General features: G+C 48.7%; 3 protein-coding genes and 1 pseudogene across 7 annotated transcripts; 2 read left to right on the forward strand and 2 right to left on the reverse strand.

Moving 5' to 3' along the window:
- The first annotated feature begins 7498 nt into the window (after window positions 1-7498).
- Window positions 7499-66976, forward strand: TSPAN14 (tetraspanin 14). Of its 3 annotated transcripts, none has more exons than XM_051833052.2 (9): window positions 7499-7647; window positions 37526-37623; window positions 54164-54214; window positions 56049-56195; window positions 57546-57716; window positions 59468-59593; window positions 60636-60680; window positions 62489-62608; window positions 64105-66976. In XM_051833052.2, exons 2-9 carry the CDS (start codon window positions 37543-37545, stop codon window positions 64174-64176), a joined length of 813 nt encoding a protein of 270 aa, XP_051689012.1. In that variant the 5' UTR covers window positions 7499-7647; window positions 37526-37542; the 3' UTR covers window positions 64177-66976. The 3 variants fall into 3 exon arrangements, with proteins under 3 accessions (XP_051689012.1, XP_069914052.1, XP_069914051.1); XM_070057951.1 differs by having other exon boundaries at window positions 7542-7647; window positions 37467-37623; XM_070057950.1 differs by lacking the exon at window positions 7499-7647 and adding an exon at window positions 21291-21458.
- A 5150-nt stretch (window positions 66977-72126) lies between these two features.
- On the forward strand, window positions 72127-186208 carry SH2D4B (SH2 domain containing 4B). Of its 3 annotated transcripts, XM_070057949.1 has the most exons (9): window positions 72127-82128; window positions 82278-83816; window positions 112011-112170; window positions 113800-113947; window positions 135919-136066; window positions 147320-147536; window positions 156775-156899; window positions 178495-178715; window positions 183811-186208. In XM_070057949.1, exons 2-9 carry the CDS (start codon window positions 83633-83635, stop codon window positions 183901-183903), a joined length of 1296 nt encoding a protein of 431 aa, XP_069914050.1. In that variant the 5' UTR covers window positions 72127-82128; window positions 82278-83632; the 3' UTR covers window positions 183904-186208. The 3 variants fall into 3 exon arrangements, with proteins under 3 accessions (XP_069914050.1, XP_051689011.1, XP_069914049.1); XM_051833051.2 differs by having other exon boundaries at window positions 72127-83816; XM_070057948.1 differs by lacking the exons at window positions 72127-82128; window positions 82278-83816 and having other exon boundaries at window positions 111080-112170.
- A 24129-nt stretch (window positions 186209-210337) lies between these two features.
- Window positions 210338-230857, reverse strand: LOC138845288 (putative elongation factor 1-alpha-like 3; annotated as a pseudogene).
- Window positions 230858-243525: 12668 nt separating this feature from the next.
- LOC100358821 (serine/threonine-protein kinase MARK2-like) lies at window positions 243526-245890 on the reverse strand. The gene is made up of 4 exons (XM_070058254.1): window positions 244360-245890; window positions 244209-244271; window positions 244045-244107; window positions 243526-243943 (listed from the first exon to the last, which is right to left on the reverse strand). Exons 1-4 carry the CDS (start codon window positions 245420-245422, stop codon window positions 243588-243590), a joined length of 1545 nt encoding a protein of 514 aa, XP_069914355.1. The 5' UTR covers window positions 245423-245890; the 3' UTR covers window positions 243526-243587.
- Window positions 245891-284228: the final 38338 nt, after the last annotated feature.

A 284228-nucleotide genomic window follows, 5' to 3' on the forward strand; every position in this document is an offset into this window, starting at 1 on the left:
GGCTTCAGATTGGCCCAGCTCCAGCTGTTGTGGCCATTTTGGGAGTGAACCTGTGGATGGAAGACCTCTCTCTCTCTCTCTCTTTCTATCTCTGTAACTCTGCCTCTAAATAAATAAATATATTTTTAAAAAATTCTTCTGTTACAAAAGTCTCATGATCTTACTGTGCTGTTATCAGTCATGATCGTTATCTTAATGAAAAAGGCCTAGAGGCCTAAAAGGATAAATGTTCTGGAAATACTACAAGTGCTTTCTTAAGTACTGTGTGAAGTAAGCAAGTGCCTCTTCCTGTTGGTTAACGAGTTTCATAATTTTAATCATGGCTATTTAAAGTCTTTTGTCATCCACAGTTTTGTATTCTCCTCTAAAAACACACTCAGATTTATAAAAAAGACTAACAAATATTCTTAAATGTAGGTTTTCTGACAACTTTGAAGCCAACGGACTAGATATGAGGTTTCAAAACTCTGAGACAGAAAAATGCAAAAACAAACTGCTCATGGAAATTAAAACATTGTTGGTTTCTGTGTTTAAATGTTTCCTCTTCTAGGTTCCAAAGAACTTTTTTCCTGACTTCTATTGTATTCAATTCTTTGGGACAGCTCTGTAAACAGATAAAGCTAAAGTTTAACAATGGACTTTAGTTTCCAACTGAGAAAAGTATGATTAATTCAGGTTACTAAGAGCAAGAAGTATTTCTTTTCTTTATTGAGATTTATTTGGGGCTGGTGCTGTGGCTAAGTAGATAAAGCTGCTGCCTGCAGTGCTGGCGTCCAATACAGGCACCAGTTCAAGTCCCGGCTGCTCCACTTCCAATCCAGCTCTCTGCCATGGCCTGGGAAAGCAGTGGAAGATGGCCCAAGTCCTTGGGACCCTGTACCCACGTGGGAGACCTGGAAGAACCTCCTGGCTCCTGGCTTCAGATCGGTGCAGCTCCGGCCATTGTGGTCAATTGGGGAGTGAACCAGCGGATGGAAGACTTCTCTCTCTCTCTGCCTCTCCTCTCTCTGTGTAACTCTGACTTTCAAATAAATAAATAAATAAGTCTTTTAAAAAACAATTTAAAAAGATTTATTCATTTATTTTAAGGGCAGAGTTACAGAGAGGCAGAGAGAGCAAGAGCGAGAGCGAGAGAGAGAGAGAGAGAGGTCTTCCATATGCTGGTTCACTCCCCATGGCCACAATGGCCAGAGCTGTGCAATCTGAAACCAGGATCCAGGAGCTTCTTCACATATGTGAAGTAAGCAAGTGCCACTTCCTGTTGGTTAACGAGTTTCATAATTTTAATCATGGCTATTTAAAGTCTTTTGTCATCCACAGTTTTGTATTCTCCTCTAAAAACACACTCAGATTTATAAAAAAAGACTAACAAATATTCTTAAATGTAGGTTTTCTGACAACTTTGAAGCCAACGGACTAGATATGAGGTTTCAAAACTCTGAGATAGAAAAATGCAAAAACAAACCGCACAATATGTGCACACATATAACACATAATATACATTACAGTATGAACAACAGATCAATATTGGGAACAGCTTCTTAAAATCTTTAACTGCTAGCTGGCGCCGCGGCTCACTAGGCTAATCCTCCGCCTTGTGGCGCTGGCACACCGGGTTCTAGTCCCGGTCGGGGCACCGGATTCTGTCCCGGTTGCCCCTCTTCCAGGCCAGCTCTCTGCTGTGGCCAGGGAGTGCAGTGGAGGATGGTCCAAGTCCTTGGGCCCTGCACCCCGTGGGAGACCAGGAGAAGTACCTGGCTCCTGCCATTGGATCAGCGCGGTGCACCGGCCACGGCGGCCATTGGAGGGTGAACCAACGGCAAAGGAAGACCTTTCTCTCTGTCTCTCTCTCCTGTCCACTCTGCCTGTCAAAAAAAAATCTTTAACTGCTTTTTAAAAATTACTATCAATTGATTAAAATTATTTCTTGGGGCCGGCGCTGTGATATAGCAGGTAAAGCCGGCAGTGCCGGCATCCCATATAGGCGCTGGTTTGAGTTTTGGCTGCTCCACTTCCAATTCAGCTCTCTACTATGGCCTGGGAAAGCCGTGGAAGATGGCCCAAGTTCTTGGGCCCCTGCACCCGTGTGGGAGACCCAGAAGAAGCTCCTGGCTCCTGGCTTCAGATTGGCTCAGCTCTGGCTGTTGCAGCCACCTGAGGAGTGAACCAGCAGATGGATGACCTCTCTCTGTCTCTACTTCTATCTGTAGCTCTGCCTTTCAAATAAATAAAATAAATAAATCTTTTAAAAAATTAAAAAAAAAAACAAAAGAAACAATATAGGTAAAGGTATGATGTACTGCTCATTGCTTTCTATAAAGTCCAGTTTAGTTTCTAGAGTTGTTCTTTGATAAGATCATGACTTAAGATAATAACCATACTTATCTAATATTTTAGTTTCTTAGGTAATTTAAGCATAACTGTCAAAAAAAAAAAAAAAGTTGGTGGAGCCAGTGCTGTGGCATAGCAGGTAAAGCCGCCGCCTGTAGTGCCAGCATCCCATATGGGTGCCAGTTTGAGTCCCGGCTGCTCCACTTCCAATCCAGCTCTCTACTATGGTGGCAGTAGAAGATGGCCCAATGGTTTGGGCCCTGCACCCTCATGGGAGACCTGGAAGAAGCTCCTGGTTCCTAGCTTCAGATCGGCTCAGCTCTGGCCATTGTGGTCGGGGAGTGAACTGTTGGATGGAAGACCTCTCTCTCTGCCTTTCTGTAACTCTGCCTTTCAAATAAATAAATAAATCTTTAAAAAAAAGTTGGTAAATGTAAAAGATCAATATTTCTAACTACACGTACTCTTTTTTTTATTTGCTTTCCTTTTTTTTTTTTTTTAAAGATTTATTTATTTATTTGAAAGAGTTACAGAGAGGCAGAGAGAGAGAGAGAGAGAAAGAGTTCTTCCGTCCGCTGGTTCACCCCCCAGATGGCTGTAACTGCCAGGGTTGGGCGAGGCAAAAGCCAGAAGCCAGGAGCTTCATCTGCGTCTCCCACATGGCTGCAGGGGCCCAAGCACTTGGACCATCTTCCGTTATTCTCCCAGGCCATTAGCAGGGAGCTGGATCAGATGTGGAGCAGCTGGGACACGAACTGGCACCCATATGGGATGCTGGCCTCCCAGGCAGCAGCTTTATTCACCTTACCACCAGGCTGGCCCCAGCTCCATTGCTGTGAAATCAGATTCACTCTAAAACCCACGCTTGTATTTTTCCAAAACATACAAAAAATATAACCCATGCTTGTATTTTTCCAAAACACCAATTGTAAATATATTTGTCATATTGCACATAGCTACATGTACTCTTGTCTTAAAATTTACAGAAGGCATTGGGCCTTTTGGTAAATGTTTTTTATAAGTTGTTGTTATTTGACAGTTAAAATTGCTTATTAAGTTTTCACTTGATATTAAATTACTTAGAGTAAGCAATCTGGGAGGCCTGACTTGTTGCCTCATTTCTCCTATATTCTCTTTTAGATGAAAAGCTGACTATTCTGAAGGGCTCCCCATCAGGATGTACAGTTTGAATCCCCAGACCTTGTAAAATGATGACTGATCTTTTTCTGTAATAATGCTTGGCCCCAAATAGAAGACCAAATCATATAGCCAAAAAAATGAGAGCTTACATTATGATATGATATTACAGCCAGATTTATTTTGCCATGGGCACAGTAAACAGGCACAATCTCCCTTTTCAAACCAAACTAAGGGAGAGATAAAACATTTTACTAATGACTTCAAAATTTATAGACAGGTTAGGTAAGGTGATCATTATGTTTGATCTTTTGATCTTAGAAGGACATAGCTTTCCTCATAGGCACTGTCATCTCACAAAAAAAAAAGGGGGCGGGGCCCCCGGTGCTGTAGCATACTACATAAAGCTACTACCTGAAATGCCGGCATCCCATAGGGGTACCAGTTCGAGTTCCGGCTGTTCCACATGGCTCTCTGCTGTGGCCTGGGAAAGCAGTGGAAGATGGCCCAAGTCCTTGGGCCCCTGCACCCACCTGGGAGACCCAGAAAAAGCTTCTGTCTTCAGATTAGTGCAGCTCTGGCCGTTGTGGCCATCTGGGGAGTGAACCAGTGGAATGAAGACCTCTATCTCTCTCTCTTCACCTCTGCCTCTCTGTAACTCTGCCTTTCAAATAAATAAATAAATCTTTGAAAACAACAAAAACACTATCAGAACATGCCTGTGACTATAGATTTCTAGCTCAGGCCATGTCCACCATCAAGGAGACCCAACAACACCACCCACTCCCAAATGGCACTGGTTTTCCATGTGCAAGGCCAAGGCTTTGGGGAAACAACTGTCATGACAGCTTCCAAAAAGCCTTGTCACTCTGCCAGCCAAGAGCTGGGTCACTGGACACGGAACCACCCTGGAGTCCATGGACTCCTAGGTCAGGGCTACAGACCCTGTTGGCTCTAAGCTGAAAAAGCCCTTCACTCAACCCTGCTTCCTTAGTAAACACTGCTATTGAGGGGATGGCCCAGGGTCAGTAACATTGCAGGCAGGACATTTCCTTTTGGAGGTAACTCCCTATTCTATACTAACCTTTTCAGGCCAACTCTCTTCTCGGGCCAGTCAGGTAATGGGAGCCAATGGGGTGTCTTCCCTCAGGAGGTTCATACCTCCACTATGATGTCTCTTCTAGCACCTCATGTGAAGAGATAGATAGGTCTGGGCCTCTTATATACCTGGCTAGGCCTTGACACCCAATGATTATTGTCAAGTCCCTCCTGTCAGTTTCTATTTGCCTCTCAATGGGAAAACTTCCTCCTGCTTTGGATAATAGCTTTCCTAGGTCCCCTCACAATGCCTCTGTCCTTCATTTTAGACCCTGCATATTTAACCTGCTTGTTAGATTCCAGGAGCTTTTTCTGGGTCTCCCATGTGAGTGCAGGGACCCAAGCACTTAGGCCATCTTCCTCTGCTTTCCCAGGCCATAAGCAGAAAGCTGGAGTAGAAGAGGAGGAGCCAGGACAGCAACCAGCGCCCTGGGTTGCCAGCACCGCAGGCAGAGGCTTAGCCTACTAAGCCACCACACAGGCCCCAACAACAAACACTCTTCAACGATAACAAGATCTGGGTTTCAAGGACAAGATCTAGGTCTGGATAAAACAAGCCAGAAAGGGCTCCATTCAGACTGCCCCCGGCCTTCACAGTAACTAATGCATAAACACTACCTTTGTTCCTAGGAGATAACGTGCAAAGGACACACAAATACCCACAGACGAGACCTCAGCAGCTTGGTCTCTTTCCCTACCAGCCCCTGCGATGGTACTGTTCAGAGCTTCTTGTTTTCTTTCCTTTTTTTTTGACAGGCAGAGTTAGTGAGAGAGAGACAGAGAGAAAGGTCTTCCTTTTTCCGTTGGTTCACCCCCCAAGTGGCTGCTATGGCCGGCGCGCTGTGCCGATCCAAAGCCAGAAGCCAGGTGCTACCTCCTGGTCTCCCAGGCGGGTGCAGGGCCCAAGCACTTGGGCCATCCTCCACTGCACTCCCTGGCCACAGCAGAGAGCTGGACTGGAAGAGGAGCAACCGGGAGAGAATCCGGCACCCAAACCGGGACTAGAACCCGGTGTGCCGGCGCCACAGGCGGAGGATTAGCCTAGTGAGCCATGGCGCTGGCCATCTTCTTGTTTTCTTAAAGTTCTACTCTCACCATGTGTCCGGTCTTCTAAATCGTCATCGACACCCAGGCAAGAGCTCGGATTCATCTCACCAGTTTTCCTGTCACGTTAACACAGGCAGAGCTCACTCTTTCTGGGGCTTTGGTACCTACTGCTCTCAAGGTGGGATGTGCCAACTTTTCTAAGGCAAACTCATCATTCCTTTGCCTTAAATGTCAACATCACCTCCTGAATGCCCTCCTCGATGCGTGCGCCATCTGAAGTAGCTGTTGTTCTACAGCCCCGCCCCTTGTTTTTGTCCCATCATTTTTGTCAACTTGCAACTACTTGTCTTCTCCACTACAAACAAGCAGGATGGAGCAAAAGGCTTCAGCTGTTTGTTTCCCGCAAGCATGGAAACTGGGCTCTAACAGCAGATGTTCAGTCAAGCACTTGGAGTCTACTGAAGAGTGGACAGGTTCCTTGGGAGGTCTCTGAGCTGCCCGGGAGTCACAGAGACAGGCTGCATCCCTCTTCGAAAAGCAGGCAAAAACTGGGAAATGGCCTGCGCAGTCTCCATTTCAATACTTCCTCCTTACATTGGACTTAAACCTGTTTGTTGCTTGCAATAGAAATTGGTGCAGTCTCAGCCCATTTTTATCTTATTTTTAAAAGATTTATTTATTTGAAAGTCAGTTACAGAGAAGGAGAGACACAGAGAGACATCTTCCATCTGCTGGTTCACTCCCCAGATGGCCTCCAAGGCCAGGGCACACGCTGATCATAATAGATGCCTGGGGGCTGGCGCTGTGGCACATTGCGTAAAGCCGCCACCTGTAGTGCCAGCATCGCAAGAGGATACTGGTTTGAGTCCAGGCTCCTCCACTTCTGATCCAGCTCTCTGCTATGGCCTGGGAAAGCAGTAGAAGATGGCTCAAGTCCTTGGGCCCCTGCACCCACATGGGAGACCCAGAAGAAGCTCCTGGCTCCAGGCTTCGGATCGGCCCAGCTCCAGCCGGTGTAGCCATTTGGAGAGTGAACCAGTGGATGGAAGACTTCTCTCTCTGCCTTCTCTTCTCTCTGTGTAACTGCCTTTCAAATAAATAAATCTTTAAAAAAAAATAGATGCCTGTTTCATGTTGCCCAGCAGATCAGATCACCTGGCCCCCTGCCAGCCCCCAACCCGGTGAGCTCAGAAACAGCAGAATGCCTGTGCTTCGCGGTACAGAGAGGCAGGCTGAGACTAGCTGGGGCCCGTGCGAGCCGCACAGGCACTCCCCACCGAGGCCTGTCCCTTCCCCACCAGCCTCCAAGAAACCGCCCAGACATCTCCTCAGCATAAAGATGAGGAACAAATCTCAGCAGGCGATCCAAAGAAAGCCTGGTATTTTTAGTACCAAGGCTAGAAAGCGCCAGCCCTTCAACTGCTCGGTTTAGCAAAGGAACGAAAATCTTCATGTACCACCCCTTCTCCCAGGGCTGGCAGGAATGTCTCCTGCCTGCCGCACGGCCATTTTCCTAAACCTTCTCCCAACCCGACCCGGTCCCTCTGCGTGGCCCGCCACACGTGGCCTCCCCGCAGTCGGTGCGTCTCCCAGGCTCGGCCGGGTCAGGGGCGAGCCCAGGCAGCGGCCCCGCGAGCTCGCCGAGGCCACCGGGGCACGCCCGAGCCCGGGCTCCGCCGCGCCGCGGACCCACCGAGGGTAGGCTCGGGGCCTGGGGCGCCCACAGCCCGGCCAAGGGACCCGCGGGCGACCGAACCTCACCTCAGGGGGTGACGTGCGGGCTGGAGGGCGGGGCCGGGGCCGGAGAGGGGGCGGGGCCAGCCACGCGGGGGCGTGCCCGGGGGCGGGCCCGCACCGGGCGGCGCAGGGAAGCGGCGCCCCTCCCTCGGCCGCCGCCAGCCGCGCGCCCCCGGCCCCGCCCCTCCCCCCGCCCCGCCGCTCGGCCGGCCCGAGTCGCGCCCTCCCGCCTGCGCTGCCGAACTTGCTCTAACTTCCTCGGCCGAGCCGGGCCGCGCCGTGCAGCCGCCGCGCCGGGTGAGTAGAGCGCGGGGGTCCCCGCGGGAGCCGCGGGGCCTGCCCCCCATTGTTTGAGGCCGCCCCTCGAGCGTCCCCTGGGCACGAGGATTCTGCCCGGGCGCCCGTTCCCGTCCCTCAGCCTCCCTCCCTTGCCCGCCCAGGGGGGCGGCCTGAGGGCGTCGCGGCTTTGTCTGCTTCGATCGCTCGCGCCGAGCGGGAGGCCGCGGCCCGGACCCCGTGGAGCCGAACTCGGGCGCCGGGCGGGGCGGGAGCGCCCGGGAGGGCGGGAGGGGCTGGGCCGCCGCCGCTCCGGGCTGTGCCCCCTGGTCCCCAGCGGCGAGTCCGGGGCCGGCGCTCCTTCCGGCTCGGTCACGAGCCCTTGGCCCCGCGGAGCCCGGTCAGGGGCGGCGGCGAGCACGAGCCAGGGAGCAACCCCGGCCGCGAGTGCGCTCCGAGCCGCAGAGCGCCGCCTCGCCCCGCGCGGGCTTGGGTGCGTGGTGAGCCGCCGTCCGGGCGCGGGTGGTGGAGCTTGTGCCTGGCGGCAAAGCCGGACCCCGGACCTGGCCGGAGCTTCGGTCAAGTTGGGCTGGTGTGTCTGGAGGTGGCTTGTCCGGTGCCGGCGCTGCGCCCCGATCCCAGGTCCCGGAGGAGTGAGTGAGTGAGTGTTGTGTTTGCGTGTGTATTAGGCGTGGGACTTCGACCCAGGGACGGTCGGGACACGTGTTTCCAGGGCTTGAAGTTGGCCTCCCGCAAAAAAGTGGTCCGCGCTTCGGGAGAAGGGGAAGCCGTCAGCCCCGGGGCTGGGCAGGTGCTGACCGTTTAGCGTGGCTGAGTCAAGTCCTGGGCGGTGAGTCCCCGGCCTTGAACTGGGGCTCTACAGGTGCGCGCTCCCTGATGTTCTGTTCTCTAGGGAGGGGTCGTCCTCCCTTCTGGGGTGCAGGTTGCCCTGGGCTAGTAGGAGTAGGTCAGCTCCCCGCCAGTCCTCAAACGTAGCTTTTCCCCTTCCCCCTTGCAGAAGTTGGTGCCTGCTCCTGCACGGGCTGAAGGGAAACCTGGGGCGGAGGCCCTCGGGGGCACCCCTGCACATTCAGCCAGCCCAGTGGTAGGTGGAAGCACTCTTCCTTCTAGGGTTTCTTCTGGTCCAGGCTCCCTCAAAATGAAGCCCAGAGTCTGCCATCGTGGCCAGCATATGCCCTGTAGTCCCTGGCTCAGCTGTCCCCGGGATTTCTGATGTCTCGAGTGACAGGCTGGGGGATGGGTTTTCTCCTCCCCTCCCACTGTGTCATCCCTTGTTGCACACCACTTCTGCGGAAGCTTTCTTCATAGGTCTGTCCCTCAGCCCAGAACACCCGCGCTTGCTTCCCAGGGGCGCAGTTCCTCTAACAAAACAAAGCATGATTGAGAGTCTGTGGGGTGCCAGGCACTCTAGCAAGCACTGTTTGGGGCTCAGCGTTGCCTGCCTGGCTGTAAACTTTGCAGTAGGTGCTCAGAAGTGCTTATTGATCTGGGCTTGCTGTAGCAGCACCACTCGCTCACGCAGGAACCCCAGCCCTCTGGGGCTTCTGTGACTGCCTCCAAGAAGAAAGGGCGGGGGGGCTACAGAAGGCTTGGCTTCCCCACTGAAGGCCCTTTTACAAGCAGCCCTCTGTCCTAGTCTCTTAGGACAGATGAGGGCTCCTTCCTCGCAGTGTTTGGGAGTGGGAGGGAGAAGCTCTTCCCTTGTATGGGAGGGGCGAGTCCTGCCCTGCAGGTTGTGGTGGTTGAAGTGATGTTCCAAGCAGGCCAGGGAGCAGGAGAGCCCTGGGTTCTGGAACCATTCCCTGAGGCCTCACTTTGTTCTCCCAAGGGATTTGATCTTGTTTTGGTAGTGCCTACACAGTGCCATTGTGCCAGTGCTGGGAAAGCTTTATGGGATTAGAACGTAAAGGGTTGCCATTGTGGTGCAGTAGGTGTAGTTGCTGCTTGTGATGCCTGGTGTCCCGTATCAGAGTGCCAGTTTATGTCCTGGCTCCTAACTTCCCATCTAGCTTCCTGCTAATGTGCCTGGGAAGGCAGCGGATGATGGCCCAGATAGCTTGGCCCCTCCCAGCCATGTGGGAGAGGAGGATGGAGTTCCTGGCTCCTGGCTTAAGCCTGGCCCAGCCTTGTCTGTTACGGCCGTGAACCACAAATGGAACTTGTTTCTCTGTCTTTCCTTGTCAGTTGCTTGCCTTTCAAATAAACAAATCATCAAAAAAATGTAGTAAATGTTATGGACAAGTTTATGGCAGTTATGTGGAAGGTTTAATAGTGATGGTAATAGTGAATTTATTGAAACTTAATACTTATCTACTGAGATGTAACACCAAGCACTGTGCTAGAAGCTTTACTTGTATTAATTGGTTTGCCTACCCCATTTTCCAGGTAAAGACACTTTGGCCCAGAGAGGTTGCAGACTAACTTGCATGAGGTCTCAGAAGCCAGGTTTTCTCATTTCTAATTTAGACAGTGCTTTCCTTCCAGAGGTAATTAAAAAAAAAAAAAAAAGACTTAGTGTTTGAAAGGAGGAGCAACAGAGAGGGAGGAAGAGAGAGGAGAGAAAGATCCTCGTTTTCCTGATTCACCTTCCGAATGCTTGCTACAGACAGGGCAGGCACAGGAGTCCAGAACTCCCTCTGGGTTACCACTTGGGTGGCAGGGGCCCTGCACCTGAGCCATCTTCTGCTTTCCCAAGATCAGAAGCGTAGTAGGCGGCACTGAAACTGGCAATATGGGATGCCAGTGTCACAAGTGATAGCTTAACCCACTGTGTCACAAGCTAGCCCCAGCATCTCATTTATTCTAGCACAGTCTGGATGTGTAGCAGATGTCTCCAAACCCCTGCTGATTAACTGACTGGAAATGGAGCTTCTGTTTCCCTGAGGCCAGGGAAGGGAAAGGCCAGCCCTGCTGAGCATGGGAGATGGGGGAGTCACTCCTGCTATCTGGATAAATCAGGGTTTGCTGTGGTAACAACAATCCCAAGTCCTAGTAAAATGTTCATGGTTACACCAGATAACTGTTGCACCTCCGCTTTGTGCTGTCCTCACTGTGAACCCGTACTAATTGGTTAGAAATCCCTGGCCACTTGGACAGAGGGACAAGACAGCGTGATGAGTTGACCCCAGCTCTTAAAACTTCTACCTGGCTAAAGCAAGTCACATAGTCACCCTTACCTACAAAGCGGGAGGGCTGGAGGCTCGGAGACTTTGGTCTACTACCTGCCTACATTCATGCGTTTTTCTGTGACCTCTTCCCAAGTTCTAGCATCTTTGTCCTGGTCCTCTGACCCTGGGCAATACTTGAGTTCCTTGTGTTTATGGTCATTCATTCATTCACAGGCCTGAGGACTAGTGTTGAGTTCTGGGTCAGAGATGTTCAGGTCTTAGACCAGTGCTAGGGGCTGTGAACAGAATGATGATCCTTGTCTTCTTGCCACTGAGTGCCGGTAGCCCTTTAAAACGGGATGGCTGTGCCCACAGGAAGGAAACAGGCCGTGCCTCCGTCTCTCTTCCTGCGTGCTGGCCTTGGACACCTACGTGGGTGTAGGTAGGTGGTGGGGGCAGCCACTTTCCTAGAAGCAGGAGCTGTGCCGAGTAGCCCTAGCAGGCTGTGTTCTCACTCTGCCGTTTGTAGGACTCTAGGACTGACCTTATAGGTCTCAGGTGTGGAAAGGAGGGGTAATGAGAAGAAAAGAGGCAGGGTATATATGTGGGGCTGGGAGTTGAAGCCTCCTGTTAATTGCATTTCTCCTCTCAAACCTCTGTGGCAGGGTGTTAGAGAGGCAGCTATGCTGTGGGTCTTTTTCTTTTCTTTTCTTTTTTTTTTTTTTTGACAGGCAGAGTGGACAGTGAGAGAGAGAGAGAGACAGAGAGAAAGGTCTTCCTTTTCCATTGGTTCACCCCCCAATGGCCGCTGTGGCTGGTGCACCATGCTGATCTGAAGCCAGGAGCCAGGTGCCTCTCCTGGTCTCCCATGCGGGTGCAGGGCCCAAGCACTTGGGCCATCCTCCACTGCACTCCCTGGCCACAGCAGAGAGCTGGACTGGAAGAGGAGCAACCGGGATAGAATCTGGTGCCCTGACTGGGACTAGAACCCGGTGTGCCGGTGCTGCAGGCAGAGGATTAGCCTATTGAGCCACAGCGCCGGCCTTCTTTTTTTTTTTTTTTTTTTTTAATATTTATTTATTTGAAAGAGTTACATAGAGAGAGGAGAGGAAAGAGAGAGAGAGAGAGAGAGAGAGTGAGTCAGTCTTCCATCTGCTGGTTCACTCTCCAATTGGCCACAATGGCTGAAGCTGCGCTATTCTGAAGCCAGGAGCTTCCTCTGGGTCTTCCCATGCAGGTGCAGGGGCCTAAGGACTTGGGCCATTTTCTACTGCTTTCCCAGGCCATAGCAGAGAACTGGATCGGAAGTGGAGCAGCCTATTCTCCATCCGACACCCATATGGCATGCCGGCACTGCAGGTGGCGGCTTTACCTGCTACGCCACAGCACTGGCACTCCACCGTGGATCTTGTTTCAGATGTCTGCTCTTGGTCTCTGGCAACTACCAGCAAGGCCAGTGGGGCGGAGTAGGCGGCGAGACTGCAGGGTCTTCTGCATCATGGCTAACTGTCCTTAGCATATTTCCTGCTTTGTCAGGAGCTGTGTTTTCTGAAGTGTGAAATGGAGGAGAGGTGATGGTGGGCCCACCCTGGCTGGTCATTAGAGTCCCTAGGGAGACTGGTGTTTCCAGAGTCTTTGGCCTAGGTGAGTGCCAGCCATTTGGTCTTGCATCACAGTGGACGGTGACTGTGTGTGTATTTTTGGTCCAGAGACATCAAGTGTCTGCGTTGGTCCAGCCCGGGACCCGGCCAGCGGGCAGTGTTCAGCGCCTCAGCTGATTTAACACGCAGGTGATTGACACTGTCCAGCTCGCAGAGCCGGGCAGCAGGAGGCCAGCTTTTGGATTGTGTCTACTTCCTGGCTGAATGGCCTAGACAAGTCTTTGATTTTTTTTTTTTTATCTTTCTGAAAAAAAGTTTCCTCATTTTCTCATCTATAATCTCATCTGTAAAGTGAGAAGAATCAAGTCGGCCCTTCTTGTCTCATGGGGTTTCTGTGAAGCCTGAGTACACACTTCACGGTTGAGAGGCAGGATCTGGAGCCTCTGAATTAGGCTTGGTGCTCTGGTGTGGGACAGCTGCCATCTCCCTTGCTGCTCTCAGCAAAGTGCTCCCCAGCAGCTGATTCTGGGAACCCCACTTCCTCCAGGCAGGCGGGGTGGAGCTGGGGTGGGGCTGGGTGGGCTGGGCGGGGCTGAGGTTTTCTCTTGGGAGGCAGCAGCCTGGTAATCAGCCTCAGTGGGGCTGTGCAGCTGGGGTTGAGACTTTTTTTTCTTTTTTTTTTTTTTTTTTTTTTTTTTGTGGTCTGTTCTGCCACCCTTCTGAGCAGCCAGGGGGAAAGCTCAGAGCCCTATCTGCCGGTTAGATGGCTGGAGGGACTGGCTCCCTCGGGCTCTGCTGGCCTGCCCTGGTGGTTGAGAACCATGGTAGTTGATGGTAAAGTGGCTTCTGTGAGCTGGTGCTGCTTAGACTCTGTGTCCCCTGGTAGGTGGCAGAGCTGAGGTCAGGCCTCCTGCGTGGGTAAGGTTGGGGAGGGCCTACGACAAGAGGCTGATGAACCTCCTCTTTGGGTTTTCCCTGGATCTGTGTGCCAGCTCATGGATATTGTAGGGCCCAGAGAGCATTTGAAAATATACCGAGGCTTTGAGGAGTCCATAGCTGTAACTCCCAGGAGGCCCCCGGCAGCTGGAAGGGAATGGGAGTCTGAAGCATCTCATCTACACCATGAGGTCTGAGTAGAGATCCTGGGAGGCGGAGCGCAGCAGGATAGCCAAGGACACAGCCTGGGATGGGGTCTTGTGCCGAAAGCCTCAGCAGCCTGCTGGGGCACCTTAGGAAGCCTTAGCATACTGGAAAGTGGCAGGTAGAGACCGGGAAAACAGCCTCCCCGGCTGATGATGTGGGCCTGCTGTGAGGGGTGATGGGCCTCAGAAAGCCACCACGGGGGCTCAGGCCACGGTGGGGCTCTAAAGGGTGTTGTCTCCAATCTGGGGTGACACTCCGCTGTGTCCAGGGCCCTGCTCCTCCCATGCCTCCTAGCTGCTGTCACCAGCTGCTTCACAGAGAGGCAATAGCTGCCCACTGAGTGACCATTGCCACAGAGAGACCTGCCTCTTCTCCAGATGTCAGCCTGGGGAATTAGCTGCCTTACTCCAGCCTTCACCTCTGGGCCAGGCGGTCAGGATCTCTTCCTGGGGCTTGGTGGGGGCCTAGCCCCAGACCAACTGGTTGCACTGGGTGAGATGTGGGCGTGATGAGTCCAGGAGGACTTGCGGAGCTCTATGTATGTAAGGAAAAAATTATCCTGGGATATTTGTTAACAAAGTAAGGTAGACTTTGTTAAGAACTATTGCATTGTTTTTAGGTTTATTTATTTGAAAGTCAGAGTTACAGAGAGAGGGAGAAACAGAGCGAGCCATTTTTCATCCTCTGGTTCATTGTCCAGATGGCCACAATGGTCAGCACTGGGCCAGATTGAAGCCAGGAGCCCAGAGTTTCATCTGGGTCTCCCACATGGGTGGCAGGGGCCCAAACACTTGGGCCATCCTCTGCTGCTTTTCCCAGGTCATTAGCAGGGAGCTGGATTGGAAGTGGAGCAGCCAGGACACGAACCAGCACCCACATGGGATGCCATCGTTGCAGCTGGAGGCTTTACCTGCCATGCCGCATCAGCTCCTGCAATGGGCTATCGAGGTAGGGTGTAGAGAGATTGTGCTCAATTCCAGATCTAGCAAAGGGACTGGGAACTTACAGGCAAGTTGCAGAGTGTAGTGCTCCTGGAACACTTCCAGGAGTATAGGGAGCTTTTTCCTGGACTGACTTAATAAGACCTTTCCTGGGAGATGCTGGAGGACAAGGAATGTGGTTAGATATTCAGGTAGGGGACTCTGGCTTCAACTGGATGCTCCAAGGGTAGAGACAGAAGCCCAAGTTTAGGCCTAGTTGAGCAGAGGGTTCAGAGGACTTGAGTAATTTGGTCAAGGGCAGAATCATTGGCATACGCATGACAGACAGTGTCCCCTGTTCCGTCATGCCTGTGGTTCTTGCACTGACTTACACTCATGACCATTCACACGTGGCCCTCATGAGCAGGATCTCTTGTGGGTGTCCCTCCTAACGTCACCCTCAAGTTTCCAGAAACCTTGGGTGTTTTCTTTTTGCCCGTCCTGGCTCCTTTCCCTTGGCTGCCCCCGTCAGCCTGCTGGACTTGCCCTCTGCACCCAGGACAGAGCCCACCAGCCCTGCGCCTTACATAGAGCTTTCCTGCCCACCTCCCATCGCCAGGCCTGCTGGCTGCTGGACCATGGCCACTTCCCTCTGGGCACCTGACCCTCTCCTTCTTCAGTCTCCGAAACCTTGTACCTTGTGTTTCCAGCTCTCTCCTTCCTGGCCAAACCAGTCTAACAACTTTGTGGTTCTCCCTGAGCCCCCCTTTTCTTTCTCCCTTCCCCCACCACCTTAAGACTGTCTCATTTGTCTGAGATGGGCCCAGGCAGGTGCGGTGGGCGCTCTCCCCCTGCTGCGATGGCACGCGCTAGGGCCTTCACGCGAGAGCTTCTGGCCCCACCAGCCTCCTTCCCCTCTCAGGCCTCAGATGCCAGCACCCAGCCAGCCTGTTCCTCCTCTTCCCTGAGCGAGGCTCCTCCTTGTTTTCCACTCCTTGCTCGGAGCCTGCCCCTTTTGCAGGCGCGCTCCCACCAGCCTCCCTGCGCGCGTGACCCCGTTTGGTCTGTGTCCCCCTGGGGCTGCTCTTGTTTCTAAACAGCCAGCTTTTCAGGAACCAGGTCACCTGCCCATGTGTGGAAAACCTGGTGGCTGCGGGGTGGGTGGGAGCTTTCTCCACTTCTCAAAGGTTCCATGCCCTACTTCCACCCGTGCAGGGGGAGAGCTAGTGGTGAGAGAAATCCTGCCTGCCGCATCCTCGCATCCTCGCATCCTCGCATCCTCGCATCCTCGCATCCTCGCACCCTCGCATCCTCGCATCCTCGCACCCTCGTTGTCTCTTTATCTGCTTCCAGTGAGATACAAGTCACGGTGTCAACATGGATAAGTTCTGAGGGGCGTGCCAGAAAAAGAGCTGGAGGTGGCAGTAGGGTTCCCCGAGGGCCCTGGGCTGCTGAGGAAAGCAGGCTAAGTGAGGAGCTTGGAGTGGCATGTGCCCAAGTAGAGGTGTGGGGGGAGACTGGCGACCCGGGGGGGAGCAGAGGCCAAGCTGGGGTGTCACAGGGTCTGCTCTTACTCCTGATCCTGGGGTGGGGTGGGGGCGGAGCAGCCCTGGCAAGGGGCTGGTCTGGGTCTCATGGAGGGTTGTGGGGCTCCAGGTACCACCTGCTGAGCCCACTGACAGCAGGAGCTTGTCTGAGGGCTCCCAGTCCTGGTGCAGTCCTCCTTGTGATCTCCTTTGTACCTCGTCATCTTGGAGCTACCTATTGAACAATGCAGCAGTCCCCAGAAAGTGTTTGGTGGTGTAGGGGAGTCAAGGCATACCCCTGGCCTTCTTTCAGATTTTGAGAAATTTGGTTGAAACACAGAGTAACAGAAAGAGGAAGGGAGGGAAAGAGGAAGAGTGTGTGAGATCTTTCATCCCCTGGTTCACTCCCCAAATGGCTAAAATGGCTAGGGCCAGGCCAAGCCAGGAGCCCAGAACTCCATCCAGGTCTCCCACGTGGGTGGCAGTGGCCCAAACACTTGGGCTTTCCCAGGCACATTATCAGGAAGCTGGATTAGAAAGTGAGCAGCCAGGACTTAAAACTGGTGGCTTAACCTGCTGCTTCATAACAGTAGTGGCTCTGGCCTTCTTTGTGGCCTGGGTGCCTTTGAGCTTGAGCCTGCTAGGTCTTTGTACCTGCTGTGGTGGTCCTGGGATGAGGTGGTGGTGGGGTGGGGTAGCTCTGCTACCCAGAGAGTTCTGTCCATGAGCCACTCCCTGCTGGCCAGTTCTCAGGCCCTGCCTGGCCCTAATGGGCGTGTGTCCTATTCCTTAGCAGCAGGAGACACTCTGGATGGTTTTGTATTATTCCTTTGGGGCTGTATGACGTGGAGGAAATACATCAGCGCTTTCCGAGTGCAGAATATTTATTGACACACCAGTAAAAGGAGGCTTTTAAACAACATATATGTATCCCTTTAGCAAGGAATAAATATCCATCCAAATGCACCTCACAACTCCATTTTGCAGCTCTCATTTCCTGAAAGGTATATGGAGTTGAGTGGATAAAGGGTTGGAGTTTTGAGCTGGGGTTTTGGAGAAACTGTTTTTAGCCTGTTCTTGGAGTTGGGCCAGGCCTAGAAATCTGTTGAAATGGCTTTCTTTAGAGGCTAAGATTGGGATGAGCTCACAATAGGGGGACCTTGAGCCTGGTGATGACTGGGGAAGGCTCTGAGAAGCCTCCCAGATATGCACATGGCCTGGACCTTGGGGTCTTCCGCATAGGCAGGCCGGCCTTGGTGTGGAGTAACTTGAGGTTTCCTTTTGCCTGTATCAGAATCTGCTGTTGTTCTTCTGAGGAGAACGTTCTATTTTGGGACTGGGGAGGTGCTGTAAGCAGGGAGCTCCCTGAGTTGGTCTGCCTGGGTTCCCAAAGCTGGTACTGCCTGCTGCCTGCCCCCTGCCTGTGCTCCCCCACAACTTCCCACTGCTCCTCCTTCAGAGGGAGTATCTAGCCGCCTGCCCTCAATTTTTTGTGCCTCCTGCCATAACCGCCAGCCAAGCATTTTAAATATTGATTTGGGTTTAACCTTTTCATTTTAATAAAATATGTGCATGATGAAAAACACAAAACAAAGAAACAGGGAACATGCGCGCTTCTGCCCTCACCCCGGCAGCTCTGCTCCCCTGAGGCCTCCGTCACCAGATGGTCGGTGCCTAGTCAAGCGAGGCTGCCCTCCTCACTTGCCATTTCCCACGGCGCCTGCCAGCCATGCTCTCCTGCACTTCCTGAGCTCCCCGCCCCAGAGCCTGTCCCAGGTTTGTTCTGTCTCAGCACACACTGTTTGGTCCGTTCTTTTGAACAGCAGCGTGACATTTGCTCTACGGGGAACCGCGTCTCACTTCGCCAGCCCGGGGCTGATGGACATGAAGGTTGCTTCAGGATTTTTTCTTTGAGCCAGGTTGCAGGAGTACCTTGTACATGTTCCCAGGCATGAGGTGGCTGGACATGGAGTTGAGGTCTTGGGTGCTTTGCCGGGAAGGGAACACACTGTTTTGGTTCCCAGAAGCAGGATGGAAGTTTCTGAGGTTTTCTTTTGGAGGGATTTTGTCTTTCTATAATCAGCCAGGACAGAGTTGGGAGGCCTGGTGCAGGTTCAGCTCAGGCCCTCCCGTCTTCATGAGCACCACGAGGCCTGTGTACTCTAAAGAGTGATGTAGCAGTGTGATGAGGTGGCCAGAGTGGGGCCTGTGAGAGTGGGTTTGTGAGGGGTGCATAGGGGAGCAGTGGGCGAAAGACACGCTGGAGCTGGCCATCCGCTTTTGTGAGAACAGATTTCTCTCCCAGTTGCTGGGACTGGTGTGAGTACCAGGCCCCTGGCCTCACTGGACCCTGTGCTGCTCGGGGGTCCCCTGCCCTCCCTGCTCTGCAGCCCACCTTTCAGGTGCTGTGGACCTGCCTGCCACCCTGTGATGGTAAAAGCCTGTGGAGAAGGCATCTGATGTAAAGAATGGGTGGGTCTTCTGTTTTGAGCTCTTCACGAGCAGGAGCAGTGGGTAAGGATGGGCGAATTTTTTCTCCCTGGCACCAGGGAGGGAGGGAGGGAGGATTTTGAGAGAGCGTGGGTTGGAGCCGCCGCCTCTGTCCTCTGAGCTCTCTGGCTGTGTCCCTGGGATGACTACAGCCTTCTGCAGGCCTCTGGGCAGGAAGCAGGGAGAGTTGAGCGCTCCCTGGCAGAGGCCCACTAGGTAGGCCCTGGCCTGCTGGGCTGGGCTTGTGTCCTGTGCCCTGCCCTAGCCCCTCCCTCCCCCCCCACCTTTGCAGACAGAACTTCTCTGCATTGCCGTTACATGTAGCTCCCGGGGAGAAGTCCACAGCTTCCCATGCCCACAGCTCTGTTGTCTGGGGCCTGGGCCCCTGTTAGCACAGAGGTTTCTATTGTGGCCGGGTGGCAGCGAGGGCTGACCTGTGGGGCTTAGGAGGCGGGGCATGGGGCCACACAGTGGAGCTATTCAAGGGCTCTGTGCTGGTTTCCTGCTGCCTCCCATTGTGGATTTGAGGGGGTGGGGGGAGAGGAGGCAGAGAGGGAGTGGCCGGGCTGCTATTGTTGCTGGCAGCAGGAGCCCATTATGCCTGATTGAGGCCCGTTTGCACACAACCCTGCACTACTCCAAGGCTACTCCTGAGTTCTCGGATTCTGGGCCCTGCCCCATCCCTGTGCCTGCCACCCCACAGCCCAGGTCCGGAGGTGCCTAGCCCTTCCTGTGTACCTCTGTCAAACTCCCCCTCGAGTCCACATACTGTGACTGGAACCACCTGGGTTAGAGCTCGGAGCAGCTGGGAAGGCGCCTGAGAGCCCAGGCCTGGCTCATCGGCCACCTGCCTGCCGCCTTGGGGAGTGTGTTCTGTCTGAGCCCGCCTCCCCCCACCCCCAGCCCTGCCGTCCAGCTGCGCCCTTTGGGTGGGGGCCAGGCGCGTGCCTCATTTGCAGTCGGCCCCCCACTTTCCTTTGTGCCTCGGTGCGCAGCCCAGTGTGCCCGTTCCTCACTTGAGTGCTCATCTGCAGAAAAGCCTGCTTGCTGGCAGCCCGGCCTGCAACCACCCCCGCTGCCCGAGCCACAGCCATTTTCTTTTGTTCTGCCATCTCCAGGCTCTTGAATTACAGGCAGGCAGCGGGAGCGAGGCAGTGTTAGAATCCCTTGTGTCACGGATGCAGTCTCTCCGTACCCCCAGTTCTTCTGGTCGGATGCCCCTCTCTCTTCCAGGCTGAGATACTCCCCTTTGGGTAGATCAGAATGGTAGTGGCTCCTGCAGTGGGGACAGGGAGAGGGCTCGTTGAGGGTATGTGTGTGTGTAAGAGACAGCTAGGCTGGTCCTTAGCAGAAAAAGCCACTCTCAGGCACCCAGTGTGATCAGCCTTTACCTCCTGGGCCCCTTAATCCGTGCAGGAAGTGCCTTTAGCCATCAGCGGCAGGCTTGGGTGCGCACACAGTTTCTTTTTATTTTGGTCTTTATGGTTGGAAGGATTTCTCTCCACCTGAGGGAGCCGTCTCCTGTCCCTTCACATCTGAATGTCTCTGGGGTTGATTTCAGCTGTGTGTGGGGTGGCAGGCGGGGCACGGTCTGATAGCTCTTCCTGGAAGTGTGGCCGCCCCAGCCCATGCATTCTCCTTCTTTCTAACCGCAGCCAGAATCTGTAGCAGTCACCTGCCTTTGACATACAGAGTTGTCGCAGATAAAACATTTTCTTTTACCCTTTCAAAACCCGGCTTTTTTAGATCAGTCTGGCTGTCTCATCTGCCTCTCTTATCAGCCAAGCTGCACAAATTAGGAAGCGAGTCTCAGCCCCAGATAGGGTTGCACCTTGAGGTGGCCTCATTTCAGCAAATGCTGCATCATCTGCAAGACCCAAAGCAACAAGCGCTGGAGTTCACTCTAAAATGCATGGAGACAGCAGCTGCTGCTTTTGGGGTGATTGAACCCAAAAACAAGATCGGGAGAGGTCATGCTGGAGGCACAGGGTGGCGGAGGGTGGGGTTTGAATCCCAGCTGTGCTGCCAGCTCACTGGGTGACCTTGGCACGTCATTTCCTTGGGCGGAGGTCTGGGACTGGAAAATGGAAGGGCAGGCTGAGCAGATGAACTACGGAAATGCTTTAGCTGTAAGCCTGGCCGTTCTGAGGATTCAACTCCAGAACAGGCTGTTGCTACCTGGAGCCTTGCTTGCTTGTTCGGACCTTTTGGGAAGAAAGTGTCAGCAGCTGACACTGACAAGTGCCCTCTGTTCCAGGATGTTGCTTCCTCCGCCTCTTGGGGGTGGTGATGATCCCACACACACACACACACACACACACACACACACGCTTCCAGCTCCCAGGTTCAGGTGCACGCCAGGAGCTCACTGATACGTGTCTGCCCTCAGACCTAGACTTGACTCTTCACTTGGAAATGCCATCAATGTTAGCTTTGTTAGCGAAGCCTGGGTCTTGTGAATTTGGAGCCTGGGGAAAGGGAAGCAAAGCTTTCAATTTTACCTCCTGCCAAAGTAAAGTTGGGCTGTTCAAGGTAAAAACAAAAACTAGGAGATAATACTCTTTGTACCTAAATATCCCATTTCCTTGTTGGGGGTGGGTGGGTTCGGGTTTTGTCCCTGTTCAAGGTCAGCTTCTGGTCGCTTATCTGCCTCCCTCCCCTGGGCCCCCCCCAGTGTGACCCAGTGCTGCCCCTGTGGCTTTCCGTCCATTGTCCTCCAGCCTGTGTCACTGCCTGGGGGGTGGGGGGTAGAGGGGTGGGGAGTCACAGGCGACCTTCACTCTTGGATAAAGTCCAAGGGCCGGGGAGGCAGACCGCGCTCATAAAATAACCTGTAAATATCCAGTAAGATGCACTCAAATACCAAACAAGCTCCAGAATCAAAGTGCTCCTTCTGAAAGGCTGAGTGCGTGCCTGTGCGTAAGGAAGCACCTTCCTGAATGGTGGTTTTCCTCGTGTGCTCCGGAGTCGTGGCTTGTCCTTCCACGCGTCTTCTGTCCTCGCCGTTGGGAGCGCCACCCACAGGTGTGTCGGTGGGCAGCATCAGCACGGCCCGGGAGCTTGTGGAGGTGCAGAATGGTGTCTGGGTGGGGGGCGGTGCTGAATCACAGTGTGCAGCTTAGCAAGATTCCCCAGTGATTCACACGCAGCTCAGACGCCTGCCCTGTCATTCTCTCACCTTCGGTCTGTTTTGTGGTTTTGTAGACTTATCCTTTTGTCTTCCTTAAAGTCGTGAACTTGCAATGGGTCTGGCAGCTCTGGTTTCTTCCACAGCCCCTTCCCTCTCAGCAGGTATCCCTTGGAGGTGGGGCCCTGCTGAGAAAGTTCCATTTGGCCTGGAGCCTAACTGGGGAGGGCGAGGGTGAGGTCGTCTGCCGGGCACGGGAGCCCAGAAGGTAATTGGAGCCTCCCTCCACCATCTGGTGCCACTGGCCCCACCCCCTCCATTCCAGCTGGAGGACAGGATCAGAATCTGGTTGTAAGTGTTTGATTTTTGTAGAAGCTGAATGAATTCCGTAGGAAGATATTTTGGCATATGTTGAAGTCCAAATAAGTAGTCCAGAAGAGGAGGGACTATAAGCTTATACTTTGTAGTAGTTCTTCAGTGGGAAAAGGTTGAGTTGGCTTTCCAGATTTGGTCAGTGTGCCCCCGCTACCCCAGCTCCCTTGCCCTCCTGGGCTGGCTCTGTGGTAGGGGCTGATCTGCTAACTTGCTCCTGTCTCGAGTTCCAGATTCCTCAGCCTTCTCCAGCAGTTTCCAACGATTGATTGGCAATTTTTTTTTTTATTTTTTTAAAATTTTTTTGACAGGCAGAGTGGACAGTGAGAGAGACAAAGGTCTTCCTTTGCCGTTGGTTCACCCTCCAATTGCCGCCGCGGCTGGCACGCTGCGGCCGGCGCACCACGCTGATCCGATGGCAGGAGCCAGGTACTTCTCCTGGTCTCCCATGGGGTGCAGGGCCCAAGCACTTGGGCCATCCTCCACTGCACTCCCTGGCCACAGCAGAGAGCTGGCCTGGAAGAGGGGCAACTGGGACAGAATCTGGCGCCCCGACCAGGACTAGAACCTGGTGTGCCGGCGCCGCAAGGCGGAGGATTAGCCTAGTGAGCCGCTGCGCCGGCTTGATTGGCAAATTTTTTTTAAGATTTATTTATTTGAAAGTCAGAATTACACAGTGAGAGAAGGAGAGGCAGAGAGAGAGAGGTCTTCCATCCGCTGGTTCATTTCCCCAATTTGCTGCAATGGCTGGAGCTACCCTTATCCGAAGCCAGGAGCTTCTTCTGGGTCTCTCACGTGGGTACAGGGCCCAAGGACTTGGGCCATCTTCTGTTGTTTCCCAGGCCATAGCAGAGAGCTGGATCGGAAGTGGAGCAGCCGGGACTTGAATTGGTGCCTGCATGGGATGTCTGTAGGCGGCAACTCTACCCGCTGTGCCACAGCACCAGCCCCTGATTTGCAGTTTTAAAAATCTGTCTCCCTTATTCCTTTTCTTTGTTGACATTCTCAGTGTGCACTTAGATTTATTTATTTCTCCCTAGTAAGCCTCACTCTCGCAACTTCTTTGGGAAGGTTTTTTTGTTATTTGTTTTGTTTTAGCTCTCAATCCTTTTTCTCCAGGCTGTTTGCGTTGCTTGGGGAGGCTTGGAGCCTCACTCTGCCCTGGGCTGGAAAGTGTCCCACCCTATGGGGGGAAGGCTTTGGGAATTCTCTAGAATGCCATCCTCAGAGTGATTGGGTTATTTGTCTAAAACACGGTATATGAGAGCAGACGCTGCACTTTTGGATACAGAGATTTTTAAACACCCAAGAGCCATAATCTTTGAGTCTTTCAGGCATGGAAAAATGGAGGGAAGGAGTAGATCTGTATAATTCTGTAGTCTCCTATGTAGTTTGTGGGAAGGAGGAGGGGGTTGAACAACAACAAAGAGAGCATTTCAGACTTGCCTGCGGCATGTAAGTCAAGTCCTTGCAGCCTGCCTGGCACTCCCACGGCAGCTAGCAGAGGCCCAGTTACTGGAGCAAAGTTTATTTCTCCTCAAGATCTGGTCTGTGCATCTCTGAGAGTACTCGTAATGGTCAGGGTGGTTCCCACTCGGAGCTGGAGTTACCTGCCCAGCCTTCTTCAGGGTGCCCTGCGTGTGTAGAAACAAGCCCTGAGGTGTTTGTCTCCCACGGCAAAAGCCTCTTCACCCCAGGGGACTTGCCGGGCCAGCCTGTGTATGGCTGGCTTCCTGGCCAGGTTGTCTGCAGCCTTGCTAGCCTGGGGAGCCCTTGGCTTTGAGGTTCTCACTTGAGACTTTTCGAGTGGACACAGTCCTGTCCTCCTGAACTCTGGCAGCACAGCACGTTGGCCTCGTGTTGCTGTCCATGTTGGAGATGCCACAGAACCGGGCTCAGATCCTGCCCATTTGTGTGCAGCCGGCTGAGGCGGCTCTGTTGTGCTTTTACAGCGAGGGCATGCATGTATGGACATTTCTCCTTGGCCTAGGTTTTAAGAAGCAAGCCACTAGGATTGTCTGGGTATGTGGCAGTCTGACAGGGTTGGCTTTGCCTTCCGCCGTGGGAATGGGCAGCTTTTCCTCAGCCAGGCCCCCTTGGCTCAGCCATTTGAAAAGCAGCTGGTGGGGGTGCCGCAGCTGCGGTGACCGGGTGGTGTCTCACATGGGCAGCCAGGTGTTGTTCCATGTCCTGCCTGATGACTCATCCTGAAAATCTCTGCTGGGTCTGCCCCAGGTATGTTTGTCACCCAAATGTTTTGTTTGCTTATTATTAGTATTAGTATTTTAGATTTGTTTATATACTTGAAAGGCAGAGTTACAGAGAGATCTTCTATCCACTGGTTCATTCCCAGGTGGCCTCAACAGCTGCGGATGGGCCAGGCCAAAGGCAGGAGCTTCATTCAGGTCTCGCACATGGTGCAGGAGCCCAAATATTTGGACCATCCTCCACAGCTCTCCCAGGCACACGAGCAGGGAGCAGGGTGCTGGTGTTGGAGACAGTGGCTTAACCTGCTACATCACACTGCCAACCCCTCTTGTTGTTTTTAAAGGACAAGTGTGACAAACTGTGTTTTGATGAGGCCACTTATTCTGTAGACTCTCCCCTGCGTTGAGTGTGTTTGTTGCTTCCCCGCGGTAGATTCAGGTTATGCCGCAGAGGTGCTGTTTGCTGTCCGTGTGACTCATCGCTGTTCATATCAGCAGTGATCACTTGTGTAAGGTGTACCTGGTGGCGTTCTCACTGCTGAGCTAATACATTGTTTCCCATCAGACTTCTTATCAGCTAGTTTCAGGATCCAGCAAGGAAGCAGTTTCTGACATGATTCCTGAGTGGTGGTGATTTAATTTCTTAAGTCCTACCTTTATTATCTAGCATACTGCCCTAAAGAACTAGCCTTGTCTCCCATTTGTTTTTATTTATCTGTGCATGTGCGTGTGTGCATGCGTGTATGTGTGTGTATCAGAGAGAGAATGGACTTGCAGATTCTTACTGTTTCAGTGACTTAAGATCATTACTGTTACTGTTTGTTTGGGTACACAGGCTGTTCCAGCTTGACCCTTTCAGATGGGCTTCCATGAAGGGCTCCTGCTGACCCTTGTCCTTCCGGGGCTTTCATTGTCCTACTGCACTAGTCCAAGGGAAGTTCCCATGGAGTGTGGGTCAGGGAACGGTGTATCGATTTCCAGGTGTGCACTCTGGAGCCTCTCGGAGAGAGAAGTAGCCTGCTCTGTCCACCTCCATGCAAAGTTTCTGGAGCAGGGTGATTGGAACAAAAGCTCCTGTGGCATAAAAAGTAATCAAACTAGTAAGTGTGGAAATGAGTGTATCAGATGCGCTCCTTTCCAGGCTGTGTGTGTGCCCTGCTTATCTCCCCAGCTGCCTCCCTCCTCTGACCCACATCCATGCTCTCTGCTTCCTTCCTGATGACAGCACTGAGGCTAGACAAAAGTCTCCTTGCACGTGTTAGCAAGGCGGCCCCTCTGCGCTGCTGAAACTCAGCAGGTTTTGGACTGGGTTTTTGGCAGTGGAAATTGGCTTGCCAGGTTCAGTGTGTTTTCAGGAAGCTGTGCTCTGAGAACCCCAGGATTGTTGGAGAACGTGATAGAGCTCGGAGCTAGGGTTTGTCGTCCCCTGAACCTCCATGTGGAGGCCATCCCACGGCTGATGCCTTGGCACCCTGTGTTAAGGAGTTGCCCACCTCCCCGCCTGTGCAGCCTTGTCCTTCTGTGGTAAAGGCTGGCTGTTGCCTCCGTGTCCGCTGGACCCCTGGTATGGGGTTCTGAATAACTGGGGAACGGTAGGGAAGGAGTCAGACACATTTCTGACCCTGAGGGGTAAGCAAGAGAGAGTCGAGCTCCTTCTGCTCTCAGGGTGGTGATGTCTTGGGGTGGGGTACAGCATTGTCCCTCTGAGATTCCTGTGGGCAGGGAGGCAGCCTGCCTAGCAAGCCTTCTTTCCTACTGGAGCCCACTCCCCTACTGTAGTCACTTCCCCCCACCAAGGCTCCTCCCCTTGGGTCACCTGTTGTTTTGCTCTGCAAATGTTCCACAGCACCCAAGGGGTTCTGAGGACCCCCTTTGGGACAGTAGGACTGACCAGGGCCTTAGACCTGTTACTTGGAGGTACAGCAGGGGCTGTAGCTCCCTGGAGAATGTGGCTGCCCTTTCCTGTGATGGGCAGTTCTGGGTGCCCTCAAATCCGGACCAGGTGAACAAGGGTGGGAAGGATAATGGGGGGCGTTGTAGCTCAGAATATGGGCACATGGTATTGTCAGTGGGGTCAGTTGGATCTTCCAGAAGAAGGGGCAAGAAGAGGGCAGAATTGGAGGTGAGGAGCCAGGTAAGAGACCTTCTACCAAGCTAGCTAATGAAGGGCTAACCCTTGGTCCTTAGGAGGGAGAGGTGGGGAGGTCAGCCATAGCTCCTCAGTGGATGGCTTAGCTGCTCAAGGGGTTGAGGGTTCCCTGGGGAGCCCCGTTGGCAGCCTCACTGTGGTTGAGGGACCTGGGGATTCCAGGCAGGCTGTGTGGTCTGCAGCCTGGTATTAATGCCTGGTGTTTGGGGGAGATACAGATCTGGAAGCACCAGCAGTGCATCTGTGAAGGGGCGGTGTGTTCCAGAGGCCAGCAAGATCAGGCAGCCCAGTCTGGGCCTGGACCTCCCACTACTCATTCCCCTTTTCCCACCATCCTGGCTTCCTTTTCCTTTGGTCCTCCATGCCTGCCCCTCCTCCCCGCTGACTTCCTCCCTCATTTGTATGTCTGTATCAGAAATGAGTATGTTATCTCAGAGCTGCTCAAATTTTAATCTTACTTTAGAATTTTTTTAAAAAGGCCTATTTTATTTATTTGAAAGGCACAGTTACAGAGGGAGGGAGAGGCAGAGATCTTCTAGCTATCTGCTGGTTCACTCCCCAATTGGCCTCAGTGGCCAGAGCTAGGCTGATCTGAAGCCAGGATTCAGGAGCTTCTTCCAGGTCTCCCATGTCTTTCCCTGATTAGCAGAGAGCTGGGGAGCAGCCTGGACTTTACCAGCACCCATATGGGATGTGGGTGCTACAGGCGTTGGCGCCGGCTCCTTACTTTAGGATTAAAATGCTGATTGGGGCCAGTGCTGTGGCATAGTGGGTAAAGCCGCCACTGCAGTGCCGTCATCCCATATAGGCACCAGTTCTAGTCCCGGCTGTTCCACTTCCAATCCAGCTCTCTGCTATGGCCTGGGAAAGCAGTAGAAGATGGCCCAAGTCCTTAGGCCCCTGCACCCATGTGGGAGACCTAGAAGAAGCTCCTGGCTCCTGGCTTCGGATTGGCTCAGCTCCAGCAGTTGTGGCCATTTAGGGAGTGAACCTGCGGATGGAAAATCTGTTTCTCTCTCTGCATCTGACTCTCTGTGACTCTGCCTTTCAAATCAATCAATCAATCAATCTTTAAAAAAATGCAGGTTGAGGGGAACTGACATTCTGTTCTCTGAGCAAGCTCAGTTACTAGTCCTTGTGCCATTCTCTGAAAAGCCAGGTATTATCTGACCCAGGGAGTCAGTGCCCCATTTTAAAATAGACATTGTCCAAAGAAGGCAAGTCAGAATGGGAGACCAGGCAGGAGAGTGTGCAGGTGGCTGTCCCCCAGCCTCTGAAGGTTCCTGCTAAGGAGCAGGGCCCCACTCCCTTGAGTGTGAACCGCCAAACACTGACCATAGATTAATAATGGTTCAGAGGCTCACGGGCAGTTGCTTCTTAAGGGAGTGCCAGTTGGTGGCCGTGATGTTCTGACACAGCTTATCTGGAAATGGGGGAGGTAATGGGCTTTCTGTAAACCTGCACGTTTTAATTTTTAGGCCTAGTCTCTATTCTGAGTTCACATCCTTTAAACTTTCTTGCCTTTTGCCCTTCTCTCCCTTTTAAACCACTGTGTGTTTATTATCACAGTTTCTTCAGGTCAGAAGTCCAAGTATAGCACAGCTCAACTGAATCTGCTGCTTCTGATCTCTCAAGGCTCAAATCAAGGTGTTTGGCAGGCTGTGCCCCTTTCTGGAGGCTCTGGGGAAAGGCCATTTCCAAGTTCAGCTGGTAGCAGTTCCTTGTTGCTGGAGGACCCAGGTCCCTGTTTCCTTGCTGACTTGTGTCACCAGGGCAGCCTCGCTGTGGTCCTTACAGGTGGCCCCTTTATCTCAGACCAGCAGTGGAGCGTCAAATCCTTCTGCTTAGAATCTCTGATCGCCTCTTGTGCCCTCAGCTGCAAGCAGGCTCAGCTGTCAGAGGCGCATGCAATGGCAGGCAGCCCGTGGATCGTGAGTTCTGCATCTGTGCATTCAACTAGCCTCAGATCCAGAATCTTTGGGGACAAAATTGTGTCTGCACTGAACATGTCCAGATTTTTATTCTTGTAATTATTCCCCAAATAATACACCGTAACAACTGTTTACATAGCATTAGGTTTGTAAGTAATCTAGAGATGGTTTGAAATATACTGGAGGGTGTGCATAGGTTACATATGAATGTTGTGCCATTTTATAGGAGTTTGAACATAGGACTTGAACATCTTCAGGGTGTGGTGTCCTTGGGATACTGAGCGATGACTGCCCATTGGACCCACTCAGATAAATAATTTCCCTGTATTAAGAACAGTTGGTTAGTAACCTTAATTTCTCCTGTAAAGTCTCTTCTGTCTTTTTCTGTGATGAGAAATACTTCCTTTTACTTTACTGCAAAACAAGTTGGCAATAAACTTTGTAGAAAAACTGGTAGATTAAGCAGTTTTCCTTATTCCTAAAACCTCACATAGGTTGAGAGAAACTTAAGAAGAAATGAATCAGTCCGCAAGGATGGAGATGGGTGAGTGAGTGGGGCTGAGGAGAAGTGGACATCACAGGTGGCTGAGTACAGGAATAGTTAGAAAGCAGTTGATGGGGTTGTATTTCCATTCTCCTTTCCTTCTCCCACGGGGTCGGGTGACCGCCTGTCCCACTTTAGCTGGACACTGCAGATATATTCTGCAGAAGGAAAAACCGGGGGCTTGGGAGACTTGGTTAGGAGTTAATAGCGAGACCACCCCCATTCCCTAGTCTTCCGATCCCATTGGGCATCCAGAATACTGACAAGCAGGTCCCTCCTGGGAGGAACCTAACCAGTGCAAGAGGAAGCGAACACACGATGCCGACAGCAGGGGTTTCCCAGCACATGGCCCAGACAGCACCTTAGGCAGAGACTCACCTGCCCGAGGCCTCGAGCTCCCAGTACCTTAGTCATTCACTCTAAATCATGGGGATTACTAATGCATCCTGGGAAGAAATTACCTAATGTGAAATAAAGCAAAACACATTTTGAAAAGTACTTGAAAGAAACAGTCTATTTGGAGAAGAGGATGTTTTGAAAAACTTAGGTTTCCTCAGAGAGATGAGAGAGATATTGTGTCTATGAAGTAAGAACAGGCTACTATTAAAAAAGAAGCAGTAGAGGCTGGTGTTGTGGCATAGTGGATAAAGCTGGCATCCCACGTGGACACTGTTCATGTCCCAGCTAATGGCCTGGGGAAAGAAGCCAAAGATGGTTCACGTGTTTGGGCCCCTGTCCCCGACATGGGAGACCCAGATGAAGCTCATAACTCCTGACTTCTGCCTGGCCCAGTGTTGGCCGTTGCAGCCATCTGGGGAGTGAACCAGCGAATGGAAGATCGAGCTCGCTCATGTATACGTGCTCTCTCTCTCTCTGTCCCTCTCTCTCTGTAACTCCTTCAAAATAAATAAATAAACCTTAAAAACACTTCGAAACATTTTGTTTTGAAGACATACTCATTTGAAAGGCAGAGAAAGAGGGAGAGAGATTGATTCTGCTGATTGATTCACCAAATTCCTGCAACAGTCAGACCTTGGTCAGGCAAGGAGGAGCCTGGACCTCCATCCAGGTCTCCCATGTGGATGGCAGGGACCCATATCCTTGGGCCATCATTGCTGCCTTCCCAGTTACATTAGCAGGAAGCTGGATTGCAAGCAGAGGAGCTGGGACTTGAACAAACACTTCAATATAGCACGCAGGTGTCCCAAGCAGCTCCTTAACCTGCTGTGCCACAATGCCTGCCCCAGAATGAAATATTTAGAGAAGAAAAAGTTACTTAACAGGTAAGGACAGAGCAAAAGTATAAGTTGAATTATTGGAAGATAAAATTGAGAGGAAGACTTCAGAAATAGAGCAAAAAGGTGAAGAGATGATGATAGAACAGAAGAGGTAAGGATATTAAAGAACCAGCTTGGGTTCTCATGTTGGTTAAAAGGAGCTGCAGAAAGGAAGAACAAAACAAGGCAAGTGGCCGGCGCCGCAGCTCACTAGGCTAATCCTCCGCCTGCGGCACCGGCACTCCGGGTTCTAGTCCCAGTTGGGGCGCCAGATTCTGTCCCGGTTGCTCCTCTTCCACTCCAGCTCTCTGCTGTGGCCCAGGAAGGCAGAGGAGGATGGCCCAAGTGCTTGGGCCCTGCACCCGCATGGGAGACCAGGAGGAAGCCCCTGGCTTCTGGCTTTGGATCGGCGCAGCGTGCTGGCCGTAGTGCCATTTGGGGGGTGAACCAATGGAGGGAAGACCTTTCTGTCTCTCTCTCTCTCTCTCTCTCTCTCTCACTGTCTAACTCTGCTTGTCAAACACACACACACACACAAACACAAAACAAGGCAAGTGGCAACATTATTACGGAGGAAAAATGTTCCCAGAATAGGTTGTTAACTTCTGTACTGGAAGGAGGTACTGAATGTTGAGCCAAGGGGATGGAGATCGACCCAGACCAGCACCCTGAAATCAGTGTGCTGGAGAGAGCAGTGGTCCTGCATGTTTATGGAGAGAGTCAACGGGTCCAATATAAAGATCAGAACTTGGACTGATATGGGGCTTCTCAGTGAACCAGAGTTTAGGGGGTGGTCAGGTGATGCCTTCCTCATTCTCAGTGAAACTGATTCCTGTCTTAGAACTCCACACAAAGCCGAACTCAACTTATGCAAGTGAAGGCAGGGATGGGTGTTGGGCATGGTGCCTAGGAGGCTGTCTGGGATGCCCACATCCCACATCAGAGTGCCACCTCTGTGCCAGCCCCAGTTTTCTGCTAATGCACACCCTGGGAGGTAGCACATGATGGTTCAAGAACTTGAGTCCCTGCCACCCATGCCGAGAGACCTGGATTGAGTTCCTGGCTCCTGGCTTCGGACTGAACCAGCTGCCTTTGCATTAAATAAAATAAATGAAAATTCATTTTTAAAAAAGGTGAAGGCAGAGTAAAAATGTTTTCAGTCATGGTAGACCTGGAAAACTTGCCTTTTTCGTGGAAGGAGTTCTCCACGAAGAAAAGTGAAAGTGTGGCCCTCCTGGAGGCTGTCTTCCCGGAGAGGTAAAGGGAGGTCTGTGCACCAGGCCAGGTGAAAGTGGCCCAGAAGGCTCCAGGGGAGTTTTCTTTCGGAAGAGGAAACAGAAATAAAACATCTGATGTTACAACATTTACCAAGAGAGGATTTAGACAACCATATTGAATGTGGGGTTGAATATTGTCAAATTCATAGAAATGAGTCAAGTGGAAAAATAAAAATGATTATTTGAAAGAATTATTTATTTGAAAGAGAGAGGGGGAAGAGAAAAATCTTCCCTGTGCTGGTTTGGTCCCCAAATGCCCACAGCAGCTGGGGTGGGTCCAGGCCTAAATTTGGAGCCTGAAACTCAATCCATGTCTCCTCCATGGGTGGTGGGGACCCAAGTGCTCCAGCCATCACCTGCAGCCTCCCAGGTGTGCATTAGCAAGAAGCTGGAAGTGGAGTGGAGCTGAGACTCAAGTGCACACTCTCCAGAAAGGGAGGTAGGCATCCTAAGTGGTGTTTTAACTGCTGCACCAAACACTTGACCCTGAAAAACACAAACATTCTTTAAAAGTTTTATGTAATTCTCTAAATTTGTAAATTCATTTTCTTTTCTTTTTCTTTTTTTAATTATTTGAATGTTAGCTTCTGGTGGTTTATTCCCCAGATGCCTGTATCAGCCAGGGCTGAGCTGGACCAGACCAAAAATAGGAACCCAGAGCTCAATTCAGGTCTTCTACTGGGGGGCAGGGACCCAAGTACTTGAGCCATCATCTGCTACCTCTTAGGGTACCCATTAGCAGGACCCTAGATCCGAAGCAGAGTTATTGCATATAGCATGCCTGTGTCCCAAGCAGGCCACCATGCCAAACACCCACCCCAAAATCCTAATTACTAACTCCAAAGAAAATAAAAAGTTGCGCTGAGAAGCCATGATTCACTTGGCTCAGTCTGATGGCTCACGTGGTCATGATAATGTCAACTTTGAGAATTACTCTAGCTAACACTACAATTAGCTATGGAGAGTGAAGGATGGGAAAGGACTTGTGTGAGGACGTGGTTTGAAGGGAGAGATGAGATGGCGTGTGGAAAGTAAAGAGTTTAACCCTTGTCTTTCAGGATAGGAAGTGGATAGATAATTCCTACAACTGAAAAACCTGGGACTAGTAACAAATGCATACAGAAATTTCTGCGATAGTTGAGTGTGAACATCCAAAAAACCAGCTAGAGGGATGAGCACAGTGGGTTGTCTCCCCTTGGGCTGCCTGCACCCCATATCAGAGTGCTGACCTGAGTCCTGGCTACTTGGATTCTGATTCAGCTTCCTCCTGCTAATTCTTCCTGGGAAGCAGCGGATGATGGTGTAAATTCTTGGGCACCAGCCGCCCATGTGGGAGACACAGAGGGAATTCCAGGCTCCTGACTTCAGCCTGGCCCTGCCCTGGTTGTTGCGGGGATTTGGGGAGTGAACGAGTGGGTGGAAAGTCTCTGTTGCTCTGCTTTTCAAGTAAGATGGAAAAAAAAATGTAAAAGCCAGCTAGATGGTCAGCGCCGTGGCTCACTAGGCTAATCCTCCGCCTTGCGGCGCCGGCACACCGGGTTCTAGTCCTGGTCAGGGTATCGGGTTCTGTCCCGGTTGCCCCTCTTCCAGGCCAGCTCTCTGCTGTGGCCCGGGAGTGCAGTGGAGGATGGCCTAAGTGCTTGGGCCCTGCACCCCATGGGAGACCAGGAGAAGCACCTGGCTCCTGGCTTCGGATCAGCGCGGTGGCCATTGGAGGGTGAACCAACGGCAATGGAAGACCTTTCTCACTCTCCACTCTGCCTGCCAAAAAAAAAAAAAAAAAATTAAAGCCAGCTAGATGTCAGAAAGAATTCTCTGGAAGGGGACAGTGAAGGCCTGGCTGGCGTCTGCTGGTTTTCTCAACACAGTTTTTACAATATTTGGTTCTTAGGTTATGTGCAAGAGTAACTTTTTTTTTTTTTTGGAAAAAGGAAATCTAGAAGGCATAGCAGTCGATAGGTGGAAGTATCATTTCACGAAACTCAGTTGTGCATGCTAATATATGTACTGGGTTGGTTTTTTTGTTAAGTGTGTTTTTTACTGTGGGCCTTGGTCAAACAACTGGAAAGCCATTGGTTAGAGGTTTCTCATTATCATTCTCTTTTCACATTTCTGAGTCATTTCAAATATTTTATACTTGAGTGCATGCTTCCTTTTTTTTTTTTTTTTTAATTAAAAAGGGCTGAAGGGACAGGAATGTTACAGGTTAATATAATATTGAAGCAGAGGAGCCTGTTCACCGTGACTACAGAGCTCATCACACAGCTGCAACCCACAGAGGCCCTAATTTGCATCTAGAACCAGAAGTGGTGATGGTTAAGTATGTCAGTGGAAACCTTTCTGGAAATTGAGTTCTAAGTCCACCACCCTATGCAGCCATTTCTATGCTCTTACTTTCCACGTTGTACTTTAACCACATACTTACAAATTGTTCCGTAACTGCAAATCGTGATGCTCAGTGCTTCTTCTTCTTCTGTTGGTTTATTTTCTTGGGGCAAATTTAGTCATCAGTTTATTGGATTATGAATATGACGCCTTTTTTTTTCTTTGACAGTGAATTTCTGTAACTATTGCTTTCCCAAGGGTGGTAGCCGGTATCTCGCCAGCGAGGTAGGAGAAATGTGCTTGCCAGCAAGTGGTGGTTATTCTGGTAAATTGAAAAGTGTAGTAGCTCGGAATTGTCTTGTGAGTGCCATTCCCAGTGGCATTGAATGTTTTTCCATCTGTTAATTATGTTATCCTTCTATTTCTGAATCACAACCGTATCCTCTGTTTGCCTAAAACAGGAGTCTTCTGTTGTATTAAGTTTGAGCCATTATGTGTTGTGAATATTTATTCTTTACAATGGCTGCAGGTGCCAGTAACTTACCGTTTGTGTTTCCTTTGCCATTTTAAAGTAACTTTTCATCATATAGGGATTTTTAGACTTTTTATCTGTAGTGTGTTGGTAATCGTGTGCTTTGGAATTGTTTTTTCCTCTTGCTTCAAAGTGAAGGGAATGAACTTGGGGGTCTGTTCTGTAGAAGTATGTGTGTGTGCTCTTTAAATATCTAGACTGAGATTTTTACAACGATTTATTTGTTTATTTGAAAGGCAGAATGTCAGAGAGAAAGACAGAGAGAGAGATATTTTCCATGGTTCATTCCCCAAATGCCAACAACAGCTGGTCTGGGCAAGGCTGAAGCTAGGAGCTTTTTTCTGGTCTCCCACATGGGTAGCAGGGGCCCAAGTACTTGGGCCATCTTCTGCTGCTTTCTCAGGCAAATTAACTGGAAGCTGGATTGGAAGTATGGAGTAGCTGGAACTCCAGCTGTGACAGGCTAGATGGGATGTGGGCTCCCAAGCGAGAGTTTAACCTGCAGGGCCACAACACCCGCTCCTTCGTTGATTTTTGCTTGTTATTTAATTCTTAGATTGCCAGCCAGCTCTCTCATCACTAAGTAATTCTACCTTTACCCTCTATTGAGAAGTTTATATTTCAAAAAACGTATATGTCTTGTTTGCCATGTAAATACCTTATTTTGTATTAATAAGTTCTTGGAATTCAGACAATATGAATGAGGTCTTAGCATTAAGTTTCTCTGATAATTATTTCTTGTGGACACAGGCAGTTCCTGGAGATTCTCTGCTGGAGTGGTAATTAGTATTTATAAAATGCTCACTCATCTGCTTTTATTTTTTAAAGTTTGCATTATATTTTATTTTAAAAGAGTAAACACAGTGAATTTAAAAAAAAAAAAACACTTATTTTTATTTGAAAGAGAGGACATAGACAGACAGAGATCTTCTACTTGCTGGTTCATTTTCCAAATGCCTGCGACAGCTGGGACTAGGCCAGGCCAAAGCCAGGAGCTGGGAATTCAGTCCACATCCCCCACATGGTTGGCAGGGACCCTAGCACTTGAAGCACCATTCACTGTCTCTTAGGGTTCACATTAGCAGGAGACTGGATTGAAGCCGAGAAGCTGGCAGTAGAACCAGGCATTACTTTAATGGGGCACAGGGCCACCCCAAGCGTGGGCTTAAGCTGCTGTGCTTAATACCCTCCCCTAAACTTACCTTTTAATTCCAGTTCCCCCCAAGTTCTTAGAGTGCCCTCATAGGTGAGAGGCCAAGGACACAATCAGGGTCACTTTGGAATCCTTTGGGGTCAGATCTGAGTTCTGGTTTCAGCACTGCTACTTTGGCCGGCCTCTTGGATTCTCTTGTAACTGTGAGTCCCGATTCCATCAGTGGCTTAGGAGGCTTGAGTCCTTCCTCCCTTGAGGTGTGAAGCTGCAGAGCCACACTTCCGAGATTCCTTCACAGCACTTGAGTTTTAGGCGACGTTTCTTCCCCTCACATTCGTGAATCCAGCCATCAGTAGCCTGATCTCTTCCCCCTTCCAATAAAATCCCCAAACCAGGGCTTTGGGGCCCTGTAGGCCATGAAGCACAAGCAACGGATGCTAGTTTGGTTAGTTGCTTACCAGGAGTCCTGTGTGCCCCAGCCTGTCTGTGCCGCACCGCAGCCAATGTGGCCCACTGACCTTCGCAGGGTCCCCAAGGTGACCGCAGTGCTCACTGCTCAGGAGATACCTGGTGCACCTGGGAACTTCTCAAAAGTGCAGATTTGGAGCCTCAATCCAGACCTGTTAATCAGAACTTTGGCACTGAGTGGTGGGGGTGTCTACCTAGAAAATGATTCTTAGGCAGCCAACTGGGCCCCTCAGGCCAGTGACATCAGGGACTGGTCCCTGAGAGCTCTGTTTTCATTGAGGGTGCCGAGGCCCTGAGAGGGCAGGGGCTTGGGCAAGGTCAGGCCGTGCTACTGAAGGGCGGCACCTGTGTCTGTGCGCTCCTGTGTTGTGTGTCCAGGCCTCACAGGTGTATGTTGTGAGGGGTCTGGCACCTGGGCTGGTTGTACTTACCTTCATTCTTGTGCAAATGCTGCTGTGATGGCGGTGTGGAGGGGGCTGCTGGGTACCCTCCTCATTCACAGTGGGTTTTCGAGGTTGGAAGGCCAGGCTCTTCCAATAGGATGCTGACCACTCTCCCATAAGGTGAGAGGGCAAGTGAAGGTCCAGTGTCCAGGCTGTGCCTGTCAATTGCACACCTTAGGAGGGATGGCCGGGCAGTCACAGGAACGCGGCTCTTGTGTTCCTTCTTGGCACCACTTTCTCAGAACATGCAAACAGCGGCAGAAGCTGGGTCTTGGCTGGTGGTGGCCAGGTAGGCCTTGTTCTTGCCCTGGGCCCTTTCACTCTAGGAAGTGAGAGGTGAGCAGGGGCAGTGGCCAGGGTAGGGGGTGGTGTTAGGGTTCTACCTGGATTGCCACTGAGGTTCAAAAAGGAAAGTAGCTCTCAAGCTGGGCCAAGCACTCAAGATCTCCCTTTGAAGCACCTTCCTTTTTTGTAGGAGTCTCCCAGGGCTCTTGGGGATGGGCAGGTCTCAGGGTACTTGCATAGGTAGAGGTTGTGTGGTTTAGGCATCGTCATAGCTCCAGGTGGCCAGAGCTGTGGTTGTGGTGGGAGGAAGAGAAGAGGGGAGGCTACCCGGGATGGGGGGAGATGAAGGCTGGCCTCTGTAGGCTCACAGGATCCCTCTGCCCAGGCTGGGACCCCCCTGCCCCTCTGAGGGGCTGAGCTAGGGAGGTGGTGTCAGAAGTCTGTGTTGGGTGGATGGATGTGGAGTCACACTGTGCTGGCACAGTGGATCATGTCCAGGCCTCTTCCCAGATGCTGCTTTCTGGGATCAAACCCCTGTTTCTTGGGGTGGGTGGGAAGGCTGTGGATGGGGGGCTCACTCTCCTGGGCTTAGCCATTGCTGCTATCCTTGGGCAAGTTGCAGGACCTTTCTGAACCCCTGATTCTTCAGCCATGAAGTGGAAAAACCAGTGCCCGACCTAGAGGTGATGAGATGAGTGTCTGGAAGGTTCCAAGCAGATTCCTGGGACTTAGAAGTCACTTGAAAATCATCATTCTCCTTTCTTTTGAAAATCCCCCTTATCCTTTTGCTGCTTTTGGAAAGCTGACATAACCTAATTTCTGCCTAATATATCGCTGGCCTTGGTACTAGGCCTGTGTTTGCACTCGCAAAGGACGTGAGGAATGGATTTGGAGACTTCAGGATCTGTGTCTGAGCCCCACCTTTGCTCTTTTCTTGAGAAGCAGGTGCTGGGGAGATGTTTTCAAACTGAGCTTGACGTCTCGTCTGTTCCTGTCTGCAGATCCTGCCTCTCGGAAGATGCACTATTATCGATACTCTAATGCCGAGGTCAGCTGCTGGTACAAGTACCTCCTTTTCAGCTACAACATCGTCTTCTGGGTGAGTGCCTACAGTCCTTCAGTCTGTAGATCACAACGGTTCACATCCCTGTGCTTTTGCCAGGCCCCACGAGGCTCTGCGATAAGGTGCTGGACAGGGTGGATGAGTCTTTCCCTTACAGAACAAGCAATGGAGAGTGGGAGGTGACTGAACACTGGATTAAGGGTGCCAGACGCAGCACTAGGAGCTCAAGAAGGCTTGAGGCTTCAGCCCAGATAGCTGTCTCCCCAGCCTGCCCCAGGAACGCCCCACTGGAGCTGTCTGCAATAAGGCACTTTGTGTGAGCGCCACTGTGGGCCAGCCAGGCCTGTTGTGGTTTCTAGGAGGTAACAGGGATAAGGGCAGTTGTCCTAATGTTCCATCAAAAGTGTTGTGAGCCTACCGAGCTGCAAGAGCAAGGCAGGAGAAGCCCCTGGCTGAGACTGGTCAGGGAGAGCATTCACAGGAGGGGATCTGCGTCCTAGTGAAGAGGCAGCTAAGTAGGGGTCTGGGGAAGAAAGCTCCAGGCAGAAAGAAGAGCAGTTGCAAAGGCCCTGAGCAAGAATGAACTTGGTCTGTGCAGAGGACAAAAGGAAGAGCACGTGACTAGAGCTAGTGAATACAGGGGAGAAGGGGCCCGGGGTAGAGGTTCAGGAGCCAGGTTGTCCAGGGCCGTGAGGTCTCAGTAAGTGGTTGGAACTCAGTTGGATGGTTTGGTCTCACTGGGGGCTGACTGCAGAGTCGGGGCCGGGATGGGAATCAGGGACACAAGGGCAAGTTTGAGTCGTTGTTTAGCCAGCCTCATGGACCTGATGGTTTCTTTTGTCCAACCATCTGAAGATGGACATCTTGGTCACACTCAGGGGAAGGGGTGGATCAGTTGAGAGCATTAGGGCAAGCCTGTTGACCATGGAGAGAAGACAAGTGTAGGCGTCCAGAGGCTGTAGAGTGAGTAGCCTGACATCAGAGGAAGGCCAGGAGGTTTTGTGATGTAAAAGCCTTTCACATGGACAGGAGCAGTCAGCTGTGCCACTGTGAGGGGATGTAGGATGAGGACGGAAAACTGAGAATGGTTGGGATGAGGTGGAGGTTGCTGGTACACCTGGCCGGAGGGCCAGAGTCGCCCTGTGCTTGGGCGGTGGTGAAGATGGAATGCAGCTGGGGTTGGTCAGGGAGCCGTCCCTAGACTGGTGTATGCTGGAGGCTGCCTGAGACATAGAGTCTTGTTCTTCCAGCTGCCCCACTCTGCCTGTGTCTCCACCTCTGAGGTTCATGCTGATTTTTGCAGTAGAGCAAAACTCCTACTGCGGCTGTGCCTGATGGCCGTGGTGACCTCCATGTCTTCCGAGGCTTTTCAGAACAGATTTTCTCCTGTTGGGGGCTCAGTTCACCTCTGCAATACCACATTTGCAGTACCAAATTGAATTGTGGATTTTTAAAAAAGTATTCAGTTATGTATTTATTTGAAAGCCAGAGTTAGAGAGAGGTTTTCCATCTGCTGGTTCACTCCCCAAATAGCTGCAACATCCAGGGCTCAGCCAGGCTGAAGCCAGGAGCCAAGAACTTCACCCAGGTCTCTCACATGGGTGGCGGGGGCCTAAGCACTTGAGCTATCCTTTTCTGCTTTTTCCCAGGTCATTAGCAGGAGCTGGATCGTAAGTGGAGCAGCCAGAACTCGAACTGACACTCAAGTGGGATGTTGGGATTGCAGGCAGCAGCTTTATCCTCCACCTTGCGGTGCCGGCACACCGGGTTCTAGTCCCGGTCGGGGCGCCGGATTCTCTCCCGGTTGCCCCTCTTCCAGGCCAGCTCTCTGCTATGGCCCGGGAGTGCAGTGGAGGATGGCCCAAGTGCTTGGGCCCTGCACCCCATGGGAGACCAGGAGAAGCACCTGGCTCCTGCCATCGGATCAGCGCGGTGCGCCGGCTGTGGCGACCATTAGAGGGTGAACCAGCGGCAAAAGGAAGACCTTTCTCTGTCTCTCTCTCTCTCACTGTCCACCCTGCCTGTCAAAAATTAAAAAAGAAAAAAAAAAAGAAAATGATGCATGAGAGAGATTGATTAGAAATGCAGATAGGAAGCCAGGCACCTTGCTGAGGGAAAGGCTGCCTGCATCCCCCTGCTGGGTGCCTGTGGGAGATTTGTTGTCTTTGTCTACACAGGCATCAGCAGTGTGGGGGAGGCCTGAAAGTTGGGGTGCATGGCCAGGCTGCTAGGCTGCTGCTTTAGACTCACCTGAATTGAGTGGCTGGATAAGCCCCGGTGTTTTCCATGTGAAATAGTTGATCTCAGCTACCTGCTGTCTTCTGCTCAGAGAAGTTTTTGTTTTTAAATGGAGCTAATACAAAAAATATAGAAATAGAATAACATAATAAACACCCATATTCCTGCCATTTAACTTCAAAAATGATCCACTCATAGCCTGATCTTATTTCATTAGTATCACCCCGCCCTTTGGATTATTTTGAAGCAAAACCTAGATAGGTGACTTCACACAAAGAATGTTTTGTTTCGATGAATTAGTGGTGAGCAGTGGATTAGGATGTTGCGAGTGTTGATGGTGGACATGGCTTAGCAGGTGAGTTTGAATGTGCAGAAGGCAACCTGTCATTTCTGTGAGCATTTAGGTGCTGAGACAAACTTAAGGTTTTATTTAGCAGTTTGCTCCCAATTAGAATTGTTTTCACTGTGCATTCTTTATGAATAAATACCTGTAGTGCTCTCACTGCTTTTTAAAAGCTGTGTTCCTTTTCACTTCAGGACTGAGATTTCCCAGGGCTGGTTAACACCTGCTTGGGGTAGAATCTGGTTTACAGATTAAGCATGGACCTGGACTTCATGGGATTCTTATCACAGGAATGTCAACAGAAGACAGTGCTTCCTACCAATAGCATTTGAGAGCACTATTGATTTTTACTTTCTTTAAATCATTTTTGGTGGTACCCCACCTGTTTCTAGCAAAACCTCACTTTGACTTAGGAAATGCAAATCAAAACCACAGTGAGATACCACTTCACACCCATTAGGATAGCAATTGTTAGATAAACCAGAAAACAAATATTGACAAGGATATAGAGACATTGGAAACCTGTGTAATGTTGCCAAGAATGTTAAAATGGCATAATGCTGGCATCTCATATGAGCGCCAATTCGAGTGCGGACTCCACTTCTAATTCAGCTCCCTGCTGATGCACCTGGGAAAGCAGTGGAGATAGTTTGAATGTTGTGGCCCCTGCTGCCCATGGGGGAGACCTGATAGAGTTCCTGGCTCCTGGGTTTAGTCTGGCCCAGCCTCAGCTATTGTAGCCATTTGGTGAGTGAACCAGCAGATAGATCTCTCTCTGCCTTTCAAATAAATAAGTAAATATTTAAAAAAATGGTACAACTGCTACAGAAAACAGGATGTTGCGACTGGCATTGTGGTGCAATAGGTTAAGCCACTTTTTGGTATGCTGACATCCCATTTTGGAGTTCTGGTTCAAGTCATAGCTGCTTTACTTCAATCCAACCTCCTGCTAATGTGCTTGGGAAAGCAACAGATGATGGCTCAAGTATTTGGCCCATGCAACCCACGTAGGAGAACGGGATGGGGTTCCTGGCCCCTGGCTTTGGCTTGGCCCAGATCTGGCTTATTGGGACCATCTGGGGAGTGAACCAGTAGATGGAAGATCTCTTTCTTGCTCTATCTCTCTGCCTTTCAAATAAATAAATGAATCTTTAAAAAAAAAAGATGGTTCCTCAAAAAGTTAAAAATAGAATTGTTGTATAATCCAGTAATTCCACTTTTGAATATCCACCCCCAGAGAACTAAAAGCAGGATACATGTACACCCATGTTCACAGCAACATTATTCTCAAGATTCAAAAGGTAGAAACAGCCCAAGTGCCCACTGACAGTGGAATGGATGAACAATGTGGTGTATACATGCAATAGAGTATCCTTCAGGTTTAGGAAGAAAGGGAATTCTAGCACAGGTTACAGCATGGCTGAACCTTGAGGACAATATGCTGAGTGAGATAAGCTAGATGGGAAAAAACAAATACTGTGTTTCCATATCAAAAGGCAGAGAGTAGCCGGTGGTTGCAAAGGGCCAGGGCTGGGGAAATTGTGTGTGTATGTGGGTACTTTTTAATGGGTACAGAAAGTTTCAGTTTTACGAGCTGAAAACAGTTCTGGAGATAGATGGTGGCAGTGCTGATGGTTGTGCAACACAAAGTGCTTAGTACCTCTGTACTGCACAGTGAAAATGGTTAAAGTAAGTTTTAAATTGTTTGTAGATTATATTTTGCCACAGTTAAAATCTCAGTGCAGGCATTGTGGTGCAGCAGTTGAGACTGCTTGGGACCCCCCACATCCCATGTCAGAGTGCCTGGGCTCAAGTTCCTGTTGTGCTTCCAATCCAGCTTCCTGCTGGTGCACACCCTGGGTGGCAGCAGGTGATGGCTTAAGCACTTGGATCCCTGCTACCCATGTGGGAAACCCAGATTGAGTTCCAGGTTCCTGGCTTTGGTCTGGCCCAGTCCCTGTCTGTTGCAGGCATCTGGGAGTGAATTAGCAGATGGAAGAGCTCTCTGTCTCTCAAATAAATAAGACTGCTTTAAAAATAAAAATCTCACTTTGACTTGAGAGGCAGGAAGGCTGGGAGAGGCATCCGCTGGAGGAGCGGTGTGCAGCCCTGTGTCTTTGTTCATTCACGCCCCACCTGGTTCCACAAAGACTGAGTTTTGCTGAGTGAATTCTTCGAGGGTTGTTTCAGATGAGGGCTGCAGCTCCTGGACTGCTTTCTATCACAGGCCTTGACTTCAGGATGCGAAGGCTCTGATAAGGCCCTCGCCTGGGTCTGTGTCAGAGATGGAGTAAAAGTGAAAAACTGAGCTTCACTGAAGTCCAGATAATAAACCTGTCTTACCGGAAGGGAGGGGCCCCTGCTTGTCTTTATTTGAAAGCTGCGTTCTGCCAGTGGCTTTCTCAGTGACTTGGACAGGCTCGAGCGGCCCCCTGGGCTCATTTCTGAGTGAGAGGAGAGCTGTGGCACTTGTGCCCTCTGTCACCAGCATGGCTTGTGGTCTCTTCCTTCAAAGTAGCAGATGCCTCCTGTGGTGAACAGATAGCAGTGCACGTGAGGGAGAGATGATTGAGAATTACGCCAGACCAACAGTTTTATCTCTGGGCTGTTCTAGGTGGACCTGGCGTGTGCACACCCTACCCACAAAAGGGTAGGCGAGGCCAGGCGGAAGCATCCGCTCCCTTCCTGCATTTGGCAGGCATCTTTGTGGGTAGCATCGTCTTGTCTTCGGCCTTTTTTCTGTAAAGGATTCTCCACCTCCCAGCTTGGGCTGTTGTACCTGGACTTGATCTGACTGGCAGAGAATTGGCTTTGTTTAGCTGAAACTCTGGCCCTGTGACACCAGATCCCATGGCCTCATCCCTGGTCTGAATGCAAATGGTTTCTCTGCTTTCATCTTGTAATAATTAATGCATTCGAAAGGGAAAAGTCTAATGTTTTAATAATGTTAAGGTGTACAGTGTATTTTTGTGTTGTACTGCCAAGAAGATGTACCATTTCTCTCCAAGTAATATTTAACGAACTATTACAATTGCTTGGAAATTCTAGAAGCCTAAACAAGGCCTTGCAGGCTTGCTGCACTCCCCAGCCTGGGGGCTACAGCCACGCAGTCTGGAGGTCCATCTTCCTTCAACAGTGTCTCCTCCTGTGGGACATTTCGGGTTGCTACATGCTGTCTGATTACATGTTTTAGAAACTCCCATACTGGACATTTAGGTTGTTTCTTTTTTTTACCATCCTAGATATGGATGTAGTAATTGGTTTTGTATAGTAAAATTCTTCCCTTTGGGAAGGGAGGGAAATTATTTGTTGGGATAGATTCCCAGGAGTGAGATTAAATGGGTTAGAAGGTATGTAGATTGTTTTGACCTGCCTGACATAGTTGCATAGTCAAAATTACTTCTCCAGAAGGGCTGCCCCAGTTCGTAGAAAACAGAGTGCCTTAACTTGTGTGTGTGTGTATGTTATCACATTTATGCTTGCCAAGGCAGAGAGCAAGGACTACTTAATCAGACACTTCACTAGAATTTAAGGCATGAGGTGTGGTCATGGCTGGGACCACCAGCTGGGGTTCTTGTGATTTATAAATACTTGTAAGGTAGTTTCGAGTCCAAGTAGCCTGGTGTGAGCGTGTAACTGCATCCTTTGCTGGTTAAGTAGCATGGATTAGTCTACTGCAGGGTTTTGTCTGCTCTCTGGGAGTGTGGTGTGTTGGTCCCATCCTGTTGTTCTCTTTTTTATTTTCTTTCAGAAATTCTTTTTGAGACATCACCTCTACTGAGGTATAATTTAAATAGAACAACATTTTCCCATTTTAAGTGTACTGTCTGACAGCAGTGTAGGCACACAGCCGCCATCAGCATCTTGTATGGAGCAGTGTCAACTGATGAAGACGTCCGACATTCCCAGCGCTCCAGAAGCTTTCCCTGCTCCCTCCCCGCCCCTTCCTGTCTGCCTCCTGCTGCTATAAAGTAGATTCAGCCCTCATGTCTGATTTCTTTTGATTAGGTGAAGTTTTTCTGTTTTTAATTTCATTGATTTTTCTTTTTTATGTTTGTTTATATAGATTGTAAAATATATATAAGAAAAAAGTATGCTGCAGTTCATTGGTATTCTGTTCACATTGTAGTATAACTAACTGTCACTATTTCCTGTCTCCAGTCTATTTCATTGATTGTTGCCCTTATTTTTATCATTTCTTTATTTCTACTCTTTAAAAAAATTTGAGAGGCAGAGTGACAGAAGAGAGAAGGAGAGACAGAGAACACTGGTTCACTCTCCAGATGCCTACAACAGCTGGGGCTGGGCCAGGAGCCAGAAACTCCATCTGTGTCTCCCACGTGGTTGCCTGGGACCCACGTACTTGAGCCATCTACCTGCTGCTTCCCAGAGTGTGCATTAGTGGCCAGCTGGCTCAGAAGAGGAGGCCAGACTCAATCCCAGGCACTCTGATATGGGATGAAGGCAGCTTGAACTGCAGCTTAACCTACTGTGCCATAACACGCACTCCTTTTAATAGCTTTTTTTTTTTTTTTTTTTTTTTTTTTTTTTTTTTTTTAGATTTTGTTTGTTTATTTGAAAGGTAGAATTACAGACATTGAGAGGGAGAGACAGGGAAAAAGGTCTTCCATATGCTGGTTCACACCCCAGATGGTCGAAACGGCCGGGGCTCAACCAGTCCAAAGCCTAGAGCCAGGAGCTTCTTCCAGGTCTCTTGTGTGGGTGCAGGGGCCCGAGGGCTTGGGCCATCTTCTACTGCTTTCCCAGGCCATAGCAGAGAGCTAGATCGGAAGAGGAGCAGCCAGGACTAGAACCGGCATCCTTATGGGATGCTGGTGCCGCAGGTGGAGGATTAACTTACTATGCCACAGTGCTGGGCCCAATAGCATCTTATAGTGGAAGATTATATTACTGATTTTTAGATCTTTCTTCTGTTTCAGACATATTTTGATGCTTCCACTTTATTTGGTTAAAATATTTTATATATGCATATATACACAAAGTCCTGTCTCTCCCCACCCCCATCTTCCAGTTGACTTCAAGATTTCTGGTGTTTTTTTTTTATTTATTTCAACAATTTTATTATGTGCAACTGTGGTTTTCTTTGTGTTTTCACGTAGGAAAAAGCATATTGTGGTTCATTGTGCCTTTGGGATTGTGGATTTATACTTTTCATCAAGTTTGGGAATATTTGGCCCATCTTTTTTTTTTTTTTTTTTTTTTTTTTTTAAAGATTTATTTATTTATTGGAAAGGCAGAGTTACAGAGAGGCAGAGGCAGAGAGAGAGTCTTCTATCCGCTGGTTCACTCCCCAGATGGCTGCAACAACTGGACGTAGGCCATTTGGAACCCAGGAGCCATGAGCTTCTCCTGGGTCTCCCATGTGGGTGCAGGGGCCCAAGGACTTGGGCCATCTACTGCTTTCCCAGACCACGGCAGAGATCTGAATCGGAAGTGGAGCAACTGGGACATGAACTGGTGCCCATATGGGATGCCGGCACGGCAGGCGGCGACTTTACCCTCTAGGACACAGCACAGCCCCTGGACCATCATTTTTTCCAATATTTACCTCCTCCTTTTTTTCTGAGACTTGATTCCCTGCAGGTCACTGAGGCTGTGTTCCGTTTTGTTGTTCCCTCTTCTGTCCTGTATTTGGGATAGTGTCTGTTGCTTTGTTTTCAAGTTGATCTTTTCTTTTATAGTATCTGATTGGTTCTTCAGTGAATTCTTCATTTCTGACATTAAATTTTCTATTTCTAGTAGTTCTATTTGGGTGTTTTCTGACTCTTCTGTTTCTCCTGTCATCATGTTCTGTTTCCCTTTAAATCCTGAGCATGCTTCCACAGTCTTTCTCTATTATTCAATTTATGTTTATTATTTTTCTTCCTTTATTATAGGTCACTTTTTTCCCTTCTTGCCTATCTTGTGACTTTAAAGTTCTAAAAAAGATTCATTTGAAAGAAAGACGTACACACAAACACACACACGCACACACACAGGTTATCTTCTGTCTACTGGCAGACTCCCCAGCTGGGCCAGGGCTGACAGGTTGAAGCCAGGAGCCTGGCACTCTAACCCACTCTGATATGGGATGCCAGCATCCCAAGCCACATCTTAACTGCTGTGCCAAATGCCCTTCCTCATCTAGTTACTTTTGATTGAATGCAAGATACAGTTTTCTTTCTTGTTTATTTTTTTAGCATTTACTTATTTATTTGAAAGGCAGGCTTGAGAGAGAGTCAGAGAGACAGAGAGAGAGATATCTTCCATCTGCTGTTTCATTCCCCGGATGGCTGCAATGGCTGAATCTGGGCAGATCTGAAGCTAGGAGCTGGAGTCTCCCACATGGTCCAGGTCTCCCACGTGGATGGCAGGGGTTCAAGCACTTGGGCCATCTTCTACTGCTTTCCCAGCTACATTAGCAGGGAGATGGATCAAAGGTGGAACAGCAGAGTCTTGTACCAGTACCCATATGGGATGCTGGAGTCACAGGTGGGAGCTTCATCTGCTGCACCACGATGCCAACCCCAATATACAGTTTTTCACTAAATATTCTTTCCTAACAGTATGAAGTGTTTTTTGGTTTGATGTCATGTGTGAGATCATTTTTGCTGTTGTATATAGTTGTAGATCATTCTGTTGTTGTGTGATATACTGCTGTAGGGATGTATTATTTGGGTGACCTACAGGTTTCAGCTGGTAAGGCCTGTTAAAGTAATGTAAAAACATACCAGTGTTGGTGACCCAAGCATAGGGATATCCCAGGGTCCGTGTGGCTGAGCCAAATGCAGGAAATCCTGTCTTTCCTGTCTAGGTCCAGATGGTCTTAGTGTGATAGTTTAGAGCAGGGCTTGGCAGACTGTGGTCTGCTCCCAAAGCTGGCCTCCCGCCTGGATGCATGTACAATTGTGTTGGAACACAGCCACACCCATTCATTTACTCCTCGGCTGCTTTCCCGCTGTAGCAGGAGAGTTAAGTAGTTGCAACTGAGATCATCCAGCACAAGAAGCGGAAAACATTTACTATCTGGCCGTTTGCAGAAATGCCCATGGCTGCTTTGGATGTCCACCCTTGCGGTGCCAGTGAGGGCAGAAATGAGGTGGGGTGAGGCTGGGTGTCCACTGGTGCTGCCTGTCGCCTCCCTGGGCTGGCTCCGCCCCCTCTGTCTTCCTTCTTTGACACAATTTCCCCGGGTGGGGCTGGCCTGCGCTTGGTTCTCTGTTATCAGGGGCCACACAGGCAGCTGTGGAAGCTGCCCCTGGGATCCTCACCCCACCCCTCTGGTCCCCTCCTCTTCCGGGTGTGCTGCTGTACTGGGAAGGGCCTGTGTGCTTCTTTTTCTTAGTATACGCTTCCAGCAGGATGAATAGCTGGTGTGTGATAGCCGTGTGACCTCATGCGAGGCACCCCCTGCCCCTGGCCCTGTTTCCTCCTGTGATGAGGAACCTGACTCCAGCATCCCTTCTGGCTCCCAGGACTGCCTCAGTTCAAGATTTTTAGTGTGGGGCTCTTTGAAAGGGGTGCCGCCTGCTTCATTTAGGACTCAGTGGTCCCAGTCTTGAGGGGCAAGGCCTCTTAACTCAGGGGTATCTTTCAACCCTTAGCTCACTAGCACCTCAGGGCCTGCTTGTGTCTAGGGTCTGTGTCATCTGGCTTCTGTGTCCTCAAGTTCAGTTGAGTGGTTGGCGTTTCAGGTGGCCACGAGTCTGGTGTTCTCTGGTCTCAGCGGGCCTAGACTCAGGACTTCGTGGTCTGGAGAGAGCTGGGCTGTGGTTTCTACCTGTGAGCCTGCTGCTGGTGGACTTGCAGAGGCTCTGGGAGGCCACCGGTCTCCAACTGCTCGTTTTGCAGATGGGCAGACTGACCCGCGAGAGAGATGGCTTGCTCAGGGCCGTGGGGGCAGTCAGCAGAGCTGACCTGATTCTAGCTTCCTCTGCTCTCTGCTCTTTTCTTCCTGTCGTCCTTTCCTGCCTCCCTGGAGAAGCCTGCAGGAGGCCCCACTTCTCTACGTCCTGTGTCACTGCTGCCTCCAGAAACCCAGGGAAACAGGAGAAAGCCCTTACCATGGGACACACTGGGGGCAGGGTGCAGAGCACAGGGCCAGGAGGAGAGGACACAGCCGCGTTCAGTACAGCAGAGCCTCGCAGGAGCCTCGCGGTGTCACCTCGAAGGCCCCTCCGAGCCTCTTCTGCACCACGCACAGGAGGGCAGGCCATCTTGGGATAGCGCTATGCCTGGGAGTAAGTGTTTCACGGAGGAGTCTACAGCATTCCTGTAACCAAGGAAGAGTTGCTGCTGTTTTATAGAGGAGACCACAGGCCCCGAGAAGGGCCCGGACTTGCGCTTGGTCCATTGCTAGGAAGCTGCTGAAAAGAGACTGGGCACAGAGCTGGCTGATCCGTGCCCTGTGCTCTGGCTGCCTCATCTGACAGGGACTTGCTCTTAGCTTTCCTTCTGGTCGTCTCCAAGGCTTCCAGGGGAGGTCCGGGGGAGCGGGCTCTGAATGTGAGCCTGAGTCAGCAAGGGGCTTGTGCAGGAGCGGGAGGCCCGCAGTGCGCCTTGCTGCTTGCTGGTGGGTCACTTTGAACTTGCTGAGGAAAGGCCGGTGGGGTCTGCAGCAGCTGCCTCGGAGCGTTCACACGTGCATAAAGGAAGTCTTGCAAGCGTTGAAGAGATTAAATCCTGGTGAAAGCTGCTTCTGAGCTGCTTGGGGTTGAAGCTCTTCATCAGCCGCTGACTCGATCCTGCCTGGGTACAGTGTCACAGGCTTACTCACATGGTGACTCAGTTCCTTGTGGCTTCCAGGACAGGACAGGGCTGAGGGTTGCATGAGCTCCAACTGCCCCAGGAGGACCCCTTGCCTTCCGTTATAGAGGCCTTTGCCTAAGGTAGAACGAGCATGTGACCCCCAGAGAGGCCCTGCTCCCCAACCTAGCCAGCTTGGCATAGATGCCCAGGGAACTACTCCTTCTCTGAGACTCCAACCCCACAGGTGCCTGCGTGGAGGGCTCAGGCTGCTGCTGGGTCTTCCTGGCCGACCAGGGGGCTGTCTCATGGGTAGGTGGGGTAATGTGTTAGGAGGGTCAGAGACACAGGTTTAGTTCTCAAGTCTGCCAGCAGCTGGCTGGGTGAATGGGGGTGAGTGACCAAGCTTTCCCATCTGAAAACTCAGGACCAGTTTGGAAGGATCTCTTGTGGTGTAGGAAACATTAATGCAGCATGCGACACCAGGAAAAGATGGGGCTGCTTGCCCAGAAGACAACAGCAGTACCTGTGCCTGATAGCTCCAGGGAATGGAAGCCTGGCCTCTCTTTGGCCTTGGCTAGAGGGGACTCCCTCCCTTGTGAAATTTATTTATTTATTTGAATGAGAGAGAGAGAGAGAGGAAATGAATGAACGAACAAACACTGCCATCCTCTAGTTGGCTCCCCAAATGCTTGCAGTGGCCAGGGAGCCAGTAAGTCAGCTCAGCTCTCCCATGTGGGAGGCAGGAACCCAGCTACTTGGCCATCACCTGCTGCCTCCCAGGTGCTACAGTAGCAGGAACCTGCAGCCAGAGCGGGGTATCGAACCCAGGCACATCGATATGGGGCATGGGCATCCTAACCGGCGTCTTAACCACTAGGGCAAATAGAAGAGAAAGGTCAGTGTGAGGCAAGAGGCCACCTTCCTCTCAGTTGGCAGTCAGGGAGAATGGTGTGGCTCAGCCCCAAAGACCAGCTACTCTGGAGCTTCGAGGCTGGAGGGTGCCCTTGCTAGTTCCTGTGTGTGCTTCATAAACACCAGACAGGTTGCTTTCCCTGCCTGGTTCCTCCCTCAAGTCTCTTGGTCTCTAAAACTGCCATTGGTCCCCCAAGTTCCTGCTGTGGGCCATTGTTCATTGAACCCATGATCTGACATGTGACCCCAAGTTCCTGTCTTTCTGGTGCAAGTTAACTTTAGTTCTTCCTTTCAGACAGAACAGAAAAGAAGGCAAGCCTTTGTTCTTGCCTGCCCTGCCCCTGCACCGTGCCCTGCTCCCGAGGCAGGCAAATGCTGCTGCTGTTGGGCTGAGCCGAGGGTCCTTCCTGGGAACTTGCGCTCTGAATCCTTTAGGAGAGCAAACCTCTTTTATGAAACTGGTCGCCTCTTCCCGATGTGTCCGTGTTGTGACCTAGGGGAAAGTTAAAGCAGCACCTCGGTGCAGATTCACAGAAACAAACATACAGGTGGGGCTGGGGCTGGTTTTAGTGTGGGTGAGAGGGCCTGAGCTGCGAGGTGCAGTGGGGAGGAGGCGAGCCCTCCAGGCCATGGTTGGTTGCGGGAGGTGAGTGGGGTCTGGAATGTCTGTTGGGAACAGGATGGGGTTGGTGATGCCTGTGTAGGGCTTGACCTTGGTCCTAAGCCAGCCGGACTTCTTCATGGCCTACATTTGCCTTGAACGCCTTTGGAGTGAGTTGGACTAAGAAGTGTGCCTGCAATGGTCGGAGCTGATCTGATCTAAAGTCAAGAACCAGGAGCTTCTTCCCGGTCTCCCATGTGGGTTCTGGGGCCCAAGCACTTGGGCCATCTTCCACAGAGAGGAGAGGCAGAGGCAGAGAGAGAGAGAGAGAGAGAGAGAGAGGTCTTCCATCTGCTGGTTCACTCCCCAATTGGCTGCAATAGCTGGAGCTGCGCTGATCCGAAGCCAGGAACCAGGAGCTTCCTCTGGGTCTCCCATGTGGTGTAGGGGCCTGAGGAGTTGGGCCATCTTGTACTACTTTCCCAGGCCATAGTAGAGAGCTGGATCGGAAGTGGAGCAGCCGGGTCTCGAACTGGTGCCCATAAGGAATGCCGGCACTGCAGGCGGCAGCCCTACCTGCCACACCACAGTGCTGGCCCCACCACAGCATGTTATCTTAAAAGTAGAACCAACTTAGGAGCCTGGTGGGTTTGAATGTGAGCTAAGGAGGAAAGAGAGACTCGAGGTCTAGATTTTTCATAAGCAAATGAGTGGACAGAGGGTGATGCCAATCCAGGAGAAGGGGAAAGGGTCGGGAGACCAAGACTCCATCTAGGGGTATTTAAAAAAATTATTTATTATTTAAAAAATTATTTATTTTACTTAAGAGGCAGAGAGAGTGAGAGACTTCCTATCTATCAGTTCACTCCCCAAGCACTAAGAAGCAGGGATCTTAAGCCAGATCTCACGCATGAGAGGCGGGAACCCAGTTGTGTGGGCCATCACCTGCTGCTTCCCAGGGTGTGCGTTGTTAGCCGGGAGTTGGACTCAGATGCAGAGCTGGGGTTTCAACCCAGGGACTCAGATACGGATGCAGATGCCCCAAGTAGCATGTTAACTGCTGCACCAGACTGGGGGTGTGTTAGATTGAAATATCTTAGCTGTCTCCAGTGGACCAGTCAAGTCGACAGTGCAGTATTTGTATGCTGAAGACCTGGGTTTGCAAGTGGGCCGTGTAGAGGTGTAGTTAAAGCCAGGTGGGTCATGAGATCACCTGCAGGGCTCACAGGCGGGGCACAGGCCTGGAACTGGGCTTGTCAGGTCCGACGGAGAAGTGGCAGAGAGGGAGGAAGGCAGTCGTGAATGTGCGTGCAGTGTTCCTGGAGCTGGGTGTGTCGGTGAAGAGGTTGTAGGAGGGTGGAATGACCAACTGTGACCTATCCTCAGATGAGCTCATGTATGGTGAACAAAAAACTTGAACTCCAGCTTTGGCGATAGGAAGTGAATCACTGGGGACTTTGAGTGGTAGGGAGGGCACCCACAGCCTGCAGGGGCTGTAACCAGTCATCTGCATGCGTGCTCACCTGTACCAGACATCTGGGGAGTGAGAGGACCTGGCCCTGACCCCATCAGGGAGAACAGAGACCTTAGCAACTCGTTGATTCAGTGGGAGGAAGGGCGGCAGGTCTGTGTGGTGTGGCGGAAAGCCCAGGGAACTCTGCCTGCCTGGCTCAGCGCCGCGTGCAGTGCTCGGCACAGGCCTCACAGTCAGAGTGCACTCAGTGTTGCGGAGCCTCCTTCCCACGGCCTGGCATTTTGGTCTAGGCCCTTGCTGGGCCCCACTGTTCTTTGTGAAATAGAGCGGTTGGGTCCAGACAGTGCGTCCTTACTAGGGGTTCATAGACCACCGTGGGGCCCACCAGTGGGAGTCTGTGGGCCCCCGAAGTTCTATGCAAACCATGAGGCACTGCACGTTTTCTGAATCTGCAGCCTAAAGAGATCGCGACTCCCTAGCGTTTTCTCTAAGGGGCCTTTCCTTCCCACTCGAGCCACCTGGGGCTGGTATTGAATAAACAGACCGCGTAAAGCATGAGAATGCGCTGTGGAAGGCTGAGCGTCATGGAGAAACGTAGCCCTGCTATTAATGCTGAGACGCTGATGAATGGCAGCGAGGTGCCAACCTGGCATGAAGTAGTAAACAGGAAAGTGGGTGGCAGTTCTGTTACAGACCATGTGTATTTCATTTTTAAAGATTTATTTATTGGGCCGATGCTGTGCTGTTGCAGGTAAAGTAGCCGCCTGCATTGCCGGCATCCCATATGGGTGCTGGTTTCAGTCCCGGCTGCTCCACTTCCGATCTAGCTCCCTGCTATGGCCTGGGAAACCAATGGAAGATGGCCCAAGTGCTTGGGCTCCTGCACACCTGCATGGAAGACCCAGAAGAAGCTCCTGGCTTCAGATTGGTGCAGCTCTGGCCATTGCAGCCATTTTGGGAGTGAACCAGCAGATGAAGACCTCCCTCCCTCCACCTCTCTGTAACTCTGCTTTTCAAATAAATAAATAAAGAGATCTTTTTTTTTTTAAGATTTATTTATTTATTTGAAAAGCAGAGTTACAGAGAAGCAGAGGCAGAAAGAGAGGGAGAGAGAGAAAGGTCTTCCATCTTCTGGCTCACTCCCCAAATGGCTGCAATGGCTGGAGCAGGGCTGATCTGAAACTTGGAGCCAGGAGCCTCTTCAGGTCTCCCACATGGGTGCAGAGGCCCAAGCACTTGGGCCATCTTGTGCTGCCTTCCCAGGCCAGAGCAGAGAGCTGGATAGGAAGTTGAGCAGCTGGGACACAAACTGGTGCCCATATGGGATGCTGGCACTGCAGGTGGCGGCTTTACTCGCTGTGCCACAGTGCTGGCCCGGAGAGAGGGATCTGTTCAATTGCTGATTCATTCCCCAATGCCTGCAACAGCCAGGGCTGGGCCAAGCCAAAGACAGGAGCTCAGAACTCCATCCAGGTCTCTTACATGGGTGGCAAGAACTCAAGTACTTGGGCTGTCATCTTCTGCCTTCCCAGGCACGTTAGCAGGCAGCTGGATTGGAAGTGGGAGAACCGGGACTCCAGGTACTGTGATATGCGATGCAGGTGACCCAGGCAGAGCTTAGTCTGTGACCTGCTGCAGTCACAATGCCTGTCCCACCCTTTGTTTTATATGGATTCTCCCCCGCCTTCGCCTCTGGTTAGGAAGCTGTGTGATAGATTGGGATGACCCCTTTCACCTAGCCCCAGTGGGTTCCTGCAGGTAGGTGGTCCGGGCATGGGCCCCATCTCTTGAGTGAGCACATTGCTAGCGCAGGCCTATTTTAATTGGATAGCCAATGATGACCCAGCATTTCCTGAGCACACCTGTGTCCTATGTTGAACCCAGATGCCACTGGGGGGAGGAGTGTCGTATGCACTGGACAGAGCACTGTGGTGAGCTGGGGGCTGCAGAAACAGGCGTGGCCGGGTGGCTGTGACCTGGTCATCCCTGCCGGACAGGGTCGGCTCTGACATCTTCACCTTTGCTCCCCGGGACGTGGGCCTCTGTTGAATGGGTTCAAGTGGGCATTTGGGGAAGGTGAGTACAGGTCACCTGCAGAGCTCCGTGTCCCTTTTTGGGGTAGAGCCTCTGTGGTCTGCAGGGGTCGAGTAGCCGCCTGGGGCAGGAGCCAAGCACATCTCTGACCAGCAGTACGGACTCGACTGTAGGAGGCGCTGGTGTGGTGCCCGGTTCTGACTACCCCTTTTCTCTCCCTGCTTAGTTGGCCGGAGTTGTCTTCCTTGGAGTCGGGCTGTGGGCATGGAGCGAAAAGGTAGGTGTGTCCCCATGGCTGTTTGTGGCAGGCAGCCTGCCCCAGGAGCACTCACCAGCATTGTCCCCCTCCAGGGGGCACATTCCTTATGCCTTGTGCCGTGTAAGGCTGGGTAGCCATTAATCGCCACAGAACCAGCGCTGAGGCCGGCTCTGCTCTCTGGTGGCAGGGCCGGCTGCTGGTACCCAAGACTGGACCTGCTGGGGTCGGGGACTTTTAGGCTCCCCTAGTGTGGAGAGCCGTCGCTCTGTCCTGGCGGCCCCATGTCACCATGTGTCACCCCAGGGCTTGTCTGCAGTGATGCTAGGCAGGCCTGGGGCTGACTTCCTACCCTGCTCTGGCAGTGGAGTGAGCGAGCGGGCCCCTGGACACAGGCACACATGTGCATTTGTGAAGTGCGTGTGTGGGCCCAGAAGGAGCCCCTGTGTGGGGCATGTCTTTTTTTTTTTTTTGGCAGGCAGAGTGGACAGTAAGAGAGAGACAGAGAGAAAGGTCTTCCTTTGCCGTTGGTTCACCCTCCAGTGGCCGCCGTGGCCGGCGTGCTGCGGCTGGCGCACCGCGCTGATCCGAAGGCAGGAGCCAGGTGCTTTTCCTGGTCTCCCATGGGGTGCAGGGCACAAACACTTGGGCCATCCTCCACTGCACTCCCTGGCCACAGCAGAGAGCTGGCCTGGAAGAGGGGCAACCGGGACAGAATCCGGCGCCCTGACCGGGACTAGAACCTGGTGTGCTGGCGCCGCTAGGCGGAGGATTAGCCTAGTGAGCCTCGGCACCAGCTGTGGGGCATGTCTTTACACAACCGTAGAGGGGGCGAGGAGGGAGACCAGGCCCTCACTGTCCCCAGTATGGGGCTGTTGGCACTGCAGGGAGGGGACTAGTCTGGCTGGAAAGGGCCCTCCCTGACTGTGGGCGGGAACCAGGGATGTAGGAGGAAGAGTGGGACAGTGGCAGCTGCAGAAAGAGCCAGGAAGAGCAGGTCGGGGGAACCGCAGTGGGAAGGGAAGTTTCCTCAGGAGCTCAGGCCCAGGGCCAACTGTCTGCCTTTGCTTCAGGAGCACTTAGGTCTGCAGGCTTTGGGAGGTGGGTAAGGCCACCTTCCTGTTTGTGCACCTTCAGTGGCCTGTAAACCCCTAAATGTCCCTTTGCCCCAGCAAAGGGGTGCAATCCATAACCCGCAACGCCACCGTGTGGCCGCCTGCAGGACTGCAGCAGCCTGATAGGCAAAGCCGGGATCTTGGCTACCCTGCTGCCCAGCCTGAGGCTGAGCTGGGCTGGGCACCTGGTCCAGCTGCACTTTTGTCCTTCCTCCTGTGACTCCTGCCACTAGTCACATGTGACTGTTTGTTTACATCTAAATTAGAGAAAAGGAAACGGGTTGAAATTCAGTTTAGGATCCCTAGCCATGTTCCAGATATCTGACAGCACACAGGGTCAGCGGCTGTCATCTGGGCTGGTGCAGCCCAGGACACCTCCCTCATGACAGAGTTCCAGGGGCAGGCGCGTCTCTACCCTCGGTGCCTTTTCCACAGGAACAGTCAGATTGAGGCTTTTTCATCACAGCAGTGTGAGGTGCGCAGCTGGGGGCTAACCTGCTCAGCCACCCAGGAGGCCAGCTTGGTCCGGGGTGCCCTGTGGCCCCGGGCCTGGCTCAGGCACTCTGCAGGCCTCAGAAGAAACCTGGGGGCTGCTGGGCAGAGGGACCTCCGGGCCGGGCAGGGCCTGGCTTGTAAGTTGAGAGGACTGAGCCGTGGAAGATAGGGCCCTGTCCTCTGCTGGGGTCACAGCCCAGGCCGCAGGGCCACCCTGACTGCTCTGCCTTCTCTGCCTCTCTCAGGGTGTGCTGTCCGACCTCACCAAGGTGACCCGGCTGCATGGAATCGACCCGGTGGTGCTGGTCCTGATGGTGGGCGTGGTGATGTTCACGCTGGGGTTCGCCGGCTGCGTGGGGGCCCTGCGGGAGAACATCTGCCTGCTCAAGTTTGTGAGTGCCTGGGGGGTGGGCCCGGGCACGGGTAGGCTCCCAGGTTATCTGCTAGCCACTCCTGCCCTCTCTGTTGTCCTGTAGAAGAGTGAGGCTCTAGGAAAAAAACCGCCTCAGGAGGAGCGGCCCCTCTGGGTTTCTGCCCGAATTGGGAGGAGCTGGCGATGGGCAGGCCAGCTCCACTGCTCTCCTTGGCCTTTTATCTTCACTCAGAAGTTCTACAGGAATTGTTTGTTTGCTCCTTACCTTTGCCCTTCCTGGCTGAGATCAAAGGATGGTGCCGGTAACATTAAGAAATCATTTCCCTCCTCCAGGGAGTGCGAATCTGTTGGGTGTGCAACACAGAATCCTTAATTTGCTGGCACAACTGTGAGGTTGCTAAGAGTTTGGCCGTATATTTAGATACAAATTCATTTTTAAATTCATCCAGTTAAAAATTTAAATAGTACCCGATGGAGAAAAGATATTCTCACTTTTTGCGACATATTATTTGTTGAATTTGTTAAATCAGGCTTTTTTTTCCCCTAGACTTAATTTAAAAATCAAAGCACATGGGTTTTTTTTTTTTCTTTTTTTTTTCTTCAAATATGTTTGGCTTCTTGCTTCTGTGTGCACAGAGATTGCATTCTGGAGGGTTTTGTGTGTGTGTGTATATGTAGTTCCCCTCTGTCTTTGAAGGGTTGTCTCCAAGCTGGTCTTATATGGACAGTGATAAGGACTGTGAGGCCTGAGCCAGCCGCGGTGGGAGGGGGCTGTGGACCCTTGCAGAATGCTGCTGCTGTTTGTGGCCAGGGCAGCCGTGCTTCGGCAGAGGTCCTTGTGCGGCTGGCTGTCCTATACTCAACACGCAGAGAGGGTGTTGACTGGTCACAGTGACAGCTCCTGGATTGCAGGGAGCATGCGTAGCTTGACCTTAGGCAAACCCTGTGGTGGAGTGAGGGCCTTGTGTGTGTGGGGAGCGGCCAGTTGGTACCTGGGGCCCTGGCTCTGTTTGAAAGGAGCTGACAGCCTCCAAGAGTAGAGCTTACTCTCACCATAAGATCTACTTCCTGTCGGGGAACAAGGGCAGCTGTGGAGAAATGATTGGCACATTGGCTTGGGCCCTTCTTGTGCCTTTTCACGCATTTAACCATTACCAAAGTGGTGGAGTGAGTACCAAGGGGAGGGATGTACAGCCCCACTGTGCAGTCAGTGTGAGGTTGTCTCGGCTCAGGCCGTGGGGCTCCCAGGGCCTGTCCCTGGGGTGCAGAGTCCCTGTCCTTTGCAGCAGGCAGTGGTTCCAGGTCAGATGGGGATGCGGGTGGCCAGGTGGTCCGTGGTGACTCTGCCCCCATCTGCATCCCCATGCAGTTCTGCGGTGCCATCGTGCTCATCTTCTTCCTGGAGCTGGCCGTGGCTGTGCTGGCCTTCCTGTTCCAGGACTGGGTGAGAGACCGCTTCCGGGAATTCTTTGAGAGCAACATCAGGTCCTACCGGGACGACATAGACCTGCAGAACCTCATCGACTCCCTCCAGAAAGCAGTAAGCGCCGCTGTGGGGGGGCGCCCTGGTAGAGCCGCCACTCTCCTGCCTTCGTTCTATCTATCCCTGCTGCTCCCATGCCAAGGCTGGCGGCTAGCGACCTCGCCGCCTCCACCTCTGCTCGGTCAGCCTTGCTCGCCAGCTTGTGGTTGGTTACCTGGTGGTCCAGTTGCACCCGTGGCCACCATCCCTGGGGGCTCAGCCTCCTGCCCCTGCTGGGGCCCAGATCTCCAGTCCTGCCCTTTAGCCACAACAGCAGCCACAGACCTCCCTGAGACCTCGGGCGCTTGCTGCGAGGCTCGTGACTCACTGTCTGAGGCTATTCCTGTCTTCTTCCTCCCCAGAACCTTTTCCTCTTCCTGTTTGAGAAGGGCAGAGCTGCCTGGAGGAGGCATCCTGGGGTGGAGGGCCACGTCAGCTCCCTGGAATCAGTCCCTGGGGGCTTGTCCTAGCAGTCCCAGGCTGTGGCCTTTACTGTGTCTGGCCCCTAGCTGCCTTGTGTGCTGCCGCGCCTCGGGGCTTAGAACGTAGCCCCTGGGAGGAGCCCCCTCCCTGGCCAGCTTGGCCTGGGCAAGGCCCCTGTTTGATCTGTGCTCAGCCAGAGTGCCCAGCTTCCTCAAGGGGTTTTATATGGAACGCTTGGGTTAGAAGAAGAAAATAAATTAGAAACACTCTAAATAACGCTTACTGTTACAATAATATTGCTTACTGTTATTTCCAACACCCACCCATGTGACTAAAGGTCTTACCATACTGACCTCTGCTAGTATGTGAAGGCCACCAAATCCCAGGCTTTTTTTTTTTTTTTTTTTTTTTTTAAGATAGATTTATTTAGTTGAAAGGCAGAGTTGCTGAAAGAGAGAGAGAGAGATCTTCCATTCACTGATTCACTCCCAAAGTGGCCACAACAGCCCCTGCTGTGCCAGACCAAAGCCAGGAGCCTGGAACTCTATCCATGTCTTCCAAATGGGTGGCAGGGACCCAAGCACTTGGGCCAACCTCCTCTGCTTTTCCAAACACATTAGGAGGGAGCGGGGTTGGAAGTGGAGCAATCGGGACTTGAACTGGCACCCATATGGGATGCCAACATCACAGACAGCGGTGGCTTAACCCACCATGCCACAACGCTGGCCTCAGCAGCCTCTTCTGCTGCCCCTCTGTGTGCCTTTCCTGTCCAGTGCCTCAGCTTTCTCCTTGTCTCATAGTCTCGGGCTTGCCTGTGTCCGTGAGGGCGCGTCCTCCCTGAATTGCCTTAAAGATGCTGTCATTTTTTTCTTCATTGCCTTCATTTCCTTTTCAAAATAAAAATGTGCACAGAGGTTCAGTTCACTGTGGGTCTTCCTTGGGGTGAAACGTTAAGTCGGCATTGCAGCAACTGGAGCAGTTTAGGGATGAAGGTGGGGTTTACCCTAATGTGAAAAGGAAAGAGAAAAACGGGCCGAAGCCCCTAGCAGGCTGAGAGGGACCAGAACCTAGCATGCTGTGCCCTGGGTGAGCCAGGGCACTGTGAGTCGGCTTGTGTGCAGCATGGAGGAGCCGCCCTGGGCTGCCATTGCCTTCTTAAAGGGCCATCTGGGTGGCCTTGCACAGAGCTTCTGGCTGTATGGGAAGTGAGGTAGCTGGAGGGCTTCGATTTCTCTGTGTGTTAGAAGCAGGTACTCTTACCTCTGGATCACCAGGCCTGAGACTCAGGGCTGGGTGTCCTAGCCTGGCTTGGAGTCCCTGACAGTTCCCCACTTTTGTGACCGTAGAACCAGTGCTGCGGGGCATACGGCCCTGAAGACTGGGACCTCAACGTCTACTTCAACTGCAGCGGCGCCAGCTATAGCCGGGAGAAGTGCGGGGTGCCCTTCTCTTGCTGCGTGCCGGACCCAGCGGTGAGTCACCTATGCCACATGCAGCGAGCACTGTCCCTCCTGCCCACAGCCCTGGGCTGCAGGGCTGCCTCCCTCCTCTGTGTAGACTCTCTCCACGCCCTGTCCCTGGGATTGTGAGCTCCAGGACAGGTCCTACTTGACCCACGTGTGCCCTAATGTTCTGGGCAAGGCAGGGAAGACTGTATTGTCCCTCCCTTGGGGGCTGTCACTAGGGCCGCTGCACAAGATGTGGTGAATGTAGTGAGCCCCGCCGTGCCCTCTCCACACCCTTACTCTGGAGGAAGTACCCTCTGCTCAGCGGCCCCTGGGGCTGTGGGAGTGCACCTCGCTCTCCGGGGGACACAGCCTCAGCAGTGGGGAGTTACTGTCTGTTCTTCACCTGCTTTCATTCCCAGTTCAAGCCCCGGTTCCTGGGTTCCAGAAATTGTGAAGGGGCCCTGAGTTCTGCCTGAGCAGCTCTCGGTGCAGTTATGCATGTGTTATGTCCTGCGACTGGGCAGGCCGGGAGCGGGCAGGGCCGCGAGCGGGCAGGGCCGCCACCCCCTAGCGGCTAGCCTTGCTCACATGGCGCAGCTGGTGACTGGGACACACACTGGCTCAGTCCACACTGCTTTCGGCAAGCGTAGCTGTCACCTCCCAGCGCTGGGGCTGGTGGACCATGCGTGGCCTGGGGGGCAAACGTGGTTTGCTGTGTCTGTGTGACCCATGAGCCATGAATGCCTTCAGCTATTTGGAAGAGATTGAGAACAGATCAAAACAAGTATTATATTTTGTGAAAGTGAAAGTTAAGTGACATTCAAATTTCCACGACTACTAAGTTTTGCAATTCAGCCCTGCTCATTTGTTTACGCGTTGTCCAGTTTGCTCTAGAGGTTGCCCTTGAGACCGCTTGTGAGATATTTCCCATCTAGCTCTTCCTGTCCTAGCCTGGGAGGTCGGCTGGCAGTGTGGCTGAGGGACGAGAGCTGGTGTAGATTGTGACATTCCTAGAGCTGCCTACTGAGGGGACCAAGGTGACTCATGTTTTATGCTTTCCTTACAGCAAAAAGTTGTGAACACGCAGTGTGGATATGATGTCAGGATTCAGGTAAGAGCCCCAATACCTACAACTTGAAGGATTCACAAGGTTAACAGTCCTTTGAGTTCCATTCCCTATGGTCTAACTTTCAGGTTTAGGGCAAGTTCTAACTGGGCTGGTGGGCTAGCGGGGAGATGTAGCCCCAAGGCGTAGTCTGAGCTGGGGGCGAGCTGGGCAGGGCCAGGGCGCCAGGCACACCTGCTTCCTGAGCTGGCTGCAAGGCCCCCAGGACCAGTGTGGGGTGGGGGGTTTCAAGCCCTGTGAGCTGCAGTCACTGTGTGAAGCATCTGGGGTGGACGTTTTAGAGAATAAAGACTGCGTTTTTAAGTCTCCCTCAGCGTCAGAAGGTGGTCTGTGAGCTATAAGGGGGCTTAGGGTGAAGCTGCAGGGGTGTGTGGCCTGCTCCAGCCTTCACATGGAGGTGGTGTAACTGGAGAGAGATGGGCCTGGGGTGGGCCTCAGTGCGGGGGACGCGTGCTCGGACGTGAAGACAGGCAGGACACAGCCTCCTTCGCATCCACTCCAGGGCTGGCTCTGTTGACCTTTGGGGATATGGTGACTTCCATTCTGAAAGGGAGGGATTTCGGGACTCCATGTTAGCCACGGACACTGGGGCTGTTTACCTACTGGGTCCCCTCCAAGTTCGTGTCTAAGCCTGAGAGGGGAGCAGGTTGTGAGTACAGCACCCTCTTGTGGGGGACTGGGGAGCTGCTTGGCCCCTTCCCCTGTGTGAGGGCCCGGATGGAAGGAAGATGCCAGCTGTGAGCAGGGACGCAGGTCAGCAGCAGGCACCAAATCTGCCAGCACTTTGATCCCCGACCCCCTGGCCTCCAGAACTGTGAGAGAAACTAAGCCCCCAGACTTGGGCAAGGATCTGTGCCAACGTCAGCTCCCCTGTTTTCTCGTGGCTCTGGAGGCTACAAGTCAGATTAAGGCGTGGGCAGGGCTGGCTGCTTCTGAGAGCTGGGAGGGAGGCTCTGTTCCGGGCCTCTCTCCTTGGCCTGCAGACAGCGTCTTCCCCCGTTCTGACACGTACCTGTGTACGTGTGTGTGTCCTCATCGTCTGCTCAGAGAAGAGTGCTAGTCTTGTTGGCTTAGGGCCTGTCCTAGCAACCTCATTTTGGTTTAGTCAGGTCTCTAAAGACCGTCTCCAGACACAGTCCCGTTTTGAGGCATTGGGGATCAGGAGTCCAGCACATGAACCTGTAGGAGACACAGTCCAGTTTCTGACACCACTAAAACGAGTTAATGTTCCATCAGCGTTGCCCTGGAGGAGGCCGATAGCTGAGGGGGCCGGGCTGGCTGCGGTACGTGGGTGGCTGAGGGTGCTGGGGGGTGGGGGCTGGTGGAATGAGATCCCCGGCCTTGCAGCTGCCTGGCTGATGACCGTGCCCGCTGGCCGTGTCTCCTGGAGCCAGGCTTCCCTGAGAGGCCGCACCCCCTCCTTTCTCCTGCTGGCTGTGACTCAGAAGACTCCGAGCCCTCTCCCGTCTGCTCCTTTAAAGGCACATCCTTCTCCTGCAAGCTCTCCAGTCCCTCCTGCTCCCCAGTGTAGACTGGGGCTGTACCGAGCGAGCTGACCTCTGACTCTATGGAGGCCTGAACAGAAAGGGGTTCCAGGTCCAAGCAGGGAGCCTCTGCTGTCAGGTGACCAGAGAGATGTGCATTCCTGGACAGCTGTCTGCCCGCCCCACCCCCGCACCTGCGCAGGCCCCTCCATCCTCTGCACTGTGCTGCCCCTGCTGGAGCTCTCCAGGGGACCAGGGTGGGGGCGCGGCGTGTGCCGCAGCACAGGCCACTCTGCTGTCTCCCTGCAGCTGAAGAGCAAGTGGGACGAGTCTATCTTCACGAAAGGCTGCATCCAGGCGCTGGAGGGCTGGCTCCCACGGAATATTTACATCGTGGCCGGCGTATTCATCGCCATCTCCCTGTTACAGGTGCGTTCCGGGAACGTGGAGGGCGGGCGGGTGACCTTGCTTCATTTGAGGGAGTTGGGCCTTTGACATAGAATGCTTGACTGGCTTGGGCATAATACTAGGGAACTGGCCTGAGAAGGGCAGCCGGTTGGATGTCATTGGTGAGAATATGTGTGCTGGGAAAAGAGTGTGTTGGGCCTGGGCCCGGATAGGCCATGATTCCTATCTCCCCATGATCTGTCACCTGGAAAGGCCCCCTGTGCGGGGTGGCGGGGGGAGGCCGAGCCTGTGTAGGTCCCGTCGGCAGCCCGCTGGCAGGCTGCAGAGGGCTGCGGTTCCTGTCTGCAGGTGAGGGCTGTGGTGTACTCTGTCTGGGCCGTCACCTGCCATGGCGTCCTCCTTGCCAGGGGCGGCAGTGGTGGGGTCTCAGGAGGCCCTGAGATCAGGAGTGGGAGGTAGACTGGATGAAGGCCTGGGCTCAGTGTGTGGGGTCGCCTGGCACTCTTCGCCCGTCCCTCGCCTGTCCCATGTGCTTGTCTTTCCATCCACATGGCCCTCTGCCCTGTGTGGCCTCCTTTTCCCAAAGATGCCGTCTGCGTTTGAGCTGGGCGACACCCATGGGAGAAAGTCACGGCTGAGCAGGGTGGCTGGGCTGGCGCGCGTCTGCCGGGAGAACTGGTGGACGAAGTGAAGAACTCGTGATGTCACGAGCCGGGAGTTTTCCCAAAACTGCCTGAGGCCTGTGGGGAGAGGTTGGCGGCCGCTGAGCATCTGTTCTTCTGTGGAAAGCACCCTGTTCTGGAAGCGTATGGCTCTGACCTGGCCTTAGGGAGGGTGACTCAGGTGGGCCCAGGGCCGCAGCCACCAGCCCACACCTTCCTCCTCACGGAGCAGACGCTTGTGGAGTGGTGGCAGAGGAAGACTGAGGGCTGGAAGCCTGTGAGGGAGAAAAGAAGCGAGGGTGCGGGAAGCAGGCTGGGAGAGGCTGGCTCGTCAGCAACACCACGAGAACCGACAGGGAAAAAGCACATTTCCAAAGGTCACCAAGTTCACGTCCACCCAAGCCAGAAAAGCACCAGTGTCCTGCATGATTCCCCTGTTGGCCACGTGCAGCGTGTAGCTTCCGACGTCAGGACGGCCAGCATCCGGGCCAGCATTAGTCCATTGTGGAATCCGGGTTCACGGAAAGCATTCAAGATGTATTGTTTTGGGAACCAGCGGGGTGACCGGGTTACATTTGGTTTAACCTGGGGTCAGAGCATGTCCCAGCCTGTGGTAGAGGCAGGGCAGGGTGTCTGTTTTGCCGCAACGAGTCTCTAAGGATACAGGGAACCATACCCTAGACTCAGTTTACATCTGTGGCCTCCCGTGCCCTGCCTTGGCCCTAGCATCACTGTGTCTGCCTCTTCAGCCTCAGTAGGGCAGCGAGGGGCACAGTGCAGTGGAGGGGGGGTCCCGCTGCCCTTGCCCTTGACCCTGATGCTGGTGGCCACTGACCCTGTTGGCTTTGCTTTCAGATATTCGGCATCTTCCTGGCAAGGACCCTGATCTCAGACATCGAGGCGGTGAAGGCGGGCCATCACTTCTGAGGAGCGGAGGCGACGAGCAGAGCTGAGCCATGTGATGGAGGCCAGAGCCTGTCCCTGGCGGCCCCCTGTGGTCCGGGGGGAGAAGCCAACACCCAGCCCTGTCTTCTGCATCAGTGCCACATGACCTCCCCGTTTCTGCTCCCTGGTGCTGAAGACCAGTGACCCTTTTCACCTGCCGGGACCTGTGACTGCGTCCCCTCCTGGGTCTACCCAGGGACAGAGACTGTGTCTTTACGTGGGAGTGGTGACTCTGAGGGGCAGGCGGGACCCTCCTGGCTGTGAAGGAACCAAGCCCATCTGCACTACCCCCTGCCACCTCACCACAGGCTTTGGGTCACTGGCACTGGCCAGGAGGGACGTGGGGTGGGCACCAGCAGGTTGAGGCCAAGGCTTCTCTCCCCAGCAGGTCGAGGAGCATAGGGGCCTGCCCGTAACTGGGGAGGGGGAGATCCGAGTGTGCACATGTCGGGGGTTGTTTGCAGAATTCTCAACCATGTCCACGAGCAGTGAGCCTGAGCCCATGCAGGCCCTGAGGCCCTGGGAGTGCCTCGTTGGCTGCCCCTCCAGGCCTTGCAGCTGCTCTCCCAGGGCCGGGACCTGCCTCTGGCCTCAACTGCATTAAGCCCTAGTGGCGCTGGGTTCGGGGCAGCGGGCCTAGCCTCTGCAGAGAGCCGGCTCTCCTTTTCTTAAGATGTGTAAATAGGTTATTTATAGGGGTAAGGATGTTTTCACACCGTTTCTTCATTTCTTCTCCCTTTTCTCCGGTCTTCTCCTCTCAGCAGCCTTACACGGTGTCCCAGACATAAGCTGTCCCTTTTGGTTCCCTTGAGTGTGTCAAGAGCTGAGGCAGCCTCCCCGCCCCCATCCCTCGTGCCCACACACACGTCCCCATCTTCTGTGCACCACATAGTGCACTGCCACTCCCCGGCTGGGCCTCACTCTCTTCTGGTCTTGGTGCTACTGAAACTGTCACCCAGAACTTGAAACCTGACCCTCTCCCTGCCACTGACAGGCCAGGGAGCCCAGGCCCGAGAGGGAGCCAGCCTGAGACTTTTTGACCCGGGCTCCTAAATGGCCACGCACCCGTCAAAGGCCAGCCGGCCGGCCTGCCGTTCCCCTTGTCCCGGAGGGAGATGGGCTGTCCCATGGCCGGTCCCAGGCTGAGCCCCGGCCCCCAGGCTGCGGCTGCTGGGGAGCTCTGGGCGTTTTGTTTCTCCTTTGGGTGGTGACTCTGCACGCTGGTGTATTGGTGGTCACTGTGTCTGCCGCCCTGTCAGGGCTCTTCTGGGGCTTGCTCTTAGAATGAAGTTTGTCTTACACAGCAAATAACACCCCACCCCCCACCCCGGGGTGGGGTAGCCCGGGGCACGTGTGCACCTGTTGGCTACTTGCTGCCGCTTCTCTGTAGCTTGTGCCAGTTCTGTCCTCCTTGTTCAGGGATCGTGTGCTACCTTCAGTCCTTGCCGAAGCGAATGTTCTGTGCGGTGTACGCTGGGGTGTCTGCAGAGGATGCTGGTGGTATAATTCTATTTTTTTTTTTTTTTTTTTTTTTTACAATTCTCTGTAGACTAGGGGCAGAAGAATGCTTGTGTTTTTAGGAAGCGTGATGCTTCTCTTTGACTGCCAAACTCTTTTATGGAATATATCTTTGTATTAAGGCTGCTGTTGGGTCGTTTTTTTTTTTTTTTCTTTTTTGTCTGGGGTCACTCACAAAATGGCGTTGAGCATCTCAGTGGTGAATTCCGCCGCCAGGGGAACCAGAGGATCGGGCATGACCACACCTTACGGGAGGTTAGGTGGGGAAGGGGTAGGGCGGCCGCCGCCGGCACAATCAGATATAAATTTCATCCTGTGATTTTTCTTTTTTTTCTTTCTAAGAGTCTGTGTGGCACCACATTGGATTGTCCTGCCTGTGCAGGCTGCCAACTAGAACAGGTTGGCTATGACTTCGCTCCCCCTAGCTGTCCTCGCTGTTGGCAGCGCTTTGATTCCACAGGCCTGGTGTCAACATCATGTTAGATTATCTCCATCGGGCCCTGGGCAATCCTGTTGGTACAATCAAAACAGCAAGGGGATGAAGTGTTGGTGTCTGGGCACTGTGGCTATGCAAGCAGCGTCCTGGACTTGCCAGCCTGGCTACTAGGGGTATAGTGGCAGTGCCTGCCTCACCTGTGCCTCTGACCCAACCTGCCCTGGAGCAGGAGGTGGTGGCTGTGCACTGGTCCCAGGAGCTTCCGGGCGGTCCCTGCTGCCCAAGCTATTCCCGTGAACCGGCAGCTGGACCTTGAGCCTCTGCCGGGTCACACCGCCCAGCCCAGCCCAAAAGCTGCCCACGATGGTTTCAGGGTTGGGTTTGTTCTTCAGTGAGTTCACAAAGCTTTATGGCCTTTTTTTGGCCATGTCATCTGACTCTGAGTTGTTGAACGAGAGAAGAAACCAAGGATGAGAACCGAGGATGAGAGCGGCACTTGTGGGAGTCCCTAGCAGACCTGAGCGCCCCCCTGCTCAGAAGCGCAGATGCCCAGTGCTGGCCTGCCTGCGTCCCCACTGCCCCTGTCCTGTGGGAATCGGGACCGAGGCCAGCAGGCGGCCTCTGCTTATCCTCCCTTAGAGCCCTGTCCATGCCCACTCTCAGGTCACAGGATCTCTCCTGTCCTCTGTCCTTCCTGTCCCCTCCTCGGGACTTCCCTGTGTTGCTCTCCCCATTGCCTCTTCCTTTCTCTTCCTGAAAAACTGCTGTGGCCCCATTGCCTGCCTCCTGTTCTGTCCACCACTCACCTCCCAGCTCTCAGACCCACAGCCTCTCTCGGGCCCGGTAGTGCCTGTCACTCTGGGTCACCCCATCCTTAAAACACTCTGCTTCTGGGGCCCACACTCAGCCCGTCTCAGACTCGGACCCTCTCCCGCGTGTCCTCCTTAGGCCCAGCCGCGAGTGTGACGGGCGGGGCTATGGTCTGGGCAGGAAACCTGTGTGCTCTTCTTGAGAAGCCTGGCCCACGTCACCCCACGTGAACTGTACAGCTTCGCGGATGCGGCACTTTCCGGGAGCACAGGAAGTGCTCAGAGCAAAGAGCTAATAAAGTCTTTCAGTCGCCAGCCATTCCCATACCCCAAAACCTGAGGCTGTGAGGACGGTAAGTTGCTGTCTGGGATTTGGAAGGTCTGGGTCCACACACTGGAAGCTTTGCCCCGTGGAAGCCTGGGTGCGGGCTCCCCCGCCCCCCAGCATTCTGAATCTAAATGGACTCTAAATGTCAGCTGCTAGCAAAACCAGCCCAGAAGGCGCGCCTGAGCATAGCCATTTCCTGAAGGACATGCTGTCTCACTGGGCTCAGTGGCCACCAACAGGCATTTTGAGAAAATGGGAGGGCGCTGGTGACCCCTGCCCCTGCCTCTGTTCTGCATCTGGATTTGGGTGCCCAGTCTGGTTTTAGGGACCTGTGAGGAAGCTTGCTGTTGCCTGCAAGGAGCAGAGGCCATGGTCTGGGGCAGCGGGCTTGCCTAACTGCTGGGCCAGAGCTGCCAGCAGCAGACTGGTCCTGGCTTTGTCTCCTATGACGAGGTTGCTGGGGAGGGCCAGAGCTGCAGAGCTTGCTGCTAGGCAGTGGGATTGGACACAGCCTTCCCTCAAGGCGAAACGTAGCACAGGCCACTGGGACGGACGGTGACACTGGACGGCTTCCCTGCAGAGGAGGGAGGGCCTCCAAGGCTTTTGTTGTTAGGATCTATGATGTGAAAGATTGACAGAAATCTTCCACCTGCTGGTTCACCCCTCAAATGCCAGTAATAGCAAGGTCTGGGCCAGGCTGAAGCCAGGAACCAGGAACTGCAGGAACTGCATCTGGGTCTCCCTCATGGGTAGCAGGGGCCCAAGCACTTGGGCCGCTCTCCGCTGCCTTCCCTGGCATATTAGCAGGGAGCTAGGTCAGAAGTGGAGCAGCTGGGATTCGAACTGGCTGTCAGAAGCTGGTGTTCCACGTGGCAGCTTAACCCGCTACTCCACAATGCTGCCCCCCCCCCCCATGCTGATGGCTTCTAGACCAGCAGCCTCAGAGGCTCATGGGTTACAGAGGTGCAAGAAAGGGGGAGGGACAGAGCACTGAGGTCTCTACCTGAAGGCATCCTGCTGTCAGGGGAGGGACCCCCCCCAGGTGCCTGGTGTGTCATCCCTGTCCCCTGTTGGTGGGGAGCCTTTACCTGTACTAGGGGAGGGGGCTGCTGTATGACTTCATGGGTCTAGGGTCACTCATAAGATGGGATTTGTTACCCAGGTCCTCGATTTTCAGATGGTCTGCCCCTGGGACTGTGGGAATCCACCCTCCATGGGTACTGGGTCATGGTGCTCGCTGTGCTGCATCTGCTGCCATGCCCGGCAGGCCCAGGACAGCCTGGGCTTCTGCAGTATGGTTCCTGTCCCTGTCCCCGTCCCCGTCCCCCTGCCTTGCTCTCTCCAAAGACCCAGACAACCGCTCCCCTTGAGGGCCTTTTGAGCGCTTTGTAAAGAGCAAGACCTGGCCTCCATCCTCACTGGCTGCATCGAAGGTGTGTTCCTTCTCTGCATGCTTTTGGGGTCTGCAGGGTGCTCAGGAAAATGTCTAGAACTGGGGCTGCCATGCAACTTGGGGAGGAAGAAACAGAGTGAAGGGTACCCTGGGGGTGGGCCTGTTCTACCTGCAGCAGGGACCCCAGCTTGGAGAAGCAGGAGGAGAGTGTTCTTACAGAGGTTCAAGATAACTATTTCTTCCTTTTTCTCTTTTTGATTTACTTTACTTGAAAGAGTTACAGAGAGAGAGAATGAGAGAGTTTTTCCATCTACTGGCTCACTCCCCAGATGACCACTCTACTGCCTGGGTTGGGCCGTGCCAAAGCTGGGAGTTTCATCTGGTCTCTCATGTACGTGGGTCATCTTCCGTTGCTTTCCCAGGAAGCTGGATAAGAAGTGGAGCATCTGGGTCTTGAACCAGTTCCCATGTGGGATGCCTGCCCATGTTGCAGGTGGCGGTTTAACTCACCTGGCCATAGCACCAGCCCCCCAAGATAACTGCTTCCCTGCTTCCCTGTAGCAGCTTTCTTCCTGTGTTCTGCATCTTGTATTCCAGCAGGGGCTTCAAAAGCATGGTGTCATGACAAACAAGAAATACGTGATCATCTTAGACTTTATTTTTATCATCTCAACTTTGAGCTAAAATTTTATATATATATATATATAAATATATAAATTAAAACAATCTAAACATAGCACAGTGGGAAGTACCCTTCCAGGGAAGGCCTCTGCACACAAAGAGGGATCGGTTTACATGGGGTTCTGTGCATGGCCATGGTAGGACCTTGCTGTTATAGCAGGGGGCGTGGTTTACCACCACAGAAAACCCAGTCAAACTGGCCTCAACAATGAGGGGAGGGCCTTGGCTCCTGAAACTGGAAAGTCCAGAGGCGGGTGAGTTTCAGGGTTGGTTTGGTCCAAGTAAGTGGCTCAATGACTTCAGCTGGATCTGGTTTCCTTTTGTCTCTGCGCTGGCGTCCACTGTGTCGCATCTGAGGCCACGGGAGGGACGACACTGCCACAGTGGGGCCTCACGGTGGCCATTGTGTGGGGGGGTGTGCTCCAGGATGTATTGCTCACTGCATGTAAGTCGCATGCTATAGGTTGGAGGGTGAGCACATATCTGTAGGTGGAAGTGTGGTTGTGGGCAGCGTTCTGCTCTTACAGGGGCTTTTATTTAAATCCACAGTGTCTCCTCCTTATTTAGAATTACTAATGCTGAGGGTTTATAAGAAGGGAGCTCACAGGCTGGCACTGTGGTGAGATGGGTTAGGCTGTCGTCTGCAGTGCCAGCATCACATATGAACACTGGTTTGAGACCTGGCTGCTCTACTTCCAATCCAGTTCCCTGCTAATGCACCTGCGAAAGCAGCAGAAGATAGGCCAAGTGCTTGGGCCCTTAAACCCACGTGGGAAACCAAGAAGAAGCTCTAGGCTCTCTTGGCTTCTGTGGCGGTTTGGGTGAGTGAACCAGCTGATGAAGGACCTCTCTCCCCTCTCCTCTAGCTCTGCCTTTCAAATAAATAAATCTTTAAGAAAAATGAGAGGTGTTCACTTTTTAATGCATGGGCCATGGAGCTAGGTGTGCTCATTGCTGATGTGGGTAAGAATATCCTGAGCCCCTCGCTTTGTCAAATGGGGGAAGGGGTAACAGTCTGGGTGTTTTGAGGATTAAATGAGATAAAGTGGGCAAAGTATTAACATAAGTTTATATTACTTAGTGTATTACTCCACCCCCCCATTCTTGCTAATATAATTTTAATGGTTGAGGAGATTTTTATCTGTAGCTGTCCATTCCCCACGGGCTGAGCCGCTAGGTTATGTGTAGGCTCGTTTTGAACCATGCTGGCGTGTCCCTTTAGAAACAAGCTTTGAGTTGTGGGCAGGAGCCTCAGCTGGCATTTGGAGTTCAAGGTCTGTTTGCTCTAGGCCAACAGAAGAGGGCAGGTGAGAAGAGGGGTTGTTTCGTGCCTGAGTGTGGACCTGGAGACGTTGCCTAGTTTGTCCAGAAGCAGCAGAGTGGCCTCCCATCTGCCGAGGGAGTCGGGGGCTCAGGGCCCAGGAGGAAGGGGGTTAGAAGAGCTTGGAGGGGGGAAAAGGGCAGGGCCTGGAAGCTGGGCTAGCAGGGCCTTATGTGAGCTTAAACTCCGGAGCTCAGCTGATGTTCTCTGAACACTACCAGACATCATGTTTGGACACTTGATGGACTCCTGTCTGACCCCACTCCTGGTAGCCACAAGCAGACTGCCCAAACTACACACATAGACACACATCCTGGTCACCCTCCTTGTCCAGCCACTCTGTCCTCTTGCAAAAGACGGAGGGTTGGAGGCTATGTAGATGATCTTGGGGACCCATGCTGTCACTCAGCTATGAGCAGGAGGAAACCATGTTTTTTTTTTTTGTTTTTTTTTTTTTTTTTTTTAAGTGTTTTTGTTTTTGTGCAGCACAGATGTGTCCCAGCATGTAAAAAAAGGAAAATTGGAATGTCCTCTAGCAGGGACAAGCCCTGGCTGGACCCCTCCCGTTTAGGATGGTAGGGGTGGGTCTAGGGGTAGGTTTGGGGTTGTGTAGACTTGACTAAGTTTTTCCATCTTTGAGGAGTAGAACTTCCCATGCTTTCTGTTACAGATAATTTTTTAAAGAACAGGCATGATGCATATAAATATTACCTGGTTACATGTCAGAGATCTTATTTAACTCATTGAGAGGGTTGGTAAGATTAGTAGCCAGGAGAAGTCACAAGGTGCCATGAATCTGCATGGAATAAAGGATTGTTGCATCCAAGTTTTTCCCCACCAGGAGTTGAGGGGTCAGTTGCACCTCCCTTGGGTATGTTATATGCACATCTACGGACAGGAATTATTTTGCACTCATCCCACAGCTTAGCTGTAAAATAACTCCAAAGTAACAGAAGCCTAGAATCAGATGCAGATAACTGGAAGGGCAGGCAATGTTTTCCACTTGTGACATCCAGAATCTTTTCTGCTTGTGCCAAATTTCCTTCCACTTCTTGTTCACCTGGCAGAGATCTTTAAAAATACAACCCAGGGCCGGCGCCGCGGCTCACTAGGCTAATCCTCCGCCTAGCGGCGCCGGCACACCGGGTTCTAGTCCCGGTCGGGGCGCCGGATTCTGTCCCGGTTGCCCCTCTTCCAGGCCAGCCCTCTGCTGTGGCCCGGGAGTGCAGTGGAGGATGGCCCAGGTGCTTGGGCCCTGCACCCCATGGGAGACTAGGAAAAGCACCTGGCTCCTGGCTCCTGCCATCGGATCAGCGCGGTGCGCCGGCCGCAGCGCGCCGGCCGCGGCGGCCATTGGAGGGTGAACCAACGGCAAAGGAAGACCTTTCTCTCTGTCTCTCTCTCTCACTGTCCACTCTGCCTGTCAAAAAAAAAAAATAAATAAATAAAAATAAAAATACAACCCAGCCAGGGAATCCAAAGGAGCCAATGTCTGGGTGAAAGTGACACCTGGCCAGGTAAGGGCTAGCGGCTGCCAGAAAAATGCTGGTGGCACAGGCTTCCATCTCAGTGAATGGATGGCTCGGGCCATGCCTGCCACCCGAGTGGCCACAAACCTGCTTGACACCTGTCTCCATCCGTCTTGCCAACACCTCAGTTGCCACATCCTAAACGACTGGACTTGTCACCACTTCCCCCAATCCCAGGCACATCTCAACCTGCTGCTCCTCTTTCCCATCTTAGCAGAGGGCTCCACCATCCACCCGGTGGCTAAGTCCAGAAATGCAGGCATCACTGGCTCTGGGTCTCACCTAACCAGGAAGAGATCTTTAACAGCTTACTCCCTGGAGCAACCATCGAAGCCGAGTTCACAATCATTGTTTTTTTCTTCTGAGTGGTTTTGGGACTCTATTTATGGGCATGAAAATTTCTTTCCAGGGATGACTGCATTTGAGGTCTATTGACTTCCTTTACCTGTGGATCCTGGTGATTCCTCGAAGCTGCAGGAGTAGGACTTAGCATAAAAGAGAACCTGTAAAGGTGTTGTAAGAAACTAGGGCATGGGCTCCCAGCCCCCGGCTCGTGAACGCCTCCCCTCCTTGCTACACTGCTTACAGCTGGCAAGAGTGTGCATTTAGATTTTGCATCTGTGGTCCTTTTCCCCCCTTACAATCTTCCCTTCTACTCCAAGGCTGTACCAGGATCCACATCAGCCCCAGGCCCACAGACACAGGCGGGTGTTCTGTGCATTGTCCTTCCTTCCCTTCTGGAGAACACTGGGCTGATGAGGGGCGAGGGAGAGAACTCACCCTATTTTCTCCCTTTTATGTGAAAGGAAACAGACTTGGTCTAAGGAACTCGCCTGGTGCCACACAGCTGGGAAGAGGCAGAGCAGGTTATAGCCCAGGATTTCCACTCCAAGGACCATTCGCCCTCTGATGACACTGCGGCCATCCTCTAGTGTCCACAGGGGTTGATTCCATGATAGCCCGCAGATGCTCAAGGTTCATATAGAGTGGCATGGCATTTGCAACTGATGTAGCATGTTGTCCCATATACTTAAATCATGGCCAGATGATTTAGAATACCTAATACAACGTAAGTGCTATGTATATAGCTGCTAAACTGTACTGTTTAGGGAATGATGACAAGAAACAAAGTCCTGACATGTTCAGTCCACATGCATCCCCCCTCCGCCCCCAGTATTTTCAATCCTTGCTTGAATCCGCAGGCACAGAAGTCACAGGTACAGATGGTTGACTGTAATGTGTAGAACAGAGCCAGAAGGCAAAGACACAGGCTGCAACGTGGCACAGCGTGAAGGCAGCCCAGGGTACATAAGGGAGTTAGGGACTGGGTTGTATTTTCCCCAGTGTGGTCGCAACACTGGTTCTGGAAATATAGCCCCAGACCTGTTAAAGACGCAGAATCTACCCATGTCTTCTTCCCCATCTGACTGGCTGAGGAATCCAAGATGCCGGGGGCGAGGGGGGTGAGCAGCAAGCTGTTTGACCAGCCCTTGGGGGACTTTTATGCATGCCCAAGTTGGAGAGCTGGCCTTGGGAGGGTAGAGGCAAAACCACTACCACAACAGACAGCCCCTTGACTTTGAAAAACGTGTGTTTATCCTGCTGGATGCTGGGGCTGGGGTAGGGAATGCTCTGCTCCACACTCTTTCAGGGACCCTAGCTGCTAGATAGAGCAAGTACCTTGGAGCCATGCACAGTCAGTTGGTGGTTGGGAAGAGGATGAGGACCAGAGAGGAAGATCCTAGTGGTGAGGCCTGGCCAGAACTCAGAAGCCTATGTTTAATTTCACGAGGCTGACGAGAGTCTGGTTGTGTGGTCAGGAGGTGAGATATTAGAGGCCACTGGTGCTCTGGGCTCCAAGTCCCATGGTTAGGGAAGTGAAGAGTGGAACTGGGATTCCCTGACTTCCTAAGTCTCTCTTTGCAGGCAACTTAGGGCCCAGACTGTGATGGGATGGTTTGTCTCACAACCTCTGCTCAGGGGGTTTCCGGCTCCGCAGAGCAGCCTGCAGGTGGTGGGCTCTTCCTTATGCAGGGCGGGCACGGACTGCACAGGGTCAGAGATGGGCATGATCTGCGTGCTCCACGTTGCGCTTGGCTATGGGCTTGGCTGTAGCAGCAAGACCTGGATTCCAGTGAGTCCTCATCCACCATTAGAAGCGGCCTGACCTTCAGCTTTGGGATAATAGAATTGCCTCCTTCATAATTTTGTTCTGAGGATTCAATGAGATATAAAGAGAAAGCCCCTGGCCTAGTGCCTGCTGTTTTACTGTGGCCATGTAAAAAAGCTGTTCTTCCCTGGCTGCTCCGCCACCCAGGGGTCATGCGGATGGCGGCTGCTGGGCTCCCCTGGTGCCTGGGAACCTGGCTTGGGGGCAGTGGGGTTCACTTGAGATCCCAGGCCCTTGTGGGACAGGGGTATAACTTCACACTGTTCATCAGGATGATCCTGGGGCTTGGTGCAGGGGGCCTGTGGATTGAATGTGACTGCTCTGTAGTTGAGAGAGATGGCAGACTGCACAGTATTTAGCAGGGACCAGGGGAGCCAGGAGGGCTTTGTGGGAGGCCATCCACAGCCTCAGCTTGTGTCCTGCGGGGTCTCACAGAGCTTGCCTGCCTTTCGAATTAATAAGCTTCAGTCCCTGGCTGAGCTTTGGTCAGTCTGCTATGCTTGGGCTGAGTGGGCTTGTTCCAGGGGTGAGCAGATGGAGTAGAGTGGTGTGTAATTAGCAGGGCTGGGGTGCAGGCAAGTGCTGGCCACCCGTCTGTGCCCCACAGCCGTCCTGAGGACCCAGAGCTTCCTGCTGCACTGGCTGGGGGCAGGCACAAAGCACTCAGCGTTTCCCTTAGAAACTGCCCGGTCCCTCTCTGTGTCACTGCCTTCCCTGAGCGGGGCATAGGAGGGAGAGCTGGGACCCCGCGTATCTAACGGAACCTGCATCCGACTAGGAAGTGGGTGACTGGGCTCGGAGGCCCGGGAGGACTTCCTGTTCAGGACAGGCCATCAGAAAGGGCCCTTTGTGGCTGCTGGTCTGGGCTCCTCCCCTTCTAAGTCTCTTGTCCCATCCATCTCTGCATGTTCTTGGCAAGATGATAGGAGAGAGGGCAAGACACAGCGTGGTCAGGAGGCACTGGTGTCAAGCGTCCAAAGCCTTAAACAAGGTTAAGCAGCAGGGGGCTGCCAGGCTCTTACAGCAGAGGATAGGGGCACGTCCCTAGGCTGAGAGATGGGTCCAGGCTCCGGGGGCCGGGAGGGACCCTGCAGCACACCCATCGGTATCTCTGCAGATTGCCCCGCCCTCCCCAACTGCATGCAGACCCTTCCCCTGCAGGTAGCAAACGGGGCAGCAACCCCCTCAGCCACGGTCACAGAAACTGCCCCTTCCCCTGGTGTTTGTGAATCAGAGCCAGCCCCGAGTCACAGGCCTGACCTGCAAGCGAGGCGGGGACGCTTGCTCGGCAGGCAGAAGTAGCTCCTCACTGTACTCTGCCACCTCGGGTTATTTTGATTTTCCAAGTTAGCAAGGAATCAGGCCCCAGACTGAGAAAAAGGGAAATAGTGTGTGCTTGGCTGACTCATAAATTCCTTATACAGTTAATGCAGACTAAAGCCCTGTGGAGCACTCTGAAATTTTTTTTTTTTTGTAAGATTTATTTATTTATTTGAAAGAGTCACAGGGAGAGACAGAGAGCTTCCATCTGCTGGTTGACTCCCCAGGTGGCCGCAACGGCCTGGGCTGGGCCAGGCCAAAGCCAGGAGCCGGGAGTTTCTTCCAGGTCTCCCACTTGGGTGCAGGGGCCCAGGCACTTGAACCATCCTCCACTGCTTTCCCAGGCCATCAGCAGGGAGCTGGATCAGCAGTGGAGCAGCTGGAACTTGAACCAGCGCCCATATGGGATGCCGGCATTGCAAGCGGCAGCTTGACCCACTATAGCACAGCGCTGGCTCCAAGCGCCCTGATTCTTACCCAAGACAGACTCACGAAAAACAGAACTGACTGGGAGATCTTGGGCTGCTGGGTTGGCCACAGCCCTGGGCTCTGCTACTGGAATCAGAAATGCATGTGTGTGTGTGTGTATGTGTGTGTGTGTATAGTGGTTTGTTTACAAATGTCAGCCTGGGTGGTCTTGCCTTTTACACACACTTAGATGCCACCGGTTCTGTGGCGAAGAAGGCGCAAGCCCTCCTCGTGAGTTCTACGTAGTGCCAGGGACTCACGCTCCTGGCAGCCCGTGTGCTCCTGACTCCTGTCTCCTTCGGGGATCTCTGTTTAGCCCCACTTCTACCCTGGCAGAATTTGATAAAAATCCACATTTTAAAAATAATAAATCTCACTGTGCGGGTTTTGTGCTTTAAATCAGTTTGATGAAGGTGAGGTGGTCCTCAGCCCTGTGTCGCCTGGCTGCTTCCTTTCTGCTACTGTCTCTGTAGCTCAGGAACCCTAATTTCCAGCCCCTGGGTTGTGTGGGGCAACTTGGCTCCTCCTCTAGCATTGCCTCCTCACCTAACAAGGTATCCAGCTCAGGGGATTCTTCATTTTAGTGTGACTTGGGAGGGTGCAGTGAATTCAACCATTGCTTGGGACTCCTGTGTTCCATATTGGATTGTCTTGGTGAGTCTGTATCTGATTCAGCTCCCCGCTAATGTGCCTGGGAAATCAGCAGATGATAGTCCAAGTACCTGAGCCCCTGCCATGCATTTAGGAGACCTGGGTGGAAATCCTGGCTCTTGGCTTTGATTTGGCCCAGCCCCAGCTGCTGTGACCATCTGGAGCATAAAACAATAGATGCAAAATTTCTGTCTCTCTGTCACTCTGCCTTTTGAATAAATAATTAAATCTTTAAAAATGAGATTTATTTACTCTCCTTAGAAAACAGTGGGGGCTAAACATAAAACTGGGGCCATATTATACAGAGTATGATAGTATTTTACAACCTGAGCATCCCAGGCCAATATTCTTCTCACTATCAATTCTTTTTTTAAAAGATTTATCTACTTAAAAGGGATAGTTAGAGATGAGGGAGAGACACAGAGAGAGACCTTCCATCCTCTGATTCACTTTCCAAATGTCTACAATGCAATGGCTGGGGCTGAGACAGGCCAAATCCAGGAGCCAGGAGTTTCATCTGGGTCTCCTACGTGGGTGCAGGAGCCCTAGCCCAAGCCATCCTCCACTGCTTTCCCAGGCCATAGGCAGAATGGCTCAGAACAGGAGCAGCTGGGACTCAAACCAGTGTCCATATGGGATGCTGGTGCCACAGGCAGAGGCTTTACCTTCTATGCCACAGCGCCGGCCCCACCAGCAATTCTAATATCTGTATTGCACTTTATCCTGTAGTTGTGCATGACTGATTAATCCAAATCCCCTTTATTGAACACATCAGTTACTCTGAAAGACTTTACTGTTATGACTCATGCTGCAGTAATAATTCTTATGTATGTCTCCAGAGAAGATAACCGCTGAGGGATGCCCTGGCAGGATCATGAGTAACAGGTGAGGGTGGAGCACATAACCCCTGCTTCTCTTCCTGGGCATGCCTTCTCTTTGCACTATTTTGGACTGCCATAAACTAATGAAACGGCAGAGCCCTTTCTAGGTTCCGCGTACCGGCTCTTGTCTCAGGACAGATATGTCTAAGTTTAGAAGTCTGAATACCAGCAGGATTCTTAATATTTTTGAGGCTGTTCTCATCTGTTCATACTTTTGGCTAACTTGGGAATTAGTTTATCAGGCCTCTCCCCCACACCCCAATTTCCTTTCAGATTTGTCTTGGATGATATTAAATGTATAAACTGATTCGATACTGTATTAGGCACTGCTGCATGACAGGGCCCCTCCAAGTGTAGTTTATATAAATAAGTAACACATAGGCAGGTGCATCTCATACCCTTCCTGAGGTTAGGAATCCAGGAGCAGCTTAGCCACGTGGTTCCGGCCCCAGGCTGTCTCACTTGACCAGAGCTGGGGGTCCTCTTCCAGCCTCACAACATGAGTGTTGGCAGGAGGCTCCAGTTTTTCTGCATGTGGGTTTCACATCACGGTTTCCCGAGGGAGAGAGGCGAGAGCGAGCCTGAGATAGAAGCCGAATGTCTGTCATGACATACCACCACTTGCAGCACATTCAGCTGACCCTAGAGACCAGCCTGGTATGTGTGAGGTGATCGTGCAAGGGTGTGAGTTCCAGAAACTGGAGATTCCTGGCACCCATTCAGGAGACTGGCCAAGCCAGACGTGAATAGGATAGCTTATAATACTGGGTCTTTCTGATTGTGAATGTGCTGTGTTCCTAGACCAACTTAAATCCTAGATATGCTCTCAGCAATGATGGTAACTTTTCTTCATTACTGGTCCTCACATTGTGAAATTCTTCTCTAGGATCTTTTATTTGCATTGCATTTTCTAGTCTGGTGTTGTACTCCCATGGGGACACTCCTGGTTTTTATGCCTGTGCGTTTCCAGTGGTGACATAGCAGAAACTACTGTAGATTCTGGGTTGCAAAACTGAGGCTAGGAGAGTTGCTGGATGCTTCTGGGTGCAGCTTCCCTACGTAAGCCGGGGTAGGGTCCTGTCATGACCATCAAGCCACCTGCTGCCCCACAGATACAGCGCATCTGCCCATCATTCCCAGGTCCCTCTCCAGCAGCCTGTCTGCACTGGCCTAGGCTCTAGTCTGTTCCCTTTTGAAAGCTTCATTCTATTTGAAGAGACACTTACCCAGCACCACTGTGCACCAGGCAGTGTTCCAGGTCAGCGAACCTGCCAGAGAAAGACAAATACATGATAACCAAATAAATAATTGAAGTGGTATTTTACAAAGTAAGTGCTAAGGGAGAAAACAGAGCAGGAAGGCAAGGGTCAGGAGTCCAGAGTGGGTGAAAAGTCTGAGGCAAGAGTTGAAGGAGGGGATTGAGCCAAATGGGTTCTATGCAGCATTGGCTCCAGGCCCTGAGCAGGGTGCCTGGTGTGTCTGGCAAGCAACAGGGAGGCCCAGCGTGAGGCCAGCAGCCTGGAGCTGGAAAGACAGGGGAGGAGACTGGGGGCTGGCGGTGGCATCTAAGGGGGTAAGGGGTGGGACAGATCATAGAGGGAATTGTGGGCCCCTGCAGGGATTTGTCCTTTTTTATTTTTTTAATTTATTTTATTTTTATTTTTGACAGGCAGAGTGGACAGTGAGAAAGAGAGAGACAGAGAGAAAGGTCTTCCTTTACCGTTGGTTCACCCTCCAATGGCTGCCACGGCTGGCGCGCTGTGGCCGGCACACTGCGCTGATCAGATGGCAGGAGCCAGGTACCCATCCTGGTCTCCCATGGGGTGCAGGGCCCAAGCACTTGGGCCATCCTCCACTGCCTTCCCGGGCCACAGCAGAGAGCTGGCCTGGAAGAGGGGCAACCGGGACTAGAACCCGGCGCCGCTAGGTGGAAGATTAGCCTAGTGAGCCGCAGCGCCAGCCCTTTTTTTATTTTTAATTGATGTTCCCATTTCACCCACATTCATTTAATTTGCTTACAAGTCAGAGAGACAAGGAGATCTTGCATCTGCTGGTTCATTGCCCAAATGCCTGCAGCAACCAGGGAATGGGCCAGGCTGAGTCAGGAAACAAGAACTCAATCCAGGTCTCCCTTGTTGAGGGAAGGACCTCCCAGGATGCACATTAGCAAGAAGCTGTTTGGGAAGCAGAGCTGGGACTCAAACCCAAGCACTCCCGATAAGGATGTGGCATCTGAACTGCTGTGTGACTTTGGCTCTGACTCTGAGTAAGGTGGGCTTTCAGTTGTAAAAGAATCTCAGATGAGGGTCCGGAGCTGTGGCGTAGTAGGTAGGCTAAACCTCCACGGGTGGCACTGAATTCCCATACGGGAGCTGGTTCATGCCCTGGCTGCTCCACTTCTAATCCAGCTCTCTGCTGTGGCCTGGGAAAGTAGTGGAAGATGGCCCAAGTTGGCCCAAGTCCTTGGTCCTCTGCACCCATGTGGGAGACCTGGAAGAGGATCCTGGATCGTGGCTTCGGATGGATCCACCTCCGGCTATTGCGGCCATTTGGTGGGTGAATCAGCAGATGGAAGATCTCTCTCTCTCTCTCTCCCTCCCTCCCTCTCCCCCTTTCTCTGTAACTCTACCTCTAAAATAAATCTTTTTTAAAAAAGAATTTCAGGTGGAATCAGAGGTATGGGCACCTGCCGTTCTACCCTCTTGTCCCCACTGGCAGCGCACACAGTCCTTGTGCCTTGTGTCCTGGGATCCAGCCGGAGCCTGAAATTTGTCTTTTGTGCCTCCTGCCTCCTCCTCTCCCCACCACACCAGTGCCAGAGCCATCTCCCAGGCCTCAGAAAAGAGCAGGCATTGTGATGCAGCAGATTAAGCTGTGGCTGGATATGCCACATCCCATATCAAGTGCTTCAACCCTCACAGCTCCTCTTCTGATCCAGCTTCCTCCTAATGTGCCTGGGAAGACAGCAGCTGAAGACTCCCCTGCTTGGGTCCCTATCATTCATGTGGGAGACCCAGATGGAGTTCCTGGCTCCTGGCTTCAGCCCAGCTCAGCTCTGGCTCCTGTGGTCATGTGGGGAGTGAACCTGCAGATGGAAGATCTCTTCCTCTCTCTGTTTCTTCCTATCATTCTGCCTTTCAAATACATTATAAATAAATAAAAATCTTTTTTTAAAAAGAAGTGCCTCAAGCAAACAAAGTCTTTCAGTTTAAGTGCTCCAAGTGGAGTGATTGGTTTATCCATCCCCACTTCCAGACTTCCTGGCATGGGAAAGCCCAGCTCCGGCTGCAGGTTTGGGTCCCTCCCTATGCCAGTGGCCGACTTCCAGAGGCTGGGATTTTGGATCACATTGTGGGATTTGTGAGATGCATTTCATTTCAGTCATCTGAATTATAATTACACATATATAATTATATACACTCTATATCTTACTCATTGTATAAAACAGCAAAGAATTGTCTGAAGTGGTCTACTTTGCTCTTCAAAGGGGGGGGGTACCTAAGAAACCATGCTGAAGAATTGGGTGTGTAATTTCCATATTTTTCCTTTGTCTATACAAAAAGGAAAGAGCCATCTGGACTGTTTATAATATGTATTACTCTGTGTGCGACGCTGGGCATGGTGTCTTCTCATTTTATCTGCGTGGACATTTTCCTTCCGCAAAACAGCGGACCCCATTCTCTCTGACAGGCACAGAGGGCATTCAGGTGCTTTCCAATTCCTTGCACAACAGGCCTGCGTCAAAAGGAATTGCGTTAGCGTGCAAAATCAAACACGCCACAGCGGCCAAACTGGAGACGAAACGAAACCAGCCGAAAGGCCACCAGAACCCTTATCCCGCGGCCCTGCGTCCAGGCCATTAACGCCCATGGCCAGGGCATCCTCCCGCACCCAGTCCCGCCCCCTCCAGCCCCGGGCTCCCCACGTAGCAAGAGCGGGGCCCAGGCTGGACGCCAGGGGGCGTCGCGGGCTGTGCCGGGCCGGCCGTGGCTCCGCCCGCGTGTTTTCGGAAACCGATTCGGGCTCGCGCAGGCCGCGACCCGCGGCGGGGCAGGCCCCCGGGGCTCCGCGTCTCCCGGCCTCCTGCGGCACTTGGCCTGGGCTCGCCGTGCAACTGCCCTCCCTCAGGGAGCTCGCCCGCCCCGCCCAGAAGGGGGCGCTCGCCGTGCCTGCCAGCGTCGCTGCCCAGCTCTGCCGGAGGACGTCCACCTCGGCGACTCACCTGGCTGCCCCGACACTGCTCCTCCCGCCCTGCGCGCGCCCGCCCGCTTTTGTCGTGGGTCGTCTGGGGGGGGGGGGGCTCCAAGTTGGCCAGCAAGAGGCCGGCTCCCCGGCGGCTGTCCTCCTCCTGTGTCTTGTCAGGCGTGGGCGCCACCCAGCCACAGGTAGCGCCAGAGGCAGGAGTGAAAGACGGACCTGAGAGCGGAAGGTGGGAGTCCCAGCCCACAGCTCTGGCGGTGGCAGAAGCATCTGCGTGGGGGCGGCAGAGGGTCCCGGGCACCCTGTCAGCGCGCCTCTTTTTGATGCGGTGGACTGAGCCCCTCAGAGCCACTGAGCCACGCCCCTTCCTTCCCACAGCTCTTGGGTGCCTGACCTGTCTCCCGCCCTGTCCCCCCCTGGGGACCTAAGTGGACGCAAAGGTCGCCAAGCCCACCAGGCCGTCTCGCTGGAATCCTGCGTGCCTCTCTCTGGTCAGATGACACTTTGAAACCCTCAACAGATTCAGAGTGGCCAGTGGGCGTCAGATTTGATGACTGGGTCCCGATGCAGCCACTTGTCGATGGGGACAGCCAGAGGCGAGTCACTCAGCCTTCTCCCAACCCAGCTTCCTTGTCCGGGTAAAACGAGGAGCTCTGGGCCCGTGTTTATTCAAGGTCTGTCTTTGTGTTTCAGCAACAGCATCCCTCCTGCCTGTCACAGGCCAAAGTGGGGGGGGGGCGCTTCTAGTCCAAGCAGGAGGTGTGACCCCACCCTGGCCGGGGTGCATCTGATCAAGATGGACAGGAGCCGGTTTCCTCTTCTTGTTGGTGAGCTCCAGAGGCCTGCCACAAGCAATGAGATCGATAGCCACCACCTAAATGGGCACTATCTGAGGGACTAAGCTATAGCTGGCCTAGGCGAAGGGAAAGGCCTGTGCATTTCCACCCTCCCCTTGCATTCCACCGGGAGCCCCGCTTCAGCTGCTCTGTGTTGATTCCACTTCATTTTCTCCCTTGGCTATGATACAGACAGGAGGAAAAGTCTTTTCTCCCCTAGCACAGAGTTTTCGAAGCATTACCTTGCTATGCCCGGTGTCCTGGAAAAGCCAGCTGACAATGATGACGCAAGTAGAGTGAAGGCCCGAGGAGCTCAGTAGCTCCTGCTGGCTCCTCTGGCTTCTGAAATTGGCTCCCAGGACATGGAATGAGCGTGCACACAGCCGTCTCCTCCTCCTCTTATCTGTGCAACAGAGATCGGTTCTCAACTGGCCGGGGGCAATGTCATTGATACAGCTGGTGTCATTGTTACCTTCCACGAACAGATCACTCGACACCTACCGGCCCAGGCAGAGCTGGACCTGGGCATTGCCCAGCTGAGCTGCAGGCCTGGGCCCTCCCCATTGTCCCAGAACCCCAAGTGAGGCCTCGATGCAGGTGTTGCTGGGATGCGGTGCTTGGTGACCCAACAGAAGGACTGAATTTCGACTGGCGGCTGCTTTTCCCTGGAGGATCTTGGCTGTCTCTTTGGTGCCTGCTGCCTGGTGTCTTTTGCTGTTCTGGGGCAGAGGAGATGAATTTATCCCCGGCTGGCTGCTGAGGCAGAGTGATGATGGGGCCCAGATCAGGGGCACTGGGAGCGCCCCTGGTGTGAGGAGGCAGGGCGAGGAGCGGCATCCGGCCTGGTGCAGCCTCCGGGGCTGGTGGCCGCCTGCGCGGTGCCTCGCAGGTGGCATCATGCTGCAGCAGATCCTGCACGACTTGTACATCGACCCTGAGCTGCTGGCCGAGCTCAGTGACGTGCAGAAGCACATCCTCTTCTACAAGATGCGAGAGGAGCAGCTGAGACGCTGGAGGGAGCGAGAGGCCGCGGAGGCCCTGGCCCAGGCCGAGGGCCTCAGGCCCCCTCAGGGCAAGCGAGGTATGTGGTGAGAGGGGGCTGCTCACCAGCGCTCCAGGAGGTGGAGGTGCTGGGCTCTTCAGGAGAGGCGCTGGTGTGATGAGGGCTGTGGGCCCAAGACCTTTGTCCTATCAGCCTGGGCTTTAATCTTTTGGCCGGGATGCCAGGGCTTTGGGGTGGCATCCGGGTGTATCCCAGGACTTGCTGTATTACATGTGGAAGGTCTCAGTTCTGGGACGACACCCTCGTGGGGCCCCCAGATTGCACTGACGTGGTTGGTATTTCCATGGTGGGTGAGGGGGCATATTCTTGAACCTTACCACTGGTTCTTGGCTAGGGTGCATTGCACACTCAGTTCCTGTCTTCCTTGTGAGGCTCAGTGGTTCCCAGCTGGGGCCGGCACCGTGACCTGCGCCTTCCTCTCGCAGGTTGTGTTATACCTGGAGCACCGCTGGGCCTCTGGAATGAGGGAGTCAGGGGGGCTTTATACCTTTCAGGTGGTTTGCATGCAAAGTCCTGTGCAGTCAAGCCTGTGGACTGGTTCACCTGGGAATGAGGGAGATGCTTCAGGATTCCCCCCGGGGTGGAAGCAGGAAGGCTCCTGAGACTTGTACAGGCCTCAAGAATCTGCTGGGATAGGACTCATGTGGCTGCTACATAATTGAAGTGCAGCTTTGATTTTTTTTCTAAGATTTATTTATTTATTTGAAAGGCAGAGTTACAGAGAGGCAGAGAGAGAGAGAGAGAGAGAATCTTCCAGTGTCTAGTTCACTCCCCAAATGGATGCAACAGCTGGGGCTGGGCCAGGCTGAAGCCAGGATCCATCTGGATTGGTAGTACTTGGGCCGTCATCTGCTGCAGGGAGTGGGATCAGAAGTGGAGCAGCCGGGACTCGAACTGATGCCCATAGGGAATGCTAGCATTGCAGGTGGTGACTTAACTTGCTCTGCCACAATGCTGGCCCCCAGAGTTTGTTTTTTTTTTTTAAGATTCTATTAATTTGAGAGGTAGAGTTACAGACAGTGAGAGGGAGAGACAGAGAGAAAGGTCTTCCTTCCTTTGGTTCACTCCCCAAATGGCCACAACAGCCGGATCTGTGCTGATTCAAAGCCAGGAGCCACTTGCTTCTTCCTGGTCTCCCATATGAGTGCAGAGCCATCTTCTACTGCTTTCCCAGGCCACAACACAGAGGTGGATTGGAAGAGGAGCAGCCGGGACTAGAACTGGTGCCCATATGGAATGCTGGCACTTCAGGCCAGGGCTTGAACCCACTGCAGCACAGCGCCGCCGCCCCCCCCCCCCCCACCTTGAAGTTTTAATCTGGGATGAAATGCTTTGCTGGGGCTCGGTGATGTGGCTCTTGCCTTTCACTCCAGGCTCCCTGCTGGCCTGTCCCCACTGTGTGCCATGGTGGACTTGCTTGCTGTTGCCTCTGGTTTTGGCGTGTGCAGTTCTTCCTATGGGGAAAGCCCGGCTGCCTTTGTTTCGCCTGGTCTGCTCCGTCAGGACGAGCCCCGCCTGTAGAGTCTTTGGGGACGCTCCTGGCACAGGAAGTGCTTGTTCCTCTGCAGCCGCTAGTGCTAGCACACACCCCTGTCGCTGTCATTCATCGTCTGTTTGCCTGGCTCTCCCAGGGGACTCTGTGCCTCTGGAGCACGGGACTAAGCTGTATTCTGTCGTCCTCCTTGGGTCTCGCACAGAGCGGGCACACAGTGATAAATCCCTGTTTTGAACAAGACATGGGAGGACTCCAAGGTGGGAGGTTGTGGCAGAGTGGCAACTTGGCTGCAGGTGGGTGTCAAGTGTCAAGGCCGGGGCCTTCTGGGCTGGGCCGTGTGGCAACTGCGTCACTGGCTGTGAAAGCACCAAGTCCCCCTTCCAGCCTCACCTGGTCTGAACTCTGAGGCCTCGTGTCATCTGTCTGGGGGAAGACAGATGCCTCTGAATTTACTGCAAAAATATTTATATGGGGATTTGTTACACATTGACATCTGCATTTTCATGCATACATTAGTAATTAATTTATAAAGGATGGAAACGAGGGGTAATATGCTGTGTGTATCCAGGTCAGGATCCTGTTGAGATCCCAGCTCTTTGCTTCAGTTCTGCCTGTGGAAGCGTCTGGACAACACCTGGGGGTGGCTCTTGGCTCTGTCCTAGGAGGCCGAAGAGCCCTTTGCCTGTGGGTCCAGGATACACAGTGGTGCTTCCTGTCCTGAGATCATGAGGACCACTTGCAACTAAAAAAACCCGCCAGCTTGTCTGTAAGCTTTCTTTTTGCCGGGCGCCTGCCCTGCACTTAATCTCTCTTGTGTCTGTGCAGTGTTCCCCACTGCACGTGAGGAAGTGAGGCCCACAAAGGTGACTGAGCACACCCAGGTCACCCAGCTGCTGAGAAATGGAGTCAGGATGCACATCCTGTGATGTTGACCTGGGATCTGGTGATGGATGTTTCCTCTGCTTCTGGACTTGGGACTGCAGCGAAAAGATCGACCTATGCACACATTTTAAAGATATTTATTTATTTATTGGATAGGCAGAGCCATAGAGAGGGAGGGAGAGACAGAGAGAGATATCTTTCATCTGCTGGTTCATTCCCCAAATGGCTTCAACAGCCAGGGCTGGGCCAGGCTGAAGCCAGGAGCCTAGAACTCCATCCAGGTCTCCCATATGGGTGGTGGAGGCCCAAGCACTTGGGCCATCTTCCTGTGCTTTCCCAGACACAGTAGCAGGGAGCTGAATAGGAAGTGGAGCAGCGGGGACTCGAACTGGTGCTCATATGGGATGCTTGCTTTGCAGGTGGTGGCTTAACCCAGTGTGCCACGATGCTGACTCCTATGCACTCATCTGTTTGTTCATCTGTTTGCACATTGGTTTTCTTATCCGACATGACTAAGTGCTAACTTTGGTGAGCTGGGTGGAGCTTGGCCTTTGAGACTGTGGGTGGACAGATCACAGGGAACACAGCCAGAGGTGCTGGGAGCAAGGCTTGGTGCAAAGTGGCCGTGTGGTGGTTCAGGGCAGGAGCCTGTGGACAGGGACAGGCTCCCTCAACTGAGTGTTTTCTCTTCCTTCATAGACATGCTTTTCCCTGTGTTCTTTCCCACGATTTGTCCAAGAAGAAGCATTAACTGTGCTCCTGTTGAGCTGTGTGCCGGCCTCTCGGGATCTGTGAGCCTGACTTTGCTCAGTCCTGGTCAGTCTGGTATAACATTGTGCCTCCCCTGCTGTCGTTCCCCGGTCCTGCTTGTCATCTGAGCCCTGCTCTTTCACCTTCTATTCTGGGAACCTGTCACAACTCCTAGCAGGCCTGACCCCACTGTACCTGTAGCACTCCCGTGACACTGTTGGACAAGGTGTGCCCTGGCTCTGAGAGCCTGCAGGCCCTCGCATTGTCTCTGGAGAGGGTGGAGTCAACCCTGGTGCCATGGCTAGTTTGCAGAACCCCAGGGTTCTGCCGATCATGGGACATGCGTTTGGGAGCCTCCAAAATAAACTGGGGTGGAAGCTTTAGAGGTACAAAAGGAGAGGAGTCAGGTTCTGGGGTCGCGCACACTGCTGCCCTGACCAGGGGACATTGCTGTCTTGTTTTCACTTTATACCTTGAGGAGACTCTTCTGATATTCTGCACTTTTGTGGAAAATACAGACCCTTAGTAGTTTGCTCATGCACCATCACACTGACTGTTTGGATCACATTCTGACAAGTGTTTTGCGCAGTAAGTGTTTTGTGTTGAGCTTCTGGAAGATTTAGGCCAAGCTCCTCCGATGTTGGCATGACCTGCGCAAATTCTTCCGCCTTGGTCCCCCTCAGCTACCACGTAACGCGCACCGTATGTTGGGAAACTAGAAACTTTGCAACCTTCTGGGCCCCTTCTGTGCTTGTTCAGTCATCCCAGGGCTCTTGGAGCTGGAGCAGGGTGTGGCCTGTGGACAGAGACTTGGGACATCATGGGGGTTGCATTGCGGTACGGCAGGTTGAGCTGCTGCTGGTGACAGTGGCATCTGTATCACACTGCCAGATTGAGTCTCAGCTGCTTCACTTCCAATCTAGCTCCCTGCTAAGGTGCCTGGGAGTACCTGGCTCAAGTACTTGGGTCCCTACCACCCATGTCAGAGACCCAGATGGAGTTCTAGGTTTCTGGCTTCAGCCTAGCACAGCCCTGGCTATTCCAGCCATTTGGGGACTAAACCAGAGGATGGAAGACATCTCTTTCTCTCTGTCTCCCACTCTCTCTATGACCCTGCCTTTCAAATAGATAAGTAAGTAAGTAAGTAAATAAATAAATCTCTCTGTCTCTCCCCCTCTCTCTGTTATTCTGCCTTTCAAATGAACAAATACATCATAAAAAATTTTTTAAAAAAGATTAGGGACATGGGCTTACAGTGTTGTCATGACCCAGGAAGCTCTCCTGCCTGGGCCTGTTGGTTCTGTCCTCACTGACACTTTCTGTGAATGTTGATTTTGCTCCTCTGTGACCACTTCCTCTTCTCTTTGGGAGCCAGATGGCCTTTGGCCTCCTTCCTGCTTTGGTTCTCTGTGGAGAGCCGGCCTGCAGCCTCAAGCAGCTGGCATGTTCTCCTCTGTTGTTCTTACCAGGCAGCCTGCCTATGTTGGCATCTCCCCTCTCTCCTGTGCCGGCCCACTGCCCGTCCTTATTCCAGCCTAGGATGCACTGTAAGTCCAGTGGGGCTCCAGCTGGGCTCAAGATAGTGCTCCCACCTTGTAGGCCCGCCAGGGGCCTGAGGGCATCACCCTCCTGAGCACCCCATCTACGTTAAATCACACCCACTGTCCTGACAGAAGGTGTGTGATGAAGTCCATGTCACTGGGCGCCAGCCAGTAATCAAGGCAACCTTGCCTGCTGGGCCTGCGCCCTCCTCTCCTCAGCGTGTTCCCTTTCCAGGCATGGAATTGCCAATCTTGAACGCCTCAGGAGCCCCGAGCTTGCCTGCAGACATTCTTAGTGTGGTTCTGTTCTCAGGGGTCTCCCTGCCTCACACAACCCCTTCTGTACACAGTGGCCAGAGATCTTAGACCCACTGATGAGCTGGTGCACACAAATCCGTTCATGCATCCCCTTGCCACGGTGGCCAGCTTTGGACTCATAGTCGGCGCTTTTCACTAGCATCTGCCCATCTCTCCGACCAGGTCTTCTCCCACTTGTGTCCGCCCACTGCTTGAGAAGCTCCTTCCCCCAAACCCTCTCGGGCTGCTCTCTTCTCTAGTTAAATACTGAGTGTGCCTCTGGCCACCCATTCTCGATGAGCCCCACCCTGCCTTGCTCTTACAACACCTGGCTCCCCACGCTCCCTGTATCCGGAAGTACTTCTTTGTTTTATCGTGGTAAAGCACACAGAACATACAATTTTCCACTTCAACCATTTTGAAGGGTATAATTCAGCTCAGTGACATTTAGTACATTCAAAATGTTATCATCAGTCACCACTCTACTCCCTGAATGTTTCCTTACCTTAAGGGGAAACCTCACATCTATGAAGCATTGCCCCATCCCTTTCTCCCATCAGGTCCTGGCAGCCAGTGACCCCCTCCCCTCCCCTCCCCTCCCCTCCCCTCCCCTCCCCTCCCCTCCCCTCCCCTCCCCTCCCCTCCCCTCCCCTCCCCTCCCCTCCCCTTCCCTTCCCTTCCCTTCCCTTCCCTTCCCTTCCCTTCCCTTCCCTTCCCTTCCCTTCCCTTCCCTTCCCTTCCCTTCCCTTCCCTTTTTTCTTTATTTTTTTCTCTTCTCCTTTTTTTCTTCTTTCTTTCTTTCTTTCTTTCTTTCTTTCTTTCTTTCTTTCTTTCTTTCTTTCTTTCTTTCTTTCTTTCTTAAAAGGCCTGTTTATTTATTTGAAAGGCAGAATGACAGAGAGGGAGACACACACACATACACACAGATATCTTCCATCCACTGTCACTTCCCCAGATGGCTGCAATGACTGGGACTGAACCATGCCAAAACCAAGACCCTGGAACTCCATCTGGGTCTCCTATGTGGGTGGCAGGGTTGCAAGTGCTTGGGCCACCTTCTGCTGCTTTCTCAGGCACATCGGTAGGGAACTGGATTGTAAATGGAACAGCCAGGACTTGATAGAGGATGCTGGCTATGCCACAACACTGACCCTCACTGATTTCTGTTCTGTCTCCATGGTTTTGATATCTCTTCCTTCTTCTTCTCTCCCTCCCCTTCCCATCAATAAATCCATTGTTTGCTTATGATTTGTCTTCTCCAACAGTCCAAAAGTGCCATGAGACCATGGATGTTGCTTGCATTGTTCAATTCTGTCCCATAAAGGAAGGCCTGGGGGGAGGATGGGGTGTGTAGGGGTGAGTCGTGGCTAAGACCCTTGCGTGTGTGGTGTGCCTGATGGAAGACTGATGGGAAAGGACTTCTTTTTTTTGAGTGCAAGTCTGTGTGCTACACAATGTGACCCCTCCCCTAGACCGTGAAGGTCTCTGGCAAAATCCTAAGAAAAGTCACAATATACTTGTGCTTTAGGGTTAGTTATGGAAGCTGATGCACACTACCATAACATATGAGTAATAACAATGCTTTCACCTTTCCACTGGTGCTCGTAACTCATTTCATTTTCATTTCCTGTTTTTGAATTTTGACTTGAATGTGAGCTTGATCACTACTGCTTTTTTCCTTTGTGTTAACTGACTGGGTACCTGCTGGCAACTTTCTTTCCCGTCTTTTGATGACATTTTGTTTTAGGAGACTCTATTGGAAAATGCTAATAACACATGCTGTTTTAAAACTTATTTTCGTAAATGTTCTCAAACCCACAGTCTATCTTTATCAGGAATGACGCATACTGAAGGTGAGAAACATATGCCTATTTTTATATTCTCCATGATTTTGTTGGTATAATCAAGGATGTTAGATCATACTTTAATTAATTTTGTTTACATGATTATTTCCTCTTTCAAGATTTATTTTTTGTGCCTACAATAAGGCTTTCATAATCCAATAATAGCAGACACTATTTGGATATGCACTTCACTTTGTACTGGTTTCATGGCACCTCATATTTTTTCCTCTCTGAAGGGAAAGTGATAAATGTTTTCTTTCCCCTTTGCCCTTTGGCCAATCAAGCAGTGCCTCCTCCCTGTTAGGATTCCCAGTATGCCCCACTGAAGTCACGAAGCATTATGGGAGATCTACATTTGATGCTGTCTTCTGCCCCATCTCCGTTCTTGCTGCCCTAATGTGTCAGAGCACCACTGGTCCCTCAAATCCCTTCTTGATTTCTCTAGTTCCCACGGTTGCTGAGTTGCTTCACTTGGTACTTGGGAGCAGTCGTGCATAAGGACGCGGGGGGACCTGGGGTGTGGGTGCTCCCAGTGTTTGGACTGTAGCTTGTTGCTGCTGTTTCTCATGGCTTCTTTTCCAGGCACTGAGGACATTGCTTCTAGGAAGGCACCATGGGGTTAGGAGTTATGGAGAGGATACAAGCTCCACACTTTTAGTTAACCTGCAACTTTTCAAGGAACAGTTCTCCAGGAGAACTGTTTGACCTCTCTCAGAGAATGTGTGTGATGAGGAGCAGTTGGGGGCTGGGGGTGGGGTAGGGTATCCAGAAGGAGAAAGCCACAGTGTTGGGGCAAGTGGGAAGCTATTGAGTGTCTGAGTGTGGTTCTGAGTGCCCAGTGGAGGCAGAGAAGAGCAAGCTGCTGCTACTGCTGCTTTAAAAAAGTGAGAAAGGAAGAGAGAGAGAGAGAGAGAGAGAGAGAGAGAGATCTTCCACCTGCTGGTTCACTCCTCAAATGGTTGTAATGGCCAGGGCTGGGCCAGGCCAAAGCAGAGAGCCAGGAACTTCACTTGGGTCTCCCATATGGGTACAGGGGCCCAAGCACCTGGACCATCCTCCACTGCCTTTCCAAGCCATCAGCAGGGAGCTGGATTGGAAGTGGAGCAGCTGGGACTCAAACCAGTGCCCATAGAGATGCTGGCACTGCAGGCAGAGGCTTAACCTACTGTGTGACAGCGTTGACCCCTGGAATAACAACTCTTAGTCACCAAGTTTTTTCAACAAGTGGGAAAGCTTCCACTACCAGGCAGAATCCTAAGAGCCAAGTCATGCTCATCTCCTTCCTTTCCTGGTTCTGGTGGAAGGTCCCCTTGGACTTGGCTCAGGCCTCTTCCTGGGTGCTCTGTCCCTAGCCCTCACCCCTTGTCAGATCTGCAAATTTACTTTTATACTTGAGGATAAATTGGAAGAAGTTCAGTTGTTCCAAAAAAAGTTCACTCTTGGTCCTTGGGATGCTGACAAACCTTCCTGTGGATAAAGTGAAGATGTGGCTTTACAGTGAGTATGAGAAATAGTCCACAGAAAAGTGCTGTGAACTGCTGACAGCTGGATGTATGATCTGTGGCCTGTGGCTGTGTTGCTGGTTGTGGCACTCCTCCTGGGCAAGGCAGTGGGGCTAAGACTGGGAGCCATGGTGGGCTGTGGGATGCATATGTGTGCGATTGGTCTGTGTTCTGCTGAGAGTTTCGTGACATGAAATGCGCAGCTGAGGGCCAGACGTTTGTTCCCTGGGACTGTGAGACGCAGTATAGGCCTACAATGCAGCAGGTGTTCCACTTAGGTTTATGGCCTTGAAATTGGTGGGGCCTCACTTTCTGGTGTTCCCCGATGGTGCTGGCTCAGCCTCACTGGACTGGTCACTCTACCCTGCAACTCAGTCCTTCATCTGAACCCCCTCCCTCCGTGGGAGGGATTGAACAGGTGCTGGGAGCCCACGCTGCACGCAGAGCACTGGCTGCCTTGCTCCTGTTTCCTTCCTGCCTTCCCTAAGCCCAGTGGTGTGGTTTTCCTTCTTATCCTGCTTCTCCTTTTCTTCCTTGGGTTAATAAAGAGACTTTAATAAAAGGGACCCTGCTGTGGGTGTTGTGGCACAGCTGGTTGAGCCACAGCTTGGGATACCTGCATGTTTCATGGTAGTGCCTGGGATCAAGATCTACCTCTAGTTCTAATCCAGTTCCTGCTGATGCACACCATGGAGAGCATGGTTCAGCTAGTTGGGTTCCTGACACACATTTGTGGACCTGAATAGGGTTCTTGGCTCTTGGCTTCTGCCTGGCGTTTGGGGAGTGAAACAATAGGTAGAAGATCTATTTTTCTGTTTCTATCTTTCTCTGTCACTTTTCCTTTCAAATAATTTTAAAACAAAGAGATATTTACAGATTTGTAGGCAGTATCTATGGAACAAACAAGGGTTGGGGCTCAGACACCCACAGAACAGCAATAGCAGGAAGTGGTCACTCCCTTACCCAGGGGAGGGGGGATAATAGTCAGCTTTTCTGTACTTTCATAAACTTCCTGAAGGAGCTACTTAGAAGAAAACCAAGATTTATTTCAGCTTACAGTTTCCGAGGTTCACAGTGTAAGACCAGGCAGCCACACTGGCTTAAGCATGTGGCAAGACTAGAGGATGGCAGAGGGAGGATCACATAGCAGACCAGGAAGCAGAGAGAGGCAGGATGCACCCTCAGCTTATAGAACCAAACCCTTCCAAGAGCAAGCTCCCAGGGACTTAAAAGATCTCCCTCCAGGTCCACCTCGCAGATGCCGTCATTAGATCAAGTCTCTGCCCTTCATCCATCAACCATTAGCATTAATTCATAGTCTGGGGCCCGGCGCCTTGGCTCACTTGGTTAATCCTCCGCCTCCAGTGCTGGCATCCCATATGGGTGCCGGTTCTAGTCCCGGCTGTTCCTCTTCCAGTCCAGCTCTCTGCTGTGGCCCGGGGAAGGCAGTGGAGGATGGCCCAAGTGCTTGGGCCCTGCACCCGCATGGGAGACCAGGAGGAAGCACCTGGCTCCTGGCTTCGGATCAGCGCAGCGCCGGTTGTAGCGGCCATTTTGGGGGGTGAACCAATGGAAGGAAGACCTTTCTCTCTGTCTCTCTCTATCTGTAACTCTACCTGTCGAATAAGTAAATAAAAAATCTGTAAAAAAAATTCACAGTCTGTTAACACAGGACTTTTGGGTTTAAACTTCTGCATGTGTTTGGGGAGCCAAATAATATTCAAACCACAGGAAGGAATGAATAGAACTATTTAAAAAGTTTATTTATTTATGTTTTAGATTTATTTAATTTACTTGAAAGGCAAAGTTACAGAGAAAGGGACACACACACACATACACATACACACAGAGAAAGAGAGAGGAATGGAGCTATTGGAGTCTAGTGGCAGCTGGAGCTCTAGATGGGAGGCTGCCCACAACTGCTGGCAGAGATAATAGCCAGCAGATAATGACCAGTGTATTTCATTAGCAATGTGGTCCTCAGTGAGACAGCTGTACCTGCCAAGGGTGTCAGGGTCCACTGCTCCCTACCTCCAGTGCCAGCCCTTTCAGAAGCTGCATAGTCCTTGACTTACCAGGTGGGCAGCAAGCAATGTCAGGACACAGACTACTAGGAGAGGGCACAGGGTCACCCATAGTGATAGCTGTTGGTGCCTGGCAGGTGATGATAGCTCTTGTTGCCTGGCAGGTGAAGGTATTCCCAGGGGTGAGGGTGCAGGTTTCAAGGCTGTAGAGGCTAGGTTACCTTATGTGGAGCCCTTGTCAGCTCAGAGCATTCTGTTCCTACTGGAAAGAACTAGAGGCCTCTGTCAGCTGGGGGCTTTTGGAAGTAGAAGCCCAAAGGGGTCCCTAGAGATGGGTTCAGATTCCAGAAGCTAAGGAGGTAGGGCCTTCGAGCAGCTACAGTCTTTGGAATGAAGGAGAATTCACCCAGGGGAGCACCCATTTGGCTGTGCTAGGCCCTCAGCTTGTCTCGCCCCCTCTGTGACCTAGAGTATGCACCCTCATGGAGTTCATAAAAACTGAGAGTGAATGATTGAAAAGATGAACTATTATTTTGGTGCTATTAAGAAAGATGTTAATTAAACCATGATCTACTATGTTGGTTGTGTCCCAGCTGCTTCACTTCTAATCCATCTCCATGATAATGGCCTGGAAAAAGCAGCAGAAGATAGTCCGAGTGTTCGGTCCAAGTCCTTGGGCCCCTGCACCCACGTGGGAGACCCAGAAGAAGTTCCTGGCTCCTAGTTTCAGCCCTGCCCAACCCTGGCCATTGTGGCCATTTGGGGAGTGAACCAATGGGTGGAAGACCTCTCTCTCTGTCTTTCCTTCTGTAACTCTGGCTCTCAAATAAAGAAATCTTTTAAAAAAAGAAAAGAAAAAGAAATGGAAGATCTCTCTCCCTTTTTCTCTGTGACTCTGACTTTCAAATAAATAAATACTTTTTTTATTTTAAAGAAGTATTCCGATTTCAGAAGTTTTAAAATGTCTGTCTTTGAATCAATGAAATGAGGTATTATCTGCACGTTAGCTGAGCAAATGAAACCCCCGCAAGCTTTAGCAATCTGCTATGTGGGAGATAGAGTTAGACCCTGAACCTGGGCCTGCTGAGATTTAAGTTTCTTCCTCTTTTTACTACAACACACAACGGTTTCCTCCTGACAGCTTCTCTCGTAATGAAAAAGATCTATTGCAGGCGATTAAAGACCAACACAAAAAGGCAAAAGCAAAATAAAATTATAAAAGGAAATATGAGAGACTATTGGGCATAATGAAGGCTTTCTTATAGCACAAGGAAAATAAAAATAAACGTGACTAAATTTTAAAATCTTCATAGTAAAATATGCTGAACTAAGTTAAAAAAAGAACAGAACACGAGATAAATGGGAAGAAAATATTAGCAATGTATTTAGCAGACAAAAGATTAGCCTCCATAAAATACAAAGAAGTTCTCTAGATAAGTTAGCAAAAGATATGCAGCTAGGGGCCGATGTGGTGCACTGTGTTAAGTCACCACCTGTGACACCAGCATCCCATATGGGCACTGGTTTTAGTCCTGGCTGCTCCACTTCCAATCCAGTTTCCTGCTAACATGCCTGGGAAAGCAGTGAGCCCCTGTACCACGTGGGAGACCCAGATGAAGCTTCTGGCTCTTGGCTTCAGCCTGGCTCAGTCCCAGCCATTGTGGCCATTTAGGGAATAAACCAGTAGATGGAAGATCTGTATCTCTGTAACTCTGACTTTCAAATAAATAAATAAATAAATCTTTTTTTTCTTAAAAAAAAAAAAAAAACAGATGTGCAACTAATAGAAACATGGAGAAAAAATAGGAAGGAAATTTCAAATAACAAGTAAATCACACAATGGAAATTAAAACATAAGATTAGCAAGAGCTAAAAAAAGCTTGATAGGTGTAACGTTAGTGAAAATCCAGCTACTCTTTCCCGCACACTGTTGAGGGAGGAGATTTAGGAAAGGATGGAGAAGGGCAGGCGTTTGGCTTAGAGGTGAGGACACCACTTGGGTCGCCTGCATCCCACACCAGAGTGCCTGAGTTTGAGTCCTGGCTCCACTCTCAGTTCTGGCTTCCTTCTCAGGTGATGGCTCCTCTAGTTGGGTCCCAACCCCTCCTGTGGGAGACTCAGATTAAGTTCCTAGTTCCCAGCTTCAGCCTGGCCCAGCTGTCTATCTACCTCTTGCAGGCATTTAGGAAGTGAACGAATGAATGGAAGCTCCCTCTCTTTAATCAATTAAATAATAAATTAATTTAGAAAATAAAAAGGGATGGAAGCCTTGTCCCTTCCCAGTGTTTCTGAGAGTTCTTGAAGCATTGGGCACACGTGAATGGGGTTGGAAGTATCTTGGTTGGCTCAGGCTGCTGTGACGTTATCAGACTGGATAGTTTGAGTAACAAACATTGGCTTCCTTTTTAAAAAGATTATTTATTTCAATGGCAGAGTGAGAGAGTGGAGGGAGAGACAGAGAAAGATCTTCCATCCACTGGTTCATTTCCCAGATGGCTGTAACAGCTGGGGTTGGGGCAGGCCAAAGCCAGGAGCCAGGAACTCCAACCAGGTCTCCCACAGGGGTGGCAGGGACTTAATACTTGATCCATATCTGCTGCTTCCCAGGTGCATCAGCAGGGAAGTAGTTTGGAAGCAGGATAGCTGGGTCTTAAACCAAGCACTCTGTTATGGGATGGGGCAGCATAACCAAGCAGTGGCTAAATCTGCTGCACCACAATGCCCACCTCCACACATTTGTTTCTCATAGTTTAGAGGCTGGAATTTAGAGCTCTGCCAATACGGTTGGATCCTGGTGAGGACCCTCTTCTATGTCGCAGACATTAACTTCTCCTTGTAACTGCCTGGCTAGTTTGCTGGGGAAGGCCAGCTGGCTCTCTCTCTGGCCTCTTCTTTTAGGGCGCTAATTCCATTCATGAAGACTCCACCCTCCCAAGGGCTACTCCTCCTAATACCCTCACCTTGGGTTAGGACTTCAGCACATGAGATTTGGGTGACACAACATTCAGTGCATTGCAGGGTGATTTTAGAGAACAGAGGCCTGTGCTTGGGGTCACACTAGCTTGGGGGCAGTGATCCACTGACCAGCAGGAGACTTGAGTTTCACACAGTCATTTCCTCCTTTTTCTGCCCCAACTGCTGCCAAAGCCCAAGGACTGTTTGAGGACTGAGTTTCAGTCAAGTCTGCAGAGAGGGCGGCTCCTCTCCAGCCTTGTTTGAAAGCCCCAGCTGGGAAACGCTGCATAGAGCTGCCCAGGCTTTATTTCTCTCCCGTTGTCTCAGGGATGCTCATGCCTGCAGCCCTCGTACTTCTCCTTCCAGCCTCGCAGCCAGTGAAAGCAGTTCCTGAGAAAGGCTGGTTGTCTCCTAACCCCCAGTAACCTATCACAGGTTAGGTTATCACAGAGTAGCTGGGCTAAATTAACAACTTTCAGACACAACTCCCTGTCCCTCTGCTGTCTTTCAGAGTGGCTAGCATTACTGCTTTCCAGGTTTTTCTCACTTAGGAATTAGCAAAGCTTTTAATGGTTTTCCTAATTTGGAAATGAATTTTGCATTAGACTTTGAGGTCTAATATTTTTGGGTTCATTTTCGCACCTATTTCCCCTGCGTCCTTCCAAAATGACATAACTTAGGCCTCAGGAACCATTTGTTTCTTTTTTCTTTTTTAAAGATTAACTTATTTATTTGAGAGGTAGAGTTACAGACAGAGAGAGGGAGAGACAGGGGAGGGATTGAGGGAAGGAGAGAGAGAGAGAAAAAGAGAGAGAGATCCCCCATTTGCTGGTTCACTTCCCAAATGACTGCAATGGCTGCAGCTGGGCCGATCCAAAGCCAAGAGCCAGGAGCTTCTTCTGGGTCTTCCACATGGGTGCAGGGGCCCAAGGACTTGGGCCATCTTCCATTGCTTTCCCAGGCTATTAACAGTGAGCTGGATTAGAAGAGGAGCAGCAGGAACTCAAACCGGCACCCATATAGGATACCAGCACCACAAGCAGAGGCTTAACCTACTACACCACAGCACTGGCCCCAGGAATCATCTGTTTCTATCCTATCATTTCACATATGTGCTTATTTTCTGGCCATTCTGGTTGGGTTCTCATACTTAGACCCCATGAGATGCTAGCAATTTGTGTTGTCTAGTTCCTGCTTCCAGAATGTGCACAACCTTCTTGCTATGGTTTGGATGTGGATTGTCTCTCAAGAGTTCAGGTGTTGAGCTGGCACTGTGGCATAGCAGGTAAAGCCACCACCTGCAGTACCAGCATCTCATATGGGTGCCGGTTCAATTCCTGGCTGCTCCACTTCCGATCCAGCTCTCTGCTATGGCCTGGGAAAGCAGTGGAAGATGACCCAAGTCCTTGGGCCCCTGTATTCACATGGGAGACCCAGAAGAAGCCCCTGGTTCCTGGCTTCAGATTGGCCCAACTCCAGCTGTTGCAGCCATTTGGGGGAATGAACCAGCAGATGGAAGATCTTTCTCTCTGTCTCTGTCTCTGTCTCTCTCTGTCTGTAAGTCTACCTCTCAAATAAATAAATCTTAAAAAAAAAAGAATTCAGGTATTGGACACTTGGTCCCCAGGATGGCAGTGTTGGCAAATGGTGTGTAACCTTTAAGAAGTGGGGCCTGTTGGGAGCACCTTAGGTCACTGGGGGAGCTGCTCTCAGAAAGGATCCCTTAAGGTCTCACAAAAGCAAGTTGTTACAAGAGCAAATCCCACCTCCAGGTCACCCTCTGACTTCCTGTTTGGCAATGTGACATCTCTCTCTTGCATATGCTCCTACCATGAGTTCCTCACCAGAGCCCAGAAGATGCTGGCGCATGCCCTTAAAGCTCCAGAACTGCAACTTCAATAGGCCTCTTTTCTTTATAATGTAGCCTGCTGCAGATGTTTCATTACAGTCATGAAAAATGGATTAAAGCACTCCTCACCTTACAGATTATGTTGGAACATGGTGAGGGTCCTGAGCTCCTCATTGGCACGTTGGATCTGCCACAACTCAGGATGGAAGGAATTTCTGACAGTCACACAAAGAGTAGCACATGTGGAGTAGCACGGCCCTGGGGAGGATCTTAGGTCTGTTCCTTGTTCTTCTCACAAGAAAGGGTCAAGCTTTAGCATGAGACTTGACCTTGATTGGGTGTGTAGGGGGGAGGTCACTTCTCAGTCACAAAGTTGGAGGGAGTGATAGGGTTTAGAGTGCCCCAGCACTATGTCTGTGTTGCTGATACTTGGTAAGACCAGCACTGTTATAGCATGGAATTCACTCGCCTACATGGAGTAATTGCCTACTGTGTGCAGTGTGCATCTACTGTGAAAGATGCTCAGGGTCTGCTTAGCAGTCTCCTGCAGCTGGACTGAGTATGGAAGTATTTGTTGATGCAATCTCTGAGTACCAACAGCCAGAAAGAAGTGGGAGGAGAGGAGAGTAGGTATTCGCCTTAGTATGTATTACACTTGTTTTCCCTATAGGGTTGTTTGTTGTTTCCTATTCATTTACAGGAATTCTTTGAATGTTTTTAGGTATACTTTTAAAAATTAGGATTCTGTATGAAACGTAAGCTCTGATGTCCTGACAGAGATTCTCAAAATGTGGTTCCTGGATTCTTGAGGGTCTGTGGGCCTTTACTGGAGGGTCTACAAGGTCAAAACCATTTTCACAATAACACTAAGGTGTTATTCACTTTTTTATTTATTTATTTTTATTTTTTATTTATTTTTGACAGGCAGAGTAGACAGTGAGAGAGAGAGAGAGAGACAGAGGGAAAGGTCTTCCTTTTGCCGTTGGTTCACCCTCCAATGGCCGCTGCGGCCAGTGCGCTGCGGCTGGCGCATCGCGCTGATCCGAAGGCAGGAGCCAGGTGCTCTAAATATATATATATATATATTTAGACTTGAGTATAAGAAAAGGAATTAAATAAATATGCCACTTCAATGGAAGTAACTGATAGAATTTATGCCAGTGATAAAATTCCAGGTTTCGGCCGGCGCCGCGGCTCACTAGGCTAATCCTCCGCCTAGCGGCGCCGGCACACCGGGTTCTAGTCCCGGTCGGGGCGCCGGATTCTTTGCCGGTTGCCCCTCTTCCAAGCCAGCCCTCTGCTGTGGCCAGGGAGTGCAGTGGAGGATGGCCCAGGTGCTTGGGCCCTGCACCCCATGGGAGACCAGGAAAAGCACCTGGCTCCTGGCTCCTGCCATCGGATCAGCGCGGTGCGCCGGCCGCAGCGCGCCTCCGCGGCGGCCATTGGAGGGTGAACCAAGGGCAAAGGAAGACCTTTCTCTCTGTCTCTCTCTCACTGTCCACTCTGCCTGTCAAAAATAAAATAAAAAAAAAATTCCAGGTTTCAAGCAAAAATTAAAATTTTTGGAAAACTTGTATCTACCACAATAACTTATTAACTGCCAAATATATAATGACTTTTCTCATAAGATTAATGGTGACATTTAGAAATGTGACTTTACTGATATTGTAAAATAAAAAGGAGTCCACATTTGGAAGACCAGCTTGACTCAATAAACTATTATTTTCTTATGTTTATTTTTATTATTTATTTGAGAGCAGAGAGAGAGAGAGAGATAGAGAGAGAGAGAGAGAGAGAAAGAAAGAGAGAGGGAGAGAAACAGACAAGAGTGAGAGTGAGCCACTATATGCTGGTTCATTCCCCAAATGTCAGTCTGCCTGGCCGGGCCCAAAGCAGAGGGCTAGAAACTCAATTCAGGGCTTCCATGTGGCACACTATTACTTGAGCCATCATTGCTGCCTCTCCTGGTCTGCATTAGCACCAAGCTGCAGTCAGGAGCCAGAGCTGGGGACTGAACCCAGGCATTCCAATATGGGGTGAGGTGGGGTGGGATTCTTAACTGCCAGGCCAAATGCCTACCTGCAAATCAGTATTTTCTGAAGAAATAGTGAGTAATGTTCTAAAATCATTCATGAATAGAAGATCGATACAAAGTGAAACATAAACCAAAGGATTTTTTAAAAAATATTTTATTTATTTATTTGAGAGGTAGAGTTACAGACAGAGGAAGGGAGAGACAGAGAGAAAGGTCTTTCACTCTCTGGTTCACTCCCCAAATGGTTGCAACAGCCAGAGCTGGGCTGATTCGAAGCCAGGAGCCAGAAGCTTCTTCTGGATCTCCCACGCAGCACTTGGGCCATCCTCTACTGCTTTCCTAGGCTATCAGCAGAGAGCTGGAACAGAAGAGAAGCAGCAGGGACACCAGTCAGCACCTGTTTGGGATGCCAGTGCTGCAGCCAGAGGCTTAGCCTACCATGCCATAGTGCTGGCCCCCAAAGTATTTTTATTTTGCTTTGTAAATGCTTAAGCATTTAATTTTGAGATAGCTTTAGATTTACAGAAGTTACAAAGTTCAGAGAATCTCCATATACTTCTCACCCAGCTCCTCATAATAGTAACATCTCATGTCACCATGGCACACTGATGAAAACTAAGAAGCTAACATGACCAATGGATTTCATTATAGCAAAGTACAATCAGTTCATTGATATGATCTCAGATTCCACAGCACAACTTGTTTGAAACCACAGCTTGTTTGAATTTTGGTACAGTGTCAAAGAATATCTGAAAAAGCTATCAATTCTTCTTTTTTTTCCAGCCACATATCTAAGTGAAGTCAATTTTTTTAAATATAGTTCAACCAAAATTGCATATTGTAATGGAGTGAATGCAGGAGCAGATATGAGTGATCTGTCTATTTTCTATTAGGTCAGACATTGAATAGTTTGCCAAAATATAAAATAAGGACAGTCTTCTAACTATATATATATATGGAAATTATATATGATATATCTAACTACACACATATGGAAATTATATAGTATATTATACATAAATAAGATATACAATATATGATGTTATCTATTATAATATTCTGTATAATTTTCATATATATAGAATTCCATCATCTCCCCCTGCTCTCATGTCCCTAGACCCTGGTAACTTCCTTTTTTCTATCTTTTTTTTTTTTTTTTTTTTTGACAGGCAGAGTGGACAGTGAGAGAGAGAGACAGAGAGAAAGGTCTTCCTTTGCCCTTGGTTCACCCTCCAATGGCCGCCGCGGCCGCTGTGCTGCGGCCGGCGCACCGCACTGATCCGATGGCAGGAGCCAGGTGCTTCTCTTGGTCTCCCATGGGGTGCAGGGCCCAAGTACTTGGGCCATCCTCCACTGCACTTCCTGGCCACAGCAGAGAGCTGGCCTGGAAGAGGGGCAACCGGGACAGAATCTGGCACCCCGACTGGGACTAGAACCCGGTGTGCCGGTGCCGCAAGGCGGAGGATTAGCCTAGTGAGCCGTGGCGCCGGCCAGGTAACTTCCTTTTTGTGTTCCCCATCTAAGTGAGACTGTGTATGGCATTTGTCTTTCTGTGTCCTCCAAGTTCATCCATATTCTAAATGACGGGACTCCCTTCTCTGTAAAAGCTGCATGGAATTCCATGTCACACTTTCCTTATCCATTTGTCTGTGGATGGGTAGGAGGTTGATTCCCTATCTTGGCTGTTATTATAATGCTGCAATTAACATGGGCGTACAGACATCTCTTCAACATACTGGTGTCATTTCCTTTGTATATGTACCCAGTAGTGAGATTGCTGGATTGGAGGATACTTCTATTTTCAATTTCAGAAGAAACTCCCATACTGTTTTACACAATGGCTGTACTAATTTACATTCTCACCAACAATGTGCCGGGGCTCCCTTTCCTCCATGTCCTGGCCAGCACTGGTTGTCTTTTGTCTTTAATAATTGCTTTCATACCAGGTGTGAAGTGAACCCTCATTGTGGTTTTGATTTGCATTTTTCTGATATTAGTGACATTGAGTTTTTTTTTTTTATATATACCTGTTTGTCACTTGTAGAGTTTAAGATTTTTTTTTTTATTTGAAAGGCAGAGTTACACAGAGAGAGAGAGAGAGATTTTCCGTCTACTAGTTCACTCCCTAAAAGGCCACAATGGCCAGGGCTGTGACAGGTCGAAGCCAGGAGCTTGTTCCAGGTCCCTTATGTGAATGCAGGGGCCCAGGCACTGGGCCATCTTCTGCTGCTTTCCCAGGTACATTTGCAGGGACTTGGATTGGAAGTAGAGCAGCTGGGACTTGAACCAGCTGGAATGCCGGCGTCACAGCTGGCGGCTTTACCTGCTATGCCATATGCTGGCCCTCACTTGTAGAGAAATGTCTGTTTATAGCCTTCACCCATTTTTAAACTGTTCCCCCCACCCTGCCCTGCCTTTGAGTTGTTTCACTGAGTTCCTCACTCAAGCTGCATATTAACCCCTTATTAGATGCACAATTTACAAATATTTTCTCCCATTTCATAGGTTGGCTCCTTTTTTTTTTTTTTTTTAATTTGACAGAGATAGAGAGAGGTCTTCCATCTACTGGTTCACTCCCCAAATGGCCACAATGGCTGGAGCAGAGCCGATCCGAAGCCAGGAGCCAGGAGCGTCTTCCAGGTCTCCTACGTGGGTGCAGGGCCCCAAGGACTTGGGCCATCTTCCACTGCTTTCCCAGGCACATTAGCAGAGAGCTGGATCAGAAGTGGAGCATCCGGGACTCAAACTGGCGCCCACATGGGATGCCAACACTGCAGGCCGGGGCTGTAACCAGCTGTGCCCCAGCACCAGCCCCTAGGTTGGCTCTTCACTGTGATGGTTGTTGCCTTGATGATGAAGAAGCTTTTAGTTTGGTTTGATGTAACCCCACATGTCTGGTTTTGTTTGGTTGCTTGTGCTTTCGGGTTTATATAAAAAAAATCATTTCTCTGACTAATGTCTTGGAGTTTTCCCCCTATGGTTCCCAACTACAAATCTTTTGTTTTAGAGTATATTGTTATTTTTCATAGGAATGTTATATATGTTAAAACATAGTGAGCTTACCATTATTTGGAATAAATAACTAAGAATGTATCAACTTGGGGCAGGCATTTGTCTTAGCAGTTAAAGTGTGGTTATGATGCCTGCATCTCACATGGAGATATTCCAGTTGGATTCCTAGCCCTGGTTCCTAATTCCAGACCCGTGCTAATGAAGACCCTAATGAAGGCGATGCCTCAAGTAATTGGGTTCCTGCCACCTACATGAGTGATCTGGATTGAATTCCTGGCTCCTGGCTTTGGCCCTCCAGCTATTGTAAGCATTTGGGGATTAGAGCAGCAAATGAGAGCTCTCTGTCTATCCTTTTGTATCTCAAAGAAAATAAAAAAAGAAAATTTTTATCAACTTTAACTTCAAAAATGATAAATATTGATAGCCAGAACCCACATAAACGAAGGCTCTTTGAGAAACTCAGTATTTGAGGGTGTATATAAGGATCTTGAAAGCAAATTGTTGATCACTGCTGACCTCAGGAGTGCATTGTATGGAATGAGTCATCTGGGCCCAGTCTGGTACTGTTTATGCATCACCCTTGGGAGAGTTGAGAAGAATTGTCATTCAGATGATTTTTTCAGGGCTTGTTTCTGTTTCAGAACTGCGGTTGAAAAAAATTGTTCTAGATCTTAAAATATTAATAAATATAAAATGTGTTTTGCTTCAACTAGTAGTAAGCCCCCTGGAGAGGTTTGCTGTTACTATTGCTTTTATTCATGGTTGCAATTGTGGGGTAATTACGTGTGGTCAAATGTCTTCTGTCAATCAATTGATTTTTAATTGTCTTTATGGTGTTTTGGTGTAGAAATCTCAAACTTTAATCTGTATTCACATTTATCAACATTGTTTCTAACAGGTATTCTTTTTATGTCTTTTAAAAAAAGGTTTATGTATTATGTGAAAGGCAAAGTGACAAGAGAAAGAGGGAGAGGCGGAGAGAGGGGGGAGAGAGAGAGAGAGAGAGAAAGAGAGAAAGAGAGAAATCTTCCATCTGCTGGTTCACTCCCTAAATGACTGTGATGCCAAGCCAGGAGCCAGGAACTCTATCCGGATCTTCCCTGTGGGCTGTCAGGGGACCAGGCACTTGGGCTATCCTCCAGTGCTTTCCCAGGCACATAAGCAGGGAGCTGGATAGGAAGCGGAGCTGCTGGGACTGGAACTGGCACTCTGATACGGGATGTGGCATCATAAGCAGCCAGCTCTGTGTTTTGTCTCGTAAAAGAAATTCTTTTTCCCCAGTCATAAGGGTAGAGCAGTGAGAATTTTTATGACTATTTTTTCTCCATTGACTTCTGTTTTATTTTATTTTTTTAATTTGTTATGTGAAAGTCAGAGTTACAGAGAGAACAGAAGAGACAGAGAGAGAAGGAGAGAGAGAGACAGAGAGCATAGAAAGGAGACAGATCTTTTATCTGCTGGTTCACACCCCTGGCTGGTCACGATGGCCAGGGCTGGGCCAGGCTGAAGCCAGGAGCCACGAGCTGCTTCCGGGTCTCCCATGTGGGTTCAGGGGTCCAAGCATGTGGACCATCTTCCACTGTTTTTTTTCAGGCATGTTATCAGGGAGCTGGATCAGAGTTGGAGCAGCCGGGACTTAAACCAGTGTCCATATGGGATGCTGGTGTTACAGGTGGCAGGCCCTGGGTTCTGCTTCTGATTCCAGCCTCTGGTAGTTCAGACCCTGGGAGGCAGCAGATGATGGCTCAAGTACCTGCATTCCTGCTACTGTGATGTGAGACCCAGGTGAAGTTCCGGTCTCCTGGCCTCTGTCCAGCTCAGCCCCATATGTTGCAGGTGTTTGGGGAGTGATCCAGCCAATAGAAGAACTCTGTGTGTCTGTCTGTCTGTCTCTCTCTGTTTTTCAAATAAAATGAAAATAAATTAATAAAATTTTTTTGAAATTTTTGGGGTTATTTAGTTTTTCTCAGAGTTGCAAGATCTAAAGAACAGCACATGCTCAATGTTTAAGGAATAAAGATATGTAATTATTAAATAAAATTTGTTGACTGTATTTTCAATTTTTCTACCTTAAAAAATCTATTTGAATCACTCCTGAAATAGATATAGTAAACCACCCCCCGCTCCATGAGTATAGACTCGTATACATTTTCAGATTCTCCTTGTGTTGTTAAGAGTTTTTGTTTTATGCAGTTGGCTGTTATGTTTGTTGTATAAAGTTTATGGTGTTTTATCTTCTTTGTGGGTTGCATCTTTTATTATCCGTGGTACTCTTTAATGCCTTTGTCCTTGAGTTCTGCTTTGTCTGACATTGCCATTTCTGCTTCCCTTTTACTTGCCTTTGCATGGTCTATGGCTTAGCTCTTTGTTTTTACTCCCTCTCCCCCCCGTTTTTTCCCTTTAATGCATGTTTTCTTTTTCATCTCTTTTTTTTTAAATTTGATTTATTTGAAAGACAGAGTTACGGAGAGAGGCAAAGACAAAAAGAGGTCCTCCATCCGCTGGTTCACTCCCCAGATGGCCGCAACAGCCAGAGCTGAGCAGATCCAAAGCCAGGAGCCAGGAGCTTCTTCTGGGTCTCCCATGTGGGTGCAGGGGCCCAAGGACTTGGGCCATCTTCTACTGCTTTCCCAGGCCACAGCAGAGAGCTGGATTGGAAGAGGAGCAGCCAGGACTAAGACCCGTGCCCATATGGGATGCCGGTGCTCCAGGCCGGGACTCTAACCTGCTGCACCACAGAGCTGGCCCCTTTCATTTCTTTATTTTAAAGATTTATTTATTTATTTGAAAGGCAGAGTTATAGAGACAGAGAGAGAGAGGGAGAGATCTTCCATCTATCTACTGGTTCATTGTCCAAATAGCCACAATGGCTGGTGCTGGACCAGGGCTGGGCTGGGCTGAAGCCAGGAGCCTGGAACTCCATCTAGGTCCCCCGTGTGTATGGTAGGGGCCCAAGCACCTGGGCCATGTTCCACTGCTTTCCCAAGCACATGAGCAGGAAGCTGGAATGGAAGCAAAGATGGTGTTGGTGGCTTAACCTGCTGTACCGCAACGTGGGCCTCCAAAATACATGTTTTCTTTGGATAACACATAGCTTTCTCTTGCCTTTTTTTTTTTTTAAATCACATACGACCATCTCAGATTTTTAATAGGAGAACTGATGCTATTCCTGTTTCTTGTTTTAATGATGCACTTCAGGCTTAGAGCTTCTCTGTTTTTGTGTGCCTATTGTCCGTATCAGGTGGGGATGTGCTTGAGCAGAACACAACTAATAGTTGCTCAGTTGAATAACTCTTTTGTAGTTATAGTGACATATTTAACTTAAATCATAGATCTTTATTTTGTTAAGTTCCCGATTTTTCTCAAAGGATAAGAAATCTGGAGGTGTCTACAGTGGGTGGTGTTTTAAAAAATTAATCAATTAATTATTTGTGTGAAAGAAAGGGAGAGAGTAGGTGTTCCCATTGTCTGGCTCATCCCTCAAATGCTCACAATGTTTGGGGTTGGGCCAGGGCCTCCGAAGCTGGGATCTGGGGACTCAATCCAGGTCTCCCATGTGTGTGGCAGGAACCCAATTGCTTGAGCCATCACCACTGCCTTCCAAGTTCTGCATTAGCAGGAAGCTGGAGTCAGGGACCAGAGCCTGGAGTCCAACCCAGGTCCCTTGATGTGGTAAGTGGATGTCTTAACTACTAGGATAAATGCCTGCCTAGTGGATGGTATTAATAAGGTTGCTCAACAAAATTATCAGGGACCCATCTCTTCTTTCTGCTACCCTATTCTTAGCTGTAAAAATCTTCTGGGAACTCAAGGCATTGCCTCCTCTTTCCAGCATGAAGAAGGAGGTGGGTGAAAGAGCCAAGCGTGAGGAGGTTCTCTGATGAAGTCTTTACCTCTGGAGAAGAGAGTCCTTCACTAGGGCTTCTGCCTGCATCTGCGTTGTCAGGATTAGGGACATCTGGTCACTCCTAGATTGGTCACTTGCCAGTGAGAATAGTATTACATGACTGATTTAGATAAGTTGCTATTTTTCCTATGAGGCTGGGGTAGAAACTCACCTTTCTTGCACGTGAAGGACCTCTGCTACTCCATGAACAATCTGAGAGTCCTCTGGTGAGGGAGAAAGGTGGGCTGTGTTGGATAGTGGGTAGGGTACAGACAGTGTCTGCTGATGTAGTTACACTTTTTTTTGTGTTCTCTTTCCTTTCACTTATTTTTGAGGATTGGTAAATCTCTTATAATTTACTTTTTTCTACTATTAATTTGAGTTTTGTAAATCTAGTGGTGATTGCTGTCCTGTTTCTAGAAGTCATAATTAATCTCGTTTCTCTATTATTACATTGCTTTTGAACATCCTAAGAAATAGTGTATACACACACACACACACACACAAACACATGGGAATTAATGCTTCCTTGTACAATAGGTTAATCCTGATATTTCAGGAGATTACTATGATGGAGTTTCGTTTCTTGACTGCTTCACACTTTGGTGTGTGTTGAGCTGCTTTTCTGTGTGGCTTGGTTTGAAGCGAAGGCTGGTGGATCTGGCTACTTTTTTTTTTTTTCTTGAAATTCCAGCTTTGAGTCATTTGTTTTGAGCTTCCTGTACCAGAGAGAGCGAGTGCAAAAGGCATACCTACTGCTGTAACCTCAGTGTGAAAGTGGCACAAATCACATCACTTTCCCTGACATTTCAAAGACAAGAATGCCGTTCATACGGTCCCATGGAACTGAAGGGAAGCTGAGGATTGTAGACATCTGTGGGCCGGGGAAGAGGAAATGGGTGGTGGACTTAGCATTGTCACTGTCACCGCACATTTTATTCTCTGTATAAAATACACTTTCAGCCTCCGTAGTGGGAGTGCCTTCAGGCCCCGTCCAGGCACTGCATTCAGCTCACTCACAGTCTCCCAAGCTCTGCATTGGTCTGAATGTGCGGAAGCCGTATCATCCCAAGCCTGTCACCTCTAAGACACTCTCCTTAGATCAGTGTCTTTAAATATGCCTCCTGCTCATCAGAGTTGGGTGCCCAAGGGTTTTTTATGTCTTGAATAATCAAAGGCTTTTTAGGCCAACTCGGAAACTTAGGAGGCTTCTGATCTGCTGGCTTCCAGTTCCCGGTAGCATCATCTAAAATTCTCCTCTGGATAACATTTCTCAAATGGACTTCTTTGCCTCTCAACCCTCATGTCTCTCCCTTTCATCCAAGGGCCATGTGCCTTGAGGCTGTGAGAGGTGGCAGTCTCTTTTAAAATCTCTTTTTAACAGATCCATCAAAATTGTGCGTATTTGGGGGTTAGACGTTGCACTCTTAATGTGCTTGTGTTTTTCTGTTTCCTCTGAGAGGCAGAGGTTGGGATGGGGTTTATCAGATGCATTAGTCAAGTTTTCATTACTACAGTGAAATAGTAGAGGCAACTACCTTTATAAAGAGAGAAGGTTGGCCGGCGCCGTGGCTCAATAGGCTAATCCTCCGCCTTGCGGCGCCGGCACACCAGGTTCTAGTCCCGATCCGGGCGCCAGATTCTGTCCTGGTTGCCCCTCTTCCAGGCCAGCTCTCTGCTATGGCCCGGGAGTGCAGTGGAGGATGGCCCAGGTCCTTGGGCCCTGCACCCCATGGGAGACCAGGAGAAGCACCTGGCTCCTGCCTTCGGATCAGTGCAATGCGCAGGCCGCGGTGGCCATTGGAGGGTGAACCAACGGCAAAAAGGAAGACCTTTCTCCCTGTCTCTCTCTCTCAATGTCCACTCTGCCTGTAAAAAAAAAAAAAAAAAAAAAAAAAGAGAGAGAGAGAGAGAGAAGGTTTATTTAGCTCAATTTTGGAGGTTTAAGTCCAAGACTGGGTGGCCCTATAGGTTTGGTGTCTGGTGATGGTGTTCTTGCTGACAGAGTCCCAGGGTGGCACAGATCATCATATAGCAAGAGCCAGGGAGCCCATGTCTATCTCTCTGTCCTTATTAAAGTTAGCAGGGCTCAGTCTTGGGGGTTCCACCCTTTGATCTAGTCCAATCCAGTCACTCCTTTCAAAGGCCCGGACACTAAGCATCATAATTGGACTGAGTTTCCACCTCTTCAGAATCATTTAACATAAGACTTTGGGGACCAGAACCTGAGTTCTGGAGGGGGGCACAATATTGAAACTGGAGCACCACACAAGGGTGTCATTAAGGGAAATGCTCATGAGGAGAGGAGTGGAGCAGGGAGCTGGAGGCGGCTGGAGAGCCATCATGTCGCGATGCAGGCTGACCCTGTGTGAAGGGGAAAGGGAAGGCAGCAGGATGGAGGTGTCCTAGGCAGCGAGGCCATGCAAGGGATGCAGTCCTGTAGCAAGGAGTCAGTGTCTCCCAGGAATGAGCCTGCCACGCGCAGCCAAAGGCTGGGACAGCCCCTGGGAAGCATGGCCTTGGGCACACAGATCCCAGGGGCCGGAGTGCTCAGTCCGTTTTTCTTTCTGTGGTTGGAGGTCCATGGGGCACTCCCTCATGACCATCACTGCTATTCTGTTTAGAAGTTTTACTGGAGGGTTGGGGAGGGGCGGCATTGTGGCCCAGTGGGTTAAGCCTCTGCTTGTAACGCTGGCATCCCATGTAAGAGCTCTGGTTTTGAGTCCTGGTTGCTCTGCTTCCAATCCGGCTCCCTGATAATGTGCTTGGGAAAGCAGCAGATAATGGCCCAAGTGCTTGGGCCCCTGTCACCCACATGGGACACCTGGGTGGAGTTCCAGGCTCCTGACTTTGGCTTGGACCAGCCCTGACCGTCGTGAACCTGGAGAATGAAACATGGATGGAGGATCTCTGTCTGTCTGTCTGTCTCTCTCTCTGTTATTCTGCGTTTTAAATAAATAAATATATATTTAAAGTTTTATTTGGCTCATTCATGTAAAACCTTTAAAAATCCCATCTCTTGCAATTTGGGCCCTAGAAGAAGCAGAAAAGATTTTTCCAAACTCTCTAAACTCCAAATTTCTGTATTCTCTCAGTTCTCTTCACTCTACTCGCCAAGAGTTCAATTCTTTACATTCTTTACTTGAAAAAAATTTTGTTTTGTTTATTTATTTGGAAGGCACAGAAATGGACAGACAGACACACACACACATACACACACACTGCCATCTGCTGTTTCACTCCCCAAATGCCAGCCATGGAGGAGACAAAGCCAGGAGCCAGGAACTCAATCCACCTCACCTGAGCCATCACTTGCTGCCTGCCAGGGTCCACACTGGCAGGAAGCTGGAGTCAGGAGCCCAGGCACTCCTCCATGGGATGTAGGCATCTTAACCAGTGTTTTAACTGCGAGGCCAAAGGCCTGCCACAAATTCTTTCTTGAATTCATTTCTTTTGAAACACAGCCACTAGCAACCAACATACACTCCTAACACTTTATTTCCAACCGGTTTCCTTAGGATGCTAAGTTCAGAGGCAGGGGTCTGCCTTGTAAAGCCATAGAGTCTGACAGTTTTGCCCAGTGTTTTGCTGCCGTGTGACTCGGACCTCCTGCTGTTTAGCCTCCTAAACATCACTCGCTCAGATGCTAAGGTGAGCACATGTAGTTCATGTTTCTGCTTTAGCAGCGCCTCATTCGCAGACAGATCTCCACTTCCATCACTGTCATCAGTGCAATCTGTGGCCACAGGCAAACTGAGGAATCTCAGCGGCTGCGTGTGACACAGGTTTATTCCTTGCTCATGTTTCAGGCTAATGTAGGTCACGGGGCCTCAGGGCCTCAGACTTCCTTCAGAGAGCACTGCCTGTTGCTGTCTCTACTGGGAATCTCAGGGGAGCTGGGCCTCAGCCCGCTGAGGAGCCTGGCTTGGCTCTCGTGTTGCTCCTTAGAGGGAGGGGAAGGGCGAGGGGGTCACGGTCCTGGTCTGTGCCAGTGTCCCTCTGGAGTCCTTTTGATGGACGGCTGGCACTGTGTAAGGGGTGTGATGGTGTGTGCCATCAGCCAGCGTAGGTCATTCCTAGCAAAGGGAAATCAAACCTGCTGCTCCTTCCTTCTTTGTTCCTCCTCCTGTCGCGAGGCAGCCAGCGGCAAGCACATCCAGTGGCTCCTGGGCGCTGATGGCGAGGTCTGGGTCTGGATCATGGGAGAAGGCCCCGGCGACAAGCCCTATGAAGACATCTCTGAGGAGCTGATTGCCGAGAGGGCGAGGCTGCAGGCCCAGAGGGAGGCTGAGGAGCTCTGGTGAGGGTGCTCAGGACTGCGGGCCGGCTCCCCAGCGAGGACGTTCGGTCATGGGTGGGAGGGAGGTGGCACCAGTCAGCTGGCTGTTTGAGCTCCGCTGACATCAGCTGATCAAAGCATTAGAGTCTTGAGGCAGATAAACTGTGTGTGTTCAAATCCTGGCTCCAACAGTTAGTAGTTAACTGACCTGTGGCCTCCGTATTCACATCTGTGGAGTGGGCATAACCCTTTCCGTAAGAATGCAGGTTGGAGACAATATGCATGACATGCTTTTGCTTTTGTTCTCACTAGCAGAGAGTAACAGTTAAGAGTCCCTCTGGTCATCAGCTTTTCTTCTTTGTGTTACCTACATTTTTCATGCAAAGTGGACAGTTGAGTCCTTGGTGACATTTGGAGTCAGACTTCTTTCATAAGAACTTAAGAAATTTTTGTCCAAATTTGGAAGTCTATGTGAGGTTGACTTGAATATCACCTACCAATTTGTGATGACAGTGCTTTATTTGTAAAATTGTAAAAATAAACAGTCCTGAAAGCCACAAGACAGCCTGCACCTACCTCCTGAGCCAGCCATGGTGAGCATTTAGGTGATACGTGCTCCACTTACCACTTGACATATTGATTAAAATAGACTCACATAATAGTGCCATTTAAGAGAACGATATAGCATTCTATTGCATGAGGAGCCCAATTTGCTGATCCTGTTGATGGACATTTGAGTTGTTTACCAGCTCTGTGTTATAAAAATCCTCAGATGAATATCTTTTACACACAAGAAGTTTTTGAAGAGTTCTAGGAACTATGAGTGATTTCCATTTTTTGCATCAAAACTTATTTTTTATTCCATTTCTCCTCAAATTTGTTAAAAATATTTTATTTAGGGACTGGTGTTGTGGCATAGCAGGTAAGGCTGCCACCTGCATCCCATATGGGCTCCAGTTCGAGACTCGGCTTCTCCACTTCTGCTCCAGCTTCCTACTGGTTGCCTGGGAAGGCAGTGGAGGACAGCTTAAGTGCTTAGGAGCAGGCTCCAGGCTCCTGGCTTTTTTAAAAAAATGGTTTATTTATTTATTAGAAAGTCAGAGTTAGATAGAAAAAGAGGGAGAAGTAGGGAGAGAGAGATATTCCATCCACTGGCCCACTTCCCAGGTGGCTTCAATAGCCAGGATTGGGCCAGGCCTAGGTCAGGAGCCAGGATCTTCATCTGGGTCTCCCACATGGGTGGCAGAGGCCCAGACATTTGGGCCATCTTGCGCTGCTTTTCCCAGGCTATTAGCAGGGAGCAGCCAGAACACACACTGGTATCCAGGTGGGATGCTGGCGTGGCTGGTGGCGACTTCACCCACTATGCCACAGTGCTGGCCCTCCACACACTTTTTGAAGTATCATCATAGTCCTTTGTACACTTGTGTGAAAAATGGGTTTTCGGAGTCTTTTCCTGGCTTCTGGAATGGCTCTGTGGATTTATACTCTTGCACGTGACAGCGCCTGTCTTTCCATACCTGTACTACTACTGAGTTTTGCTGAGCTTAGATATTTGCCATTCTGATAGACCCAGGAGAGATTCTCAATGTCGCTAGCAGAACTCTCATTGTTGTGTGGTCCTCATCCTTACTGGTGCTTTCCTGGAAGGAGACGGAAGGAGGCAGAGATCACCAAGAAGTTCCGGGATGCTCTGGCCAATGAGAAAGCCCGGATCCTGGCGGAGAAGTGGAAAGTGGAGATGGAAGACCGCAAGGCTGCCAAAGTCCTGGAGGAGCGCATCCACGAGGAGTTCAAGGTGGGCCAGGGGGACACGGCCGTGGGAGGCACCGGGGCTGCTCCCTGATTTGGCCCTGTCCCTGGCCATTACACGGCACTGGGCGTTTTATGAGAATGGAAATCTGGCCTGTCTGAGCAGAAGGGAGCTTAACACACCATGTGGGCCAGTCCACCTCTGTACTGATGAGGAAGATTTGCCAGGGCCACACATACCCATGGCCGGGGACAGCGTCAGGGTGAGAATTCATGCCTTCTGTACCCCACACTAAGGGTCCTGAGATGAAGCCTGGGAAGAGCTGCTCAGACCAGCCCGTGACCCAGTTCCAGCTCTGCTGCTTGCTGCTGTGTGACCTTGGGGAATTTCTGAGCTTTTCTGAGCCTCTGCTTTCTTGTTTATAATAATACTTTGCTCGAGGTGTTTTTTTTTTTTTTTATGAGAATTCCAAGATTATGTGTAGACATTTGCTGGCTTAGGATAGGGAGTCGGTGTGTCTGCATATCCATACTGGGAAAGTTGGGAATTGGAAAGGGAGCTTTCTTGTCTGTTGGTAGGAAGCTTAGGTTGCCTGAGAAAACTTTTTTTTTCCTTGGTCTTCCATGTTGAGTTTTTTTTTTTTTCCTATAACAGTAATTAATTTTGGGGGGAGGGGACGAGAAACAAAGAAAATACAGATAATCAGAAAGAAAAAAATAATAACAATGCTGAACCTCAACAGTGTATTGTTTGTGAACAAAAGACAAACACAGCTGGACAATAAAGTGGTGAGAACAGATGTTGTTGAGTAACTGCTGACCTTAGGGGAATGAGTGGAATTCCATTCGGATCTGTGCAGCGGTGAGGTAGGAGGAGAGCAGGATCTCAGCAGAGCTGGGAAATGAAAAGTCACCGAGGGTGGCTCAGCGTCAGTGTGAGTGGGCAGCGTGGAAGTTCAGATTGTCCCCCCCACAGCGGAGACAGAGGCCCTGTTTCAGGTCACTGGGAAAGACACCCCTGGGCTGTGAGGGACACGTTCACGATTGTAAATTCTGTCCAGTGACTGCTCCACCCAGGGCAGTTGGGGGCCTATCCACAGGTGCTGGTGAGAACCCAACAGTGAGTTTTCCTGGCAGCACGGAACTTCTCAGGCAGGCATTTTAATTGGAGCCTTGGTCATCCTAGGCACGTGACTTAACACTGCTGGAAGCTGGGAGACAGTTTGGTCAAGTCTCTTAGCACAGGCGTTTGTCTTTGCTGGGAGTTCTGCGGTTGTCAGTATATTTATAGCGTTTGCCCACTTTTAAATTTTAAAGAACTTTTGGTGCTGGCGCTGTGGTGTAGCCGGTAAAGCTGCCTTCTGCAGTGCCGGCATCCCATAGGGGCGCCCGTTTAAGTCCTGGCTGCTCCTCTTCCGATCCAGCACTCTGCTACGGCCTGAGAAAGCACTGGAAGACAGCTCAAGTACTTGGGCCCCTGCACCTGTGTGGGAGACCTGGAAGAAGCTCCTGATTCCTGGCTTCAGATTGGCACAGCTCTGGACGATGCGGCCAATTGGGAAGTGAACCAGCGGATGGAAGACTTCTCTCTCTTTCTCTCTCTCTCTTTGACTCTCCTTTTCTCTATATATAACTCTTTCAAATAAATAAATAAATCTTAAAAAAAAGAGAACTTTTCCACTAAGATGATTAGATTGTGAAGACATTGGCCTTTTAAAGTTACCTATGTTGGAAATATTTTCTCAGTGTTTTGACTTTGTTAATGGTATTTTCAAATAAATAAAAAATTTAGTGTTCAAATCTATTGATCCTTTTCTTTATTACTAGCTCCTTTTTTTAAAAAAATATTTATTTATTTGAAAGGTAGAGTTACAGAGGGTCAGAGGCAGAGAGAGAGAGAGAGAGAGAGAGAGAAAGGTCTACCATCCACTGGTTCACTCCCATGTGGCCGGTATGGCCGGAATTGTGTCAATTTGAAGCCAGGAGCCAGGAGCTTCTTCTGGATCTCTCATGTGGGTGCAGGGGCCCAAGGACTTGGGCCACCTTCTACTGCACTCCCAGGCTATATCAGGGAGCTAGATTGGAAGTGGAGCAGCCAGGTCTGGAACAGGCGCCACATGGGATGCCAGCACTGCAGGTGGTGACTTTACTCGCTATGCCACAGCACCGGCCACTATTACTTGTTTCACACTTAGAAAGCTCTGTGCATGAAATGGAAGAGAGAGGCTGGTAGACTCCAAACATAAAGAATTACATTTACAGAAATGTAAATGCTGACTGCCCGATTTGGTCAGTTATACAAGTGTTGAAAAATCACATAATATATTGTAAAAATGTGCAAGTATTGCAGGTTTATCAAAAATTTTGAAAAAAGGGGTGAGCATTTTGGTTAAAATGCCTGTGTCTCACAACAGAATACATGGTTTTAGTCCTAACTTCAACTCCTGACTCCAGCTTCTTGCTAATGCAAATCTAGGGAGGCGGTGGTGATGGCTCAAGTAATTGGGTTCCAGCCACCCACGTGGGAGACCTGGATTGCATTCCTGCATCCTGGCTTTGGTCTGGATGTTGCAGGCATTTAGAGGGGAGCTCTCTGTGTCTCTCTGCACCTCCAAAAAGTTATGAAATATCCTTGTCACCACAAACTTATAAAAATATGAATCTACATTGTTTTATATATCTTTCATGATTTTATTTCTTTTTTTCCCAAATATTTTATTTATTTATTTGAGAGGTAGAGTTACAGACAGTGAGAGGGAGAGACAAAGAGAGAGAGAGGTATCCCATCCACTGGTTCATGCCCCAAATGGCCACAACGGCCAGAGCTGGGCTGATCTGAAGCCAGGATCTAGGAGCTTCTTCCAGGTCTCCCATGCAGGTGCAGGGGCCCAAGTACTTGAGCTGTCTTCCAGTGCTTTCCCAGGCCATAGCAGAGTGCTGGATCAGAAGAGGAGCAGCCAGGACTCAAACCGGTGCCCATATGGGATGCCGGCACTGCAGGCAGAGGATTAACCTGTGCCACAGCGCCGGCCCCAGTGATTTTATTTCTTTTTATTTTTTTTATTTTTTGACAGGCAGAGTGGACAGTGAGAAAGAGAGACAGAGAGAAAGGTCTTCCTTTGCCGTTGGTTCACCCTCCAATGGCCGCCGTGGCCGGCGCACTGTGCTGATCCAAAGGCATGAGCCAGGCACTTCTCCTGGTCTCCCATGGGGTGCAGGGCCCAAGGACTTGGGCCATCCTCCACTGTACTCCCTGGCCACAGCAGAGAGCTGGCCTGGAAGAGGGGCAACCGGGACAGAATCCAGCGCCCCGAGTGGGACTAGAACCCAGTGTGCCGGCGCCGCAGGCAGAGGATTAGCCTAATGAGCTGTGGAGCCGGCTGAATTTTATTTCTTACATTTAATTTTCCTTCACCTTGGAGAGTGGCGTGTTGTAACACTCTAGCTTTCTTTTTCCCAGTTGCATCTAATACCCAATATCATTTATTATGTTATTTCACCTCTCCCTTCTCAATGCCTTGACTGAAGGCTTACTTTTTATTTACTTCTGAATCTCTTTGTAGATTTTTCTTCTCAGACTTATTATTCCTGAGCCAGACTTAATTGTTTAATTATTATAGCTTTAAAATAAATTTTAACATCTATTAAGAACATTATCATTACTCTTCATTTCCAAAAATATTTTCGGCTGATCTCACTCATTGTTTTCCATCATGGAAATTTTTGAATTATTTCGGTGCTGTCCTTCTACTCATCTCCACCAGCCACCCCCAACAACAGCAAAAACCACAGTGATTTTCATTGGACTTGCATCAGCATTGTCGCTGTGTTGGTGGAAAATGGATATTTTTACAAGACTGAATCATTGAATCATTTTGTTTAGGAATGTGGTGTTTTTCCTGTTTTTCTAAGCTTCCTCTTGTATTTGTTAAATTTTTAAAACACATGTAAATATACTGACCACCCTGTCCCGAACATTCTTAATAACTTACCTAATACCTATGTGCTTCTATTTTTCAGTCCTTGGTAAAATTTATTATTTTTATGTGTTCTGCGTTTCTTTTTTCAGTTAAACCTTAGGTTTAATATTTTTGTTATTGTTGTGAATGAGATTGTTCCCATTTTAAAATATAATGCAATTCCTAGTTGTATATTTACATTGCTATTGGTCTCTTCATTTAAGTTTCCCTTGATTTGGAATTTACTTTGGAGAGTCTCTTTTCAAATGAATGAAAATTTACTCCCAGAGCATTGTATTAAAAAAGTTTCAAGCCTGCAGAGAGTTGAAAGAAGAGAATGAACACTGATATATTCTCTACCTGAATTATTAATATTTTGCCATATTTGCATTCCTGTTTCTGATTCTCTCTTTTGGTCTTAGTTGGACAGATTTGGTCCTTGTGGTTTCGCTAAACAATTTGCAAGGCAGTTGCAGGTATCAGGGCACTTTAACTCTGGGATTAGCAAACCACCTCCAGGGAAGGGCCAGATAGTTTATATCCCAGCCTTTAAAAAGTTTATGGCTTTGCAGCCATACTGTCTCTGTAGCAGCAACTCAACTCTGCCAAGGGGGCACAATGACAGCTAGAGACGTGTGACTACAGATGGGCGTGGCTGTGTTCCAATAGGACTTTGTTTTTTTTTTTTTTTAACTTTTTTTTTTTTTTTTGACAGGCAGAGTGGACAGTGAGAGAGAGAGAGACAGAGAGAAAGGTCTTCCTTTGCCGTTGGTTCACCCTCTAATGGCCGCCGCGGTCGGCGCACTGCGCTGATCCGATGGCAGGAGCCAGGAGCCAGGTGCTTCTCCTGGCCTCCCATGGGGAGGGCCCAAGCACCTGGGCCATCCTCCACTGCACTCCCTGGCCACAGCAGAGAGCTGGCCTGGAAGAGGGGCAACCGGGACAGAATCCGGCGCCCCGACCGGGACTAGAACCCAGTGTGCCGGCGCCGCTAGGCGGAGGATTAGCCTAGTGAGCCGCGGCGCCGGCAATAGGACTTTGTTTTTAAAAACAGATGGAGGCCAGGTTTGACTCGAGAGCATGCATCACCTATGAAAAAGGACCTTTCCCTGCAGAGCCACGGTGATCTTCGTCAAATCCACCATAAGGAACAATAATCCCATGGAAGTATTTCAAATCCAGTCCATAGTAGAGAGGTATTTAGTTTACACCGTTGGGTTTTTGTGTATGACTTTTTAAAGTCCCCTGGGGAAGAAAAGCAATTCTTGTTACATATCCCTAACCCCAGACTCACCTTTCCTGGTTCTGGCCTCTCTCTTCCCCCGGGGGAGCTGGGTTCTGGGGCTCAGTTCTCAAGGAGCTCGCGAAGGGATTAAGTTACTGGCAGAGGTTTCCTGGCTGACGGTCTCCTTGAGAGTCTGTGGCAAGGAGGGAGATAAGTGAGAGAGGCTCTGGGCAGGGACTCGTGGGGACACAGCAAGGACGGGGGGCAGGCCCTCAGGCTTCATAAGGAACGCAAAGGCAGGCTGATGGTGTCATTTCCAAGGAAGTTTGTTATTCCGTTGTGTTTTTGTTTTATAAATTAGTTTGCCAAATGTGAATGTTTAAACTTGAATGGATCGCCGGCGCCGCGGCTCACTAGGCTAATCCTCCGCCTAGCGGCGCCGGCACACCGGGTTCTAGCACCAGTCGGGGCGCCGGATTCTGTCCCGGTTGCCCTTCTTCCAGGCCAGCTCTCTGCTGTGGCCAGGGAGTGCAGTGGAGGATGGCCCAAGTGCTTGGGCCCTGCACCCCATGGGAGACCAGGATAAGTACCTGGCTCCTGCCTTTGGATCAGCGCGGTGCGGCGGCCGTGGCGGCCATTGGAGGGTGAACCAACGGCAAAGGAAGAGCTTTCTCTCTGTCTCTCTCTCTCACTGTCCACTCTGCCTGTCAAAAAAACAAAAAACAAAAAACAAAACAAAAAAAAACACAAAAAACAAAAAAACAAACTTGAGTGGAAGTAGCCGTCTTCATTCTGAGGAGCCTCGGTCTCCACTGAGAGGCCCTGGAGGGGCTGCTGAGGGCAGTGTCTGAGCGGGACATCTGGTCACGGAGCTGGACAGTCCAGGTTTATGAGCTGGGGTGTTTTTGTTAGATCTGTTGTTGTGTGAGCTCTGCATCCCAGGAAATTAACATGCGCATCATCTCAAAATGTTCTTGTGGTGGGTTACATACAGCCGGTGGCAAATTCTGTGTGGCTCCTCCTTAGAGAGGTGAGGTCTGTTGCCCCCACCATGAGCTGGCACTGATGCGTAGAACGCAGTAGAAATGACTCTGTCTGGGGAGGCCATTTAGACCAGTGGTTAAGACATCGTGTTCCGTGTCAGAGCTCCTGAGGTCTATTCCCAGCTCCAGCTCCTGACTCCAGCTTCCTGCTATTGCAGACTCTGGGAGGCAGCTCAAGTGATGGGTTCCAGCCACCCATGCAGGAAACTTGGGTTGCATTTCCCAGGTCTTGCTGAGTCCTGGCTATGTGGGCATTTGAGGAGTGGATATCAGATGAGAACTTTTCTCTGTCTCTCCAAAAAGTAAATTAAAATATTTTAAAAAGAAATAAAAAATTACAAATAGTGTTTTATTCTTAAAAATGTTTAACTTTACAAAAAATGTAGAAACTAACATAAAAGTATTTAGACATCCAACCCACAAATTCAGCAAACATTAAAATTTCCCATGTTACTTAACATTCAGAAGAAATTAACAGTATCACCAAAACTTGAAAAATCACTCATTCCCATTTTATTAGTCTCCCTTTCTTGCAAATTGATATACTTTCTTTCTTTTTTAGACTTATTTATTTATTTATTTGAAAGGCAGAGTAACAGAGAGAGAGGAAGAAGCAGAGAGAGAGAGAGAGAGAGAGAGAGAGAGAGAGAATCTTTCATCTGCTTGTTCACTCTCCAAATGGCTGCAGTAACCAGAACTGGGCCGATCTGAAGCCAGGAGCCAGGAGGTTCTTCTGGGTCTCCCACGTGGGTGCATGATCCCAAGCACTTGGGCCATCTTCCACTACTTTCCCAGGCCATAGCAGAGAGCTGGATTGGAAGTGGAGCAGCCAGGACTTGGACCTGTGCCCATATGGGAAGCTGGCACTGCAGGCTTAAGCCGCTGTGCTGTAGCAAAGGCCTCAATTTGGTGTTTGTACTTTATAAAATATATGAAGCCATAGAAACATGTAGTCTATATATTTCTGAGAGATTATTTTTACAAATTGTAATTATCTGTATAAATTATCCAACCTAAAACTCAATTGTTTTCAAAATCTGTTCTTATTAGTACACACATTCATTTAACAGCTACATACAATAAGTCTGAGTGAATATACCATGTTTATGGTGTTTTAGTTCTTTCCTAATGCATTTACCTTGCTTTTAGACTTGGTTAGGGTAAAATGCAATGTAACGATATGAACATCCTTGGACAAGCTTTTTTGCAGGAGGCTACTTCAAGAAGGGGGTAGGCATTTGGCCTAGTGGTTAAGATACTGGTTAGGGCGCCTGTGTTCTATATCGGGGTGTCCAGGCTTGCTCCAACTCCTGACTAATATAGACCCTGGGAGACAGTGGTGATGGCTCAAGTAATTGGGTTCCTGCCACCCACATGGGAGACCTGGGTGATGTTTCTGGTCTGGCTCCAGCCCTGGGTCCAGCCTGGATGGCCATTGTGAGCACTTTTAGAGGTGAACCTGTGGATGGAAGTTCTCTCTCAAATAAATAAATAAATGTTTTTTTTTCTATTTTAAAGACTTATTTATTTATTTGAGAGGTAAAGTTACAGGCAGAGAGAGGGAGAGACAGAAAGGTCTTCCATCTACTGGTTCACTCCCCAGATGGCCGCAACAGCCAGAGCTGAGCAGATCCAAAGCCAGGAGCCAGGAGTTTCTTCCCGGTCTCCCATGTTGGTGCAAGGGCCCGAGCACTTGGGCTATTTTCTACTGCTTTCCCAGGCCATAAGCAGAGAGCTGGATCAAAAGAGGAGCAGCTGGGACATGAACTGGTGCCCATATGGGGTGCTGGTGCTGCAGGTGGAAGCTTAGCCCACTATGCCCCTATGCTGTAGTGCCAGCCCCAATAAATAATTTTTTTTAATGTGGGAAAATGGAATTAAGAGATATTTATTTTGCAGATGAGCATTTGGTTAAGTGGTTAAGATGCTGATTGGGAAGATCTCTGTCTCCTCTGCCTTTCAATAAAAATGACAATAAATACAAATAAAAAAGATTTATTTTGCCGTGAGAACCATTTGAAATCCATGCATATTTTTCATAGCACATGTTTCTCTTGAATGTGATGATCCCTCCTATGCATGGATTTCAAAGTGTTTCTTGCAACAAAATAAACTTATCTTTAAATTTGATTTTCAATGGACTTTAAAAAAAGATATTTATTGAAAGGCAGAACAACAGAGAAGAGAGAGAGGGAGAGACAGAAAGAGCAGTTTTCCATCTAATGGTTCACTCCCCAGATGGCCATAACAGCCAGGTCTAGGCTAGGCCAAAGCCAGGAGCCAGGAGCCAGGAGCCAGGAGCCGGGAACCAGGAGCCAGGAGCCGGGAACTCCACCCTGGTTGCCCACATAGGTGGCAGGGTCCCAAGCACTGGCACCATTGTCTTCTGCTGGCTTCCCAGGCACATTAGCAGGACTCTGGATTGGAGGCAGAGGAGCCAGGACCAGAGCTGGCACTCTGGTGTGGGATGCCAGCATTGCAAGCAGCAGCTTAACCTGTTGGGCCATATGCTGGACCTCCATGGAATTGTGGAATTTTCTTAAGTGGTACTTTTAGATGTATTCTATCTGTGTAGCTTTTGAGGGGGAGCCTATAAGAGATTCACAACTTCTGATTTCCATATCCTGGGAGACTCACTTTTGGAAGCCCTTATTTCACCATGGGATAAGGAAGTCCCAGGAGTCCCGGGGGGGGGGGGGGAGGGGGAGGGGGGGGTTAAGTGGAGGGACTCTGAGGCATTAGACTCCTGAGTGGAGCTGCTTGGCTCTGCCAGCCCATCCCCGTGAATGAGCCCAGCCCACTGACTGACGTCCACTGAGACCCTGTGGAGCAGAAGAGCCACCCACAGGAGCCCTCCCTGAATTGTTAATACCACAGAATCCTAAGTAAATAAAAAGGCTGTTTGTCTAAGCTGTTCAGTTTTTTGTAGTTTGTTATTTTGCAATAGATAATGAAACAGTTTCAACGAAAGGATTTATGCATTGGATTAAAGATTGGCGTAGCTAATTTTTATTGTGGCTTTCAGCTCCACCACGCTGGTGTTCTGTGAGTCTTTTTTTTTTAAGTTTATTTCTATTTTTATTTATTTATTTGACAAGTAGAGTTACAGATAGAGAGAGAGAGAAACAGAGAGAAAGGTCTTCCTTCCGTTGGTTCACTCCCCAAATGGCCACAACGGCCGGAGCTATGTCTATCCGAAGCCAGGAGCCAGGTGCCTCCTCCTGGTCTCCCATTCGGGTGCAGGGCCCAAGCACTTGGGCCATCCTCCACTGCCTTCCCAGGCCACAGCAGAGAGCTGGACTGGAAGACTAGAACCCAGCACCCATTTGGGATGCAGGCAGCGGATTAACCTAGTGCGCCACGGCGCCGGCCCCTCTGTGAGTCTTGCACATAGGAAGTTACCAACAGCTTTCCTTTAATATTTCCACCCTCCACCACCAAGCATCTAAGTGCAGGTTGCTTGTTGGGGGAGTGGGGAGGGAAAGGGAGGCATAAATTCTCTGCTCCTGAAAAGCTTACAGGGTGTTGGGGCTGAAAGAGGTGAGTGGCCCTCAACCCCAACCCACAGGGAACTGTCCTGGAGGGCAAAGGGGAGCCTTCAGGCATCTGGGCTCGAGTGCAGGCAGGCCTGTGGGACGGTGGATGATCGGCTAGCACTGGGGAGGTAAAATGCCCGTGATGGTAGAGCCAGACGTGATGCTGGCAGGGTCAGTCTTGGAGCCACTGAATGCTGTGTAAAGGAGGTCAGCTGTGCTCTGGGCGAAGTGGGCTCTTGATCCTAAGGGGCATGGCCTGACCAAGTTTTCAAAAGAAAATTGATTGATTTGAAAGAGAGAGAGAGAGAGAATCTTACACCCACTGTTTTATTTCTCAAATGTCCATAACAGCCAGATCTGAGCCAGGCTGAAGCCAGGAGCTAAGAATTCCATTCTGGTTTCCTAAGTAAGTAGCAGGAGCCTAAGTACTTGTGCCATCTTTTAAAAAAAGATTTATTTATGTATTTGAAAGGCAGAGTGACAGAGAGGGAGAGAGATCTTCTATGTACTGGTTCATTCCCCAAATGCCTGCAACAGCTGGAGCTAGGCCAAACTGAAGCCAGGAGCCTGGAACTCCATCCAGGTTTCCCATGTGGGTGGCAGGGGCCCGAGTACTTGGGCCATCTTCTGCTGCTTTCCCAGACATATTAGCAGGGAGCTGGATTGGAAGTGGAGCATCCGGGGCTCAAACCAGTGCTCTGATATGGGATGCCGGGTTTCTGCTGTGCCACAACGCTGCCCCGTGATCAAGGTTTAAGAGCACATCTGGTGGTGATTCAGGTGATGAATGTTTGTGGGAGGGAGGACAGCTGGGAGATTTTTACAATGGTCAGGGTGAGAAGTGATGAGGATGTGGACAGGGTCTGTGGCTACGGAAGGCTAGAGGGTGGTGGACATAGAGAAATGGTGGGGCAATACCAGCAAGACTTGGCTTCAGTTGGACACTGGGGTGGGGAAAAGCACAGAGAAAGACTTCTGAGTCCAAAGCTGAGCGCTGAGGACTGGGGAGTTCCCTGCCATGGGAACTGAGAGGCGCAGCCTTGGAGGAAAGAGAAAGTTCTTGGATTGACTGCACCGAGGTTCTCACTGCCTGAAAGAGGGAGACAGGTGGAGACTGGAGGAGAGGAGACAACCCAGATGCCAGACCTGGTGGTGGTGGGCAGTTGGCTAGAATCCTCCCCACAGCTCCAGGTGAGGACTAGGCACGTTCTGATAATTCCCCAGGTCATAGAAAAGACAATACTGAAAACTTTTAGAAAATGGAAAGGTGGGATTGGTGCTGTGATGCAGCCGGTTAAACAGCAGCCTGCAGCTCCGGCATCCCATATGGGTGCCCGTTTGAGTTCTGGCTGCTCTGCTTCCCATCCAGCTCCCTGCTAATGTGCCTGAAAAAGCAGTGGAGGATGGCCCAAGTCCTTGGGCCCCTGCCACTCACATGAGAGACCTGCAGGAAGCTTCTGGTTCCTGCTTCATCCTGGCCCAGCCCTAGCTGTTGTAGCTTTTTAGACAGTGGATCAGCAGATGAAAGATGCTCTCTCTCTCCCTATAACTCTGCCTTTCAAATAAATAAAGTAAGTCTTAAAAAAGAGAGAAAATGGGAAAGAAGTCTCAGAATCCTTGTACAGGATTGAAGAAAACTTCAAAACAGAAGACAGAGACAGCTGGAAACCTGTTTTTAAAAATCCTTCTGTTGTGGCTAGCACCATTTGAGTGTAATTTACATGCATATAAATTTCTCCTTTATAAAAAGGAGATCCCGGGGCCAGATAATATTTGCATTTCCCCCCTGCTTTATTCACTTCTGAGACTGCTTCTGTATGCTGCTTTTTCGGCTCCAGATCACAGAAGACAGCTCAGTAAGGATCCTGCCTTCTGCTTCAGGTCCTGTGACTGAAGGCCTCTCCATTTCCAAGTCTTCCCTCCCCGTCCTACCTCCTCCCAGTTTCCCGGATAGGGAAAGAGACACAGCTGATTCAGAGAAGGTGTTCTTGAGTTTTTCTTTTTCCTGTCACTGCCCCCACCCACTTTTCCTTTAAAGTTAGAATTAATTTGGGCCAGTTAATAAAATGACATCTTCTACAACTATAGAAATTGTTGCTGTCTTATTCCCAATAAGACTAGAAGTGGTGAGAAAACTTTTTTCAAAAAAGATTTATTTATTTATTTATTTACTCAAAAGTCAGAGTTACAGAGAGAGAAAGAGAGAGAGAGAGAGAGATCTTCCATCTGCTGGTTCATTCCCAGTTGGCCGCAATGGCCAAAGCTTTGCCCATCTGAAGTCAGGAGCCAAGGTCGTCTTCCAGGTCTCCTATACAGGTGCAGGGACCCAAGGACTTGGGCCATCTTCTACTGCATTCCCAGGCCATAGCAGAGAGCTGGATCGGAAATGGAGCAGCCAGGACTTGAAGCAGTACCCATATGGGATGCCAGCACTGCAGGTGGCAGCTTTACCCACTGTTCCACAGCGCTGGTCCTTGAAAACTTCTTTTTTAAAGGATTTATTTATTTACTTGAAAGTCAGAGTTACAGAGAGAGGGGAGGAGGCAGAGAGAGAGAGAGAGAGAGAGAGATCGTTTATCTGTTGGTTCACTCCCCAAATGGCTGCAATTGCCAGAGCTGGGCCGATCTGAAGCCAGGAGCTTCTTCTGGGTCTTCCACGCGGGTACAGGGGCCCAAAGACTTGGGACATCTTCTACTGCTTTTCCAGGCCTTAGCAGAGAGCTGGATCAGAAGAGGAGCAGCCAGGACTCGAACCAGTACCCATATGGGATGCCAGCACTGCAGGCGGCGGTTTACCCACTATGCCACAATTGCCAGCCCTGAGAAAATTTAGTACTTCTCAGTTTTTTCTTTTCTTATATTTATTTATTGACAGGCAGAGTGGACAGTGAGAGAGAGAGAGAGACAAAGAAAAAGGTCTTCCTTTGCCGTTTGTTCACCCCTACAATGGCCGCTGCGGCTGGCGTGCTGTGGCCGGCGCACCGCGCTGATCTGAAGGCAGGAGCCAGGTGGTTCTCCTGGTCTCCCATGAGGGTGCAAGGCCCAAGGACTTGGGCCATCCTCCACTGCACTCCTGGGCCATAGCAGAGAGCTGGACTGGAAGAGGAGCAACTGGGACAGAATCCAGCGCCCTGAATGGGACTAGAACCCGGGGTGCCAGCGCCACAAGGCAGAGGATTAGCCTAGTGAGCCGTGGTGCCAGCTCAGTTTTTTCTTGAAAATTTTAGACTTGACCTGAATGGGACTTGACAAGGTTGACATGAGCAAGACAACATGGTCAGGTGAATCCTTTCTCTCTGCTGGGCCATGACAAGCCCTTACTGTCACCTGTGTGTTGATTCTCTCCCTCTCTCAAGGCAGTGTTTTTGGAGCATCTGCAAGGGTATGAACTGCAGGTGGAGGAATGCAAGACACAGGCCCAGCCCTGCCGATCGGGAATGCATCAACTTACAAAGCATGGTGATATTATTGGGGTTAGATTATCAACACAATGATGCCTTCCAAAAAAGCGTTTGTCTTGATGAGATATTCCACTGGGGTGAGGCAGACCGGGGCATCTGTGGGTGCCTGTGGTTTGCTGTTACCGATGGGTTATCAGGAGAAGGGGGATTAGATAAACTGGACAGCTCAGAAGGCTTTAGGCAGCCAGAACAGGGTGAGTGATTTCTAGGTGGAAGGGGAGGGGGAGGGGCATATCTCCTTTTTGTCTGCACAGACCTTTCTCTTTGTCTGCTGAATGACTTTTTTTTTTTTTTTTTTTTTATCTCAGATTGGCCAAAAGATTCTGAATTTAGGCAATTCAGCAGTGAGGGTTGAGTCATTTTGGCAAAGCTGGGGGGGGGGGGGGAGAAAGATGCAATTCTGCTTATCTGCGCTTGCACCATGTTTTCTCCTGCAGAGAAGAGCCTGCCTCTGTCACAGTAACTGGCCAGGCATTTCCTTTGCAGTGGAGGTGGCCACTGACCTCTGGGGCCACCGGTGCTGAGAATTTGTTAGTGGAGATGGCTGGAGATGGCTGGAGTCCTTGTCTGCCAGTAAGAAGGGAATGTCAGGTGTGAGACAGAGAGCAGTGGTAACCAAGGCAGCAAGGTTTAATGAGGTAGTACATTTGTCAGAACAGATGGCATCTGGACATCCAAGCTGGGGTTTATAGAAGGGTGGAATCCACTTCTTCCCTGTTTTTCTCCTCCCCTACCTCACTGCTTCTCCTAGACAGAGGATTTCCTTTGTGAAATAAGTGAAATTCCTGGGGCCTGCACTGTGGCACAGCGGGTTAAAGCCCTGGCTTGAAGCACCGCCATCCAATATGAGCACTGGTTCTAATCCCGGCTGCTCCTCTTCCGATCCAGCTCTCTGCTGTGGCCTGAGAAAGCAGTAGACGATGGCCCAAGTCCTTGGACCAAGTCCCCTGCATCCATGTGGGAGACCTGGAAGAAGCTCTTGGCTTAGGATCGGCACAGCTTCAGCCGTTGCAGCCATCTGGGGAGTGAACCAATGGATGGAAGACCTCTCTCTCTGTCTCTACCTCTCTCTGTAACTCTTTCAAATAAATAAAATAAATCTTTAAAAAAAAAGAAATAAATGAAATTCCCCCCAACGTTTTATTACCCAGTGTTATCAGAGTGTAGCCCTTTTGGCTCCCAGCGGAGAGGATTATCCCTGGGGTGCTTTTCTTGGGGAGAAGGCTAGGGCCACCTATGAAGTTATGGGGGTATGGGCAGGACTTTGTAGTGTGAAGTCCTGCCTGCTTCCAAGTTTGCTCCATTCCGTCACACAGGTGCTTTGTTTTCCTGAGACCCCTTTCACAGGCATGGGCTCATTTCTACCTTCCTACCTAACAAATCCAGTGAACAATGGAATGGTCATTTAACATTCTGCTTCCTGTTAGCCACAGCTGGGTGCAGCGGGAACGCTGCCTGGTAATTTGAGGTGGTGAGTGCCACTTAGCCACCATATGGCCGCGGTGACCCTTCTCTGGGGTGCGGTCTCTTTTTAGGGCTTAACTGTGTCCTTATGGAATCCACAGGAACGTGAAAGTCCCAATTCCCAGTATTTCAGAATGTAACTGTCTTTGGAGGTGGGGTCTTCAGGGAGGCCGTTAAGTTAAAATGCGATCTTTAGGGTCAGCTGGATCCTAATCTAGTATGACTGGCGTCCTAGTAAGAGGAAATTGGACAGACTGACACATACGTGTAGAGGAGAGGCCATGTGATGACATGGAGAGGAGGCAGCTGCCTACAAGTCAAGGAGAGAGACCTCAGGATAAAGCCAACCCTGTCTCCTTTGATTTTAGACTTGCAAAGAAACACATTTCTGTATTTCAGTCATGCAGTCTGTGGCACTCTGGTGTGGCAGCCTGAACAAACTAATTCACTCCTTGTCTGTAGCAGGCGCTGGAGCCCTTCTGATTTGGGCAGGTCTTGACTGTCTGTTTTCCCCAAGAACTGCTCCTGCCTGGAACACCCGTGTGGTGGGCGATGGATCTAAAGGGCCTGTGTGGACATTGCCTTGGCTGGTGCCCTGTTGATTAAGTGACGTGGTGATCATGGTCCAAGATTAGGGAGCCCTGGGGAGGGAATGGGAAGCCCACTGTGTAAGGTGGGAAGGGCTGTGCCAGTGTGAGGGGTGATTTTCTGTGCCGCTGAGATGCGGGTAAGTGAGGAAGACGATGTACAACTTGGAAGTACAACTCACCCAAGTTAACTTTGGAGTCTTGGGGACTTCAGTTCTGATTCTGGGTCAGTCAAAAACTCCCTGCTTTAATAATGTCCACCCTAAAACCAACCAGCCTCCCACATTTGTATCGTAGCCCCATGTTCCCCTCCTGCTGCCGCTGCTGCCTCTGCTCCTTTCTACAGGAAATGGCATACAAGGCTTCTTCGCGGTCCCCTCCTTCCTCCGTGGTGCCCGGATGGCTTCTCCCTACTCTGCACCAGCTGCTCTTGCCAGTATCCTGTGTGACTTCCTGTGGCCACATCCAGCAGCCTTGTGTGGCTTCTGTGTCTTTATCTTTCCTGAAGCTTCAGCAGCCTTTGGCTTGACCTCTCCCTTTTCCTCGAAATGCTTTCTTGGCTGGCTCAGCAGACATTGCCCCTTCTGCATTTTTACCTTGTTCCTTGGCCTTCCTTCTCAGTTCCTGTTCCTAGCTCTGACTCCACTTGTAAATGGTGCAGTGACTCAAGACACTCTGGTTGTCTTCTCCTAAACTATACTCTTGCTCTCAGTCATATCTTTAAGTCCTGTGGCTGAGAAGCATCACCCTTATGCAAATGATCTCTCCCTGGTCGGTATCTCCAGGCTGATGTCACCCTTAACCCCAGACTCAAGTCTCCTGCCTCCGGGAGATCTCCTGGGTGTTGCACAGCATGTCAAACTCAGCCAAAATAGATTCCAGCCGCAGTAGATAATTCTGTGCTCAAACAGGCAAATGTGTCGCAATACTGGGGCTTTTGCTCTTGTGGTTCTCTCTGCCAGGAAGTTCCTTCTGCCTGATACTCTCTTGGCTGCCCCTGTCTTGTTATTCACTTCTCAGACCATGTGTCACCTCTTCTGCTAAGTCTTGTGATCCTGAAGCCAGAAGTTAACCTCTTTGATGCTATCACTTACACTGTTTTAATTCTCTGAACACTGTTTCTTATTTTTGGGTTTTTCTTGAAATTTTTTTTAATTTGTGGAGTGTTTTTTTCCCACCACTAGAAGGCAAGCTCTAGGCTAGCGGTGAATCTGTCTTGCTCACGGCTGTAACCCCGGTGCGGTAATCCCAGGACTGACCTTGTAAAAGTTCAGTAAATATTTGGGGAATGAGTACATGAAGCCACTTCGTTAGCTCTTCATTCCCAACTCTTAGTGAATTGGTTGTTAGGAAGTTGGAATTTGGAGTTAAAAATTTGATCGTTGATTCTGCGAGTCTCATTACTACAGTGAAACACTTGAGGCAGCCTAAGGTAAGAAAGGAAAGAAGTGCATTTGGCTCTTGGTTCTGGAGACTCATAGTCCAAGATTAGGTAGGCCCCACTGGCTTGGCCTCTGGTGATGGCTGCTTCTTAGCAGAGTCCTCAAGTGGCACAGAGCATGCATGGCAAGAGACAGTGGGGGTGCTTGTCTCTGTCTCTCCTTATAAGCTACCCTGGGCCCACCCTAATGACCCAATCCAGGCTAGGCATTTCCCAAAGGCCCTAGCTGGAAACATCACCACTGGATTGAGTTTCTACACTCTTAGTGCCATTAACAAAAGACTCCCAGGTTCTAGTGGACAAGCATTCAAACAGTAGCTATCATTGGAGGAAAGTCTTTAGTCTAAACCATTTCAGAAGCCACAAAAACCTTGGCATTTGTTAATAAAAAGGTTAAAAATTCATGGTTATTTTTCTTTTTTGTCCCTTATTGATCCACTAAAATAATATCAAAGGACAGAGAAAGTTACAAACCACAAGGACAGACAAAGGAGGAGGGGAGAGAAGAATAGATGAGCAAGTGTCCAGGAATATTTGGGCTGGAAGACACAATGAGGGGCTTTGCAAGTCACCTGTGGGGAGAGGATGAAGGCAGTGAACTGACTCCATATTCCTGCCAGGGCAGGGCTTGGAGGCACTGGGTTCTGCAAAGGGCAGGCCTGAGGATGTGGGCTTGGCTGCAAGTTTCTATGTGCAGTGGCTTTACCTACATGTCCCCATTTCCACCTTTTTCCAGTCTGCTAAATCTTTCCATCTGACCAGAAAGATGGGAAGGTGAAAGGGAAAAGTTCAGGGCTTGGAGTATCAGGAAGATGATCAACAGATGGGTGGGAACAGGTCTGATCACTGGACAGCTACCAGAATTGTCCTTAGGGTGTTTAGGGTTGGGATTTTCTTTTTAAAAGCAGGGTCTTTGTGTATACTTGAGCCATGTAAAATCAGCCTATAACCAGGACTCAGCCACTGGGCCCCAGGATTAGCCCCTTAAATATGAATCCTGGAGTTTCTTGAGGGCATCTGGTCAACTCTTTGCATGGGGGAGAGGGTCACAGGGCACCCTGGAAGGAAGAACAGGGACTAGTGCTTGTACAGTATCTGATCTGGGCTTGGGGGGCTTTATCTGGACCACACTCCTGCCCCATCAGGCCTCAGGGGCTAATTCTGGCAAGTTTTGGGAGGACTTGAGGAAATTTACAAAGAATGTGCTTCAAAGTTCGGTGGTATGAGTCTGAGAGTGGTTCTACCTGCAACTGGCTCCCCCTGGAGGTGAGGAAATGTTGGTGTTCCAACACCACCCAGAAAGGCTAGAGAAGACACCAAACACTGTCGCCTGCATGTGAGTGTCCCTCAGTGAAGTAGCTTATTCCTTACCCAACTGCCCTAGAGTGAAGCCCCCTTCTCAAGGAAGCTCCGGTCACACGCTGAGAGCCTTCTGCTCCCATAGTGACTTCTTCTCTAGGGAATAGCAGACATCGAAGGAAAGCCCCCACAGGAATGGCAAGCACACTTTAAAAAACCCACACAGAGAACTAGATCTGAAACAAAGGAGTGTGGGGAGAAATGTCCGAGCACCCTCCAAGCCATTGCATTCATGAGACAAGTACAAGATGCTATGAAAAAGGACAACCAAAGAAGAAAGAGGGCTGGAAAATCACAAACGTCAGAGCTGAAATCAAACAATTCCATACAAGATTGGGAAGACAAAGTCAGTGGAATCAACCAGGAAGTGGACCAGAAAAGATAAGAGAGAAATGACAAGACGCTTAGCAGATCAACTCAAGGAGAACAGCACTCAGCAAACAGGATTCTACAGAGAAAGAAAAAGGAGAGAAGAAGTCATCAAAGGATCCCACGGAAGGATGTATGCACTGAAAAGGCAGGAGGCTCCAGATGGAAAGAAGTGTCCTATACATGTATGAAAGAAAATCCACACCAATTTGCATTATTTTATTTTATTTTTTTTTTATCTTTTATTTAATGAATATAAATTTCCAAAGTACGACTCATGGGTTACAATGGCTTCCCCCCCCATACCGTCCCTCCCACCAACAACCCTCCCCTTTCCCACTCCCTCTCCCCTTCCATTCACATCAAGATTCATTTTCGATTATCTTAATATACAGAAGATCAGCTTAGTATACCTTAAGTAAGTATTTCAACAGTTTGCTCCCACACAGAAACATAAAGTGAAAAATAATAGATGATTTTTTTTAAATGATGATGAAATCAGATCAGACCTATTGTCATGTTTAATCCCAGTGAGAGTCAAGTTGGGAATTGAAAATTTCTTTCTTTCTTTTTTTTTTTTTTTTTTTTTTTTTTTTTACAGAAGATCAGTTTAGTATACATTAAGTAAAGATTTCAGTCGTTTGCACCCCCATAGAAACACAAAGTGAAATATACTGTTTGAGTACTCGTTATAGCATTAAGCCTCAGTGTACAGCACGTTAAGGACCGAGATCCTACATGAGGAGTAAGTGCACAGTGACTCCTGTTGTTGACTTTACCAATTGACACTCCTGTTTATGGCATCAGTAATCTCCCTATGCACCAGTTATGAGTTTCCAAGGCTATGGAAGCCCCTTGAGTTCTCCGACTCTTATCTTGTTTAGACACGGTCATAGTCAAAGTGGAGGTTCTCTCCTCCCTTCAGAGAAAGGCACCTCCCTCTTTGAAGACCTGTTCTTTCCACTGGGATCTCACTCACAGAGATCTTTTTGCCAGAGTGTCTTGGCTTTCCATGCCTGAAATACTCTCATGGGCTTTTCAGCCAGATCCGAGTGCCTTTAGGGCTGATTCTGAGGCCAGAGTCCAATTTGCATTATTTTAAATAGTTCAAAACATCAGTGATGAAGAGACTCTAAAAGATTCCAGAGAGAAAAATTAGTGCCTTACACAGAATGAGGATCAGGGCAGCTGAATTGGGTTCAAGAAGACCAGGAAATAAAGTCTTCAACATTCTGCAAGAAAATGACTTTTCATCAACTGCACACTGATCCGCAATAACAGTTATCTGGGAAGGTGTATATCAATATTTTCAGAGAGGTAAAGACTCAGAAAGGGTCTCTGTGGATCCTTACCTAAGAAGTGTTGCAACATAAATTGCTGCCACAGGAGAAATCAGCCAAGAAAGAGGTAGGAGCTGCAACTCAGCCAAGGCAGAGGGGCAGGTCCTGGGTGCGTGGATGAAGAGGGGACCTAGTAAGCAGCCAGTGCAGCCTGGAGAAGAAAGGACATGGCATCAGGGGCAGTGGTGTCCCTTGGAAAAAGACAAACATCTGTTAGAAAAAGCACTTGGTGGGGCCAGCACTATGGCTCAGTGGGTTGAAGTCGCCGCCTGCAATGCCAGCATCCTCTGTGGGCACCGGTTTGTTTCCTGCCTGCTCCACTTCTGATCCAGTTCCCTGATAATGGCCTGGGAAAAGCAGTGGAGGATGGTCCAAGTGGAAGAAGCTCCTGGCTCCTGGCTTCGTCCTGGCCCAGTGCTGGCTGTGGGGCCATTTGGGGAATGAACCAGCAGATGGAGGAACTGTCTCTCTGTCTCTCCCTCTCTCTCTCTAACTCTGACTTTCAAATAAATAAATAAATCTTAAAAGAAAAGAAAAGCACTCAGTTAAACTTAGAAGATTTACTACTCTGAGAAAAGTTTGGGAAAATTTAATGTCCAATTTCAAGAAAAAACAATTACTAACCCAGAAAAAAACCCGACAAGGTATTTGAAAGAAAAGACTATGACACCACTCTGTTTTACTGAATTTAAGATGCCATCAGTTGTGAAAATCTGTTAGGAAGAAAAAACTGTTTTAAGTGGTAGGTTGTAAGACATACTCAAATTTCGGAGATGTTAAAAAATTTAAAAATGACCACGGGGCACAGTGGATTAGGCCACTGCTAGTGATGTCAGCATTCCATATCAGAGCGCCAGTTTGAGTACTGGCTGCTCTACTTCCAATCCTCCTTCCTGCTAAAGCATCTGGGAAGGTAGCAGACGATGGCCAAAATACTTGGTCCCCTGCCACCCATGTGGGAGACCAGGATGGAGTTCCAGGTTCCCGGCTTTGGCCAAGTCCAGGCTTGGCTCCCTGCCATTTGGGGAGTGCACCAGTGGAAAGAAGAGTCTCTCTCTGTTGCATTGCCTTACAAATAAATATCTAATAAGTAAAAATATAGATAAATAAATAAATAATAAATCTTTTTAAAAAGTACTACTTTTTGAGACTGGTGAAAATATCATCCTATTTGGCTTTGCAGTGAAGTGTATTTGCATTGGTTATTGATGTGAATTTAAAGTGAGGAAGAGGAGGGGGAAAGTGTGGGTGTTCACTTCTGAGGGAGATATACTCCGAAGTACCACGATTAAAGGTGGTATTTCATGTCCATATTTGATAAACCAAGAATTAGCAGCATTAGTCAGACGTGCATATGGTAGTTGGAATGGTGGCCTCTGGGTACTGGCTTGGGTGGGTTGGGTTGGTTTGGGGTGAAGTGGCTCAGAGGACTGATAGTTTCACATATGTGCTTTTGGCTCATTATGCACATTTACACATGATGCAAACAAAGAAGAAAATTCATACACAAACACACACACACCCACACACACACACACGACCTGCTTGGAGTTTAACAATGGGACAGAAATGGGGAATTTAGGGGGCTCAAACCTACTGTCTCTTGGAAAATTCTGTCATCGCTGGGCTTCTATGGGGGATTGGTTCCAGGACACACCCCTCACCCTGTGGGTACCACAAGTTCATGGATGCTCAAGTCCCTTATATAAAATGACATAGTATTTGCATGTAACTTGGTTACATCATCCTGTGTACCTTAAGCCATCCTACATTACTTATAATACCTAGTACAATGAAAATGCCCTGTAATTTCCATTATTTTCTATCTGTGGCTGGTTGAATCTGCAGACTGGAACCCACAGTCACAGGGGGCTGCTTGTGTCTTGTCCAGACTGAGGGTAAAGACAAGACCACATCCTGCTTCGTGGCCTCCAGGAAGACTAGGTGCGCTCCCTGTACCTATACTCTCTCTTTCTCAAGCATAGCTCAGGAAGCTTTAATATCTGTAACTCATTCCACACATGTCAACCCATTTGATCCCTACCCAGGCTTTTTTTTTTTTTTTTTTTTTTTTTTTTTTTTTTTTTTTTTTAAAGGAGCAACCGTTGCCATTTCACATGTGTAGTGACTGAGACCCGACAGCCCAGCCCTATCCTGCTGCAGAATCAGAGGCACGTCCACTCTGTGGTGTGTTAGGGTCACCTAACGGGATTCTGTCTCCATGGTATTTTAGAGGAAGGAGGAAGAGGAGAGGAAGCGAGGAGAAGAGCAGATTCGCCTCCAGGAAGAGCAGAGGGCGAAGGAGCTCTACTGGACCCTGAAGCAGGCCCAGCTGCATTGCCACCCCAGCGAGAAGGAGGAGCGCGAGTGGGAAGAGCAGTGTGAGTACGGCTTGCTTCCCAGTGTCCCTGCGCACCTACACTCAGCGTCATTCGGGTCACTCACCCTGCAAGCCTTGCCCCCAGGCTCACCATGTGCAAGGTCCTGGGCCGGGAGAGTAGGGGTTCCACCCTCTCGGGGCTTACATGCCCGCTGGGGAGATAGCTGATATTTAACAAAATGTTGCACTTACTGAGAGTCGCCAATGACTTCCTGCTCTGTGCTAAGCCCTGGGGATCCAGAGATGAGAAACCATGGCCCTTATTTTAGAGGAACTCAGCAAACGGAGCAGAAAACAGACACACAGAAGAAGGGCTTTGTTGGGGTGGGGTGGGGGAAGCAGCACACACTGTGGGCTGTCCCAGGGGGCTTCCAGGGGAGGCGTTGAGACACAGGTCTGAATAGAGGCTGCTGTGCACAAGTTGTCACAACCCAGTAGTGGTTTTTCTGAACTATAAGGAAGAGAGAGAGAGAATTCCTCTGGACAAGGGAGAGCATTTGGAAAAGCTTTTGGTTTGTGACAAATGGGTCGGTGAAGAAGGTGGAGAAGGGTGCCATAGCAGAGGGAACAGCACTGAACGAAGCACGGCCACCGTGGGCATGGGTCGCGCACACGTCACAGCGTGGCCACAGCCTGGGGATCATGCTGGGCGATGATGAAAAGGGAGGCCAGAAAGACAAGATGTGCAAATGCTAAAGAACAGTTCACTCATTTCAGTTCAGAATGGAGGAAGAGGCAGGGGAAACAGCAGGCAGGGCAGAGGTTTATATTGGACGAGATCAGGCACGTTCAGGGTGGTTTGGCTGTAGACAGGTTTATATAGGAAAAGAGTGAATTGTTGCCAAGTGAAGTCACGTGTGGCTATTGCAGTGTGGGGGAAGGGGCACTGGACTGGGAGGCCTGTCCTAGCACTGCAGCTTGTGAGTGTTACCTTGTGTGAGTTCTTGCTCAGTGTCTTCATTGGTAAAATGGGATTAGTCATGCTGACCTGAGCCTGGTTGGGAGAGAGAAATGGAAGCCAAAGTGCTCTCTGAGTTGTCCAGGTCTGTGCTCCTGGGGCCAGTTCCATTAGGGACAGAGAATGGGAGAGCACCTTGCCCAGGAGCCTCCTGGTTGCTAATTAATGTCCTGTGTGGCAACTGAGGATGGAAAAAAAAAACTCTCTGAAAAATAGACAATAGATGTGATAACTCAGGCTCCCTGATTTGAGGTCTGCATTTTGTACTTAAAAATGATGAGCTACACTCTGGAGCCGGTCATTCACATCCAACAAAGGCATTCTGCCCTCAGTTAATTTAATATGAAAGATATAGGGGGCCATTCATCTAGCGAGGAGCAGAAGTTTCTGATAAAACCCCCAAATTAAATTCTCCAAGTTAGAAAAAAAGGAACTATCCCTTTTCCCATCACTTCAATACAGAGTTAGCTGCTTAGTGGAATCCGCAGAGCTCTGGCTTCTGAGAAGCTCTGACTATTTTGAGAACAGAAACGTATCTAGTAATTTTCCACCTGTGAACCTGTCAGCATGCCCTGAGATTCCGATGTGAGGCAACGTGTCTTCACAGAGGATATTATTTATGAAACTTGGACATCTATTGTTGCTGTAGTTCTTTGGTCAGAAACGCAAGCAGGGTCTTTGAGCTGTTAGCAGGACTTGTGTTCACCCCTGGATCCTTGAATCGTGTGATTTGGCTGTGGCCCCTGACCAACCATCTGCAGGCAGTTATCTCACTCCCAGCCAGGCTGTGACAAGGCTGCATGAGAAATGTGTGCCCAGGCCCAGGGCGGGGTCTAGTAATCTCGGTTATGTTTCCATCACTCTTAGAAAGGCACGTGTTCTGGAGTCTGAGTTGAAATCAGCGGTTATTATTTTTAGAAAAGGTTTATTTATTTATTTGAAAGAGTTAGAGAGGGAGAGGCAGAAAGAGAGAGATCTTTCATCTACTGGTTCACTCCGCAAATGGCCTCAATGGCTCTCGCGGGGCCAGGCTTAAGCCAAGAGCCTCGAACTCCATCCTGGTCTCCCATGTGGGTGGCAAAGGCCCAAACTCTTGGGGGCATCTTCTGCCACTTTCTCAGGCACATTAACAGGGAGCTGGACTGGAAGTAGAGGAGCCGGGACTCCAACCAGCACTCATGTGCGATGCCAGTGGTGCAGGTAGCAGCTTAACCCGCTGTGCTACAAAGCTGGCTCCTGAGTATCAGTGATTCTGAAGTGCTCTTGGGGCAGGCATTGTGATGCAGTAGGTTAAGACATCCCCTGGGATGCCCACAATTCCGTATCAGAGTGCAGGTTCAAGTCCCAGCGTTTCTGCTTCTGATCCAGCCTCCTGTTAATGCACATCCTAGGGGCAGCAGATTATAGTTCACGTACTTAGGCTCCTGCTACCCACATGGGAGAATTAGATGGAGTCCAGGGTCCTTCCTGGCTTCAGCCTGGCCTAGCCCTTGCTGTTGTGGGCATTAAGATCGCTCTTCCTCTCTCTCTGCTTTTCAAATAGATGAAAATAAATAAAAATAAGCATTAAAAATACGGTGCAGACTTGGGACAGGCTGAACCTGAAAGGGTTTGTGGTGATGCTGTGTGGCCTGAAAGTGAGGTGAGGCAGAGCAGGATTTGGGGCTGGAAGGAAAACCAAAGGATGACATGATACACTGACGGTTGGGAGATTGTATGGTTTCTCTTGGACACAGTGACAGGTACTTGTAGACTTATGGTGGGGGACATCCTGATAAGCATATCAGAAGTTGAAAATGCATTGAAGACACCTAGCCTTCCCTGCGTCACAGTGAGCAGCACAGCACACTGCAGAGCGTGCAGGAGGGGATAGCCCAGGGCCAAGGGAACCACGCGGAGCAGGTACTCCTGGGCCTCTCCTCCTGGACTCCCATGGTCACCTCCACCTCAAATGCCCCAAACTCAATCCTCCTTTTCCCCCCTATCTGCTTCATTGCTTGCTGTCAAAGGCAGGAATTTTGCTGTTATTCCAGTGCCTCCCTCTTGTTTGCTACCAATTCAGAAAGTTAGCAAGTTGCAAGGATTCTACCTCCTATTAAAATTTTTATTTATTTTCATGTTATTTAAAAGATGGTGGGTTAGAGAGTCTCCCATTTGCTGATTCACTCTTTAAATGCTCACGATACTCAGCGGTGGGTCAGTCCCTAAGCCAGGATTCCAGAAGCCGATCTGTCTCCCACGTGAGTGGCAGGGACCCAACTACTTGAGCCATCACCTTCTGCCTCCCAGGGTGCATTAGTAGGAAGTTGGATGGGAAGCAGAGGAGATAGGACTTGAACCAGGCACTCCAATATGGAGTGTGGGCATCTCCAGCAGATGCCTGCACCCCAACCTCCTTAACTTGCTCTGAGTGTGCACCCCTTTTTCCTTTTTCTCTTTCTGACTGTCTCTTAACTTAGGTCCCCTTTGCTCTTTGCCTGAATTTCTGTTTTCGAAGTTGTCGTTCTTGCTGCCATCATCCCCAACCTTGTACAGTAATCTGTCTCTTAAAAGTGCAAATACGGGGCTGGTGCCCGTGGCACACTAGGTTGATCCTCCACCTGTGGCGCTGGCGTCCCATATGGGCGCCGGTTCTAGTCCTGGTTGCTCCTCTTCTAGTCCAGCTCTCTGCTATGGCCTGGGATAGCAGTAGAAGATGGCCCAAGTGCTTGGGCCCCTGCACCCACATGGTAGACCAGGAAGAGGCACCTGGCCCTGGCTTCGGATCGGTGCAGTTATGGCTTTTGTGGCCATTTGGAGAGTGAATCAACGGAAGGAAGACCTTTCTCTCTGTCTCTCCCTCTCACTGTCTGTAACTCTACCTGTAAATAAATAAAAATCCTTGTAAAAAAGTGCAAATATGAGGGGACTTCATAGGGTTTGTGGACACATGGAATTAAAAGACAAGTTTGTTTTGGTGCAAAAATTTTTAAAGTCCGTGCATAGTTTTTAGGGTTGTACTGGTATGCATTTCCATGAACTTTCTGAAGACCCCTTGTAGCATCCTGCTCCCATTTAAGACCTTCCAGTAGCTTTCAGTGGCCTTTTGGTAAGGCATTAGAACACATGGGACAGTATTTGTTGGTCTCCTAAGTGACCTTTTCTGCTTCTTCAGCCCTGCCTCTCAGTCCCTTCTACCAGTCACACTGAAGTGGGGTGAGAGGGGAGAGAGAGAGAGAGAGAGAGAGAGAGAGAGAGAGAGAGAGCTCCTATCTGTGTGCTGGTTTGTTCCCCAAATGCCCACAACAGCCAGGGCTGGACCAGCTTGAAGCTGGGAGCTGATAACTCAATCCAAGTCTCCCACGTGGGTAACGGGACCCAACCCCTTGAGCCCTCACCTGCTACCTCCCAGGGTGTGCGTTAGCAGCAAGCTGGAATCAGGAGTGGAGCCTGACCGCCAGCCCAGACACTCCATACCGAATTCATCTGTCTTCACTGCCAGGCCAGTTACCCACCCCTGATGTTTTGATTGTCTCTGAATTCAGCCTTTCTTCTCTTTTCGTCTGTCTCAGTAGTGCTTACAGAACCCTAGGAGGCAAGACGCGTTCTCCCTGCAGCAGAGGAGACCGTGGGACCCCCCTCAGAAGCAGGAAAGGCCTCTTGGGCTCATTCTGTTCTTTGTGCAGTGAGGCTCCTGGATGGGCCCACGAGAGTCCTGTTTGGGCTCAGCACCTGGGTGACGGTGGATCTGGCTGCAGGGGGAGGAAGCAGAGTGCCTGGGTCTGGGCCCTCACCTCTGCAGTAAGCACAGGAGACGGTTCTCTCCCTCCTAGCTCAGGGCCCAGCTGCTTGTGGTCGCTCTGAACATTTGTTTTAGCTGTTTTCACTGGGTTAGAGTTAAAAAAAAAAAAAAAACAACTTCCATGAGTTCTGGTAGAGTTTCTGTGGCAAATTCATGGGCTACAGTTCAGATCCACTCCTGGGCAAGAGTTCAGGAGAAGGAACCAAAGCATTCTTTTAGGATTTTGGTTTTTAAGCATAATTTAGTGGAAGCTGCTTGTCAACTGTTGGGAGCAGTTTCCCTGAGATTGACCAACAAGGGTGCCCCCTTCTGGGCTGGCCAAGGATTGCTGACAGTTAATTTTAGAGTGTGATACCAGGGCTTATGGAAATGAAAATACGAGCTAGCACTTAACAGGGTCCTCGATATGAACTTGGCATTGTTCTGAGCACTGTGTATTATTAGCTGTTCTAATCATCATAACAACATTTTCAGGTAGGGACTGATTTTTTAATTAATGATTTATTTATTTATTTGAAAGGCAGAGTTGAGAGAGAGACACACACACACACACACACACAGAGACAGAGAGAGAGAGAGAGACAGACAGAGGTTTTCTATCTGCTGGTTCACTCCTCAAATGGCCATAATGGCCAGGGCTGGGCCAGGCTGAAGCCAGGAGCCTGGAATTCTGTCCAGGTCTCCTACATGGTTGGCAGGGGCCCAAGTACCTGGGCCATCTTCTGCTGCTTTCCTGGGCTCATTAGCAGGGAGCTGGATCAGAAGTGAAGCAGCTGGGACTCAAACTGGCACTCATATGGGATATGGGCATTCAGGTGGTGGCTTAACCTGCTGTGCCACAACACTGGCCTTGGGTCTATTCTTATCTCCATTTTACTTTGAGGAAACCGAGACCCAGGGTGGTTAAGTATCTTGCCCAGCATCACATGATGTTGAATGGGGCTGGGCTCTGAGCAAGGGCTGCCTGGCTCCAGACTTGGGCTTTGGAAGCCTGGGAGAGTCAGAGTGAGATGCCTGATCAAAGAATATGTTACTGGGCTGGGTGTTGTGACACAAGAAGTCGTCTGCTGCTTGGGGCTCCCGCATTACATATTGGAGCACTGGTTCTAGTCCCCACTGCTCTGCTTCTGGTCCCCACTGCTCTGCTTCTGATCTGGCTCCTTGCTAGTGCTCCTGAGAAGGCAACAAAAGATGGCCCAAATACTTGGGCTTCTGCCACCCACGTGGGAGGCCAGGATGGAGCTCCCGGCTCCTGGCTTTAGTGTGGCCCAGCCAGCCCTGGCTGTTGTGGCCATCTGGGACGTGAGCCAGCAGAAGAAAGAACTTTCTGTCTTTTTCTCTCCGTCACTCTTTCAAATAAATCAATCTTTTTGAAAAAAAGTTGTTGGGGCCAGTATTGTGGCACAGCAAGTTAAGCTGCTGCCTGCGATACCAGTATCCAATATGGGGTACTCTATTTCTGATTTAACTCCCTGAAAAACGTGCCTGGGAAAGCAGTGGACAATGGCGCAAGTCCTTAGGCCCCTATACCCATGTAGGAGGCCTGGATGAAGCTCCTGGTTCCTGGCTCCAGTCTTGGCTATTGCGGCCATTTGGGGAGTGAATCAGTGGATAGAAGATCTCTCTCTCTTTCTTTCTTTCTTTCTTTCTTTCTTTCTTTCTTTCTTTCTTTCTTTCTTTCTTTCTTTCTTTCTTTCTCTCTTTCTTTCTCTCTTTCTTTCTCTCTTTCTTTCTCTCTTTCTTTCTCTCTTTCTTTCTCTCTTTCTCTCTCTCTCTCTTTCTCTCTTTCTCTCTCTCTCTTTCTCTCTCTCTTTCTTTCTCTCTCTGTAACTCTGGCTTTCAAACAAAATAAATAATTTTTTTAAAAAGTCATTGCTTTTCTAAAGCACTTCATAGTTTTGAGCATTTTCCTGCCTTATTTAATCTTCATAAGAGCTCGGAATGCAGGCATTCGCATCATACTCATTACGACACAGGTGGAAACCCAGGCCCAGAGGCACTCAGGACGCTGTTAAGGAAAGCTGTTATGGAGCTTCCCCTTGACCCTGCGTCCGTGTGCTTCCGTATTTGTCTCTTTCCCATCATTCAGCCTGGGAGGCAGGGCCGACTTTCCAAGACGGGGATGGAGAACCTGCTTTTGCCTGAAGCCCTGGTAGCTTCCTCTCTGAGTGCCCGCAGCTCCACCTCCTGTGTTTCTGAGCGGGCTGAGGGCTGGTGTGAGCAGGTGCGCACAGCTGCACAGAGGCAATCTGCAGCGTTCTGGGTGCGTGGTGGAGCCCAAGCGGAGGGTGCTGGGCTGGGAAAGCAAGGGGAGTGGGCGGGGCACTGCCAGGCTAAGGGATTTACCCTTTATCCTGTGTGCAGTGGGGGCCTTGCAAGGCGTTTGAGGAAGAGAGTGGCAAGATGAGAGCTGGGCTTTAGGAGAGTGGGTGGGTTTAGTGTCAGTGCTGGGCCTCACCTACCTGAATGCCACAAACCTGCCTTCCCTGCCTTCCCATTCTGGGTGTAACTGCCTCCTGCAACTTGCCTGTCTGTCACTGAAGGCCATTGTCTTTCAGACCCTGTAAACTCCCTGTAGCACACAAGCTGGCTTTTTTTCCCCAAGATTTATTTTATTTATTTGAAAAGCAAAGTTAACAGAAAGAAAGGAAGAGAGAGATGTCTTCTATCTGCTGGTTCACTCCCCAAATGGCTGTAACAGCTGGGGCTGGGCCGGGCCGAAGCCAGGAGCCAGAAGGCTCTTCTGGGTCTCCTGTGTGGGTGCAGGGGCCCAGGGACTTGGGCAATTTTCCTCTGCTTTCCCAAGCGCCTTAGTAGGGAGCTGGATGGGAAGTGGAGCAGCCAGGACTCGAACTGGCACCCACATTGGGATGCCAGTGCTGCAGGGGCATCCTTACCTGCTGTACCACAACACTGGCCCTGAGCACAAGCTTCTAATTGGCAATCCAGTGACTGCAAAGCTTATCTCATAGGTGCTGAATGGAGTTGAGCCTCTTACAGTGCCAGGCAGGTGTTGTGGCATTCTTAGTGTCTGAAATCTACAGCTGAGCCAACTGATCACCCAAACCTTTTTTTTTTCCCCCCTGGATTGGCCTCCTCGTCCTTCTTTTTATGGAAAACTATTGATCTCCCCAGACTGGATCTTCTCTGTCTTATGATGGCTCCCAGCTCCCTAGCAGAGTGTGAGTGCTGCTGCCTCTAAAACTGAAAACACCTTATTTTTTTATTTTTATTTTTTGAAAGTCAGAGTTACACAGAGAGAGAAGGAGAGGCAGAGAGAGAGACAGAGAGAGAGAGAGAGAGAGGTCTTCCATCTGCTGGTTCACTCTCCAAATGACCACAACTGCTGGAGCTGTGCAATCCGAAGCCAGAAGCCAGGAGCTTCTTCCGGGCTTCCCATGTGGGTGCAGGGGTCCAAGGACTTGGGCCATCTTCTACTTCTATCCCAGGCCATAGCAGAGAGCTGGATTGGAAGTGGAGCAGCTGGTGTTAGAACCTGCATCCATATGGGATGCTGGCGCTTCAGCCCAGGGTGTAAACCCACTGTACCATGGTGCCGGCCCCCTTATTTTTTTTAACAATTAAAAATGTATATATTGGGGTCTGGTGTTGTGGCATAGCAGGTAAAGCCGCTACCTGCAGTACATCCCATACGGGTGCCATTTCAAGTCCTGGCTGCTCCATTTCCAATCCAGCTCTCTGCTATGGCCTGGGAAAGCAGTAGATGATGGCCTAAGTCCTTGGACCCCTGCACCCTCCATGAGAGACCTGGAGGAAGCTCCTGGCTCCTGGCTTCGAATCGGTACAACTCCGGCCATTGAGGCCATCTGGGGAGTGAACTAGCAGATGGAAGACCTCTCACTCTCTGTAACCTGTAACTCTGTCTTTCAAATAAATAAATAAATCTTTAAAAAGTATTTATTTATTATTTGAGAGGCAAATATTTACAGATACATGTGGAGAGAGCTCTCCCAACAGCTGGTTCTCTCCTTAAATGCTGGTAATGGCTGGGGCTGAGTCAGGCTGAAGCCAGGAGCCAGGAACTCAAACTAGGTCTTCCAGGTGTATGGCAGGAACCCAACTACTTGAGCCAGCACCTGCTGCTTCCCAGGGTGTGCAATAACAGGAAACTGGAATCGGAAGCAGAGCTGGGACTCAAATTCAGGTACTCTGATAGGAGACAGAGGGGTCCTCACCCGTGTCTTAACTACCAGACCAAAGGCCTGACACTGACAACACTTTATCAGCCTCCTTTTAAATGATCTTCCCTCCTTCTTCACCAGGTGGAGCTATGTTACAGGACTATGTCTCAGTATTTATTCCAGGTTCTTGTCCCTGCAGAGGAAGGAATTTGAAGCAGAGGCCTAAGTAGGGCACACAGGTGAGAACAGGATTTATTTTTTTATTTTATTTTATTTTTTTTTGACAGGCAGAGTGGACAGTGAGAGAGAGAGAGAGAGAGACAGAGAAAAAGGTCTTCCTTTGCCATTGGTTCACCCTCCAATGGCCGCTGCGGCCGGTGCACCGCGCTGATCCGAAGCCAGGAGCCAGGTGCTTTTCCTGGTCTCTCATGGGGTACAGGGCCCAAGCACTTGGGCCATCCTCCACTGCACTCCCTGGCCACAGCAGAGAGCTGGCCTGGAAGAGGGGCAACCGGGACAGAATCCAGTGCCCCGATAGGGACTAGAACCCGGTGTGCCGGCGCTGCAAGGCAGAGGATTAGCCTATTGAGCCGTGGCGCCAGCCAGGTTTTATTTAAAAGTGAGAGAGTGGATGCACACTTAGTGTGGGCCACCCACACAGAGAGATCCCTGCCTTGAGTGGGCCAGAGAGTGGCCTACGAGGAGAGAGCATGGGGAGAGGCCAGAGGAGGACAGCAAGGGCAAGAAGCCAAAAAGCACGGAGAACTGCTCCCCCGTGTAGCAGCCCCCTTTACGGGGGAGGCAGTGGTGCCCTAATTGAGCGTACACCCGGGGTGGAGTTTGGGTGGGGTTTTGTGTGTATGAGTCTTTCTGGGAGTTTCTGGCATGTTTAGAAGAGCAAGGCCATCTTCGAGAGCTCTCTCTAAAAGGATTGGGTTTTACAGGCAGATACAGGCGTTGCAAGGTGCAGTCAGATTCCTACGAAGTAATTTGTGTTCACCAAAGACCTCGACTCTCTTTGGCAGGGCTTGTTCCTGCTCTTGCATTTTCCCAGTCCCAGGCTTCCCATAGAGAATTTGAAGCAGCAACACCCAGGTGTCTTTTCAGGGACACTCAAGTCGCAATGGACTTGGGAAGCAGAAAAACAGGACAGGCCACAGAGGAGGTGTCTCGGAGCCCTGTCACCTGTGGAGTGACTGAGTTTTTCCCACAACAATCCTCTTCCCTCCCCTCCAACATGCTCATTTGCCCTTGCTCAAGGTCACAGGAAGCCATAAAGGAAAGGTCACAAGAATGGGGACCCCAGTGTTCCCAGCAGCTTATTCTGTGATAGCAGAAAGTGTGCTTCCTGGCCCCGCGTGGCCGCTGATGCATGTGGGCAAGTAGCTGACCTGCCTGGAGCCTCCGTTTCCAGAGGAGGGACGTGAGGAGGTTGCATGCTCTGGGGTCAGATTCATGGGATTTAAATCAAGGGAAGCTACGAGGTGAGGCCGTGTGGTGGGAAGAAGCCGCTTGGGTTCTGGAGTCAGGGATGGTGGGGTTGCAACCCTGGGCCTGCTGCTTGGTTTCTGGAATCAGGCATAGCAGGGCTGCAACCCTGGGCCTGCTCCTCCTTAGCTCTTTGGCTTTGGGCAAGTGACTTTAATGTCCCAGGGCCTGGGCATCCTCACCTGTGGAGCAGGAATGGTGATGGGCTCTGGTGGGCAGCTGGGCAAAGTGTCTGTAATTAGATATTGTGAAGCACAGGGAGGAGAGCCCAGGGACTGCCTGGGGAGAGAAAGGGCACCGTCAGCATGAGTGGTCAGCATGGATGATCAGTGTGGTGGTCTGCATAGTGGTCTGCATGGTGGTCAGTGTGGTGGTCAGCATGGATGATCAGCATGGTGGCCAGCGTGGATATCAGCATGGGTGGTTAGCATGGTGGTCAGCGTGGGTAGCCGGTGGTCAGTGTGGGTGGTCAGTGGTGGTGTTTGGAGAAGCTGACTACCTTGACAGGTGCAGCTGAGCCTGGTGAATGAGCGAGACTTTGAGAAGCTGCTCTGAGGATGGCATTCCCAGGAAGAAGAACGTGTGGAGATGGAGATTTCCATCCAGAGGTTGCTGGGTCATTCTGGAATGCGACTACAGGAACAGCTAGACAATCTGAAACTGCTGAGAATGTCTAGCCCCACCAGAGATGGACGGGTTTGCCTTGGGATGCCATGAGGGCTGGGCCTGCCTGCCTGCCATCCTGGGCTCTGGGCCCCCATGTGGCCCATGTGAATCCTGGGTCTCTGGGTGAGTCTGGGGCTCCTGGACTGCCCCTAGTCCAGGTTGTGCAGTGCACAGTCTGGGTGGTGGGTCTGAGTGGTGGCGCTGTCTCTGCTTTTCCAGTGCGCAGGTCCAAGGCGGCAGATGAAGAGAGGAGCCGCCGAGCCCAGCGTGCCCGGGACGAGTACCGACGCCACTCGCTCCGTGCCATCCAGAAGGGCATGGTCGCTGGCCTCAGTTCCATGTTCCAGGAGCTAGGCCAGAGCCACGAGCAGGAAGCCAGACTCTACGACCACCTCCCGGGCCCGGGCCCGCCTCCGTCGCTTGCTACGCCTGTCCGGTGAGTCAGAGGCACCGTGCAGTGTGGCTGGAGCAAACAACAGTAGGATTCCAGTCTGGGCTGTGTCCCGGCTGTTTGGGGCTTGTCGTATCTCCCCTATGGGCCTCAGTGTCCCAGTCTGTATTAAGGGGTAGGAGGTAGATGGAGTGTAGTGGGTTCAGATGTCTCTCGTAGCTTGAGAGTTGTGAGAATAATCTTAACCATTTTGGGGTTGAGGCTTCCTCTGAGACTCTGAAGAAAGTTGTACGCCTCTTTTCCTCCAGATGTGCATGTGTAAATACCACCAGTGTTTGCCTTCAGTTTTACACACTTAAAGAGTCATGGAACCCCAGCTTAAGAACTTGTAATGGAAGAACTCAAACAGCTTAAATGTGGCCTGGTGACCTGCGGACCAGGGCTTGCAGCCTTTTGTAACCACGGTGGCACGGGGTCACCCCCAGCTCCAATGGCAGGGCTGCAGAACAGCACTGATTAAGGGCAGGAGGGCCCTCACACACATTTGTGCTCCCGAAGGGTTTGGTTGGCGAGTTGCTTGGGTGACGGCCCGTTATTGGCCACGCTGAAGGTTGAGGGGTCACTGGGAGCCACTCCACCTTCCACCTGTCCCCACCTCAGGCCAGCACTGAGGTCTGATTCCTCTCCTCTCCTGTCCTCCGTCCCTCTATTATCATTCAGTAACCACTGCCCTGAGCAAGGATCCAGAAATGGTGGATCATCCCTAACTACAGGTAACCTTTGGAAGAATCAGTTCACCCCTAGGTGATGGGGGACTGTCTGAGTTTGCTTGGATTGTGATTTTTTAAAAAAAAATTTATTTATTTATTTAAAAGAGTTACACACAGAGAGAAGGAGGGGCAGAGAGAGAGAGAGAGAGAGAGAGAGAGGTCTTCCATCTGCTGGTTTACTCTCCAGTTGGCCACAACAGCCAGAGCTGTGCCAATCCGAAGCCAGGAGCCAGGAGCTTCTTCCAGGTCTCCCAGGTGGGTGCAGGGGCCCAAGGACTTGGGCCATCTTCTACTGCTTTCCCAGGCCATAGCAAAAAGCTGGATTGGAAGTAGAGCAGCTGGGTCTTGAACCGGTGCCCATATGGGATTTCAGCACTGCAGAGGGCAGCTTTACCCGCTACACCACAGCGCCAGCCCCAGATTGTGATGTAAAAAAAAAATTATTTTGTTTATTTGAAAATTGGGGCCGACACTGTGGCACAGCGGGTTAAAGCCCTGGCCTGCAGCGTTGGCATCCCATATGGATGCTGGTTCTAGTCCCGGCTGCTCCTCTTCTGATCCAGCTCTTTGCTATGGTCTGGGATAGCAGTAGAAGATGGCCCAAGTCCTTGGGCTCCTGGACCCATGTGGGAGACCCAGAAGAAGCTCCTGGTTCCTGGCTTAGGATCGGTGCAGATCCGACCATTGTGGCCATCTGGGGAGTTAACCAGCGGATGGAAGACCTCTCTCTCTGTCTCTACCTCTCTCTGTAACTCTGTCTTTCAAATAAATAAAATAAATCTAAAAAACAAAAAAAGAATTACAGAGAGAGAGAGAGAGAGAGAGAGAGATCTTCCATGTTTCATCCGATGGTTCACTCCCTAAATGGCTTCAACTGCTGGGACAGCACTGCCCTGAGGCCAGGAGCCAGGAGCTTCATCCAGGTCTCCCATGTGGGTACAGGGGCCCAAGCACTTGGACCATCTTCCACTGCTTTCTCAGGTGCATTTGTAGGGAGCTGGATCAGAAGTGGAGCAGCTGGGACTTGAACCGGCACACATATAGGGTGCCTGGGTCACAGATGGCAGCTTTACTGGCTATGTCACAGTGCTGGCCCTATGGCTTGTGATTTGAGGGTATTCACAAACTTCTTCTCCCTCCTCTGCTGTCTAGGGAGAGCTGGCCCTGTCTTCATTTCTCACCTGCCTTTCTCCCACCTTCCTTCTAGTTAGGTATTATTCCCAAACCAGAAAGTTTGAAAAGATATAGGGGGCTGGCACTGTGGCACAGTGGGTAAAGGCACTGTCTGCAGTGCTGGTATCCTATATGGGCATTAGTTCAAGACCCAGCTGCTCTACTTCCAATCCAGCTCTCTGCTATGGCCTGGGAAAGCAGTGGAAGATGGCCCAAGTCCTTGGGCCCCTGCACCCATATGGAAGACACGGAAGAAGCTCCTGGCTCCTGGCTTCGGATTGGCACAGCTCTGGCTGTTGCAACCAACTGGGGAGTAAACCAGTAGATGGAAGACCCCCCTCCCCCCACCGCCTCTCCTTCTCTCTCTGTGTAACTCTGACTTTCAAATAAATAAATAAATCTTAAAAAAAATAGAATGGAAAGTGGTAGAAGACTCCAAACACTGGCTCAAGTGAACTTCATATATTCATGCAGTAATCTAGCCACATTCTCTTAAAAAAAAAAAAAAGGAAGCTATTGGATGGTAATTCAAGAAGTTTGAAACTCACGCATAGTTTTTAAAAGTAATATATGTTTTCTGTGAACTTTTTGAAGTTTCCTGGCACTGTGCTGAGAAAAATCCAGCTCCCTCCCTATTTTCCATCTGTCCAATACTCTTTGCCCACAAAGTGGTGATGCTCCCTGCTCCTCATGTGATCCCCCACCTTGTTTCTCTTTTCAACTGCTGATGTGACAAGTCTTATTCCCCCTTCTCATTTTTTATATGAAAGTTTGCATATTATACATGGGGTTGCATCTTGATTTTTTTCCCTCCATTTAGCTATTTTTTGAAAATCTTCCTAGCAACTCTTAGCTTATTTATTTTTTACTTTTTTTGTTGTTGTTTTTTTTTAACTTTTATTTAGTAAATATGATTTTCCAAAGTACAGTTTATGGATTACAATGGCTCCCCCCCCATAACTTCCCTCCCACTCGCGCCCCTCCCATCTCCCGCTCCCTCTCCCATTCCATTCACATCAAGATTCATCTTCAATCATCTTTATATACAGAAAATCGATTCAGTATATATTAAGTAGATTTCATCAGTTTGCACCCACACAGAAACACAAAGTGTAAAATACTGTTTCAGTGCTAGTTATAGCATTACTTCACATTGGACAACACATTAAGGACAGATCCCACATGAGGAGTAAGTACACAGTGACTCCTGTTGTTGACTTAACAATTTGACACTCTTATTTATGGCATCAGTAATCTCCCTAGGCTCTAGTCATGAGTTGCCAAGGCTATGGAAGCCTTTTGAGTTTGCCGACTTCGATCTTATTCAGACAGGGACATAGTCAAAGTGGAAGTTATCTCCTCCCTTCAGAGAAAGGTACCGCCTTCTTTGATGGCCCCATTCTTTCCACTGGGATCTCACTTGCAGAGATCTTTCATTTAGGTCTTTTTTTTTCCCCCCCAGAGTGTCTTGGCTTTCCATGCCTAAAATACTCTCATGGGCTCTTCAGCCAGATCTGAATGCCTTAAGGGCTGATTCTGAGGCCAGAGTACTGTTTTGGACATCTGCCATTCTATGAATCTGCTGTGTATCCTGCTTCCCATGTTGGATTGTTCTCTCCCTTTTTGATTCTATCAGTTAGTATTAGCAGACACTAGTCTTGTTTGTGTGGGGAGCAACTCGGACTAGACTAAGTTACTGGAATTAAGACTTATTCTATGCATCTGCTCTCCCACAATATGGCGCTGAGAAGGGAGAAACAGCTTCTACACAGCTGCCTCCAGTTCAACCATAAACTGTAGGACCTACTCCTGATTGGAGGAGAGCAGCGTACTCGGCGTGTGGGTAGCAGAGTTGGGATTGGTGGAAGAGGACTATAAAGGAGGAGAGAGACGGCATGCACCAGGAACATCTAAGGGGAACATCTATCTGAAGGAACACCTGTGCAGCCCCCGAGAGAGCCGGCCGGCGGTGTGCCGCTCCCCCGCGGAAGTGGGGAATGTGGCAGGGGGAACCGCCCTTCCATGGAGGTGGAAGGGACAGCAGCCAACCCGGGAAGAACCAGCAGCAAACCCGGGGAGGGCCGAGCAGACAAAAGAACAGCGCAGGGTCCTGTGTCGTTCCTCCACGAAGAGGGGGAGCGACATGTTTGTGTGATCCCTTTGACTCTTAGACCTATCAGTGTGATCAATTGTGAACTGAAATTGATCACTTGGACTAGTGAGATGGCATTGGTACATGCCACCTTGCTGGGATTGTATTGGAACCCCCTGGTATGTTTCTAACTCCACCATCTGGGGCAAGTCCAATTGAGCATGTCCCAAATTGTACATCTCCTCCCTCTCTTATTCCCACTCATATATATATATATATATAGACAGGCAGAGTGGACAGTGAGAGAGAGAGACAGAGAGAAAGGTCTTCCTTTTGCCGTTGGTTCACCCTCCAATGGCCACCGCAGCCAGTGCACTGCGGCTGGCGCACCGTGCTGATCCGAAGCCAGGAGCCAGGCACTTATCCTGGTCTCCCATGGGGTGCAGGGCCCAAGCACTTGGGCCATCCTCCACTGCACTCCCTGGCCACAGCAGAGGGCTGGCCTGGAAGAGGGGCAACCGGGACAGAATCCGGTGCCCCGACCAGGGCTAGAACCCAGTGTGCCGGCGCCGCAGGCGGAGGATTAGCCTATTGAGCTGCAGCACCAGCCCCCACTCTTATATTTAACAGGGATCACTGTACAGTTAAATTTAAACACCTAAGAATAATTGTGTGTTAATTACAGAGTTCAACCAATAGTACTAGAACAAAAAAAAATACTAAAAGGGATAAAGTATTAAATGGTACATCAACAGTCAGGACAAGGGCTGATAAAGTCACTGTTTCTCATAGTGTCCATTTCACTTCAACAGGTTTCCCCTTTGGTGCTCAGTTAGTTGTTGCCGATCAGGGAGAACATATGATATTTGATCCTTTGGGACTGGCTTAATTCACTCAGCATAATGTTTTTCAGATTCCTCCATTTTGTTACAAATGACCGGATTTCATTGTTTTTGACTGCTGTATAGTATTCTATAGAGTACATGTCCCATAATTTCTTTATCCAGTCTACTGTTGATGGGCACTTGGGTTGGTTCCAGGTCTTAGCTATTGTGAATTGAGCTGCAATAAACATTAATGTGCCAACAGCTTTTTTGTTTGCCAATCTATTTTTTACTTTTTTAAAGAGATTTTATTTATTTATTTGAGAAGTAGAGTTAGAGAGAGAGGAAGAGACAGAGAGAAAGGTCTTCCATCCACTGGTTCACTCCCCAAAAGGCAGTATGGAGCTGGGTAGATCCAAAGCCAGGAGCCAAGAGCTTCTTTCAGGTCTCCCATACAGGTGCAGGGGCCCAAGCACTTGGGCCATATTCTACTGCTTTCCTAGGCCATAAACAGAGAGCTGGATCAGAAGAGGAGCAGCTGGGACATGAACCGGTGCCTATATGGGATTCTGGCACCATAGGTGGGGGCTTGGCATACTATGCCACAGCTTGGGCCCCTATTTTTTTCCCTTCCTTCCTTCCTTCCTTCCTTCCTTCCTTCCTTCCTCCCTCCCTCCCTCCCTCCCTCCCTCTCCCTCTCTCTCTCTCTCTCTCTCTCTCTCTCTCTCTTTCTTTCTTTTCTTTTCTTTTCTTTTCTTTTCTTTCTTTCACAGCTGTATAGCTGCATGGATGTGCTGTAATTTGCATATTAAAAACTATTCATGGACAATGGTGCTGTCTCAACTCTTTGGTTATCACTAACAGTGTGCTTAATGCATAACCTTTGCTGTTTTATACACATAGCTATTATCTGCAAAAGAAATTCCCAAGAGTGGGATGACTGGGTCAGGGGCTGTGTACACTGAAAATACTGACAGTGGTCATCAGCTTGCCCCACCCCCGCATAATGTTGGTGCCAACTCATGGTCATCTCAGCCTTGCCAATAGTGTGAGAAATAACCTCTTCGGGCAAGTTTAAACCTGCATTTCTACTCATGAGAGAGACTAAGCGTGAGTGTATGTCTAAGGGCCATTGCTATTTCCTCATGAGTCTGCTCATCCTCTATCCATTTTTTTTTTGTGAGGTTGGTCTTGTCTTTATTGTTATCCAGGAACTCCTGAAGTACTAGGGCAGAGGATCCCTTTGTGATAAACAGTTTTTCTCAGGTTGTCATCTCTCTTTTGACTTTTGTGATGCGATTTTCTGGCATGCAGAAATTCTGGATTTTCCTTTTTATGACGTCAAATTTTCTCTTCTGTTTTCTGCGTTTTGGTGCATACTTACAAAAGCCTTCTCCTAGGGGCCACGCTGTGGCCCAGCAGGTTAATGCCCTGACCTGAAGCGCCGGCATCCCATATGGGCACCGGTTTGAGACCTGGCGGTTCCACTTCCGATCCAGCTCTCTGCTATGGCTTGGGAAAGCAGTGGAAGATGGCCCAAATCCTTGAGCCCCTGTACCCATGTGGGAGACCAGGAGCAAGTTCCTGGCTCCTGGCTTTGGATCAGTGCAACTCTGGCTGTTGCGGCTAATTGGGGAGTGAACCATCGGATGGAAGACCTCTCTCTCTGCCTCTCTCTCTGTGTAACTCTGACTTTCAAATAAATAAATAAATAAATAAATCTTTAAAAAAAAAGCCTTTTCCTCCTTCTGTGCTTTGAAAAAGAAATCTGTGATTTGTCCCTGGGGCCCGTGTGATGGAGCCTCATGGACCATGGTGCAGCCTGGCTCCAGGTTGGCTGTATGTAGGCAACAGGGGAGCAGTGGCTTCCACAGTGGGCCTCAGGCAGGCCCCAGCACAAAAAGAGTCACTCATCTGCTTCCCTCTTCTGGCCGTCCCATGGGACACGTCCCTGTGGCCTCACTGCTGTCAACGCTGTGGCACTGGCCATGTCTAGCAAACCCTTGTGTGTGGTGCAGCGTGAACACACACTGCTGATAGGAAGAGCTCCATGTGCCCCTCTCCTCTAGCATTTATATTCTGGGAAATCAAACTCCCTGCTCAGAAGTCCTCTGCTTAGGAGCAAATTCAAATTCACTGTTAGAAACAGAGGGACAAGAGGGAATGAGCTTTCCTGGCTGTTATTTATAACCTCCTTTTGCCTTTTAAAGAGACTGAGTCCTAGAAACATGAGGAATTTTCCCCTTGAGCACAGGGATTTTTTTGGGGGAATGCAAATGCAGAGGAAGAGGCTGGGTGGAGCAGGTGCTTCCTGGTGCTGGTTAGTAAAGAGGAAAGGCATCTGAGGATACTCAGAGGGGATGGGGGACCCCAGGGAGGACACAGTGGAGAGTAAGGCCTGTTGGAGGGTTACAGGGACAAAGCCAAGTCTAGAGAGGTAGTGAGGGGGAAGACAGGCCTTGGAAAACAAGCTTGGGGCTTTAACTTGTGCAATGTAACCTCACCTCTGTCTTTCTTCCTCCTCTTCCTTCTTTTCTTCCTTCTCTCCTTCTTTCAATTTTTTAAAAAGTTTTCAAAAGGCATAGTTAGAGAGAAGGGAGAGAGGTCTTCCATCTGCTGGTTTGCTCTGCACATGGCCACCACAGGTTGGGCTGGACCAGACCAAAGCCAGGAGCCAGGAGCTTCTTCTGGGTCTCCCACGTGGGTGGCAGGGACCTAAGGACTTGGGTCATTTTGTGCTGCTTTCTCAGGCACACTAGCAGGGAGCTGGATTTGAAGTGGAGCTGCCAACACAGGAACTGGCGCCTGTATGGGATGCTGGTGTTGCAGGAGGTGGCTTACCCAGCTGTGCTGCAACTCTGGTCCCTTGCCTTTCTTCTGAAATCTTCCTTCCCTGAACTCCACAGCATTCACTACTGTTTGTGTGCATGTGTGCACACATCTATGTGTAATCAGATTCATCATAGGACAAGTGAAAATATGCAAGGAGCTTCCTTCAGGGGCTTGCTGGGCAGGGCTCAGCTCAGTATGCAAGTGCTGACCTGGAGACAGCGTGAGGGGACAGCTGGCATTTGTTTTATTAAAAAGACAATGATGACAGAGGTGAATTCAGGATGCCAGTACGAGGAGGTGGTGGCAATGACAAAATAAGCATTTATGAGGTTTCTGTCATTCAGTTGGAGGTAGCAAAGAGGTTCTGATTGTTCAAGGTAGGTCATGGCTGTGGCTGTTCAGAGGTTGTATTTCCACACCATATATTGCTGCAGTGTGGATTCATTCAACAAATGGTAGTTGAATGTTTGTAATGTGTCATATGCTGTCAGACTCTTTGAGTGTAACCCAAATATAGCGGGGGTCTTATGTGGCCCAGTCTCTGTTGGAATTCATGAACCATAGCTCAGACACAAAGCAATAAGAATCTTGGTGCATATGAAAAAACTTCAAAAAAAATCAAAAGTGCATCAAGTTAAGCCACTGCCTATGACACTGGCATTCCATATGAGCATCGGTTTGAGTCCCAACTGCTCCACTTCTGATCCAGCTCCTCGCCAATACACCAAGAAAGCAGCAGAAGATGGCCCAAGTGCTGGGTCCCTCCATATGGGAGACCTGGATGGAGTTCCATACTTCTGGCTTCAGCCTGGCCCAGCCCCAACCATTGCAGCCATTTGGGGAGTGAACGAGTGGATGGACAATCTAACTCTCTTTGTCAATCTGTCTCTCAAATAAATAATCTTTAAAAACAAATAAAAAGCTATTTCTTAAGAAAAATGTGTACAGTTCATCTCCTAGATTCTTCACGTGTTCTCACTCATCTCTGGGTCTCCAACCCAGGGTTCCTCGTCCACTGTCAGCTGATGTACAGTTTAGTTCCCTCCCTTCTCCGACTCCCATGTCCTGTCTTTTTTCATGTCCTGAGTGGGGGATTGCAGTCATTTCCAAGGCAGATTGGGGTTCTCTGCTTTCTCCCTGTCTGTTCCCAGTCCTGACTCTGCCTCACAAAAGCCTGGGAGCTGGCAGAGGCAGGAGAAGCGGAGATGGGCGAGGGTAGGGACACTCATGTTGATAACTTGTTCCTGTTCCATCAGGATCCGTCTTCACTGAGGCTGATATTTATGTCCTGGCTATTTGCAAAGAAAAAAAAAGTCTTTTCTTTCCCTCAGTCATCTGTTCCTAGCCTCTTTTCCCTCCCACCTGTGTGGCTTTTTTGGAAGTAAGTGGTAACAGTTTTCTTTTGGGAAAAATAATAACAGCTGGTCCATTATAATCTGCAAAGTGCCTTCAAGTACCTCATTGAATCCTCTCCATGGACCTGAATGTGGACTTCATGCTTATTCAATTCTCTCAATGGCCCTCCCTGTCTCCCTTTCTCTCCTCTCCCTTCCTGACTCCCCCACACTACTCCCTACCTCCCTCCTTGGCAGGACTTGGGAGCGTCCACTGCGTCCTGTCTCCACGGAGATCATCGTCCGCTGGTTTAAGGAAGAGCAGCTGCCTCGCCGCGCTGGCTTCGAGAGAAACACCAAATGCATCGCCCCCTGGTTTCATGGTAGGAGCACTTTCCAGGCCCTGGGCAGGTGATGGCCATGCCTCTGCCAGTCTCTGGGGTTGGGGGAGGGTCTAAAAGGCTGTGATAATCAGAGGTAGAGACTTTAGACCCCACACTCTGTCCTGGCGCAGGAGCTGGGTGACAGGAGGCCCCAGGGATGAGGAGTGAGACCTTGCTCTTTGTTCTGGGAAGGGATGAGAGGCAGGCATCCTGCCCACTGTTCCCGCCACACGCCTCCTTGGCTGCCGCGGGCCCCCGTCTTTGTTCATTTTCTGTTACTATAACAAAATACCTTAGACCAGGACATTTATAAGAAACAGAAGTTTGTTTTGCTCATGGTTCTGGAGGCTGAGAATTCCAAGAGCACGGCGTGCGTCTCTGTCCTGTGCCTGGCGAGGGCCTCTCGCTGCATCCTAACATGGCAGAGGGTAGCACATGGTGAGACAGAGCAAATTACTAGTGTGGGTCTCCCTTCTTCTTCCTGGAAAGCCACAAATGCCACCCTGCAGGGTCTTCCCTCATGACCTCATCTCATAGTAATTACTTCCCAAGCCTACAGCTCCAAGCTCATGACTTGGGAGATGAAGCTTCTCACCCGTAAAAGTCACAGCAGCTCCTCCAAGGCATCAAGGCCTCATCTCTGTGCTCACAGGACAATGAGTTCTCATTGGGCTAGAAGCTCCTGGTGGGCTGGACCCATGTTTTGGTGTCTGACCCTGCATCCCCAGATCCTGGCTGCACCCTGGCCCACTGCAGGCTCCGAGCAAGTGCTTGTTGGTTGAATGAAGAGATCAGAGGCATCTAAAGAGAACATCAGAGCTGACAGCCTCCTTGGAAGTCTTCATTTCACACATGATAGAACTGCAGCTCAAAGAGAGGAGGAGGTTTATAAGGTCACCAAGAGACTTCACAAAGTCAAGTTCAAGAATCTCTTAAAACCCAGACCCCAGTCAAGTGATATGAACACACAAACTTCCAAACAGGGAAATGGGACTGTGACTTCAGCAGAGACTTGAGGCAGGGATATAGGAGTGGCTGCTGGCCACCCGGTCCCCTCTGGGTAGTTAGCTATTGCTGTAGAACAATGCACCCCAAAATGCATTCCACTAAGGCAAATAAGCACTTTGTGTTTTTTCATGAGTTTTGAAATCAGCTGGGCAATTCTTCTAGTCAGGGTCAGGCTCAGATGATCTTGGCTGAGCTTGGTCATGTGTGTCTGGGCAGCTGGAGGTCAATTGAGGACTGGCTGATCCAGGATGGTCTCTGCTGAGACATTTTCCTTCTGCTACACATCCTGCAGCAGCCGGACCCAGACTGTCCGGTTTCACTGGATAAACTCCATCCTGGCGTTGCTCTCTGAGCCTTTCCCCTTCACCAGCAGGGAGCTCAGGTTTGTCTGGGACCCTGTGGCTGCAACAGTTCTCTCCTGGCACAGTTAGCATCATCTGACCCTTACCCGCCTCTGTTTCCCTCTTGCCAGTCTCCTGGAGCTTGCTCAGCCTCTGTCTTCATCTATGTTTCTCCTAGTGGTGTGCACTGCCAACCTCCTGCCTGGCCAGCTTCCACGTGTTCTCAGTTCCATCCAGATAACAGATGAGTGCACTAGAGACCTGGACCCTAAGAATCAATACACAGCTGGAAGAGAGAATCCTTCCTGGGCAAGCTCTGGGCATGGCTCTGACTATAGGAAAGGCTGCAGGAGTCTTAGAATAGATCACGCAGGGTGAGCAAGGCCATCTGTACCTTCATCCCCACCTCCAGGAGCTCCACAAGCCTGGGAACTGTGGAGCGCAGGCAACTGTCCCCTGTCCAGATGACACAACTGAGAGGCAGCACTGTAAGGACCTCACAGGGTCACAGAGGTGGTGACGCCACCCAGTCCAAGCTGCAGGAGTGTCCACATGGGCCTGTCCCCTCTGTACTCTGACCTTCACACATCATCCCAATCTTTTGATATAAACCAGATCCATCACTCCCCTGTTCCCTTTACACTTGACACGGACTCCAAGGTCCATACTGGGCCCCACAAGGCCCCAGGCGATGGATTAGCTTCCCATTCCAGCCTCGTGCCAGAATTCTCTCCTGCCCAGCTTGCTCACAAAGCCTGACGTTTTTTTCTGTTCCCTAAATGAGCTACCCTTTTTCATCTCGTATACCTTGCAATTATTGTTGCTATCTTCCCCCAGCTCTCTGCATGGCTGACACATTCTCATTTTTCATCTCAAATATCCCCTCTCCAGAGAGAGATCTTTCCTCAACCCTTTCCCTAAATAGGTCTTCTCCAATTTCTCTCCACTCACCCCATTGATTTCCTGAAGAGTACCCATCCAGTGGATACTTGTTTTATTTGCTTATTGTCTGCTCTCCTGCCTGAATGAAGGCGGTGAGGCTAAGGACCCTATCTGTTTTACTTGGTGCTAGCCACAGTAAGTGTCCATGGGAGGAACGGATGAAGGTAGGGATGAAGTGTCAAAGCTGGGATCAGATCCCAAGCTTTCTGATTCCAGCAAACAACCTTGATTCTCTGCACTAGGCCTTGGTAGATGTGTGAATCTCGTGACCTGGAAGCAATCAGAAAATCCAGACCCACATGTGAGAAGGTTCAGCTGGCTTCATGCGGTGGCTATGTACTCAGTGGAGCTAAGGTCCTATGTTTTAGGCATTTCTGTGTTCAGCTGTCACCTGTGCTTCCTACCTGGCCTGGAGTCAGGTGCAGAAACACATCCAAGATGAACTCACCACCTTTCCCTGTTGCTGCTATTGTTGAGCCCACCAGCTCAGTCCACAGCATCCCATGTGTTGGTCAGCAAAGACTTTGTTACACCTCAGAACAAATGCATCCAAGGTCTCTGACTTCTACCAATGGAGGTTTTGTTTCTTTTTTTTTTTTTTTTAAATATTTACTTACTTACTTACTTACTTATTTGAGAGGGAGAGAGAGAGAGAGGGAGAGAGAGAGAGAGAGAGAGAGAGAGAGAGAGATGGAGAAACAGAGCTTCCACCTGCTGGATCTTTCTCCAAATTCCCGTAATGGCTGAGACTGGGCCAGGCCAAAGTTTGGAGCTGGGAACTCAATCCAGGTCTTTCACATGGTGGTAGGTACCCAGCTCCTTAAGCCATCACCCACTGCCTCCCAGAATGCACATTAGCAAGAGGGTGGAATTGGGAATAGAAACAAGACTCCCAGGCACCTTGTTATGGGATGTGGGGCATCCAATGGATCATCTTTTTTTTTGAGATTTATTTATTTATTTAAAAAACAGAATTACAGAGAGGGAGGGAGAGGGAGAGGGAGAGGGAGAGGGTGAGGGTGAGGGAGAGGGAGAGAATCTTCCAGCTACTGGTTCACCCCCTAAATGGCTACAACGGCAGGAGCTAGGTCAGAGCTTGGCCATTCTGAGTCTCCCATATGGGTATAGAAACCCAAGTATTTAGGACATCCTCCTCTACTTTCTAGGTGCATTAGCAGGGAGCTGGATTGGAAGTAGAGCAGGCGGGACTCTAAAAGGCACCCAGATGGGATGTGTTGTTGCAGGCAGCAGCTGTACACCTGTCCCCAAGGTTTATTTCTTACCACATATCACATGCCCATTGGGAACTAGTTGCAGAATTTAACCTGGGTCTCAGACAGAAGGAACTTCCTCTATTGGAAACTTGAGGATTCATGGCCAAGGTAGGGGCAGACCTTGGTGAGCCACAGCCGGGCCTCTGAGGCCTCTGTTTGGAGCTGACACATGTCACTGTTGCTCACTTTTCACTGGTGCTGGGCGGCTGTGAATGACAGTGGAATGGATCATAGCTACCATTCACTTTCAGATCACTTCCTTTTCCCAGGCACCCACAAAAGGATGGAGTGGCTGTCTGTGGCTCAGAGGGAAGACAGTCAACACTCAGGGGCAGCTGTGCCTGTGTCCCTGGAGCTGGTGGCAGGGATTCCTTGCCCTTCATGAGTGCCCTACAGCACATGATAGAGCCTTAAAGCACCACTTTCCTTGTCACTCGTGCATTATTATGGCCGTGGAAGCACAGCATAGCTTCCTGGGCACCTGCTGAGGGCAACTCCATATCCTGTGGAGGTGGGGCTCTGGCAGCTGCTCCCACCGCACCGAGGAGCTGACGGGGAGGGTGCAGCAGAGGGGTTCACATTTATCTTTAGCTTTATTCTCTACCAGGATGGGAAAAAAGTTAATTTTTATATTGTCGCCAAACAAACAGAACCAAAATTTAAATCTCACAATTTATGTAACTGATTTCATGTTCTTCTGACAGTTGTACCATAAAGCATGCAGAGATGCTGCTCTTACATAGAATGGAGCTATTTAGTGACCGAGTTTTTACTGATTGGTGACAGAGTGGAAGAAAAAGGCTCCCATATGGAGGGTGGCCAAGTTTCTTTGTTTAGAAAGAACTGTGTTGTATTCTCAGAGTGTATCCTTGCCTCAGCTTTAGTGTTTAAATGTCCTATCTCTATTAAATTGATGGTGAAAGTAAGCAGTAGTTATTTTTATATATTGCCCTTGCTTGAACAGCAAAAAATTAGCAGCCCTATGTTGGTTCCCCAAGACCTTTTTTTTGTAGCTTTATTCATTCCTGAAATCCCAAAGTCTAGAGCAACTGGTATGGTTCATCTTCTCTCCTATTGGAAGAATTCATAATGGGGAGGGAATAGGACACCCTCTGTACCAATTCTTAGAGAGGCAGGAAGCACACCACCCCACAGGCCACCTAGAGCAGTGTAGGAGCTTTTGCTGTAGGTGAAAGGGAGCTCTGCTCTCTGCTGGCGTAGCTGGGCATCTGAGCTGGAGCAGCTCTGCTCCTCCCAGAACCTGTGGGCTAGTTCAAGCATGCCTTCCTCATGGCTACAGCACAGGTCCCCGAGAGCAGCTGGCAGCGCATGAGGCTGCGGAAGTTTGGTCTCAGATCCAGCACTCTGTTGTGTCATTGACCACAACGTGTCACAGGGCTGAGGGATGGGAAAATATATTCTTTTTCTTATTAGGAAACGCAAAGCTGTATGCCAAAGGTTGTGGTGGCCTGGGGCAGTGGGTTAGGCTGCAGTTTTGGATGCCCCTGTCCCATATAGGGAGTGCCTGGTTCAAGTCCAAGTTACTCCTTTTTCAATCCATCTTCCTTCTAATGCACCTGGGAGGCAGAACTTGAATCCCTGCCATCTTTGTGGGAGACCTGGATAGCTTAGCTCGGCTGCTGTGGGCATTTGGGGAGTGAACCAGAAGATGGAAGATCGATCTCTCTCTGTCTCTGTCTCTCTCTCCCACTCTGCCTTTCAAATAAATTAATAAGTACCTTAAAAAAGGTGTGGAGATGGAAAGGGAAGAATTTAAGCCAAATAGATGATCTATCATAATCCCAATATAAAGGTTTTCTTTCCTAGGTAAAACACTCTTAGTTAATGTTGCTGAGTTTTAGATGCAAGTTGAAAATGAATGCTGTGACTTCTACATCCTTCCCTTTCCTCAGACACATTTGGATGTGCTGTAGTGTGATCCAGACAGCAACGTGGACAAGGGGTTTAAAAATATGGGCCCATTCCAGAACACAGCAGCTCTGTGACCTGGGGTGGGACTATTTTTTTTTTTTTTGGACAGGCAGAGTTAGACAGTGAGAGAGAGAGGTCTTCCTGCAGTTGGTTCACCCCACAAATGGTCGCTACGGCCGGCACACTGCGCCGATCCAAAGCCAGAAGCCAGGTGCTTCCTCCTGGTTTCCCATGTGGGTGCAGGGCCCAAGCACTTGGGCCATCCTCCACTGCACTCCTGGGCCACAGCAGAGAGCTGGACTGGAAGAGGAGCAACCGGGACAGAATCCGGCGCCCCAACCGGGACTAGAACCTAGGGTACCGATGCTGCAGGCGGAGGATTAGCCTAGTGAGCCGCGGCACCGGCCCTGGGGTGGGACTTTTAAGTTCCCCATCTGTGAAACTGATATTACAGTGTCTACTTCCCAGGTCACTTGTGAGGATCAAGTCGGCCGAAGTGCTTGGATCACTGTAAGGAGCCATGTCGGTGTGGGCTCTGATGGCTCCCGGAGTCTGGGGACAACCACCAGCGACTGCACCTTCGCTGGGAAACAGACTGGGGGGATGAGCTCAGAGTACAGAGTGCGAGGGGATGGGAACTGGCTTCCCTCTGAGACCACAGAGTTCTCCAGAAAGTCTCCTCTGTTAAAAAAAGAGTGATGGAAAAGTAATTCCTCATTTCTCCTCTGCTCATTATTATGGACCACGAGTTCTAAGAGAGACTTTGAGTTATATAAAATTGCTCCTGAGAAATGCCAGTGCATATGAGCTTGGCTTTGGGAAAAGTCTATTTTTGGACTTTGACACGTATCTGAAATGATTAAGAATGTCCTCTATCTATACATTGGCTCATTCAGAGCCCATTTTTCTTCCTGAGTTTTACTTCTAACAAAGAAGTGTAGTGCAGTCCAGTGTTTACTAACTTGGCAACAACCCATTGGCTGTCTTGCTGCTCAGTATAAAGTGGGACTATATCTAGACCATGTAGTTGGCATCATTGGTAAATCTTTCCCATGGGACCCTGCACAGGTGCTGAGAGTGGATCTCAGGGGTGGCTTCACCTGGACTTGAGGAGCAGCTGCACCTGGTGAGGTGTTGCTGGCTTGATGCTTCTTCTGACAGGCACAGAGTGCCTATGAGAGAGGATTCAGTCCCCACCCATGTGGACAGAGCAGTCTGCAGGGAGTCCAGCAGGTAGGGATGGCTTCTTGCCTAAAGAGGGCTTCCCAGTGGCATGAAGACCACTTCCTGTCTTCCACACTGTGACCTCAGGGTGTGTTTAGAGGGTGCCATTGAAGGTCAGAGAGCTGCTGGTTCTGGAATGAGCCCCTGTCTTCAGACTCCTTGTCCACATTGCTGTTTGGATTATACCACAGCACGTCTAAATGTGTCTGAGGGAAAGGAAGGACGTAGAGGTCCCGGGGGAGTACTTGTCTTGGAACTATGCCATGGGGTGGAATGGATGGAGGGGCAGAGGTTGCACTTCTCGGTCCTGCTGCTCTGTCCTGAGAAAGGGGAGTGTTCAAGAAGGCTCAGGGCTGGGGTTCTCCAGAGGCACATTCCACCTCCACAGGAGGAAGAGATTTTGGTGGCTTTAGCTTGCTATTGGGCAGTCTGGACAGTTAGTGATGCTGAGGGCCATGTCTGCTAACATCAACCCGGGATCTCTGGATCTGCCTCCACCAAGCCTCCAAAGCTTTCTCAGGTGGTCAGAGACATTGGGGAGGTTGGTCCAGGTGTGGGACTGTTCACAGAGTGGGTGGCTGGGGGTCTTGGGCTGAGGATCGCAGATGCTCTTCAGCCCATGACTGCTGGGCTTCCTGTTGCTCATTTCTCTGCTGCTGTTGGTCTTGTTGCTCTAGGAGCAGAGGTGTAAGCAGTGCTGATGTCCCCCTGGTGCCCTTCCCAGGAGCTCACTCTGTCATCAGGGGAGGCAGCCTACAGTGAGGTGGATAAGGAGTGTGCCCTGCAAGGCCGTAGCTGAGTGAGAATTGAGTTAAGACTTGGCCCCTGTAACTGCATGCTGGGAGGTCACCTCCTTGCTGGGTCACACAGAGCAGGAAGAGGCTGGGCTGGCTGACCAGGGCTGGCCATTGGGCATCCTTCCTGCATGGTGCTGCTGTCTAGTCCCACGTGTTCCTCTGGTAGTGTTGATGTGCACCATCTCATGGTGATATTAATTGCTGCTGGAGTTGGTCATGGTCAGGTCTTTGCAGATGTCCACACTGAGACCCAGAGAGCTTTAGAAACTAATCCACATTTGCCCGGCAGTAAGCACAGGAGCTGAGACAAGACACAGAGGTTCTGGCTCTTAGTTTTACCTTCTCCATTCTAGCTACCTCCTTGAAATACTGCAGTCTAGACATGGATATTAGGACCAAAGCTGTCTTCTCTGGATTTATAAGCCCTTATTGGTTGCTTGGTATTGTTTTAGGTGCAGTCTACGTCTCACCTTTCCTCACTGTGTGACTTTGGAAAGTAGAGCTGTCACTGGTATCTGACCTGACTTGGAGGAAGAATCTGGGAATGTCCTGTTTGCTCCTGGGATTAATTTCCGGAGTTAGAATTTCTGGGGTCAAGATGGAGAGAGTGAGACAGTCCAGAGCTCTGATATTGGCTTCCAAGATCAGTAGGAGGAGAGAAATAATTATGGTGAAGCTTTGGAGTCTGGTAGAGGTGGCAACCAGGATGGGGTACTGGGAACTCCAGGAATGTGGACCCAGGTGCTGAAATCCATGTCAACCAAAGGATTGCTGAAGAAATCAGGGTTGGAGAAAATAATGATACCCACTCCATAGTGATGTTATAAGGATTAGATGCTTTAATATTTATAAGGTGTTTGGAAAATGCCTGGCATGAAACCAGTGGTTCTGTTTGTTAGGTGGAATACATACACACAATGGCCCTTGGAGACATCACACCACAGCATGTATGATGGTGGCTTTATAACCTTAAGTAACTGCTGTCATTCAGAAATAAAAAGATGACACTAAGTATACAACAGGGAGGTGACCTTTATTTAGCTTTCCAGAAAGTACAAGTCTAAAGTTTCTTTCATTATGACCATGACACCCATTTTGTAATTTTTTAAAAAGGCATTATGTGCAACACACAGGGCACTTGGAAGGCTGGTTATCATGTCATAAGCCATCATGTCAAGTCAGATTGCTAATTTCCCTCTCCTGAGTACAATTTGGGAAGGAAATTTCCCACCAACTCTGATCTCAAATGCAAAACTTTCTAAAGGAGAAGAAAGTAGGTCAGTTGACCCACTTTCCTGTTAAGTTTTTGTTTAAACTGTTCTAACTGAGAAATAATGGAATATTTTTCATTCTTTTTTTTTTTTTCTTAAGGATTTACTAGCTAGGTAGCTTCAAAAAAAAGGTCTACAGAGAAGAATGGGCTTATGTTTGCTTCAGGAGAGCATAGATTGTGATGGTTTTTCTAACAATTTTTTTAATTTGAAAGGTAGAGTTATAGACAGTGAGAGACAGAGAAAGGTCTTCCTTCTGTTGGTTCACTCCCCCAATGGCTGCCATGGCCGGCGCTGCGCTGATCTGAAGCCAGGAGCCAGGAGCCTCCTCCTGGTCTCCCACGTGGGTTCAGGGGCCCAAGCACTAGGGCCATCCTCCTCTGCCCTCTTGGGACACAGCAGAGAACTGGACTGGAAGAGGAGCAACCGGGACTAGAATCTGGCGCCCATATGGGATGCTGGTGCTGCAGGCAGAGGATTAACCAAGTGAGCCACAGTGCTGGCCTCAGTTTTTCCAACATTTTTACTTCTTCCAGCTATCTAGAGTTCTGATGCCTGCTCTGCCTCCAAGCCCTGTACCCTGTAGGCCTGTGTCTATCTGGAGGTGCAAAAAGTTACCACTTGGATTGGTGCCATACTGGGCAGGGGATGTCTGACCTCGTACCCGTCCTTAGATGAGCACTGGCCAGTATCCATGAAGTTTAGTGGTTGGTCTCACCTGTGGGGCCACACTGATTTTTTGTGTTTTAACTAATAACTTATTGGACATTTACTTTGTTGCTGGCATTAGGTCAAGTAAACTCTGAATATCACTATTTCACTTATTCCTCACACAACTCTCTGGAGTAGGTAGTAATACCAGCGTGTATGTACACAGTGCTCACAGAATGCTGGGCACTCTGCTGGGACTTCCCATATGTGCACTCGTTTAATCTTTATACCCTCACCATGTGCTACATGCTAGCATTGGTCTCTTTCCACGAAGAGGAAGCAGAGGCACAGAGAAGTGAAGTCACTTGTCCGGGTTACACTGTTAGGAGGTGAGGGAGGTGACGGTGTCAGAATCCTTGCTCATGTCAGTGATGCGTTGCAGCCTTGCTGACATCTCCCAAGGGAGGGAATAGAGCTTCTGGAGGTTAAGTAACAGTCCTGGAGTCAGTCCATTTCCTGCCCAGAACATCTCCTTGAGGATGGAAAGGTGGCCATCCCCAGCTATTTCCGTCTGGGAGGCCAGCTGTTTCAGCTGCTGTACCCTGCTCCTGGCTGGGGAGAGTGTCTTCTCCTGAGGCAGAATAGAATTCTTAAAGGATACCATGTGAGTCTCCAAACAGTCTTCAAAGTCCTTAGGTACAAGTAGAGTAAGATGTGATCGACAGTGTTTGAAATTGTTGAGTTACCTAGATAGGGTTCGTAGGGGGCTGGCCCCTCTCCATCCCTCATTTGTTGCTATCAATGTTCTTTCCATTCTCAAGCAATGCATCGGCTTGAGATTGCATGCATGCATTCTTCGAGGTTCAAATCCATCAGAAGAGAGCACATGTTTTTCTCCCAATAGCCCCAATATTAGTCCCCATTGCCTGCCTTACTGATTTTGATTTTGACACATGTTCACATGCCATTCCCCGGTCGATGAGCTATCTGATTGGCTGGTCTGGATTACGTGGCCATGTTTGGAGTGCATGTATTAGTCAGCTTTTGTGTCAGGGCAACAAAATACCTGAGGCAACTAACTGCATAAAGGGAAAAGGTGTTAATTTAGCTCACGGTTTTGTAGGTTCAAGTCTAAGGCAGCCCCATTGGTTTGGTTTCTGCTGGGATGGCAGATGGCAGTGGTGGACAGGTGCATAGGAAGGATCACAGGACAAGCCAGAAAGCAGAGAGAGAAATTGGGCACAAGCTCAAGCATTTATAACAACTCTCAAGGAATCTACCTTCCCAGGGCACATCCCCAGTGACCTAAGGATCTCAGACTAGGCCTCCTCCAAAACACCATAAGTGGATTGAATTTCTACCTTCTCTTAACCTACAACTTGGAGGTTTAAAGTCCTGTATGGGTTCAGGAGCCAAATCACATTCACATGATAGGGGTAGGTGGACTTCACCCTATGGCACAGATGGACAGCATGTACTTCCTAAAGGAAGGTCACAGTTCCCTCACCAGAAGATGGGTGAATGGCACGGTGCAGGAAAGACCAAGCTATGTCCACCATAGACTGAAAAGTAACCTGGTCTTTGCTGTAGTGAAGCTGCCAGTGTAATCAGCAAGAGTGACATTAAACTAATAACCATATCATAAATGTATACACCCAGTGGAGTAAGTGCTACCCGGGACCCTTGTGTAGCCAGTTTCAGGGGTCATTTGCTGGTTGGTCCAACCCCTGTTAGGAATGACATTAGTGATTAGAACCTGGCACATCTGCTTGAAGCAGACCACTGTGGGCATGGGTGTTATCTCTCGTGCATAAATATATCTAGAGCCAATAAGTTCACTCTGTGAAACCCTTGTCTCAGCAGTTAGCCATGGTTAAGTTTCATTTGCAGTTATAAAAAATGAAGGCATTTGAACTCATTCATCATCATCTCCGTGGCTTTAGAATGCTTTGAGAAACTGTCGAGAATGAAGAGCTTCCAGCCTCTTTAATGATATCGTCTGGAAAGTATGGCAATAAGAAAGGGAAGTCACAAAAATGAATGAGAGATAGCTGAGCGGTAATGGAGAAGTTGTCAGCTGGTGAGGCGTAGCTGCAGTGAAAGCTTTGAGAAATATGCACAGCAGATAAATTGATACCCATAAAAAGTAAAACATTGTGGCTGGCCTGCCTTGGTTCCTTTCTGTTCAGGGTGAAATGCTAAGGGAGAAATAAAAAAGAGCTCATTTGGTTACTCAGGTTCAATTCCGAGCTAATGATTTCAGGGAACGGAATGGAGGTGGAGGAGGGGCTGGCCTTGGAAGCCCAGGTCTGTTTGGAGGATTTGCTAACGAGAGGATTTATGGGTGCATTAGAGCACAATGTCCTTTGAGAGCATAAAGTGCCTTCCCTTTCCTAGGTCTTCCGCCGATTAGCGTCGTTGGAGTAAGTATTTTGATGGTGAACCTGAAGTTGTTGGCATTGTTTGAGAGCACCCATGTGGAATCCAGGGAGATGATTAGGGAGGTGTTAGAAAGAACTCCCCAGGATTTGTGCTAATGGTGCAGAAACACTGGAGGTGGGTGTTGCTGGCCCCACTGTACCAGGTGCTGGCTGGAAGTGCCTATCTGTAGCAGTAATGGTGCTGGTACTGGGACAGTGAAAGCACGCTTGGGTTTGCTGGCTAGGCCAGCTTACACCTTTTCTTCTGAATCCCCTTCCTTCTCTACAGGGGAAGGGGCTACTGCCCTAGTGAGCCTCTGTCCACCATCTTGGTCCTGTCCTTTCTGCAGAGGCCTCACTAGGAGTGCTACGGCTACTTGTGTGACCTTGGGTGCCTGGTCTTGGAGGCACCCTGTGCACCTACAGGTAGGCTCAGGTGCACTCTTCCTTAGTTCTTCTTGAGGGCCTTGATCTGTAAGCTTGGCTTCTGGCTCAGTTTCCTGATGATACCTCCACCTGCTTCTGCCTTTGATTCCTAAACTGATTGGCTTGGGCTGAGTCTGTGCTCAGGACCCAATATGGTAGCAGCAGAAAAAAGCAAGCAAGCAAGAGAGGAAGAAAGAAAGAAAGAGAGAAATTCTGTCATTTGCAACAAAATGGATGCAACTGGAAACCATTATACTGAGTGAAATAAGCCTGTCACAAAAGGATAAATACCACATAGTCTCTCTGATCTGTAGTTACTAATACAGTACTTAAAATGTAATTTATAGGAGCAAAACTCACAGTTTTACTGCTGTGTAGTATTCCATAGTGTATATATACCATAATTTCTTTAGCCAGTCTTTAGTTGATGGGCATCTGGGTTGATTACATATCTTAGCTGTTGTAAATTGAGCTGAAATGTACATGGGGGAACAGATAATTCTTTGATATGCTGATTTCATGTCCTTTGTATAAATGGCCAGGAGTGGAATAGCTGGCTCATATGGTGGGTCTACATTAGGCTTTCTGAGATATCTCCATACTGTCTTCCGCAGTGGCTGTATCAGTTTGCATTTCCACCAACAGTGGATTAAGGTACCCTGCTCCTCACATCCTAGATAGCATTTGTTGTTTGTTGATTTCTGCATGTGAATCATTCTAATGGGGGCAAGGTGAAACCTCAATGTGGTTTTGATTTGCGTTTCTCTGATGGCTAGTGATCCTGAGTGTCTATTGTCCATTTGAATTACCTCTCTTGAGAAATGTCTGTTCAGTTCCTTTGCCCATTTCTTAACTGGATTGTTTGTTTTGTTGTCATTGAATTTCTGGGGTTCTTTATAGATTTTGGAAGTTAGTCCTTTGTCAGAGACCCAACTACTTGAGGCAACACCTGGTGCTTTCCAGGATGTACATTAGCAGGAAGCTGGAAAGGAAAAATGAGCCAGGACTTGAACCCAGGCACTCTGAATATGGGATACAGGTGTTCCAAACCGTGTCTTACCCACTACACCAATAAGCAGCCAGTCTGGAAAGTTCAAGGTCTTCTGATCTCGAGGTATCACCCACAGAGAACTTGTTTTCTTTAACTGGTTTCCTGAACTTTCCTAATGGAACAAGGGCCAGGAAAGTGTTTCAAGTCCACAGAGCTTCCCTGTTGGTTGTTTTTTGTGTAGCGTCCACAGGTAGGGCAAGAACTCGTTTCCTGGGATTTCCAGGCTCCATTCCCTCCCTCGTGTGGGTCTGGATCTTCTCTTTCTTTCTTCTCTTTGCCCTGGTCTTTCCCTGTTTTGATTCCACTTACAGTGGTTGAAACTGGCCTTGGAGGGTCTTGACATGGGCCTCTTCCGCTCATCTAGGAGAAGGGAAGGCAAAGCCTTTCCCAATCTCAGCTGTTTGGTCTCTGGCTTCCCAGCCAGTTGACTACTCTTGGAGCCTTCCAACACCCTGGCTGTTTATTTCTTCTTCCTCCTGTGCAGACACTGGAATCATGAAAGTCTTTTTTTTAAGATTTATAGATTTATTTATTTATTTGAAAGTCAAAATTACAGAGAGAGGGAGAGACAGACAGAGATCATCCATCTGCTGGTTCTCTTCCCAAATGGCCACAACAGCCAGGGCTGGGCCAGGCTGAAGCCAGGAGCCAGGAGCTTCTTAAAGGTCTCCAGCATGGGTGCAGGGTCCCAAGCACTTGGGTCATCTTTCACTGCTTTCCTAGGCCATCAGCAGGGAGCTGGATTGTGGACCAGGCGACACTTGAACCGGCACTCATACGGGATGCCAGTGTTGAAGGTGGCAACTTAACCCAGTACACCACAATGTTTTGTGTTAATGGTTTGTTCCCATCACTATTTGTATTTGAGTTTTGTTTTACTCTGTCTGGGATGCTATAGTAAAATACCCAGGACAGGGTAATTTATAAAGAACAGAAACTTGGGTCCAGCACTGTGGCAAAGCAGGAAAAGGTGTTGCCATATGGCATCCCATATGGGCTCCGGTTTGTGCCTAGCTGCTCCAATTCTGACCCTTGATAGTGTCCTGGGAAAAGCAGTGGAGGATGGCCCAAGTGTTTGGGCCCCAGCTACCCATATGGGAATCTGGATGAAGCTCCTGGCTCTTGGTTTGGACCTGGCCCAGTACTGGCCATTGAAACTATCTGGGAAGTGGGCCAGTGGATGGAATATATCTATGCCTCTCTCTCTCTTTCTCTCTCTCTCTCTGTAACCTTGACTTTCAAATAAATAAATCTTAAAAAAAAAAAAACCCAGAAACTTATTTCATCACCATTCTGGGGGCTAAAGACCATGGCCCAAGCACACTCGGTGTTGGGTGAGGGCTCAAGTCTCTGCTTCCAAGGTGCTGCCTTGAACATTGTGTCTTCGCATGGTGGAAAAGTAGAAGAGAATGATCCACTTCCACAAGCCCTTTTATAAGAGTCCTAATTTCATCCATCAAAGCTTCACCCTCATGATTTCATCACCTCCTAAAGTCTCCAGCTGTTAATACTACCACACGGGTAAACAAGTTTTCATGTAGGAATGTGGGAGGATGCAATCCGACTGTAGTAGGGTTCATGGGGATATTTATCACCTAGTTTTATTGTAAATATAGTCCATGGCCTTTTGTTTTGCCCTGTTTTTATTTGGGGATTTGAAGAGAATGAAAAATGATGCTGCTGCCACTACAGCATCTTCTCAGAATTTACTTCCTGAACCTATACATGCAGCTGCATGAATTGTGAGGTGCTTTCAATAATTCATGCTGCTTTATCTCACTGAGCACCATGCCACTAGATCTGTGCTGTGTGTACTTCTGATATTTTATTTCTAACTGCTACAGGCTCCTCCATGGGTTCATCAGCCTCATTTCACCCCTCTGTTCTCAGAGTCTAGGACATCTCGTTTGCCTTCAACTCATTGCCACAACTACTTAAGCTCCTTGCACTGGCTCTTTGTGACCTGCATGAGGACTTTTGCCCAATACTTCTCAGGAATGGAATTGTTGGCCAGACCATGCACATTGGTTCCCTGGAGGCTTCTCCAGAAGTCTGACCCAGTCTCTGGTTCCACCAGCCACAAATGAGGGTTGCTCTACCTCGTTGCTCCAAATCCTACACTAGAACTGTCATAGAACCCCTCCAAGCCTCCTAGAAACTCGGGGAGGCAGGAAGTCAACACTTCTAGACTTCTGTCTTCAAACCTGCCACTTCTGCCTGCCTAAGTCCCACCATGCAAGCACAAGGCACCTGCTAGATTCTAGAGTAGAAATGGGGGCTCAGGAACTCCTCTTTTCCAGCCGCCATCTCAGTCTCCTTGGGGTGTGGGTTGCAGAGGAACGATGAAGTGTACTCCTTCAGTCCTTTTCTCCCTCCGTCCCAACTCCAGCCCAGGAAAAGCTCCCTTTCCCCTTTCCTGTCTGGCCACAAGTTCTCATGGGACCCATCCTATATCCCTTCTGGAGTAAGTCTATAAGACTCTGTGAAGTATTGCTCTGAATCCAGAGGGAGTTTCTAGAATGTGAAAGCTACTTTTTGTGTCTCTGTCAATCCTAGCTTGTAAGACAACTGATTTTCAAATCTGGCTATATATTAGAATTACCTAGAAGATTTTAAACAGTATTGATGCTTGGTATACCCTTCATGAATTAAACCAGACTCTCTGGGAGTGAAACCTGGGCATTAGCCAGGGTCAAGAACCATGCTCAGGGTGCCGGGGCTGTGGCGTAGTGGGTAAAGCTGCTGCCTGCAGTGCCAGTATCCCATATGGGCACCAATTCTTGTTCCAGCTGCCCTACTTTGGATCCAGCTCCCTGCTAATGGCCTGGGAAAAGCAGCAGAAGATGGCCCAAGTATTTGGGCCCCTGCCACCCATTTGGGAGACCTGGATGAAGCTCCTGACTCCTGGCTTCAGTCTGGCTCATCCCTGGCTATTGTGGCCACTTGGGGAGTGAAACAGCCAGTGGAATCTCTCTCTCTCTCTCTCTCTCTCTCTCTCTCTCTGTGTGTGTGTGTCTTTCTCTCTCTCTGTAACTCTGATTTGCAAATAAATAAAAAATCTTAAAAAAAAAAAAAAAAAAGGAACCATGCTCAGGGACTCAAATCACCCAGCATCATTTAAAGCTCATTAGTGACCTTTAGTTCTGGGTGGCAACCTGCTCAGTACCCAAAGCACATTGACACTGAATGAGTGCCATAGTGGCTGTATGGAGGCTGCAGAGCACCAAAGCTAATATATTTTAAATATGAAATATTGAATAAATACAACGTATACCCATGCATAAAGGAAGCCTGAGCAGTGGAAATAGCAGCCATCCCTGTTCTTCTCCCTTCCACAGTCCTCTCCCTTCCCACATAGGATCCCTGGGATGAATCATCTCTTTGCTTCATTTATGGCTTGTATATCTTGAACACTGCACTGTTGCATTTTGCGAGCTTTTCAGCCTAATAGAAATGGAATCACGGTGTACTTATTCTTCAGGTATTTGCTTTTCTCACTCTTTATTGAAAAAAATTTTTTCTCACTCCATTTTGCCACCTTTATTATTTGCAGGTTATACCACCCTCAACACCCACATTTTTTGTTAATTTAGATAATGTAACATGCACACTTAACACACACTAAACGTGACATACGTCTTTGTTCTCTTCCTAAACAAACAGAAGTGTTAACCCCTAACAGACTGCTCCAAATGGCTAAGATGTTCAGTATTGTAATTCTGTCTTCTAAACCCTCAAAGGATCCATTATTGTCATTTCATATGTAAATTTAAAAAAAGAGATTGCCCTACAGTGCCTGTATTCAGTTGTGAATATCATAATACTGCAGACTGGATAGGAGGTTTATTTTGGGTCACGGCTCTGGAGGTGCAAGGTCGAGGGTCTGTATCAGGTGACGCCTTCTTGCTGGCAGCGTCTGAGGCAGTGCAGGGCATTGCATGGAGACAGGGAGTGTGCATGTGCTGGGCAGCTCCCCACTGCTCTCAGAGTTGAGTCCTGCAACCTTCCCATGGTATGGAGAATTGTTTCGGGGTTTGACCCTCACTGACCCCTACATATCTTGCCACACTCAACTTCCACGTGAGCTTCCCCAAAGCCACCAGGACCACATGCTAATTATTTTTACCAGCTGCCCTCCTTGTCTTGCCTCTTAAATCTAACCTTTCTGGTCTCATTATAATAACTGTCATTTTCACCCCTGGGCTGCAGAGCTGGGTGAGCTGTCTGTCCTGGGTGCTCCCACAGTACCCAAGCCCAAACTCACACGACCTTTATTCTCACTGCTTACAGTTAACCCACTTTATTTTTTAAAAAGATTTGTTTATCTATTTATTTGAAAGGCAGTGGGGGGGGGGTGGAGAGAAAGAGAGAGAGAGAGAGAGAAAGAACAAGGGTAAGAAAAGAGAGAAAGAGACCTTTTATCTACTGGTTCATTCCTTAAAAGGCTGGGGCTGGTCCAGGTTGAAGCCAGGAGCCTGAAACTCCCTCAGGGTCTCTCTTGTGGGTGGCAGGGGTCCTTGTAGTTTGGCCCTCCTCTGCTGCTTTTCCTGGTGCATTACAAAGGAGCTGGTTTGGAGGTAGAGCAGCCGGGACTCGAACTGGTACTCTGACATGGCATGTGAGTGTTACAAGTGGCAGCTTAACCTGCTGTGCCACAGCGTCAGCCCCTATTTTATTTTATTAAGAATGCATTGTCTGCCAGTCTTTATTTCTGTCCAGAGTCAGAGCTCCTGAAAGGCAGGAACTGTGTTTCATTCATTGCTGACTCCTGGGGCCCAGCAAGAGGCCTGGTTCCTCCATAGTGCTTCATAAATATTTACCAAAGGGAGGAAAGAACAATAGCAGAAAGGAGGGACCCAAAATGTTCTTGGTGACTACAGGAAAACCGTGTTTTCCTTCTGCCATCCCTGATCATTAGTGGAGTCAGAAAGTGGCAATGGCCCTGACAGTGTATTTGCTCCCCAACTGGAAGGGTGAGGAGATCGCCCCTCCCCAGAGGGTGTAGACTGTTTAGGAGGCAGAGGTGAGGTGAATGGAGGATGATTAATTCTTGTTCCCCAACCACTCTACCATTGCCTGAAAGGCAGTCCAGGGAGAGAGAAAGGGAGAAGGTAAAGTACATGGCGTTGGGAGGCAGGATAGCTTCTTCCTGCATGCTTCCTGTACCTTTTCCCTTGGGGGTTGGGTCTTCTGGGAAATGCTCTTTGCATCCTGTACTATGAGGCTGCATTAGTTGTGGTCTTGTGCCAAATTATCTTATTGATTTCTGGGTAAGTATGGAAGAGAGTGCAGAATTCATGGGCACTTATATCCGAGTCAACCCAGATGTCTCCTGGAGTGGCATGGATTGGGCCCCAGGGACCCAGGCTGGTGCACCTCTAGAGGAGGTCTCCCCCAGCAGCTCGTGTTGAGAAGATTGGGTTGTAGGGGGCAACAAAAGCTGGTGGGACCATCACCATTGCCACCTGCACAAGGTGGCCTCCAATGCTAACCCATGTGTGGGATTCTCAGTGAACCCAGTGCAAGCCACACACACACACACACACACACACAGAGAGAGAGAGAGAGAGAGAGAGAGAGACCTTCCAACTGCTGTTTTACTCCACAAATGGCTGCAAGGTCTGGAGCAGGCTGAAGCCAGGAGCCTAGACCTCTATCTGGGTCCTCTATATGAGTGGCAGGGGCCCAAGTACTTGGACCATCTTCTGCTGCCTCCCCAGGCAGATTAGGAGGGAGCTGGGTGGGAGGTGGAACAGCCAGGACTCTGATTGGCACTCCCATGTGGGATGCCAATGTCAAGGCAGTGGTTTACCCTGCTGCAGCACAATGCCTGTCCCAGGCCTCTTTTTCTAATTCAACCACCCCAGGGTCATCTATTTCTGACTTGCACAAGGTTGGGGTGAAGACCAGCAGTCTGAGATTCTGGGATGGAAGAGGAATGGGGCCTTCAGTGAGGGGTTAAAGTCAGCTAGGGCAAATGGGGCTAGGAATGAGGGTAAAGCTTCCGCCCAAGGAAAGCAAGCAGGAAGTCTGGACAGGGAGGTGGTCAGGGGCACGGATGCCCATCGCCGTTGTTCCTGTGCCTGGCTCTGCTCTAAGTCAGCAGGGAGCTGTTCAGGGGATTTAGATGAAGGGGGCCATAATGTGGTCATTTTGCTGTTACTGATTTTGGGGTGTTATGAAGTCGAACACTATTCAAATTTGATGAAGTCTTCTGCCTTATGTAACACCTCCCTGCTTTCTAAGCTCCAGTCCAGGCTGGGCATCACCTGTAGGTTCTTGGAGTGGGTATGGTTGGGACATCTTCTGATCCGTCTTCCCCAGATCCCTCAGCCATGCCTGTTTCCCCTTATTTACCTCCCTACTGCAACTGCTTTTGGGATGTGGGTTCTCTGATGTGGGGCCAGGGAGGCAGCAAGTCTTTGAATCCTGGAAATTGCCTTCACTCCTCTTTTGCTGTCACTGCTGCTGCAGCTGAAACCACCAATGGCACCAGGTACACCCCACCCTGCCTTGCACGCAGGAGCGTGGGTAGTCTTTGGAGCCCTTTCTCTTTTTTTTTCCTGACTGAGGAGGAGGTAGCTGACTCAGTTGCTTTTTGGCTTAAGTCCTGAGTAAGGAGGAAATTGGTGGCCCTATGCATGCTGGCTTTGTCTAAAAGGTGTGGCATTTGACAGTGTGGTGGCCTCTGTGCCCCTGCTTTGGGCACAAGGAAAGTCCCATGTGGCATGCATCGTGTTAGTGAGGAGAGCAGTGGAAGGGGTCTGACTGCAGGCAAGCTGGGGTGGAGGCGCAGGTGTGTGTTGTCTCTCATGGTCATGGAGATGAACAGCCCTGCTCCTCCTACTGCTCTGCTGTCACTGATGGTGAATAGGCCTTGACAATGGGTAAAGGATAAACAAAACAGGTGGCTGTGCAAGGAGGCCACGTGGTGCCATTCACCTCTCTCCCAGGATAACAGATGACAACATTTCCACAACTATTCTCAGTGTATAAAATGATTTTGAATTCTTTATCTGGCTTGATAGTCGTGATGTATCATTGAAGTAGATGAATCATGATCATTTACATGTCAGCTGACATTGGCGAAATTGAGGGCTTGGCTGAGGTCTCCATAGCCAGGTCAGGGCAGAGTTTGGGAGTTAATCCAGCTCTTTCTTTAACAAGGATTTATTTATTTATTTATTTGAAAGTGAGGGATTGATGGAAGGGGTGATAAACAGACACAGAAAGATGTACCATCTGCTGGTTATTCCCAAATGCCTGCAATAGATGGGGCTGGGCCATCCTGAAACCAGGAACTCCATCTGGGTCTCTCACAGAGGTGGCAGGAACCCAAGTACTTGAGTCATCATCTGCTGCTTCCCAGGGTGTGCATTAGCAGGAAGTAGGTTGCTGGAACCGGGAGTGAAGCCAAGACTGAAACACAGGCACTCCCATATGGCATGCAGGCATCCCAAGTAGCGTCTTAACAGCTGCATCAAGTGCTGGCCCCAATCCAGCTCTTCCAACCGTCCTCTTCCATCCACCTCTCTACCCTCCAGAGCCTGATCCACCAAGCCCATTCCCTCTCTTACATCAGCTGGATGAGAGCGGCTCTCTGAAAGCAGTCCAGGGGGTGGCTGGCCACCAACGTATTAGTGACTCTAAGGCCACACCTGACTTCCATACTGTGTTGAAGCCATGTTGCCTGGGGTTGCAGCACCTTAGAAAGTTTGATTGCTTGGGCCAACGTGCATTAAGAAACCTTTTGCTTGATGTCCACAGATATTCGAAGGAGGTCTTTACTTCTTATGGGAATAGACTGTTCTCAGGGGCTCACTTACATATTCCCAGAGATATTAGGCATTCATCATCAGTCATTGTGCGCTACCCATTAAGGCAGGGCTCTTAAGGCTGTCGACAGGGCAGGGTCCATTGCCTTGCACTTATAATCGATAGAGGCTATAATTCCAGCTCATTAGTAATTCCTTGCTTACCCAATTAATCCAAATTAATGTGGCTTAATTTGGAGGAAAGCGTGCTCAACTCGGGTCCTTGTAGAAGCAAGCTCTGTCCCCAGGCTCCTAGCTGGTGCTCTAGGCCAAGATATGTCCTCCATGGAATGAGGCGAGTGCTGGCCAGCCCCCTTCTGATCCCCCTGGACCCAGGGACAGCATGTGGACTGAGCCACAGGGCTCGGGGCAGAGGTGCATGCAGGAGGGAGGAGAAGGCAGTGTAGAAGCTGTTGACTTTTTAAGTTTTCTTCTGTAAATCAGGAATTATCAGCCGTGAAGATGCGGAAGATCTCCTGGAGAGCATGGCCGAGGGAGCGTTTCTGGTCAGGGTCAGTGAGAAGATCTGGGGTTACACCCTCTCCTACCGCCTGCAGAAAGGGTTCAAGCACTTCCTTGTGGACGCCTCTGGGGATTTCTACAGCTTCCTGGGAGTGGACCCTAACCGCCACGCGACGCTCACGGATCTCATTGATTTCCACAAGGTATCCCCAAACTGGAGGGTACTTGAGCTGAAGGGAGAGCCAGAGCAAGTGCAGGTGGCAGGCTCTGAGCCATGCGGTGGGAGAGAGCAGGCTGTGGCTCATCCAGTGACTCACTTGGTGCACTGTGGCCCTGCTCCTAGGTCTCTTCTCACCTTGAGTACCTGAGTACTGCCTACTGTCAGTGCTTAGGGACTGTCTGATTGGTCCTCTCTCTGAGCCCATGTCTCACTCCTAGGAAGAACCCTCTTGAGGTCATTCTAGTCAGGCTTCTGGCAGCTTCCAAGTGTTAGCTCAGCTGTACCAGGAAACCCTGTGGTTAGAGAAGCTTTTCTAGCAGGAGAGTTACACCTGTCTTGCTTGAACTCCAGCTTTACCCCTCGCTATGGATGGGACTTTGAGCAGGTTATTATCAATCTCGCTGAGCTTCAGTGTCCTAACCAGGTGTCTTAGTCCTTTGCATGTGGTTATAACAGAATACCACAGCCTGGGAAATTTATCATGAAGTCTAAGACCAAGGGGCTGGCGTCTAGTGAGGGCCTTCTTGCTGTGTCACTGCATGGCAAAAGGCAGAAGGGCAAGAGATGGTGAGAGAGAAAGAGAGCAAGAGAGACCAAACCTGTCCTCTTATAGGGAATACACTCCAATGATAAAAGCATGAATCCATTTATGAGGGTGCAGCCCTCATGGCCTAACCATCTCTTAAAGGATTCCCCTCTTCATACTCTGACACCGGCAATGAATTTTCCAGCTCATGCTTGGGGGACTCATTGGAGCCATAGCCTCAGGCACATGGGTGTAAAAAGCTTGTGTTACATGAGATCATGCATATAGAAGTTCTCATGTCCTGGCTGTTTTTGTTCTTTGTCACGCTGCCTTGGACCCCACACTGGGACAGATGTTGTTTTACCAACCTTGTGTGTAAAAAGAAGAAACTTCTGTTTTAACGTGGCTGTTGGCAGCTACAGTAACTGGGAGAAAGCCAGAGGTGGAGCTGACCCAGAAGGGTGGGCTGAGGCATTCCAAGAGACAGAGCAGAGGTAGCTCAGGGCTCCAGCCTCTGCCCAAACCACACAGGCACGGAAAGGTCCACAGAATTGCTCGACTGTTCACTGTGCTGTTGCTGTAATAGGAGCCCTTGGACTTGTGTTGCTTTGCCTTTGTCTCTTCATGGATGTCAGCTTTTAACCTGACCTTGCGAGTAGAACACACAGAAAAATCACACATGCAGAGCACCTGGACACTGAATACAGCAAACTGCCTGGAAAATGGATTAACCAGGATCAAGGCAGATAAGTGCCTGTGTCAGAAGGCTGCTCCCAACAACCAGAAGGAAAAGGAAGGGAGGGGATGAGTGGAGGTCGGCCCCCTCTCTGTGTCTGGCACCGAGCCTATTGCTCTCCATCCATGCTGTCATTTAATCATCATGATGGCTCTGCCTGTGAGGCATATTAGCCCCAGGAAGCCTCAGATCAGGAAACCAAGGCCAGGGGGCTGGGAAGTTTGGCTGAGTTCTCTGGCTGGCACCAGCCAGGACCAGGAGTGAAGCTCAGTTTGTCTCCCTCTAAAGTGTGTATTTCTCCCACTAAACCACATTGTTTGCTTTCCCTGTCCACTGCTTTAGCAGTGATGAGCTCCTTATGGCTGGAAGTGTTTCAGGCAAGGGGTAAATGGATATCTCCCAGGACAGGTTCCTGTCTCCAAAAGCCAGGCACAATATCTTTGAAGGTTTTTATTCTCTTCTAAATCTAAACTTTTGGGACTGACAATTTTGTTTCTAATACTACAGAGGGAGATTCTCTGTGCCCAAGTGGTGATCTGGTGGCTAGCTTTTATAAATTGAAATTTTAATTACCCAGTTAATTCATGATTACATTCTGAGAAAAATTAAATATGATATAAAGTGAAAGTCTTATTCATTTCAAATCCTCATTCCCAGATTCCACCTGAATTATTAGTTTGGCACGTACCTATTCAAGAGTTTCCAAAGCAGTAACATCAAAATCTGTGCACATAATGAAATATCTAGTCCTGTTATTTTTCCCATGAATTGTATACAGTCTTTATGTATGGCTCAGCAACTTTGGTTTTCTAACATGGTCAATAAATCATGGGATGTGGTTTTTAAAAACATGGTCCCCGGGATCATGCTACTGAGTGTAAAAGCCCAGCTTCATCACTGTGGGCAGCTCACAGGCTTTTATGCCTTAGTTTCCACATGGATTTAATGTAGCGCTCACTTCTTGGGGTCATGGTGAGGTGGCAATGAGATATTGCTATACAAAGTGCAGCAAAAAGTGTACCCAACAGTTATAGGTCAGCAGGACATGCTTGCTGCTCCTGTCTGTCTTCAGGGTATTTCCATGTCAACATGTTTTGATCTTGCAAGTGCCCTCCAGTATGTATGGCATGGATGGATATTCCAATCTGCCCTTTCTTCCTGCCCACTTATGTGGCTTCCAATTTTTTATGACCACGAATTGCTGCAGAGACTTCCCCATGTAAATCACTGTGAATGCCTATGTACTCTTTCAGGTGGGTCCCTTGAACTGGAATTGCTGGAGAGAGAAGGATGCACATTTTAACAGAAAAGATCTGCCAGACTGCCCTCCGAAATCATGGCAACAATTCGTGTTCTGCCAAACTCTATGAGGCTGTTTCCTCCCGTCATTTAATTCTTTTTCCATCAGATGGACAGACACTGTAGCTCACTGTTGTTTAGTCTGCATTTATCTGATTAGCACTGAAGTTGAGAAACTTTTTTTAAAGAAAAGCTTTATTTATTTTATTTGGAAAGCAGAGTTATACAGAGAGAGGGGCACACACACACATACAACACACACACACACACACACAGAGAGAGAGAGAGAGAGAGAGAGAGAGAGAGAGAGATTGAGAAAATTTTCATTCTCTGGTTCACTCCCCAAAGGCTGCAATGGCCAGAGCTGAGTCAGGCCAAAGCCAGGAGCCAGGAGCTTCTTCCAGGTCTCCCACGTGCATACAGGGGCCAAAGCACCTGGGCCATTTTCCTCTGCTTTCCCAGGCACATCAGCAGGGTGCTGGATCAGAAGTGGGGTAGCCGGGAATTGACCTGGAACCCATATGGGATGCTGGCGCTGCAGGTGGCAGCTTAACCTGCTATACCACAATATTGGCCCTGTTGAGGAACTTTTCATTTACTTAAGGCCACTTGGGTTGCTTCTACAAAGCTTCTGTTCATACCCTGAGCCCATTTTCCTATTTAGATGTCTCTTTCCTGTTGTGAGTTGCTGCATTGTTCTTTATTCTGCTCTGCTTTTAGTACTTCTACTACACTTTCTATTTTTAAATTACATGGCTGTACTTTGCATTTCCATTTGTTCTTTTATATTATTATTATAGCCCAATCTTGTTTCATGGGTGACTTTTCTTCTCTTTTTTAAGATTTATTTATTTACTTGAAAGAGTTACACAGAGAGAGAAGGAGAGGCAGAGAGAGAGAGAGAGAGAGAGAGAGAGAGGTCTTTCATCACTGGTTCACTCCCCAGATAGCCCCAACAGCTGGAGCTGAGCTGAGCTGGAGCCAGGAGCTTCTTTCAGTTCTCCCACGTGGGTGCAGGGGCCCAAGGAATTGGGCCAACTTCTATTGCTTTCCCAGGCCATAGCAGAGAGCTAGATCAGAAGTGGAGCAGCCAGGACTTGAACTGGCACCCATATGGGATGCCGGCACTTCAGGCTGCGGCTTTACCCGCTATGCCACAACACCGGCCCCAAATTTTCTTCTTATTCCGTGGAGGAGATTAATACTCACCTCTTAAAGGCTATTTTTGTTTGTGTAGTAGAGTTAATAGATTGTCAGTCCTATTGTTGAGTTTAGCATCTTTCTTTTATGGTTATGATTTTCTTTAAATGCTTATAAATTTGGGCTATGAAGTGATCTCTCGGTTTTAAATTTCCTGTTTGACACTGGGTGGATTCATTTTCTGTTTCCCAAATCTAGTCTCTCCATGCTGTTGGATTTGGAGTTGGAAGTGAGGAGCTCATCTTTTGCCATGGAAGGGTCTGAATTTTTTGGTCTCTTTGACTTCCCGGGGACGGCGTGCTTTTCCTCATTTTCTGATCTGTGGAGGCCCCCAATCTGTCCCCAGCCTGTGCCCCATATTGACTCCTCTGAAAATCTCATCCTGTGTCTCTCTCTCTCTTTTTTTTTTTTTTACCCAAGGATTCTTCAACATTTTTGATTTGTTAATGGCCTGCCTTTTTTTTTTTTTAAATTTATTTGACAGGTAGAGTTATAGACAGTGAGAGAGAGAGAGAGACAGAGAAAGGTCTTCCTTCCATTGGTTCACTCCTGTAATGGCAGCTATAGGCAGTGCTGCGCCGATCCGAAGCCAGGAGCCAGGTGCTTCCTCCTGGTCTCCCATGCGGGTGCAGGGGCCCAAGCACTTGGGCCATCCTCCACTGTCTTCCTGGGCCGCAGCAGAGAGCTGGAGTGGAAGAGGAGCAACCGGGACTAGAACCCGGTGCCCATATGGGATGCCAGCCCCACAGGCAGAGGAGTAACGAAGTGAGCCACGACGCTGGCCCATGGCTTGCCTTCTTAATTTTTTATACTTTCATGGGTATATTTCTTTCCTTTTTTTAAAAAAAGATTTATTTATTTGAAAGGAAGAGTTACAGAGAGGCAGAGGCAAAGGCGGAGAGAAGTCTTCCATCTGCTGGCTCACCCCCCAAATGGCCACAACAGCTGGAGCTGGGCCGACACAAAGCCAGGAGCCAGGAGCTTCCTCCAGCTCTCCCATGCTGGTGCAGAGGCCCAAGCAGTTGGGCCATCTTGTACTGCCTTCCCAGGCCGTAGCAGAGAACTGGATCGGAAGTGGAGCAGCCGCGTCTTGAACCAGATGTTGGCACTGCAGGCGGCGGCGGCTTTACCTGCTATGCTACAATGCTGGCCCCGGATGTATTTCTTTTTAAAGACATTTTTTCCTGTCATTTATAGAAATTTCAGTGAAGGCCAGGCAGATGCCTGGTCTTTCTGTCTTGAACCTGTCTCTCTCTGATGGGTGCTTATTTCTATTTCTTGATTATAAGTAGGTGTTTTCTTTCTTTTGTGTTTTAGGAGGAGATTATCACTGTTTCAGGGGGAGAGCTGCTGCAGGAACCCTGTGGACAGAGGGACAGCCCACCAGACTATCATCTGTTGTTTGAATGATTTTTTAACTTTATCAATTGGATTCCTTTGGGCATCCTTTTCTTTTTTTTTTTTTTTTTTTGAACTCAGCTTAAGAACTTAAGAACTTACCAGCTTGATTCCTTATTATTCTGGAAGATGCACCACCCTCCAGAGGAACAAGCAGCTTTTTATATCTCAAAGGATAAGAAATATATGGCATTTGTGCTACTGATCCCCGCCCAGTGGTCAGGACAGACATTGCTAATAGCTGATGCAACTCTTTCATCAAGAGTTTAGCTATGACCTCATGTGACCAAGTCTATTTGTCAAGGCTATCCTAAACTGAGTTCTTAGAGTGCATTGGTCACATTTTAATAACCCCAAAATAATTCCAGTGCCGAACCCTACATGTAACAAAATGTATGTTGAATGAATGCACTTCGGAAAGTCTCTCAGCACTAATCAACGATGGTTTCTAGTAAGTTATTTCCTGCTTCTCACTTTTTAGAAAGTCATAGTGATAACAAAAGAAAGACTTGCAAAGGGTTTAAGTGGAGGACGTGGATACTGCGTCTTTCATGACGCTCATTATCACCTATGTTGGAATTCAGCCTTCTGAGTCCCAGCATCTATGGCACGTGATTAATGCTGCTCTGCCTCCCTTATTTAACCCCTTCTCCTCCCCTCCTCTAACTTTGAATCATATCTTGGCCCTGGTTTTGTGATAGTGAGGCAGTGATTCACATATTCCTACGGATGTGTCCGAGACCTGGGTGAATTATAAATACGAGAATGGTTATAGACGTCTGACGAGGCCTCTGCTGTCTAGGAGGTGGCTCTCTTCGTGCAGGTTATTCCAGTGACCAACTCTGTCCTCACTGTCCTTTTGATTTTGAGTCTACTGTCTACTTCATCTGATTGTGTTCTTCACAGTAACAAGATGACTCTCCTAAGGACTCCTCAATAACTCTCAGGATGGTGACTGTGCACACACCTGTGTTCCACCTTTATACCATACACACAGAGGCAGCATATTATGATAAGAAGATTACAGGCTTTGGAAGACTTGGGTTCAAATCCCCACCCTGGAATTTCCTAGCATTGTCCTGGTGAGAGTAAAAGGATGGATGGACTCTGAGGATATCAAGGAGCTGGTTTGCCTGACTTGATAATCCACCCAGCTCCCACTGCTATAACCAGTTTTGCTCTGCTCTTCCTCACTGCAATGCTCAGTGTCACGTGAGCATAGCCACACATGGTGCCCTGGGCCTCTCTTTCCCAATTGGTGCCCTGCATGGTGGACCTCAGATCAATGGGAGACTGAGACTGGTTGGTCAGTTCACCTCCTTTCTCCCTCCTGGAGGGTCTGTTCTGAGAGGCAGCTCTTCATAGGGCCTCTTAGAAGATGGCCTTGTAAGACAGAGCAACCAGTTATGATGAAACCCAGCAGTGGCTGGACTGCTATGACACTTCCCTGTTTGTTCTTTCTCCTTCCCTGCTGCCTACCCATCCTGCCCCTTTCCTGTTCCTCTAGGGTTGCAGTCCTCAATCAAGCAGCACTGTGCTTTGTCTGCCATCTCTGCCTTCTGGGGAAGCAAGGGGAAGGACCCCTCCTACAAATGTGTTCAACAATATCAGTTTGCAGGTCAGGGCTGAGGCTTCCCTCCTGTCTGCCTGTCTCACTGAATGGATAAAATGAAGAGATGGAGGGTACCTATTTCTTGAACCTTAAAGTGTTTTAAAACCATACCCAATCATTATGAAAATAACTTGTTTTTTATTGGAGATTCAGAAGAACCAAGCTTTAGTCTTGGCTCTGCTACTTACCGACTATGTGGCTTTGTTTAAGTTGTTTGCCCTCACTAAACCTCAGTACAACCGAGAGGAGGATTTTTTTGTACGGACATGGTTAGGTTTTGGGCAGGCCAGTTAAATCGGCATTATGAAAACTCTGTCCAAATGAAAGGAATTGCTAGCCACAACCACAAATGCAGCAAAACGTTGTCAGGGACTCGGATGTGATGATTTTCAGGGTGTCAGAAGGAATTTCAAGCAGCAGCTTTGAAAGCAGACCAGGTCCGTTGAGAACCTGAATCCCTGGGCTGTTGTTCCTGTCACCCACTAATTAATACGTGAGAGCCAGCAGCTCAGTTCTCCATCCCTAACACATTCATTTCATTTTATTTGGGGCCTGCACTTTCTGCATGTCTCATATATTTTAGGTTTTACCTGGCTTTCAAGTAAATTCCTTGTAAGTTGTCCTGCAAATGAAATTACTGTCTGGAAAACTGCAATTTCATCTTGAGAGTTTTATTATGCTAATAAATGTCAGGATTCTCAAATAAAGGAATTGCCTCTTTTTTTTTTCCTTGAGCTCTACGAACGTAATGAAAAATAGTTGGCTATAAGACTCAGCAGAGGGAAAATTTACAATCTATAAGTAGAAAGATAAGTTGTAAAAACACTATGCAACTTAATGGAAGATAAATTTCAAGGAATTAAAGGGTAGCTTGGAATCCAGATTCAGGGAGATCCCTGTGGGGCACAGATTTTCTTGCCGAGCATCTAAGGGATGTGGCTCAAAAAGGCTGCAGAGCCTGGACAGTGTCCTTTCTTTTGCACCCTGGGACCCTTCCTTAACTTCGGGGGATGGAATTGCAATCTCAGATAAGCTCTCCAATTTTCTGGGCCTCTGCTCCTTCTGAGAAGTAGGGTAAACATGGCCCATTTCAGAGGCATTGTTAGTAACATAAGACTTGTGACAATAATGGCAAACATTGTTTCAAGTCCTGTATGTGTGAATTCTCACAACATATTCTTGATGGTGATAATGCACAGAGGGAAACTGAGGCACAAAGTGGCTCAGAATTTCCCCAGAGGCAATTTTCTGGGGAGTTGCAGTATAGAGATTGACCACAGTTTGTTTCAGAGTCTACAGATTTTTTTTTTAATTTTCTTTCAAAAGATGTATTTACTGTGGCCAGTGCTGTGGTATAGTGGGCTAAGCCTCCACCTGCAGCTAGCATTCCATATGGGTGCCAGTTCGTGTTCTGGCTGCGCCTCTTCTGATCTGGCTTTCTGCTTATGGCCTGGGAAATCGGTGGAAGATGGCCCAAATGCTTGGCCCCTGCACCCACATGGGAACCCAAAGGAAGCTCCTGGCTCCTGGCTCCTGGCTTCGGATCGGCTTAGCTCCAGCTGTTGTGGCCTTTTGGGAAATGAACCAGCAGATGGAAGACTTTTCTCTCTCTGTCCCTCTCTCTGTCTCATCTTTTTTAAACAAATTTAATTTATTTTAGAGGTAAAGTTACAGAGAAAGACACACACACACACACACAGAGTATTGAGGGAGAGATCTTCAATCTGCTGGTTCGCTTCCTAAATGGCTGCAACAGCTGGGGCTGGAGCCAGGAGCCTGGAACTCCATCAGGGTCTCCCACATGGGTGCAGGGGCCCAAGCACTTGGGCCATCCTCTTCTGTTTTCCCAGGCACATTAGTAGAGAACTGGTTCAGAAGTGGAGCAGCTGGGATGGGAACTGGTGTTTGTATCGTATGCCACTGTTGGAGGTGGTGGCTTGACCCACTGTACCACAATGTTAGTCCCTGTGTAGACTTTTTTTTTTTATTTTTTTGACAGACAGAGTGGACAGTGAGAGAGAGAGACAGAGAGAAAGGTCTTCCTTTGCCGTTGGTTCACCCTCCAATGGCCGCCGTGGCCGGTGCGCTGCGGCCGGCGCACCACGCTGATCCGAAGGCAGGAGCCAGGTGCTTCTCCTGGTCTCCCATGGGGTGCAGGGCCCAAGGACTTGGGCCCTCCTCCACTGCACTCCCTGGCCACAGCAGAGAGCTGGCCTGGAAGAGGGGCAACCGGGACAGAATCCAGTGCCCTGACCGGGACTAGAACCCGGTGTGCTGGCGCCGCAAGGCGGAGGATTAGCCCAGTGAGCCGCGGCGCCAGCCCCTGTGTAGACTTTTAATTGGTGCTTCCCAAACTGGAATGTGTACACCAAACAAGTGATGATGTTGCTAAAAGTCAGAGTCTTGGTGATTCTAAGATGGCTGAATAGGAAGAAGACACACTCATTTTGACAGAGGGAAGATAACAGAAGTGCATTCCCAGGAAAGAATTGGAAAGAAGCTTGCAGTGGAGATTCTACAGAAAGAAGAGGGACACCATGGAGCAGTGTGGACAGTACAAACACGCAGCAGCAAGCAGGACACCACCCATGACTGGGGGCTGGAGGAGATGTGAGGTGGGAGCAGACCGCGGCAGCCCCTGTCACTAGTGATATTGCTGGAGGGAGAACCTTGTGGACTATGATGACTTTAAGTCTATCCTGGAGCTCTAGTGAGGGGCAGGGTGCACACCTAACCTTGTGAACAAGAAGCACATTTCTTTCTCCCCAGCCCCCAACAAGGGCATTTGGTGACCAGCAGAGAGAAAGTGCTAAGTTGATGTCAGTGGAAGCTACTGCGGCTGTAGCACGGGTGACTAGGGGATATTATCAGAGGGAAAATTCTGTGTTCTCCACTGACTTTGAGTCTGGTTTGGAGGGTTGGCTGGGGACTGGGCACCCACTTAGGACTGTGAGGCACTCCCATCTCCACATCCTATCATAGGATCTGGGGCTCAAACTGCTAGGGTGGAGCACTCACAGGCAGCTGGCTCTAGGAACACCTCTGCTCTCTCCATGTGCAGGGAAGGCTCCTGGGGCTGAGAGTGGATGCCATGCACACTGTGACTATGGGAGCCTTGTGCTCTGTGACTGTGGGAATTCTGTGACTGCACGATGGGGCATGGGGTGTAGCTCGGTCTCTGGGCAGTCACTGTTTCTGGCCTCAGAGGCTCAGAGCTCCCTCATTGCCTAAGGTGGGTCATTACCAAGGGTTGTGTGCTCACACTGAGTACCACACAGATCCTTTGTGCAGTTGATGTGCCTGGGTGGGTGGGAGTTGTAGCCACTGTGGGATAACCCAGGCACTGGACACCTTGGGAGAGTGGAGGTGAGGCTGTGATATGCCAACAGACACAATCATACCTACCCCCTTGCTGACAATAGAGGAGACCTACCACGCCCAACTTGGGTGTCACCCTGGATTCTTGTCCCACACTTGAGCACTGACCAGAGCTCCCTGGCCCCACCTAGCATACACTCTGGATATTCACAGAAGTAGAAGACATTCCACTAAGCCACAGAAGCATAGTTCAAAGATAAAAGCCATCAGAGGAGAAAACCAACAAGTGTTTCCACAAATGACTAAAAATAAATGCAGAAATAAAAGAAACAAGAACAAAGAAGACAAGATGACTCCCCCAAAGAACACAGCAACATTTCAATATTAGAATGTGAATATGAAGAGATTTTGATGAAATGCCTGAAAATGAATTCAAAAGAATGATTGTGAGATTACTCAGAAGCACAGAGAAACAAATTCATGAGATAAACAAACACATGCAGGATATGAATGAAAAATTTTGCCAAGCGATAGAGATATTGAAGATAACTCAAACTGAAATATTAGATATGAAGAATTCAATATGTCAAATAGGAAAGGCTCAACAACAGAATTGGTAAGGCAGATTGAAGAACATCTGAGTTAGAAGACAAATCCTTGGAAATAGACAAAAAAGAAAAAAATGAGAAAAACTGAAAATAGTGTTAGAGATTTATGGAAATCATCAAATGAACAAACATACATGTCATAGGAGGTCCTGAAGGTGTGAAAAGAGAGAATGGATTAGAAGGCCTATTCAGTGAAATAATAGAATATGTCCCTAATTTGGAAAAAGAAAGGGATATCCAAGTACACAAAGCACATAACACTCCTAATAAATATGACCAGAAAAGATCTTCACCATGACACATTATAAGCAAACTTTTAACAGCAAAACATAAAGAAAAGATTCTAAAATGTGCACAAGAGAAATGTCAGATTACCTTAAGAAGATACCCAATTAGGCTAACAGCTGATCTCATCAGAAACCCTACAGGCTAGGAGAGAATGGAGTGGCATAGTCCAAGTCCTAAAAGACAAGAAATTGTTAACCCAGAATACTGTACCCTGCAAAGTTCTCTTTTACAAATGAAGGTGAAATAAAGACCTTCCAAAACAAGCAGAAATAGAAAGAATTCGTTATCCCTTGTCCAGCCTTTCAAATGATTCTGAAGGATGTGCTACACACAGAAACAGAGAATAATAGTCATCATTATGGAAGAATGTGAAGGTGGAAAATGTGCTAGTGAAAGTACAAAGAGAAGCCAAAGCAAACAATAGGAATGTTTATGGAAAAATGGTAGTACCAAGTCATTACTTATCAATAATAATCTAATGTAAATGGTCTAAATTCTCCAATTAAAAGATACAGACTGGGGGCCACCACTGTGGCACAGCATGTTAAAACCCTGGCCTGAGTGCCGGCATCCCATATGGGTGCCAATTCTAGTTCCGGCTGCTCCTCTTCTGATCCAGCTCTCTGCTATGGCCTGGGAAAGCAGTGAAAGATGGCCCAAGTCCTTGGGCCCCTGCACCCATGTGGGAGACTGGAAGAAGCTCCTGGCTCCTGGCTTTGGATAGGCACAGCTCCTGCCATTGCAGCCATCTGGGGAGTGAACCAGCAGATGGAAGACCTCTCTCTCTGTCTCTACCTCTCTCTGTAGCTCTTTCAAATAAATAAAATAAATCTTAAAAAAGATACAAACTGGATGAATGCATAAAAAACCCCATCTATTTGCTCCTTACAAGAAACACATCTCAACAACAAAGAAACACACAGACTGAAATTGAAAGGGTGGGAAAAGATACTCCATGCTATTGGAAAACAGAAACGAGTAGGTGTAGCCATCCTAATAGCAGACAAGATAGACTTGAACACAAAAACTGTTGAGAGAGATGAAGAAGGGCATTATGCAATGATTAAGGAGGGATCAAGTCAACAGGAAGATATGACTATAATAAACGTATGTGGACTCAATGCCAGGGCACCTGGCTATTTAAAACAAATATTAGTGGATGTAAAGGGAGACATAGACTCCATAATAACAATAATGGGGAACTTCAACACCCCACTCTCCTCAATGAACAGACCAACTAAACATAAAATCAACAAAGAAACAACAGAGCTAATCTACACTATGGGTCCAATGGACCTAATTGATGTCTACAGAACATTTCATCCCACAGTTGCAGAAAACACATTCTTTTTATCAGTGCACAGAACTTTCTCTAGGATAGACCATATGCCCTCCAATAAAGCAAGTCTTATCCAATTAAAAAAATGAAATCATACCGTGTATCTTTTCTGACCACAGTGGAATGAAGCTGGAAATTAAAAACATAAGAAACTCTAGAAAATAAGAAAGCACATGGAGACTGAGCAACATGCTCCTGAATGAACAGTGGGTGATGGAAGAAATCAAAAGAGAAGTAAAAAAATTCCTGGAAATGAATGAAGATGACAATACAACATATCAAAACTTATGGGAGGGGCTGACGCTGTGTCACAGTGGTTTAAAGCCCCAACCTGCAGTGCCGGCATCCCATATGGGCACCAGTTTAAATCCTGGCTGCTCCACTTCCGTTCCTGCTCTCTGCTGTGGCCTGGGAAAGCAGTGGAAGATGGCCCAAGTGCTTGGGTCCCTGCACCCATGTGAGAGACCTGGAAAATGCTCTTGGCTCCTGGCTTTGGCTCAGCTCTGTCTGTTGTGGTCATTTGGGGGGTAATCCAGTGGATGGAAGACCTTTCTCTCTTTCTGGCTTTACCTCTCTCTGTAACTCTGTCTTTCAAATAAATAAAAATAAATTAAAAAGAAACTTAGGGAATAGAGCAAAAGCAGTGTCAAGAGGGAAGTTTAATAGCAATTGGTGTCTACATCAGGAGACTGGAAAGACATCAAATAAATGATCTATCAATGCATCTCAAGGTCCTGAAAAACAACAACAAACCTAACCCAAATTGGTAGGAGAAAAGAAATAATTAAAATTAGAGAAGAAATAAACAAAATTAAAATAAAAAAGATGCAAAAGATCTGTGAAATGAAGAGCTGTTTTTTTAAAGTAAACAAAATCGATACTTCATTGGCCCAAGTAAGAAAAAAAAGGAGAAGACCCAAATAAATAAAATCAGCTATGAAAAAGCAAATGTAGCAATGGATACCACAGAAATAAAAAGAATCATCAGGAATTACTTACCAATAGCTATATGCCAACAAATTGGAAAATATAGAAGAAATAGATAGATTTCTAGACACATGTAATCTATTAAAATTGAGTCATTAAGACATAGAAAACCTAAATAGATCAATAACCAAGATGGAGATTGAATTAGTGATAAAGACCTTCCCAAGAAAGAAAAGCCCAGGATCAGATGGCTTTACTGCTGAATTCTACCAAACTTAAAGAAGAACTAATTCTTTAAAAGTTCTGAAACTTTTAAAGAAATTTAAAGGGAGGGAATTCTGCAAAACTCTTATGAGGCCAGTATCATCTAAATTCCTAAACCAAAAAAAGATACAAAAAAAAGAATTATAGGTTAATATCCCTGATGGACATAGATGCAAAAATCCTCAACAAAATGCTAGCTAATCGAATTCAACAACATATCAGAAAAGTCATTCACCTGGACCACATGAGATTTATCCATGATATGCAGGGATGTTTCAACATACTGAAATTGATTAATGATACATCACATTAACAAACTGAAGAATTAAAACCATGTGATTATCTCAATAGATGCAGAGAAGGCATTTGATAAAATACCACAGTCTTTCATGATGAAAACCTTAAACAAACTGGGTATGGAAGGAACATTCCTCAACACAATCAAGGTAATATATGACAAAACCCCCAGCCAGCATCATATTGAATGGGGAAAAGTTGGAAGCATTTCCACTAAGATCCAGAAGCAGACACGGATGCTCACTTTTATCATTGCTATTCAATATAGTTCTGGACGTTTTAGCCAGAGCCATTAGGCAAGAAAAAGAAATCAAAAGGACACAAATTGGAAAGTAGGAAGTCAAATTATCCCTGTTTGCAGATGACATGATTCTATAAATAGGGGAACCAAAAGACTCCACTAAGAGACTACTGGAACTCATAAAAGAGTTTGGTAAAGTGGCAGGATACAAAATTAACACACAAAAGTCAATAGTCCTTGTATACGCAGACAAAGCCATGGCTAAGAAAGAACTTCTAAGATCAATCTCGTTCACAATAGCTACAAAAAAATTAAATACCTTGGAATAAATTCAACCAAGGAGGTAAAAGATCTCTGTGATGAAAATTACAGGCTGGTGCTGTGGCTCACTAGGCTAATCCTCCACCTGTGGTGCTGGTACCCCAGGTTCTAGTCCCGGTTGGGGCACCGAATTCTGTCCTGGTTGCTTATTTTCCAGTCCAGCTCTCTGCTGTGGCCCAGGAGTGCAGTGGAGATGGCCCAAGTCCTTGGGCTCTGCACCCACTTGGGAGACCAGGAGGAAGCACCTGGCTCCTGGCTTTGGATCAGCACAGCACGCCGGCCATAGCAGCCATTTAGGGGGTGAACCAGTGGAAAAAGGAAGACCTTTCTCTCTGTCTCTCTCTCACTGTCTAACTCTGCCTGTCAAAAAAAAAAAAAAAAAAAAAAGAAAAGAAAAGAAAATTACAAAACATTAAAGAAGGAAATAGGAGAAAACACACAAAAAATGGAAAAATCTTCCACGTTTGTGCATTGGAAAAGTTAATATGATCAAAATGTCCACAATACGCAAAGGTATTTACGATTTCAATGTGATCTCAATTAAAATACCAATGACATTCTTCTCAGATCCAGAAAAAACAATGCTAATGTTCATATGGAAACACAGGAGACCTCAAATAGCTAAAAAATCTTATACAACAAAAAAACAAAGCCGGAAGTATCAAAATACCAGATTTCCAGACATACTACAGGGCAGTTATAATCAAAACAGCCTGGTACTGGCACAAAAACAGATGGATAGACCAATAGAACAGAGTAGAAACTCCACAAATCAATCCACACATCTACAACCAACTTATCTTTGACAAAGGAGCTAAAATCTATCCCTGGAGCAAGGACAGTCTAACAAAGGGTGCTGGGAAAATTGGGTCTGTGCGTTCAGAAGTATGAAACAATACTCCTAGCTTACACCTTATACAAAAATCAACTGAAAATGGATCAAGAATCTTAATCTACCATCAGATATCATCAAATTATCAGAGGAAAACATCAGAGAAACTCTGCAAGACATTGGCATGGGCAAAGTCTTCTTGGAAAAGACCTCAGAAGCACAGGCAGTAAAGACAAAAATAGATAAATGGGATTACATCAAGTTAAGACGTTTCCTTCCACACTGCAAAGGAAACATTCAACAAAGTGAAGGAGAAATTGACAGAATGGGAGAAAAGATTTGCAAACTATGTAGCTGATAAAGAATTAATATCCAGGATCCAGAGGAGCGCAAGAAACTCAACAACAACAAAACAAATAGGCCAGTCAAGAAATCAGCAAAGGACATGAACAGGCAATTTTCAAAGGGTGCCCAACAGCCATGAAAAAAATACTCAGGATCACTAGTCATCTGGGAAATGCAAATAAAAACCACAATGAAGTTTCACCTTATCCCAGTTTGAATGAGTTTCATCCAAAAAAAAAAAAAACAAAAAAAAACCAGTAAATTTTGGTGAGGATGTGGGGAAAATGGTACGCACTGTTGACAGGAATGTAAACTAATACAACCATTATGGAAGACAATATGGAAATTCCTCAAAGATCTGAAAATATATCTATTATATGACCCAGCCATTCCACTCCTGGGAATTTACCCAAATGAAATGAAATCAGCATATGAAAGAGTTATCTGTACCCCTATGTTTATTGCAGCTCAATTCACAATAGCTAAGATATGGAATGAATATGTCCAACTGATGACTGGATAAAAAGATGCGGTATATATACACTATGGAACTCTACTTAGGCATAGAAAATAATGAAATCCTGTCTTTTACAACAAAATGGATGCAACTGAAGCCATTATGTTTAATGAAATAAGCCAATATCAAAAAGACAAATATTGTATGTTTTCTCTGATATATGGCAGTTAATATTGAATATCAAAATTGTATAGGAATGAAATGGACATTTTGGGATATGATTGTTGTTTTTTAGCCCTTTATTTATGTTTCTGTGGACCTATGGTCTTCCTACTTTTTACTTGTTGAATATTATGGTTAGTGGCAAATTAAACCTGAGTATATGGTGTATTAAAATTATGTCTTTGCAAAAACTGAGGAATGGGGGGAGGGAGGGAGGGAGAATTGGAGCAGGTGAGTGAGGGAAGTATGATTGTCTTCTTGGAACTGTACCTATGGAATGCATGAATTCTGTTCTCTTTGTATTAACAATTTTTTTTTTAAAAGAAGAGTCTCCTGCAGAGGACCTGGGGTTGGGCTGTAGAATCTGTTTTTCTGGCAAATTCTTGGTGCTACTGATACTATAAGGCTGCTGGCCCTGCTGTGAGAAGCCAGCCTTTAAGGCGGGCTGGGCAAATTATAGCTATGAGCCAAGCTCAGCCGGCTGCCTGAGTTTCTACAGCCTGTGAGATAGGACTCATTGGGAAAAATTAAAAAGAGGAATAATGTTTCATGACCTGTGAAAATTATATTACATTCAAATTTCAGTGTTCGTAAATGAAGTTTTATTGGCGTACAGCCACCCTCATTTGTTTATGTATTGCCTTTGGCTGGGCATGGCCCCCAAGGCCTAAAACACTCACTCTATGGTCCTTTGCAGAACAAGTGTGTTGACCCCTGCTTTCAATTATAGTGCACATGTTAGGAGTTATTTTGCTCTCTTTCTCTGCTTAGCTAAATCAACTCCTAGGGAAGACTCTAATGCCATCTTTTATATTTCAGAGACACTTCAGCAAATGTATCATATTTTCTATGAGCATTTTCATCTTTGTTTTGTTCTTAAATGTTTATTTGTTTGCTTTCTTCTACTTGAAAGGCAGAGCGGCAGGAGCAGAAAGGAAGGGAGAAAGAGGAGAGAGATCTTCCATCTGCCGATTTTCTCCTCAAATACCTGCAATAGCCAAGGCTGGGCCAGGCTGAAGCCAGGAGCCCTGGAACTCCATTTGAGTCTCTATGTAGGTGGCAGGGCCCCAGGCACTTGAGCCATCATCTGCTGCCTACCAGGATGCATTAGAAGGGAGGTGGATCTGAAGTAGAGTAGCCAGGACTCAATTTGGCGTTCCAATATGGGATGTTGGTGTTCTAAGCAGTGACGTAATCCACTGTGCCATAATGCTTGCCCTATCCTATCCCTCCATTTTAACTTTGTATGTCATCTTATTTCTAGTATTCAAAAAGGAAACTTTTCTTCTTGCTAAAATATTCTAACCAAATGCAAGCAAATGTATTACAATTATACATATACTTTACACAGGCATTTTGATCTTTTACTTTCTGGAATTTGTCATACTTTCTAAATGTAGTAATGTAGTTGTGTGTGTATGTGTGTGTGTGTGTGTGTGTGTATATATGTATATATGGTACTTCAAAAAGTTTGTGGAACATGGAATTAAAATGTAGGGTTATTTTGGTGCAAAAAAAATTTAGAAATCCATGAATATGAGGGATCTTCAGAAAGTTCACAGGAAGTGCATATTTTGAAAAAACACTGTGTGTATTTCGAACCAATTTGCCCTAAAATAAACTTACCTTTTATTTCCATTCTGGATAACCTTTTTAAAGTCCCCTTGTGTGTTTATTTTTGTATTGCATGGTGCTTGGAATAGGTGATGATGTGGGATTTTGTTTGTTATGGGTCAGGGAAAAATGGACTGTGCAGACCTCAAAGACCTGCTCTCACAATTAGGGGAGCATCTATGGGGGCAAAGCCTGGACTGAGCATTCTGGCTGCTTTGAGTTAAAGTCGTGAATCGACTATTTTCAATTATTTAGGGGAATAAGCAAACCAATGAGAATGAGGAGGTAAGATACAGCTATATATTTTTTTAAGATTTTATTTATTTGAGAGGTAGAGTTACAGACAGTGAGAGGGAGAGACAGAGAAAGGTCTTCCCTCCACTGGTTCACTCTCCAAATGGCTGCAATGGCCGGATCTGAGTCGATCCAAAGCCAGGAGCTTCTTCTGGGTCTCCCACACAGGTGTATGGACCTAAGTACTTGGGCCATCTTTCCCAGGCCACAATAGAGAGCTGGATTGGAAGAGGAGCAGCTGGGACTAGAACCGGTGTCCACATAGGATGCCGGTGCCGCACGTGGAGGATTAACCTACTGCGTCACAGTGCTGGCTCCCACAGCTGTTAAGAAGCCTGCATCCCACATCAGAGTGTCTGAGATTGATGCCAGCTTCCAGCTCCTGACCCCAGCTTCCTGCTAATGCAGACCCTGCGAGGCTGCAGTGATGGTTCAAGTCATTGGGTTCCTGCTACCCATGTGAGAGACCCATTTTCTGGCTTTGGGTATTTGGGGACTGAACCAGACAGAGCTCTCTCTGTCTCTGTGCCTGTCAGATAGATAGATAGATAGATAGATAGATAGTTAAATAAAAAATTAAGACAAATGAACAGGGAGCTGGTGCTGTGGCATAGTGGGTAAAGCTGCCACCTGCAGCACCTTCATCTCATATGGGTGTGGGATTGAGTTCCGGTTGCTCCACTTCTGATCTGGTTCCTGCTGATGTGCCTGGGAAAGCAGTGGAAGATAGTCTAAGCACTTGGGTCCCTGTACCTACATGAGGGACTTGGAGGAGGCTCCTGGCTTCAATCTGGCCCATCCCTGGCCATTGCGGCTATCTGGGGAGTCAGTCAGCAGATGCAGCATTCTCTCTCTCTCTCTCTCTCTGTCTCTCTCTCTGTAATTCTGCCTTTCAAATAAAATAACAAATCTTCAAAAATACACAGCAAAAGAACAGACAACCCTGCTGACAGCTTGTCTGAGTTGGACAGAGAATTGAAGCAGGAATCTCATTTTGCAGATCTCTTCCATGACTTGAAAAACAGAGCCCAGCCAGTGCACGCCAGGGAATCTGCCTAAACTGCAGCCAACGTAGCTCATGCGGACCCACATGTCTTAGGTGGGACATCAGAGGAATGGACCCAACAATGACTGAATGACTGTTTTTTAAGCAGTATGGCAAAATGTACATGACATAAAGCTCACCGCTCATGTCATTGCACGTGTGCAGTTCCTGGGCGTTAAGGACTCACACTGCTGGGTCACCACCACCCATCTCCAGAACTTCTTTGGTCTTGCAAAAACTCTATCCATTAAATAGCACATCGCTGTTTCCCACTCCCCTAGCCTCTGATCATCATCATTCTACTTTCTGTTTTATAAATTTTACCACTCTAAGGCTTCAAAGTTAACCCATGCTGTAGCATGTGTTAGAATTTCCTTCCTTTTTAAGACTGAATAATATTCCATGGCACGGGGCCAGCACTGTGGTGTAGCAGCTAAAGCTGCCGCCTGTGGCACTGGCATCCCACATGGGCACTGGTTTGAGTCCCGGTTGCTCCACTTCCAATCCGGCTCCCTGTTAGTGTGCCTAAGAAAGCAGTGGAAGGTGGCCCAAGTCCTTGGCCCCCTGCCACCCACATGTGACACCCAGAAGAAACTCCTGACTCCTGGCTTCAGCCTGGCCCAGCTCTGGCTATTTTGGCCACTTGGGGAGTGAATCAACAGATGGAGGATCTCATCTCTCTGTCTCGCCCCACCCCAATTCTGCCTTTCAAATAAATAAATGAATCTTTTTCCCTGGCCATAGCAGAGAGTTGGATTGGAAGAGGAGCAGCTGGACATGAATCAGTGCCCATATAGGATGCTGGTGCCACAGGCGAAGGCTTAGCCTACTGCGCCATAGTACTGGCCCCCAAATAAATGAATCTTTAATAAAAAATATTCCATGGCCTGCATATACAGCATTTGATTTATTCATTCACCTGTGGGTGAGCAATCAGACTGCTTCTACCTTTTGGCCATGTGAATGGTGCTGCAATGAGTACAGGTGTTCATTTCAAGTTGTTGTATCCAAGGATAAAGTTGGACTGTTCCAGAAACTCCCTGTCTAGATTCTGACCTGCCGAGGACATTTAACTCCAGCCCTAATCTCAGTAAGTACCATGCTCTAGACTTCCCTTTATTTTCTTTAAATAGCATTTATCTATGTCTTTATTCGAGAGACAGAGCTCCTGTTCACTCTCTCTCTCCAAATGCCCACAATGGTTAGGGGTTGGAATGGAGAAAAGCTGGGAGCTGGGAACTCAGTCCAGGTCTCCACACGCGTAGCTAGAACTCAGCCGCTACTGTGCCTCCTAGGGTCTCCATTAGCGGGAAGCTGGAATCAGGAGTCACAGCCGGGAATCAAACCCAGGTACTCTGATAGGGGAAGTGGATGTTTTAACTGGTGTCTTTTATTATTTTTATTAAATATTAATTTATTGGGCCTGGCGCCATGGCTCACTTGGCTAATCCTCTGCCTGTGGTGCCGGCATCCCATATGGGCGCCGGGTTCTAGTCCCGGTTGCTCCTCTTCCAGTCCAGCTCTTTGCTGTGGCCCGGGAGGGCCGTGGAGATGGCCCAGGTGCTTGGGCCCCTGCACCCCCATGGGAGACAGGAGGAAGTGCCTGGCTCCTGGCTTCGGATTGGCATGGGGCTGGCCGTAGCGGCCATTTGGAGGGTGAACCAATGGAAGGAAAACCTTTCTCTTGCTCTCTGTAACTCTATCTGTCAAATAAATAAATAAATAAATTAATTTGGAAGGCAGAGTTACAGAGAGGCAGAAAGAGAGGGAGAGAGGGAGAGAAGGAGAGAGGGAGAGAGGGAAAGAGGAGGAGAGGAGGAGAGGCATAGAGGGAGTGAGGGAGAGAAAGAAAGGGAGAGAGAGATCTTCCATCCACTGGTTCACTCCCTATATGGCTGCAAAGGCCGGAGCTGCGCCAATCCGAAGCCAGGAGCCAGAAGCTTCCTCTGGGTCTCCCACGTGGGTGCAGGGGCCCAAGGACTTGTGCCATTCTCCACTGCCTTCCCAGGCCAGAGAACTGGATCAGAAGAGGAGCAGGTAGGTCTCAAACTGGGCCTGTGCTGCAGGTGGCAGATTTACCTGCTATGCCACAGCGCCAGCCCCTTAACTGGGTGTCTTAACCACTAGGCCAAATGTCTGCCCCTAACATCTACCTTTTGATGATCCATGATTCCACTGGTATGTTTGCTTCCTTGTCGCAAAAAGCTGATGAGCCTAACTTTGCCACACATGCATTCCCTGGTGAACTTGAGCTCGTGGGCACTGAAGACGTTGTCTGTGAAGATGTTGTCTGTGGTGTCCACAGAGACACCCAGGAAAACCCACATCTTCTCTGTCACTGTGCTGAGTCCCTTCTGTGAGTGTATCTTGTGTCCATTTCTAGCCTCATCAGAGGATGAACTCATGGCCTTGCCGGACTCACATGCCCCTCCCCAGGGGGCTGTGTTTAGTGGAGGATAATAAGGTGGTGGAGCCAGAGACAGACCCGGAAATGATTGTGCCTGCTCTTTTTCTGAAGGGAACTGCTGTACCACCATGGGCTCCCCGTGTTGGAGGTCAGCACTGGTAGACCCCCTGGAGGGCAGCTGGAGGCAAGGAAGCCGAGGGAGCATGCATCTTCTGTCGGATGAGGAGGCTGGCAGAGCTCGACTCCCTGGACCCCTGACCCACTTGCCGAGAGGACTCTGCCCTTCTGGACACCCCTCCTGCCTCCTGCACCCAAGTAGGAAGAGTAATCCCTTAGGGGTCTTCACTATAAATGTGAATTTAACTGGAGGTGAAGAAGAGGTTTCTAGGAAGAAGAGACAGCTGGTATAAGCAAGGATCTGGAGTCATGAACGTGTGTGTGTGTGTGTGTGCGCGTGTGCACACTCCTGGTCAAGGGCAGACAGCTTTACATGTGGGCCACAGGGGTCATTGAGAACAAGATGTGGACTGGGAGCGTGTTTGTATGAATGCAGGCCTGCCAGGGGCTCCTTGGTGTACTGCATTCTGTGTCACTCAAATCGAACATTGCTGCTACCAACTTCTTCCTAAGGGACACATTCTGTCCATATTCTCAGCAAGCAGCCAAGGGTTTTGGACACCTTTGCCAGCATATGCGCCAGTAGCAATTTGTATCAATACGTTGGTGTTGGCCACAAACGCAGCCTAGACCTTCCGTGATTTGCTTTTGTCCTTGTGTGTCTTTTCCGGATTCCTGTGATCAGTGTTGGGTGTGTCCTGCTAACTCCCTTCTATGTCCTGCTGCTGGCATCCCTCTTACCTGCTCACCACCCTGGTTATTGTGGTTGGCTGCAATTACTGCTTCTCCTTCTGCTATTCCCTACTGATTCTCTTTTCTCTGGGCACATGTGGGGCAATTTGCAAAGAGGGTGTCGCTCCCCCTCTTCGCGGAGGAACGACACAGGACCCTGCGCTGTTCTTTCGTCTGCTCGGCCCTTCCCGGGTTTGCTGCTGGTTCTTCCCGGGTTGGCTGCCGTCCCTTCCACCTCCGTGGAAGGGCGGTTCCCCCTGCCACTTTCCCCACTTCCGCGGGGGAGCGGCACACCGCCGGCCGGCTCTCTCGGGGGCTGCACAGGTGTTCCTTCAGATGTTCCCCTTAGATGTTCCTCGTAGATGTTCCTGGTGCATGCCGTCTCTCTCCTCTTTTATAGTCCTCCTCCGCCAATCCTAACTCGGCTGCCCACACGCCGAGTACGCTGCTCTCCTCCAATCAGGAGCAGGTCCTACAGTTTATTGGTTGAACTGGAGGCAGCTGCGTAGAAGCTGTTTTCTCCTCTCCCAGCGCCATATTGTGGGAGAGCAGATGCATAGAATAAGTCTTAATTCCAGTAACTCAGTCCAGTCCGGGTTGCTCCCCACAGAGGGGAAACCCAACCCCTTACAGCTGGCAAGTGTATTCTTTTCAGCTTCATATTTCTACTGGAAGCAGGTAGTGGAACAGAACCACAGAAAATGATTTAGGATAATTAAGCCTCTTTCTTTACTTCCTGTTTCTAAAGATTTTGAAAAGCATGGTGAACAAAACAGCACAACCACAATATCACAATGAGCTAGCAAAGTAGTATCTTGATACATGACTAAATTCCTAAAAATTACCTACTACTCCAGAACAGTGTTTTGGAAACAGATCTAACACTTCCCTAAGTCTACCCAACAAAATATTGTTTTCCATGAACAGTTTAGCAATTTGTCTAAGAGATGTGGAATCCCTGAACAAATGGGCCATCGGGAAGCTAATTAATGACACTCTGCATCAGAAATGCTCTAAACCTTAAAGTGCACGCACTCAGCACTCACTCACAGCAGGAACGGATGCTGCCTTGATGTCACAGGCTCTACAGGCTTGCTCTCGCTCAGCCACACAGGAAAGCATCCTCTGCTTCTTGGGTCCTCTCTGTCCAGGGGTGTGGGGACTCTGTGACCCTGCCTTGGGTCCATCCCTGCTCCTCCTTGTTTCTTTTTAAAAGATTTAGCTATTTATCTGAAAGAGCTACAGAGAAGGAGAGGGAGAGAGAAAGACAGAAAGAGAGAGAGAGAGAGAGAGAGAGAGAGAGATGCCAAATCATGGCTTTCTGATTTTTTGCCCTAAAACAGGAGAGGGAAAGAGGCACCTGCTTCCCACCCCAGTTCTGCTGTTTCTCTGAGGTCAGCCAGCTGAAAAGCCTAGAATTGGAAACAGCCTTCTAGGGGCAGACTGGACGGGCTCTTCTGGGGGCTCCTGCCCACCCTGGCTCCCACTCGCCAGTCAGTGAGGAGGAATGAGAGCCACGGCCCCTTGCCACATCCTTTGGGGATTTTGTGTGACTTCTAGAAACTGCCGCATCAGCTCCAGTTCTGCCCTCTTCCTAGAGGGAGTGAGGAGTGGCAGCCCTGCTGTGGCTGCTCGCTCTGCAGATGCGGGATCTCTGAGCAGGGACAGGAAACGTCGCTGGATCCCTACCAAAGACAGGAGCTTCTGACCCTGGCGTGGACTCCTTCCTTTGACAGAGATGCCACGGCCGGGATTTGTGAGATGAAGAAGCGAATGCAACACCAGGCTGGAGCGCCCTGACCTTAGTCTGCTGTCTTTCTGTCTGGCCCCGCACCTGTCTCTGTCACTTCGCTCCACGTGCTGGAAAATCATATGCCCCATCTAAGCAGCATCTGTGTACTTTTTGGACTTTCCTGGACACCTTTTAAGCTCCTGCCCTGCGCTGGATGCTGGGAACACAGGGACCGATCAGCCACAGGTGATGCTGATAGGTCCAGCGGGGTCACAGGGGCAGACAGGGTCAGGGCTCTGCCCCATCTCCAGGAGCCCCTTTTCCTGTTGCTGCTGCTGACTTCAACAGCTCCCAGGTGCCTTCCTGGGAGGACGGTTCTAGGTCACTGGTGAGGCTTTGCAGGGCAGTGCCCTGCAGTTTATGACTCCATCAACCGTGGCTGCCATTGCTGGCCCATCAGCCATGAGGTATGGAAGCCCGGTCCCTTGCTTTGGGCTGGGACATTCCTGGGGCGGACTCTGCCCTCTTGATTTCCCCTAGGGAATTAGACTCTGCCTCATTTTTCCCTGAGCCTGCTCCCTGGCTTGGCTTCCCTGTCTTCCAGTCCTTTCTCTGCTGTATCACCACTTCCCCAGGAAAACATCCCCCATCAGTCATTTGTACGTGACCTTGCCTCTCTAGGCTGCCTTCTGGGGAGTCTGTCCTAAGACAGTCACAGAAACCCTGTCAGAAAAACACAAAAGCATGTAATCAAGTTTAAGGGGTGCTGGAGCACAGATCACGGGCAGTGGCCGTGTCGAGGAGGGTGGAGCAGAGGGGGTTTGGCGGCACCATGGCTCTCACATGACATTGGTGACAGCAGCAGTGCAGGGGCTGGGGGCTGTCTTCAGGGCTGGCGGCACTGGTGTTGCACATGCTGAGAGCTTCAGTTGCTTGGTGGTGATGGTGGCAGAGACCACGCCCCTGGACTGTTCTGTTCCGTATTCGCTGTGTTTCCACTGTACTCTCTTTCATTCCTGTCCCTCTGTCCCGCTGCTTTCTCCAGTGTTTCCAGAGACCTTGTGAGTCTCCTGATGTTTCCTTTTGGTTTCAGCTAAGAACCCTGCCTGGTCCCCGAGACAGATGTCTGGGGGAGGGAATAAAAGGAAGGGCAGGTGAACAGGCACGGAGGTGTAAGCAGGTACTGGGGTCCAGGGAGCTGCAGGGTTTGGATATCTAGGGATGGAGTCCGGGACTACAGGAGCGATCTTGGAGCAGACGGATCTTAGGAACTCTCTCTCTCTATCTCTCTTTTTTTTTTTTTTTGACAGGCAGAGCCAACAGTGAGAGAGAGAGACAGAGAGAAAGGTCTATCCATTGCCGTTGGTTCACCCTCTAATGGCCGCCGCGGCCGGCGTGCTGCGCTGATCCGATGGCAGGAGCCAGGTACTTATCCTGGTCTCCCATGGGGTGCAGGGCCCAAGCACTTGGGCCATCTTCCACTACACTCCCTGGCCACAGCAGAGAGCTGGCCTGGAAGAGGGGCAACTGGGACAGAATCCGGCGCCCCGACCGGGACTAGAACCCGGTGTGCTGGCGCCGCAAGGCAGAGGATTAGCCTAGTGAGCCGCGGCGCCGGCCAGGAACTCTCTTACGGAGATGGGACTCGAGTCATTTCAGTCACTTGGAAATGTCATGCAGACGAGGAGATGAGCTGTTGACACTTGGTGACCTGGACTCTTCCAATGCAAAGTAGATCGCTGTTTTATTTACGAGTGGGTATCGCTGTAACCTCTTCCTTCCTGGAACTGCAGGGCCCAGGCTAACAGTGGAGAAAGGGTCCCAGTGCCTGTTAAATTCCAAGCCCTCCCACCCAAGAGGTGCCGCAGTAATGGGGGTTGGTGGTGATCACCCAGAGCCCGTCACCCTCCAGTGTGGACGTACTGTTATTATCATCTGATCTGATGGAGGAGGCTCGCGTGGCTTACAGGGCTTGTCTAGGCTGCTCACCGGCAGGTGCTGTGGGTGGACCCAGGCCATCCTGACCTCAGCAGCAGGCCTCTCCCTAGGCACTCTCAGAGGATTTCATTTGCAGGTCACGTTCCACTGTCTGCCCGGAGCACATGTGAAATACAGCCCACCTCCAGCGTGGCGAGGCAGCATCAATCTTAGTTCTTCCGTGTCTTTCCAGTTTGGCTGTGAGAGGAGCCACGCATTCATCAGGGGCGACTGGGACCTCTGTGAAGGATCTGGCTCTGAACTGACTGTAAGCGAGGGCGCGCGGTCAAGGGGGGAGGGTGTCCAACCTTGGCAGTGAGGCACTAATAAACGAAGCCAGGGCATTCGTAAGCTTGAGATGCTGTGATTCACGTGCCCGTGGAAAGCAAAGCCTTTCACAGCATCCATGAGCAAGGAGCTGCCGGGAACGTGGACCCTGCAGGAGAAATCCACAGCACGGTAGGAGTCAACTTCCCGGCCGTTTGCTCTGTGCCAGACACCTACAAGGCAGCTACCTATATAATCCATACGACAAGGGCAGCAAAGCAGATGTGCACATGCCCGTCTTACACGTGTGGAGTTCAAGGTGCAAGATGTTTCAGTCCTTTGTCTGAGATTGCACAGTTGGTGTAGCGTGTGTTACGAGAAACCAGAGGCAGCCGGTTTATGAAGAGGGAAGGATTAGGGTTTGGGAGGATCAAGGGCCCAGAGCCCACCTTAGCTCTGTTCTGGTGAGGACTACGTAGAGGGTGGTGGATGGTAATGGTGAGTGGGTGTGCTGGGGTGAGGGGTGTGCCATCTCAAAGAGAAGCAGAGAGAAAGCGAAAGGGCAGGGCTTGCTCCTTGTATGATGGTCTTCTTGGCGAGCTACCAAAGGGGTCTCAGAACTGCCATCCAAGTGCCCCCAGTGACTTGACTGCCTCCCATTAGATCCCGCCCCCAGGGTTCCACCACCTCCTAACAGAGCCACCCTCAGGATGCAGTCTCCAATTACAATGGACCCTTTGCGGACACAAGCCATGTGCAAACCAGGGCAGCTAGGAAGTGGAGAGCTTGAAGCCAGACATGGTGGTCTGACCCAATGCCCTTTCAGCTGGAATGCTGCTGCCCACGGTGTGTCCCTTCACCTGCAGCCGCATCTGGGAGCACGTTGCATCCTAGACCTCACTCCTCAGCCCACGCATTTTCACGAGAGCCGCTGCTTTGTACACTTCACATTTTAAGGCTGGGCTCTGGGATGCACTATCTTGGCTTCACCTTGGCATTTTGTGTATGAAATCCTGATTGCCTTAATCTCAACCGAACATGAGCAGAACAAGATCTCGCGGGTCATTTCTGTTCTCTTCTGTTCCATTGCAGTACCCTGGGAGTCCTAAGCCCCTGGGGAACCGACCTCAAATTTGTAAAAAAGCAGGGACTCCCAAGTATGTGATATTCTGATTGTCCAGCAGGTGGCGCCCGCAGCACCAGCCGTGGGCGATTCGCTCTTGGAAAGGGGGGACATTGAGACCCTGGAGAAATGGCGGGGGCAAAGTATGGATTGAGAGCTGCTTTTTCAGCTTGGGGAAAAGTCTTGCTTTCTCTGCCTGTGCGGCCGGCGGGACTGGCTTTGCAGCGCTGTGTGTGTGTGTGTCAGATTCAGCGCCAGGACCCTCCCGCAGGCTGGCTGCACACCTGTGGGCCCCCGCGCCCTTGGCTCTGCCGTGGTCTTCTCAGCCGAGAGACAACCACCGCGAAGGTCTTTCTTAAGTTTCCGTGAAGTCGTGATTAAAACGCCCTGGGAGATTTACAGTAATTTTGTTGTTGTTAAACTGTGCAAGGCTGGTGAGCAGACCTTAATTCGCTTGTTTTGTAACTTCCACTTTTTCTGTTTTTTATTAAGATATAAAAGTGAATAAGTTATAACAAGAAACCATAAAACACAAATTTAAGTTGCCAGATACCACAGACAACCCCAAATCCAGAAAGATGGCATATTATTCTTACTAAATAATCTCCTAAAATCCTTCATAGGACTTTCATCTTCCTGACATTGGGGGGGGGGGGCTTCATTTGCTTTGATCATCTCTCCAATGATTGCCATTTTGTATTTTTCATGTAAAGAATGAAAAAGATAAGCTAGCCTTCCCTCTAACAGAGTTGATCGAAATTTGTTTTATTAGGGGTGAGATGTATGGACATCTTCAGCTACAGACATCTTCACTGTAGTATCGCTGCAGGGTTGTGCAGGAAATCTGAAAGATTGTCTTTCACCCAGTTCCCATCCACCAAGAAAGGGAGGAAAGGAGTGCATTTGTCACTTTATAGGCAGTAGGCTTGAACAGATTCTTGAGCGCAGAGAACTTCTGTTTTGACTAAACATCAGTGAGAATTTGGCTTTCTATCATTAATTGTATACGTGTGATGGATTGAAGACATTTTCACTGATAACTTCTGGCTCCTTTTATTTCAAAGTTTTCGCTCCAGTCACCCCCTCCACTACCCCCACCCCGTCCTGTCACCTCTGGTAGCAGGTGCAGTCGGAGTTGTACTGCCATCATGACCCCTTGTCAGGTGAGCCAGGCAGTAGAATACTGGAAGCCACGCCCCAGATCAGGGCGGATTCCGTCATTGCTGCTGAAGGATTTTCACCTGTAGGGGGCAGTGCAGGCCACCTGTTACGGCGAGCACTGCGCTGCTCTCCTGGGAAAGGCTGCTAGCACTGCTCCAGTTTTTCTCTGTGTGTCCGGAGCCAATGCAAACATTTTATTTGCCTCCCACCTGATCTCTCCTTCGTTCCCATTTATTGCTTTCTTTACCACGTCCCCCCAGTCTGGAGCATTCCCACAGCGGGCTTGGAATGGAAATAGTTAACATGTTAATTTTTTTCCCCCTCACTGGTCTCTGCTTGAGAGATCAGCATAAGAAAAGGAAGCTAAGGTTAGGTTAGTCTCCCTGTGGCTTGCCTGGGCTGGTGATTCCCTGCCTAAGTTTTGCTAAAAAAAATTGGATTTCTTATTTGAGATAGAGAGAGATCAGCCCTATCCAGTACTGGTGTACTCCCCACGAGGACGGGGCCTGGGCTGGAGGAGAGCCAGGAGCTGGAATGCAGGTCTCCCGCTGTGGGTGTCAGGGACCAAACTATTGTAACCATCACTACTGCCTCCCTGGGTCCACACTGGCAGGAAGCTGGCTCAGGAGCCAGAGCTGGGAATCAAACCCCAGGACTCTGATGTGGGATGTGGGGTTCTTAACCACTAGGCTAAATGCCTGCTCCCTGTTTTGTTTTTACATTAAGCCTCATATAGGGATGTAGTGAGTTAAACGCAGCCTGAAGGAAACTGTTGGAAAGGTAATGTTTTGGAAGTTTATTTGCACAAGCAATTGTTTGTGAATCAGGCAGTGATGCAGAGCTGTCCCGAGAGGATGCAGGCCATGGGAACGGCTGTGTTAGGCTGAGCACAGAAGTACAGCAAAGCCAGCATTCGACTGGGCCCCGTTCTGCACCTGCCTTCATTACTCTATCCTGCTGGAAAGTCCCTACCTACAGAATTCTGTGGTTGGTTGTTGCTTCTGATTGAGATTAAGTTCTGTTTTCCTCATTTAGGCATTTATACAAAGTAGCTCAGGCAAAAGCAAATTTGGTGTCAACAAAGTAGATCTGCTTTTCTCTCCTAACCGACGGGGTAACCAGCAAAGCCCTTCCTTCATAACTTTTCACTGGGTAGTGAAATGAGATTCCCCTTAGAAATAGGTGGAAAAACTAATTTCTCACCCAGGGAAAAAAATGTTAGCTCAAAATTCATATTCACACAAAGTGACAGCAGGTTCCCAACACCAGAAAAAACTGTTTCTAAATCTCTAAGTCTTTTTATTCAGGCATTTCTGTACAGGTTTCAATGGTGATCAAAAACACAGGCTTCTTATTAAACTTTTATTAATGCATCTTAATGTTCTGTAGCAGGTATTTAGTCAAGTTGTTTCCATTAATAAGTGGTGATTTTTTTAAAAAAAGATCTATTTATTTTATTTGAGTTACAGAGAGAGAGAGACAGAGAGGTCTTCCATCCTCTGGTTCACTCCCTAAATGGCCAAAATGGCCGGATGGAGCTGGGCTGATCCAAAGCCAGCAGCCAGAACCTTCATCTGGGTCTCGCACGTGGGTACTGCAGCCCAAGCTCTTGGGCCATCTTTAGCTGCTTTTCCAAGCATATTAGCAGGGAGCTGGATCAGAAGTGGAGTAGCTGGGACTTGTATCTGGGACTTGTATCTGGGACTTGTATGCTGCCTGTGGTGCTGGCCCATATAGGATGCCAGCACTACGGACAGCAGCTTAACCCACTACACCACAACACTGGCCCCCAAAAGTAGTGATTTTAAAAATGAATAACTTGGGGCCAGTGTTGTGTTATAGCAGGTTAGGCTGGCTGCTCCTTTTCCTTTTAAACAAAATTTTAATTAGTTTTTTTTAACAGATTCAATATGATTTGTAGATATAATTCTTTTTAAAAATTTTATTTAATATATTTTTTAATTTTAATTTTTAACTAGTGTTTAACAGATTCAATGTGATTTGTAGATACAATTCTAAGAACATAATGATATTCCCTTCCCCCCTCCCTCCTCCTCTCTCCCTCTCTCTCTCCTACCCTCTTTCTTTCTTTCTCCCTTTCTTTTCTCTCTCTTTTAAGGTTTTGCAGCTGCGCCACTTCTGATGCACCTGGGAAAGCAACAGAAAATAGCCCAAGTGCTTGGGCCCCTGCACCCATGTGGTAGACCCAGATGAAGGTCATGGCTCCTGGCTTCAGCCTGGCCCAACCCTGGCCATTGAGGCCATTTAGGGAGTGAACCAGCAAATGGAAGATTTCTCTCTGTCTATCCTTCTCTCTCTGTAACTCCGTCTTTCAAATGGATAAATAAATCTGAAAAAAAAAAAAAAGAATAACTTGGGGCTAGTGCTGTGGCGTAGTAGGCTAAGCTTCTGTCTGTGGTACCGGCATCCCATATGGGTGCCGTTTTGAGTCCCGGCTGCTCCACTTCCTATCCAGCTCCCTGCTGTTGCCTGGGGAGGCAGTAGAAGATGGCCCAAAGGCTTGGGCCCTGCACCTGCATGGGAGACACGGAGGAGGCTCATGGCTCCTGACTTTGGATTGGCCCAGCTCTGGCCATTGCAGCCATTTGGGGAGTGAACCAGCAGATGACAGATCTCTCTCTCTCTCTCTGTCTCTCTCTGTCTCTCTCTCTTCCTCTCTCTGTAAGTCTACCTCTCAAATAAATAAATAAATCTTTTTTTTTAAATAATAACTTAAAATTGCCCCCCCAACTGTCCACAAAACATTCTCCTTTCCTTCTGAAGTTTTTACAATGCACTGCTAAAAATCCATCTCTTATTATTAAAAGGGCAATTGAGACAAACAGTTCTGAGACTGTTCTTCCACTGCTGATTAAGTCTGGGATGGCAGGTGTTTGGGATAATACTCATTTCACCTTCCAAGCTTTCCGGGCAGGCTTGATGACCTTGCTAGCTCCAGCAGCCTTCTTGTCCACTGCTGTGATGACATCCACAGTGACTCTCTGTCTCATGTCATAAACAGGAAAGTGACCCAGAGAAAGCTAGTTAGAGAAGCTGTCAGTACACATTGGCTTGCCAGGAACCTTACCAACAAAGGCAGCGTCACCAGACTCTAAGAACTTAGGGCCGTCTTCTGGTTGTTACCAGAATGACAATCACTGTTTTCTTTCAGTTTAGCAAGCTAACAAGCCAGGCGAGCTGTCCAGTGTAGGGGCAGAGCCAGCTCCGATCTGGCCTGGGTGGGTCAGGATGATTCTCTGAGCAGAGAAGCCAGTTACATGTGTTGGTGGATCATCTTTGCTATCATCAGCATCATCGCCACAACAAACATCTTTGACAGGTGTAGTTTTTTTTAAAAGATTTATTTATTTACTTTTTTTTTTTGACAGGCAGAGTGGACAGTGAGAGAGAGAGACAGAGAGAAAGGTCTTCCTTTTTGCCGTTGGTTCACTCTCCAATGGCCGCCATGGCTGGTGCGCTGCGACCGGCGCCCCACACTGATCCAATGGCAGGAGCCAGGTACTTCTCCTGGTCTCCCATGGGGTGCAGGGCCCAAGCACTTGGGCCATCCTCCACTGCACTCCCTGGCCACAGCAGAGAGCTGGCCTGGAAGAGGGGCAACTGGGACAGAATCCAGCGCCCTGACCGGGACTAGAACCCGGTGTGCCGGCGCCGCAAGGTGGAGGATTAGCCTAGTGAGCCGCGGCGCCGGCCTATTTATTTACTTGAAAGGTAGAGTTACAGAGAGAGACACAGAGGCATAGAGAGAGAGAGAGAGAGAGAGAGATTGAGAGAGGTCTTTCATCCGCCGGTTCACTCCCCAAATGGCTGCAATGGCAGGAGCTACGCTGATCTGAAGCCAGGAACCAGGAGCTTCTTCCAGGTCTCCCATGTGGGTGCAGGGGCCCAAGGACTTGGGCCATCTTCCGCTGCTTTCCCTGGCCACAGCAGAGAGCTGGATGGGAAGTGGAGCAGCCGGGACTAGAACTGGCACCCATATGGGATGCCAGTGCTGCAGACTGGGGCTTTAACCTGCTGCGCCACAGCACCAGCACTGACAGGCATATACTTGACATTGAAGCCCACATTGTCCACAGGAAGAACTCAGTCAAAGCTCCTTTGAGCCTTGTTTACTTCAGATAAGACTTCAACTAGAGCAAAAGTGCCCACACGTGGAGTCTGAGAATGCCAGTCTCCACTGTGCCTACAGGGACAGCATCAATATCACTGATTTTTAGGCATCCTGCAGGGGTCAATGCACAGGCTGTCAGTTGGAGGGGTTGGAGGTAGGATGCAACCCAGGGCTTCACACGGTGTGGCTCCACTGCCATTAGCCAAGTCATCACGGGTGACTTGCCATTGTGTTAGCACTTGGCTCCAGCATGCTGTCACCTTCCAACCAGGAATTGGCACAATCGCTACTATTGCGATCGATCTTAAAGTAGGCACTGACTCCCTTAACAATTTTCTTGCATCTCTTCTGGCTGCAAAGGCAGCTCCGTGGAATCGGTTTGTTAACACCAACAAGTAGTCGTTTCACTTCCAGTGAGTGATCCAGAAGGGTGTACTCATAGGTCTGTGTGCCTTGGAGATCCTGCCTCCAGCTTCACCGACACAAGCAGCAGCAATCAGGAGAGCACGGTCCACCCGAGATGTGCTGGTAGCATAGTCACATACTAGGCGCCGGTCTCAACTTTCCACAGGGCATTGACAATGGGGACGCCGCTGTCAAGCTCAGCTTTCAGTTTGTCCAAGATCCAGGCATATTAGAGAGCTCTTTCCCATCTTAGCTACCTCTTCCTCAAACGGTGTGATGGTTCTTTTGTCAATCCCAGATAGGTCAGGTGGCCAGAAGTGGTGTAGTTGCCTGCATTATGTGTCCAGTGCTGCCGATGTTGGTGTGAGATTTGTCCTTTCCCCTTTTGGCTTTGATTTACTGGTTTTTATGACACCTGTGCTCCAGTGACAAATCAATTGTGAAGAAGAGAAATGGCTTTTAGATTAAAAGAAACATGACAGATCAACCAAATGCAATATGTGGACATCGGGTCCCGATTTAAACAACCCAGTGATAAAAAGGACATGTGTGAAACATGTAGGGACATTTGAACGTGATCCAGACATCAGTTGATATTAAGACATTTTTGTTATTATGGGTAGATGTGATATGGTGATAGTTTGGATTATGGTTCAGCCTGTGGTTATCACCCTACTTCCCCTTGCCTCAACTGCAGAGGATGTGTGAGAAGACTTCAGAAAGTTTGTGAAAAAATGAAATTAAAAGATAAGCTGATTTTGGTGAAAGCACCTTTTGAAATCCATGTAAACTTTTTTTTTCTTAGTTTTTTTTTTTTTTTTATTTCACAGGTAGAGTTATAAACAGTGGAAGAGAGAAACAGAGAGAAAGGTCTTCCTTCTGTTGGTTCACACCCCAAATGGCCGAAACAGCCAGAGTTGTGCCGATCCGAAGCCAGGAGCCAGGTGATTCCTCCTGGTCTCCCATGCGGGTGCAGGGACCCAAGCACTTGGGCCATCCTCCACTGCCTTCCCGGGCCACAGCAGAGAGCTGGAGCGGAAGAGGAACGACTGGGACTAGAACCCAGCGCCCATATGGGATGCCGGTGCCGCAGGTGGAGGATTAACCAAGTGGGCCACTGCGCCAGCCCCAGATTTTTTTTTTCATAACATGCGTTTTCACAAACTTTTTGAAGAGCCCTGCTATAGGGAAAGAGGATGTAGATGCAAAACCTTGAAGAGGAGATGACAGGGACCTTAGTCAAGGGGACAGAGGTAAAACCATTGTTCTCTTTCCACTTTCACAGTCTTCTCCTCCTCATATGGTTAGGCCGCTTCTTGCCCCTGGGTTTTATCCACTTCTGTTGCTGCTTCTTAGAAGGAGCACGCCCCACCTTACTCCTTCTCCGCCTCCCATCTTCTCTTAAGCCGGGCCAGACTCTGATCCTCCCTCCTTCCCTCCCTCCCTCCCTCCCTCCCTCCCTCCCTCCCTCCCTCTTTCCCTCCTTCCTTCCTTCCCTCCTTCCCTCCTTCCCTCCTTCCCTCCTTCCCTCCTTCCCTCCTTCCCTCCTTCCTTCCTTCCTTCCTTCCTTCCTTCCTTCCTTCCTTCCTTCCTTCCTTCCTTCCTTCCCCACATTCTGATCTTGCTGTCCCTCCTGTAGCACACATTCTCCGCCCCTTCCCCAAATGCCCACTGTTCTCCTGGCCAATTGACAGGCTGTAGCTCATAGCACATCCTTGGTCACATGCTCATCTCCCCAGATTGAAAAGTACACCAGGCCAGAGCAACTTCTCCAAGAAAATGCATCTGCATGGAGAGTGGGTAGCCCCAGCAGTGCCTGTGCAGCCGGGAGGTGCGTGGCAGTGGAGTTCCAGACAGCACCCTGCAGACTTGTGGGAGGATGAGGAGGCTTTGTTTCCTGGTGCTCCATCCTGACCATGGCTCTTCAGAGAAGCTGCCCTCCACGAAGATGAGGGGGGCTCCTGGCAAGCAAGATACTGGTATGCTCCAGTCCTGCTGTACCCACACCTGACCACACTTTAGAATCACCAGGGAGCCTAATGCTCACTCCGATGTCCAGACTGATTAACATACAGTCTCCAGGCAGGTGTTTTGTGCAGCAGTTAAAGACACTGCTTGTGGACGTGTTCCCTATTTTTCTACTTGCCTTTCTGATAAAGTAAAAAACAAGTACAACTTAAAAAAAAGAAACCCAGGGGCTGGCACTGTGGTGCCACAGATTGGGCTGCTGCCGGCAGTGCCGGCATCCCCTGTGGGTGCCAGTTCAAGTCCTGGCTGCTCCACTTCTGTTGTAGCTCCCTGATAATGCGTCTGGGAAAGCAGTGGAAGATGGCCCCATTGCTTGGGTCCCTACAGCCATGTGGGAGAATCAAAAGAAGCTCTTGGCTTTTGGCTTTGGCCTGGCCCAGCCCTGGCTGTTGCAGTCATTTGGGGAGTGAACCAGAGGATGGAAGATCACTCTCTGTGCCTCTCCCTCTCTCTCTGTAACTCTGCCTTTCAAATAAATAAATGAATATTTTAAAAAATAAAAGAAATCCAATATAATTCCTGGGGTGTGGGGGCCCAGGCAACTCATATTCTGGAACTCATCCAGGTGATACCAGTTGCAGCTGAGGTTTGAGAAGCCCTGTGCTGTGCAAGTCATTGCCCCACTACAGAGCTGGATTTAATGGAGCTATTTGCGGCACTGCCAAGCTGTTCCTTGTTGACTGTGCCAATAGAAAGAACACGCTTACACTTTCTTATTTCCATAAAATACAGTCAGTAGTCTAAGCAGTGCTCAGGGCAGGTTCTTAAAGGCACACGCTTCATGAGGACACTGGGATCTGTGCTTAGCTGCCATGAGGAGAATTCAGAGGGGGTGGCTAGAGGCCTCTCTGCATAAGAAGCAGAGCTTGGACATTCAGTCCAGAAACTTTAGAATTCCTTGTTCTGGGAAGAGGGTGTGGGAGCAAGGAGACAGAAGAATGGGGTGGAAGAGGAATTGGGCAAGCAGGTGGGAAGGTGGGTATCAGTGGAGGGGTGGGAACACTTCAGAGAGTTCATGGAAAATGAGGTTAACAAAAAGACATTTATTTTAAGGCAAAAGTGTTTGAAATCCATGTATTTTTTATGATACACATTTTTAATGAAATTTCTGTAAATCTCTTGACTGCCTGAATTAAAAAAAATTGCACCAAGGGCCGGTGTTTTGGCATAGAGGGTTGGGCAACCCTTGTGGGATGGATGGATATATGGAAAGATGGATGAGTGGAAGGATGGACGGGCAGACAGGATGACTATATTTGGATGGATGAACCAAAATCCCGAACCCTCTGGAAAACCAGCCCCTTACTCAGGGTTTATGATTCTTTTCAAAAACCAGAATCAGCAAGAGACATCTGAAAGCAGAGAAACCCAGAAATTCGGTTTTTAAAAAGGCATAAACCTCAGAACCCAGGAAAGTTTTATTTTAGCCATTCACATAGTCACAGTTGAAGATTACCTTAGAGTGGCCCCCACATGAACCTATCTTATGCCGTGCGGACCCTGCGGCTGAGGAGTAGCAAGAATGCATTTCAGAGAACCACAGAGCTCAGAGTGAACTTTCAGATACAATGATCTATAAGAGAAGAAATAAATGCTACCATGCATAGAAGATTTCTTTCATTCTTTGAGGGACCATCTCGGAGCTGCCTTTGTATTCCATCGCTGTGGAGGCTTTCTCTCTTAATCCTGTACAGAAGGGAATCCCCTAGTGTAGAGGCACTTCTGAGCAGGGAGGGCTCCAGTGGCTGTTGTCAACTCATCTCCGTCACCTGGCCTCGTTCCAGCTGCTCCTAACCAGCAGGCAGAGCCTTCCTGCTTCTCACCTGGTTTTTCAGTGAGTGAGCAGAGAGCAGGCCACACCTCTGCAGGGAACTGTCCACCTCTGCAGGACAGTGGCTAGAGAGGCTTTAGCTTCTCTGCTTGCTCCATGGAAGGAAGCTTTCAGAACCTGATACGGTCAGGTCTCTAAGACAGACAGCTGAAGGCCTCAGTAAGAATTTCCAGGTCTGCTGTTTGGTTCCACAGCCCTGAGGTGCTCTCACCGCATTTGAAATGCAGAGAGAGAGAGAGAGAGAGAGAGAGAGAGAGAGAGAGACTCTTGTCTGCTGGTTCATTTCTCAGATTGCCCACAATATAGCTGGACAGCCAGGAGCTTAGAACTCAACCCAGGTCTCTCATGTGGGTGGCAGGTGCCCAGGTACTTGAGCCATCACCTGCTACCTCACTGGGTGCACATTAGCAGGATGCTGGACTCCGTAGTGGAGCTGGGACTAGAACCCAGGCACTGCAAGATGTGATGTGGCCATATTAACTGCTGTGCCAAATGCCTGCCCCTGAGTGCTGCTGTTAGACTTTATCACAAGTTATAAACTCATCCCCTGGAGCGGAGTCGGTGCTCTGCCCCTGTCTGAAGCAGCGAGTGCACGAGAGGATGGTTGAGGCATGCCCAGCATCCATCCTGCTAACAGGGCCCATCCAATTGGCATGGCTCCTTCGTTAGCACAGAGGGTGCTGCTGGTAAACCAAGCAGGACCTGGTGAACCCCTAAGGAGTGTCTGCTTTGAGGATGTGAACTCTCCTTGTTGGAGTCCTGCTCCTATCAGGCATGATATTCCAAGGGCTTGGAGATTGCTTTTACAAAGCCAAGGGCAAAAACTAGACCTGCTGTTTGGCAAGGCTAAATTCTTTATTACATAGTGTCTGCATGGAGATGACAGGTAAGCAGATGGATATGTGAGGCTGCAGTCCAGGGGAAATGTCCACACTGGAATTCTAATAGACATCTTAGATACAGGGATGTTAGGGAATTCCAGGGAAAGAGAGAGGAGGCTTTAGGGCCCAGGACAAAGCCTGGCCACTTTATCATTTAGAGCAGGCATCAAGAGAGATTGAATCAGGAAAGGGCACCGAGAGAGGTAAAAGAAAATGGGAATCTTTTAGGGAATCTTTGATGTATATGTCATCATGTTCCACATACCAGAATGGAGAAAGGTGTCACAATTATAAATACTGGAGAGTTTGAAAGGAAGAATAACTACTCATATTTAATGCAGCACTGACTATTAAGACTTCTGTTTGCATGGCTCACAACACTGTGGGAGCTACCTTTTCCTTTCAATTCTCCATTTTATGAAAGCTACTTATGTTAAGTGAGTGTTCAACATGAGTTAGGACGGTTGCTTGCGTTGTGCACAAGACTCTATGATGTATTCTTCAGATTACAGTGGAGGCATTGTCTTAAGAGGGTAAAAAGTATGGACCAATGCCAAATTATAGTCACTCATATCCATCTTAGCCCTTGAGATTAAACACTAGGCCATACGGCTTCTCTGGGGGACTGGAGGCAGGAATGAAGGTTCCTTGGAGAGCAAAGGCACTGTCTGCAGGGTCCCTTGGGAAGCAGATGTAGAACTGCTCTCTGTGCCCCCACGTGCAGACCCAGGGCTGTGTTGGGTCACGTGCCACAGGGAAGACTTTGCAATACTTAGTGCTAAATCTGATCAGGGCATAGGTAGCGGGATCCTCTGACAGTGGTGTGCAGACGTAGCTTGACTCCAGCTCACCTACAGCTCCTCACCTGCCACAGGCCACTCATGGGGCCAACCTCCTATACTTTCTGTGCTTTCTGGGCCATTAAATATGATTCAAATACTACAATCTACCCACCCCTCCCACCTCCACCTGTCAAAGTTTTCTTCCAGTGTGTTCAGTTTTCTCAAGCAGAAATCAGCCAATCCATAAGCTGCATTTGGGTGGTGCAAACCACGCTATACTGAGCACTGAGGATGTGCCAGGTGCAGGGCTAGGTGCATCCCAACAGCCCATTGAGGTAGGTGTCGTTATTCCCACGTGAAGGTGGTGGGCACTTCAGAAAGGTGAAGCTGGAATTCAAAGCTCAGTTGGCTCGGCCCCAAAGCCTGTCCTTGTTTTTAACCCTTGAGTATAATTCTGACCAGATCTTGACATTCTGTTCATTGAAGTCGTCCAAGATAATGTGCCACTGTCTTGTGAATTATGGGTTTGCTGTGTCTCCCCCCCGCCTCCATGAGCAACTGGAGATGAAAAGATTGGATAGTGAAGTCTTGGTGGAGACCCAGTCTCAGGAATATTAGCTGTGGAGAAGTATGGGCCTTCTCTGCATATCAGCTGTGGGCAGTTGGGAATAGGTATCCCACCACGGCTATAACTGCCAGTGTTTGTGCTGATCCTGATACAGACTGGGGCTGGCCTGGGAGGTGGGGTGGTGGCGTGGGAGTTAGGAGCTCATTTCTTTTTTTTTTTTAACTTTTATTTAATGAATATAAATTTCCAAAGTACGGCTTATGGATTACAATGGCTTCCCCCCCATAATGTCCCTCCCACCTGCAACCCTCCCTTTTCCCACTCCCTCTCCCCTTCCATTCACATCAAGATTCATTTTCGATTCTCTTTATATACAGAAGATCAGTTTAGCATACATTAAGTAAAGATTTCACCAGTTTGCTCCCACACAGAAACATAAAGTGAAAAATAATAGATGATTTTTTAAATGATGATGAAATCAGATCAGACCTATTGTCATGTTTAATCCCAGTGAGAGTCAAGTTGGGAATTGATAATTTCTTTTTTTTTTTTTTTTTTTTTACAGAAGATCAGTTTAGTATACATTAAGTAAAGATTTCAACAGGTTGCACCCCCATAGAAACACAAAGTGAAATATACTGTTTGAGTACTCGTTATAGCATTAAATCTCAATATACAGCACATTAAGGACAGAGATCCTACATGAGGAGTAAGTGCACAGTGACTCCTGTTGTTGACTTTACAAATTGACACTCCTGTCTATGGCATCAGTAATCTCCCTATGCACCAGTCATGAGTTTCCAAGGCTATGGAAGCCTTTTGAGTTCTCCGACTCTTATCTTGTTTAGACAAGGTCATAGTCAAAGTGGAGGTTCTCTCCTCCCTTCAGAGAAAGGTACCTCCTTCTTTGAAGACCTGTTCTTTCCACTGGGATCTCACTCACAGAGATCTTTCATTTAGGTGTTTGTTTTTTTTTTTTTTTTGCCAGAGTGTCTTGGCTTTCCATGCCTGAAATACTCTCATGGGCTTTTCAGCCAGATCAGAATGCCTTTAGGGCTGATTCTGAGGCCAGAGTGCTGTTTAGGACATCTGCCATTCTATGAGTCTGCTGAGTATCTCGCTTCCCATGTTGGATCACTCTCCCCTTTATTTATTCTATCGGTTAGTATTAGCAGGTACTAGACTTGTTTATGTGGGAGCTCATTTCTAAATAACCTGAGTCTTCTGCTTCATGCTGGATTTTGGCTAGGGATACTTTATTGCAAATCACTGTTTAGCTTGCAAACATAATCATTTAAAAATGTATTTATTTAATGTGTTGGTGGGGGAGAAAGAGAGAGAGAGAAAGAGAGAGGAATCTCTCATCTACTGATTTACTCTCCAAATACCCACAACAGCTGTGGCTGGGCCAGGCTGAAGCCAGGAGGCAAGAACTCTATCTGAGTCTCCCACGTGGCTCCAGGGGAGAGCCTCGCTCATCCTGAGCAGGGTGCCTGGTGTGCCTGGCGAGCAGCAGGGAGGCCCAGTGTGAGGCCAGCAGCCTGGGGCTGGCAAGACAGGGGAGGAGACTGGGGGCTGGCGGTGGCATCTGAGGGGATCTGGGGCAGATCGCAGAGGGAATTGTGGGCCCCTGTGGGGGCTTGGCCTTTTTTTAATTTTTTTGAAGGATAATCCTATCTTGCACACTGTTTATGTATATATGCAGGTATGTATGTTTGCAAGACAGATCTTCTATCTGCTGGTTCACTCCCCCAAATACCTGCAGCAGCTGGGACAGGGGTGGGCAAAAACCAGGAGTCTGGAACTCAACCCAGGTGGGTGGCAGGGACCCAAACACTTGGGCGGTCACCTGCTGCCTCCAAGGGTGTGCATTAGCAGTGAGCTGGAGGCAGGAAGAGGCAGGACTTGGAGTTAGGCACTCCCATACAGCATGCGAGCTTCTGAGGTCATGTCTTGAGCGATGTGCCAAATGCCTCCCTCCCTATCACAGTCTCCGGAGACCCTATGCCTGGAGGCACGAGCTACTGCTGTCCTGTTTCACAGGCGAGGAAATGTAGACCCACAGAGCCTGAGCAAAATGCCCAAATTCACTTCGTCAATGAAAAGCAGACCGAACAGGGGGTCCCACATGCTTTATGCCACCTTTCCGAGGACATAAATCTACTGGCCGGTGCCTGGACTACAGGCACAGTCTCCTTCCTGAGTCAGAGAGATGAGAGCTGGAGGAGAAAAAGGCCCCCCGGAGACGGCAGCTGGAGTGCGTCTCTATGAGAAAAGCTGCACAAAAAAATTTGATTACCCCCGGATTCCAAACCAAGCATGGCAGCTGGGCTAGTACCTAATTCTTAGACTTGCCCATGCATGGAGGAAAATGGGACTTTGAAGGCAGAGAAGGTGTTATTGCCGCATTCACGCAGGAGCTCAGAGTGATTACGCTGTGAAATTTACCTGGCAGCTCCGCGGTGCGATTGCAGCTAATTAATTTTGCCTGACTTTATGGAATCCTCTTCCTTGGTAATCTTCTCTCTGCTCTTTGCCAGCAGATGGGGAGGGGGATGCAGAGGGAAATGTAATCTGTCACTTGCACCGTAGCTGCTGGGTGTGGCTGCCTGGCTTTGTCCTTAGCACAGACATGGGCCTGGGTAGAGAGAGAGAGACAGTTGGAGGCTTGCACTGGGTTTCAGTCACTTGCAGGCAGAACTGCAGAGGAACTGAGAGTGAGGAGTCTGGAGAGGAGGGAGAAGGAGCTGTAAGAGTCCAGCTGTGCAGATTTGATGGAGAAATTCAGAGGCTGTGTTTAGAGTTGGAAAGTTTCTCAGAGGGCGTCTATTCTGTTCCATCTATTCCAGCCCTCCCTCCTCAAGTGCGGCAACCTTTGAATCAGCGTGGACCGAGTCCTGGGAACCGGGAAGGGGTGAGTTTGGACAAGACCTTGGGGGCTACAGTCTAGTGCTTAGTAAGGCCAAGGGAGGGGAGGGGTGGCATCTGAAAATGACCTGTGGCTGCAGGAATGGACTGACCCTATGCTGAGATGATCTGGATGGTGGAGGGACCCCAAATATGCCATTGTTGGGGTTCCAGCCTGTTCTGCTACATCCCCAGCCCCAGGTCTTGAGCATAGCTGTGACTGCATGTCCCCAAGGCATGCAAAGGCTCCTTTTGGAGAACCAGGTGGAATAGTTCTCCAAGTTAGGGGCCAGGGACCGGTGTTGTGGAGCAAATTGGGTTAAGCCACCTCTGCCACACCAGCATCCCACACTGGAGTGCTAGATCGGGTTCTGGCTACTCCACTTCTGATCCAGCTCTCTTCTCTGCTAATGTACTGGGGATGGCAGCAGGAGATGGTCCAAGTGCTTGGATCCTTGCTACCCAAGAAGAAATTCCTGGCTCCTGGTCTTTGGCCTGGTGCAGACCTGGGTTCTGTGGCCATTTGAGGAGTGAATGATCTACGGATGGAAGATCTTTCCCCCTCTCCATTGCTCTGCCTTTCAGCTAACTAAATAAACTAAAAATAAGCAGAGCTCATGCCCAGACCTAAGCCACTTCACAGAATTCTCTTTCTTTCTCTTGTTGGCCCTGTCTTGTTCAGTGTTCCCCCTAGCCATTCCATTCCGTGGCCTGGGTAGGTGTCAAGAAGCAGGTTGCCCATGTCTCTCCATTGTTGCCTTTGCCCCTGGCCTCTCCCCCCTTAGGAACAATCTCTAAATATTCCTTCTGATTTATAATTGCCAGTGCCACAGGTCCCTGGAGCGCGTGGGGGCCCCTGTCTGAGCAACCAGCCCCATGCAGGAAGAAAGGGTCCTGGCCTGGCCCTGGCTGTGCTCCCATCATCCCGAGAGCTGGGAAGGGCCGTAGTCTTGCTTCTTCCCCTCTCCCTCTTCTCCCTTCCAGCACCCTGAGCTCAGGAGGAAGCACCTCAGAAACAACATGGTGAACCATGATGTGCAGGAAGCTTCCGGCCACCCCCAGGATAACCCGAGAGAGGCCACAGCAGCTCACCTGCTCGTGTGAATCCACTGGGTGCAGGGAAGGGCCAGTCCAGGCAGAGGGAAGAGCAGCAAGAGTGGAAGGAGTGTGGCACATGTGGGGCGATGGCTGGAGTGCAGGACACAGTGGGGATTGTCAAGGGGACAGCTCCACAATGGTCAGCAGAGCCAGCTCACGGAGGCTGCGTTTCCCAAGGTGAGGGACTTGGATTTAGATGAATGGGAACCACCCAACGTTTCCTTCCCTCATTAGATTTTTAAAGTATCTAATAACTTTATTTTGCTTGGTTGTATTTTTATTGGATATATTTACGATATACAACATGGTGTCATGATGTACGGCACATAGTGAAATGGTTATTACAGTCAAACATATTCGTTGTCTCACAATGTTTGTTTGTTTGTTTTAATGGCAAGAGCACCTATAATTGCCTTTTTTTCCTCTAAAATTTATTTATCTATTTGAGTTGTAGACAGAGAGAGGGAGAGGCCGAGAGAAAGGTCTTCCATCTGCTGGCTCACTCCCCAAATGGCTGCAATGGCCAGCCGGAGCTGTGCTGATTCAAAGCCAGGAGACAGACCCTTCTTCCAGGTCTCCCGCATGGGTACAGGGGCCCAAGAACTTGGGCCAACTTCCATTGCTTTATCAGACCATAAGCAGAGAGCTGGATTGGAAGTAGAGCAGCTGGGACATGAACCAGCACCCATGTGGGATGGTGCCATTGCAGGTGGAGGCTTAACCTACTACGCCACAATGCCAGCTCCTACAATCTACTCTTTAAGCAAAAAATCTGATCACAGCATTATTATTAATTCTCAAATCTAATATATTATTATTATTATAGTCATCATGTGGTACACGTCAGATCCCCAGACTTGTTCATTTTATGCAACAATAACTTTATTTTAGAAGAGTTTTTAGATTTACAGAAAAACTGCTAAGAACAAAAAATTCTGATATATACCTGCAGTATTGTGATGTAATAGGAAACACAGATTTGATTTTTGTCCTGAAGCCACCACAGTGCTTCCAGAACCCTTGGGATTTCCTGGGAGGTTGGGGTGAGAGGAACATTTTGTTATTCATAACAAACCCTGTTCAAACAGATCTGAGTTCTCATTCCTGGGGTGACTATTGATGAAACCCTTGATGATAGCTTTAGGATGGGAGCTGGTGGCCCAAGGAACCAATCATGTGATTAGAGTGTTGGAACTTTTTTTTTTTTTTTTTTTTGACAGGCAGAGTTAGACAGAGAGAGAGAGGTCTTACTTCCGTTGGTTCACCCCCAAAATGTCTGCTATGCAGATCCGAAGCCAGGAGCCAGGCGCCTCCTCCTGGTCTCCCATGGGGGTGCAGGGCCCAAGCACTTGGGCCATCCTTCACTGCAATCCTGGGCCACAGCAGAGAGCTGGACTGGAAGAGGAGCAACCAGGGCAGAACCGGTGCCCCAACCGGGACTAGAACCCGGAGTGCCAGCGCTGCAGGCGGAGGATTAGCCTAGTGAGCCGTGGTGCTGGCCGAGCGTTGGAACTTTCAACTCCACCCCCAACCTTGAGGGAAGTGGGAGGGGAGAGAGATTGCGTTCAATCACCTGTGTGATGAAATCCCCCCACAGCCCCTGGGCAGTGAGGTTCAGGGACTTTCTGGGAGGTGATCACACTGGGGCTCTGGGAGGAGGGTGCTCCTCTCACTAAGCCTTGCATATTTAGGGTCTCTCCCTATAGCACCTCCACACTGGGGAGCCAGCCTACAACACAAAAGCCCCATCCAAGTCATGACAGTCAGTTTCATTTATTTTTCCCTCTTTCTATATAGTTTTCTTTTAAAATTTATTTTATTTTCTTGTTTGTATGTTCTGCAAATTTTTTTAAAAGATTTATTTTATTTAATGGAAAGGCAGAGTTGCAGACACACACATACATACACACACACAGAGGTCTTCCATTCATTGGTTCACTCTTCAGATGGCTGCAACAGCCAGGGCTGGGCCAGACCGAAGCAGGAACCAGGAGTTTCTTCCAGATCTCCCAAGTGGGTGCTGGGACCCAATCGTTTGGGCCATCTTCCAGTGCTTTTCCAGGTGCATTAGCAGAGAACTTGCTTGGAAGTGGAGTAGCCAGGACTTGAACTGGTGCCCATATAGGATGTCAGCCCTGCAGGCCAAGGCTTTAACCCACTGAGCCACAGCACCAGCTCCATTCTGCAACTTCTTGAAGTGAATGTTCGGTTTCCACATCTATGAATATTTTTATATTTCTTGATAAATTTATGAATATGTGAGTAGTTCTGCTTTACCTATTCCCACAAATTTTGAAATGGAGTGTTTTAATTGTGAGTTTTAAGTACTTATTAATTTTATTAATTTCATTTTTGATTTTGTGAACCCAAAAGTTTTTAGTAGCGTGAAATCCTGTTTCCTGATCCATAGGATTTTGAGCCTAATTTGTTGGTAATTTCTAATGTCATGGTGTTACAGGCAGAGAATGTACCCTCTGCGATGGCGAGTCCTTAGAATTCACTGTGTACACTTAGTAAGTGACTGAAGAAGTAGGGATTGGGAATTTAGCCTGGTGGTTAAGATGCCCACATTCCCCATGCAGTGCCTGGGTTCCATTCTTGACTTCCTGCTAATCCAGACCCCGGGGAGCAGAGGTGATGGCTCAAGGAATTGGGTCCCTGCCACCCACATGGGAGACCTGAATCATGTTCCTGGCTTCTCACTTTGGCACCAGTCCAGCCTCAGCCACTGCAGGCATTTGGGGAGTGACCAGCATATAAGAATGTTCACTTTCTCTCTCTGTCTCTCTGTCAGTCTGTACTGCTTCTCTGCCTCTCAAATAAATGTATAAAATGCATATTCTATATTTATTGGGTAAATAGTCCTCTGTATTAAGTAATTCTATAATTTAGATATTATATATTTTCAATACTTTATTAGTTTTTGAGAGGTACCTTAAATTCTCAGCTATAATTGTTGATATTTATGTATCTTTTCATCACTTATTTCTTCATATAGTTTGAAATTAGAAGAGCATGAATATGAATGACTATATTTGCTCGCTCTGCTATTCCTTTTGATCACATGTATCATCTCTCTATGGGCTTTGAATCTCATTTAGTCAGATATTAAGATTGTTCCCTCCAGCTTCCTTTTGCTTCATATTTGTTTGGTATATCTCTCCCCATTCTTTAATTTTTTCTAGGTTTTTAAAAAATATTCTTTGGTTTCAGATGTAGCTAAGATAATTATCAGTGGACAGCATTCAATGTGGAAGTCTCATTTTAAATCGGTATATTTAACACACTTTGATTTCTAAATTACCATTAGATTAGAACTTAGGTCTGCCATTTTAGCTGGTATTTTCCATCTGATGTGTATTTTTTTTTTTATTGTTTTCCACAGGGCTGGATGAGTTTGATTCTGCTGATTCACCCTCTTGCAGAGGGCACTGATGGATTTTGAAAGTTTCCTGGTTTGGTCGAGTTCATTTAGTGTGACACACCCCCTGGATCTGGGATCAAGAAAGCAAGGTCTCTGCTCCTGCACAGTTGGTGGAGGGGCCAGATGTAAGGGATTTGCTGAAGTCTGCAAAACCTGCAAAGACATCACCGCTTAGCGCTGTGGGGAGAATGGAGGTATTCATCCATCAGACTGTATCTCAAGAGAAGTTTGAAGAAAGGTAGGGATTTTCTGAGTAGATGATTGGAAGGGTCCCAGGCAGGCATGGGGTGGGTGCCTTTCACTGGAAGAAGGAATACAGGCGCCAGGTGGCACAGCCTGCCTGTGTTCCCAGGAGTGGCTATTAGACCAACAAAGGCACAAAGCATCTGAATCTCAGTGCAGTTCTGGGAAGGGTGGGCAGAATGTGATCGGCAGGAGCTAGAGAGCTACTTCCTTTATTTAAAGAAAAAAATTATTTTCAGTTTATTTGAAAGGCAGAGACTCAGACAGACTCAGACACATACACACACACACACACACACACAGCTTCCATCCACTGGTTCATGCCTCAAATATTTGCAAGAGCCAGGGCTGAGCCAGACTGAAGCCAGGAGCCCAGAACTCAATCTGGGTCTTCCACGTGGGTGGTAGGTACTGAAGTGTTTGAACCAAAATCTTCTGCCTCCCAGGGTGCACTTCAGCAGGAAGCTGGATTGGAAGCAAGGAGCTAGGACGCCAGCCAGGCACTCAAATGTGGGACAGAGATGGCCCAAGCCACATCTTAACTATTACACGAAACACCATCCCCTTAATTTTCTCCTTAGTGTACTTTTCCAAGAGCTTTTTGAAAATCTCTTCTATGGATGGATTCTACATTTTGTTTGTGTGTGTTTGTGTGCCAAAATAAACATCTCTTTCTATCCATTTCCCATAGACTTTTTGTAGTACCCTGTTACAGTGCTGATTTCAGGGCTTAGAGTCTGACTTTTCTAAAGATCACTGATACATGAGAGTTGAGGGAGAATTGGAAACCAGTTAAGAAGGAGCTGTAATCATCCATGTGAGAGCCGGCGAGGGCTGGAATCAGGTAATGCCATCTAGGGATGGAGAGACGAGGACATGGTTGTGACATGAAGGAGATGAAATTGACAGCACTTAGCTGCTGATTGCGTGTGGGATTTCAGAGCCGACTCTCACTTTCCGGAGTGGGGGACTGAATGAGTGATGAGGACATTGCCCAGGACAGAGCATCGGGAGGAAGGAGATGGCAAAGGAAGACAAGGAGGCCAATTCTGGGCACGTTAAGATGCTGCCGCCTTGTCACAAGCTTTTCTCTCACCACTCAGATCTTGTCTTGATTTTTTATAGGGTGCTCCTGGGAACCAGCGGTCACTTATCTGCTACTGTTGTTGGGTGCATAACAGCGGCTCAGTTTGAAACACACGGTGATTTAGGAGAAGCGCTCCCAGCATTAGAACAAGGCCTGGCGTGGGGTGGGGTGGCAGAGGCATTGGAGAAGGCAGGCAGTACATAGGAAAGGCCTTGTGGGAAAAGCAAAGGAGGTCTCTGAGGACAAAACCTGAGGAAGCCCTGGTTGATGGGAGGCACCAGGGCACACGTACAAGAAGGCAGAAACAGGCTACAGCTCACGTAGGAGAGGGCTGTGAGGTGGTGGGAGGGCTGGCTCATGTGCAGTTCTCCGAGTCCGCTAAGGCAGAGTGATTTCTCTGTAGGCACTGCCAGTCCGGCCGCTTGCACGTTCTTGCTGTCTTGGCTTGGCCCAGCGAACCATGTGAGATGGCAAGATGAGGTGGAAATGTGGGGGGAAAGGCGGGGCGGCGCCCAGAGCCAGAAGGAGTTGCTTGGCCCCCTCAAGAGTTCCTGGCTCCTCCTGTTCCCAGCCCAACCACGCTGTCCCCCTACACGGATCTCAGACTCGGCTCTCCTGCTGCTTCTCCCCCTACCCCATCCCGTGCCAATTCTCTTTGCAGGAGAAAGATCTACTTTTATGGAGAAATAAGATTGCAGGAAGCAAAGCCAAAGAAAGTCTGCCTCCTTGCCTGTCAGTGGAGTTATCTGAAGTCCTTGTTCATTTGTGCTTTAATGCAGGTTTTAGAGACGTGATTAATCAGTAGCCTTTTCAATTTCAACCACACTCTGGGAATGTGGGCAATTTTAGGGGCTTTTATGATATGGGGCAGTGGTGACGGTGGCATCTTGTGCCATATCAAGATGTCCATGGTTGGAGTCATACAATTGTCACCTTAAAATGAATCTTCAAAGTTCAGCTGGGGATATGCACGACCTTGTCCAGAGACAGCAGGGGATGGCAGGGGACCGCTACGCCAGGGAGCTGTGCTGGACTGGGTGGAAGTCAAGGCATGAAAGTGCCCTCTAGCACTCGGGAGTCCCTGGATTGGCTCTTCGTTCCTGAGTTTCCTTATGATGATTACTGCAGCTGGTTTTCTAACAAACCTGTCATGGAGTGTGGCACTTTCCACACGGCAGGGCAGTGTGGGGAAGGACAGAGGCATGGGCTTCAGAGTCAGGTAGACTTGACTTGGAACACTGTCTCCCTCACTTACTCACGGGGTGACCTTGGCGAATCGCTTGACCTCTCTGTGTGCTGGTTACTTGCTTACAAAATGGTGTGTGTGTGTGTGTGTGTGTGTGTGTATGTGTGTGTGTAGACATCCGCCTTGAGAAAGCACTGCAAAGATTAATCGAGGCACATCTGGCACATAGGGGGTTCTCAGTCAAGGTGAATTTTCCCTCATAAAGAAGCTGACCTGGACAAATAAGAGCAACTGTGGGCAGAGAACCTGGACTCAGGTGCCATTGCCCTTGCTTCTGGCTCCGAGAGACTCGTGGTCTCCGGGTCTCACTGGCCACATGCATAAAAAGACCGATTATCATTCTGCGCTCTAGTTACCTCTTGCAGGTGCTGCAAGGGTCCTGAGTCATAATCTCGTGGCTCCTTTCAGAGCCACAACACCCTCTTCGTTATGGGAATATGGGAGAATGCTTAGGAAGGGGCTGAAAGGACGGGAGGGCATGTGTTCATCTGTGTATTTGTGTGGAACACGTATTCATTCACTGTTCAACAAGTGTGTTGCTAGTGTGGGCTTCAGCCATGTCCAGTGAGGAAGTTAGGGCTGTCTGGGGACTGTCTGGGGGTGGGGTTTGATCCCGGGGCTAATTCAGTTGTGGGCCTTGGGATCCCCTGGGCGTGAACTCATCAAGGGAAGACAGCTTCCTGGTGCATGTGCTGGGCTCCACGCTGTGGGGTCAGGAGTGGGAGGGATGAGGTGAGATCTTCAGCAGGAATGTACTCCAGATCTTTTTGACAGAAGCCTGAGTCTTAAAACATGTGGGTCTACCTGGGCTTCATCCTTGCGGTCTCTATAGCCTCTCAGTGGGCCCGGCTCTCAGTAATCGGACCTATGGTGACACCCTTTGAATTCATGAATGTGTTGGAAGTAATCCCAGTGGGACACAGAAAATACAACGTACTGTGAGATTTGGGGTTGGGAATGGCAGCAAGGTTGATTTTCAGTGTCGATGGCGTTGGGCTTCAGTGCCTAATGAGCAGCAGCTGCGCTTCGGGTCATGGCCTTGCTGGGCTTCGGGTCATGGCTCACACTTTTCCAGGGAACTGGATCACCAACAGTTTTTTTTTTTTAAGATAGAGTTTAGTTTCTTTATTTATTTTTTATTTGAGAGTCAAAGTTACACAGAGAGAGGAGAGGCAGAGAGAGAGAGGTCTTCCATCCACTGGTTCACTTCCCAGTTGGCCGCAATGACTGGAGCTGTGCTGATCCAAAGTCAGGAGCCAGGAGCTTCTTCTGGGACTGCCATGCCAGTGCAGAGGCCCAAGGACTTGGACCATCTTCTGCTTCTTTCGAAGGCCAAAGCAGAGAGCTGGGTCGGAAGTGGAGCAGCCAGGTCTTGAACCAGCACCCATATGGGATGCCGGCACTTCATGCCAGGGCGTTAACCCACTGTGCCACAGTGCCAGCCCTAAACCAGCAGTTTTATATGGAATGCCAATGTTATAGACTTCAGCTTAATCCACTGTACCATGCTGCTTGCCTCAATCTCTCTCTTTCATCCTCCCCACTCCTTCTCTTCCTTCCTTCCTTCTTTTTCCTTCCTCCCATCTTTCCTTCCTTAGATTCATTTATTTACTTGAGAGGAGAGAGAAGGAGAGACACAGACACACAGACACACAGACACACACACACACACACACAGAGAGAGAGAGAGAGAGAGAGAGAGAGAGACTATCTTCCATCTGCTGGTTTCCTCCCCAAATGGGCACCACCCCACGCTGCCCAGCCTCTGCTCCATGGCCCCTGCCCGGGCCCAGTGGTCTGCAGGATCTGTGGTGTGCGTTGCCATCCTGGGGCAGGCACAGATGGAGGGGCCATCACACAGCACCATTTGGCTTCTTTGGCAGCAGCAGAACAGACAACCTTGTGTCAGTTTAACAAAGAAGAAATGGAACACTAAGCATTTAGGCAGGAGTCTATCAATTAGTGAGCCAGGAAAATGCTTTGCAATATTTTGATGATTCAACACTCTCAAACAGAAACAAAATTAAAAAATTCCAGAAACCATGCAGAAGTCGTTAAATAATCACTCCATTGGTCTGCATGTACACGGCGTGCAGGGGCGATTGATCCTTCTGGCGGGAAGCACACAGCCACGGTAGTGCAGTGTGGTAAGTGTCCCACTGGTGACGGGAATGCAGTGCCAGGGGTGCCCCACTCGTGTCCCCTGCTGGCCAACAGACGGTTGTAGCTTTCCACCACTCCCAGAACATGTGGAGTCTTCGCCCGCCAGAGTGAGGCACAGAGAGACACGCCGTGCACACGCCACCCTGGGCTCTGATGTCCTGCCCTTCTCACCCAGTCCGATAGGGCCTCCAGCCTGGACCTGGGGGAGGAGGAGTGTGTCTGCAGCGGTCTAGCCTTTGCCTCAAACCCCATCACTAGTGAAGGCAAACCAGGGAAGACAGAGGAGGTCCAGGCTCCTCACTCCTCGCCGGTCAGGCAGGTTAACAAGATCATGGCCAGGATGAAGTGAGAAAATGTGTCAAAAGCTGGGGACGTGGAGCGGGTGCTGACCACATGCTAGCTCTTGTCCTCCCCCAGGTCTGACGAGAACCAGCAACCCCAGGAGCTCCCAGCAAATCGCAGAAGGGGCCATGTGGTGACCTTGGATGATTCTAGTAACTCACGTTGCTTTCCTTGTGTCCAGGGGGCTTTTGCCTTTGGAGACGTCCACACAAGGAATTCCATGTCTGTAGCTGTGATCTCCTTGTTCTCTCCGAGTGCAGTGAGCATACAGGTTTCCAGTGCTTCGCATCTCTTTATTGCCTTTGAGGATTCAACTCTGCTGTGCAGGAAGACATTCAATGCACAGAGAACAAATTGGTGAGTGATTTCATTCATTCATTCATTCACTCCCCTGTTTGTTCTGTTTTTTCATGTGTGTATGTGGGAGGTCAACACCCAGGTGCTTTTTCGTGGCTGTGAGGGCCCAGGCGTTGCTGGGACAGGGCCTGGGAGGCAGGGCCGAGCTGCCTTCTGCTGCCTCAGGGGCGGGCCAGGGTTGCTCTGAGTAATGCCTATGCTCACTGGAGCGGAAAGGCGTTCTGAGATGAGTGCTGGTCTGGTCTGGCCAGGTTCTGTGTGACAGTCGGTTACGATGCTGCATTAATGCATTAATCCTCACACTCAGTGCCCGTAGTGCATCCATGCACAGAAACCCACATGCCCGGGGCTCCACAGCAACAGAGCCGGCCAGTCCCTGGGGCTCAGCTGGAAAGCACCACCATGAGACAAACGGGGGAAACTGAGAGCCGGAGCAGGGAGTTCAGGGGTCCAGGACGACTCAGCTGAGGGCAGCGCCCAGCAGGCCCCTGCTGCCCCTTCTCCCATCCCACCCAGCCCCTCTCAATTCTTCAGCCACTTCTTCCAGTGTTTATTTTTCTAAATCACAGGTTTAGGCAGCTGTTTCTCAGCGTCTCAGCTTTAAGTAATTATGGGTGCAGCGTCTCTCAGGCAGACGGGGACTCCTGTTTCCTGGCCTGACCCTCTTAGTCTGCTCGTCCGCCCAGGTCCTCTCAATTTAATTAAACACATCGTTCCCTGGCGGTCGAGTCGGTCCTCCGATTACATTTTCTTTCTTGTGCATCTTTTCATTTTCCTGGAATTAAAAAATCGTGCCAGGCTTTTTCATTTGCATAGTTGGAGATGTGGCCGTCGTCATCCATCACGGCCTTGATAGACAGGTTCTCCCACGTAGGGAGCTGCATGTTTAACTGTGTCATGGGGGCCAGCTGGATTCCTGGGGCACGAGTGGGGTTGCACTGCCAGGAGCCACCTGCATTACTCAAGCAGGGCCCAGGCTACTCCTCTCCCATCCAGCCCCTGCCGGGAGTTCCAGGGTGTCCCTCTCATGGGCTCCCAAAGGGCCATGCTTCTGGGCTACTTTGTGCTGCGTGGCTGCCTCTGTCGGACCCTCCAGCTCTCACTGTGAACCAACACCTCCTGCTGGAGGCTTCCATGTCTGCCAGATACCAGGCTCAGCGCCCAGAGGCCTCGGGATGGCAGCCAGCACTGCACTGCTTTGTGGCAAGATGGGACGAATTCCTCTGGCTGCCTTTGGCTGCCAGGGTTCATATAGCCTGGTAGCACGGGGGTGGGCCCACTATTGGCCTTGACCCTAGGGACGTTCCACTTTGGCTGGTCAGGGACAAGGCTTTCTCTCTGTGTTCCCAATCCCGCCAATGGTGTCAAACTCCCTGCAGGACAGGTTGGCGAGGATGTGGCCCTGGAGGACACTCAGCTGGCCTCTGGAGCCCCTGTGCCAATTGGTCATTCTTCGCCTTCCCACTGCCAAGTCCTTCACTCCCGGCTCACTGCCTGTTGCTGTCCTGTTACCCATCAACCACTGCCTCCCTCCCTGCAGCCTTATGCTTAAATCAATGTGCAGAGCGAAACAGAATCGCTTGGCTTTGGTACAAGCACACCACCCCATTGCCACCTTTACCCACGCTGGCATTGGTCTGTTGGAGTTCTGTTTCAGTGCGGGGCTGCCCCAGCTACCTCCACGGAGGGAAGGGAGGTGCACCGCAAGCAAACCCATCCAACCTGCCTCCTCGGGACAAAAGTAGGTACTGCTCACCCCTGGGTTTTGGGCATTTTTAAAGGAAAGAGGGCTTTGCAGTTTATTTTTGTGCTTTTTAAGGAATCAACAAGTTTCTGGGACTGTGCTGGGGGTGGGTTCTGTGATGTCTGTGTGATCCTTCCTCTTGGATCTCTGGGCCGCTGTCTGCTCCAGGGTCAAGCCTGGGGTCGAGTTCCCTCTGCCCAGCAGGAGCCCTGCCCTCTGCCCCCAGTCTTTTAGGAACAAGCCCTGATCCGTCCTGGGCTCAGTCTGGTTCCTGGCACTCTTGATTCAAATGACGTATGTCTTTGAATAACTTGGGTTTTAATGTTGTCATGAAATTATCCTGGTTCCTACATAAAACACTGTTGAATATGTACTTAAATGTGATTGATTTTGTAAATCTGTGAAATTTTTCACATAAATAAATTTACATTTCAGAAGCCACTCTCTCTCCTTTTTTTTTTTTTTTTTTTTTTACAGGCAGAGTGGACAGTAAGAGAGAGAGACAGAGAGAAAGGTCTTCCTTTTGCTGTTGGTTCACCCTCCAATGGCCGCCGCGGCTGGCGCGCTGCGACGGGCATACCGCACTGATCCGAAGCCAGGAGCCAGGTGCTCTTCCTGGTCTCCCATGGTGTGCAGGGCCCAAGCACTTGGGCCATCCTCCACTGCACTCCCTGGCCACAGCAGAGAGCTGGCCTGGAAGAGGGGCAACTGGGACAGAATCCGGCGCCCAAACCGGGACTAGAACCCGGTGTGCTGGTGCCGCAAGGTGGAGGATTAGCCTAGTGAGCTGCGGCGCTGGCCTCTCCTTCCTAACAGATCGAATATCCCTTAGGTTGAATATCCCTTATTTAAAATGCTTGGGACCAGAAGTGTTCCATATTTTTTTTGTCTTTTGGGATATTTATATATATGTAATGAGATATTTTGAGAATGAGACTCAAGTCTAAATACAAAATTCATTTATGTTTCATATACACCTTGTATAGACAGCCTAAAGGTAATTTCATATAATATAAAGGAACTTCAAAGAGTTCATGGTAATTGTAATTGAAAGATAAGTATATTTTGATGCAAAAAATGTTGAAATCCATGCATACTTTTTGATACTACATCTTTTTCATGAGATTATGGAGGATCTCCCATATGCAGAAATTTCAACTCTTTTTTGCACCAAAGTAAACAAATCTTTTAATCCCACTTTCCACAAACTTTTTGAAGTGCTGTTTTTTTTTTGCCTTATATAGTCTTTTTATTTTTTATTTTTTTAACTTTTATTTAATGAATATAAATTTCTAAAGTACAGCTTATGGATTACAGTGGCTTTCCCCCCATAACTTCCCTCCCACCCGCAACCCTCCCCTTTCCCGCTCTCTCTCCCCTTCCATTCATATCAAGATTAATTTTCATTTCTCTTATATACAGAAGATCAGTTTAGTATATTTTATGAAAGATTTTAACAGTTTGCACCTACATAGAAACACAAAGTGAAAAATACTGTTTGGGTACTAGTTATAGCATTAAATCACAATGTATGGCACATTAAGGACAGAGATCCTACATGAGGAGTAAGTGCACAGTGACTCCTCTTGTTGACTTAACAAATTGACACTTTTGTTTATGGCATCAGTAATCACCCTAGGCTCTTGTGATGAGTTGCCAAGGCTATGGAAGCCTTTTGAGTTCATCGACTCTTATCATGTTTAGACAAGGTCATAGTCAAAGTGGAAGTTCTCTCCTCCCTTCAGAGAAAGGTACCTCCTTCTTTGATGGCCCCATTCTTTCCACTGGGATCTCACTCGCAGAGATCTTTCATTTAGGTCATTTTTTTTTTCCAGAGTTCTTGGCTTTCCATGCCTAAAATACTCTCATGGGCTCTTCAGCCAGATCCACATACCTTAAAGGCTGATTCTGAGGCCAGAGTGCTATTCAGGACATCTGCCATTCTATGAGTCTGCTGTGTACCCCGCTTCCCATGTTGGATCGTTCTTTCCGTTTTTGTTCTATCAGTTAATATTAGCAGACACTAGTCTTGTTTATGTGATCCCTTTGATTCTTAGTCCTATCATTATGATCAATTGTGAACTGAAATTGATCACTTGGACTAGTGAGATGAAATGCCGTTTTTTTTTTAAGTGTGCCCCGTTTTGACATCACGTTAGGATCTTGGAGCATTTCTGATTTGAGGTTTTCAGTTCAGCCTGCATCTTGGTTCAGAGGTGTGGCCGCTCCGCCTGTAGGGGAGCATCGGCTGTGGCTGCTTTGTCACCCTCCGTCCCCAGCCCCAAACCCACGGCAGCTGCCCAGGCGCCCCGTGCTCTGCTCTTGCTGCCTCCAGGGCAGTTGCCATCAAACAGATGGATGGGCGCTTTTCAGCTTTAGAGGAAATTCGCTTCTGCAACCCCAGAGCAGTTGGAGAAACAAATGTGTCTGCTGTAAACATCTCACATGGTCGTAAACTCCAGCCTTTCTTTAGAGCCCCGCAGAGAGCGGCCCCTGCCCTGCCTTGCCCCCTGCAGCTGGGCACCCTGGTTTATGAGTGGCTGCCTCTGCATGGGAGGGAGCTGGGATTCTCCAGAGAGGAAGCGGGAGGAGCAGAGTGGATGCTGATTCCACACACTCCGCCGCCCTGCACTGCACCTGAACTGTGGCGAGGAACCAGATGTGTCGGTTCCTGCCAGGCCCTGCCCTGAGTGTGGGTGCATGCGCAGACTGAGTGATGCCCAGCCACCTGTCTACCTGCGTGTGCACGTCCCCATGCTGGGTCCTGCCATGGCGCATGCCCAGCCCCGGGCGTCCCTGAGGCACATGTGCACATCGAGATGTGCACGCTCTTTTCAAGACAACCCTGCCTCAATCTGGTAGATGGGGAAGGTGTAAAGACTTGGCATTCCTAACCGAGGAGGGCCAGTGAGCTGGGAGGGACATCGGAGCCCCGGGAATCAGAAAGACAACCAGGGCAGGGAGTCTGCCTCCTCTTCCAATCCGGCTTCCCGCTAATGTGCACCCTGGGACACAGTGGGTGGTGGCTCAGGTACTCGGGACCCCACCATCCATGTGGGAGACTGGGAGGGAGTTCCTGGTTCCTAGCTTCGGTCTGGCACAGATGGATCAGTTTCCAGTATTTGGGGAATGAGCCAGCAGATGGAAGATTCTGTTGCTTTGGTTAAACCAAGAGAGAAAAGTAGTAGCAAATTAATAAATGAACATCCCTGCTATTGACCGATCCAGAAAAAAGATCCAGATGAGGGTAGCGGTGCCCATGTCACAAGCTTTCCGTAGAAGGCAAAGATCTCCACCGTCTGGCCCTCTGGCGAGGGTCAGGGGAGAGGAAGATGGACCCCAGCCAGGGAAAGGTTGCGCCTGTAGGAGCAGGGACCGGAGAGCAGACTTCCTGTTGGCCCAGCAGGTGGCGCCATCCAGCTGAGAATCCGAGGAGCGCAGGCGCTGGCTGGGAAAAACCGCTGCGCAAAGTCTTTCTCTTCGAAACTGCGGTTCCTAGGAGCTGCGCTTTCCTGCGGACTGAGAAAGAGGGCGCCAGTTCTCAGGTGGCCCATTGGGCCGGAGGACCAAGAGTGAGGAGGAGGAGGAGTGCTTTTGCGTGCTCCCTGGGCTGACTGGTCCGGGTGGCCGGTGCGCAAGGCTCCAGGGCCCACCAGGTGCTCTGCTTCCTGGAGCTGCCTGGAGTTGTGCCTGGCACGGTAAGCCAAGACAAGAAGGTTGTCCTCCAAAACCCTACTCCCAAGCCCCAGCACCTGGCTAGTTCCGTGTGCCCCGCACCGGGAAGTCTCGAGATAAACCAGTTGGTTGTGAAGATTTTCCTAAATGTGCCCGTGCAGAGCTGAGTTGATGCACAGAACGGGCTGGGGGGAGCGCATCGGGCCCCTGGTGTCCTGGCGCGCCTTCCCTGCGGTGCGGCTACCTGTGCTGGGTTTGAACCCTGACTCTTCAGTGGCTCGCTGTGTGACCTGAGCGAGTTTCTCAACCTCTCCGTGCCTTAGAGTCCTTGTGTGTGAAACGGGAGTGGCAACAAGTCTTTTCTCCCGGGGTTACTGTGACGACAGAGTTAGTTCGGCTCTAGGGACAGTGCACGGTTAGTACACCTATGCCATCGTTATTATTGTCACCCGGGCCTCAGGGCATACAATGCTGACGCAGGGCATGCCGTGGGTTCCCAGTAAAGCAGAGCTGGATTTAAATGGGGGGGACAGAAGAAGTTCTAGCAGGGAGTCAGGGTGGGAAGGTCCTCCTAGTGGCTGGAAAGCACCAACCCAGGGCCACGAGGGCGCATGTAGAGAAGAGAGGAGCCAGCTCCAAGGAGAACGTTGGCAGGGCCTGTGCCAGCCGGGAGGGGAGCATGGCTAAGTGCCCGGGGCGGGGAGAACAAGGGTGCAGAGGCGAAGGCTGGCCCGGAGTCTGGTCCTGCTTAAGCAGGGCGGGGGGAAACGGGGGCGGGCGGCTGGGCCCAGGGAGTCTGGGATGGCTCCAGCGCTGTGGGACTAGACGGGCGGGCTCTCTCAACTCCAGCGTGCAGGTAGTTCAGGGGGTTTCCTGGCGCCCCCGCCAGTCTGGGGCTCGCCCCTTTGTTCTTGGATCCGGAGGAGGTGGTTGGGAGGAGAGCTTCCGGGGGAGGGGGGCTGGGAGGCCGGGCTGGGGTTAGGGTTTGGGACAGCGATTTTACTTTTTTTGTCAGCCAACTTTGGAAGACTTTGAACATGTCTACAACCAGCGGGGGGTGCCCGTAGCCACCTGTCTTCCTTGGCTGGGTGCGGCTGGGAAGGCAGCTGACCTCTGCTTCTTCCCGCTTTCCTGTGGCGTCCATAGCACGCCTTGGGCAGGGCAGGGACCTGGTGGTAGAACCTGGTGGTGAGGAGTGAGGGGCCCTGCACTCAGCCTGAATTTGAGTGGACTCCACCCATCCCAAGCGGTGTGTCTTTGGAGGAGTTACTTGCCCTCTCTGTGTCTCGACTTCCTTCTTTCTCAGCTGGGAACACATCTCGTGGCTTCCTCACAAGACGCTCTGAGGGTTCACCGAGTGCGTGCCAGGCACTGGGAATGGACCGGCTCTGAGCTTGCTACTATTACCCGGAAGTCATTTCCTGCAGAGTTATTCCCTTTGTTGTACCATCAGCCATGCCCATGGCAGCGGCCCAGGGACTTGCTGCACAAGTGTGTTTTGTGCCTGAGTCCCCTGCCTTGCATCCCGTGTGCTGGAGCCCACGTGCACTGCTGAGTCACCCCAGTACCCAGTGCTGGCCTGGGTCACTGTTAAGGCTTCGTCCCCTGTAACTCATCGTGCAGGTTTTCACCTGACCCTGAACAGGAGCTTCACCGGTCCCTGCTGGGAGGGCGTGGGGGTGGGATGCACCCGGAGGCGGGTGGAGAGCTGGAAGGGAAGCAACTGGGCCACCAGAACCCTGGTTCTCTGATTTCACTGTGAGGTCCACGGGGACCTCAAAGGCAAGGAGGAAAAGCCGTTGACAAGTTTCTCCTCTAAGATCTTGCAGGCCACTTTCCTTTTTGTCTCTTTCGTTTTTTCACAGCAGTCAGTTTCCTTGGTCTGTTCTCTGAGGACTGAGCCGGGCTGGGGTTCCTGCCTGCCCGTCTGTTCGTGGCTGGGCCGTGTGCACAGAGCTGGCACCCGGTGCTGGGCCCTGGTGGCTGCCTTCTTCCAGGCGTGGGAGGGTGTGGTGCTGATGTCCCTGCAGGGCTGCTGGTGTCAGCCACACACTGGGGTGCGGGCGGATGTGAAGAGGAGGGGAAGATGGTAGTGGGCTGGCCCCTGCTGGTTGCTGTAGCAACGTTCTAGGGGCCTGAATTTTATTTGCTTGTGTTTTCTCTCCAGCTTAAAGAAAGGCAGCATCCAGAGTCTCAGAGATCCTCAGAGGTGGAGGGAGACGTGGGTGGGTGGGGATCTTGTGAGCTGCAAGGGGAGGTGAAGGGACTAGGAAGAGCCGTGCAGGGGCCCCCTGCCAGGCCATTTAACCTGTTTTGTAGCCACACAATTTGGCAGCCTGGTACCTTGGAGGAGAGAAAAATCAATAGCGCTATCTGCACATTTGTGCCTCTCTCAGCTTCTGAGCACTTTAACTTCCATAAAGAGACATCCAGGAGTGTAAGTGGCGCGTAGGGGCGGGCAGCTGGGTGCCTGTGCTGCAGTTTTCTCGTGGGACAAAAAGGGACACTGGAGTCAGTGATTTAGGATTCTTGGGTTGGAGGGAGGGGAGAGGGAGGCCAATGGCTGTGCACCCAGCAGAAAATAAAGGCGCCAACTTGGATGGAGTTATATCCGACACACCGTCCTGGTGCTACTGCATCTAAGGAACCTGATTAGCCTTACAAAGAAGGAAGTCCTGGCTTTTACAACACCGTAGCTGAACCTGGAGGCGTTAGGTTAAGCAAAATAAGATAGACACAGAAAAATAATACACTGCGTGATCTCAGTTATAGGTAGAATCAAAAATGATCAACTGTTAGAACCGGGAGTAGGACTGTGGTTAGCAAGGGAACTGGGGAGACGTTGGTCAAAGGCACAAACTTTCAGTTATGCATGATGATAAATTCTGGAGATCTGATGCGTAGCATGGTGACCGTAATGACTGTATTGTATGTTTGATCCTTGCTAAGCAGGTAGATTTTAAGAACTTTCTAAGACTGGGGGAGAGAGAGAGAAACTCCCACCTGTTGGTTCTCTCCTCAAATGCTTGCAACTGCTGGGGCTAGTTAGGGCTGTGTCAGACCCAAACCAGAAGCTAGGAACTCCATCTGGGTCTCCCACCTGGGTGGCAGGGGCCCAAGTACCTAAGTGATCACCTACTGCCTCCCAGGGTGTGCATTAGCAGGAAGCTAGAATCAGGAGCTGCCCTGGGACTTGAACCCAGGTATTTTGACATTGGATGCAGCATCTTTTTTAAGATTTATTTTATTTATTTGAAAGGCAGAGTTACAGAGAGAGGTAGAGACACACAGAGAGAGGTCTTCCGTCTGCTGGTTCACTTCCCAGATGGCTGCAATGGCCAGAGCTGAGCTGATCTGAAGCCAGGAGCCAGGAGCTTCCTCCAGGTCTCCCATGTGGGTGCAGGGGCCCAAGGACTTGGGCCATCTTCCACTGCTTTCCCAGGCCATAGCAGGGAGCTGAATTGGAAGTGGAGCAGCCAGAACTTGAACCAGCGCCCATAAGAGATGCCAGCACTGCAGGCTGGGGCTTTGACCTGCTACGCCACAGCAGCATCTTAACCACTTAACCACTGTGCCCAACACTGACCCCCAAGAGGGTAGACATTCAGGGTTCTTACCCCAAACACAAAGGAAGGCTGACTGTGTGAGGTAGTGGACAGGTTAGGTAACTTGATCCTGGTGATCATTTCATAATGGATTCAGTATGCCCAAACACCTAAAATATGTATGTCTCTTATTTGCCAATTATGCTTCAATATTGATGGAAACAACATGAAAAGGATCATCTACTATCTTACCACAATTAGAAAGAGATCGCCTCATACGAAGGGCTGACTCTGGGCTATGGTGGGCACAGGGGAGGAGAGGGTCGCTGCAGCAGGCTTGGCCCCCAGTGGCTAGGGTGGCTGCAGCAGGAGTGGAGGGAGGCATAGGGAGACCAGATGGATTCTGAAGTCATCGCTGGCAGGATTTACTGGAAGATTAGCTGTGTTTTGTGAAGAATTTTATATACACATATAATGTTAAAGGGATAATGTTGCATTGCTAGTGTAACCATTAAGATATAATGATAACTATAGAGTATGAACGTATAATTTATTCAAGTATTACCCAATTCCTTTCATTTTATGACACTCTGCATTTTCCAAATGTTTCCTCCTATCAGTTCCCTGAATCCTCACATCTCCCTGAAGAAAGCTGTAATTTTCGACGCGACGCAACGCAAGTAGAGACAGATGACGTGGATTTCCCAAGGTGACTTTTCCTCTTTCCAGTGTATTTTTTGGGGTCCTTCTCACATTGCAGAGTCAGCCAGAGGCCATGGTTGCCACACTAGTTTTCTCACCAGTCTCCCTACCAGAAGGTGAGTTCTTTGGAACTCAGGGCCTCTGCTGCATGGTGTTTCTGCTGTCGTGGAGGAAAAAAAAAAAAAAGCGGCTTCTTTCCACCCTTCTAGGTTCTTTGGCTGGGTTACAAACGAGATGGACTCAAAACAGATTGACAGGAGGAAAGCCGTACTTAATTATGCACATGTGCACTGGGCTCTCACCACATGGGAGCTATGAAGAAGGAAAGGGTCAGATGACTGATTCTTAGACAGCATCCGGAGCTGCAGGAGGAGGTAGGGGCTTGGGGCTTCCAGAGGGTGGTGCCAGCACACATTAAGGAAAACTGAGAGGAAGAAATGTATTATCCTGTTTTGCAGAGAAAATGTCTCCCAGGTGGAAGAAGGTTGTGGGAGTGGCCCTAGGAAAGGCGCTGTGCAGTCTGGGCATGGTGTTGGAAGTTCATCTTGCCTGGTTCGATGAGATTCCTGGGGTCGGTTTTCATGTCCCTGGAGCTCATTTTGGAGACTCATCTTCAGGCAGAGGAGCTCAGAGCCAGCGGCAGCCTGCAGCTGCTGTTTCCCGAGTGCCCCTATTCAAAGTAAGGAGCATACGAAAGCACCACATTTGGGGTCAGCCCTGGCAGGCTCATATCCATGCTGTGTTTGGAGGATAGCTTGCTGCTTCCCAAACTTGTGCTGAAATCTGGTTGCCACTGTGATGGTACTGGGAGTTTGGGTGTTTAGGAAGTGCTTAGATCACTAAGGAGAGTTAACACCTGTTTTGTGGAGCGGGTTTGTTTGCAAGACAGCAAACTGTTATAAAGGGAGGTAGCCCCTCCTGCTTGTTGCCTGCCCATTCACTTCCTGACATGCATGGAAGCAGAACGTGGCCCTCACCACGTGCTGAGCAGGTGCTGGTTGGCACCAAGCTCTTGGGTTTCTACGGCCAGAACCCTAAGCTGAAATAGACCTCTTTTCCGTATAAGAGACTTGGTCTCAGGCATTCTGTTATAGCCACAGAATGGACAAAGGCAGCCAGGCAGCCACGGCTGGGGGGAGACTATTGAAACCAGCTGGATTGGGAGTTGATGAGGTTGCAACTGCTGAAGGTGACTGATGGGATTGTGCTACTGTTCTGGTGACATTTGTATATGCTGGGAAAGTTCCATATTCAAAAAACTAAAAAAAAAATAAAATAAAAGGAGACAATTGCTAGCTAAGAAAAGAGAAATTGCTAGAGTCGGAAGAAAAAAAAAAAACAAACCCTGGCAGAGGAGAGGGTAAATTTTATTTTCCAATTAAGATGAAGTGCTGACTCTGACCTCAGAATCAACCCATAAGGCTTCCTGGTTGGGCTGAAAGGCCTGCAAGAGCATCTCAGGCATGGAAAGACAAGACTCTGTGGAAAAAAAAATCCTACACGGAGAATCTCTGCGAGACCTCAGAGGAAAGGAAGGGTCATCAAAGAAGGAGACACTCTTCTCTGAAGGGAGGAGAACATCCTCTTTGCTTATGGCCATGTCCAAATAACGACGGAGTCTATGGTCACAAAAGGCCTCCATAGCCCTGGCAGCCCATGACAAGAGCCTCGGATGATCACTGACGTCATAAAAAAGAGTGTTAATTGTTACAGGAACAATGGTAGTCACTGTGCACTTGCTCCCCAGGTAAGACCTCTGTCCCTATTGAATTGCAATATGAGAAGCGACTGCAAATTCTCTTCCCAAACTGTACTCTATATGTTGTGTGTGGGTGTGGGGGCAAATTATTGAAATCTATGATTAGCATGGAGTTGGTCCTCGGTATATAAAGTCATACTAAAAATGATCCATAAGGAAAGAGATGGGAGAGGGAAGGGGAGATGGGATGGGAGTGGGGTGAGGGGCATGGGGGAAAGAGACACTGTGTTCCTAAAGTTGTGTCTATGCAAAAATGCATTCATTAAATAAATAAAAAAGAGATGAAGCGCTGATTACCATGTGGAGCCAGATCTTCTAATGTGTCAATCAGGACTGTGTGTCACAATTTCCAATGACTTGAGGACTTTATAATAACCAGAAAGGACTAGGGAAGTTATCCTGGGGGCAGATTAAAAGATGAATCCCACCGAGCAAATTTAAAGGACATTCAACAGTTTTTGATGGGAAAAGCAGGAACCGTTTTATATGTGTGGCTTTGATTAAGAGTTATTGTGAAGAGCATGCTGCCTTTGTGATGCCTGAAATTAAACCCTGCTAAAGGCATTTACTGAAGGCCTGAGACCTTCCCAGGTGTCAGGTGTAGGTGCTGGGGACACTTCGCTGCCGGGGGCCTCCTGAACTAACAACCAGGTCCTCGTCCTGCCTGCGTCCTCTGCTACATGTGGGCCTCACCTTGGGCAGGTTGGGCACACAGCAGTGTGGACGTCCTGCCTGGCTCCACCTGCAGCTGTTGGACTGCAGAGCCGGTAGATCCCGGACCCCATGAGGCCAGGTGCATGGCCCTCAGGGGAATGGGGTCGTGTTCTCCCTTGACGACACAGGAGATGTTGGATAGGACACTGACAGCTCTGTTGAAATGCTCAGCTCTGTGGACTGGGACCTCCCTGCTGTGCCAGAGACCTCAGACCCCGACCCTCGTGGGCCTGTGCCATGTGGACGAGTGACTCCCCTCCCTCCCTCTCTCCCGCCCAGCCTCTGGGAGGCATCACTCTGTGCTCTGCTTCTACGAGGTCACCCCTTCTGTGACCCCCACAAGGGGTGATCGCCCAGTGTTTGTCTTTCCATGAGAAAGACAATACCGCCCATACCTCCATCACCTCCCCACGGTGCACACAGGGACCCAAACATCACACGGGACCAAAGCCACACAGGAAGTTGAATTTTATTCATGAGAAGCATTTGCAAATGTTCAAGAAAAGAAAAACATTCAGTGAGCTCAGCCTGTGCATTGCTCCTGGTGAAGGGGGGGGGGGGGGCGGAGCGAGGCTACTTGGGGGCCGCTCTGTGGCAGCAGTGACCAGGGCTGCTCCCTCGGGACGGCAGGATGCAGCACGCCCTCAGTAGGAACCAGAGGATCCTCCTGCCGACCCTGTGCCGGCCCTGCCTCTTGCCCTGGGCGCTGGCTGTGGTGTGAGCGGTGGCTGCGGTCCCAGCTCCCCTCACGGGCAGCTGCGGCGGCTTCTGGCTCTGCGAGGTCCACACGGCTCCTGGCACTGGGGCTGGAGGGCGACGCCTTGGAGGCTGGCTCGGGGGCTGCGCTGGGAGCAGGGCTCCTCTCCTGCGGTGGCTGGCCTGGTAGGAGAGAGTCAAGAAGGGGTCACCAAGGGGGCCTAGGGCTCAGCCACAAGAGTACCTGAGATGGCTGGGGCTGGGAGGGAGAGGGCAAGACTCACTGGAGACTTTGGGGGAGTCGGGGGCTGCGCTGGGAGCAGGGTTCCTCTCCTGCTGTGGCTGGCCTGGTAGGGGAGAGTCAAGAGTAGGGTCACCTCGGGGCCTTGGGCTCAGCTCTTGGAAGCCCTGAAGGTGGCAGGGGATGTGGGGAGTGGCCAAGACTCACTGGAGACTTTGGGGGAGTCGGGGGCGGCGCTGGGAGCAGGGCTCCTCTTTTGCTGTGGCTGGCCTGGTAGAGGAGAGTCAAGAGTGGGATCACCTCGGGGCCTTGGGCTCAGCTACAGGAGGCCCCAAGGCAGGGGGAGGACAAGACTCACTGGAGGCCTCGGAGGAGTCGCTTTGTGCGGAGGAAACGTCGGCCATGCTGTCATGGGACCTCGACACCAGAGCCAAGCAGTAGTCCTCTATGAGGGGCCGCTTGCTGCTCTGTGAGGACTTGGGCAGGGACGCGGGATCCTGGGGCTGAGGGCCTGGCGTCCCCTCGGTCCCCATGCCTGGCAGCAGCCCGAGTCCCGCCAGGTACTCCCTGGCCTCCGGGTCCCGGGGAACGCCCAGGGGCTGCAGCGGGGTGACCACGCCCTCCTCGTGTTCCTGGGCGGCTTCTCGGCCAGGGCTGAACCACGAGTGAGTCCTGGCGTCCTCCGCACTGGGCCTCCCCGAGGCGTCCTGCAGGGCCAGGCTGATGCCACGTGGCACCACGTAGGTGCCACGCAGCACCCGGTTCTGCAGCTTGTCCATGTCCTTGCCGTGGAAGGGCACCGTGGCCTCCAGCATGGCAAACAGCACCACCCCCAGACTCCACACGTCGGCCTTAAAAGCGTTGTAGTCCTCACCGAGGAAAACCTCAGGTGCGCAGTACTGGGGGGTCCCGCAGAAGCCCCTTACCAGCGTGCCCTGCTCCAGCCACAGGCTCAGTCTGAAGTCCGCCAGCTTGATGTTCATGTGCTCGTCCAGCAGCAGGTTGCCCAGCTTGAGGTCCCGGTGCGCCACGCGCTGGCCATGGCAGTAGCTCACGGCGGCCAGCGCCTGGCCGAACAGGGCCCCGGCCTCGTCCTCGGCCAGGCCGCCCTGCTCCTGCACATAGCTCCGGAGCCAGCCCCCGGTCGCCAGCTCCATGACCAGGAACAGGTGCGTCCTCGTGTGCCGCTCCTCCAGCAGCCGCACGATGTTGTTGTGCCGCAGGCTCCTCAGAATGTCCGCTTCCCTCTGAGCGGACAGCGGGCTGCTGGGAGAGGCGCCTTGCAGGAGGATCTTCACTGCCACGAACTCTTCCGACGCCAGGTGCCGGGCCAGCTTGACCAGGCCGAAGCCGCCCCGGCCGAGCACATATAGGAAGTCGTACCTGTCCAGAGGAAGATGGACTTCCCAGGGGCCTTTCATGCCGCTGGTCACCCAACTACGCTCTCTCGACTCCCTAACTCGCTCGACACACGCTAGCTAATCACCGACCCTCACTGCACTGCCTACAACACAAAGGGACCACGGGGGCCTGACTGCCCAGCTGACTAAGACACAGCACCAGCTACTCTCACTACTCTAGAGGCGAAGCCGCAAGACTATCTCAATAAAGTAGAAAACAACAAAGAGAAAAAGCCACTAAATCCTCGAACACTGATACTTCTGAGCGTGCTAGCTGACTAGAGTGGGGGAAGCAAAAATAAAGAAAACTGCAAAAAAAGGCCAAATGGGCAAAACAACAATGAGGAGGAAAACAACAAACTAAACAAAACGGGAAAAAGCAAAAACCAAACAGACCCAGAAACCAAGAACCAAGAAAAAGCACAAGCAACACCAACGAGCGCAAAGGCTGGTTAGATGGGTCCTAGTTACACAGATCACAAAAGAGTGCTCTATTTTGCGGATGAAAACCCAGGCCCCCGCAGCCGCTATATAAACTTTTTGGGGGCTCCCCTCACATAATGGTGCCTTATGAAGTCAGAGCGAGAAACGGACCAATCCCAGCCCAGCCAGGGACTCTGTAATAATATGACGTTCAAAACAGTGAGGCATTATGAAGTCAGAGCAAGAAATTGACCAATCATGGCTGCAGATAATTCATGGGGGTTTTCGCAGGAATTTTATAATTAAATTAAAAAGATACCCTAAAAAAAGAGTTATTGTGAATTCAAAACTTGCTATGATCCCTGCTAGCTGTGCAACCTTGAGTCAGTTATTTCTACCTCTTGGGTTTCCGTTTTCTCATCTGTACAATGTCTGTGATTATCCTTGTGTTCGAGATGACACAGAGGGCCTTGTGCAACAAGTTTTAGAAACCATTACTACAACTGTTGTGGTAACTGCTGTTAATATAACAATCACATTGCAGTAGAATCAATGTCAACAAATGTTTACTGAGTGTATACTGTGTGCTAAGCCTTTGGAGAAGGTTGGAGAATGTGGAGGGCAGTTTGCAGGGGTTTCTGAGAAAGAGGGAGAGGTCCAAGATGAATATTGTTTACTTAGGAAATGTTTTAACTGCATTAAAGCATGACCATTTCCTTGTGATTGCATGTTGTGAGCTGTGCCTTTCCAACAAACAGGTTACTTTTACAAAAAGTATTAAGGGGCTGGGATTATGTCTTCGTGACAGTCTCCCATGCAGCACCCAAGCAGCCTTCTACCCTTGACTCTCAATTGCCTCGTCTATAAAGAGGGAGAAAGGAAGGGGCAGAGAATGGGAGGAAGTCAGAGGTGGTTTTCACGACACAACACAGAGCACCAAAGCTGAACTGAAGTCTCTGAGGTCTCCATGGGGGTGGCAGGGGAACAAGCACTTGGGCCATCATCTGCTGCCTCCCAGGAGCATTTGTGGGAAGCTGGATCTGAAAAATGGTGTAGCTGGGTCTTGAACAGACATTGGGATGTGGGATGTGGGAAGAAGTGGTGGCTGCACCTGTTGCGTCACAACGCCTCTCTCCCCATAAATGTCTTTAATTTTGATCATTTCTTGGGAATTGAATACATTATCAAGTAGCTTTTACAAAAATGCTCAGAGTAATATGCGTATAATTCAGAGTCATCACTGCTAAATGTTATTTAAAATAATAAACAGAATAATAGAATAATGATAATAATACCTTTTATTCTTTTGAGAATATTTTACTTATTCATCTACTATTTAATTGTTTTCCTTTTTAGATTGATGTTCCTTTGTTTGATCCAGAGTAAAATCACTACCTCTTTGTTTTTCCTAAAGATATATTTACAGAAGCATTTCTTTTCTCATCTGCCTTTTTTATTTTGGCTCTTTAGCTATGCAAAAACTTTAATTGCGTGTAATTAAATCTGATGATCTATTCATTGTGATTTCTTCTATTACTTCTAAATTTACATACTTGATATTCAATTTTATAGTCTCATTTTTCCATAATTGGAACTTAATATCTTAATATGTAGCTCTATAATTCATTTAGAAATTTATTTAGTGTGTGATTTCAGGAGAAACTCAAAGTTAATACTTTTTCCAAATTCATAATCAACACAAATTTTTGAGTTCTTCCTTTTCTACATTTGTTGAATTTTATTTGTTGAATTTTAAATTCTAACACACACAGTCTCTCCTAGCTGTCTTTCTGTTTTCTTTTTAGTTACCTATCTTTATCCCTTGATCTTACACCGTACTTACTTCTTGTTCTACAACCCTTATTGATGTTCTCTTCTCAATAATTCTCTAAATCAGTTTTTCCCAAACAGTGTTTCTTGTGTTTCAGTGGAGTTCCTGCAATATACACCAGTTGCCTCTCTCATTTCTCAACAGAAACTCAAGGCACATGAAATTTCCACTTGTCGTGTTTACTCTGGAGCCCTGGAAGTGGTTTTGTCTAAAAGGTCTGTGTGTATGATGCCCATGTCACTTCCAAAAGGTTGGGAGAACGGTGGGTCTCCAGTTATGCGTGTTGATTCTCTCTTCTGTGAACAGCTTCTCCAGAGGTCTTAAGCAGCTACTGGTCAAACAGAGTCACAAGAGCATTTTTTAGACTTTCCACTGAGAAAATGATTGCCAGCTGTCTGTGCACCTGGCCGAGAAGACCACGCTGGGCAAGAGCTGTAGGACAAAAGATCCTGTTCCCACCTCTATTAAGTGTTTAATAGTTTGTTTAATCAGCCTGACATTTTATAAATCTGTCTTGCCCAAACATACTGTGAGTTGGTGGGGAGCAGGAAACATACATCTTTTATTCTGAATCTCTAGAGAAGGGAACAGAATCAACCTCATGGTTGGGGTTTAATTATTGTTCATTAAAGACTGTTTGTAAGCTCCTCTGATTTATTGAACAACCAACCAATTGGTGAGTCATCCTACAAAAGGCAGCAGCAGTGGCACAGTGTCAAGGTGATTTCCCGAATTTGCTAAGTTATGTTTGTATGAATACACTGTGGTGGTTATTGGATCTAGATTTCCGTAGCAAATCCAGACGAGAATCAGGCATGAGTTCCTCTCCTCAAGGAACTCAGACGCTCCTAGGCTAAATGACACATTGGCTGAAATATAACTCACAAAGGAGACTGGTTGGTGCCAGGCGAGCCTTGTAACAGGAAAGAGAAGAGAGGAAGAGAAGAATCATTTTTTTCCCATTAACCTTTGGGGATAAGAAACACCATAATTTTAGTCTTATTAAAAGCTGCCCCGTGATTAATATTTCCATCTAAGAAGCAATTAAGGACTTATTATCCAGGGAGATTGTGACGAAAGGAATTAAACCATGCCAGCTCCATTCAGGAAGAATAAAGCTCAACTTTGAGTATTGAAAATAAAGTCTATTTAGAGTAAAGGCTAACATTTTGTCCTTAACTTTTTGCTCAGGTGCTGTATAAGAACCACTGAGTGGATAAGTAATAAATTATCTAGAACTACTTAGCAAATACAGTCTACAGTGCTAAATGGAATACATTATAATCATGGTGTGATAATCAGAATAATAATAATTTCACACGTGTAGTAGACTCCAAGGGGCAACGCTGCTTCAGCTGGTTAAAGCACTTGCATTTTGAGATGTAAAACGGTACTTTTCAATGTTACAGGAAGTACTTAATTATTTCCAACTATAATTGAAATGGTGGGGAAATCATCTTGCCTGCGGGCTGTAATCACATTGTGTTCACAAGTGCATCTAATTATAAACAATTTTATCAGAATTTTTGCAAACCTAGTGATTTTTTAAAGGTGCTAAATGGGAAAGGTTACTACAATGCCTGGGAAGCAACTAAAAAAAGAAATACACAAGGCATCAACTCAAAAATCGGTACGTTTTCCTCACATAAAGAGTTCCAGGAGAGTAGAGCGGGGAAGGCTCGACTTTCTTCTGCCTGTACGTAGGGGGAGATTGTGGCCCATGGAGGTCGATTGCCTTGCCGAAAAGGAGTCGACGTGGGAGCAAAACCTGTGCTTTCTCTCCACTCATGCAGTCCCTACAACTCTCTACTTCTTTTTCCTCTTGTAGGGGTGGGGAGCCTTTTATCTACCAAGGACCATTTGGATATTTATAACATCATTCTCAGGCCATACAAACTTATCCACTTAAAAACCAGCCTGCTAGAGTTCTATTGGACTTCAGGTCCTGCCTGCAGTTGCCTTGGCAGGGGAAAACTCAGTGGTTTTGGGGTCCTTATATGGCTGCAGGCTGGATATTTGTCTGGAAGTAATGGAATGCTTAAAACCCATTTGAGGGACTGCTGCTGTGGCTCACTTGGTTAATCCTCCGCCTGCAGCACCGGCATCCCATATGGGCACTGGGTTCTAGTCCCGGTTGCTCCTCTTCTAGTCTAGCTCTCTGCTGTGGCCAGGGATGGCAGTGGAGGATGGCCCAAGTGCTTGGGCCCCTGCACCCGCATGGGAGACCAGGAAGAAGCACCTGGCTCCTGGCTTCGGATCAGCACAGTGCGCCGGCCGTAGCAGCCATGTGAGGCGGGGCGTGAGCCAATGGAAGAAAGACCTTTCTCTCTGTCTCTCTCACTGTCTATAACTCTACCCGTCAAATAAATAAATAAATAAATAAAAACCATTTGAAAGATGGAGACACTGAGGTGTTGTGGCATGTAATGACATAGCTGAGCTGTGTAGGTGGCATGTGGTGGGTTTTTGACCAGGCAGAGTGCGTCCTGGGCTCCTCATTGCCTCCCTCATGCACCTGGCTAATGCTGACCTCCCCAAGAGGTGCCTCTGCCAACCGTACAAGGTTTCCTGCCCAGTTTCTCTTCTTGGAAGAGGTTGCAGCTCCTTCTGGATGGAGGCCATCCACTGAGGGCCATCCAGAAGAAGCCTGGACGTTTCTTGGCATCTAATTAGAGCAGGTTCATGACCAAACCCTCTTCCAGTCAGCAAGTGATTATCAAGCACTTGCTGTGTGCTGGGCACTGCTGTAGGTGCTGGAAATAATGACTAAAACAAGTACCTGCCTTCACAGAGTATACAGTATAGAAAGGAGACAGATCAGAAGGAACAAAGAGATTATTGGAAGGTACCTTGAGAGGTGCCTTCAGGAGTGACAGGAGTCTTCCAATTCCATATCTTAGATAAAAAAATCTTTCTTTTCTGAATTTCCATGGATCTCAGCACAGTGGTATCTATTCACCGCTTTAGTCTACTGGCTTGAAAATATTTGCAGGTCTATGCTAGTTATTCCTTCCAGCCCCTTCCAGGAATTTTTCATGTTAATATCACATTAAAGAGTCTCCACTTGGGATATGTTTTACCATGGATTCCACACAGTTGTGGCTGTCAGTGAGTGATCTGTGTGATAAATGAGCCAGGACAGAGCTCTAGGAAGCACTGTCACTTTCCTCCGTGAGTTCAAGTTGTAGTTGAGTCCTGGCCTTGCCACTGCACTAAATTATACCTAAGATTTGTGCAGCGAATTCTCCCTATGTGATCCCAGGATGCTGAGACGGCAGGTACCAGTGGAGCCCTCCTGGAGGGCTGCGGCTCCAAATTGTGGTGTTTTGTCCCCCCTACTGTTGGCCCTATATATCTGTTTTCTTAGATGGTCCATTGGAATGCTGGGTTGGAAACTGCCTTTGTCATTTTCTTGGGACATTTGGAATTTTCCCAAGGTGAGAACGGCATCTGCCTAAGGGAGTCAGCAGTCCCCACGTCTACATTGACAGGAAGGTGACGCAGCCAGGGAGGCTAGGATTGTCCCTAGTACTCCCAGCACTTTGTACTCACAGCTGCCTCTGCTCAGAGAGGTTTTCAAACATGCTTAGATCTCTCTCACTCCTTAGATTTGCTCAAATGCCTTCCTGGACCCTTGTCTACAGCGAGCCTGATTCTGTCTTGCTCCCAGTACTCTCTGTAACATCATCCTTGCTACCGTCATCAGAGCAGTGATTTTCCAAGATCATCTTTGTTGTTGTCTGCTAGATCATCAGAGGCTCAAAGGTTGTTCTTTGTCTGGGTGAGGATGTTGTCCCAAAGCCTGTAACTTGATTTTAGCCACTCATGATCTTTCCACAAAACATTAGGATTGTGATCATTGGGCTGCAGCTTCTTGCGAGTTAGTTGAAGCTCTCGTGGTTGGGAATATGACAATGGAAAGAAGCTCCTCAAAAATCCTATTTCTGTGTATTTGGGTGTGTGGTTCCCTCTTGCAGGCCAGGATCCTGGTTACCTCATCTGTTAGGAATGGACTAGACACAGTTTTTAAATCCTTGCTACCCTGAATTTTGATGATTTTGGTATGTGTCCCTCTGACAAGTATTTTTGATATTCTTACAGATGCCGTGCACATAAGAGATGGCTGTAGGAACTAATCTTTGTTTAACTTTTTTTTTTGTCTTGGAGAAAAGATTTCTTAGTTGTATAAGTTCCATCTGATTTAGGAAAGTTTACATTTTTGAAGAGAAAGAGGCTTGTGTGTGGAGCGTTTGCCCTGCCCTTAGTGAGTCAGGCACTGGTCGTGTGCATGCAGCATGACCAGTCACACCGTCACACCTGGAGCGGGAGCTGGCCTTCCTCTGTTCTCCTGTGGGCCCAGGCCTGTAGGGGCAGGCAGTTAGTTATCACCTTCCAGGGGGTTTGGAATGTCCTCTTGTCTCGGAAAGACTGTCCTCATGCTGGGCCTCAGAAGGAAAGAGACCCCTCCCTCCATCAATTATTTCCTTAGCTCCATGACACTGTGTACATGTGAGCCTGTCATACTTTGATCCTGAAACTCATGCACAATTCAATGGAGAGAGAACGCCAGAGGAGGAGGCCCCAAAGCCCTGCTGTGTGGTGGTTATAATGGTTGTGGGCTGACTCTGGTAAAGGCCAATGGGTGGAGCCCCCTGCTGGGGATGACAGGATCAGTCTCGAGGTGGCAGGTGGAGTGTCAGACAGGAGGGTACCGCAGTAGCTCTCTACAGCCTCTCTCTGCTGCAACAAGGCTGAGAGGAAGTGGGCCAGGAAGGTCTAACCTGTGTAGGCTGCACCCTGGGGGGATGTGAGGGAGGACGCGTGACTAGATGGAAGCTGTGGAGTGCTTTTCAGGGCCAGCTGAAGTCCCTGTGTCATCTCACTTAAAAGCCTTGTCAGAGCTTGTCCTGTGCTCTGTGCTGTGCCAGGTGAGCCATGTTCTCAGTCTAGGCTAGTCTTGACAACATCATGTGAAACAGCATTTTTTAAGAAAAATCTCTGATTATAGAAGGGGTTCTTTAAAAAGGAGAGGTATTTTGCTCTAGGCTAGTCTTGACAACATCATGTGAAACAGCATTTTTTAAGAAAAATCTCTGATTATAGAACGGGTTCTTTAAAAAGGAGAGGTATTTTGCTCAAAGGCACATGACTGACATCTTGGAAGTAAGATGTTTTGCTGTGTAATGAACTATCCCAAAATGTTGTGCCACAACAACAACAAAACCCAACTATTTCATCAACGTTCATAGCTTCAGTGGGCAGGGCATAGCTGGGGTAGCTTGTCTCTATGATCTGGTTAGGGGAGAAGGCTGGATTCAACTGGGACTGTTGTCCAGAGAGCCTACATGTGGCTCATCTCAATGCAACACCCAGGTTCTGCAAGAAGTGTTCTGAGCAGGACCATTGGAGACCACACATCTTAAGGACCAAGACAGGAGCCACAAGACTTCTGCTGACCAAGTGAGTCACTGAGCACCACTTCCCCACTGCTCTATTGGTCAAAGCAGTCACAAGTGTGTCCCATTTCAAAGAGAGGGAACACATAGACCTCATGTCTCAATACAATGAGAGTCAAAGAACTTACAGCTGTAATTTGAAATGACTACACAGGAATTGAGTTCAGGTCTCCTGACTCTGCAGCCACTGTTCTTCCCATGGGGTAGTGTTGCCTGGATGTGAGAGACTGTGTGTTCTGGGATAGGGGTCAACAGGGAAAGGGAGAGTATGTCTTTCCCATGGCTGCATCCTTAAGTCCCCAGGATCCTTTTAAAGAAAATGCAGCGCTGTGGTTTGGGCACAGAGACCCTGCTGCTCAGCCCTGTGTCCCTCTGCTCTCAGACTCACAGGCCAGGCTCAGTCTGAGTCCCAGAAACCTAGCCAGAGTCCCCAGACTACACACTCTTTTCCTTCATCATCTGTACTATATTGACTCTATTATACATTGTACACATATTATATATTCTACTATATGATTCTATTATACATTGTTCATGTGCCAATCCATCACGTCCTAGAAAGACTCATAAACTCAGAATCACAATATTCTCCTAAAGTCTTGGCCCCACTGGATACTGGCTGAGTAACCATGGTCACAACACAGTTTCCTGCAAAGCAAGCATCAAAGTGTCTGTTTCTTGGTCAGTGTATCTATTCCTCAGGAAAGCTATGAGGATTGAGTAAACTGATGTGAGCGAGTGATTATGAAACTGATAAGCTTACTAGATGTTAGATATTTTTATAATTGCCATTTCCTACAGCCCATAGCAGGCAGAGTGCTTCATTCACAGCAAGTACTTAGTACATATGTGCACTTTAGTCTTGATTTACTCCAGACCCGGATGAAGTTCATGGCAGAAGAGACTGGAACTTTCATCTCTGTCCCATTGGGGACATATCACTGAGCCCTTTGGGATGAGTTGGCCATGCTGTGCTTTCTCTTACCTGGTCAAGCTGGAAGAGGGATTGTAGGCTTTCGTAACTGACATAATCACAGCATTGATTAAGAAAAAAAAATAACTGTCAATTTAACTAAATAGCTAGGGATATGCAGGTCTGATTTCAGTCTGTTTGCTTCAGGGGAAAGCAGATGTGGAAGGGTGATCTGGGCCTGTGATCGGCAGGCCCTCTTCCAGGAGATTTTGGACGCTGAATAAATTTTTGCAACCACGCACTCCATCCTTTGGAGACTCAGTTAAATTAATCTATGAAATTCATGGAAGCCGTTGTCTCCACATCAGGCCTCTGCAAAGAAGAGTGACCAGAACAAACTCACAAGAGACAAATCACAGTGCTGGTCACATTTCTGCAAATTTTCAATCTGCTCTATTTTTACTGTAATCAATGGATCTGTGTTTTAAACAGTAGGTATTTATTAGTTTCCCACTGTGTTCTCAGTGCTATCTTAGAAGCTGTGGGGACTACAGAGTGGAAGAAGCCGCCCCTGAATTTATGACTTATTTAGTCACATTTGTCTGTTCTGAGAAAATCTTTCAGTGCATAGCACTGTGTAAACATTGAATGATCTTATGCCAGGACAGTCAGTGAGACCAAGAGATGCGTCAGGCCATTGGAGGGAAAACAAACGGGAAACTAATATGGATGACACATTTTCTTTTCCTCTCCTGCCTCTTCCCTGTCCCCTCTTCCCATCTAGTTCATCCCAGAGTTCTCAGCCCTCTCTGGGCAGGTAGATACCAGGGGGTATCACTGTCTTGATGGGAAAGAAACAGCCAATGGGAGGCCAGATCACTCGAGGGGTTGGGCTCCCAGCTGCTGGATTATCCTGTGGAAGAAGTCAGAAAATGGCTCTCCAGGAGGACTCTCAGGCTACTTCCTTCCCAGCCTTGCCACCGCCCAGGGCCTGAGCAGAACTCAGCCATTCTGGGATCCTTTCCTGATCCTTCTTCCTCTCTTGGTCGCTCTGCCAAAGTTCCTTCCCACTGATTGCCTTGGGGTGATGAAGTAGGGTTTGTCACCCACATCTTTCTCAATGCTCCCTTCCCTGGGGAGTGTCTTAATTTGGAGCCGGTCAGATTTGGGGAATTAGCACTAACATATGAATGGAATTTATTCAGCCCTGGTAGGGAGTATGTTGGTGAGCTTCTCATTAATTTATCTAAAATACTTGAGAGGAGCTGCTCTGAAGGGAGAAGGTTTATTTCAACTGACGGTTTTGGATGTTCACAGTCCAAGATTGGTGTCTGGGGAGGGCAACGGATGGAAGAGTACATGCAGAAGGGAGGATCACGTGGTAGACCAGGAAGCAGGGAGACAGTCTTCATCTACCCTCGCTGCAGTCTCTCCTTATAAGGCCATCATGACTCCATCATGGGCTCCACCTTAGCAAACTGACCCAATCCAATCATTTCCCCAAAGTCCCACTTTCAGACATGGTAGTTGGATGAGGCTTCTACCCTAATCCATCAACCATTGATGTTAATTCATTGACAATTAACATAACACTTTGGGACTTCAACCAGTATGAGTTTGAGGAGCCAAATCCTGTTCAAACCACATCAGAGGCATCTGCAAACCACAAGATGAAGTCCATTAACTCCAAATGTTTTATCCATTGCACAGATATGGAGTTGTATTCCTTCTTCCCTCGCTTTTGTTCATTTTGGGAACACTCCTGTTTTTCTTTGCCTTTTACAGAAGCCTTCTTCTACTTAGCCAGTTTATCCTTTCAGGGCCAAAGCTACTGCTTCCCTGAAATCTTTCTTGATTCTCTTCAGTATGGACACCATCTTTCTCCATTTCTGCATATCGTACTCATCAGATTAGCGAAGTCCTCTATTGAGGTATTGCCTCCACCCCTTCCTGGGCTTTGTCTCCAAAGCATCCAGGACAGGATAATGGTGGCATACCCAGGAGTTACCCCGTAAAAGGATGGAGACAGGAGCAATGCATGCAGAAGCTGCCTGTCAAAAAACCGGCAGATGGGACCTGCCAGATTGCAAAAAGCAGCTGGATGTGAGGCATAAAAACCAAAGCAGTTAATTAAAAACATTCTTATTTGACCTGATTAAAAAGAAGTTAGAGCTGTAAGAAGTTTCTGCTGAGGAATTAAGGAGGCTATGAATCAGCTGGAGGGGTAATCTACAGTCTGGAAGGAGGAGAGGCAGAGGAGCTGGGAGTTCTTGGCTGGAGTCCTGGCGTAGCTGCTAGTCCATGCTGACCTTGGGCCTTCGGCTCTCCACCCAAGACAATGCAGATTTGCATTTTTCTGAGCACTTAGGGTTCTCCTGGCGGGCACCCAATGTGCTGGCTAGTAGGCTGTGGCTAACTGATTTGCACTTAATGCCATATCTGTGTTGGACAGAGTCTAATCCAGGAGCAAGGGAGAAGAAACAAAAATTAAGGCCCCATTAACTAATGTTTCCAAGTCACACAGTTATTGTTTTTACTTAGAAGCATGCCCATCGTGGTCTTTAGTATCCCCTGTGGATACCCTTTAGGGAAATGTCAGAGCAGTCTAGCTGGGTTTTGCCGTGGTCTCCAATAACAAGCACAAGAATCTGGACTGAAGTCAAGTGCATTTCACTTTCCCAAAGGCTGACAGGAAAGTATCTTAGGCTTCTTTGTGACTTTGCTCTGATCTGAATGCTGGTATTCCCCAAGTTGTATGTTAGAACCTGATGTCCAATAGTGATAGTACTAAGCAATGGGGTCTTTATTTTTTAACATTAAAAATTTATGTTTTCATTTGAGAGGAAGGGAGATAGAGAGAGAGAGAGAGAGAGAGAGACAGACAGACAGACAGACAGACGTCTTCATCTACTGATTTACTCTCCAAATGCCCACAATAGCCAGGGCTGGGCCTGGGTTTTGACTGGGAGCCCAGAGGTCCATCTGGGTCTCCCACATGAGTGGCAGGGACCCAAGTACTTTGATTTTCACCTGCTGTCTCCCAGGGAGTGCATTAGCTGAAGTTGGGTTCGAAAATGAAGCCAGGACTTGAACACAGGCACTCTAATATGGGATGCGCGTGTCCTGAGGGGCATCTTATCCACTGAACCAAATGCCCGTCCTGATGTGGGGCATTTAAAAGATAATTAGGTCATGAAGGCCTCATCATTACGCATGGAATTAGGATCACAAAAGAGGCTTGAGTGAGCTCAAGTGACACAGCTAGAAAATGAAATCCATGAGGCACAGAATAAGCTCTCACCAGGTAACAAATCTGCCAGTGCCTTTATCTTGGATATTCCACCCTCCAGAACTGTGAATTTCTCCAGAACAGTAAATTTCTGTTGTTTATACATTGCCCAGTCTAAGGTATTTTGCTATTGCAGGCAAAATGGACTAATACAGACTTTCTGCTAAAACTGCTCCTTTCTATGTCTTAGGTACGGAATTTTCCCTTTGGAAGGGGCTTACCTACCAGAGAACATGAAGGATGTGTCCTTTATTTTTTAAGTGGAGAAGTCCTTTTTTTTGATATCCTGTAAGAGAAACTAGCCCAAGACTAGGACAGCCAAGGTCCATTGCATGTATTTCTCATAGTGCAACTATATTGGGCTAACAGGAAACTCAAGTTTCTGGACTCTGTTTCATGTCATAGATACTAGTTTGATAAAAGATATTGGGAGGGTTTTGCTTAGATACTGGGAAGAGAAGCAGTGAGATCAAAGATACTTAGGTACCTGGTGCTTCAGGGCCAAAGAAAATGGAGAACTATAGGTGACATTAGGGACATTATGACAACCATGTCCAGGAGGTCCTTATGAATTAAAGTGTCTTGTTTAAAACAGGCGTGGGATTAAGTAGGTAGCGAACAGCATGCGATACTGTGTACCTGGGAATCAGAACTGCTTCTGTTTTGGATATCAGGGGTCATGATTGCCTGGAAATCTTTCCCACAGACAAAGGGATGCTTCTTGGTAGGACAGAGTGAAGGAAAGAGCTTTGGAATTCAGCCTCCAGCAGTTAATAGCCAAATGACCTTGGCCATCTTTTCATCAAGCTGTGGTTTCCTTACTTGATGATTTGGAAAACTGACCTTTGGTTTGTTGTAAAGATTAAATTATTTAACATACAGAGGACTTCCACTTTAAGGTGGCCTTAGGCAATCAGCTCTTGGAAGTTTTTTTTTTTTTTTTTACCAGTTGCAATATGAATATTAATGAAATTAAATAAAACAGTTCTGAACACAGAAACACAGTAATTTGCAACATTTTGGAAGACATTTGTCTAATTACAGTGCTGGTAAAAGACTGACCAGGTACCCATTGTCTTATGACAACTCTTTTCTCTTATCAGCACAGGTGACTCAAAGCATTGATGTATAGCCTAGAATCTACTGGGCATGCCAACACGATACCAGAATCTTCCGTTCTGCTGGTGGCATGTTTCTCCCCACTGTAGCTTCTGAAAGGGGTGGTGTCAGTTGCTGGGGGACAGGTAGGAAGAACAGCCGTTCCTCTTTCTATTGTCTACTCCTGTGTCAGAGACAGATTCTGCCCTAGCTAGGAAACAGGCAGGTTCCTTTCTGAGGGGTGAGGGTCTTGCTCGCCATTTTCCACCTCCATTGAATCTATTCTGTTCTATACAGAGCCTACAACTTCCACTTATAACCACAGGGGAGGACTGGCCGTGGTACATTGCGTCCTGAGAGCTGTTACAGACAGAGGAAAGGCAAACCCTGGAGACAGAGAACACTGGGGTTAGTAGTGGTTTGCATATATTTTTTTTTAAGAATTGCATTTAATCAAAGAAGAACTTTCAACTTACTCTCATCTTCACTAGGAATTATATTCTTTGCCTTAATGCCATGCTATTTTAGCTTATTAGAGCAGTAGGAATTGAACTTGTATTACATGTAGAATACATGGTGTTGGGAAAGTAGACATCAATCTTTCTTCTAGATTTAACTCTGAGAAGGGTTTCCTTCTGGCTATGGCCATTGCTAGATGTATTTTCTTGAGGAAGGTGTCCCACATATTGGATTTATAATTTCTAAAATAGAGAGCAATATTTACATCATAGGACAGTTAGGGACATCAAGTACTTAGTATATCATACTTGATTCTCAGTTCACAGTTCTTGGTACTTAGTAAGGTCAATAAATGTATTGACATTGGTTAGTATGATTAATCTAGGATCTACATTGGAGAAAGGTAGGAAAGGGTGTTACAAAATGAGGTGGGCACTGTCAGTGGCATAGAAATCCAGTCTGTGTCATTGGGAAAAGAAAGATTTTATTTACGAGGCTGATCAGAATGGTGACAGGGAGTAAAACCAAATCTGTTTCCAAATCAGGAATCTGTGGGAAGTTTTGTGGGGTCAGGAAAGAGAAGTCGGGATTTGGACAGATTAACAGGACAATTTCTGATTGGTGAGACCCCTGGAAGAATCATGTATGGATTAGTATGGGGAAGGGACCAGTCAGTGGATATTATAGTCTTTGGATCCCTCGCTTCCCAGAGTGTCCATCTCTTCTGTCTCCGCTGGTTCTCCAAGTTTTGATGATGACAGTTTTGCACACATTTGGTTCCTGGTGTTATCTGTAGGTCAGAGTTCTTTTTGCACATGTGCAGCTCATCTGGTTGGAACTGATTTCCAGTGGGTGGTGAAACCTGTGACAATAACTTAAGAATTGGTGACTTAATAACACAACTTTCATGGCTGGAACCTATTGTTAAAGAACAGGGTGGGGAGGTTTTAAAATATAGCAGAGAGCTTTTGAGTTTCAGAAAGTCCAGAGGAGAACCAAGTAGGGGGGCAGCAATTCAGTTTCAAGACAAGCCAGTCCACCCTTTAGCAAATTCCAGGCTTTGTTATAAAGAACCATGGTTAAGGATGAAATAGCAGAAAAATAGGACAAAAAGAAAACACAACAATTAGGCCTTTCAGACAATCAGAAGCAAAGCATATTTATAAGCAGGTAGCAGAAGAACATTTTCTACCATGTGCATTTTAGAATATATGACCTTCATGAAACAAGAGTAGGCAAAGAAAAGGAGATAAAGGAATGAACTATGGGGTCAACAGATGATACAGTGAGAAAGCAAATTGAATTTAAAAAAGATTTCAGAAAAATGAACCAAATAAGCCTAACTGTGCATTCCGTTGTTGGCATGGCATTGCAGAGAGAAGATGCTCCAAGTGGTACTGAAACAGGGCACTTTGGCATCTCTAGCAGATTGTTTCCTACAAACAAAAATAACTGCAAAAGATCTTAAATTGTACGCAGGAATTGTACTGGTGGCAATTATGTTGATACTGTTACTCTGAGAGTGTGTATCATGAAGTAAATCAAATGAGGGGTTATCTTGCTGACATTGAAACTATGATTTTGGGCATGGTTCAAAGGAGGAAAAGATGTAAGGGATACGGTTAAATAAAAACTCTGGAACTTGGAATTTGAGTTGTCAGGGAGAACTGTATTTTACCTTAAAAATTTGATCTATCTCTGTTAACTCTGAAGGCTTAGACGTCCTGGCCAGCCAGTAGCAGTGAGCAGCCCCAGTGTCCAGACTGTGGTCTCCAATGTCATTTACCTCTAAGAGGAACTGGGACTTCCTGGAGAATTTGCTGCTTCCAACTCTGGGGAATCTAAAGTTCAAGATGAGCCTAAAATATTAGATAGCAAAGAAGCTGTTAAATATCACCAGAGATGTGTTGGGGGACCTTGGAGAACACCCGAGTAGGCTCCTGCTGGTCAAAGATGTGCTGTGTTGGTCATCCATAAGGATAATGATAACATAAGGATAATGATAACAGAGAATCTCATCAGTTACTTTGGGAGGCTGCCTGGGTGCCACCTTATTATTTTAAAATCTAGGAAATAAAGGCAAGCTTCAAACGTTTATTCTGATTTTCTCAGGATAATGGATTGAGGAGGGACAGCTTCTCTGCATGAAGAATTTCAGTTGATAAGCAAAGAGTGATCAAATTAGACCATTTTACAGGCTCTAAAGCATTAATGAATCCAGACGTTGGAACCAGAAAATGCTTATAAATGGCTGATAGCACCATAGAAAGAGAAATTATGAGACATTTATGTTCTAATGGCAATAAGCACCATAACCTACAAAAGTCGTTTTTCACTCTGTGTCATGATGCCTTTAGATCTAAATATCCAATTTCCAGGAAACACAGAGGACAAAGGCACATATTAATGATACCACAGGGATGCAATTAGCAAAATCCAGACTCTAGAAACCTCTAGAAGACAAATGGTTTGGTTTCTAATGGAAGAAAGCAAAGCAAAGCAAAGCAAACAACAAAAAGTGTTTTGGGTGTCCCCTAGCTAGGCTTCGTCCAGGTTCTGGTCTCCATGCAAGAAGAAATTCAAGGAAGAGATAGAAAAAGGTGAGCAGGAAAGAAAGGTTTATCTAAAGTGGAAGTACACACTCAAAGAATAAGTGTGGGCAAGTCAGTGAAGAATGAGCTGAGAATACACAGTTTAGGGCTGTTCTTTTGTGTGATCTGGAGGCATAGGGGGTGGTGTCTGGGGCAGGGCTTAATTGAATATTCAAGGGGGGTAGAGTTCGGCGTGGGGCTTGAGTGTAGCTGTTTCCTTGTCCTGTTTTGGTAATGTCAGAAGTGTCATGGTGTCAGATGTGTGATGGGAGTGGGAGTGTCCACCATGGTAATTTTATTATAATGACATTATAATGACTTAAAGGTCATTGCCGGAACACAGTCTGCAATTGGATATTTCTAGTTGCCTCTGGTTCCAAGTTGCGACATCAGAATTGTGGTTTTCCAATACATGCAAGAGCAAGGGGTTTTGGACTGTGCATGGAAGGGGGTTTGCATGGTGCAGGTAGGAGGGTGTGGTTTGAGCACTGCTGGCCAGGCTCTCTTATGGCCTTGGGGATGCTGTGTCACTAATGGGGCTGCTGTGCCTGTGGGGCAGGGTGGCAAAACTCAGCTCCTCCCTGCCTACATCAAAGAAAACAAGAGAAATGGAGAAAACCTGTAAATGGAAGGAGATTTAGAAGACACATCAGCCAAACTGATTTTTGTTTCAAGCAAGGCAATACTTTTATAAAGATTTATTTATTCAAAAGTCAGAGTTACACAGAGAGAGAACGAGAGGTAGAGACAGAGAGAGGTCTTCCATCCACTGGTTCACTCCCCAGATGGCCACAAAGGCTGGAGCTGCGCAGATCCGAAGCCAGGAGCCAGGAGCTTCCTCTGGGTCTCCCATGAGGGTGCAGGGGCCCAAGGACTTGGGCCATCTTTTACTGCTTTCCCAGGCCATAGCAGAGAGCTGGATCGGAAGAGGAGCAGCCGGGACTCAAACTGGTGCCCATATGGGATGCCACTGCTTCAAGCTAGGGCTTTAACCCACTGCGCCTCAGCGCCAGCCCCCAAGGCAACAATTTAAAAAAGGAAAATCTGTGGTTGACATTGTAGAGCAGTGGGGTAAGATACTGCCTTTGACACCAGTATCCCTTATCAGAGTGCTGTTTGAGCCCTGGCTGCTCCACTTCTCATCCAGCTTCTTGCTAATGTGGCTGAGAAGGCAGTGGAACATAGCCCAAGTAATTGGGCTGGCCTCTGCCACCCACATGGGAATTTTGGATGGAGTTCCTCACTCCTGGCTTTGGCCTTGGCTGTTGTGGCTATTTGGGGAGTGAAATAGCAGATGGAAGATTCTCTCTCTCTCTTGCTCTCTGTATCTGCTTTCAAATACATAACCTTTAACAAAATACCTGACCAGACATTTGAGAAAATCTGAACACATATTATATATATATGTACACACACACACACACACATATATAAGGAATTTTTTGGAAATGTTTTGGGTATGACAGTGAAATTCTAGATCTGTCTTCCAAAACATCATTTTTTAATGATAAAAATTGAAACATTAGTATTTATAAATGCAGTGTTATCTCTACTTTTGTAAACATTTGAAACAGAATAAAGAGGGGTGAAGAATTCTAGGAAAATAAAAATCTCATGAAAGTTTGGTTATAGGCTGTGGAGAATAGAAAAGGCACTGGAAAAATAATAATTGCTGATGCAGGGAACAACAGCTTCTTCCACGATTGAAGACAAAGTGCTGCTCACGGTTTCTTGCATACCAGGAGCTTAAGATCACACTTTTCTTTTTTCCTCTAGTACTATTTTTCTTTTTTATTTAACCATGCTCCAACCAAAACTAGAGCAGGGAGTAACTAGATGGGAATTCCATGTGGCAATGATTTCCTAGGAAAGAGCAGCTGGTTCACACTTCCACCATGTTAACAAAGCCAGGCAAGAACCCTGCTAAACAGGTGAAGTTCCAGGAAGGTGGCCACTTTCCCATGGACCTGCCAGCAAGACCCCCAAAGCTTGTCTTGGAAAGTTGTGACATCAGACTGTCCTGCAGCTGGGGCCAGCATTGTGGTGTAGCGGGTTAAGCTGCTGCCTGCAGTGCCAGCATCCCATACGAGCGCTGCTCCACTTCTGATCCAGCTCCCTGCTAATGGCCTGGGAAAGCAAAAATGACCCAAGTGCTGGGGCCCCTGCCACCTACATGGGAGACCTGGAGAAAGCTCCTGGCTCCTGACTTCAGCCTGGCCCAACCCCGGCTGTTGCGGCCATCTAGGAAATAAGCCAGCAGATGGAAGATCTCTGTCTCTCTCGTCTCTCCCTGTCCCTCTCTCTAACTCTGACTTTCAAATAAATAAATAAATATTTTTAAAAAAGAATATCCTGAAGCGCATTTTATTTATTTTCTCTTCCAATCCCTCCTTCCTCCCACTCCCTGAAGCCTGGGATCTTTGGGATTTCAGAAGATAATGTATTTCCTCATGCACAGAAATTTCTGTGGTCCCATTTAACTAAAAGTTAGGAGCAAGTCACACAAGGCAGTCAAACCTCTCTAATTTTATAAATCCCAAGTTTCCCAGTTTCCTTAGCGTGGGATGCCCCTATCCACTGCTGGCAGCCCAAACCTACTTATTCTTCAAGACTCATCTCAAATGTCTCCTCTTCCAGGAAGACTTCCCTGTTTTCTTTCTGTATTTCATGAATTTTGTCTCTCTTCTCCTTTTGGCCATTTTATTCTCTCCTTTTTTTTTTTTTTTTCCAAAGCCTGATCTATATTTTTGTGATGGTTTTGCCGTCTTTTGTATTGTGTTTATGTTGACTTAGCTTTCCCACTAATTTTAAACTAGATTTTGTGTTATATTGTTGAATAAATGATTCTAACAAGCAACATATATATATATATATTCAAAAAGCGAGCTATATGAAATCATGTCTTTTCTGCTACATTTATCATTTGTATGATATTCTTATTTATTTATTTATTTATTTATGATATTTATTGTTGAGAGGCAGAGTTTCAGACTGAGAGAGGGAGAGACTGAGAAAAAGGTCTCCCATCATCTGGTTCACTCCCCAGTAGTCCCAACAGTTGGAGGTGGGCTGATCCTAAGCCAGGAGCCAGGAGCTTCTTCCGGGTCTCCCACATGGGTACAGGGACTCAAGCACTTGAGCCATCTTCCACTGCTTTCCCAGGCCATCAGCAGGGAGCTGGAAGTGGAGCAGCCAGGACTCAAACCGGCACCCATATAGGAAGCTGGCGCTGAAGGTGGAGGCTTAACCTACTATGCCACAGTGCTGGCCCCTTTTTCTTGTTTCTGTTTCTAGTAGAAGTCATACTATATTTGGGTTTATTTTTATCTGCTTTTCTCCTTTCATCTGAATCGATAAAATTTTCTTAATTTCTTTTATTGTCTCCTCTGTTTGGCCAGCTAATATTGGTTAATGCTATGGTTTGAATATGGGTTATGTGTTCTCAAAGACTCCTGTGTGGGGGACTTTGTCTCCCAGGTGGTGGTATTGGGAAATGGTAGAATCTTTAAAAGGGGAAGTCTAGTGGGACATTCTTAGGCCTTTTGGGGTGCTGCTCTTGGGAATGGAATCCTGGTCTCCTGGAGTGAGTTCTTTGGAGAGCAAATTATAAAAATCCGAGCATGGCCATAGCCTTTGTTTCCTGGCTGGAGATGTAAGCTTCTCCTACACACTCTTACCATGAGTGGGTGCAGCCAAGGAGAGGTGTTCACTGAGTCTGTGCAATGCCCTACGAATGTTGAACCTCCAGAGCTATGAGCCAAATAAACTTTTCTTCATGGGTAGCCAATGTCAGGTGTTCTGTTATAGTTATGAAAAAATGAATAATACAGTTCTATTTCTTTACTGGTTACTCTGAAATTTTAACATGTATGTTAATTACCATCATATATTGCTTACTGACAATGAGACAACCCCTAAAGTGGGTCATTAGGTGATTTTGTTGTTTGGACACCACGGAATGTGCTGATACAAATCTAGATGGTAGAGCATACTGCATGCTTTGGATACAGGGTCTAAATACACGGTACGGCTTGCTGCTCCCAGAGCCATGATGAACAAAGCATGAGATTCAGTCATGAAAAAGAGAAAATGATGCTATTAAGAATGCAGTAAATATGAGTAGTATGAGAGTGCTACCCACACAACACAGCATATTATTTTACAGTAAACTTTTTGATAAGTAGAAGATAATGATGAAAAAGTATAGTATAATAAATACATAAACCAGTAATAGGACTTAACAAAATATATATTTTTTCTTTTCTTTCTTTTTTTTTTTTTTTGACAGGCAGAGTGGACAGTGAGAGAGAGAGAGACAGAGAGAAAGGTCTTCCTTTTGCTGTTGGTTCACCCTCCAATGGCCGCTGCAGCCGGCGCACCACGCTGATCCGAAGGCAGGAGCCAGGTACTTATCCTGGTCTCCCATGGGGTGCAGGGCTCAAGCACCTGGGCCATCCTCCACTGCACTCCCGGGCCACAGCAGAGAGCTGGCCTGGAAGAAGGGCAACCGGGACAGAATCCGGCGCCCCGACCGGGACTGGAACCCGGTGTGCCGGCGCCGCAGGCAGAGGATTAGCCTATTGAGCCGCAGCGTTGGCCAAAAATATATATTTATTTATTTGAAAAGCAGAGTTACGAGAAGGGTGGGGAGGGAGAGAAAGAGAGAAAGAGAGAGAGAAAGAGAAAGAGAGAGAGAGAGAGATCTTTCATCTGCTAGTTCTCTCCCCAAGTGGTCATAGCAGCCGGCGCTGGGCCAGGCTGAACTAAGGAACCTGGAAGTCCATCTTGATCTTTTACATGTATAGCAGGGCCCAAGTACTTGGATGATCTGCTGCTGCTTTCCCAGGCACATGAGCAGGGAGCTAAATCAGAAGTGGAGCTCGAATTGTCACTCATAAGGGATGCTGGCATTGTAGGCAGTAGCTTAACTCACTGCACCACAACACTGGCCCTAGAGTCTTTTATTATCATCAGGTATTGTGTGCTGTATTCAACTGGATGTGTTAGACTGTTACCCAAGTGGTGGCAGGGTAGGTTTGTTGACATCAGCATCATCTGAAACAGATGAATAATGCATTATGCTACAACGTTACAATTCTATGACATCACTAAGCAATAGCAAATTTTCAGCTCCGTCATCATCAGATAGGACCATCATCCTCTAATCCATCATATGTGGCCTGTCATTGACCAAAACCTTGTTATGTGGTGCAAGACTGTATGTGGTTACATAGCTTAGTATCCTTATTCCCTCCCTTACACTGAAAAAGTAGAAAAATATTCAGAAAACTTTATTACACTCAGGTCTTCAGCTGTGTCTCTCTTGTAACTATTCTGTAATACAGAAATCTTGACTCCTGTGTTTTCAGAAAATATCAGGGCCCTTTCTTTTACTCATTGTCACCTTTTGCGGACAAACTTCCTTTGTGTTTTCTTTTTAAATTTGTTATTTAGTAATTTGCAATGCTGGCCTGTGAATAATGAACTTTCTGTTTTGTGGGTTTGAAAATGCTTTTATTTTGTCATATCGCAGGAGCAAAGGTTTGTAAATATGTTATTCCAGGTGGCATTTCTATCCCTTCAGCTCCAGGAGGTGTCATCCCATTGTCTTTTGGAATCTGTTGTTACTGGTGAGAAGTTGAGAGTAATTTAGTTCTCTTTCTTTGTAGCTTTTATACTTTCTCTGTGTTCTTGATTTTTCTATTATCACCACAGCTTATCTAGTTGTGGATTTCTTTCTGTACTTCTTGTTTGGCCTGATATATGTATATATATATAATTTTAATATATAAAATATATATGAGTCTATAATAAATATGTTAAATTTAGCATATGTACATAAAATATATATTAAAAATACAGAAGATATATATATATTTGAATATCCTTGGCTATTATTTCTTGGCATATTGCTTCCCACTGTACTTTTTACTTTGGGAACACATGATGGACATAGGATGGAGCCTTTCAACCTGGTCTCCATCTCACTTACTTCATCCTTTTCTTGGGTAAAATTCTCAGAGAATTCTAATTTGCCAGTGTCCAGTTTAATTCACTTTAGTCCAATTCAACTGTCCAGTTTGGAGTTTACAGAATCTGTCTTGACCCATTTCTTTCTTTCTTTTTTTATTTATTTAACAGGTAGAGTTATAGACAGTGAGAGAGAGAAAGACAGAGTGAAAAGTCTTCCTTCCATTGGCTCACTCCCCAAATGGCTGCCACGGCTGGCGGCGCTGAGCCGATCTGCAGCCAGGAGCCAGGTGCTTCCTCCTGGTCTCCCATGCGGGTGCAGGGGCCCAAGCACCTGGGCCGTCCTCCACTGCGCTCCTGGGTCACAGCAGAGAGCTGGACAGGAAGAGGAGCAACCGGGACTAGAACCGGCGCCTATATGGGATTCTGGCACCACAGGTGGAGGATTAACCAAGTGAGCCATGGCGCTGGCCCTTGGCCCATGTCAAGTATAATTTTACTTTTATTTTCCAGGATTTGTAATTTGATTTTTAATTATTCATCTCTTATGCCTGTATTTTTTAGAAGTGGAAACTATTTACTTTTGTATAAAAAGGTTTTTTACAAAGATCTGCCTGGCCAGAGCAGGGCAGGGGCCCAAGCTCTGGGGCCATCTTCCACTGCTTTCCCAGGCCATAGCAGAGAGCTGGATCGAAAGAGGAGCAGTCGGTAAACGAACCATTGCCCATATAGGTGTGAGCTCCGTGGACCTTTCTCCCTCTGCTGCCCTCCAGCCCGCGGACTGGCCTTCCCTAGTGCAGGTACCATCTTTGGCTTTTCTTTCCTTTCCAGTTTATGGGCCAACTCTGTTGCCCACTCATGTTGGGTGTTTCTCGTGTGAATATACATTTGTTCCCTCCCTGACACATGAACCCTGTCCCTATTTGCACATGATACTAGTCTGTGTTCACTATTTCTGTATTTGTGGGAGAACCTCGTTCAAAAGTTAATATATTCATGGTCCACATCAATATCAGTATTACTACAAGCTAAATTGTTTTGTTTAAATCCCTGGTTTAATCTGTCACTTAATTTAAAAATCATAAATAATTTGTTAAATGAATGGAATGTATCTGTTGGTTATTTTATCAGGTTTTTAAAAAAATTTTTTTAAATTTATCTAAGTTGAACAGATGTTATGTATTTCATATGTACAGATTCAGGAGCATAGTGATACTCTGCACCCTACCCTCCCTCTCAATCATGCTCCCACCCTCCCTTCTCCTCCCTTTGTTATTTTTTCTTTAATCTTTACAAAGGCATACTTTCAGTTTATTTTTTAATCACAAGCTTAACCCTCCAGTAAGTATTCAACAAATAGAATAAAAAAACCCTCTCCCTCAACAATACAGAAAAGGGCTGTAAATAATAATCAAATCTCAAATTGTTAATTTTGCTCATATATATTACATTTTTTGTACTCTGTATATTAGTTACCAAAAAACAGGGAAAACATGATATGTGTTTTTTTGCGGGACTTGCTTATTTCACTTAGCATAATGGTTTTCAGTTGCATTCATTTTATTGCAAAAGACAGGATTTCATTATTTTCTACAGCTGAGTAGTATTCCATCGTGTATATGTACCACATTTGCTTTATCCACTCATCAGTTGATGGACACCTGGGTTGATTCCATGTCTTAGCTATTGTGAATTGAACTGCAATAAACATGGGGATAAAGAATTATGTACTTTATTATTCTTAAAGCTATTAATTGCCTCCAAAACTAACCTTGTATTTTCAAATAATTCAGGAATAGATTCGATTGCTTGTGAAAGTCATAATTCTGGTGACAATTTGGGCCAAACTGAAGCTCTGTGGTTCATCTTTGAGACCTGTGCTGCTTTGGCCTCCCTGAAGTTCTAATTTATATTGAGGGCTAAGTGGCCACAGCCTGTTCTCCACTCACGGCGTGCATGAATGAAACCTGTGTATCTTGACTTACATTTCCCTTCAATTTTTGGCCCAGTTCACCTTCTGGAAACTTAGGATCATCACAGATGTCTCTAGCTGCTGGCAACAAGGGCCGATAGCTGTGGCAGATGACTTTGGGGCTCTACCCAAGTCCCCTGAAATGCCCTTTGCCTTATCTGTGATCTTTCCAGGCCTCTGTTTTCTTCTAATGGCCAGCACCTGTGGTTCTTTGACGGCCTTCCCGTGGGCTGTGGTGGCTGCCTTCCCTGTAGGCACAGAGAGATGAAAGTGTCCTAGAGTATATGCCATTGGCTGGTGCAGGGGTGTGAAGGTCCAGCGCTCTTGCCTCAGGGCAGGTGCAATTTATATGGGATCATGCTGAGAAGGAGACTTTTCCTTAAATTGCATTTTTTGCTGTGTGGCTGCTGCTTCCTTATCCTGCTCTCCCACTCCGCACTGGTTCACCTGGGAATACTTGTATCCTAAATCACTTGCTCATTAACTTGCTCATTAACCCTATCTCAGGGTTGGGGTCAGGGGAACCATTCCTTTGATGGTAAGCATCCTAACTGCAAATCAGATGATGCTCATTTCTCTTCATGTTTGGACTATCCATGTTATAAAGAGAAGGATTTTCAGATTTGATCATCCATAAAAAATAGGTAAAACTGGTCCCTGATTTTGGAGGTCATCCTTTGAGCACCTAAGAGCTGCTCTGCACAGAGCGGAGACCTGCAGGGAATGAGAGCTGTAAGACCTTGCATTTCCACAGAGAACTCATCTTCATCCTTGTTGTGGGTATGGGAGACAGTTCTCTCTGGGGGCTTCCGGCCAAAAATGGAGGGTCCTTTGTTTGGATCCTGTAGTCCCTTGTTTGCTTCATTGTTATTTTGTTCTTTTCAATGTGGGTTGGTGGGTGGCTTGGTCAAGCAGTGAAGATGTCTATTGTCCCATACCAGAGTGCCTGGGTTTGATACCAGCCTCCTGGCTCCAGCTTCCTGTTAATAAAGACCCTGAGAGGCAGCAGTGATGGACCAAATGATTAAGTTCCTGCTACCCAGGTAGGATACCTGGATTTAATTCCCAGCTCCCAGCTTTGGTCTCAGTGCAGCCCTTCAGTCTTGGGAAATTGAGAAATGAACCAGTCGATGGTAGTTCTATTTGTCTCTGTCTTAAAAAAAAGGCATTCTTAGAACGCTTTCAGGATCTTAAAATATACTCGGTTAAAACCTTATGAGATTCTTCTCAGTTTTTGCACCATGCTGGTGGTAAATTCATCCCCTCATCATTGATTTTGCTGGCCAAGAATCAGTGATGCTGTAGTGTTAGCTTGGATACTTTGGAGCTTTAGTTTCTGCTGGGCTCCTCCTGTGTGGGATTTTTGTTTTCCCTTTCTCTGCCCTCACTCCTCCTGCCCAGCAGTTTTGTGGTTGATTCAATCTGGCTTGAGAAACTCCAAGTGCAAGGGCTCCTATCCCATGTTGATATTGAAGCTACTGCACTCCCTGGAGTTGGTCCCATGTAATAGCTTTCTCTTCTCCTTCCCAGAAATGCTACTGCTGGTTCTTCCAGTTGTAGCCCCAGCAGTCAGTGTTTGCTTTTAGCCTTCTCTCCTACGAGGGTGCCCATCGGTATCCTGCTCTCTGTGGCAGATGGCTCTTTCCCCCAGTATCCACTGGGGGTTGGAACTACCATGACTCCTTGTAATTGAACTTTAGCCACTTGTACTTTTGATCTGGAATCAGCAAGATCATGGTCTCAGTGCTTTCTTCACATTTTAAAAACATTTTTTGCTTTACCACTGAAGATTTTTTCTTTGAAAATAGTGTTGTCTTTAATTTTGAAAAATATAATGAAAATTGCTTAATAGAATTTCTCTGCTGAGAATGGGGGAGGAATTTTAAAGTGCAAGCCTTGGACTGAAAGTCTAGACTTGAGATTCATTGGTTCTACACTCACCTCCTATCTACAAACACAAAATTAGCATCTGATCGCTTAGCTTACCGTCAAATATTTGCTCAATAAATGATTAATCTGGTTGAGTAATGTTCTTATAAAATTTTCCTTTTTTAAAAAAATTGTGGTAAGAACTGTTAATGTGAGATCTAGTCTTCTAACAAAATTTTAAGTGCATAATACATTATTTCTGACTATAGGCACCAAGTTACAAATCAGCGCTTTAGGGCTGATTCATCTGCAGAAATGAAACTTACGCCAATTTATTCGCAACTGTCTATTTTTCCCTTCCATAAGTGGTTTTCAAACTTATTTTCCAGCACTGGAAGTTGTTTCTGCAAAAAAATCTTTCATATGAGCCCTCAATACATTAAAATTAAAATACATCACATAAAATGTGTGTAAAAGTGACTTTTATTAGGATATAATTATTTTATTAAGTTCACATTTGTGACTTACTTAATTTAAAGTCAATTATTGTCAGTTATTGAGTTCAGGGAGACTTTGAAAAAATGGACATTTATTTTTCAATTTCTACAGATTAGAAAACCTGTTGTTTTACCCTCAGCTTCTAATTTTTTTCTTTGTTTCCTGTTTTTTAAAAAATCCTTTTTTTTTTACGTTCTCTCTTCTTCCTTCACTTTTTTTTTTTTTTTTGACATTTACTTTCAGTTGTTTTTGCATTCTCTCAAAGTACTTCCATGAATGGTAAGTTCTATAAAAATCACTAAGGGAGAGTAGTCCCAGGGGAGGCAATTTGATATCTTTTAAAAAAGATTTATATATTGATTCAAGAGTCAGAGATACTGATAGAGGGAAAGACAGAGAGATTCTGTTGATTTACTCTCCAAATGGCTGCAATAGCCCATCTGAAGCCAGGAGACAGGAGCTTTTTTCGAGTCTCCCATGTGGTTGCATGTTGCAAGTGTTTGGGCCATCTTCCACTGCTTTTCCAGGCCATCAGTAGGGAGAGAGCTGGACTGGAAGTGGAGTGGCAGGAACACAAAATAGCACCCATATGGGATTCTGGCACCATGGGTGGAGGCTAAGCCCACTATGCCACAGCGCCAGCCCCCCCCCCCCCTTTTTTTTTAAATAAACAGTTGAACTGTGAGTCAGTGTCAGAGATGGAGCCCCATCTGGTCTTTCTCTGCATGTGAGTGTTTGTTGTGACCCTGGGATCCCTCTAGGGGATTTGAAGTGGCATGCTGAAGCGGGCTTTACCGCTGCCCCTCGTCTTAGGACCACGGGCACAGCTTCCAGCCAGTCTTTTCATGCCCCTGCTTTTCTCCTCCCCTTCAAGAGATGCTTTTACCCAGTTTGCACAGCAGCAACAATGAAGGACCAACCACCCCAGTGGTGGGGATTCTCATGGTGGCCTGGCTCTTAGCCTCGGTGGGAGGTGACTTCCAAATTCTCCTTCTTCACCAGTAGAGCAGGTCTTTGTGGTTAACATTCAGACTTTGCGGTTAATGTTCAGCGACAGGGTCCTGATAGATTTCTTGCATATTCTAATCTGGAAGCAAATTACCAGGCAAGGGGAGTGTGAAGCTCTGGTGTACACAGGGTCTCAGTTTGAGAGAAGCAGCTAAAGTGCAGACCACCATTGTGCTGGTGATGTTGATATAACTGGTTTTCTGAAACAAAAGCCTTGGTTTGTAGCGTTTACCAGTTTCCAGGTTATGAGGACTTCCATCGTGACTGATTTTAAGATATCAGTAATTGAAAGCTGGTTTGTAAGCTTTCTAAAAGCTTCACGGTCGGTTCTCTTATGCAGGTACAGGCTGGCTCTTAACACACCATTGGCTCAAGACCTGTGGGTGAAAGCCCTTCTGGCCAAGGTCTCAGTGCTATCGATTTGTATGGAGGTCCAGATCAGTGTGGAAGCCTGTAGTCCCTGTAATCAAGTTCTTTTCTAGAATGTTCTAGTTAGTTCTAGTTAGAACTAAAATGTTCTTTTCTAGAATGTTCTAGTTAGTCTCAACATCCTCAACTGTTTTTGGAAAAATCTGGTGTGCAAGAACCAGCCACCAAAGAGGAAGGGTGTTGTGAGACTGAAGGAGGACAAAGCCAGGGTTACACACAGCACCCTTACTCTTTGGGGGCTGATTCTTATAAACCAGATTTTTTCCAAAACAGTTGAAGATGTTGGAATTAACATTTTTTCACTCCACAAAGATGCTGTCCTGGCTCAGTAAGAGAAATTTTGAGTAAGTAGGCGAATGAGCTTGACTTGAGAAAATGTTTCACTCCAGCAGGGAAATTATTTTTATTAGTGACTCTACCAACTATTTTTATTGGTAGTTTTGTGTTTACAGACCAAAAAACAGTCATGGAAATCCCTGTTATTTTGGTCATGACATGATGGTAACTCATGTGTAAGCAGAGACTTGAAGAAGGCCGTGAATAAAACAAAGCGAATGATGGCTGCGGCATTATCTGCCAATAAGTCTTGAAATTTATTCTTTGCTGGCGCAGATCAGTTCAGGGGAAGATCTTTTATGTGAGGACAATATATTTGATTGTCAGCAATAATGATCAAAGAAAGCTCTAATGACACCTGTTTTCCCAAATCATTGTGCTGACTTTAAAACCGACAACCCACCTATAGTTACTGAATTTGTTGAAAGCCTACAGAAGAAAAGGCTATTTGGTAAATTCTATAAGATAATGATGGGCAAATTAGGTCATAATCACGATCATTTCCTACATGTCCTCCACTTTGGAAATTGAGAAACACTCTGATGATTGTTTTCATTATGTTTTCTCCCCATTTCATTGTTCTCATTCACTGGTTGCAGACACTATCAGAAAATCACAAGATGTTAAAATTTCAGCCTTGGAAAAGGAAAGGAAAGGAAATAAAATGGGGAAAAAAAGCTAGTTTTTTTTTTGTGTGTAATTTCAATGTTTCAGAAACTGTATGAGATGCTTTTACTAATTCTCACAATTTGGGGACAGATGTATGGAACAGTCTGTGTGTTTGTACTATGTATCTCCTCACTCCACTGCAGTCCATGCTTATAGGGGCTCCTGGCACTTTTCACATGAGAAGGTCTTATGGGTTCTTTCAATAGCATTAGGCTTGGGCTTGTGACTTGCTTTGGCCCATGGAGTGTAAGAATAAATTTTGTGTGCTATTTCCTAGAAAAAGATGAAAAGCCATAGCTGTTTCTGCTATCATTCTTTTCCGTCTGCTTTGAGAACAGCACGTTTCCAATGGGGCCTGCTTCTTCAATTCTGAATCCCAGGATGGAGAAGGTTCCAGGAGCACAGCCATAGCAGATCTGTAGCCAGCATGTATATGAGTGAGAAGTAAACCCTTGTTGTTGTAAGGCACTGGGATGAGGGGGCTGTGATGGTAGCAAATGCAGCCAAAAGTTGACCAACACAGAAATTGGTACCAGATATGAGATATGAGGTGCTGAATAACAGCAAGAATGGCGACAAAACCTAAAGTAGTGGCAGAGCCAAAGCATTTGGTAAAACTTTTGCCTACAACATATTGGAAAGCAGATCACGGATTTGATGAACTTATGGCTTTATGAGGAAGTAGGGAAATAGAATGTTGTGTGAATTTGTTATTGGAAATACACTAAAAGAATGAGGTTAGCTTAGAAAAGAACTGGCCAACTGAAAGGGAATACTGAGAGAAATTCCAAAAGTTGAATGGCTGGAAGATGCAATTAATTTTAGTTTATAACTTATACAACATGAAGTTGGGAAATGCTTTCACATGTCTCAAAAAGGAGTGTGGGTGACACTTAAATGTGGTGTTGATTGGAATCAGAAAAAGCTACATTTTTGCAAAAGTCTTACAGTCAAAAGAGACACTAGCATGAATTAGAGACTGAAACTGTTTAGGAATTAAAATGATGCTAGGATCCCTACTTTTCTATAAGAAATAATTAGCCAGCCTGTAAGATGGACAAATTTGGGGCAGGCATTGTGGTGCAGCAGATTAACTTGTTGCCTGTAATGCCAGCATCTGATACTGGAGTGCTTGTTCGAATCTTGGCTGCTCAGCTTCCCATCTAGCCTCTTGCTAATGTATCTGGAAGTCAGTGGATGATGGGCCAAGTGCTTGGGTCCCTGCTACCCACTGACTTGGGAGACCAGGATGGTATTCCAGGCTCCTAGCTTTGACTTACCCAGCCCTGGATGATGGGGCCATTTGGGTAGTGAACCAGCAGATGGAAGATCTCTCTCTCTCTTTCTCTCTCTCTATTTTTCAAATCAATCAAGCTTAAAAAAAGATGGACACATTTTCCAAGATCATCTTTAGAGATAGAAAAGAAGGGTCATTGAAAAGGGAAGATTTTCAAGGAAAAAATTGGATCCTCAATATTTGGTTATGGGCCAGTAACAGATGAGCCTGCCCATTTGTTTGTTTGGATTACTGTTGTTCTTGCACCATTGTACAAGTGTGTGAGTACACAAATAACTTGTCCCTGCATTGGTCTTCCTACCTCAAGGAGTTGCATATGCTCCAGATACTGTAGCTATGGGTCAGAAGCTATGATTCAGTAGGTCTGGGAAATGTTCTTCCTTAGGCTGTGAGTTGGTGTAGTTTTCATGCAAAAGGGAGGAAAGTGAGTATTTGTAATCGAGAATGCCAATTATGGAAGGTTGCATAATTTGTTCAAAGTATATTTTCTGTTCTCCATTTTTGATACTTTCCTTTAGTGACCCTCTGTTGTGCTCTTGCATTCAATTTATTGGATACATGACCTATATTGGCCAATGATACATGAGTAGAAGTGGCGTGTGCCAATTCTGAATAGCTAGGTGCTTTTCTTTATGTCAGATAGCAACAAATCCCTGCTAACAGCCAGGAATCCAGAATGAAGACGACATGTGGAGAAAGCCTACAGTCGGCCCACAGTGAAAACACCATGAATGATACCGACGGCTTTATTGTTGTAAGCCACCGAGACATGAGGTTGTTAGTTACTACAACATAACCCAGTGAAAGCTGACAAAGAAAATGAGACTCATGTCCATGGCAATTTTAACTGATAAGAGCAATGTGACAAAAGCTCTCTTTTAGCTGTACCTTTGCCAACCCTGATATTTTATTTGTTTTTGAATTCATCATTTTGATAGGCATACATGGTATGTTATCCAAATAGTCTCCATTTTTATGACCATTAAAGAAGCCAATCACTTTTTTCACACATTTGCATTTTAGTTTTTAGAATTTCTTTTCCCCTTTCCTTTCCTTCCCTAAGATTTTTTTTATTTGAAAAGCAGAAAGGGGGGGCAATATGAGAGGGAGAATGAGAATCTTTCATCTACTGATTCACTGTCCAAGTGCATGCATCATCTTGGACTGGGCCAGGCTGGAGTGAGGAGCCTAGAACTCAGTCCCAGTCCCCCTCATGGGTGGCAGGGACCCAACTAATTGAGCCATCACCTGCTGCCAGGGTGTTCATTACCAGTAAGCTGGAGTCAGGAGTGGAGCCAGGACTCAATCCCAGGCACTCTGACACAATTTAAATATTTTGCATACCCAAAATGCATATGCCTGGTAGTTCTAATAAATTAGCTTATCATCTTGCTTTTATGTACTGCAAATCCTCCCTCATGCTAACATGAGAAAACACTCACCGCTGTTTTCCACTGGTTCTTTTTTATGTTTTATTTAACTTTCTAGAGCAGGAGTTATGTATGACAGCATAAATATCATTTGGGGAGATTTTTTAAAAGTGTGGTTCCCCATTTAGTCTGAGGATGTGGGTTGATATTCTATATTTTTATTCAATCTCCTTATACTTTCTCTGGGATATTCTGTTATGCTTTGTGGTCTGGAGATCATTATTAAGCACATTTTGATATATTCTGATCTATTTTCTCTTTTGTCACTTGTGCTTTTGGTGTCATATTTAAGAAACCTTTGCCTAGCTCAAATTATGAAGATTAATTCATGTTTTTTTCTAGGAGTCAGTTCTTATTCCAGTTCTAAAGATCAATTTTGACTTACTGGGTATTAGTTGGGGGTCCAATTTCATTCTCTTGCATGTGGATATTCAATTGTCCCAGCACTATTTTTTGAAAATATCATTCTTTTCCCATTGGATTTTGTTGACTCCTTTGTAAAAGTCAATTAACCATAATGTAGGGATTTATTTATAGATCTAAATTCTGTTTTATCAATCTGTGTGTCTGTCTTTATGCCAACAACATACAGCCTTGGTTATTGTAGGTTTAGAGTAATTTTGAAATCAGGAAGTATGAATCTTCCAACGTTGTTTGTTTTGAAAATTGTTTTGGCCCTTTTGGGTCCAGCTGAGTTTCCATATGAATTTTAAGATCAGCTTGTTAGTTTCTGCAGAATCCATCTCTCCACATCTCCTGATGATCCCAGTCACTGTGCTCTCATTTCTCTTGGGTGTGGGCACTGGCAGACTAATTTTTATAAAACCTGAGTTATTTCCAAAGTGGATGATGAGTTTTTCAAGTATAGTGGTATCTGAGCATGGCATCTAATAAGAGTTTAAGGAATTTCTATTGGATAATGAATGGATGACCAATTCTGTGATTGCATCTTAAGATTTTGCCAAGCACTGTTTTGTGCCTATTTCACATTATGATGCCGTAAGTACTTAATATATAGGCTGATGTTAATACTCTTCATTTGCATGATACTTTCACATTCCCTACATTATTTGAATTTCATAATATCTGTTGTAGATACAATTAGTTTTATACCTATCTTACACAGCTATAAAAGCTCACAAGTCATAAAATGTTTTAAATCAATGTTTTTTGGGATAGTGATTGTGGCCCATGTAAGCCACCACTTGGGACACTTGTGTCTCACCTAGGAGTGCACATTCAGATCTCAGCTACTCAGCTTTACATACAGCTCCCTGTTAATGTGCCAGGAAGGCAATGGACGATGGCTCAAGTATTTGAGTTCCTGCTCTCCACATGGAGACCTGGATGGAATTCCTGGTTCTTGGCTTCAGTCTGGCCCAGCTCTGGCTGTTGTGGGCACTTGGGTATTAAACCAGCAGATGAAAGATTTTCTCTTTCTCTCTTTCTATGCCTCTCTGCCTTTGAATTAAATAAGTAAATCTTAACTCAATATTTTTCCAATTTTAACATCTAAACCAGGGTCCAGCATTGTGGCACAGTTGGTTAAGTCACTGTGATGCCAGCATCACATACAGGTGCTGGTTTGAGTCTTGAAGCTCTGCTTTCAATCCAGTTCCTTACTATTGTGCTTGGGAAAGCAGCAGAAGATGGTCCAAGTGCTTGGGAACCCGCCACCCATGAGGGAGAATTGGATAGAGCTCCAGGCTCTTGGCTGAGGCCTGGCCTAGCTCCAGTTGTTGTGGCCATTTGGAAGATGAAACAGTGAATGGAAGATCTCTCTGCCTCTCTGTCTCTTCCACCCTCTCTCTGTAGTCCTACATTTCAAATAAGTAAATGTATTATTTAAAAAAATGTGTGAACCTCTTGAAGTTCTTATTAAAAGAGAGATCCTGAATCAGCAGGGCTGGAGTGGGCCTGAGAACAGTGTTTCCAACACATTCCTACGTGACATTGAAGCTCCTGTTCTGCAAGGCTTTAAAAAGAAGCTTTTCTTTGCCTTTGTGAAGACTGGAGGTGAAAGAAACAAGCAAGGTAAACAAACATCTTCTCCCTCATAAAAACCCAAAGAAACTAAGAAATCTAAAATCGAAGAATTCTCATAAACACCACTCAACCCAAATCCCATTGAGGAAGGCTGATAAATCAGCGAAACCTTGGTTCTATGGTGTTCTACAGCAAACAACACACTGTAGACCTCCCAATGTGGGGATTCACACTTCTAATTTTGAAATGAACCACAAAACAACTGTTTTAATCCAAGAGCAAAACTACAAATAGAAAGAATGTTAAAACCCTGTGACTGTCTCCAGAAAAATTTATTTTTGGCCAATTCAATGCAATGATTAATTTTCATAATACCCAGGTGTTTCTTCAGAGAAAAAAAGATACTTGAAAGATGTAGTTAAGAGTAAAAAAAAGTTTTCATGTTACAGGTGAAAACGGAAAGCTAACATCACTCTTGGGATATCTTGAACATCTTCATAAGCTACCTAAGAAAGCAAGGTTGTCCCCAGACATGAAGATAAAGGCTTACTATTTATGATTGTGCACTTGATCCGTACTGAGGCATTTTATATGGGATTTAACAGACATTCATCACTGCTGCTAACTCCCACAATCAGGGTTCTGCATCTGCCAGGACTAGATAATCTCATATCTCTTCACGTACTAAAGCACTCACTATCTTACACAGCCTTTGTTCCTCGAAACATATGGATGCTTTGGAAAGTTAAAAGCAGAGAGAGGGGCTGGCGCTGTGGCGTAGCCGATAAAGCTGCTGCCTGTGGTGCTGGTATCCCATATGGGCGTTGGTTTGTGTCCCAGCTGCTCCTCTTTCGATCCAGCTCTCTGCTATGGCCTGGGAAAGCAGTGGAGGATGGCCCAAGTCCTTGGGCCCCTGCATCAGTGTGGGAGACCTGGAGGAAGCTCAAGGATCCTGGCTTTGGATCAGCGCAGCTCCGGCTGTTGCGGCCAGTTGGGGAGTGAACCAGCAGATGGAAGACCTCTCTCTCTCTCTCTCTCTCTCTCTGCGTGTAACTCTGGCTTTCAAATAAATAAATAAATAAATAAATATTAAAAAAAGTCAATAGATACCAGAAGGCAGAATACTAAGTAAGGGCCATTGTATTATTGAACTGTGTCTATTACAGAAGATTTTAAAGCTAAAGATCATTGGTTTCCTTTTTTTCTCATAATATTATCTATAGATGCCTTGAGGGCAATGTTTTTCTGTATACCACTGCTCCAGAGTACAGGTATATCCCAGAGTTAATAAAAGTGAGTACCCTGAAAGGTACCTGGGGTTGGAAGAACTGTTGGCTCTTAGAATGTTAGAGTGAGGAGACTATTAAGAAATCAAATTTGAACTCCTAATTCAAGATGGCATATGAATCCCAGGAATGAATTCTTTCTGAATCCTATTGGATGACTTACAGAATGCAGAAAAATAATCACGTGATATCCATTTCCCAAAATGTTGGTGAAGTTTTACCCAATAAAGTATATTCTAGACACACACTGAGAGGAATCTTACTAACGTGTGATGCATCAAACATCAAGTCTGCCTGAGAATTAATGGACATGACTTCTAGCAGAAACTTTCTCCTACTGCTGTTGTCAGAGCAGAAGGGCTAGAGGTGGTGGATTCACTTGGAGGAATTTCCAATCCTGTTAGTATTGAAGGCAGACAGGAACTTGTGGAAGTATATGACAGGGCTGGTTTTGGTACTCACTCCTAGTCCACACTCAGCTTGGCTGGAGTTCTCTGTGACCCGGAGGTCATAGCAAGGGCTGTGCTTTCAGGGACACTGTCCCAGTTACTGACCTGTAGACTATAATGATGACTAAGAAGTAATGCTTGTGCACAAGGATGAACCAGATGTCACCTGGTTGCCTCATATGGATGTTGTCCTCTCACTGCAGCAATTAGAATTCTAGATTTCTCATATGACATTTTTTTTTTGACAGGCAGAGTTAGACAGTGAGAGAGAGAGACAGAGAGAAAGGTCTTCCTTTTGCCGTTGGTTCACCCCCCAAATGGTCACCATGGCCGGCACGCTGCTCTGATCCGAAGCCAGGAGCCAGGCGCTTCTTCCTGGTCTCCCATGCGGGTGCAGGGCCCAAGCACTTGGACCATCCTCCACTGCCTTCCCAGGCCACAGCAGAGAGCTGGACTGGAAGAGGAGCAACCGGGACAGAATCTGGCGCCCCAACCGGGACTAGAACCTGGGGTGCTGGCACCGCAGGCGGAGGATTAGCCTAGTGAGGCACCACGCCGGGCTCTCATATGACATTTGAGGATCCAGATGGAGCTCACAGAGGAGCACTTGGCTACGTGAATCCATACCTCAGGAACGTCTGGGCTGGAGTGAGCAAGCAGTAGCTGGGTGGAAATTAAAAGTGCTTGTGAATGAAGTTGCTTTGTGAGAAAAGTAGCTTCTGTTAAGAGATGATCTAGGCGGAAGTGCAGAGACATTGCAGCATTTGGTAGGATTTTTTTGAGGATGGACTGAGAAGGAATAAACTTCACAGCACCCCGAGAAGGAAATCCAGATAGGAGGGAAACCAGGATCACTGGCTGTTCAGACATAGCTTGCACAGTTTTGGAGTTTGGCAAGTGCAGAGTCTGCAGGGTAGGCTGCAGCCAGCAGGCTGGAGGCTGGGGAGGAGCTGATGTTGCCGTCCAGTCTGAAGGATGTCTTCTGGCAGAATTTCCGCCTCCCCTGGGGACCTCAGTGTTTGCGTTGAAGACCTTGTCTGGGTGTGGCCCACCCATATTATAGACTGCAATCTCCTTTTCTCAAAGTCTAAAGAATGTCTTTATAGACACATCCAGATGTGTTCCACCAAATGTCTGAGTCCTGTGGTCGAGTTAAGTTTACAAGTAATTAAAATGAGCCCTCACAGTGGTTTGAGCTGGATGGGAGTGGGGGTGTTCTGAAGTGCTCATAGAAGAGGGATGGATGTTGGACCTGGATGGTGTAGACCAAGAGCCTGGGGAGCCACCACTGATTCACAGCATTTCCTGCTGGTTCTGTTGTCTGAGCTCTTTGACAGCAGTTAGCTGCCTGGGCACGGGGTCAGAGAAAAGGAGTCTGCACGAACATAGGAATAACATCCTATGCTGCATTTTTTTGGGAGGTAGTGATCTTTAATGACTCTGTAGGAGTGCATCTATGTGGGGTTTACTCACCTTCTGTCTTCCTTGCCACTCTTATCACAGCAGCTCTTGCACCTTGTTTCTGCTGTGCTCTTACATTTCCAGGCTACTTTTTCCTCTTTTTTTTTTTTTTTTTTTTTTTTTGCAGGCAGAGTGGACAGTGAGAGAGAGAGAGACAGAGAGAAAGGTCTTCCTTTGCCGTTGGTTCACCCTCCAATGGCCGCCACGGCCAGTGCACTGTGGCCGGCGCAATGCGCTGATCCGATGGCAGGAGCCAGGTACTTATCCTGGTCTCCCATGGGGTGCAGGGCCCAAGCACCTGGGCCATCCTCCACTGCACTCCCTGGCCACAGCAGAGAGCTGGCCTGGAAGAGGGGCAACCGGGACAGAATCCGGTGCCCCGACCAGGACTAGAACCTGGTGTGCCAGCGCTGCAAGGCGGAGGATTAGCCTAGTGAGCCGCGGCGCCAGCCTACTTTTTCCTCTTTAATCTTTCCTTGGCGTATCACTCCTTGTATGTCCCAAAGCATATCAATGGTTATTGCTATAAAGTCAGAAATATGAAAAAAATCCACATTCAAACCCCTCCACCCCAAGAAAACCCCCAAATCTGTTTTTTTGTCCTGAGTTTAGTTTGTCACACTCTTGGGAGGCAGGGTGGATTCTAAGGGATGAAGGTAGTCCTGAGTTTAATGTGTCAATAACTAACCCAGAACTCAAATCCATGAATCCTGGCCTTAAATCTTTCTGTATCATGCTGATTTTAAGTATTTATTTTTAAAAAAATTAAATGCTCTAGGTTCTTTGACTTGGCATTTAAAGGTAAAGAATAAAGACAGATATCTTCCATCTGCTGGTTCACTCCCTATACAGAGAATATATAAAATATTTAAAAATAGACATTAAGCTTCTTTAAGCTATAAAATTAGTTTGACATAAATGAAGCCATTTTGAATAAGATGATGTAATTGCAACAAAGTGTTATATGGCTTGCAGTGAATAAGTTCTTGAAAAGTCTTTAACTTGTAACCACCCTGCCATAGCCAGATGGTGGGATTGATAAGGAAAAAAACCCCCATAGGATGTTTTCAACAAAAACTTGTTTTCATGAGGGTACAAAAGGAGAAGATTCAAGCACCAATGAGCAGGCTTGGTCCATGGAGCCTCTGTTCATGAGTTTTAGGGAAACAGCCAGCCCTGGCTGGGAAACTGGAGGCCATGGTTGGAGCCACTTGCCAACAGACTGAAAGGCCATCCTGTCAGTGGTAGCCCGACTGTGTGAGAGGAGCGTTTCTGTGCCTGCCACCCTTCTTCCATCAAGGGCAGTGCTCATACCCCTGGGTGTTAGCTATGTGCCCCAGTGAGAGGACAGCACATCGGAGCTCCTATCCAGGACTGGTGGACACTGAGTGACCCGGCCCAGTGGGGCTGTGACCCTACCATAGTGACGGCAGACCACTGCACGTGGTGGTGGTCTGGAACCCGGCCTGGTTCCTTAACCCTTGCTAAGGCTGTAGTTTTTACACAAAGTCCTTGTGTGCCTAAGGCTTTGTGACTAAGAGTTATTTCTCTGTAGCTGTTCTTCTTTATATAGATACTTGCTTACTGCTTAGGTAGTGGGTGTGATACCTGGATGTGAATAAAAGCATATTATAACATTTAGGGCATGTTGGAGCATTCTGTCCTGTGATAGTCCCTCAGAGGTCCAAACCTACATTTACATTCTGCAGTGTATGACTGCACAAGTAGCCTAAGCTGAGTCTTGGGAGTTCTCCCTTGTAGAGACTCCAGCCTGGATACCTTAAGGGTACCTCATGGGTCTTGACCCCACGGACACTCAGGAAGAGACTGGGGGGCAGATACTCTTGAAGTGTGCTTGGAACACCTCCCAAATGGTTGCAACAGGAGGTCTGAGCCAGGCCAAAGCCAGGAGCTGGGAGCTGCATTTGGGTCACCCCGTGGGTGGCAGGGACTGAAGCACGTGGGCCATCGTCAGCTGTCTTCCCAGGTGTGTTAGTAGGGAGCTGGGTGGGAAGCAGAACAGCTGGTGAGCTGTGAACAGCTGCTTAATGCAGCACACTACAGTGCGGGCCCCATATGTCTAGATTCTGCAGCCACCAAGTAACTG

The sequence above is a fragment of the Oryctolagus cuniculus genome, chromosome 15 (genome assembly GCF_964237555.1).
Source record: "Oryctolagus cuniculus chromosome 15, mOryCun1.1, whole genome shotgun sequence".
Classification (NCBI taxonomy): domain Eukaryota; kingdom Metazoa; phylum Chordata; class Mammalia; order Lagomorpha; family Leporidae; genus Oryctolagus; species Oryctolagus cuniculus.

What these genes read in the sequence shown, in the direction of transcription:
- TSPAN14 (XM_070057950.1), top strand. Translation starts at nt 21,374, where the DNA reads ATGGTGGTTTTCCTCGTGTGCTCCGGAGTCGTGGCTTGTCCTTCCACG. An exon ending in TCGACTCCCTCCAGAAAGCA is followed by an intron (nt 57,717 to 59,467) that starts GTAAGCGCCGCT and finishes TTGTGACCGTAG; the next exon opens with AACCAGTGCTGCGGGGCATA. An exon ending in TCGCCATCTCCCTGTTACAG is followed by an intron (nt 62,609 to 64,104) that starts GTGCGTTCCGGG and finishes CTTTGCTTTCAG; the next exon opens with ATATTCGGCATCTTCCTGGC.
- SH2D4B (XM_070057948.1), top strand. Translation starts at nt 111,671, where the DNA reads ATGTTTCAGGCTAATGTAGGTCACGGGGCCTCAGGGCCTCAGACTTCC. An exon ending in GCGCGAGTGGGAAGAGCAGT is followed by an intron (nt 136,067 to 147,319) that starts GTGAGTACGGCT and finishes CTGCTTTTCCAG; the next exon opens with TGCGCAGGTCCAAGGCGGCA. An exon ending in CATCGCCCCCTGGTTTCATG is followed by an intron (nt 156,900 to 178,494) that starts GTAGGAGCACTT and finishes TCTGTAAATCAG; the next exon opens with GAATTATCAGCCGTGAAGAT.
- LOC100358821 (XM_070058254.1), bottom strand. Translation starts at nt 245,422, where the DNA reads ATGAAAGGCCCCTGGGAAGTCCATCTTCCTCTGGACAGGTACGACTTC. An exon ending in CGACTCCTCCGAGGCCTCCA is followed by an intron (nt 244,272 to 244,359) that starts GTGAGTCTTGTC and finishes CTCCTCTACCAG; the next exon opens with GCCAGCCACAGCAAAAGAGG. An exon ending in CGACTCCCCCAAAGTCTCCA is followed by an intron (nt 244,108 to 244,208) that starts GTGAGTCTTGGC and finishes CTCCCCTACCAG; the next exon opens with GCCAGCCACAGCAGGAGAGG.